This window comes from Cetorhinus maximus, chromosome 3 (assembly GCF_964194155.1).
Source record: "Cetorhinus maximus chromosome 3, sCetMax3.hap1.1, whole genome shotgun sequence".
NCBI lineage: Eukaryota > Metazoa > Chordata > Chondrichthyes > Lamniformes > Cetorhinidae > Cetorhinus > Cetorhinus maximus.
In genome coordinates, this window is record NC_135881.1 from 36737328 (window position 1) to 37025685 (window position 288358).

Consider the following 288358-nt stretch of genomic DNA (forward strand, 5'->3'; position numbering starts at 1 on the left):
ACCGTCTGTTTGAAGTTATTAATAATTTGGGAAGATTAAATAGAACAAGTTAGACACTTTACCATATTTGGCAAATTAATTTCCACCCAATCTCTACCGTTGCTAGTTCAGTGACGATAAAGCCCTAATTACCCCTTGACAGTGCTTGTAGGGGACTTAAAAATGATTGTAACTACTAGGATCCTATAAAAAATAAAATGTTACCCACCTTTCATGGCGATTCCAACCCCTTGGGCTGCTGGATATATAATAACGTCCTCCCTCTGAGGCAAACAAAAAAAACCCCATGGCATTATTCAACTGCTCTGGACAGTATTTATCCTTTGACCAACATCACTAAAGCAGACTATCTGGTGATTATTTTATTGCTGATTGTTGGATATTGCTTTCTGTGAACTGCCACGTTTTCTACATTACAACAGTCACCACACTTCAGAAATACTTCACTGGCTGTAAACTAGCTTTGGGATTTCCTGAGGTTGTGAAAGAAGCTATAAAAATGTACATCTTTAATCCTTTTTGGGGGTTGCGGAGGGGGCAGGGTGCAGTGGAAGTCAGGACACGGCAGGACCACACTGGCAGCATGTCAGAAGATTTTTGTGGGACTCGTCAGAGCATATTTTATATTGACCAAGTTTCCACACCAGGTGCGCTAACTCATAAAATGCCCTATTTTGTCCATAAAGCCAAAAATGATCAGTAGAACAATAGCAGGCTTTAATAATTCTGACAGTAACATGTCTCTTTAACTGAGTAGAACGACCCTGTGAATTTGTTACATTCATCAAACAGCCTGTCCCCCTGGTCTGGGTACTCAGAGAATGGAGTTAACCCCTTATGAGGACAGTCTCCAGTACAATGCTGAAGGTTATAGTTGTTCGGAAATTGAAAAACATCCACTTTGTGTCACGTAAGGACAGTATAAAATGAAAACAGAGTCCAAAAAGCTGTAAAAAGCCATTAGAAGACAACTCTGCCTCAGCTGGTTTCTAAACTAGAGTTGATTAAAGTCATCCCGGTCTTTGAGCGGAATTTAATGCACCCGCCGCTCCCCAACTACCACCCCCGGAGGCAGTTTGGGAGGCCCGTGTAATCAAGCGGGAAGGTGCGGGGTGGAGACCCAATCACCTTCCCGATTCCCCCTGGGGTGGGGAGGGTCGAGGATGGCCTTCCGTCCCAGAGGCCAACTGAAGCTTTTAAGTGGCTACTTAGACTGGGCATCGGTTAACCCAGCTGGCTAGAATATGATGCAAAATAATGCTAACGGCATCAATCCCTGTACTAGCTGTGATAGTTCATGGAGGCCTGTGCTGCCTAGACCCATGCTTTAAGGGCGGTGTTTCCGCAAGCCATACGACTAATTGTCTCTCTCTATAATGGAGAGATATGCCAATGGTCCTTTGTGGATTATGACTAAATACCTCATGGGCCACTTAAGGGCCTTCTCCCACTGCCACTGGTATCCAGCCAGTAGTGTGCAGGGCCCACTCCATGCGGACATCCTGCCAGGTAAACCCCGATGGGCATACCTGTAGTTTTGTGGGAAGGTGGCGAACAGCCTGTGCCCAAAAAGACCCACTGATGGCAAGGGGCCTCCTAGATGTGGACTGGGGGTAGGCAATGGTGTTGTGGCATTGTCGCTGGACTAGTAATCCAGAGACCCAGGGTAATGCTCTAGAGATCTGGGTTTAAGTCCCACCACGGCAGATGGTGGAATTTGAATTCAATAAAAAAATCTGGAATTAAAAGTCCAATGATGACCATGGGACCATTGTCGAATGTTGTAAGAAAGACCCATCTGGTTCATTAATGCCCTTTAGGGAAGGAAATCTGTTATTCTTACCTGGTCTGGCCTACATGTGACTCCAGACCCACAGCCCATAAATGCCCTCTGAAATGGCCTAGCAAGCCACTCAGCTGTAACAAACTGCTTCAAAGTCACAAGAAAGGGCATCGCATGGACTGCAGTGGTTCAAGAAGGCAACTCACCACCACCTTCTCAAGGACAACTGGAGATTGGCAGTAAATTCTGGCCCAGCCAGTGAAGCCCACATCCCGTGAATGAATGAAAAAAATGTGAAGACCACGGCCTTCCCTTTAAACTGACTCCCCCCCCCCATCCCACCCTCGCAGGAGCCTCCCTGACAGGCTGGGTGAGTCTGCCTCACCTACCTTCAGTCCAGACTCCAGTGATGGTCTACAGCCTGGGCCTACTGCGTTACCAGCAGTGGCCACTGCTCCCCCGTGGAGCTGTCAGTATTGGAAAGCTGTCAGCCTGTGATTGATCGGCAGCTCACGGAAGTGGGAAAATCATGACAAGGATCTCATCGACAACCAGGTGAGCACCTGATTGGCAATAAATCATGGCTGGGGTTGGGGATGGTGGTGGGGTATGAGATAGCCATTGCTGTGTTGCCACTGGCTCTCCAGCACCATGATCATTAAATTCCGCCTTTCATGCTGGGCAGAGGTAAGTGGTCCAGTTTTGGCTGGAAGCATCATAGGATTAGAAGGTAGATAGGGATGAGAACAGTTAGCATTCATTCTACATAGGAAAAGAGTAGCTAAAGTATGACAGAGCTAAGCTATTCCACAGCCAACAGATCAGATCTAAGCTCTTGCAGTCCTGCTACATCCAGTTGTGAATAGTGGTGGACAATTAAATAGCTCATGGAGGAGGAGACCCAACAAATACCCCCATCCTCAATGATGGGGAAGCCCAGCACATCAGCGCAAAGGACAAGGCTGAAGCATTTGCTACAATCCTCAGCCACAAGTGCCGAGTGGATGATCCATCTCAGCCTCCTCCGGAGGTCCCCAGCATCACAAATGCCAGTCTTCAGCCAACTCAATTCACTCCACCTGATATCAGCAAACGGTTGAAGGCACTGAATACTGCAAAGGCTATGAGCCCTGACAACATTCCAGCAATAGAACTGAAGGCTTGTGCTCCAGAATTTTCCACACCCCTAGCCAAGCTGTTCCAGTACAGCTCCAACGCTGGCTTCTACACATTAATGTGGAAAATTGCCCAGGTATGTCCTATGCACAAAAAACAGGACAAATCCAACCTGGCCAATTACTGCCCCATCAGTCTACTCTCGATCATCAGTAAAGTGATTGAAGGGGTCATCAACAGTGCTATCAAGTGGCACTTGTTTAGTAATAACCTGCTCACTGACACTCAGTTTGGGTTCAGCCAAGGTCACCCAGCTCCTAACCTCATTACAGCCTTGGTTCAAACATGAACAAAAGAGTTGAACTCCCAAGGTGAGATGAGAGTGACTGCCCTTGACATCAAGGCAGCATTTGACCAACTGTGACATCAAGGAGCCTGAGCAAAACTGGAGTCAATGGGAATCGGGGGAAAACGCTCCACTGGCTGAAGCCATACCTAGCATAAAGGAAGGTGGTTGTGGTTGTTGGAGGTCAATCATCTCAATTCCAAGACATCACTGCTGGAGTTCCTCAGGGTAGTGTCCTAGGCCCAACCATCTTCAGCTGCTTCATCAATGGCCTTCCTCCCATCATAAAGCCAGAAGTGTGGATGTTCGCTGATGGTTGCACAATGTTCAGCACCATTCATGACTCCTCAGATACTGAAGCAGTCCATGTCCAAATGCAGCAAGACCTGGACAATATCCAGACTTGGGCTGACAAATACCAAGTAACATTTGCGCCACACAAGTTTCAGGCAATGACCATCTCTAACAAGAGAGAATCCAACCATCACCCCTTGATGTTCAATGACATTACCATCACTGAATGCCCCACTATCAACATCCTGGGGAGTTACCATTGACCAGAAACTGAACTGGAATAGCCATATGAATACTGTGGCTACAAGATCAGGTCAGAGGCTAGGAATCCTGTGACAAGTAACTCACCTCCTGACTCCCCAAAGCCTGTCCACCAACCTACAAAGTCAGGAATGTGATGGAATACGTTCCACTTGCCTGGATGAGTGCAGCTTCAATAACACTCAAGAAACTTGACACCATCCATGATAAAGCAGCCAGCTTGATTGGCACCCCTTCTGCAAATATTCACTCCCTCCACCACCGACACACAGTGGAGCCGTGTGTACCATCTACAAGATGCACTGCAGAAATTCACCAAGGCTCCTTAGGCAGTACCTTTCAAACCCATGACCGCTACCATTTAGAAGGACAAGGGCAGCAGATAGATGGAAACACTGCTAATTGGAAGTTCCCCTCCAAATCACTCACCATCCTGACTTGGAAATATATCACCATTCCTTCACTGTCACTGGGTCAAAATCCTAGAACTCCCTCCCTAACAGCACTGTGGGTGTACCTTCACCTCAGGGACTGCAGCAGTTCAAGAAGGCAGCTCACCACCACCTTCTCAAGGGCAATTGGGGATGGGCAATAAAGGCTGGCCTAGCCAGCGACGTCCACATCCCACAAAAAATGAATGAAAAACAAAAATGTTGGCCCCTTAGAGGCAGGTGAAATTATCATGGTGAATGAGGAAATGGCAGATGCCATTGAACAAATATTACATGCCTGCCTTCATAGTAGAAGGCACAAGTTTCATGCCAGAAATAACTGTAGCCTTGGAGATAAAAAGATTGAGAAAGTTAAAGAAATTAATATCAGCAAAGAAGAAGTTTTCAAAAAACTTAAGGGATAAAATCTGTTAAATCCCCAGGACCAGATGGCCTTCACCCTAGGGTTCTAAAAGAGATAGCTGCAGAGATAGTGGATGCGGTGCCAAGGTTTTCCAAAATGTCTTAGATTCAGGAACAGTCCCATCAGATTGGAAGTTGGCAAATGTTACACCACTTTTCAAGAAAGGAGGGAGAGAGAAAACAGTGAACACTATGGGAGTTAGTCAAACATCACTCATTGGGAAAATGCTGCTGTCAACTATTAAGGAAGTTTTAACAATGCACCTAGAAAGGTATTGTATGACTAGAACAAGTCAACATACTTTTACTGAAGGGAAATCCTGCTTGACAAATTTATTAGAGGTTTTTAAGCGTGCAACAGGGTAAGTAAAGGGGAACCAGTGGATGTAATATGTTTAGATTTCCAAAAATCATTCAATAAGGTGCTACACAAAAGGTTAATAGGCAAGATAAGGGCTCCTGGAGTTGAGGGTAAAATATTAGCATGGATAGAGGATTGGGTAATGGACAAGAAACAGAGAATTGGTATAAATGGAGCATTTTCATGTTGGCAGACAGTGAATAGTGGAGCGCCACAAGGATCAGTGTTGGGGCCTCAGCTTTTAGAATCTATATGAATGATTTAGTGGAAGAGACAGAGGTTAAGTATCAAAGTTTGTTGATGATAACATGCTAGGTGGAAAGGTAAACTGTGGGAAAGAAACAGAAAATCTGCAAAGAGGTTTAGACAGGTTAAGTGAGTGGACAACAAGGTGTCACATGGAATATAATATGGGGAAGTGTGAAGTTATTCACTATGGTCGTGAGAATAGAAAAGCAGAATATTTTTTTAAAGGGTGAAAAGCTTGTAAGTGTTGATGTTCAAAGAGATTTGGGTGTGCTCGTGCAAGGAAGGCAGAAAGTTGGCATGCAGATGCAGCAAGTAATTAGGAAGGCAAATAGCATGTTGGCCTTTATTGCAAGGGAATTGGGTTACAGGAATAAAGAAGTCCTGCTGCAATTGTGGAGGGTTTTAATGAGCCCACATCTGGAATAATGTGTGCAGTTTTAGTCTCTGCATTTAACAAAGGATGTACTTGTATTGGAGGCGGTACAGCGAAGGTTCACTAGATTAGTCCCTGAGAAGAGGGCTTTGCCCGATAATGAGAGACTGAGTAAATTGTCTTATGTTCTCTGGAATTTAGAAGAATGAGAGGCGATCTCATTGAAACATACACAATTCTGAAGGGACTTGATAGGGTAGACGCTGAGAGATTGTTTCCATGTAAAAATTGGGGACACAGTCTCAGGATAAGGAGTTGATCATTTAGGACTGAGGTAAGAAGAAATTCTTCTTTCAAAGGATTGTGAAGCTTTGGAATTCTCTACCCAAGATTTGTGGATGCTCCATTATTGAATACATTTAAGGCTGGGATAGGCAGATCTTTGGTCTCCCAAGTCAACTCTTTCCCGACTCTATAGCCACTGTGCCGCCACCTCTGCTGGGTCTGGGACATACACAGGGATGGAGATGTTGGTGTCTGGGTCATGACCTGTAAGATATAATTCCGTGAACTTGACTAGTCTGTGAGACAGCTTTGGCGCAAGCCCCAAGATGTCAGTAAGGAGGAGTTTACAGCATCAACAAGGCTGGTTTGCTGGTGTTGTTTCCAGTGCCTAGATCGATGCCAGGTGGTCCATTCCTTTTTACTGGTTTGATACAACTGAGTGGCTTGCTAGGCCATTTCATTAGGCATTTAAAGGTTAACCACATTTCTGCGGGTCTGGAGTCACATGTAGGTTGGCAACTTTCTTCCCTAAAGGGGCATTAGTGAACCAGATGGGTTTTTACAACAATTGACTTCCTATTAAATTCAGATGCCACCATCTGCCATCCGGGTCACCAGGCCAAGGAAGCCGCCAACACCGCCGCGCACCACCCAGTTGACTACATGCATTTAAGATGTCTGGAGCTCCTACAGTAACCTGGTCCATGGTACTTGCATGAAATGTCTCTGCTGCTATATATCACATACCAACATGTAATATTGTCGCAGTCCTTAAGCTCTAGCCGGTGATACCCAGATTTCAGATCCAGCTTCTCATCCGAGGTTAGAATATTGTTCATATTTACTTCTTTGTTGTTGTTCACATATTGACACAATAGTGTATATCATTAGAATTCCTGAGCTTGTGGACAATTAGCAGAGATATAGGATCATCTCCAACTTTAATTATGCCATTACCCTTCAATTCTTTTAGTTCCAGTACTTGCTTCTGTAAAGAAAATAGTATCTTGTGATGGCATTGAGCAGCAGCAGTAGCAGACCTGTCAATAGGCAGTTTGACCTGTGTGCACTTCAGCTTGCCAACATCACCAAGGACTCAAGAGGCTTTACTTCAAATTGCTCATGTTACTATATTGATCCTACATACTGCTGAAGTCATACTAATGAGTTGTAGCACTTGAGTCATGTGTAGGTCATTAAACATCCCTTCACAACAGCCTCATCCACTGACATTGCTTGCTGACTGAATTGGACGTAATGAAGTGCACCAAAGACCTGTGTCTTCGCAGCAAGAGGAGATAACTGGATCCGGATGTAACGGCGCTTCACTTGAATCAGCAGCAACAGGTTTATAATTGAATTCATCAATAAGATTTCAGGGATACCTAAAATCAACAATGACATGAATTGGTGTGCCATGACAATATACAATTACTGACAGATGATTGTTGATTCTGAAATGATGATGTGTCATTCTGATATATATATACAGCATCATCTCCAGAAGTGTACAAGGTAGTTTATGTTCTCGCTTCACGCTGTGCTGTTTTAACAGTTATGTACTTGAATTATCATGATTTCTTGTATGCTTTTGCAAAGGCCTAGAGTTGGATAACCAACAACACCAAGTTTTCACATCCCATACACATGACATTCTTTGGGTGGTGGGGTGGAGGGGTGGGGAGGTGGATATGGTTGGGCTCATTGGCTTTGAAATCTGCGGGCACCCCCGCTGACCCGATCTCCCACAGAATAAAGTTCCTAATTGGCAGCAGGAACCCAAACAAATGCCAGAAACTTTGCAGTATCAGCAGCGCCACCAGGATCAATGGCCACTGCTGGTATTGCAATGGGATCTACTCAGAGGATCAGTGGTGGATCCTGCGGAGTCATGTAAGGATGAGGGTCTGAGGGTCCCAAGGAAGGGGAAACGCAGGCCGGGGGCAGGTAGGGAGGGACATTGGAGGAGGGACAGGAGGGAGATGGGCAGCTGGGTTGGTGGGTGGGTAGGGGTGATGGTTTCCCATGGCCCCCACCCCCCGCTACTGGATCCCTCAATCAGGCCAGAGAACGAGAGACCAGCCCTAGAAGGCTGCAGGGAAACCTAACAGGGTTCACTGGACAGTCTCCCTGGATGGTGAATGCCCCACAGGCTGCTTGTTGAATACCAGCAGCAGCGAGATGAGGCCCTTAAGTGGCCCCAGACTGAATCGAAAGGAGGCAGGAAGATGGTGAGATCTCCAGCCAGCACCCTCTCACCTGATCACATGGATCTCCACCGATCCCACCTGTGGGGGTGGGGGCATGAAACTTCACCTTTTGCTCTTCCCTGGACAATCACAAAACCCAGGAATACCTACACCACAGCAATAACATATATGATTCGAGTTTACTTTGATTTATTCCGGTTTAACCTTGGTGGGATGTTCTTTCATTTTGATATTTATCACCAAGTGACTCGTTGCTTAGTTTTCTGCTGTGGCCACTTCAAACAGTTCATTCAACATGTTCAGACAACCAGCGTTTTAATAAATTGCGTTTTGATCAGTAAAAGTTATACATGCTTGCCTAAATATGTCTTTGCATAAAAGCAGCCACAGAATCATGAGTTGTTCAGTTTGTCAAAATATGATTGATCCATATATTGTGCTTTTCTCATGAATGAAATGATATTTAGAGATTTCTTAGCCTTATAAGAACATAAGAACGTCATTGTAACATTGCCATTATCCCACAGTGAAACCTATCACCGCCCAGTCAAACTATTTCACCACTTCCCTTATTTTGAAGGGGCTGGCTGTTGCAAAGATTAAGGGGTACAGATACGATAGATGGAGAGAAACTATTTCTGCTAGTTGCCAGGCTAGCGAAGTGATTTTTGCTACAGCCAGGCCTTACAGGAGTGAAAGTAGGGCGGTGGGGGAGGGTGAAAAGGTGCAGAGGAAGGGGGGGTACCTTCTTTGGGCAGGGCCCTGTGCAACCGGGGGCAGCCTGCAACCCTGCACCCCCAGGATGTTACGCCCCACTGATCACTGCCCAAAGCGCCTGGACTTACCTGAGTCCAGCATCCATGTTGCCTTCTTCCCAGCTATTGAGTGTAGTCCCAGCAGCACCCACTACTGAGTCCTGGTGCTACTCGGTGTACTCAGCTGCCGGCCAATCAGATTATCTGGCAGCTCTTGAGGGCAAAGCTTCCTGTTCCAGAGGGGCGGAAGTCTTACTCTCACCCCATTAAGGCAGCCCCCAGCATATTATAGTTTGGGGCAACCATTTTTAAAGTTGGTCGGCTTGTGACTGGCTTTTCTGCCAGGGGGTGGGGGAGAGGGGGTGCATCGGGTGGCAGGCAATATGCCACCCCGTAAAATTCAGCCCAAAGAAACATTTCCTGAGGTGAAGGGTGGTAGATGTTTGGAACTTGCTCCAACAAATAGCAATTGATGCTAGGTAGACCAGCTGTTAATTTTAAAACTGAGATTGATAGATTTTTGTTAGCCAAGGGTGGAGCTAGGTTGAAGATCAGCCATGGTTTCATTGAATGGCAGAGCAGACTCAGGGGACTAAGTAGCCTACTCCTGTTCCTACGTTTCTAGATTGAATTGTGGCTTATGAGGCAACCCTGAGGTCCTATAAATAATGGGAATTAAACAGTTACTCATACAGAAACAAGAGAGTGTGATACACTGCAGAGTGATACACTGATGATTGTCACGTTCCAAACCTACATAGGTACACAGTTAAATGAAGCCTGCCTTCATCATGAATTCATCTTTTAGTCCCAATATTCCCGATCCTTTGACTACTTTGCAGGAAAAATCTGTGGCTATTACAAGTGATGTAATTATATGTAGCAACAGAAAACTGCTGGTTTTGTAGTATCTAATGAATACACAACACAAAGCCACATGCATTGCATGAGACCCTTACTGACAATCAACCGATGTTTCTTTCACTCAGATAACAAGCAGAATGAGCAGCAATCCTCACAGAGCTCCAAACTTCTGCAGAGTAATATGCTGTACTTAAGTTACAATTTTAATTGAAAAACAGCATAACTACCGTGTGCAGAACAATGACCAGATTCTAAATACACATCTGTGATTGTTTTCTTCAGCAGTTACAACATCAGGGAGAGTGGGCCCATGGAATGGCAGGCCCACTGTAATGAAAAGTCACTATAAGCAGCTGCATCACTGGCTCGGACAGGCCAGAGATCAACCGAGCTGACAGATCAAGATCCCAGATTTCCTTTTCAGTTGGCACTATGCCGATCCCAGTTTTTTGGTGGGGAAAGGGATGAACTGATGGAGGGGGTGGGGTTGAGTTGGGAGATAGGGGTCTCACAATCGGCTTCAGAGACTCTTGATGGGAGTGATGAAAGCTGTCCCTGCAGGGTGTGCATGTGATACAAGAACAGGCCAACGCTTATCAGTAATACCAACAACTGCTTCCTGTCTCCAGACCTCTCAACCAGCATTACGTTAAAAAGAAAAACAGAACGTTGCATTCTGTTGAAGGGACATGTGGACTCGAAACGTCGACTCTTTTCTTCTCCACCGATGCTGCCAGACCTGCTGAGTTTTTCCAGGTAATTCTGTTTTTGTTTTGGATTTCCAGCATCCGCAGTAGTTTTTTGTTTTTATTACGTTAAAAAGGTTGGTTTTGGACCAGTGTTTGGAGTGGAAACCTGGTTTTGTGCCTACAAATCAGCTGATTTTGTTGACACGGGAGACTTGCAGGTTGATGCTGATCTTCTCAGAGGTCTGTTTTAATATCAGGGGAGCCTGATAAAAAGCAAGCAATCGAAAGCAATGCTTTCCTCATCTGGAATGAGATCTAAGTTTCTACGGAGTAATACCGTACTAAAGTTACAATTTTAATTGAAAGCCAGCACACAGCTACTGTGCATAGAACAGTGAATAGATTCTCAACACACATCTGTGATCATTTTCTTCATAATCACTAAATCCAGTCTTTAATAACAGCTATTTTGGCTGTGATCTCATTCTGAAAATTGTTCCTCAGTGCAACAATTTCCTTTTTTTTTTCAACTGAGTAGTTTAATCATCTCTAATGAATAGTGCTGAGGTCACCCAAACTACCCTTAATGATTATATCAAAAATGTTTCGGTTTTAAGTAATTTGAACCATTTGGAAAGAATTCCAGCATTACTCCAGTAAAATACCAGCAGCCATTTTTTTGGAACCTTTCCCTGAATCTTCTTGCAGGCACTGTGAGCTAGAAGGCGCTGTTCCAGTTTTGTTCCCACAGAATAAAAAACCTGCAGTGAGTCTCTTCTATAAAAAAAAATCACTAAGAACTTGCAAGCTAGTCCCTCCACACAGACCCCTGGCACAACAGATCATTTTAAGAGATTTTCATATGTTTCAGGTTTATCTCGCAACTAAAATTCTGAGGAAAGGTCATCGACCTGAAACGTTGGGCGAAATCGTCACAGGTTTGCACTAAGTACGGTGGCGGGCGGGGAAAGTGACATTTTACCCGCCGGCTGCAATGGCGGGTTTTCACGCTGTATCTTCCCAAACCCGCCACGTTAATTATGCATTCCCGGGATACACGCCTTTTTGATGGCTCTCATTCGCCCGCCATGCCATCACCTCGCCGCTTCATCACGCCAGGCGGCGTATTTAAGGTGCAGCCGCGTGCACACCTCTCAGTGCTTCCAGCCCAGGACTGCTGCACGGAAGACATGGCTCTGGAAGGCAAAAGACTGCAGCCCCCAGGTTTAATAACGCGTCCCTTGAGCACATTTTTGGATGCCGTGGAGGCCCGTCGTGATGCCCTCTACCCTGGCTCTGGCCACAAGATGGGCAGCAACATCATCAATCCAGCTTGGGAGGCAGTGGCAGCGGTGACCAGCATCAGCGCCCTGCAAAAGAGGACAGCCACCCAGTGTCGCAAGAGGGTGCGTGATCTCCTTCATTCCGCCAGGGTAAGTCACTCTTCTCATCACTCTCAACTCACACACTCACAAACCCATCACATATCCACAGGGCCCTCACTCACTGCCAGAACGGGACATCACCTTTCACTCTCTCACACAGACCTTCATCCTTATCCCGTCCATGGGACCCAATCAACACCCACACATGCCAGGCACACTTACCATCTGACCTGGCAGACATCCTGCTTACACTCTCTCCATCTCTATTCATGCAGGATAAGCTGGCACATAACAAGGGGGAGAGGTCGCAGACTGGTAGAGGAATGCTTGAGATCAAGGTCCTCACAGACTTTGAAATCAGAGCCATCCAGCTGGCCAGCAGCAATCTGGACCACTCCTGTGCTGACGGTGAGGTCGGCAATGCTTTACCAAGTGAGGATCCAGCAGTGCGACATCCATCAGGCAACCATACTGTGAGTGATGTGCCTGGTTTCACAGGCCGCTGCCGTGCACTAATTATCTCCTCTTGCTTTCACAGGGACATCTGGGAAACAGCCAAGAGAGCCCATGACCCTGGGCCTCCAATCAAACCCTGAGGGAAGCTCAGAAGAGGAATCCACTGAATCCCTACCTGAAGACCCATCACAGCACCCACCCACACCCTCCAGCAGCACAGAGAGACACACCTCGGTGGGGCCTAGCTTTAGATTAGCCTCGGGCTCACAATCTGCTGAGCATATCGCACTGTCTGATCCACAGCAGGTGGTGGAAGGGATTTCCCAGGTCCCCGGCACTCGGAGGACTGCTGGAGGCCAGGAATTTGCTGAGCCTGAGTCAGATGACGAGTCTCGGTCATGTTTCAGTCGCTGGTGCTGCAAAGGCAAACTTGGGAACATCAGGAAGGGATGTTCGTTGCACTCCTCAGATTGCAAGGCAGGATGGAGGAGGCTGAGGCTGAGGAGATAGCGTCGGAATGCCAGTGCACCGAGGTCAACACTGGTAGAGTGGCGGCTGCCATGGAGACCTTGGTCCAGGACATCACTCCTGCACTGCTGCACAGGCTGATCTCTATCGCTGACACCATAGTTGGCCTCCAATAGTGTGTACACAAGAAGGGTGCGGGGCAGCTCGAAGCAGGAAGGGGGGAGGGGGAGAGGGGTGTGGGGGAGGGGGAGGGGTTTTCACATTTGCTCCAGTGCCAAATGTCACAATTGGGATGGGAGGAGAGGGTAGTTTTTCTAGTCCCACTACTCCACAGGTCACATCATTTGTTTAAGAGTTTAATTCACTCACTAAGATGGCCAATTATTTAACTTTGTTACTTTTGGACCCCAAATAAAAGAGCTTTAACCAGGCTTCTTTCAATAAACTCAGAACTTTATTCTAAAATGAAAATTCCTTTTAAAACAAGTTGCAAGGAATGGTTAACATACAATTTGTTGTCTGGAAGTCTAACTATCTATTCCTTTTAAAATTCCCCACCACATGCACACACACCAGCAAACAAAGGACAAACAGATAGGGGGCAGAATTTTACGGCCCCGCTTCAGCAGGGACGGGGCAGTAAAATGTGGCCAGTCATTATAAAGCCCATTGACTTCAGCGGAAACATAAAATCCCGTAGTAAAATTCTGCCCAGGCTGTCTGCAGAGATGGGCTATTGAAGGTAAAACTTTATTAAAAAGGATAAAGTTTGCAGGGTGTTCACACTGTTGACCTGATGCTTCCTCGTGTGAAGACAGGTCACTAGTCCCTGTAGGTGTATGGAGGATCTCACCAATGGAGCTTCGGCATGGAGGCGAATAAACTGGATCAATCTTTCTTGTCTCAGCCTCTTGGGTCTCCAAAGAGTGACAAGTCTCACTGAGATGAGAATTCCTAGCTGGATACTGATAACCACTCTGTTTCAGGCAAGGCAATGAGAAGTCGAGTTGGGCAGCTTTTCACTTTCTCAGTTCAGTTCCAACAGAGTTCACAAAAAAAACAAGTTCAAAACTTAAAGCTCCTCCATCATGTGATTTCCAGTAAATCATCAGGCCTTTGCCTTTAAAATAGTTCCCCCCCCCCCCAGCAATTAAAGTGATTGCAGTTTAAATAAGCAAAAAGCTCTCTTCCTCAAGCACCACGCCAATCAGGTGATTTCTTGGAAAGGGCACGCTTGCTCACAGTCCAAAGGTGAACTTATGACCTTTCATTGAAAAAAAATGTGTCCAAAGATTGGAATGTCCTTCCAAATCTTAAAAGAAGATACAGTTCTTGAAGATATGTTTTCCAACACAAGCTAATTGCAAAGTAACAGCAACAGCAGTAACCTTATCAGATTCATTTAGTCCAGTGACCATGAAGACCTGATATTTGCTGACCTTAGCAAATTACGTTTTCTTCAGTGTTGCCACTGGCTCTGTGTAACCTGCACGTAAGGGAATGGTGGCAAAAAGACATCATTAAGCACAATATAAAAGTAATATTTGCTGTGTAGACTATGCCTAATGGGACTTCTACTGAAGGATCTTTCATTGGCATTACTGATACTTTTTTTTGTTAGGCAAGGACATTAAGGATTACAAAACCAAGGCGGGTAAATTGAGTTAAGGTATGGAACAGCCAAGATCTAACTGAATGGTTGAACAGATCCAAGAGGCTGAATGACCTATTCCAGATCTTATGTTCCGTCTTTCTGATCACCCAACACTTGAGAAGCCGGGGTGAGATAGATGTTGCAAATGAATCTGTTTCTACAAACGTTCCATTACATTTTTACATCATATTCTTCAAAACCATGTTTTATGTTAAAAAATATTACAGTGGAATGTATTTGCACTGATCATGCCGATATAAGTTTTATAATCAATTTGCCCAAACCCAGTTAGATTAAGCCTGGAAGCTTTCCATCATTTGCACTGCTAGAAAGAAATTGGTTCCACCGATCAGTTAGGTCCGACTCTGCTAAAAGAAGGTAGAAAAGTGGTGGCAATGCTTAATTCCTTTGCTGCAGCCCCTGTAACAGGAGTGGCAGTTTAAGTAGCACACTGTGGGCTTTACACAGCTGATCGGTAAACAGCTTGAACTGCCAGTGCACCACGCAAAAGTTCATTCCAGGACTAAGAACAACTGGGTTTAAATAAAGAGTACTGAATAAATGTTGAAAAATATCTAAAAGTTCATTTTGGGATGGGCGCCTGCTCTCCACTGCTGAGCTGGTCAGTATTGCTGCTCACAGCTGCTTTAAACAGTCAGAGCTGGTTCGGTTGGCAGCTACCCCATGAGGCCTTCCAGGATTGCCACTTTTGGATTTGTCATCATTCAGTAACTTTTTGTGATCTATCCAAATACAACATTATATTCACTTAGAAGGAAATACCTATACTGTGGTAATCTGAGGTGCAATACACCTTTAAAAGAAGGCGGGGGGGGGGGGGGTTAGCAGATTGACCACGTGATTGTATTACCCAATTGTTTTGTAGTGCGGGCTACATTGTTACTCAGTAGTTTTAGAGTAGGGCTTGGTTTGAGAAGACACTTGTGGTAGTGCTCTGTTACTTATGTTAATAAATGACATGTGCTTCATCTTACAATGGTCTCTTCGTCTGCATCATCTTGATTATCAATTCAATCATCAGTAGAAAGGCAACCATGCAACTGTGTTCGCTGAGCAAAGCGACCTGATAGAAGGAACATAACATGTACCTTATTCACATGACATAAAGTCTCATTTGATAGGCCAGTGAATGAATGAGACTAAATTTAACAGCCTGTTCATTATCAACCAATGGTAGTTATAACCTTTGCATAGGTTTTATTTTGTATTTCAGTTCAAGAGAACACACTCTACGTTCTTTAAAATATTTGATGGAAATGGGAAACGAACTAAATGAGGATGGGGCCACAGTTTACCTGAACTGTTCAGTTTATGCACCTGGCCCTCCCTCCCTAGCCAGCCACATTTTCTTCCAGTGTTTTTCTAAAGAGCCGCACAGATTTCATCTTCATTGTCGCACAAAACCAACTGAGGCAAAAGGAAAGAAATAGAAAAAAAAACATCAGAGCCATTTGTTAATTGTCTTTTCCTGCTGTAACCATAGCAACGCCGGCTGCCAGGCATCGCTGCAATGTGGCAGACAAACAATCCACACACTACAGCCTTTCAGTCACAGTGAATGACTGCAAAAGAAGAAGAATAAAAAAAAAACATTCAGCCAACATGTGACATCTACTGAATGCAATACCTTTCAGCAGCATTTTTAAAAATAGCAGTTAATTTAATTCTGAACAAAAGGCAAGGGGAGGGGGAACAAATGAGGATTAAGGAGAAAAGGCAGCTTGAGCAGAAAACAGGAGGGGTTGTGACAGGAACATTGGAGCCAATTTGTTCCTTTGACAAACTGTAGCATGACTTTAAAGATGCTTATTATGCCTAATTTTTTTTTTTGGAGGGGTGGGATTTGCAAACAGAAAGATTACGGTATGTGCCCTATCACTGTGTGATGTCACTGCAGTAACATTTTGACATCGACTTCTGTGAGTACCTTGTGCTGTGTGGGTAACAGAACTCAAACACTCTGTTTGTAGGATAGAAGCTTGGATGTTCCACTCTGCTCTAGACAGTGCACCAAATCACTCGTGAAATGGCATTGAGCAAAAGGAAGACATCTCAAAGCACTTCACGTTAAGAAAGAAAAACAATGGATGGCAAGCAGGAGGGAAGAGAGAAAATGTAGAGCTGGGGGTGTGCTGGGTAAAGGCAAGGGGGAAGAGAATTTTTTGAGGAAAGCTGGAAGAGAGATGACAAGCCACAATGAACTAGAGCAAATGAGAGTTCCAGAGAAAAACAGGGTGGCTGAACAAATGGCATGGTGGAGAGCATGAACCAAATGGATGGTGAACCAGAGGATTCATGTGGACATATAGGGCTAGAGAAGGTCGGGAGGGCAGAGATCATGAGGGAATTGTAAATGACAATGAGAATTCTGAAGTCATCCCTATGCGGCATGAAAAATGTAGGTAGGGCTTGTGTGGTTGAAAACAAGGGACTGTAGTGTTTGGAAGAATTATAGCTTGTGGATAGGTGAGATGTGGAGACCAGCTAGGATAGCATTGAAGAATTAGAATTAGGGTTTTGCCAGGAGTGGGGAAGACTGGGGCTGATGTTGGGGAGGTGACAGAAAGCGGACTTGGCAAAAGAGAAGATCTGGTAAGGAAGTTGATCTCTGTTCAGTGTGTTAAGGTAGCAAACCTCCTTAGTCAGAGATAGCAACCAGTCGAGGGAGGTTGGTGAAGTCCAGGGGACATTCTGGCAGTAGCTGAAGAAAATGACTTTGATTTTACTGATATTAAACTGGAAGGCATGTTGGCACATGCAGCTATTAATGGCACAAGTTACTTTTTTTTATTCTTTCATGGGATGTGGGTATTGCTGTTGCCCATCCCTAATTGCCCTTGATCTAAGTGGCTTGTTGGGCCATTGCAGAGGGCAGTTAAGATTCAACTACATTGCTGTGGGTCTGGAGTCACATGTAGGCCAGGCCAGCTATGGATGGCAGGTTTCCTTCCCTAAAGGTCATTAGTGAACCAGATGAGATTTTACAATAATCGATGATAGTTTCATGGTCACCAATACTGAGACTAGCTTTATATTCCAGATTTTTTTATTAATTGAATTAAAATTCCACCAGCTGCCCTGGTGGGATTTGAACCCCAGAGCATTAACCTGAGCCTCTGGATTACTAGCCCAGTGACATTATCACTACGTCCCCCCCCGTCTCTGCATCTGGCTGTTTTTTGCTGACATGCTGCAAAAAAAAATGTATCCCAGCCACTTATGCCAAACTTTAGGGCTCGGATTACATCACAACACCTAACTGCATGAACGCTTAAAACATCTATTTGAAAATTATCCCTTGGCTAATCCATTTCAAGTTTCCACTGAAATAAGAGAGAGGAATTTCAGACAAACAGATTGTGAAATTGGTTCAGGTTTTTAAAGTAAATTTGAAATGGTTATAATCCCTGAAAATCTATGAAATTCATCTTGGTCTCACCCCGTAACCAGCAGGAATCTGCAAAGCGACCTGCTATAACCCAGGATATGTTAGGCGTCCACCATTGGTCTGGGGGTTCCGCCTATCACTCAATGTATACCAATGGGGTAAGGTTTGGGCATAATCGGTGACTCCAGTGCAAATTGTGTCCAAAATTACACTTGTTTTGACAAGTGTTTTTCCTTCCCCCAGATTCATTTGCATATAACCAAACACAATCAGGTAGCATTCTAAAAATTTATTTATTTCTATTATCTAAAACAAAATTTGCTTTAAAACATTGATATGTTTAAGAGCATGACTTGGTAAAGTTTGAGGGATAAAGCTGAAAATGAGTTTACCACAAAAGAAATAAGCATTTCAAATTAGTGTCAATCCATCACCAGTAACATGGTTTTAAATGGCTGGAAATGACTTCCAAACAAAATATGCAAAATTATTTTCTAGTTAGATTGGGATTCAGTAGTCAGCTTCTTACTAAATTAAAGAAGGTCATTCAAAACATACCTATTAATGTCCTTGTACCTCAAAGTTCTCGCTTAATTTTTTCAACCTACTCAAAGGCCTGCAAATAAGAGCGATTTGTGGAAGTGCCGAATGGTGATTAATTCAGCATGGCAATGTAGTCAGTTTTGTGGCCCTTTTCTAGCACAGCTTTTTAAAACTAGCACTTTCGAAGGGTTTATAACAGCACAATTCAGAAGAAACTCCAGGACTGAGAAAACCCCCATGGAATTTCAAGGCGATAGTTTTCCTCTTAGGGCTTCAATCTTTCAACAAAGAACTATTAATCCATATGCAATAAATACGTTAGTTGGAAATGAGGACTTGAGCTCAAAGATTAGCAATTTGAAGTGGTTTGCTTCAAAACTCACAATCTGGTGTCATGTTCCAAAACAGAATTTATTTTTTAACCTAAAATTTAATTCCAGGCCAAGATCTTTCTACATTTTATTGTCTATGCAATGCCATTGCTCGGCAGCTGACTAGTTTAGTGTGCTTTTACATTAAACGCCATCGACCATCTTTATTCCAAACAAAACCTAATCCCTCTAAATTTGTTGGAGTCATATTGAATTGGATTGACAAACTTCAGGATGCTTTTCTTGAGTAATAGAGAGGCGTTAACACATAGAAAAACTCAATTATATCTATCTACCTGTCTGTCTGTCCATCTATCTATCTATCTATCATTCACTGATCAATGATTCATTTTACAATAATGAATAATGGAAGATGTAAGATTTGGAGAAAATTCTGGAGTGCTGATTACTTTGAGTAATAGGTGAAAAAATGGGCTGGCTAGTGTAAATGGGCTTTCAATGTTTTCTTATAATTATTAAATAATAATTAATTAAAGAATTGATTATTAAATAATAGCTAAATAAAATAAGGTAGAAGCTCTGATTCTGCAGATTGCATATGTTCTGTCCAAACATATGTATTCAATATACTCAATGGCTTTTTAAAACATAATAAGAACATCAGAAATAGGAGCAGGAGTAGGCCATTCAGCCCCTCAACCTGCCCCGCCATTCAATAAGATTATAGCTGATCTGCCCCAGGCCTCAACTCCTCTTTCGTGCCAGCTCCTCATAGCCCTCAACTCCCTGATATTTCAAAAATATATCTACCTCCTCTTTAAATACTTTCAGTGATCTAGCCTCAACTCTCTGGAGTAGAGAATTCCAGACATTCACTACCCTCTGAATGAAGAAATTCCTTTGCATCTCAGTTTTAAATGAGTGTCCCCTTATTCTGTAACTATGTCCCCTAGTCCTAGACTCCCCCTCTAGTGGAAACATCTTCTCAACATCTATCTTGTCAAGCCCCCTCAGAATCTTGTACATTTCAATAAGATCACCCCTCATTCTTTTAAACTCGAATGAATAAAGGCCTAACCTGTTTAGCCATTCTTGATAAATCAACCCCATCATCCCAGCAATCAGTTTAGTGAATCTTTTTTGAGCTGCCTCCAATGCCAATATATCCTTTCTTAAATACGGGGACCAAAACTGTACATAGTACTCTGGGTGTGGCCTCACCGACACCCTGCACAGTTGTAACAAGACTTCCCCATTTTTAAACTCCAACCCCCGAGTAATACAGGCCAAACTTCCATTTGCCTTCTTAGTTACTTGCTGCACCTGCATGCTAACTTTTTGTGTTTCATGCACAAGAACATCCAGATCCCTCTATACTGCACTTTTCTGGAGTCTCTCTCCATTTAAATAAAAGTCTGCCATTCGATTCTTCCTACTAAAGTGCATGACTTCACACTTTCCTATATTAAACTCCATCTGCCAAGTTTTTGCCCACTCACTCAACCTATCTCTATCCCCTTGCAGATTCTTTATGTCCTCATCACAACATGGTCTTCCCACCTATTTTTGTATCGTCAACAAATTTGGATACATTACACTCTGCCCCCTCCTCCATGTCATTAATATAGATAGTAAATAATTAAAGCCCTAGGACTGATCCTTGTGGCACTCCATTAGTTACATCTTTCCATCCTGAAAAAGACCCATTAATCCCACTCTGTCTTCTGTGTGTTAGCCAATCCTCAATCCATGCTAACACATTACTCCCAATACTGTGAGCTCCTATCTTGTGCAATAAGATTTTATGTGGCACCTTATTGAATACCTTCTTGAAATCCAAATACGCTACATCTACCAGTTCCCTTTTATCAACTCAGCTTGTTATATCCTCAAAGAACTCTAGCAAATTTGTTAAACATGATTTCCCTTTCACAAAACCATATTGACTCTGTTGGATTGTGTTAAGCTTTTCTAAATGTCCTGTTATTTCTGCCTTAATAATGGGCTCCAGGATCCAGTGAGTTCTGGAATATTTCAACCAATACCTCCACTATCTCTGCAGCCACCTCCTTTAAAACCCTTGGATGCAGGCCATTAGGTCCTGGTGACTTGTCTGCCTTTAGCCTCATTAGTTTGTCAAATGCTTTGTCCCTCGTGATAAAGGCTGTTACAAGATCTTTCCTCCAATTATCTCCTTGCTTATTTGATATCTTTGGCATGTTTATTGTGTCCTCCACCGTGAAGACCGATGCAAAATATTGGTTTAAATTATCTGCCATTTCCCTGTTCACCATTGTCAATTATCCAGTCGCATTCTCCAAGACTCCCACGCTCACTTTAGCCACTCTCTTTCTTTTTATATACCCGTAGAAGCTCTTGCTGTTTGTTTTTATATTTCTTGCCGATTTACTTTCTTAATCAATTTTCTCCCTCTTCATTAGCTTTTTAGTCATTTGCTGCTGGTCCATAAAAAATTCCCAATCCTCTGGCTTACCATTAGTTTTCACTGCTTTGTATGCCTTAGCTTTTGATTGGATACTCTCCTTGACCACCTTTGATAACCACAGGTGGTTCATCCTTCTCATCGAGTCTTTCTTCTTGACCGGGATAAATTTTTGCTGAGCGCTATGAAATATCTGCTTAAATATCTGTCACTGCTCATCCACTGACCTTCCCCTTAGTCTATTTTCCCAGCCCACTTTAGACAACTCTTTCTCCATACCTCTGTAATTGCCCTTATTTAAGTTGAGGACGCTGGTTTGAGAACTGAGTTGCTCGCCCTCAAACTGAAGTTGAAATTCTACCATGTTGTGATCGCCACGCCCTAGAGGATCCTTAACTATGATATCTCTTATTAATCCCACCTCATCACACATTACTAAATCTAAAAACCTGTTCCTGGGTAGGTTCTGCAATGTATTGCTCTAAGAAACGATCCCTGATGCACTCTACAAATTCATCTTCCATGTTACTACCCCTGCCGATCTGATTTGTCCAGTCAATATGCAGATTAAAATCACCCATGACAATTATAGCACCCTTCTTAAAAGCCCTCATTATTTCCCGATTTATACTTTGTCCTACAGTGAGGCAACTCTTTGGGGGCCTACAGACAACTCCCACCCGTGACTTCCTCTCCTTGCTATTCCTTATTTCTACCCAAGCTGATTCCACATCATGATCTATTGCACCTATATCACTACTCACCACTGCACTGATACCTTCCTTTATTAACAAAGCTACCCCACCTTCTCTTCCGTTTTGCTTATTTTTCCGGAATGTCGAATACCCTTGAATATTGAGTTCCCAGTCTTGGTCGCACTGCAACCACGTCTTTGTAATAGTTATCAAGTCATATTCATTTATTTCCATTTGTGCCGTCAACTCATCTCATCATTGTTACAAATGCTTTGTGCATTCAGATAAAAAGCCTTAAGCTTTGACTTTTTACCATTATTGCTCATTCTGGTTCTGATTTCTGCTGCACTCTTCTGCTTATATTTTCTGCCCCTTCCTGTCACACTTTGATTATTGTTCACCTCTTCACTGTCCACCTCTCTCATTTCTTTTTGATTTTTTAAACTTCCCTTCAATTGAACTCTCCCCCCGATGAATCAGTTTAAAGTCCTATCTACAACCCTAGTTATACGATTCACCAGGACACTGGTCCCAGCATGGTTCAAATGAAGCCCGTCCCAATGGAACAGCTCTCTCCTTCCCCAGTACTGGTGCCAGTGCCCCATGAATTGGAACCCATTTCTCCCACACCACTCTTTGAGCCACGCATTTACCTCTCTTATCTCATTTACCTTATGCCAATTTGCACATGGCTCAGGAAGTAATCTGGAGATTATTACCTTTATGGTTCTACTTTTTAATTTAGCCCCAAGCTGCTCATAGTCCCTCAGCAGAGCCTCTTTCCTAATCCTACCTATGTAGTTAGTACCCACATGGACCACGACAACTGGATCCTTCCCCGCCCACTCCAAATTCCTCTCCAGCCCAGAAAAGATGTCCTTAACCTTGACACCAGGTAGGCAACACAGCCTTTGGGACTCTGTCTTTGCCACAGAGAGTAGTATCTATTCCCCTAACTATGCTATCCCCTATTACTACTACATTTCTCTTTTATCCCCCAACTTGAACTCTGTACCATGGTGCTGTGGTCAGTTCGCTCATCGTCCCTGCAGTCTGTGCCCTCGTCCACACAGGGAGCAAGAACCACATACCTATTGGACATGGGCACTGGCTAAGGCTCCTCCAAAGCTAAATTCTGGATCCCCATACCTGCCCCACTCGCAGTCACCCCCCCTGACTGTGACCACGGTCCATATTTGATGTAATTAACCGAAGGGGTGTGACTGTCTCCTGAAACACAGTGTCCAGGTAACTCTCCCCCTCCCTGATGTGTCGCAGTGTCCGCAGCTCAGGCTCCAGCTCATCAACTCCAAGCCGAAGTTCCTCGAGCAGACAACACTTGCTGCAGATGTGGTCACCGTGGATCGCACAGGTATCCACCAGTTCCCACAAGGTACAGCTGCAATAAATCGCCTGCCCAGCCATCTCTATTCTATTTAATTAATTAATTTGGATGTTAAATATTTTAAAAGTGTATTTCTTAACTGTACTCTTCAGCTGTAATAACGTCTCCTGATTTAAACCACTTGGCCAATCAAAAGAGACACGGAAGAGATTTTTTTTTTTTTTTTTGTAAAAATATACTTTATTCATAAAAATCTTCAATCACATTCAAAACCATTTCAAAAACAACATTACAAGGGTACAATCCAGGTTAAACTTTTACAAAATGTATCACCAGGTGCATCAGTACAAACAATATTACAGTCATTTACAGCCTTTCATTTTGATCTGTACAGCCCGAGGGGCTCTAAACAGTTCCCAGTCTCTCGGTGCGCTGTGGTAGAAAGGTCTTAGACAGCGACCCTTCCCCATTGCGCCTTTGCGGCAGCTGCCCCAAGCTTTAGTGCGTCCCTCAGCACGTAGTCCTGGACTTTGGATTGTGCCAGTCCGCAACAATCGGTCGGGGACAACTCTTTGTGCTGGAAGACCAACAAGTTTCGGGCAGACCAAAGCGCGTCTTTCACCGAGTTGATGATCCTCCAGCTGCAGTTGATGTTTGTCTCGGTGTGTGTCCCTGGGAACAGCCCGTAGAGCACAGAGTCCTGTGTCACAGAACTGCTCGGGATGAACCTCGACAGCAACCACTGCATCTCTCTCCAGACTTTCTTTGCAAAGGCACAATCCACAAGGAGGTGAACAACGGTCTCTTCCCCACCACAGCCACCTCGAGGGCATCGTGCAGAGGGGGTGAGACTCCTGGCGTGTAGGAAGGATCTGACGGGGAGGGCCTTTCTCACCACCAGCCAAGCTACGTCTTGGTGCTTGTTGGAAAGTTCTGGCGATGAGGCATTCTGCCAAATGACTTTGACAGTCTGCTCGGGGAACCATCCCACAGGGTCCACCCTCTCCTTATCCCTCAGGGCCTCTAGGACGTTACGTGCTGACCACTGCCTGATGGACTTGTGGTCAAAGGTGTTTTTCTGCATAAATTTTTCCACGGAAGAGATACCCGCCAATCCCCTACCTGTTTTTCTTTGATGTCACACTTTGGCTTTGACGGGTAGAAACAGGTCCTCCTCTCGCACTCTCCTCTCGGTGCTGCTGACTGCCTGTCCCAGGGTCCTCCTCTCGCACTCTAGTTTAGTTGCCCTGTGTAATTGGTGAGCCTTAACAATTATCTGAACAACTGAGTGGCTTACTCAGCCATTTGGAGGACATTAAAAGTCAACCATGTCATTTAGATCAAAAACAAAAATACCTGGAAAAGCTCAGCAGGTCTGACAGCATCTGTGGAGAGGGATACAGTTGACATTTCGAGTCCTTATAGATAATAGGATGACTTCTATGCCAAATCATGTAGGGGTGCTAGGTTCTTCTCCTGAATCAGGTAGCTTTTGTTTTGTCAGTTCTTTTTGATACTAGTTAGAAAGTATCAAAGATATTGAACTGAGGATCACAATTTGTCATGATGGGATTGTGGAACCCACAACTGCAGCATTGCTAATCCAGTATCATAACTGTTGCACTATCATACTCTTGTGAAAGCTAATCTGCTGACCAGCTAACACCTCAAGCGGAAAAGCAGTGGAAAGCACATCAAAGGTCTCCATGTTTAAAAGTGAGCAATTAAGTCGCAAATTAGAAACAAAATCTGTGATGTTAAAAATGTTCAAAAAGGAAATGTATCCTGCACACACTAAAAACCTCAATAGATTCAGTACTCTAGCCTGATATTGAGATTGCATGTGTAAGTGTCTCACACTGACCATAATATCAGATCAAATGTCAGTGAGCCTGAAACCTCTTCCTGTTGTATTCTTAAATAATGGTGGATTTGACCAAACATACATCCTACAATTGCGGTAGATTTACTGCAATCCATACAATAATTGCGTAATTGTGTCTTTGTAGCCGACTTCCTTAGATGTGCGAGCCAAAAAAGCAGAAAGATTTCTCATTGTTGATTTAGATAGTGCTGTGCAAATCAAAAAACACTGATGCTTATCTTGCCAAGAAAGCATGACCACTGGACAATCACAGAGTACTAACATGGAAAGAAACCTGGGAGGTATGTATTCACTGATGCCTTTGCTTTTGCAGATTTTACTCTAAAGGCACATCATCTGCGAAGTATACACTTGCTCCAGCTGAACAAATAAGCTGATTACTAAGTGAAGTAGCACCACATCCAGAACAGTTCGGCCTGTCTGATGTTCAGGTCTGACAGCCTCAGCCATCATACACTTTTTTCACTCCACAGCCTGAAATAAAATGGAGTCATGGAACAATTGTTGAAAGAGGTTGTTGCTCTTCAGCAACTGTTACATTATTAAAATGCTCACTTGTGGAATTCCTGAAAGCTTCCTTCCTCTTTAGTAATGTCACTTGTTTCTTCACTTGCGTACAAAAGCTCAGACACTTTCATCTGCGGGGCAACTTAATTAAGTGAAGGAACATATAAAACTGGGTTGATTGATACAGGAGGGAGCTGAGGAGTGGGAAGTAAGTGAGGGGATGCCAGTGAAGACTGACTGGAAAGTTATTGTCGGGGTCCTGGGACTCCAAGATGCTTGGATACGTGCTTGAAAATAAGGATGTTTGAGGACCATCCACACCTCGGTTCAGGCTCTGAAGTCAGTCTGCTAGGTTGCATGGCAATTGAGATACGTCACTCTTAAGTCTACAGCTGACATTTGCAGAAATATAATTGAAGTTTCCTTCCTATTGTGGGCATCGGTGGGGGATACAGCAGCTGCATTGGAATCTACAACAGACCATGAGGTAAGAAGTGGTGATGCATGTATAGGTGGCATTGCCTCAAAGGAACACAAATTGCAGATCTGATGAGAGGAAATGCACAGCCCTCAGTGCACCAGATTCAACCCTGTAGTGACAGCAATGCTTACTGCTGTGTCTCAGGATTTCTGAATCTGATAGATTAGTAAATTTACTGATCAGTGAGCACACAGATCGAGGGGCCCAGCGGAATGGTGACAGCAGATGATGCCATCACTCACAACAGCCACACATTCCAGGTCTCCAGCCTCCCCCACCACCACCCCCTCAGAAAACAATGCATGGGAGCTGGCACTAGGCTGCACATCAATACAAGCTCCAGCAATGCAGCTAGCAGCAGCTCCATGTCAGGCTGAAGCTCCCAGAAGACAAGTGCCACCTCAAATCCATGAGCCTTTTGGAAAACATGAGCAGCCAGTCACCTCTCACAATACTAGCGCACAGGCCGCACCAATATGAACTAGGCGGGAAAGTTTCCACTGGTTGGAGTCATACCTAGTATAAAGGAAGATGGTTGTGGTTGTTGGAGGTCAATTATTTCAGTCCCAGTATATCACTGTACGAGTTCCACAGGGTAGTGTTCTAGACCCACCCATTCTTCAGCTGCTTCATCAGTGACCTTCTCTCCATCATAAGGTCAGAAGTGGGGGTGTTAGCTGAAGATTGCACAATGTTCAGTCCTATTTGCTGCTCCTCAGATACTGAGGAGTCCGTGTCCATATGCAGCAAGACCTGGACAACATTCAGGCTTGGGCTGATAAGCGACAAGTAACATTCTCACCACACAAATGACAGGTAACGACCATCTTCAACAAGAGAGAATCTAACCATCTCCCTTTGACATTGAGTGCCATTACCATCGCTGAATTCCCTCAGTATCAACATCCTGGGGGTTACCACTGACCAGAAAGTGAACTGGACCAGCCACATAAATACTGTGGCTACAAGAGCAGGACACCAGCCATGTTAAAATCAATATCTTTCATATTGTGTGGCTGTGCAGGGCACAGCTAGCTTCCCGACCTCACAATGAACGATATGAAGCACATTAGTTCATTTGTTGGTGTCATCTTCCTCCCAGAAGCTTGACTGCAATAAATCTCCACCTCTGCCTGTCCTTACACATTCCACATAGGTCAACTGCAACAAATCCATTATACCCATCATCTATCTCCTCCTCTGATTCTCTCTCCTACATTTTCCCTCGATCTTTCAGTCCAATAATTGAATCCAATAAATGAAGTAGACAAATCCCAAGGGCAAACAAGCTAAATTTCTCCACCTGGCCTTATAATTCAACCCTTTAAGTCCTGTTGCCATTCTGGTGAATCTGAACTGTACCTATTCCACCACCATATTGTTACTGAGGTTTCTCTGCCCAAAACTGAACACAATATTTAAAATGATGTTTGAACAAAGCTCTGTACAGCTGAAGCAATTTCTGGACTCCTTTAAGAAACAATTAGTTGCTGAAATGGAGTAGAGTTTAGGATTTTTTTTGGATGAACTAAGATGGGAATAATTTGTCACCTGCATCTTGTGGCCTTGTGAACAAGGGTGGTCTATTAGATTAAAGACCTCCTCTTTATCCTGTCTAACAATGTGATTAAAATTCTAGAAAAGCCTCCTCAGATATCAGCCATGTTCAAATCTTGGATGGGCTTTCAACGTTAAAGAGCTAAGAGTTGGCAAGAGGCAAGTAAGCGTGTGTCATAAATTTAAAAAAATCTTCTTAGGGACAGTTTTGACAATGCACAAAAAAGAGAAGCAGAGACTGTTGTAAAATATCAATAAGGTATTAGTATTATTAAAAAGGACAGTTCTACAAATCAGCTCACGTAAATATTTTACATAAACTAAAGTGTTTTGATGATTTTTGTGATGATCCCGTTACTGATGTACGAGTTGCTTTCAGCAAAACATTGACTGCAAATATATATATAACACATATCAGTTAATGACACAATTGTGTGGGAGCTTGCCAAAGCAATTGTTAAGCAGTCGATGGGGAAATTACAACTGCAATTCTTTTTCCATTCGCTGGGTGGTCTTGAATGATCTATACTAAATTTGCTTTGTGTTTTGACCTTTCCACAAGGAACATCATGCTCTGATGGGTCTTTGAGAAATAGATTTTGAAGGTCTTCTCCATGGCTAAACTCTTGATTTTCAGGGTGGAAGAAAGATCATTGTCAATTCATTTATTTTTGTCCTGTTACACTGGTATTTGGCAACACATTAATCATCATTTAAAGCCCGACAATGATTATTTTATCTTTCTACAAAGGCTGATTTTCATTGAGATGTTACATAACAATGGATTGCTTGCTTGTGACTGAAAGTTTGTGGGTTTTTTTAAAAGAACAGTTATTTTAGATTTCTACTGAATAACTTAATTGTGAATTCTGGTGAAGAGTTTGCAAAATATTTACCAGCCTTTCTTTCTTTAGAAACTGAGGGAACTATTGTGTATTTCCACCATTTTCAGTTTTATTTTAGCTTTCTATAGTTTGTGGGTCTTTAATTTCCATTTCCATATTGATGAACCATTGGAGAAGCAAACAATTAATCCTGCAACATTCTTTCTTCTCATTATCATTATCAATGACCTTCCTTCCATCATAAAGTCAGAAGTGGGGATGCTCACTGATGATTGCACAATGTTCAGCACCATGCACAACTCCTGAGATACTGAAGCACTCCGTGTTCAAATGCAGCAAGACCTGGACAATATCCAGGCTTGGGCTGACAAGTAGCAATTAACATTTGTGCCACACAAGTGCCAGGCAATGACCATCTCCAACAAGAGAGAATATAACTTTCGCCCCTTGACATTCAATGGCATTACCATCGCTGAATCCCCCAATATCAACATTGACCAGAAACTGAACTGGACTAGCCACATAAATACTTGGATACAAGAGCAGGTCAGAAGCTAGGAATCTGTGTCAAGTAACTCACCTCCTGACTCCCCAAAGCCTGTCTAACATCTACAAGGCACAAGTCAGAAGTGTGATGGAATACTCCCCACTTGCCTGGATGATTGCAACCCACTCGCCGACACATAAAATGACGCGGGATGACATCGGGCAGAACTCCCGACGTCACCCTGACTCTTTTCAATTTTCAGGTCAGCGGGGGCTCAGCCGAATCAGCTGTGCGTCCGCTGACCTGTCAACGGCCTATTGAGGCCACTGACAAAGTACTTAATGTTATTAATGGACCTGCCCTTTCAACCTTAATGTTGGTGGGCAGGCCGGGAGCCCTGGTGGGCTTAAGAAAAAGCATGAACCCTCACACAGGTGGGATGAGTTTTCATGTAGGTTTTTAAGTTTTTAATAAAAGTGTAACTGAAAGTGATGGACACGTCCCAACTCATGTGACGGTGTCACATGAGGGGACATGTCAGGGAAATTTTTTTTTTCTATTTTTAACATTTTTTAATGTGGAGCCGATCTCCCTGAATCAGCACTTAGCCTCAGGGAGATGAGTGCACTCTTTCATGCGCATGCACGAAAGAGCGCACTCTCGGCTCAGGGAATCCCCCCACCCCCGCCCGCACAGGGAGCACATAACGCTTCCTGGCGGACGTCACGCTGGGCGGGCCTAATTGGCCTGCCCACGTAAAATGGTGGCGTGCCCCCCCAATTGGGGGCACCGAACAGAGGCGCGCCTCCATGCGCCCGCTCCTGAACTTTCCCCTCGCCAAAATATGGCACCCGACGTGATGAATTGGTGAGGTGATGGCGTGACAGGCAAATAAGAACCTGCCAGCAATCTAAATGGCATGCTTCCCGGGAATGCATAGCTAAAGAGGCAAGTTTGGGAAGATATGGCATGAAATCCCGCCATTGTGGCTGGCGGGTAAAATGCCATTTTACCAGCCCGCTACCGTACTTACTGCAAATCTGGGACGATTCCACCCATATTCTCGGACTCACTCCTCTCTCCCTCAAACTGAATGTAAAATTCAAATGTATTATGGTCACTGCTACCTAGGCTACCTGCCTTCACTATGAGGTCATTAATTAATCCCATCTGTTTGCGCAATACTAGGCCGAGTATAGCCTGCTCTCTGGTTGGCTCCAGAACATACTGTTCCAAGAAACTATCCCAGAAACATTCTATGAACTCCTCATCTAGGCTACCTTTGCCCATTTGACATTTCCAGTCTATATGTAAATTAAAATCTTCCATGATTATCACCGTGCCTTTCTGACAAGCTCCCTTTATTCATTGCTTTATGCTCCATCCTACCATTTGGTTACTATTAGGGGCCTGTACACGACTCCCACAAGTCTTTGCCTTTACCATTTCTCATCTCTACCCAAACTGTTTCCACATCCTGGTTTCCTGAACTTAGGTCATCCCTCTTTATTGTGCTAATACCATCATTAGCTAACAGAGCCACCTCTCCACCTTTTCCTAACTTCCTGTCCTTCCTAAATGTCCCATATGCTTTAATATTCAAGTCCCAATCCATGTCCTCCTGTAGTCATATATCTGTAATGGCTATCCAATCGTATTTATTTATTTGTATGTGTGCTCTCAGTTCATCTGTTTTGTTTTGAAGGCTTCGTGCATTCAGATACAGAGCCTTTAGTTTTATCCTTTTATAACGTCTAGTCTCAACTGTTGATTTACTGTTAGATTTGTACTCTCTAACCCTTCCTGTCACAGTCTGTTTTTCATTTCCTGTAATAATACTTTTCTTTTTTGCCTTGTCTCTACTCTTTGATTTCCCACATCTTCCCAAATTTGTACCCTTGCCCCCACTACTTTGTTTAGAACCCTCTCTACTTCCCTAGTTATGCAGCTTGCATGAACACTGGTCCCAGCACGGTTCAGGTGTAGACCATCCCAACGGTACAGATCCCACTTTCCCCAGGATTGGTGTGCCAGTGCCCCACGAACCAGAACCCACTTCTCCCACACCGGGCTTTGAGCCATGTATTCATCTCCCTAATATGATTTGTCCTTTGCCAGTTTGCATGTAGCTCAGGTAATAATCCAGAGGTTCTGCTTCTTTATTTGGTGCCAAGTTCCTCATGCTGACACTGCAGAATCTCCTTCTTTGTCCTGCCAATGCTGTTGGTACCAACATGGGCCACAACAACTGGGTCCTCCTCCTCTCACTGCAAGTCCCTCTCAAGCCCCGAGCAGATGTCCTGAACACTAGCACCAGGCAGGCAACACAGCCATCTGGACTCATGCTCTTTACTGCAGAGAATGGTGTCAATCCCTCTGACTATACTGTCCCCTAGGACACTACATTCCTTGTAACCACCCTCTCCCCGGCTTGAATGGCTTCTTGTACCAAGGTGCCATAACCAGTTAGCTCATCCTCCCTGCAGCCCCCACTCCCATCCAAACAAGCTGAAAAAAACACAAACCTGTTGGACAACTGCAAGGGCTGAGGCTCCTGCATTCTTGTCCTCTGGGTCCTCTTAGCTGCCTCACTTGCATCTCACCTTCATGTCCTTGACCACTGACCAAATCAGAAGACTCTATTTTAAGGGGTGTGACCGCCTCCTGGAATAAAGCATCCAGATAAACTTCCCCCTCCCTGATATGTCGCAGTGTCTGCAGCTCGGCCTCCAGCTCAATAACTCAGAGCCGAAGTTCCTGCAGCTGCAAACACTTACTGCAGGTGTGTTTGCCGTGGATCACACTGGTATCCAGAAGCTCCCACATCCTGCAATCACAGCACATCGCCTGTCCTGCCGTCTCCAATATGTGTTAATTAATTATAATTGCTAATTAATTAATTAAGCCATCAGCTGTCAATAGGTTTTGGCATTGCCAGTAAAATTTACAATTCTGATAAACAATACAGTACTTACAATGCTGATAAAACTAATAATACCAGTTACTGGTTGACCTGCTCCTTCTGCTGCACCAAGTGGAAATCAAATACTGGGTTGAAAAAAGTCCTCCCCACCCTTCATCAAACTCTTCACTCAGCACCTCCTCCCCACTCTTCAATGAACTCTTCACTCAGCACCTCCTCCCCACCCTTCAACGAACTCTTCACTCAGCACCTCCTCCCCACCCTTCAACGAACTCTTCACTCAGCACCTCCTCCCCACCCTTCACCAAACTCCCCACTCAGCACCTCCTCCCCACCCTTCACCAAACTCCCCACTCAGCACCTCCTCCCCACCCTTCACCAAACTCCCCACTCAGCACCTCCTCCCCACCCTTCACCAAACTCCCCACTCAGCACCTCCTCCCCACCCTTCACCAAACTCCCCACTCAGCACATCCTCCCTACCCTTCACCAAACTCCCCACTCAGCACCTCCTCCCCACCCTTCACCAAACTCCCCACTCAGCACCTCCTCCCCGCCCTTCACCAAACTCCCCACTCAGCACATCCTCCCTACCCTTCACCAAACTCCCCACTCAGCACCTCCTCCCCACCCTTCACCAAACTCCCCACTCAGCACATCCTCCCTACCCTTCACCAAACTCCCCACTCAGCACCTCCTCCCCACCCTTCACCAAACTCCCCACTCAGCACATCCTCCCTACCCTTCACCAAACTCCCCACTCAGCACCTCCTACCCACCCTTCACCAAACTCCCCACTCAGCACCTCCTCCCCACCCTTCACCAAACTCCCCACTCAGCACCTCCTCCCCACCCTTCACCGAACTCCCCACTCAGCATACTTTACTTTGTGCAGTAAACCTTACCTAAAGCATGGCTTTCGCACTTTGCATCAAATTCCCACTTTGTATCAAATTCCCAAATATACTCACTCGGCCTCTGTCTCATTCAGGCCAAAGTCTCCCCTCACTGACCATGCACCCCTCACTGACTTGGAAATACATCGCTGTTCCTTCATTGTCACAGGGTCAAAATCCTGCAGCTGCCCTGTCCCCGTAACAGCACAATGGGTGCACCTACACCACGTGGACTGCAGCAATTCAAGAAGGCAGCTCACCACCACCTTCTCAAGGGCAATTAGGGATGAGCAATAAATACTGGCCTAGCTGGCGACAACCACATACCATTAATGAATTTAAAAAACACATGTATTATCTTTGAAAAGTGAGTACTTGCCATTAGGATGGAATTAACCTTCTTTACCTGGCAGGTAATTCCGGCCAGATCATGATCCCAATCTCTCACGTGTTGGCAGTGATAAGGAAGTCTGTTGCGCACAATCCTCTTGACATGCTAGATTTTTGTTGGCAACATGCCTTTTGGAGAATTTCCTTTGGACGGGATGGTTTTATTAACTTCAATTGGGATTCAAGCTGAACGCTAAGTTTCAGCTGAGTCTTCTGGCAGATTTTGTATCGCTGGCATAAAATATTACTAATTCACCACAATGACTGCACAGACACGGCAAAAAAAAAATCTCTCTCCCAGTGAATAATCCCAACAGCTACTTCATTCATACCACTTTTCTCAAGAGGGTAGGCATTATAGCTTGTAGCTATATGCTGGAAGAATTAATAAGGTGCATTGGCTGGAATTTGCCCAACTCCCTTGGAGGCAGGTTTGGAGGTATGGTGGTTTTCAGGGGGTGGTGTGGGGGCTATGAAATAAGGGAGAATCCCATCGGGACAGTTCCCTGATATGATTACACCTCCAGGCAGGTTTCTCAGGGCGGGCTGTTGGTAAAATAGAGAACCTGCTCACTGGAGGTGGCCAGTCAATTAGAATACTTATGATCTCAATTAACAATGTTTTTTGGAGAGAGAGGCATGTTTCTCAGTGCTGCAAGGGGCCCTTTGCTGAGCCTGGAGCCTGGCAATGCTCTGGAGGTGGCTCTATGAAAGGTGCCATCTTAGCTGGTATAAAGGATCAGAAAGGCTGTACAAGGTGTTTCTGTGGCCGAATACAGCCATGTGGAGGCATTATCCCCCCCCACCCACCCCAACAGCTTGATGCTTCTGATTGGTCTGGGCTTTGATTTTCCATATTCCAATTAGACCCTTGTGTGAGCACCTCTATTTTGAGACACCCTCTCACTTGCCCTCTTCCAGAGCAGTGCTCATCTGTCCCAGTGGGGCTGCCAGCAGGCGCTCCCATCAGCCCTCCAATTGGCTCTCCTGTGTCTATGTGCCACGCACCATCCCTAATTTGATGGCGAACACGGAGGTGGCCTGTTAATTGATCGTCTCCCATAAGACCACACAGATGGGTGGGCAGCTGATGTGGGTGAAATCAGTCCCCGGCAATGGGCTTGATACCCATGAATTCTGTAAGTCCAAAAGATTTTGGCCATTATTTTTAAGTGCATTTATTTTATGTCCAATTATGAGCAAGTTATTTTCGTTAGGGAAGGGCATAGGGTCACGGAACTAAGACAGATGGGTGGAGTTAAGAATCAGATCAGCCATGATCTAATCGAATGATGGACCAGGCTTAAGGAGTTGAATGACCTATTCCTGTAAATCAGTGGGTTCACAATATGCATCTTTTAAACAAAATAATTAAACATTGAATGAGCCAATCAACAACAATAACAACAACAACTTACATGTATAAAGCACTAACTTAATGAAACATCCCAAGGCACATCACCTGAGTATTGTAAAACAAAATATAAACTGAGCCACATAAGCAGACATTCAGTCAAATGACAAAAGCTTGGTCAAAGACAAAGGTTTTAACAACCGTTTTAAAGAGGAAAAGCGAGGTAGAGAGATGAGAGGTGTTGGGAGGGAATTCCAGCGCTTGGGGCTGAAGCAACTGAAGGCATGGCCACCAATGGCAGAGCAATTAGCAAGTGGTCAGAATTAGACGAGTGCAACTATCTCGGAGGGTCGTGGGGCTGTAGGAAATTACAGAGGTTGGGAGGGGCAAGGCTATGGAGGGATTTGAAAATAAGGGTGAGAATTATAAAATCAAGATGTTGCTTGACCGGGAGCCAATGTGGGTCATTGAGCACAGGAGTGATAAGAGAACTGGACTTGTTGTGAGTTAGGAGACGAGCAGCAGAGTTTTCAATGACCTGGAGTTGATGGACCGTAGAATGTGGAAGAACAGCTAGAAGAGAATTGGAATAGACAAGTCCAGAGGTATTCAATAGCACCCTGAGACAAGGGTGATGTTGAAGAATTAAACAAAATTTGTGTCACTTTCTACCATGCGTATCAACTGTGGCTAACTAAAGGGTGCTATTTTAGAAAGAATTGATCGGGGTTAAATGTTTAGAAAGTGCCAAATTGTGTCTGTATCTGAGCGGCTGGATGAAATGAAGATGTATGCCAAAACTGGGGCATCCAAGCTGGAACATATTGACAGTTTTGAGAGTTTTTGTGTAACCTTGGACTGGGAATCATTTGTGCTACAGTATTTCCTCACCCATATAATTGGCTGGTGAGTAAATATACACAATGGGCTTCCCATTGCTATCGTTGAACAACTGAAACAAATTGGTTCATGTGAATCACAACCATCTAGCTGAAAGCTCATCACAAATTGAGTGTAAGGCATCCCTGAGTCTCCAACTCAAAGATCTATAGATAGGATTTATTTTACAATCAGCATCCTGTTAGCAGACATGTCAATTTATTAAACCTTGGACTAATCCTGCTGCAAGCCTACCTAAAGCAGGAGATCCTATCTTATCTCAAATATTCTGTCTGAGGCTAAATACGTGTGTACTTTCAACCAAAGCAACAGGATCTTTCTTTATTGATTGTCAGTCCTTGAGGGGACCATAGAATTGGATTCGTGCAACATCATAAAAATGCGCCAAGGTTAAATGTGCTTTTATCTGAAGATACTGTGAGTAAAATATGTTCCTTGATTCTGTTTCTATTACTCGTTATAACTTAATTTGGCCCAGATTTTCCCTTCTCAAAGGCAGTGAACATTGAGAAATTTGCCACTCTTTGAAGGATGTAGCATGTGGTTGACTCTTAAATACTCTCTGAACAAGGGCAATAAATGCTAGCCAGTGACGCCCACATCCCATAAAAATGAATAAAAAGAAACAGGCATCACAACTTACGCTGCGCTCACTTGTGCTTGAAATCAGGAAGTTGAGCTGCTCCTGAATGAGCTCCGGAGGAGTGTACAATGATGGTCCCGCTGCTCCTATCCTTAAAGCGGTTGGGATCATTAGTGCAAGGATCATTAGTGCAAGGTTCTTTGCCCACAGATTGCCCATGGATTTTTACATGGAAAAAGTTAGGGCTCATGAGTCAGCAAACAGGCAGACTTTGTTGCTGTACACAGATATAATTAGCAATGAAAATGTTCATGATTCCTCGGGCTTTTCTTCCCCAGCTCCCCTGCTTCTGGCTCCCCCAGGCCCCTCTCCCCATTCAACCCCAGCTCCATTCATTGAACCACTGCTGATAAAAATATTTAAAAGTGTTTATAAGCTTTAAAAAGTTCAGAAACTATTTAAAAGTCATTATAAAGCAACAACCTGAACAGTGACTGAAATAAAAACAGAAAGTTCTGAAAAAACTCAGCAGGTCTATCAGCATCTGTGAGATTAGCAGAATTAATGTTCTGAGCTCAATATGACTCTCCTGCAGAACTCCGAAGTAGTTCCGAAGAAGAGTCATATTGGACTCAAAACAAGTTCTCACAACAACTTATGGACAAGGGGGAATTTAGAACATGGGAGCACAGTCTCGGTATAAGGAGCCAATCATTTAGGACTGAACTGAGAAGAAATTTCTTCACTCAAGGGGCTGTGAATCTTTGGAATTCTCTACCCTAGAGGGTTGTGGATGCACCATCGTTGACTATATTTAAGGCTGGGATGGATAGATTTTTGATCAAGTGATATGGGGAGCAGACAGGAAAAATGGAGTTAAGGCTGATGATCAGGCATGATTGTATTGAAGGGCAGGGCAGGCTCAAGGGGCCATGCACTTTACTGTTCCTATTTCTTATGTCCTTATGAATCAACTAGAGGGAATCATTGGGGGTGCAATATTTGGATGCTTGGCTAGAGAAGGACTTCCTAGGGACGCAACGTGGATTTATAAAGAGGAGACGGTGTCTTGCAAATCTAGTTGTATTTTCTGAAGAAGTTACGAAGATGATGGATGAGGGAAGCCCAGGAGACATTGTTTACTTAGATTTTCAAAAAGATTTTGCTGAAGTACCGCACAAGATGCTTCTCTTTAAGGTTGAAGTCTCTGGTATTAGTGGTGATATTTTGAGCTGGTTTGTGAACTAATTGGCAGTGCATAGACAAAAAGTAGTTAGAGGTGGATTTGGACTGTTTCTGGGGCAGGATGTTTTAGTCGGCGTGTGGGGCGGACCCAACGCGCTGACATGTAAAATGACGCGCGATGACGTTGGGTGTGTGTCCCAACGTCATCGCGATGTTTCGTTCGGCGGGCGCGCACTGGACTCGGCTGCGCGGCCGCCGATATGTAAACAGCCTATCAAGGCCATTAAGGGAGTGATTATGCGAATTGTTAATGCTGCCCGTCCAACTTAAGGTTGGTGGGCAGGTGAAAAGGCCAAAGTGACCTTCGAGTTTTTTAGGAAACCTCATCCACAAGTGGGATGATGTTTCCTAAAACTTATATTAACTTACTAAAAAAAATTTCCTACATACAAAAACATGTCCCATCTCATGTGACACAGTCACACGAGGGGACATGTTTAAATACATTTTTACTCCATGTTTTTAATATTTTCAGCAGCGATTCAATCTCTCTGAGGCAGCTCCATGCTTCAGGGAGATTGAAGCGCTCTTTCGCGTGCATGCGCGAAAGGGCGCTGGCCCCGACTCTCTCTCTCCTCCCCCCGCCCACACAGGTAGCGTTGAGCTACCACTTGCATCTTATGCGAGTCACCCACTCCCACCAAGCCTGCCCACCGCCTGAATAATTCAGTCCCTGATGTTTTCATGTTTGCTGAGACTAACAATTTCGCCTGTTTCTCCAGGGACAATTAATGGCAAAATGAAAAGGGTGCAGCCGTTGTACAGTGGGTCAAGATTTCCCGGTCTTCAAGGAATCATAGATCACTGTCATATGGCCTAACCTGCTTCTTTGCTGACTGATGCCATCTATGTCAACAGGAAACAATTCCATTCTCTCATCCTGCAGCTCATGTTCTACCACCAACATGCCATAATCTAAGTGAATGCTTATTTCCCTTCATTACTGAGGCATTGCATCCTAACCTTTGGCCCAGAAAGACAGGTCTCAAAGGCATTCACTTCAATCATGACCGTTGGCACATATTTTGATTTTCCAAGGCGCTAGCTAAAATGAGCTATGGTGATGGTATACTGAGGTCAATTCATGCACCAGAGTCATTATTGGTCACACACGAAAGTGGTTGCATTAGTCTGAGGGCACCCTGCAATACTGTAACATAGTCCTGCTAAAGTCCCAAAAATTGGGGATATGTTGCATGCTACAAAACTTTGCCTTACTATAGTGACGTGGAAGTCCTGGAATTGGAAAAATCAGCAAGAGTCATGGCAGCAAACAGAAAATAATCCAGAGGGTGGCTAATTTTTGGCTGCAAGAGGCAAAGGGCTGGATTTTCACCATCAAGGCTGGAAGCTTGAGTTGTGAAGCTTCCCGACTTGGCAGGCCCCTCTCCTTTAAAGGGGCCCCATCCACCAAATTTATCCGAGAAGCGAGCGTAGGATCGAGTTGGGCCCGCTGCCTCTGGAGGCAGTTTGGAGGTGGCCACAGAGGTGGGTGAGTGCTGAGGCAGGCTGATTGGAGGCCTAATTATGAATGCTTCACTAAGCTCCAAAGCACACTAAGGGATCTGTTTTCACAGGTGGAAGTGGAATGTTTGCTTCAATGGATTGACATTTTTATGGCCTGAACTCGACCCTCGGGGTGCGGCCAAAGTCAGCGTGGCCGGAAGTGGATGTAAAACTTGCTACCAGCCCAGTTTGCGCTGTGAACGTGATCTTACTCTGGGTGGCCAATTAAGGCTCGCCCAGCGTGAAACATGAGGGCTGGATGTGTTTTCCATGCGTGGTGTTGGGAATGTGTCAGGCGCTGGGTCCTAGGGGGACTCGGTGGGGTGTTCAAAGAACAGAAGTGACAGCTTCCTAAAGGCTGCCAGGAGTTGTGGGGGAGGCTGAGGGAACTGTTTGAAAACAATCCAACAAAAATCCTGGTGTGTCTTCATGGCCTCAGCACCTAGTGGTCATGGAAGGCAGGACAGCAAGTCAGGCGGGCACTCTCCCCCTTTACTCATGAGTGCCTGGGGGTGTTGGTCAAGGAGGTCAGTGCCAGGTGGCATATCCTAATGCCCAGGGACGATAAGAGAAGGCCAGCCCACCTGACCAAAAAGGCCTGGACAGAGGTCGCCGCCCTAGTCAGTGGGCCCAACATGGTGTGCCGCATGTGGCTTCAGTGCCGCAAAAGGTTCAATGATCTGCTGCGGTCAGCACGGCTACGTGCAGAAATGGCATGGACCCATGTAGAGAACTTTAGTCAGGTGCCCGTTGTTCGGAATGTTCAGGGGTCTAAGAATGTGAATGCCAACTGGCACTTAAGCCTGCCCTGCCAAGGCTGGGATGTCAGCATGACTGGCCTCAGTGTTTTGCAGGGTGAGATGTGTCACAGTGACACAGCCCACCTAATGCCTGGATGGGAGGGTGGGTGGGAACCAGGAAAGGACCTTCAGGGAGACGGAGCAATAATGAGGCTATTTTTCCCTGTCAGAAGAGCAGTCACACAGTGGCAGAGCGCTGCAGAATGAATGGAATGGTGCCAAATATGTGCATCCTAATGAAGCATGAAAGTGATGCACTGGAGCTGGAATGGCACCGGCTAGCTCACTCCTCCGGTCACAGTGAGGCGGGGGTCTCAGATGAAGGTAAGGGTGTAGGTGGCAGATGCGTGTACGGTGGGTACTGGAAACATAATGGGCTCCTCTCATCAGAAACTGAGCTGTTGTAGCCAGAGAGCCCATTGAAGCTCCAATGCAGATGGCACCATGCAGCAGGTCTCCACTGTCTCCTCAGCCCGCCCAGCGTGCATAGTGACTGTGATGATTGCATGTACTGATCTGTTGCCTTCCTCCCGCAGATGCGCCATCCGCAGAAGCTGCCGGTGACCCTGAGGGCCCCCCATTGAGCTCCGAGGAAGACATCATATCTGCACCAGTGTCACACCGTCTCTGAGCCAGGCACCAGCGCAGATACTCACACGTCGGTGGGCATTAGTTATTCATCTCCACGCGTAATGCACAGCGGTGAGGGCATAACACACTCGCATGAGGAGCTGGCAAAGGCAGAGAGGTCCCAGGGAGCCAAGAGTGGGAGGACAGCTAGCGACCAGGACCATGCTGTGTCCGAGGTAGATGACAAGCCCCTGGAGTCGTCAATAAGGCGGCAGATGCTGGATATCCAATGGGGTGCACGGGGAGAACTGGCACAGATCCCTGAGGGTCTGCGTGCCATGGTCTCCGTCATGGAGGAGCCTTTGCGGAGCATGAGTTCTGCGTTGACTCTTAATGCAGAGCACACAGCCTCCTCCATTGAGAGAGAGTGGCGACTCTCATGGAGAGGCAGCTTCAGGAGCAGACTCAGGGGTTCCTGGGGTTGCACTTGGACCTTCCAGCCCTCGCACAGGCAGTGACCTCAGGAGGTCACTGCTAGTGTGAGAGATGGATGTGTCCCATAGTCTCCTGTTAGGTCCCCATACATCAATGGTGAACAGGGAGGTGCAAAGACACCTCAGTCTGGCAGACAAGCTGCCTGTCATCTCTATGGGCTTCTCTCAGGGTGCTCCGGATGAGGACGCCAGCTCCTTCGTCCCTCTGCCAGTGTCCAGTGCATCTGTTGATGCTGCAATGACTGAGGAGTGCCCAGCCATGGGCTGGATGCACCCTCCTAGGCAGAGACTGCTCAGGCAGCACCCACAGACGTAAGTTGAAGGCATCTTGAGCACAACAGGGCGTGTCACGGGTGACACTTTTTGCATTAATTATTTTGACTCTTTTGTTAGGGATGGACACTATTTGTCCTTTGTTTGTTCATGTGAAGTAACATAAGCATTTATATGAATTAAATGGCCTGAGTTGTCTGGATGGTATGAATCGGTGCCAGGTGCAGCACAGGCTTGTAAAAGTGTGGTATTATGTGGTGCTGGTGCACTGGGTTGGGTTCTCATTTATTGATCGTTAGCAAAGGAGTCAGTGCCATTGGCCTGATGAGGCATCGATGCCTTGGGTGCCTGGCTGAAGGTTCAATGGGTCAAAGCATCCCTGGTGTCCCTGCCTCCATGAAGGTTCCTGTTCTCTGCCTTGAGGTCCTGAGCCTGCACAGGCTATTCCTCTGATCCATCACTTGAGTCATCCTCTGTGGTCTGTGGAGCTGCCTCACTTTCCTCAGCCTCCAGTGGGTCCCCCCTTGCCAGATCCAGGTTTTGCAGGCTCAGCAAGCGACGACTATGAGGGAAACACACCCTGGAGGAAACTGCAATGATCTTTCTGACTAGTCCAGGCATGTGAAATGCATCTTCAGCAGCCCGATGGTCCTCTCCACCACCACCCTTGTGGAGGCATGACTCCTGTTGTACCTCTCCTCGGCCTCAGTTCTTGGGTGATGGAGTGGGGTCATCAGCCACCTCTTCAAGGGATAACCCTTGCCACCCAGGAGCCATCCATCCACTCACGCAGGATCCACAAACAGCCTTGGTACCTGTGAGTGACACAAGATGTAAGCATCGTGTGAGCTCCCAGGGTAATGGCACAAACTTGGAGAATCTGTGTCCTGTGGTCACAGACGACCTGAGAATTCAATGAGTGGAGACCCTTTCTATTTACGAATGCTCCAAGCTCACCTGCTGGCACCTTGATGGCCATGTGAGTGCAGTCTATAATATCTATTACACCCTGGATGCAGGGGAACCCAGCCATCGCAGTCAATCCTCGTGCTCTCTCCGCCTGGGTCGCCTCATCTGTCCAGACGTGGATGAACGTGCAGTTGTGTCTAAAGATAGCATCAGTCATGAGCTTGATGTAACTGTGTGCAGCTGATTGAGAAACACCGCACAGATCCCCCACTGAGCCCTGAAAAGAACCAGAAATATAGATGTTGAGGGCCACTGTGATCTTCAAAGCCACCGGCATGCGGTGTCTGTGCACGCAGTTGGAGGTGATTTCTGGACCTATCATGTAACATATTGCTGTCACTGTGTCCCTGGAGAGGCGGAGTCTCCTGTGGCATCGGACCTCGGACATCTGGAGGTAGTTGGAGTGCTGCCTGAACACTCTAGATGCTAGGTACTGTCATCTTCGGTGTGCCCTCCCGCCTTGGCCTCCCTGCTGGCCCTGCACCAACTAAGCCCGTGCCGCTCCTCTTAAAGGTCTATCCCTGGGGTGCTGCCCACGCTCACCTGGCCTCCTCTCCCTCCTGCCACTTTCATCCTCTTCAAAGGAGGATATACACTATCCCCATTAGGTGGGGTGCAGAGGACCAGTGCCTTGAAAATGAAGGAGCACGGTGCTGCAATGCTCAGGGGAACCTTCCAGGGAAGATGAGGCCCTGAGGTGCTGAAAGGCAGGTTTGACAATCAAACGAGATGCCAAGAAACTCTGGGACAACTCTGTCCTCACACAGCAACAAACTGGCAATGACAGAGAAAGTGCTGCTGCTCCGGGGGCCTTTTATCCCGCCCGTGGATAAGGAAGTGATCAAAATGTGAATTCTGCCCACGCATTTTGCCCGTGCGATGAGCTAAAAATCATACGGGGAACGTAAAATCGCGGTCAGTAGGCTTCTTAATGACCTTAATTGGCCCTTTAATTGTCGGTGGGCACTGCTTTGACTCCTGCGCACGCCTGCCGACCTCAATATTGCACGCTTACGCAATGTCATTGAGATGTACGCCCGACGTCTTTTCGTGTAATTTCACGTGCATTTGGGCCCGGTGTGCATCTGAATTCAGGGCGCAAGTTTCAGGCCTATGAGGTCAGAGTAAGTTAACCTTTCCTTAATCAGTTTCTTTCAATGTCTGAATGGTTATTTGCCAAGATCAAGAGGTATGACGTCAGGTAAAGCTTCTATTATTGATACTGTAATGGCTATGTTTGATTGACACTTTTGAAGGATTGCAAGTGCAGCAATATTTTTCAAAGCAGATTTTTGAATGGGTGATTTTTGATTGGTCTCCAATATTCATGCACAAATAATACAGCACCTTCATGCAGGAGGCAGGTGTGTAGTTAAACTGAAAAATATACAAACTGCTATCCCAGTTGCATCACATCTTAGCTTTATGAAAATAGCATATTGCTGTCTGCTTCACCATTGAAATGCATTGAATAGCATAAAAAGTCTTGGATTTGCATGATATGAACTAAGCTCATCACAGAAAGTTGTCTTTTGTCCATTTGAATCTAAATACGTTTTTAACAATGTAATTTGTATTAGTTACTTCCAATAAACTTTCTCTGGTACTGAAAATTAACTACTGCAAGTGTGGAGTCACGTTCCTTCAGATTTTAATTGTTGGAGATGTTAAAAATGTTATATTTTAAATTTTAGCTTTTTAAAATTTTCCTTCTATCTTTTTTTCTCTCTCAATCCCACCTTTCTTTGCCTCTTTTTATTTCTCTTTCCTTAACTGATTGGACATTGAATTCTTAATGCACATCCTCATTTACATTTACTTATCATTTCTTATTTTGGTTAATTGTTAATTTCATAATCCTTCAATCTGACTGGTTAAGGAGCTACACAATTGCTTGCCCTGATCACTCAGATGCTCCGAGTGTCCTGACTCACTTGCTCCAATATTATCATCTTGCACTTACATTAATTTAACACAGAAAATGTTAAAAGCCTAAATATGCAAGGGGCAAGTCTAAGGAAAGTGAGGCAATATTGGATGCCCTGCCACAACTAATTATGAACCATAGTGTAGGTATATATGTACGTGTACATATATACCTAGTGCCTCTTACCATCTGTGGGTGTTATATTGTTAACTGTAACCTTGAGTTTCTCTTTGGTGCTACTTGTTTAGCATAAGTGTGTGGGATGGCTGTCTGCTGTAACTTAGGTAATAAGAGCCTCTTAGGTCAGAAGTCACCTTCATCTCATTCTGTCCTTTGCACTGATCGCTCACTTATCAGCAGGACCCCTCCTGTATTAAGAACCCCTGACCTAGGTAAATGGATTGGAGTATGGCTGGTTTCGAAGGGAAGAACAGAAGTTCCATTCTGCCAGGATTCCACCTCAAAGAAAGAATCCTCAGCCTTCATCTGGAAAAACTTTATGAGCCCTGAGCAGATAAATCTTCAGTGCATCACTCCTTCCAAATTTAGCATCAAGCTAACCATGATTAGTACTTATTTAGCAATTTCACACATATTTCACAAACAATGATGATATATGGATAACCCATTATGGCAAAGCAGGAGATGCACTTCAGGGAAATAGAACAGGTCTAAACACATTGTCAAGGTGATGCTGGGGGAGCTTTGTGTTGAATCTGAAATAACTGCACTTGACATAAGTTCCCGGTGCTTTGCTGGGTGTAATATATTCTATGCTCCCGCACATTGCTTATCTTAATAAAAACACACAGGAACACTCAACTGAGATGGAAAACTAAAAACTCATTTGCAAGTTGTACAAAGGTGTTAATTGCTTGGATGAACACCTATTTTCCATATTATAAAACAATTATGTCATACACTGGTAAAGTATGTTTGTGAGCTGTGAAAGTTCTTTATTAGAGTAAGGAGGCTATTTAGCAGTAGATTTGAGGTTAGCTGGGCAGGGTATGAGAAACAAAATATTTGAACACCAAATGAACTTACATGCAATTTGGTTGATATGCTAATCTTAAAAGGTCAGTCTCCACATTCCTTCTGCATACTATTTCAACTAAAACATACACGTATGAATTTGTGACAGTAAGCTCAGTGCTATTGCACTTCACAGAAATCTTTTAAAACTCCATGAACACTGAAATCAGCCAAGGGGCATATTACAAAATAGAAGCTTTGGTAACATAGCAGCATAGGAATTCCGAGGTGAAAAAAGAGCAAGGTCCATCTAGTTCCACTTCGAGCATCCTGATAGTCTCAAGATACAACAATAATGGAATTGTTGGCTAAGTAAAGCCAAAGATAAGCAAGCCTTGATTAGTTAGTCCCAGAAATGATATGAGCAAAGCCCCAGTGGTGGAGAGCTTTAGGAAGCAAAGGTCTTCCTCACAAGTCACATGTCATGTTCCAAATTGTTTATATACTGTATCCCAAAAAGTTATTGTCTGAAATAAATCTATTAAATTTGCATTTCTGAGTGCCAAAACAGCTTTGCATTCTAATAATTGTTGCCTGTGTGGATGGAAAGACTTATACAACAGACAGTCAAGGCATAAAAAATATATAACCCTCTAGGAATATGCGCTACCTGATGGAGAGTCCAGAACCTACTTGGTCCCTTAATGGGAGCAGAGCAACAAACTACCTTTCCTAATGCGTAGATATTAAGGTTACATCCCCAAAATGGTACTTCTTTTGGTCTGAGTAGCCTTATCCTCAGAAAATCAGAACATAAGAAATAGGAGCAAGAAATACGCGTGGGCTTGTATGGGCCCTCAAGCCTGTTCCATCTTTCAGCAAGATCATGATTGATCCTCGACCTCAATTACCTATCCTACCCAATATCCCTTGATTCCCTGAATTCCATAGGTGTCCAAAAACGTGTTGAGTTATCACAATAGAATCATCTTTCAATTTAGTGTTTAAAGAAAGTAATGTTTTAAAATCTAGGTAATTGTCAAGTATAAAAATCACATTGGGGGAAGATCCATTACATTTTCAGGCACAGGGGTTGCAATATATGATCACCACGCACCCTGTCTGGTTTCTCATGCAGCCGAACACATGGGAGTGTTTAAGAGAGGATGTTAACTGGGCCTACATAGTTCAAAATACCAGACAGTGCTTCAAATCAGCATTAGAGACTGTTTGACGTCACAATCTCCCAATCTGTATACCTCCAATGCACGCAAGGTGCACCCACTGCTAGCGCTCTTTCAGGGTATGCCACAGAGGTTGTGCTGGGACAGGCCGGAAGCACTACATGACTTGTTTTTAGTTCAGATCTTCAGTGACTCCAACACCAGCTGCATTACTGAGCCCAATTTCACAGCCACTGAATGAAAAAATAATTGAAAGATCTTGTCCAAAGAAGCAAAATGAAAACATATATAAGTTAAGCACAATTCATCCTTCTGCTTTTTAGCATCGATAGTGAGATTTTCTTACAAATTAAATGAATTGTAACATCTATATACAGTTAGTTTACAAATATAATATATAATATAGGCTGTATTGTTCAACGCATGGGGAACAAATACGAACATGCTTTTTATTGCCTTTACTCAAGTGATATTGTCTTGCATAACATTAATGGCTGCATCGCCTTCATTTGTCAACACTATTTATTTCATTTGCTTTTTAAAATCAACCTTTCCCAACACTTTTCACGATCATTTGTTCTTGCTTCTTCTTAGGTGCATTAGTATAAGCAGAAACAACGTTCTTTCAGCCCCTTCACAGTGTGATGCTGCATGGCACAGTATTGGCTATGGACATGGAACCTGTAGTAATTATGGTTTTATTTAATATGTGATATACCTTTTAGAATAATGCTTGTTAAGGAAGGTCACACCATCTGTAATAACCAACAGGAGAGTAGCACGGGCTACCACAGCAGTCAGTGTAGAGATAGAGTTACAGTTGAAAGCACACGTGTAGTTGCTCCTGAGAATATTGTAAATAAATTTAATGCTTCCACCAAAGAAGAGTGCGGAGGTCAACTCTATCATTAATAGTAGCAACTTGGCCACCCTTACAACAAACTGGCAACGAGGATAAAACAGAATTGAACAGAAGAAATCAAGTTAAAAAGAAATTGGTACTGTGCCTCACCCAGAGATTGTAAGATGTAAACTCCGTTAGAATTGAAGAAGCAATCCCCTCTTAAAATGCCACAATTTGGGAGAATTGATCTTTTTGAACCAGCCACAGATGACTGGTCTCATTACATAGAACGCTTTTTTCAAGCGAGTGAGATTATGGGGGAAAAGAGGCGAGTGATCTTCTTGAGTAGGAGCAAAACCTACAGCCTGATTTGTAGCTTGATGGCACCCAGTGCCCCAGATACGAAGAATTTTGATGAATTGGTGGACCTCATGAAGGGTCACAAAACAGAAGTTCAGGTTTAATTCACGAAATAGAGGTCCGGGTGAGAAAATTGCATGCTACGTGGCAAACTTGAAACAGCTACAGAACATTGTGAGTTTGGTATGACTCTGAACAACATGCTCAGAGATCGTTTAGTGTGTGGTGTGAATGAGGACTCTATTCATTAAAGATTATTGTCCAAAGTGAATCTGGATTTCAAGAAGGTACTGGAGATAGAGCTGGCCATGAAAGGTGAATAAGAGGTTCAAAAGCATTGCAGGGTGTGCAAAATGGCACCGTCTTCCACCTCAGGCAGGAGACCCCAGAGGAAAAGGGCCAGGAAATGTAAGACTCTGCTGAGAAGTGGGAAACAGTCCCCACTAGCCAAAGAATAAAGAAAAATCAGTTAGCAGTGAAAACGAAGAATAATTTTAATAGAGGTGGAAACAAACAGTCTCTTAGCGATTGGCTGTTTTAAAAAATGAAATGCTACTAAAAGACAGAACCAATATTTGTCACAGTGAAGGTAAATGGCAAACCTGTCAGAATGGAAGTGGACATGGGAGCATCCACTACAGTAATTGGGGAACATACCTTCAGATATTTGAATAATGGTGAACATCAATGCAGTTTAGAAGAAACAGCTGCCAAGCTTAAAATATATACCGGTGAAGATATTCAAGTAAAAGGCATAAGCAGAGTAACTGACCATTATAGAGGCCAATCAGCAAATCTACCAGTGTTGGTATTGAGAGGCAGAGGACCAAGCCTTCTTAGGGTGAAATTGGCTGAGGGAAACCAACCTTGATTGGCCACTGAGATTCCAAAAGGAAGCTAGAAGCATTCCTGTTTTGAAAAAGGAGTGTCTAAGGACAACAACAACAACCTGAAGAAACGCAGGCTCTATTAAGCCAAAACCTGGAAAACCATAAGACCATAAGACGTAGGAGCAGAAGTAAGCCATTTGGCCCATCGAGTCTGCTCCACCACTCAATGAGATCATGGCTGATCTGATAATCCTCAGCTCCACTTTCCTGCCTTTTCCCCATAACCCTTGATTCCCTTACTGATTAAAAATCTGTCTATTTCAGCCTTGAATATGCTTAACAACCCAGCATCTTCAGCCCTCTGCAGTGAAGAACTCCACAGATTCAATGCCCTCTGAGAAAAGAAAATCCTCCTCATCTCTGCCTTAAATGGGCGACCCTCATTCTGAGATTATGCCCTCTGGTCCTAGACTCTCCCACAAGGGGAAACAACCTCTCAACATCCACCCTGTCAAGCCCCCTAAGAATCTTATATGTTTCAATAAAGTCACCTCTCATTCTTCTAACCTCCAATGAGTATAGTCCCAACCTACTCAACCTCTCCTCATAAGAAAATCCCTCCATACTCTGGATCAACCTAATGAACCTTCTCTGGACTACTTCCAATGCCAGTATATCTTTTCTTAGATAAGGGGACCAAAATTGTTCACAGTATTCTAGGTGTGGTCTAACTAGTGCCTTGTATAGTTTCAGCAAGACTTCCCTAATTTTATACTCCATTCCCTTTGAAATAAAGGCCAACATTCCATTTGCCTTCCCTATTACCTGTTGAACTTTTATGTTCGCTTTTTGGGATTCACTCACCAGGACTCCCAAATGCCTCTGTGCTGCAGCCTTCTGCAGTCTTTCTCCATTTAAATAATATTCAGCTCCTTTATTCTTCCTGTCAAAGTACATAACTTCAGATTTTCCCACATTATATTCCATCTGCCAAGTCTTTGCCCATTCACTTAGCCTGTCTATATCCCTCTGTAGACTCCTTGTGTCATCCTCACCACTTGCCTTCCCACCTATTTTTGTGTCATCCACGTACTTGGTGATAGTACATTCACTTCCCTCATCTTACCACTAATTTTTGCCACATTGTGTGTTTTTTCTTTCAATTTGATACTGTCCTTAACTTCCTTGGTTAACCATGGTTGGTTTTTCCCCTTCCTCGAATCCTTCTTCCTCATTGGGATATATCTTTGTTGAGAGTCATGAACTATTTTCTTAAATGTCTGCCATTACTCATCAACCGTCTTTTCTGCTAAACTGCTTTCCCAGTGCACTCCAGGCAACTCTGCCCTCGTTCCATTGTAATTACCCTTATTTAAGTTTAGTAAAGTTGTTTCTGACCCAAGTTTCTCACTCTCAAACTAAATGCTAAATTCTACCATGTTATGGTCACTGTTTCCTAGGGGAATCCTTTACTCTGAGATCATTTATTAAACCTGCCTCATTACACATTACCAGATCCAAAATAACCTGGTCCCTGGTTGCATTCACAATGTATTGTTCTAAGAAACTGTCCCGAATACACTCGATGAATTCTTGCTTGAACAACAGAAGAAACTTAAAGAGACCCTGCTTGGTGGCAATCTTGTTCGAGACGAGGTGAGCAACTTTTGCAGGGAAAAAGAAAACCTGCTAAAAGACCTTCACACACAACAGGATTCCCCCAGGTCAAAATCTGTACCTCTGGAAAAGTATAAAGAGAAACAGAAAGAATTCAGCACTTCTCTGAACAAACTGAAGGAGTTGGCAGAGAAGACACAACAATGTTCAATTTTCCAGGGAGCAGCAAACAAATACAAAAAAGAGATGGAAGAGCTGAAGAATCAGCTAAATGAAGCCAAAGAGGTTTTGGAAGCAAATGTCGTAGACTTTTCCAAAAAGCAGACAGATCATGAAATTTTGGGAGACTCAGCCACTGAGCTCAAACAAGTTGAGCTGGCATCTGAGAGATGTCTGGCCAATAGTGAAGTCAAAAATAATGCTGAGATTAAAGTCTGCGCTAGAAAGAAGAAAGCACGTAGAAAGAAGATACCATAGAACCATAGAACACTACAGCACAGAAAACAGGCCTTTCGGCCCTTCTAGTCTATGCCGAAATATTATTCCGCTAGTCCCTTTGACCTGCACCTAGTCCATAACCCTCCAGACCTCTCCCATCCATGTATCTATCTAATTTATTCTTAAAACTTAAGAGTGAGCCCGCATTTACCACGTCAGATGGTAGCTCGTTCCACACTCTCACCACTCTCTGAGTGAAGAAGTTCCCCCTAATGTTCCCCCTAAACCTTCCCCCTTTCACCCTAAAGCCATGTCCTCTTGTGTTTATTTCTCCTAATCTAAGTGGAAAGAGCCTACTTGCATTTACTCTGTCTATACCCCTCACAATTTTGTAAACTTCTATCAAATCTCCCCTCATTCTTCTACGCTCCAAGGAATGAAGTCCTGACCTGTTTAATCTTTCCCTGTAACTCAACTCCTTAAGAACCGGCAACATCCTAGTAAATCTTCTCTGCACTCTCTCAATCTTACTGATATCCTTCCTGAAGTTAGGCAACCAGAACTGCACACAATACTCCAAAGTTGGCCTCACCAATGTCTTATACAACCTCACCATAACATCCCAACTCCTATACTCAATACTTTGATTTATGAAGGCCAGTATGCCAAAAGCTTTCTTTACAACCTTGTCTACCTGTGACGCCACTTTCAGGGAATTATGTATCTGAACTCCCAGATCCCTTTGTTCCTCCGCACTCCTCAGTGCCCTACCATTTACTGTGTTTGACCTTCCAAAATGTATCACATCACACTTTTTCGCATTAAATTCCATCTGCCATTTTCTGGCCCATTTTTCCAGTTGGTCCAGATCTCTCTGCAAGCTTTGAAAGCCTTCCTCACTGTCCACAACGCCTCCAATCTTAGTGTCATCAGCAAACTTGCTGATCCAATTCACCACATTATCATACAAATGATTGATATAGACTAAGATACAGAAATACTAATAGGATTTTAATTCTGGCAGCATACGAATACACTTTCGTACATAGGCCTGGCAATCAAATTGCAAATGGCGATGCCCTTAGTCATTTGCCTTTACAAGAAAATGATGAGCATGTCCCAGTTCCATAGGAACTTGTTTTAATGTTAAATTTCTTAGATTCCTCGCCGGTATGTGCTTGACAGATCAAAGACTGTCTTATCTCAAGTACAAGAACAAGTGTTACATGGTTGGTCACAGAAGCCCGTAACTGATGAAATTTTTTTTATTCATTCATGGGATGTGGGCTTTGCTGGCTAGGCCTGCATTTATTGCCCATCCCTAATTACCCTTGAGAAGGTGGTGGTGAGCTGACTTCTTGAACTGATGCAGTCCATGTGGTGTGGGTACATCCACAGTGCTATTCGGAAGGGAGTACCTAGATTTTGACCCAGCAACAGAGAAGGAATGGCAATATATTTCCAAGTCAGGATGGTGAGTGACTTGGAGGGAAGCTTCCAGGTGGTGGTGTTCCCATCTATCTGCTTCCTTGCCCTTCTAGATGGTAGTGGTCATGGGCTTGGAAGGTGCTGTCGAAGGAGCCTTGGTGAATTCCTGCAGTCCATGTTGTAGATGGTGCACGCTGCTGATACTGTGCATCAGTGGTGGAGGCAGTGAATGTTTGTGGATGTGGTGCCAATCAAGTGGGCTGCTTTGGTTCCTGTATGGTGTCAAGCTTCTTGAGTGTTGTGGGAGCTGCATTTATCCAGGCAAGTGGGGAGTATTCCATCACACTCCTGACTTATGCCTTGTAGGTGGTGAACAGGCTTTGGGAAGTCACGAGGTGAGTTACTCATCAAAATGAAACCATGATTCAACAGAAATAACAGGCCAGGATGGCATTTTATTGTGGGGATCACGAGTGCTGGTTCCTCCAAAGGGAAGGGAGCCATTGCACAGTGCCCATCCAAGAATTTCCTGAATGAAGACCATAGTATGCAGCTATCTATGGCGGCCTGGGATGGATGGCAAAATAAAGAGTTTAGTAAAGAACTGTGTGCAATGTCAGCAACTGCAAAAGTTGCCAGCGACGGCTCCTTTACACCCATGGGAGTGGCCATGTAGACCCTGGGTGCAGTTACATATTGACTATGTTGGACCTTTCCTGGGAACAATGTTTCTGCTCATTGTCAAAGTTCATTCAAAATTGTTGGATGTCTATGAGGTGAAGTCACCAACTTCGGCTTCTACAATTGAGAAACTATGTCAAAGTTTTGCCATTCATTCATGTAAAAACTGCACCATGCCACCCTTCCTCAAATGGACTGGCCGAAAGGGTGGCTCAAACATTCAAGGCGGGCATGAAAAAGCTAACTGGCGATTCCTTGACAAACAAGCTAGCACGCTTTCTTTTCATTACAGGACCGCCCCTCACACAACAGGTGTTACTGAAATGCCGTCTCAGGATGAGACTGAGCTTAATAATGCTGAATTTAGAGGGGAAGGTGGAAAGGTGTCAGGGAAGCCAGGAAAGTAGGCATGACTGACATAGTCGCGAGAGGAAATTTACCATGGGAGAGACGGTACACATGAAAAACTTCGGAGAAGGACCAAAGAGGTTCCCGGGTGAGGTAAGTGTGGTGACTGGACATCTATCTTACCATGTGGAGGTGGAAGGCTGGATCATCCATAAACATGTGGACCATTTAAGGAAGAAAGAGACAAATCACCAAGATTTGGTTCCACCAGTGATCATGACCGGGTCTGCGTTTCCAGTTGAGGGTAGTCAACCCAGGACAGACATGTCTGATGTTCCTGTAAGAGTTGAGGAAACAAAACTGTGAGTGCCCACCGAAGCACCTGATGTTCAGGCAGCTCTGAAAAGGGAAGTTTCTGACAAAGAATCTGAAGTTGTGGAGCTGCGACATTTCACACATACCAGGAAACCACCTGAAAGACTGAACTTGTAAATTACTTACCCATTGTAAATATTATGGTGTCTTGAAAAATATGTACTTGTAAATATAATATGTATAGCCGAGTTAAAGGAGGAGGAATGTAGTAATTATGGTTTTATTTAGTGTGTAATGTACTTTTAAGAATAATGCTCTGAAGAAGAGTCATACAGGCTCAAAATGTTAACCCTGCCTTTCTCTCCACAGATACTGTCAGACCTACTGAGTTTTTCCAGCATTTTCTGTTTCTGTTTCAGATTTCCAGCATCTGCAGTATTTTGTCTTTATCTTTAAGAATAATACTTGTTCAGTAAAATCTCGTGATCTGTAGTAACCAATAGGAGAATAGCACGGGCTACCTCAGCAGTCAGTGTAGAGATGGAGTTGGAGTTGAAAGCACACATGTAGTTGCTGCTGAGAATATTGTAAATAAACTTAATGTTTCCACCCACCAAGTGTCTGCAGATCAACCCTATCATTAATAGTAGCAACTCGGCCACCCTTACAACGGAACCCATGTCTAATATAATCTTTATCCAGCAGGAGGTGGCGAGCAGGAGAGGGGGGAGGGGGCAGCAGAGGGAGACATCAAAGCACGTGGAGGTTTTCTTTGGACAGTTACTGATGTTGGATAAATCATTGTCTTGTCCAGTGTAGTGCCTATTTTTGTAATGACCACGAGGAATATCCTCAAAAGCCATTTTTTTTTTTTCGAACCAAGTATCAATCTCCCAAGAAGAGGAATAGCAGACAATTTCAAGAAGAAGTCAATTAAACATTAAGAGAATCCAGCCATTGTAGTATTAGTGCATTGAGTAAATGATTTCAGTGGGGACCAGAGATATCTCAGTCTCTAGCTCCAGGCTTTTTTAATGGCCGCAGGAAGATGTCTCACTAAGCAGCAAAGAATTCCACTTGGACTTTCAACATGATGGGCAGAGATAGCATCAAAGGGAGCAAATCAATAAAGTAGCTTGAAACGGTTTTATTGACTCATTTTATACCAAGAATTGGGTCAGAAAGCAGACACTAAGTTAGAGGATTCATTTCCACATAATTCCTTATCTGTTGGTTTAAGTATAGTATCTTCAAATGAATACTAAAGATGCTGGGTTTTGTGTGATTTATCTGCTTAGTGCCGGTCTCATACTGGCTTCTATATTGATTGCTGGCTTGGGCACAGTGGCATGATTCCTTTCTTTGTATGAAATATATTGGGTCAAACAGTAAGTGTCAGTAAGTAGCATTCATATCATAGCACCAAACGTTTGATTTGTAAATTACATATAACAACTTTCAAGGAATGATAAATTGTTTACACAGTTCTTGAATGTGCCAAACATCAAGGCCTAAATTGCTGCCACTTTCTAGAAGTTTCCATTCTTAATATCAGGAGGCACCCCTGAAGAAGCTGCATATGTGTCAAGTTTTAGTCATTTTTCTGGAGGTATTGTAAATCTCTCACTGGAGAAGTTCTGCAGAGATTTCAGGCTTATAAATATTTAAACTCCTACTCTCCAACAGGCGGCTAGAGCTCAAAGTTGTGATTTTTCTCCCTTCCTCTCCTGAACATAAGAACATAAGAAATAGGAGCTGGAGTAAGCCATTTGGCTTTTGAAGCATCCTCCATCATTCAATACAGTTATGGCTGACCTTCTATTTCAGCTCCACCTTCCCATGCTAGCCCTATAACCCTTAATTCCTTTAGTATTCAGAAATCTACCGATCTCTGTCTTGCATATACTCAATGACTGAGCATCTACAGCCCTTTGAGATGGAGAATTCCAAAGATTCACAATCCTTCGAGTGAAATTTCTCCTCATCTTAGCCCTGATATGGCCAGTCCCCATTCTGGGACTGTGACCCCTCCCTAGTTCTAGAAACTTCAGCCAGAGGAAACACCCTCTAGCCTGTGAAGCCCTTTAAGGATGTTATATGTTTCAATGAGATCACCATTTATTCTTCTCACATCCTTTAAAAAGTACCTGGATGAGCACTTGGCACGCCATAACATTCAAGGCTATGGGCCAAATGCTGGTAAATGGGATTAGGTAGGTAGGTCAGGTGTTTCTCACGTGTCGGTGCAGACTCGATGGGCCGAAGGGCCTCTTCTGCAGTGTGATTCCGTGATTCTAAATGATAGGAAATATGGGCCTAGTCTATCCTCTTCATCCAAGGAGTCAGTCTAGTGAACCTTTCATGTACTCCCTTTAAGGCAAGTAAATCGCTCCTTAGGCAGGGAGACCAAAACTACACAGTACTTCTGGTATGGTTTCACGAATGTCCTATATAATTGTAGTAAGACTTCTTCATTCTTATCTTCCAATCCCTTTGCAAATAAAGGCTAACATACCATTGATTTCCTTCATTGTTTGCTGTACCTGTGTGTTAACTTTCTGTGATTCATGTACAAGGGCACTCAGGTACGCCACAATACCAACATTTCCCAGTCTCTCACCATTTAAAAATACTCTGCTTCTTCATTTTTTAAATTAAGGGCAGCCAGCAAGGATTTGTAAAAGGCAGATCATTCTTGACTAATCTAATGGGCTTTTTTGATGAAGTAACAGAGAGATTTGAAGAAGGGATTGTGGTGGATGTTGACCTGATGGATTTTAAGTGTTTGACAAAGTGCCATGTAAAAGGCTGGTTAACAAAATTGAGGCTTACCGAATAGGAGTCCAAAAAAAATTTGCTTAAAGGCATAAAGCAGCAAGTCATGGTTGTTTTTCAGACTGGAGGGTGGTAGGCAGTGGTGTTCTCCAAGGGTCAATGCTAGGACCACTGATTTTTTTTTTTTGCTTATATATAAATAACCTGGATCTTGGATTACGCAGTAAAACTTCAATATTTGCTGATGATGCTAAACTTGAAAGGAATGGCAGGCAGTGAGGATGACACAAAAACCTGCGACATGTTAGCAGAATGGGCAGACAAGTGGCAGATGGAATTTAACATAGAGAAGTGTAAGGTGATGCATTTTGGCAGAAGGGATAGGGAGGGACAATATGGACTTAATGGCACAATTCTAAAGAGTGCAGGAATAGAGGAGCCTGAGGTGCATGTACAATGATCTTTGAAGGTGGCAGAAGGTGAGAGAGTGGTTAGCAAAGCATTTGGGATCTTGGGCTTCATAAATAGAGGCACTGAGTACAAAAGCAGGGAAATATGTTGAACCTTTATAACACTCTTATTGGGCCCTAACTAGAGTATTGTGTCCAGTTCTGGTCACCACACGCTTGGAAAAAATGTGAATGTTCTTGAGAGGGGGTAGAGGAGATTTACCAGAAAGGGTTCCAGGGATGGGGGTGACTTTAGTGACAAGGTTATGTTGGAAAGGCTGGGGTTGTTCTCCTTGGAGCACAAGCGATTGAGGGGAGATTTGATAGAGGTGTACAAGATTATGACAGGTTTAGATAAGTTAGACAAGGAAAAACTCTTCCCATTAGCTGATTGTACAAGGAAGAGGGGACACAGATTTAAGATTTTGGGCAAGAGGTACAGAGAGAATGTAAGGAAGACCTTTTTAATTCAATGAGTAGTAATGACCTGGATCTCACTGCCCTCGAGGATGGTGGAAGCGAAGACAATCAATGATTTCAAAGGAAATTGGATGGACACTTGAAGGAAATAAAGGTTCAGGGCTATGGGGATTGAGCAGGGGCGAGGGACTGACAGGATTGTTCCACGGGGAGCAGATATGGACTTGACGGGCCGAATGATCTTCTGTGCCATAGATAGTTCCATATGTCGAGCACTTTTTTAATTACAGTAAATAATCAGCACATTTGTGGTATTCATGATTGGAATTAATGACAACTGAATGGTTGTAATTACTTGCAGCTCCACAATGGTTTGCTCTTAGTACTTTAGAAGATGTGCTGTTTTGTAATGAAACAAACAACGCTTAGTATCTGTTACACAGATTAATTAGGACAAGTGATCGGTTACAGCAGAATATGTAATGCTTTTCAACCTAAAGCATAATTTTGCATGTCACTGACATGTAACAATCAAGGGCCATGCTTGCCTTGATGGCTGCTGAAAGAGATGCAGTCTTTCTGAAACAGATAGCATTATTCTGTAACAGCTACCCTGTTAAACCTTAAGCACCAGATGCAGTACCCTTTAGCCATTGACAGGTAGCTCAATGGGCCTTGCAATGGGTGACATAGTGACAGGTCTAGACTGTGGCCTTTTATATCATTTCTTGTCTCTGCTGGGCCTTCACTATTTTTTATTCCTCAATCCTCTGCTAAGTCAAGTGCCACTGAAAGCAAATTCCTTATTCAAATGGGCTTCCCATCACCTGAACCTCAATTTCCTGCAGATCTCTAATAGGTGAGTGACTGCTTCATAGCATCATGGGGTGGAATTTTATCGCCAGCAGGATTTTCCGGTCCAGCCAAAGTCAATGGCCTTTTGAACAGCTTGTTGTAGTTTCCGGCCCCGCCCCTGCTGCGACGGGGCCGTAAAACTCTGCCCATAGAATCTTACAGCACAGAAGAAGGCCATTTGGCCCATTGTGCCTGTGCTGGGTCTTTGAAAGTTTTCTAATTAGTTCCCATCCAACTCACTCTTCCTGATTGCCTGCACATTTTTCCTTTTCAAATATTTATCCAATTCCCTACGGAAAGTTACTATTGAATCTGCTCTACCACCCTTTCAGGTAGCAGGTTCCAGATCATGATTATTTGCTGTGCTCTAACATTCTCCTCATTTTCCTTCTGCATCTTTTGCAAATACTCTTAAGTCTGTGTCTTCTGCTCTCTGACCTATATGCGGAAAGAGTTTCTCTTTATTTACTCTGTCAAAAATCCTTCAAAGGTTTGAAAACTTCTATGAAATCTTCATCTGCAATGCTCATTTCACGTGGATGATAGGAGTTTATTACACACATGAAAATTGAAATTTGTTCTTTCACCATCAGTGAACAAGTAGAATGAACTAACAAAAGCGTGGCTTAGACACATTAGTGCACTCAACACCTCAACACTTGCCCAGTAACTTCAGACTAGCTGAAACAGGACAGAAACTATATAATCAGATGACTCCCCACATTGCTGGGCAGTCTTGCTCACAGCCCACTGAAGCTTTACTTTAGCAGCAACTCTCAGCATATTTTATAAACCTTATGCAGGAGGCTGACAGGATCAGCAAGAAAATGTTACACATGACTGAAAATGACCATTCACGCTGTTTCCCTACAGGTTCGACTGATCTCACGTTGGAATTAAGGCAGAAGATCATTAGAAGCTTTGTGTGATTGCAACACCGCAGTCATTTTAAACCCATTGACTATCAAGCTCAGAGGTTTAAAAAACCAAAAGACTATCTGATGTTGCAGAATGTTATGTCTATGTCTTTCGAAACTAGCATTTGTTTATTAATGAATATGAACAGTAACCTACTTTCATTATTAATTACCTTAGGCAGTGTTCATTATATTAGATATTGACCTGTTGCACAGTGATTTGTGAGCATTTGGTTAACACTAAGCTCAGAGTTATGTGTAAATTATAAACAAATTCAATTGATAGGATGGCCTTTCATTGAATCAAAATCCAAGGAGTAGCACTAGTCCACTGAAGAATATCATTACTATCCCATTTCCGTTGAATGCGACAATTACAAACTAAAAGCATGGTATTAAATGGATGTTGAGTTGCAGGCCTGCACAGCTGCGAATGTTTATGAAATATACTCGCTCAGTACTGATCTAAAAGACATGTGTTCTATTCCCCATTATCCTGTACATTATAAACACTCTGGCTGGGTTTTTCTTTCCAACATTGGTCAGTCAACAATTCTCTGCCTATACAACTGAACACAGAGTGGGAAGTGGCAAAATTTGCAGATTGTTCAATCAGTGTGCACACATAGAACCTGAAGGTAAAATTCCTCTAATGAGAATTGGGATGTGTATTTTCACCATAATTAATAGCCCAGTAATGAAATAACATTCCCACAAAAGCATTATTGATCCCAGCTCTTTGAGCCATGATCCACTCCAAGACTTGAGCATGTAATCAATGGTTAGACATCATTGCAGTGCTGAGGGATTGCGGCACTGTCTCTTAATATTTACCCCTCATCACTAACACAGACTACCAGGTCATTTTTCTCATTACTGTCTATAGTGCATTGCTATGTGCAAATTAGCTGTGGTGTTTCCCTATATGACAACAATGACTGCACTTCAAAAACTCCTAAGTGGCTATGAAACATTTTGGTATATCATGCAAAGTGTTTTAAAAGAGGAGTTGTTTATTTTATAAATCTCTTGCTTCTAATGTATAATTAAGGTAATTAAAATGCAACAATGATGGAGGAGGTCACAGAAATAGGGAGGCATGAGACCATGTTAAAAACAAAGGTGTGAATTTTAAGTTTGAGGCATTAGGAAAAAGGCAGTCAATGTAACTCAGTGAGCACAATGGCAATGGATGACCGAGACTTGGTGCAGAGTAGGACATTGATAGTGGGTTTTGCCTGAGTTGATTGCAAGTGGAAAGCAGCAAAGCAAAGGCAATTTATTGTTAAAATCATATCTCTCAAGACTGAATTTTTCTTTTACAAAATGGAAGGACATGGCATCATCTGTCCATTTGGATGCTAACCTGGGATTTTTTTTTAAAAGGTCATAAGTTCAGCTTTGAACTGTCAACAAAAAATCACCTGACCTTTATGGTACTTGAGGGAGATCTGGTTGTTTGTTTTGAACAGCAATCACTTTAATTGATGGGGAGAAAAACTGAAAAGGCAACTGTTGGTAACTTGCTGGAAATCACATGGGAGAGAGGAAAAAAACTTAAGTTGTGAACCTGCTGGTTTTGAAGGCAGTCTTGTTGAGGAACAAGTTGAGGAAGGAAGGCTACCCTAACTGGCTCTTTCTGTTTCTCTGCCTTGCCTGCAATTGTGTGTGGCTATCAACCTATAGCTAGAGAACACACATTGGAGCGTATCTGGTCTGCATTTGGACCTGCAAAGCTGAGACCAGTTGGTGAGAACTTTCTGATGTCGACTGGGGCCAGTGGCCTGTCTTCACACTAGGGGACTGCAGATTGACAGCATTGAGACCCTGCAAACTTTATCCTTTATTTTATAACGCCCAACCGCTAAAGCCCATCTCTGCAGAGAGTCTGTGTGTGTGCTGGGGGAATTCTTTAGGAAGAGACAGATAGTTATACATCCCAATTACAATTGTGTGTTAACCAGTACTTGCAACTTGTTAAAAAGAAGTTTTGTTTTATGATAAACAATCAGAATCACACAGTGCAGAAGAGGCCCTTCAGCCCATCAAGTCTGCACCGACACGTAAGAAACACCTGACCTACCTACCTAACCCCATTTAACAGCACTTGGCCCACAGTCTTGCATTATTCTAAGTTTAATGAAAGAAGACTTTTTTATTCTGGGCACCAGTAGGGGAAATAGGTAACTGGCGATTTTGGTGAGAAAATTAAACTTTTAAATTAATGGTACGGCCTGTGGAGTAGTGGAGCTAGCTCATACGTACACTCCTCCCATCCTGGTCATAACACTATGAGCACGGGAGCAGAATCCAGAGTGAGCTGGAAACCAGTTGGAACAGATCAAAGATAACTGTGTGTAGAGTGAGAATTTCCCAGCAGATGGGCAGTAAAGTGAAAAACATTCCCAGCCTAGAAATTTGATAAGTGCTCGGATTGTACAGTCAAATTCAGCTCAGAATCACATAACTTTAGACAAGTTATCAAGTCCAAGCCTAGGCTGTTGAGAGAATCTGAGGCCTTCAAGTAAAAAATAAATGATAAAGGCATTAAAAGATATAAAGGACAATTTAATGAATAAATGTAATCATATTATTGTGAGATATGTCATTTTTAAATATTTTGCTTAAATCCCTATTTAGCAATTTCAGTCATTGAGGAGAAAAATGATATCTATGAAGAATTTTCAGAAAGCAATTTGAACAAGTTATGGTGATTTAATGGCCCAAGTGTGTAATCTCAGGTTAACACACAACAGTACTGAACACTTGTGCTCCAGAACTTGCTGCAACCCTAGTCAAGCTGTTCCAATACAGCTACAACACTGGCATCAACCTGGCAATGCGGGAAATTGCCCAGGTATGTCCTGTTTACAAAAAGCAGGACAGATCCAACCCGGCCAATTACCTTCCCATCAGTCTACTCTCGATCATCAGTAAAGTGATGAAAGGGGTCATCAACAGTGCTATCAAGCAGCACTTGCTTAGCAATAACCTGCTCAGTGAAGCTCAGTTTGGGTTTTACCAGAGCCACTCAGCTCCTGACCTCATTAGAACCCTGGTTCAAACATGGACAAAAGAGCTGAACTCCAGAGGCGAGGTGAGAGTGACTGCCCTTGACATCAAGGCAGCATTTGACTGACTGTGGCATCAAGGAGCCCCAGCAAAACCGAGAATCGGAGAAAAACTCTCCGCTGGTTAGAGTCATACCTAGCACAAAGGAAGATGGTTGTAATTGTTGAAGGTCAATCATCTTGTTCCAGCACATCACTACTCAGGGTTGTGTCCTAGGCCCAAACATTTTCAGCTGTTTCATCAATTACCTTTCTTCCATCATAACGTCAGAAATTGGGATGTTCACTGATAATTGCATAATGTTCAGCATCATTCACGATTCCTCAGATTTGAAGCAGTCCAAATGCAGCAAGACCTGGATAATTTCCAGGCTTGGGCTGACAAGTGGAAAGTTACATTTGCACCACACAAGTGCCAGGCAATTACCACCTTCAGGAAGAGAGAATCTAACCAATGCCCCTTCACATTCAATGACATTACCATTGCTGAATCCCCCGCTATCAACATCCTGGGGGTTACCATTGACCAGAAACTGAACTGGACTAGTCATATAAATACCATGGCTACAAGAGCAGGTCAGAGGCCAGGAAAGCTGCAGCGAGTAACTCACCTCCTGACTCCAGTCCACCATCTACAAGGCACAAGTCAGGAGTGTAATGAGTGTAACTTTCCACTTGCCTGGATGAGTGCAGCTCCAACAACACTCAAGAAGCTTGATACCATCCAGGACAAAGCAGCCCGCTTGATTGGCAACCCATTCACAAACATTCACTCCATCCACCACCGTTGCACAGTAGAAGTAGTGTGTACCATCTACAAATGCAATGCAGGAACTCACCAAGGCACCTTGGACAGCGCCTTTCAAACCCACAATCACTGCTATCTCGAAGGTCAAGGGCAGCAGGCAACTGGGAATACCGCCAGCTGCAAACTCCCCTCCGAGCCACTCACCATCCTGACTTGGAAATATATCGCTATTCCTTCTCTGTCACTGGGTCAAAATCCTGGAACTCCCTCCCTCACAGCACTGTGGATGTTCAACACCACTTGAACTGCAGCGGTTCAAGAAGGTAGCTCAACACCACCTTCTCAAGGGCAATTAGGCAATTATTGGGTAATAAATGCTGGCCTAGTTAGCGGTGCTCACATCCCATGAACGAATAAAAAAATCCACACTCTAACATAAGATAGTAGCTGTTGTGTGTCAAACAGCATGATTCCTTTAGCATTGAAAATACCTATCACAGTGCTACCTACAGAAGTAACAGACACTTCTTTTATTATTCATTCATGGGATGTGGGCATCACTGGCTAGGCCAGCATTTATTGTCCATCCCTAATTGCCCTTGTTCAGAGGGCATTTTTAAGAACCAATGTGGGTCTGGAGTCACATGTAGGCCAGACCAGGTAAGGACGGCAGATTTCCTTTCCTAAAGTATGTTAGTGAATCAGGTGGGTTTTTACAACAATCAGCAATGGTTTTGTGGTCATCATCAGGCTTTTCATTTCTATTGAATTCAAATTCCACCATCTGCTACTGCAGGTTGTTAAACTGAGCTTTCAATTAAACACATGCTCTGCCTACTAAATTTCACAGCTAATAGAAGCACTTCAATCTCTTATTCTTTTCAGTAGTTCAAAACTTTACCTTCCTTACTCTTTCCATCCTCAAAAATTTTCAGGTTTTAAAACCAGTTCGTGACAACTTAATCATTAATTCCTGAGCCATCTTATTTTCCCTGCTATTTGTTTCATCCCTGTCAGTGGCTTCGTTTTGGACTCTGACCCTACAGTCCTGGTCCCTCAATAAAATGAATGATAGGGCAGGTTCGCCTCTGGTCTCTGGAAAGAGTAGCTCAAGGCCAAGTGACCTTTTCTTCTTACTTGCTTTCTTAAGTGGCTGTGACTTGTTTGAGAACTGCTGACAGTCTGGTTGTGAAGGAGGTGTGCTATCACCTGTACTAATGGGTTGCCCAGTCCAGGCTCTTTGAATAAATTAAATTGCAATATTGTTGGATTCGGCAGTTGAGTTTGGGGAATGTTTAATGAGGAGTGCCTGCTGTTAACCTCCTAAGATATTTTCCAGCTGCCTTTTCAGAACATTCCACACTTACGAGAAACTTGTGCTTCACTTATTGAGAATAATGCAGACATTACTTCAGTTGTCTTTCCGACAGGGATGTGCCATTCCAAAGGAAATCACTAACTGACACTAAATCAAGCAGTCAGAGAGGGTTCTCCTTTTCCTTTAAGAAGCCGCTCTTTGTTTTTATCCATGCTTTTTTTTATTAGAATCAAAGAAAAGGAACTTTGACTTCCTGAAGGATTAACTGCCTTTGTTGATTTCTAAAGATCTGGTCATGTTTTAACAGCAAGAACCGCCCCCATAATCTAGACAACCATTCACACACCTGTCAGTTGCTGTGCGTTTTAACAGGTGTGTGGCTTTTGGCGTTGACTTGAAGCTGAAAGAGACCTGTCAACAGCACGGCATCTGTGGTATAATTGTACCTAATCTAGCATGTTCCCCACACCCAGTTTGTGCCGGAAAGTCAAATGAAATACAAAAGGAGAGTGGCATTATTTTAACAGAGGTTGTAGTAGTAACCACATTGAACAGCTCAGCGTCTCTTTTCCATTAGGTCCATTCGCATGCAAAGATAGAATGTAACAACTTCCTTATTGTGGAATTGGTAGACTAAATAACACCTGATAATGATCATTATTTATCATGATTGTGTTTTCAAAAGATTGTTAGTTAAATTATCCATTAAATTAAAATCCCCCCAGAAACGTGTTCAAATATGGCCTGTTCATGAATTGATATTATGGTTCGATAAATTATGAATTGCACACCTTCTACTGGTTGAGATAATAGATATCACCGTGCAACAGTAATGCAGTAATACAGTAATACACAACAGTAATACACAACAAGACAGAAGAAAGAATTTGAATTTGTTCAACACCCTAAGTACATCCTAAGTATTTCACAGCCAACGGTGACATTTTTTTATTGATTCCCAAGGATATGGGAGTCACTAAAGGCCCATCCCTAATTGCCCTTGAGAAACTACTGGTGGATCTTCTTCTTGAACTGCTGTTCCTATGCGCCTGCTGCCCTTCTCCTCACCCCTGAATCCAGGTCTTGTGTTCATGTTTGGACCAAGTTTACACAAAGTCTGGAGCCGAGTGAACCTGGCCAAGCCCAAACCGAGCAACTAACTAATGAGTGAGGACAAGTTGATCATACCATTCACGACTCCTTCCATCACTTGCTGATGATTGGGAGTAAGCTGATGGGGTAATGACTGACTGTGGATTTGGCCTGCCTTTTGAACAGAGAACATACTTCGGCAATCTTTCACATTGGTGGGTGGATGCCATAGTTATGTCTGCACTGGAACAGCTTACTTAGGGGTGCAGCCAGCTCTGGGACACAGGTCTTTAGCACTGCAGCAGGGATGCGGACAGGGCCCCTATCCTTTGCATTCAGTACTTCTTGATGTCATTTGAAGCAAATCAAAATGGCTGTAGGCTGGCAGCTGCAATGATGGGGAACTCAGGAAGTAGTCAGGAAAGATCATCCACTTGGCACTTCTAAGCCAGGGCTTACAGCCTGGGAATTTCCTGGGAGCAGTTCCCACTGATCCATTTTTGTAATGTCACTGGAAATGCAGTTCTGAGGAAATCTACAGGAAGTTCACATCGTTAAAAACCATGGGGGCCAGTTAGCTCAGTTGGCCAGAGGGTTAGCATGCGGCTAAGATTAACACCAGAAGTACAGGATTCAATCCGTGTTCCAGCAAAGGTAGACTCAGGCCTGCCTCTTAATCTCATCCGCAGTTAAAAAAATCACAGCACCTTACTGTGGTTTGGCAAATTAATCGCCAAAGGCCTACCCTCAGGCAGAGAACTGAAGAAGATTATAGAGAGTGTCAAATAACCTTACCTAACAAAATAAAAGATCCTGAAATGTACAGTGGAGATAGTTCTAAAATGAGGGTGAGTAATTGTATAGTGATCAGAAAAGAAACCTGGCTCAAAGAAGGGCAGGACTGGGCATTAAATATTCCTGGGTACAAGGTGTTTAGGAGAGAAAGGAAAGGAAGAAAAGTGTGGGGAATGGCAGCATTGGTTAAAGGTTGCATTACAGTACTGGAGAGAGAGGATGTTCTGGAGGGGTCAAGGACAGAATCTCTCTGGCTAGAGATAAGGACTGGGAAAGGTGCAATAACATTGATTGGTGTAGTATATAGGAAAAGATGTGGAGAAACAAATTTGCAAAGAAATTATGGAGAGGTGCAAGAGTTATAGAGTAATCATAATGGGGTCTCCAATTATCCAAATACAGGCTGGGTTAGGAATAGTACAAAAGGACAAGAGGGGCAAAAGTTTCTGGAATGTGTTCAAGATAATCTTCTGCAGCAGTATGTTTCCAGTCCAACGAGAGGACATGCACTTTTGGACCTGGTTTTGGGGAATGAGTTGGCCCAAGTGGATCAAATATCAGTGGAAGAGCCCCTAAGCGACAGTGGCCATTGTATCATGAGGTTTAGGTTAATCATGGAAAAGGACAGAGAGCAATCCACAGCAAGGGTAATTAACTGAGGGAAAGCCAACTTCAATGGGATGAGAATGCATCTGAGTCAAGTGAGTTAGAATCAAATGTTGGCAGAAATGACAGTGGCTGAACAATGGGCCACCTTCAAAGAAAAAGTATTGCAGGCAATGTCAAGGTATATTCCCTTGAAGGGGGAAGGTAGGACAAATAAATCCAGAGTGCCCTGGGTGATGAGAGAGATAGAGGTAAAGATGAAAAGGAAGAAGTGCGCATACGACAGATGAAAATACAAATGGAGAATCAGGCTGAATATAAAAGAGGGGAAGTGAAGAAACTAATAAGAATAGCAAGGAGAGAGCATGAAATGAGGCTGTCAGTGAACATAAACGTGTAAATATTGAAAAATTGGTAATAGAAATAGTAAGGCCGATTAGAGACACAAAAGTGGACTTGCATGTGGAGGCTGGAGAAATAGCAGAGGTGAGAAACTGTTTCTGCTCAAGAGAAAATCAAGAACTAGAGGGGCACAGATTCAAAATAATTGGCAAAAGGAGTAAGTGTGATGTAAGGAAAAGTTTTTTCACCCAGAGGATGGTTGGAGTCTGGAACAAACTTCTTGAAAGGATGGTGGGAGCAGGTTCGATTAAGGTATTCAAAAGGGAATTAGACGGTTACCTGAAAAGAGAGAATGTGCAGTGTTACGGGGATAAGGCAGGGGAGTGGGACTAGGTGGTAAAGATACTGTGATAGAAGAAAAATGTGAAATATATATATAATTAAGTTTCCTTTGGTTGCAGTTATTTTGAACATTGAATCTGGATTTCACAGCTTTAATAAAGTAGTAACAGGATTTCTCAAAGCCTTCCAAAATGCATTACCTCACATTGGTCCAGATTAAACTCCATCTGCCATTTCTCCGCCCAAGTCTCCAACCGATCTATATCCCGTTGTATCCTTTGACAATCCTCTTCACTATCTGCAACTCCTCCAACCTTAGTGTTGTCTGCAAACTTACTAATTAGCCCAGTTACATTTTCCTCCAAATCATTTATGTATACTACAAACAGCAAAGGTCCCAGCACTGATCCCTGTGGTACTCCACTAGTCACAGCTCTCCATTCAGAAAAGCACCCTTCCACTGCTACCCTCTGTCTTCTATGACCAAGCCAATTCTGTATCCATCTTGCCAGCTTACCTCTGATCCCGTGCGACTTTACCTTCTGTACCAGTCTGCCATGAGGGACCTTGTCAAAGGCCTTACTGAAATCCATGTAGATAACATCCACTGCCCTTCCATCGTCGATCATCTTTGTCACTTCCTCGAAAATCTCGATCAAGTTAGTGAGACACGACCTCCCCTTCACAAAACCATGCTGCCTCTCACTAATACGCCCATTTGCTTCCAAATGGTAGTAAATCCTGTCACGAAGAATCTTCTCCAATAATTTCTCTACCCCCGATGTAAGGCTCACCGGCCTGTAATTTCCTGGATCATCCCTGCTACCCTTCTTAAACAATGGAACAACATTGGCCATTCTCCAGTCCTCTGGGACCTCACCCGTAGCTAGTGAGGATACAAAGATTTCTGTCAAAGCCCCAGCAATCTCCTCCCTTGCCTCCCTCAGTACTCTGGGGTAGCTCCCATCTGGCCCTGGGGACTTATCCATCTTAATATTCTTCAAGACGCCTAACACCTCCTCTTTTTTGATCTCAACATGATCCAGGCTCTCTACACACTCTTCCCTAGACAAATCGACGGCTAAGTCCTTCTCTTTGGTAAATACTGATGAGATGTATTCATTTAGTATCTCTCCCATTTCTTCTGGCTCCACACACAGATTCCCACCTCTGTCCCTGAGTTGGCCTACCCTTTCCTTAGCTACCCTCTTGCTTTTTACACATGTATAAAAAGCCTTGGGATTTTCCTTAATCCTGGTTGCCAGTGTCTTTTCATGACCCCTTTTAGCCCTCCTGACTCCTTGCTTAAGTTTCTTCCTACTTTCTTTATATTGTCCATGGGCTTCATCTGTTCCCAGCCTTCTAGCCCTTACGAATGCTTCCCTTTTCTTTTTGACTAATCTCACAATATCCTTCGTTATCCAAGGTTCCTGAAACTTGCCATATTCAACACAATATTTTTTTATTCTTTCACCAGATGTGGGTGTCACTGGCTAGGCCAGCATTTTTATTGCCCATGCCCTTGAGAAGGTGGTGGTCAGTCACCTTCTTGAACTGCTGCAGTCCATGTGGTATAGGAACACCAATGGTGCTGTAAGGGAGAGAGTTCCAGGATTTTGGCTTGGCTACAGTGAAGGAACAGCGATATAGTTCCAAGTCAGGATGGTGTGTAGCTTGGAGGGGAACTTGCAGGTGGTGCTGTTCTCATGCACCTGCTACCCTTGTCGCTCTAGGTGGTGGAGGTTGTGGATTGGAAGGAGTTGTCGAAGGAGCCTTGCTGAATTGCTGCAGTGCATCTTGTAGATGATACACACTGCTGCTACTGTGTGTCAGTGGTAGAGGGAGTAGATGTTGAAGGTGGTGGATGAGGTGCCAATCAAGCAGGCTGCTTGGTCCTAGATGGTGGCGAGCTTCTTGGGTGTTGTTGGAACTGCACTCATCCAGGCAAGTGGAGAGTATTTCATCATACTCCCGACTTGTGCCTTGTCGATGGTGGGCAGGCTTTAACGAGTCAGGAGCTGAGTTACTGGCAGAACTCCTAGCCTCTGACCTGCTCTTGTAGCCACAGTATTTATAAGGCTAGTCCAGCTTATCTTCTGGTCAATGGTAACCTCCAAGATGTTGATAGTGGGGGATTCAGCACTGGTGATGCCATTAAATATCAAGGGGAGATGGTTGGATTCTCTCTTGTTGGACAAGGTCATTGCCTGACACTTGTGTGGTCTGAATGTTGCTTGTCAATTATCAGCCCAAGCCTGGATATTTTCCAGGTTTTGCAGCATTTGGACATGAGCTGCTTCAGTATCTGAGGAGTGGTGAATGGTGTTTAACATATGTGCAATGATCTGCGAACATCCCCGCTTCTGACCTTATGATGGGGGGAAGGTCATTGATGAAGCATCTGAATATGATTGGGCCTGAAGACACTACCCTGAGGAACCCCTGCAATGATGTCCTGGAACTGAGATGATTGACCTCCAACAACCACAACCGTCTTCCTTTGTGCTAGGTTATCACTCTAACCAGTGGAGAGTTTTCCCATTGACTCTAGTTTTGCTAGGGCTCCTTGATGCCACACTTGGTCAAATGCTGCCTTGATGTCAACGGTAGTCACTCTCACCTCACCTCTTGAGTTCACCTCTTTGGTCCATATTTGGACCAAAGCTGTAATGAGGTCAGGAGTCAAGTGGCCCTGGAGGAACCCAAACTGACCATCAGTGAGCCAAGTTATTGTTGAGTATATAATATACTCAGTTAGATGAGTTACAACATAACTCATCCAACTAAATTACAGATTTTATTGCACCAATGAAGCAGTAAAGGGAGTTTCATGGGCTTAAACAGATGCTACACCAAACTGGTACCGAGGATAATAAAGTCAGATGGTTGGACAGTTGGAGTAAGTGATCCCTCACTGAACTGATGGTATACATGTTGATCTTCCAATTCTCTTCTTATTCACTAACACAGAAATAGATGAACATTCAGAGACAATGTTCTGAACTGTAAAGCGTCTTACCAGTGGGGATTGTGTAATAGTCGGTTTTAAACTGGATGTGACAGTGGATATATTTCATTAGAGTCATTCAAATAATGGAGATTACAAGCAGGGCCTGGCAGGCTCAAGAGAAAATTTGACATTAAAAGTTCATGGTTGCATCAATCTGTCAAACCCTGCAAGTGTTGAATATGGAGGCAAGAAGTGGGTTGAACCTTCTCATTGTAAATTTTCTCCAATCCATAGATGAGCAGTGGTTTTGCAGCAACAAAACAATTCAGGGAGATCTCTGGTGGGGTTAGGGTCAGTGTTTTCCTGTGCAGCTTCTGTTAAAAGCATTTCCTTTTGAATCAACTGATCTGCTTATTCACCATGCCGTACCTGTACTTAATCTTGGTGCCAGGCTGTTTGGCCACCGCTAAGCAAAAAGTTGTGTTATGATAACGATATAATCACCAATCGCTCATAAGGGGTAGAGTAAACACATTGTGGGTTAATTTATTGAAACTAGGCACATGAGAACAGTTAAACATCGGTAGAAAGCTTGAAGACATCAGAGCTGTGCGTGCTCTGCTCAAAACAAAAGTGAAACTAAGACTGTATCGTGTGCCACATTTCCCTTCTAATGATGTCATGCTGCTATCTCTTAAAGTCATATTACAGAAATGTGCAGGTAGTGGTGTCACCATGTAGCACCAGAATTGAACACAAAACTTCGACTAAAGCCTATTGTTGTTATAAAGGTTTAGTATAACTTCCTTGATTTTGATCTTTATGTCTTGATTAATAAAACCAAGGATCTGATACGCTTTTTTAACAGCCTTCTCAACTTGCCCTGCTACCTTCAAAGATTTCTTACATATATTCTGTCTCTCTGTTCTGGCACTTCCTTTAAAATTGCATCAATTAGTTTATATTGCCTCTCCTCAGTCTTCTTGCCAAAATGCATCACTTCACACAAACTGTGCTCATCACACATTGCGCCTTTGTCAACTAAACAAAATAGGTGACAGCCATCACCTGGTTCATTCCCCAGGGCAATGCCTTGGCCAATCAGAGTCAACCTGACTGGGTTGAATTTAAACAAAGCTCGGCAGTTAACTGTCAGTTATCAGTTAACTGATGCATTCTCCATGGCAATGCCTCTACCAATCATAGTCCACTTGCCAAACAATCAGCATTCTCTTCTCATGCAGCATAAATTGTTGTTCCCTTTACAATTTGGTATTCTTGTGAATTGTCCTGAAGCGTGCAAGACAAAAAGCTTCAATAGTATGTGTCTTTTTTCAGCAATACTCACAACATTAAATGTTTCAGTTAATTGGCAAAAGCACCTGAGGCAACTTGAGAAAGCACTTTTTTATGCAACCAGTTATTATGATCTGGAATGCACCGCCTGAAAGGAGGGTGGAAGAAGATTCGTAGAGGCATAAGACAGAAATTAAGATAAAAGCAAAAAACTGCAGATGCTGGAAATCCAAAACAAAAACAAAAATACCTGGAAAAACTCAGCAGGTCTGGCAGCATCTGCAGAGAGGAGCACAGTTAACGTTTCGAGTCCGTATGACTCTTCAACAGAACTAAGGAAAAATAGAAAAGAGGTGAAATATAAGCTGGTTTAAGGGGGTGGTGGGACAGGTAGAGCTGGATAGAGGGCCAGCAATAGGTGGAGATAACCAAAAGATGTCATAGATTTTTCTCTTCCCACCTATTTCCATTATTTTTAAATCTACAACTAATACCTTGTCAGTCTTTCCACCCCACCCTCACTAGAGCTGTACCTTGAGTGTCCTGCCATCCATTCTTAATTAGCACATTTTCTTAGATAATATCACCACCTTCAACACCTCTTTGATCCTTTTGTCTGTGACATCTTTTGATTATCTGCTCCTATCACTGCTTGCTTGTCCCTACAACCACCCCACCCTCAACTTCTCTCCCCCCGCCCCCCACCTTAAACCAGCTTATATTTCACCCCTCTCCTAATTATACTCAGTTCTGTTGAAGGGTCATGTGGACTCGAAACGTCGACTCTTTTCTTCTCCACCGATGCTGCCAGACCTGCTGAGTTTTTCCAGGTAATTCTGTTTTTGTTTTGGATTTCCAGCATCCGCAGGAGTTTTTTGTTTTTATCAGATGGAAATTAATGTTGGCAACAGGGGTCTGCTGGTGAATGGGCAGGAGCTCTGCATTGCCATTGTTGGAGAAGGTCTGCTGGAAATAAATGCTCATCAGGCTGTTAGCTGGCCAGTGCTGGGCCTTCCCTGGGATTTAGGAGCCCAGTGGCAGAATTCCTGTCCCTTGAGAGCTTCCAGCCAATCAGAGGCCAGCAGCTCCCATTGCCCATCACCACCTTCGGGAGCAGTGGCTGCTGTCGGTAACGTTTCCACCAGAGACCTGCGATGCTGAGGGTGAGTGATAGTGGGATGGGGGATGCAGAGAGGTACTCCATAGTTTGGGGAGGGGGCTGGAGGAAAGAACTAGGAAGTAGCTCTCAGTGGGCTCCCTCCCTCCTGATGTCAGGTCCCTCAATCAGGCACTAAGTGCCTTTGAATGAGGACAGGATTCTCATAAGCAAACCCAACAGGATTTGTTTTACAGGCTTCCTGCAAGATGACTCCGCTGTCCGCCACTGGTTGAATACCAGCAATGGATGGATGAAGCCAATTAAGGGCATCATTAACATCCAGGAGGGAAGTCTGTCCCTGAGCTTTCCCGCCCAATATTTAATCGGGCAGAGGCAAGAAGGTGACAAGGTCCCCACCACCACCCTCTCACCCAATTAACTATCCTCTGTCTCCAAACCCCGCCATCGGGGGGCAATTGAATTCCATTCATAGAGTCAAAACAACACAGAAGGAGGCCATTTGGCTCTTCAAGCCCATGCCAACTCTCTGTATAGCAATTGAATCAGTCCCATTCTCCTGCTGTATGCCTGTATCCCTAAAGGTTGATTTTTCTCAAGTGCCTATCCAATTTCCTTTTGAAATCATTGATCACCTCTGCTTCCTCCAGCCTCGTAGGCAGTGAGTTCCAGATCATTACCACTCACTGCTTTAAAAAGTTCTTCCTTACACCTCCCTGCATCTGTTGCTCAAATCCTTAAATCTGTGTCCTCTACCCCTGGTACCATCAGTAAATGGGAACAACTTTTCTTTGTCTACCTTACCTAAACCTGTTGTACTTTTGTACACTTCTATAAGATCCCGTTTCAATCTCCTTTGCTTTGTTCACCCCAGGCTACTCCAACCTAAACTTGTAGCTAAAATCTCTCATCCCTGGAATCCATTCCAGTAAATTTCCTCTCCCCCCCTCACAAGGACCCTCACATCCTTTCCTAAAGGGTCGTGACCAGAACTGAAAGCAACATTCTATGCAGATACATAGGAACACCACCGCCTGAACTGAAAGCAACATTCTATGCAGATACATAGGAACACCACCACCTTCCCCTCCAAGCCACAAACCATCCTGACTTGAAACTACATCACCATTCTTTTACAGTCACTGGGTTAAAATCCTGGAACTCTCTCCCTAACAGCACTGTGGGTGTACCTACACCATGCAGACTGCAGCCATTCAAGAAGGCAGCTCACCACCATCTTCTCAAGGGCAATTAGGGAAGGGCACTAAATGCCGGCCTACCCACTGATGCCCACATCCTGTGAACAAATAAATAAAAAAACGCTGTGGCCTAAACAAAGCTTTATAAAGTTCAGCATAACTTCCCTGCTTTTGCACTCAATACCTCTATTTATGAAGCCCAAGAACTCATATACTTTGCTAATCGTTCTCTCAAAATGTCCTGCCACCTGAAAAGACCTATGCACGTGAGCTCCCAGGGGGTTCTGAACTTCGGAACTGTGCCATTAAGTCTATTGCCTCTCTCCCTTCTGCCAAAGCACATCGCCTCACATTTCTCAGTATTAAATTCCATCTGCCACATGTCTGTCTATTCTGCTAGCCTAATTATGTCCTGTTGCAGTTCATTTATATCATCCTCACTGTCAGCCACACCTCTAAGTTTGGTATCATCAGCAAATTTTGAAATGAGGAACACCATGGTCCAGCATTCTCCAGAAACAATCATTGACCATGACTCGCTGTTTTCTGTCCTTCAGAAATTTTCTCTCTCTCTAAACTGACTATTTGACTGCTATTTCATGAGCCTCAATTTTTTAACCAGTCTTTTATATGGTATTTTATCAAACACTTCCTTTGCATCCATGTAGAAAACATCCACTACATTCTCTTCATCAACCTTCTCCGTTACTTCATCAAAACATTCAATTAGATTAGTCAAGCACAATCTGCCTAATATAAGTCCATGCTTGCTCGCCTTAATTAACTCAAACCTCCCCAAGTGCTGTTGATTTATTTCCCTGATTGTTGTTTCTAAAATCTTACCCACTGTTGATGTTAAACTGATCGACCTTAAGTTACTGAGAATGTCTTTACGTTCTTTCTTGTACAGGGTGTCACATTTGCCACACTCCAATCCTTTGTCACTTCCCCTATATCCAGGGAAGATTCGAAGATTACAGCGAGCCCTTCTACTATCAAAATCCCCACTTCCCCTAGCAACCTGGGATTCAAGCCACCCAGACCCAGTGATTTATCCACTCTAAGCATAGACAGTTTTTCTAGTACATCTTGAGTATTAATTTTCACCACATCCAATATGTCTACCATCTCCACTCCCACCAATGCCCACATCCCATGAATAAATAAATAAAAAGCAAGTAGTGGCCTAAGCAAAACTTTATAAAGTTCAGTCTAACTTCCCTGCTTTTGCACTCAATACCTCTATTTATTTGTCAGCATCGTCTTCCTTAGTAAACATGAACATTCAATAATAACTTTCCATAAAAGATTTCGTAAAAGCACTTGAAGGGGGAATATTTGCAGGGCCATGAGGAAACAGCATGGGAATGGGACTAATTGGATAGCTCTTTCAAAGTGCAGGCACAGCCATGATGAGCTGAATGGCCTCCTATTGTGGTGTATCATGCTATGATTCTATCAGATATGACATTGTCAAAATGTTTTATTATTAGTTTATAAAGAAGGAAAGACTTCCATTTATATAGTACCTTTCACAACCTTAGGATGTCCCACAGTGCTTTAACACCAGTCGAGTGCTTTTAAGGTGTAGCCATTGGTGCAATGTAGAAGAATGCAGCAGCCGATTTGTGCTCACCAGAAACAGAAATGTGATAATGGCCAGGTAATCCCTGATGTTGTTTGAGAGGTAAATACTGGCCATGCCACTGCTCATACTCTTATGAGCAATTTCCCTGGTTGTTGATAAAACCATGGGGTAAAAGCTCAGAACCCTGTTTTAACATGGCATCGGTCATAATGCTGTGCCTTGTGTTGGCCGTCCCAAGAGAGCATGTAAGGGGTGAACGCCAGAGCACATTTGCTCTCTGTCACATCCCTTTGTTTTGGTACGAGCACAGGTTATGCAACCACCTCTCTGGAAACTGTGATTGACCATCTCCCAGGTGACCATGTGAACAGGTGCAGAGCGGAGTTCTGCCTCTTTGTGAAGCTGAAGCACATAATTCAAGTGAACTGAGCTTTATTCAGAATAGTGTCATTTGATCCTTGTTTCTGCAGAATTGCAGCAATTGCAGCTCACAATTTGTTAACTATGTCTCACTTTCAGTATGAAGCCCAGCACTTGGAGACAGTTTTCAAAAAATTTTACTGCAAAACTGCATACATCGTAGCGGAAAGTAGGTTAGATTATATCAGTTGAAATTCATCTTGTTTTCAATTCCAAGAGGTTGCCAGCGGCCACTGGAGAATATTTGTGCTTTGCTCTAATGATGTGCAGTCTCATATCAGACTACAAGATTCATTCAAAAAATGTTTGGTATAGATACTGGGTCCATCAGTAGATCAGAAGAGAAAAGATAAGCTTAAGCTTCAGGTGGAGTCTCTTCTTTAGTTAGCCTGCCTTTTCTTTTCCCAGATTCTGATGGGCCTGTGTGTCCTTGGCTCTTCCAGTTTTAACTTCAGATTTGCAATGTTTGCAGTTATTTTCTGCCTAACAGGAAGAGCAGCAACTTGCATTTCTATGGTGCATTTAGTGTATGTTAGCAATCCAATGTGCCTCACAGGAGCATTATCAAGCAGAATTTCACACCGGTCATGGAGGAGGTTGCATAAAATCATATAGAATGCTTGTAGCATTAAAAGAAGCCATTCAGCCCATTGTGTCAATGCTACATTTCTGCAAGGGCAACTCAGCAAGTCCCATTCCCCAACATTTTCCACAACCTTGCAATGTTTTTTCTATTCAGATACTTATTCAATTCCTTTTAAAAGCCACGATTGAATGTTCCTCCCCAAGTAGTGCATTCCAGATCCTAAGCACTTGTGAAGAAAAGCTTTTCCTCATGCCGCCTTTGGCTCTTTTGCCAATCACCTTAAATCATTGTCCTCTGGTTCTCAACCCTTCCACCAATGGGAAGCTTCTCCATATCTACTCTGTCCTGACCCTTCACGATTTTGAACACCTCCATCAAATCTCCTCTTAACTTTTTCTTCTTTAAGGACAGCAGCCCCAGCTCCTCCAATCTATACACATAACTGAAATACCTCATCCCTGGAACCATTCTCGTAAATCTTTTCTGTACTTTATCTCATGCTTTCGCATCCTTCCTAAAACGTAGTGGCCAGGATTTTAGACAATGCTCCAGCTGAGGTTAAACAATGTTATATAAAGGATTACTATAACTACCTTGCATTTGTACTCTATGCTTCTATTTATAAAGCTCCAGATTCCGAATGTCTTATTAACCGCTTTCTCAACCTGCCCTGACACATTCAACAGCTTGGGCATGTATACTCCCAAATCCCTCTGCTCCTGAACCCCCTTTAAAATTACATGTTTTATTTTATATTGCCTCTCCTCATTCTTGCTACCAAAATATACCACTTCACGCTTCAGAACAGATGACTAAAAGCTTGGTCAGAGAGGTAGGTTTTAAGAAGCGTCTAAATGGAGGAGCGAGAGGTAGAGAAGCAGAGCAGTGTGGGCAGGGTGGCGGGTTTGGGTGTAATTCCAATACCTAGGGCGCAGGCAACTGAAGGCATGGTTGCCAGTTATCAAGTGATTAACACAGGGATGAAAAAGAGGGCAGAATTAAAGGAGCCTAGAGATCTTAGAGGGCTGTAGGGCTGGAGGAGGTTCCAGAGATAAGGAATGGGAAGACCATGGAAGATTTGAAAAACATGAGAATTTTAAAATCGAGGTGTTGCTGGACTGGGAGCAATGTAAGTCAGTAACCACAGGGGTGAAGGGTGAACAAGGTTTAGTGTTGTTGGTGATGAGTTAAGGTATGGGCAGCAGAGGTTTGAATGTGTTCAAGTTTATCAAGGGCAGAAGATGGGGGGCCAGCTGGAAGAGCATCAGAATAGTCTATGGTGCATTTACTGTAAATTAGCAATCCAATGTGCTTCACAGGAGCATCATCAAGCAGAATTTCGCACTGGCCATGAAGGAGGTTGCTTAAAATCATATAGAATGTTTTCAGCATTGAAAGAGGCTATTTGGCCCATGGTGTCCATGCTACATTTCTAGAGGATGCAAAGGAAAAGGTGGGAGTTTCAGTAGTGGGTAATATGAAGCATGCCAGGGGCAGAGACATGTGATGTTACAAAAGTGGAAGCGGGCAGTCCTGGTGATGGAGTATATATGTGGTTAGAAGTTGATCTCAGGGTCACATATGACACCAAAGTTGCAAACAGGAAGAGGGAGGAGTCAGTGCTATGGAATGGAGATTGCAGACTGAACTGAAGACCATTTTTGTAAAAATTCATTCATGGGATGTGAGCATTGCTGGCTGGGCCAGCATTTATTGTCCACCCTTAATTTGCCTTGAGAAGGTGGTGGTGAGCTGCTTTCTTGAACCACTGCAGTCCATCTGGTTCAGATACACCCGCAGTGCTGTTAGGAAAGAAGTTCCAGGAATTTGACACGACAGTGAAGGAACGGTCATTTTGTTCCAAGTCAGGATGTGGCTTGGAGGGGAACTTGCAGGTGGTGTTCCCATGCATCTGCTGCCCTAGTCCTTCTAGGTGGTAGAGGTCGCAGGTTTGGAAGGTGCTGTTGAAGGAGCCTTGGCAAGTTCCTGCAAAGCATCTTGAATATTGTACACGCTGCTGCCACTGTGCATTGGTGGAGGAGGGAGTGAATGTTGAAGGTGGATGGGGCGCCAATCAAATGGACTGCCTTGTCCTGAATGGCGTCAAGCTTCTTGAGTGTTGATGGAGCTGCACTCATCCAGGCAAGTGGAGAGTATTCCATCATATTCCTGACTTGTGCCTTGTAGGTGGTGGACAGGCTTTGAGGAGTCAGGAGGCTTTGGTCTTCCCGATATTCCGCTGGATGAAATTTCTGTTCATCCTGTCCCAAATATTAGACAAATAACATGACAAATTAGAGACAGTGGCCAATGAGAATAGGTGGTGAGGTAGAGTTGGATACATTTGGAATCAGTAGACATGTGGTATCTGATGTCATTTTTTTAGATGATGTCACTGCGTAGCAGCATACAGGTGAGAAACAGGAAGGGACCAAGGATAAATCCTTGGGGGACTCCAGAGGTAATGGTGCTCGATCAGGAAGAGAAGCCATTGCAGGTGATTCCCTGCCTCCAACTCACTAGATTAGAATGGAATCAGGTGAATGCAAACCCACCTTGCTGCATGATGGTAGAAAGGCACTAGATGAGGATGGTGCAGTTAATCGTGTTAAAGGCTGCAGGCAGGTCGAGAAGAATGAGGCGGGAATGCTTACCACGGCCACATTCTGACTTTAATAAGGGCCATTTCAGTGCTGCTGCAGTGGTGGAAACTTGATGGGAGGGATTCAAACATCCAGGAAAGACGGGACTGGATTTGGGAGGCAACAACACATTCAAGGACTTTGGAGGAGAAAGGGAGATTGGAGATGGGGCAGTGGTTTTCAAGGACAGAAAGGCTAAGGGTGGATAACTTGCAAAGGAGTGATGATGGCAGGTTTGAAGGGGAGGGGGAACAAAACCCGAGGAGAGTGAACCATTGAAAATATGAACTAACATGTGGTCCAGGAACAAATTATAACAGAATCAGAAGATTGTGGATTCAAGTCCCAACTCAAGGATTTGAGAACACCATCTAGGTTGGCACTGCGATGTAGTACTGAGGGAGTGCTGCACTGTTGGAGGTGTCTTCCTTTGGATGAGATATTAAACTGAAAGATCTCTGGTCTCTCAAGTGGACATAAAAGATCCCATGGCACTTTTTGACAAAGATCAGGGGAGTTCTCCCAGTGTCCTGACCAATATTTGTCCATTCATATCCCTGAATAGATAACCTGACCTTCCTCACATTACTGTGTGCAAATTGACTGCCGTATTTCCTACTTTACAACAGTAACTACACTTTGGTTGTGAAACACTCTGAGACATCCTGAGTGTGAAAAGCACTAATTAAGGAACTGCATTCTGTTCTTTTATAACAGAGGTATCTGTAGAAGGCATTCATACAGTTAATAGAAAACATTTGAAAAAAAATAATTAAATAGCTAAGTGGGGAAGAAGGGCAATGGCAGTAGATAGATTATGCTTGCACATCATGCTTTGTATTAACACTTGCTCTGCATAAGCCCACAAATCATTAGCAAAAGATTTAGACATTATAATAAACAGCAATATTGATCTAAATGGTTGGAGATGTGAAAGGGTGTATCACTTTGATCGTTCTCCAGATATTGTCTCCTGTGTTGTGTTTTGTCTGTGCAGTCACCTTAGACAGGAACCCACTGTAAATAGGCTTTCAAGTTTAAACTGGGATATCCTGTATAAATACTTTAATAAGTCAATCAATATGTCTGAACAGGAAATCAGTCTGTAGCTATCTCAATAGTCCTATTGCATCAGGCTTAACTCTACATTCCAATGACAATATTCCTTTACAAAAATAATTGACTATCAGCATCCCAATGAAGTGACTTCACTCACACAGTTTCACCAGCCATTTGAACATTTGCCGGATGTTCCTCAGTGAAATGTGTTGAGTGAAACCGTGTCTAAGCAGTTGTTGGCTTTGTAAAAGGAGAAACAGTAAACTTTGAACGATAACATCCTGTGTAAGCAACCAATTTGGAACATTTTTACACCACACAATGAAGTCCAATTGTCTATTTGTTTGCAGAACGTCCACACAATTTTTTTAAAGATGGGCTAAGCTGTATGGATGACTGTGGGATTTTACGGCCACCCTGCTGTCCTTCAGTGCTAGCTGGTTTAACACTGGCAGCTAAATGCTTCCACTTAAATAGGCTCCTCTCTGACGGTGGCTGAAGCTTCCAGCGAGCTTCTTTGTTTGGGCAATGGGGCAAGCAGTACAATGCCCACACAATTATCATTGTTCATCAGAAGAGCTCCCTTCAGTTAACTACTTTTTTCTAATAGGGCCTAAATGATCTATTCTATAATCTATCCCATTTTAAATCTAGAATTAGAACCCCTTTGTTACTTAATTGTCTGCTTCCTCTTGGCTCCCATGGTTCATTATAGACATGGAAGCATTTATTTTAGTTAACATCTGCTCAACAAAAAATGGTGATTCTGAAAGTTTGCCGATCAAGGAGTGTGAAGATTGATATGAATGCTCCACAAATGTGACCATGACAGTATAAGATATATAACATCATGTAAGAACAGGGAGAGCTGCCAACAAAAGATTAGAGCCATCGGTGGCCATGGAGGAAAAGAACACCACAGTTGAGTTTGCTTGCTTGCTGCGTAAGCCAGGTGTTAAAAGAGTAAAGGGTGAAAATTCCATAGAGTTTTGCCAGATCTCCTACTAGTGGATGAACAGTGGAAACAACCACAAGAACTTGTATTTATAAAGCACATGTAACAAAAGCAAAACATTTCAAGGCGCAGCATTCCCTCAGCCTAGATTATGTACAGGAACATCATCAAAAGAAAACTGGCATTGAGCACACAAGGAATTGTTAGGACAAATGAGCAAAAGCTTGGCCAAAGAGATAGGCAGAAACCTTGGTGAAATGGCGTAAACAGACATTTCCCTGAGGCTTTCATTAAACCTCTATGAGATTTACAGGCAGAGATCAGGTCACATGCTGTGGAAACTCTATCTGAGTGTCAACACTCTATTCAAAATAAATCCTCTACTTTTAACGATTTCTTATTTCAATTTGTCTTCCAGTTGATTTAGCATCTGCCATGGTTCGGTGGACAGCACCCGTGCTTTAGAGTCAGAAGATTGTGGGTTCAAGTTCCACTCCAGAGACTTGAGCGCAACATCTAGACTGACATTGCAGTTTGAGAGACCACTGTACTGTAAAGGGTGTTGTATTTTGGATGAGATGCTAAACAGAGCCCCTATTGGTCCTCTAAGGTAGATATGATGATCATATGGCACAATCTGAAGAAGAATTGAGGAACCCGCCCTGTGTTGTGGCCAATAATTATCCATCAACGGTATCCAAAAAATCCAGTTGAAATGATCACAAAATCTATTGCTGTTTGTGGGATCATGCTGTGCACAAATTAGTTGCCATATTTCTTACATTACAACAGTGATTACACTTAAAAAGTACTTCTTTGGCTGCAAAGCACTTGGGATATCCTAAGGTCATGGAAGTTGCTTTAGAAAATCAGGTCTTGGTTGCCTATTTAAATTGTTGAGGACAATATTGAGGGAAAATGAGTGACAGGAGTTACTTAGGCTGACGGTGTGAAGGAGTTGAATGGCCATGTATAGGTGACATTGAAAATTAGATTAACATCTGCACTGGTGTTAGCTCAACTTCTTCACATTGTTACCATAGTAGATTGACCCTATGAAATCTGAGTAAAATACTTGAAATAAAAGCAAAACACAATGGAGGCATATGATATTCCCTTATATTGGATTTGCAGGGTCCCTGGTGGACTGTTTGTTAAGCTGGGTGTGATTTTCTTCGAGTCATAAATAGTACACTCCTTGAAACTGCACAGGGAATTCGGAACTCAAATAATTAGCAACAAATTATTTTGATTAAATGTAGGTAAAATATCACTAACTTGTTGGCACGACTAAGAAAGCCAATGGGAATGGCTGTGGATTTCTGACAAGTTAACAAAAGCTCTTAGGTCATTTTAACCAAATGGTACAACCCACAGCTCTTGAACAAGCTTTGTAAATCTCATGATTCCTGGCAGAGTTTCTATGGAGGTGTTCTTAAATTTCCTTTCAGTGTTTCTATATAAACATTCTCAAGTATCTTCAGTAAATTACTAGCTATTCATTGATATGACCTGTAGTTTTCTATTGATGAACTGAATACCTCATGCATAAATGTCAATAGGGCTCTCTGTCACTTACACCAGCTCTAGTGCATCCATTAATGCTATCTATCCATGTACAAAGGCATGACTCACCGGTAATCAGTCATTCTTCTGGCTATTCAATCTAATTTCCAGTGACCTGACATACCTGCAATCAATAATGTTGGTGGCGTTACCTTCTTGGACGGCCATTTCTGTTAACTATGGTTTTTGTTGGCATTAAGTGGGCTAAAATAGAAATTGTGACCAATTCTAACATTTTCACCAATCTAGTGCATACATGAAGACAAAACGTTTAGTGATTTGTGTCTGTCATGCACAAGCCCTCTCAAATAGTTTAATGACAACTCTCCATGATTTGTTGACAAATAGTTTTTATGAAATTGTCCTCAGAAGTTGCTAACTGTCTCTGCTATCTTGCCAACCAAGTGGTGAATGTGCCTTACTGTGCCACTTCATTGCCGAGTCCAGTGAACTGATCATTTGAACACCACAAATAGTTGGCAAACCCATTGCCAGGAAACTTGACTCTACGCAATGGTAAACCCCAGTTATCTTTACTTTAGAGGGTGTGGGTCACACACCAAAGAGGTGTAATAACTGCATAAAAAAATGTAGTCTTTGCAATTAGCTTGGATATTGAGCTTGTAACTAGTTTTCAAGATCAATCACTTATATATTGAAAGGTTTTATCTGTGTGATATATACTAGACCATAAACAGCTCTGTGTACTTCTTTGAATCCCCAAACAATGGAAATATGAGCACATTAGTATGGTTGAGGGTAGTTGTTTAATCCTGGAACATGCTCCATTATTTTACCCACCAGACTGTTTCTGTGGTCACTTTAAACCAGGTGGTGCTGAATTTAGATTCTGTTCTGATTAAATTAGAAACCTCTTAGCTCTGAAAAAAAAGCTTATAAAAACAGGCATTTAATACAGACCAGAGGAGGTCAAATTAAAAGACACTTCAGCTTCAGTATAAAGCTTACTGTTTTTGCACTTTCTCTGAACCTTGCCTCCTAATAACATGTTCCATTTCATGCTACATTAGTTATAGGATGTTCACCATTTGCTGCAACTCATAAGACACAATGATTAGCTACAGAGCCAGATTGTAATGAATCCTGCAGCCGGGAAAGGCTGTATTTGTGCTTCATCGGATTTTATAGAAGAGGTTTTGTGTGGCTAGAGGAGAGCATTCCTGCTCTTCCTGGCTCACAAGCAGTGCTGTAAACATGCTACATTAGTTATAGGATGTTCACCATTTGCTGCAACTCATAAGACACAATGATTAGCTACAGAGCCAGATTGTAATGAATCCTGCAGCCGGGAAAGGCTGTATTTGTGCTTCATCGGATTTTATAGCAGAGGTTTTGTGTGGCTAGAGGAGAGGCATTTGGGTTGAGGATGGATTCAAGGTACAATGAGAAAGTACTGAACATCTCAGCAATAAGAATGGTAAATCTGAGTACAAAACTGTAGTGTAATGGGTTAATAGAATAGATATGCTAATGAGTGATGTAGACTATGAAGTACCTGTGACATCAGCAGTCACATGCTCGAGACTATATAGCAGGCAGGTGACACTCTGAAGAGATGTGCCTATCCAGTAACCCATCTTGCAAATATTGTACAAATTGTCAATAACTAGTTTTGAGTTATCACCTGAGTCAGGCTACCGTCCTTCTTCATAAGATATACAATCTATCACATCCTCCAAACAAAAACTATCTTTCACTAATGCTTCTCCACTGTCATCCAGCTGAGTGGGACTGCACTCCCTGCTTCTGTTCTTATCTCTCCAGTTGAAGAGAGAGAAAAATCATCTGCGATGTTTTCCTTTCCCACTCCTGCACTGTTACCTCTGATGTTCCCCAAGGATTATCCTTGGTATCACCCTATTTCCCATCTGTATGCAGTCCCCTTCTGAAAATGCAGCAACAAGTTCCACATGTATGCTGACAACACTCAAACCTACCTCACCCCGTCTCAAAAATCCTCCACTATTGAATTTCCAGTACTGGATGAGTAGAAGTTTCCTCCGGCTAAGTATTAGAAAGGCAGAAGCAATTACCCTGGGTCCCTGCCACAAATTCTGTTCCCTAGCCACTGACTCCATTTCTCTCTCTGGCAACAATCTAAGGCTGTACCAGATTGTTCACAACCTTGGTATCATATTTGACTTTGAGGTGAGCTTCCAACCACCTATCAGCTACATCACTAAGACCGCCTGTTTAAGGGGTCTGTATCTGGCCCAGGAATTATATCTAACCGGGCCACACCTTGGTTCTAAATGTGGGGTCCAAGGACCATGCAGGCTATCCAGTGAGACCTCAACATATTCTGAGGAGCAAGGATTGGGGTCTTTGAAAAGGGAAGGAATTCAGATTACCTGCTATTATCTAATAGAGTGTGGTGACTTTTAATGGATGGCTGCAGAGACCATCCCAAAGTGGCTGAAGGTGGGCTTTTTGTTAGTTAGGAATGAAGTCTGGTTGCTATGTGAGGGGAGAGGAGCACAAATGGAAGAGCACTGAGGGAAGCGTAAAGATTTACTATGTAAGTAATCTTCTGATTGCCTCCTGGGGCTGGATTTTCAAAGTGGGGTCAGGAACCTGTCGCCTGGATGAATTTCAGATGAATCCCAATCCCATATCTGCTCCCAGGATGCTATTTTAAAATGTAAATGGACTAATTGGCCAGGAGAAAAAGCTTGGTGCCCAGCTCTATGAGGTGTGAGATGTAAAGACAGGTGGCAGCCATGTTGGTGGTTCCCATTGTCTTGTCGAAGAAGCAGCTCATCAGAGGGCCTGGAGGTCGAATGGTGCCGGAAAGCAGCCAGGGATGACAAACTTAGGAGCAACACCCATGCCAAGTCTAGTTGGCCTCATATGTTTGAGTAAATATAAATTACAGAGAAATTTACTTGGAACCCGTGGGGAATCCAACAGCTGTGCACAAATGTGCACAAGGCTGTTCAGGCTTACTCAAAAAAACCTTGAAAATTTCACTGTCAAATGGACCGCCTGCTTAACAAGCTCCTTTGAAAATTCAAAACCGCCCCGGAGATGTCACCTGCTGCTGAAACCCACGTCTGTGCCTTTGTTAGCTCTGGACTTAACTATTCCAGCAGACTCTGGGCCACCCTTCCAGCTTCTGCCATCCATCAACTGAAGATCATCCAAAGCTCTGCTGTCCATATTCTCCCTGGCACCAAGTCCCAATCACCCATTGCCTCTGTGCCTGCTGTCCTACACTGGCTCCCTGTAAAGCAATGCCTAAATTTTGAAATTCTAATCCTTGTTTTCAAATCCCTCGATGTCGGCGCCCTTCCCAATCTCTGTAATCTCCTCCAGCCTCACAGCCCTCCAAGATATTGCATTCCTCCAATGCTGGTTTTGTGCATCTCCGATTTTAATTGTTCCACAATTGATGGCTTTGCTTTCAGCTGCCATAGGCCCTAAGATCTGGAATTCTCTTCCTAAACCTCTCTGCCTCTCTTTCCCCTTTTAGGACACTCCTTAAATCCTGCATTCTTGACCAAGCTTTTGGTCATCTGACCTAAAATCTCCTTGGCGGCTCAGTGTCAATGTCTCCTGTGAAGTACTTTGCATTATTTTACTCTGTTAAAAGCAGTTTATAAATGCAAGTTGTTGTACAAACAAGGGTACGCCTTGCAGCTCTTAAAACATTTTCAAGACACAGTGACAGAGGGAGAGGCTCGAACAGCTATGGCAGATTGTTAATAGTAGCAACATATTCCACAAAGGAGTAAGTATCAGGTATCAACCCAGGCTGTTCAAAATCGAAAGGGCCACCTTGCTATATATATATGCCGTATCAGACTGCACATCAGACTAAAAGGCTCAACATGTGGTTTTAATGAGCACATAGGCATTCATGTGAGACACTTGGAGTATAGCTTACAAATCTTTTTCAATCAATATGTCATGTCACGGACACCAATAGATCCATGTTAGTGAAATGGAAAATTCTTACTGCAGTGAAACCTTAACCCTCTTACAATGTTTGTGTAGTTTTATGCTCTTATTATTATATAACCATGGCTTCTTTGTCACAAAATCACTTCAGACCTTGACATAGATTGTACAGACGGTGAAGTACAATGTAAATACCCTGTATTCAAATTATGACATTCAATCATGAGGCCAATAGATCTATTTAGCATAGTAACACAAATGTTACTGCAGGTTAAATGCAAGCAGTATTTCAAAAAACGTCTAGTGCCTCTTACAAAAATATTGGCAACGATTTTCCTGGAGTACTGAGCTTTCTCGTCATATGTTCAACCCAGAGATTGATTTGATTTTTTTTTTAAAGGTAGTCATCCCATTTCTTCTTCAGTTCTCTGCCCAAAGGCGGGTCTAACCCAAAGCACCACAGATTCCACCATGGGTAGGGCAAGGAGGCAGATCCTGAATCCACTGCAGCCAGAACAGGCACTGAACCCCACACTATTGGTGCCAATCTGATCCACACTGACCATCCACTCCCCAAGTTGCTGCTGTGGCAACTTGCATGTTGTAGTCCAGAACATGAATAGTGATGGTAGAGGCTTCAATTTTCTTTCCATCACATGGCTGACCAGGAATCTCCCCACATTGACATATGTTGGAAGAACTTACAGGTTGATACTCAACCTGTTTGGCCATGTTATGAACACACCTTCCTTGGCCATCAAATCCTGGAGTAGGACCTGAACCTGGAGCTTCTGGCTTAGAGGCAAGGACACTACCCAATGCGCCACAAGGCCTCCTATACCCCATTTGTAGTATGAGAAATCATTGCTGTAAAAATAGTCATGCTAAACTTGTCTTTTTCTTGATAATGTGATTCCTCACACTAGTTAATTCTTCAAACCTCAAGGAGAAAAACATTTTTTTAAGAAAGGCAAACTTTCAGTAATTCTATTGAATCATTTTTTCTCCTTGTCAGGTCAAAGGTTAATCATTAACATGAACATATGTTGACTGCTGCCAAATAAACTGACTTTTCTCTGTAAAATTCTTATTTGGTACATTATTACAAATAGCCTGACATTGTGCCAAGACAGAATATACTTGTTCGTTAATGCGGAGTAGCAATCAGAACCTTCCAGAATGTACTCCAAGATTCAGTCACGATTTTGCCTTCTTGTGCCTCAGTCAGATGGAAAGAAATTTGGCGGCAAGCAAAAAGTTCACCTCGCCTTGTCAGCATTTACCACATGAAAGCAACAGCTCAGAAAAAAAAGTAACAGAGTATGACCAGCTGTGCCTGCCTGTCATATCTGAGCATTGAGCTCATCATTCACTGGGCAAGAATTGGCTTTCAGCCTAAGTGCAGCCAAACCTTATTAACCTTCTACTGAGGTAAAGCAATAACAATATTTCTCCCTCCTTTTACTTGATGTGGCACACACACTGTTGCTTCTTTTTAATAGTTGGAATCACATCTGTGGCTCCATTGAAGCCTTATCAACAGAAGAAACATTCTTTGAAATCTAACGATTGCCTATAGGCTGTACCAGCAGCTGCACAAGGCAAATGCATGTGCAGGTGACAGTTAAACACGGGATGATTCAAATTAATGTGGCCTGAATAGATCTTATATGGTCTTAAGACAAACGTATACTGATTGACCCACCTTCACGCATCATGGTGGGTTGGGAGGGGACAGGTGGAGAAGAGAGGGGTCGCAAGTTGTGTTTTTAGTTAACTAATCACTTCTTGGAAAATCACCCAGTGAAGAAGTGACAGCAGGAAGATATCAGGGTTCCAAAATCTGCTGTGTTCAAACAAAACCACTGGATTAATACAAATCCTAGACACCTCAACATCATTGTGGGAGGTGAGGGTGTTCCAATAAGATGGTCTGAGGCAGAGGAGCTGCTTTTTGCCTTTCAAAAACACCCACATCTTTCTATCCCACAGATTTTCATGAAGTTCCCTTGGCAAATTGTAAATGATTGCAGGTGCATTTTATTGAGTGACTTAATCTGTACCAAAAACAACCAAGTTATAGTCTGGACATTATTTCTAATTTGGTGTAGAGGGAGAGCAATAATTGTACTCTCCAAAGAGCCTCAATGGCGAGCCTCTTGGACCACTTGGGAAAGTATATCCCACTTATGCTGCAAATGTTCTGAAGTCTTATTTAAAGCTCAACTCTCATCTCCTTATCTTTGGTTTTAATGGCAGTAGCATCCACTCCTCTTTGTGCTTAATGTACAGCAATTTAAAGTACCCCAGCCTGCACTGACATGAATGAATTGCCTCTTCGCTCATGACCTTACTTTTGGCACATGCCAAGTCACAAACATTAAAATGTTCTGTTATCGGCTGCATTGTACTAAATTCATTCGGGTGGATAAGAAGACTCCCATGGACCTTGAAATGCTCAGGAACAAGGAGAACTGCCAAATGAAATGTACCAGAAGATATATGACAGGGAGCTTTGGTTTAATATCACAGGGCTTCATGTGCTTACAAGCTATGGAGTGTGCACACTTGGGATTGAAAGTTGCACTGCACTGTTGGATGTTCCATCCTATGGATCAGACGTCTGATGTAACCACAACATAAGTGTATTGGCTTGACTCAATTGTAGGCCTCTGACTTCTAAATCAGTTGTGAGTTCCCAGATTGAAAATACAGATTAACTAGTCCCTCACCACAATGTGAATCACCTTTTGTGTTTGCCTCTAGAGTAATGTTTTCTGCGGTCCTGAATTTAACTGAGTGCACCTGGTGAGTACAGGATTAGGTTGCTCACCTGATTTGTGCCCCACACTTTCTCCAGCTCTTTCAATGGTCAACATTAGGCCTCACATTTCAAAAGTGGTTCATTGGTTGAGAAGTCCCTTGGTATATTTGACAGACACAATAAGAAGTTAGATGAATGCAAGCTCTTTCTTTTGTAACAAGATCATTCATGCATATGTATCAAATGCCTTTGTCTGCTATTGTAACAAAAGCCATTAGCCTGTGCTTATAGAAAGTTTGTCCAGGATCCACAAGGAAAGTCTAGGTCTCCCCTGCCGTGGGCACTCCTCTTCCTGTAAGCAAAACCATCCCTCCACCCTACTGACAGCTGGCCCTGGAACCGATCCCGCACCCACCCATTGTTTGTGGGCAACTTCCAGAACGTGTGCTTTTCCACCATTCCTCTCCAAATTTGTCAGATGGTGAGATTAAATTGAGTCCAGGGATTTAAGACAGCCTGGGCTCCTATTTGAGTGCAGTGGGCAAGTTTTCAAGTCACCTCATTACCCACTTGGCCAAAACCCAGAGTTAAAAATCGAATCCCTAGTTAGTGAGAGGAGAAGGGATTATTTTTCCTGATTAAAGCAGCATTTTGTTTTTATTCGCTGAAGTATCGCTGGCCAGGCCAGCATTTATGGCCTACCCCTAATTGCCTTGGGCATTTAAGAGTCAACCACGTTACTGGTGTCACATGTAGGCCAGGCCAGGTAAGGACAACAGATTTCCTTTCCTAAAGGACATTAGTGAACCAGATGGGTTTTTACAACAATCGACAATGGTTTCATGGTCATCTTTTAATTCCAGATTTTTATTGAATTCAAATTCCACATCTGCCGTGGCAGAATTCAAACCTGGGTCCCCATTACCCTGGGTTTCTGGATGACTAGTCCAACAACATTACCACTATGCTACCGCCTTCCCCAATGGACAATTGGGCCCAATCTGTACTGGAGAAATCTTACTGACTTGCACCATAATCCTTAGTGTAACATTGGAAGATGTTCCATGCATACTGATATGTGAATACACTCAATATTTTAATGGCCTACCATTAAAACTACTGGTACAGCCAACCTGACAATGTTTATTTTGAGTAGAACTCTTCTTCTGGCACATTGTGACGTTCTGCATTTATATACTTCATAGCTGGTAAATTGTTAATCTTTGTAAGCCAATGAAATGCAAAAGCAAGCTGTTCCACAGATTTTGTACCTTAAACTGTCCTCATAATAAACAGTCCTTCATTTGTTTCAGAGAAAGAAACACAAGGTAGCAGCTTTGCTCGGTGGTGGTGCGTTCATCTGTGAGTCAGGAGATCATGGGATTGAGCTTCACTACAGGACCTGAGCATGCATTCTGATATTTCAGGGGAGTTCTGAGGGAGTGCCATGTTGTCATAAGTTCTGTCTTTTTTGGATGAGATAGTAAACCAAGATCCCATCTGTCTGGTCAGTGACATGAAAGATCCAATTCAAAGAAAGGCGGGAGACTAAACTTTGAAGGGGGCATAAATCTCAGCGTACTGGATCGGCTGTCTGCTGTACACTCTACTTGATTCTCCGTGTATTGATTTGAAACTTAATTCTTGCTCCACTCTCCACCCCAAACCCAGATTCACAGAATTCACAGAATTGTTATGGTGTAGAAAGAGGCCATTCGGCCCATCGTGTCTGCACCGGCTCCCTGAGCATTTTAACTTAGTACCAATCTCCTGCCTTTTCCCCGTAACCCTGCACATTGTTTCCATTTACATAATCATCCAATGCCCTCTTGAAAGCCTCAACTGAACCTACCTCCACCACACTTCCAGACAGTGCATTCCAAACTCTAACTACTTGCTGTGTGAAAAAGCTTTTTCTCACCTTGCATTTGCTTCTTTTGCAAAACACTTTAAAACTGTGCCCTCTGGTTCTCGGTCCATTTATAAGCGAGAACAGTTTCTCCCTATCTACTCTGTCCAGACTCCTTATAATTTTGAAAACTTCTATCAAGTCTCCTCTCAGCCTTCTCCTCTCCAAGGAAAACAGTCCCAACTTCTCCAATCTTTCCTCATAGCTGAAGTGTCTCATCCCTGGAACCATTCTCGTAAAACCTCTTCTGCAATCTCTCCAATGCATTCACATCCTTCCTATAATACGGTGCCTAGAACTGTACACAATATTTTAGCTGAGGTCTAACCAGTGTCTTATATAAGTTCATCATAACCTCTCCCTGCTCTTGTACTCTATCCCCCTATTAATGAAGTCTAGAATATTGTATGCTTTAGAAGCAGCTCTCTCTACCTGTCCTGCCACCTTTAATGACTTGTGTACATATACACCCAGGTCGCTCTGCTCCTGCACACCATTTAGAATAGTATCCTAGATGAAGCTGACACTTCTAGTGAATGTCAGCACTACTCTTCCTCCACCTCCCAATTGCTACTCCTGGGTTCTACCCTGCCCCCTGCTTTTGACCTTCATTGGTTCCTCCTTACGTCTATCCTCCGCCTTCTCTCAGCACCACTGCTGGTGGAATGCTGCTGCTACTTGAGATGCATACTGTCGGTTACTGTTCTCATGAGAATTCCTGCCTACACCACACTGGAAACCAGGATTACTTTGAATAGCAGTGGAAATAGACTAGGAAGAGCATTGAGGAGCCCAGTTTGTGCTGATTTCTATCTCCAAATCCTGACAAGCAGGTAACAGGTTAAAAGTGATGATGTTGGGCAGCTATGCTCACATGTGACAGGCAGCAAAGTTCCACACAAAATATCTGCGCTTCCTCTAACTGCCAGTTCTAAGGTATAGAACAGAATCGCTGGGAGGCAGGCTACATGTACAGCTATCTCCATTTAGAACATGTTGTAGCCATTCACTTAATGCCTTTCTTTCCCCATCTCCCAGCACTTTTATTTAACTATTGTCATAGAAATGCCATCAAATTCTTATTCCTTCTCAACATCTCCCTTGGTCCCCTTCCCAAGTAATGCTGAAACCAATAGGGAGCCTCAAGAGGGCAGTAGATAACCTCAATGGACACACCTCCCCTTTTAAAGGGTGTGCCCTGGTGGTGAGCACAGCATTCCCTTTATCCAATTGTTTCAGTTAAACAAATAATGTACATAGCGTATGATGAATGAGCTGGTGCAGAGCAGATGTTCCCCTTTAAAATGAAAGTTCCCATCAACAGGCTTCTGCTGCATTAGAAAACAATGGGCTCGACCTTTGGGCAAGGGAGTGTACATCAGGTCACATATCAGGTCACTCATATAACTAGATTATGTCAGCAACTCACAAAGTAGCTCCAGATGGTTGTATATCATTGCAGTCTATTCAATAAGTGTAAGGTTGAGTGAAAGGCCTGCATCTGAATGCATTATATTAGGTGTTAAAATTCCTGTTGTACAAACCTGTCAGTTTTTAAAGTTAGGGTATAAATATGTATCTGGAGGTATTTTGGCTATAGCCTGGGGCATAGAATTAAACTAAAGAACACTGTCATCCTGCACTGTGGCTCATTACTATTCTGTTCCCGTCATGTTTGTCATTACAGCATTGAAGCCAACCTTGCTGCATTCAATGAGGGTATATAGTGTAGATTTTCTGTAGGATCTTCCAGTAATCCACTGCTAATGATTTCTCACTAAACTCAAAATTAGTCACAGTCATCACTTACAGCATATATATGTATCAAGTACAAACAGTCAGCAGTAAATAGTACAGTCAGTATATACCAAAACGAGCAAGGTTAAAAATAAAGCAAAAGCAAAAATCTGCGGATGCTGGAAATCCAAAACAAAAATGAAAATAAAAATACTTGGAAAAACTCAGCAGGTCTGGCAACATCTGCGGAGAGGGACACAGTTAACGTTTCGACTCCTTATGACTCTTCAACAGAACTAAGTAGATTCATTTTATCTTGGGATTCAGATGCCTACTGCTCTAGCTTTGGTTTTACAGTTTGTTACATCAGAGAAAACCATATATAGATCTGTGATTTTCATCCTTTTTTAACTTACACATACCTGAGACCCCTCTGTAAACGTCGGCCCATTCCTCAGACACCTTAGCAAATATTGACACACGCCACCCCTACAAATATTGACTCCCTCCTGAGATTCCCCTGAAAAAATTGAGTCACTCCTGAGGGCCCCCTACAAATATGGACCCACTCTTGAGATTCCCCCCCTTCAAATATTAACCTCTTGAAACCGTTAGCAAATATTGACCCACTCCTGAGCACCCCATGTAACTATTGACCTACTCCTAAGATCCCCCTTAGCAAATATTGACACACTCTTGACAGCTTTAACGTTGGGGATTTCAGTGAGGTATGGCCCTCCTGCATTGGATATCATGGCACAGGAAGGAAAAATGAAAATAGACAGAGACTATTTGAGCTTTGCTGCTATCATAACTTATGACCATGCCACAAGGTCACCTGGAGACATCCAAGATCAGGGCATTGGTACCAAGTGGATGTGATCATCACCAGATGTGACTCTCTGAACAGCATTCTCAACACACCAAGCTACCATGGTGCTGACTGATATAGATTACTCCCTGATATGCATTAGGGTGAGGTTGCAACTCCTGAAGCTTTCTCATTCAAATCAGGAAAGGCGGTCCTTGTATCAATGTCAGCCATACTGCCTAGCCAGATCAAAAGCAACAGTTCCTTGACTTGATTGAACAGGGACTCTGACATTCTCACACAAAATGCAGAAGAAAGTGGAACACACTTTGAGATGCCAGGTGGAACCTTCCGCTCCCACCAAAAACAGGAATCATGGTGGACGGGGGCACTTAATTTGCCTTGAGTCAAAAAATCAGTTTCCCGACGGCAGGAATTTTCTTTTTTGAATTTTGTTCTTTCAAGGCAGGTTAAAGGCGGGTCAAGCTTCCCAATGAGCAAAGTCAGGAACCTCAATTGCATCCATTAGTATGTCACGAGCACTCAGTAAAAGAACAACTCACCAGAATTACATTCCCCTCCAAATTACGATCCTCGCCAGTGGGTAATTAGAATGTCTGTTTTATAGAATCACAGATTCATACAGTGCAGAAGAGGCCCTTCGGCCCATCGAGTCTGCACTGGCACGTGAGAAACACCTGACCTACCTACCTAACCCCATTTACCAGCACTTGGCCCATAGCCTTGAATGTTATGACATGCCAAGTGCTCATCCAGGTACTTTTTAAAGGATGTGAGGCAACCCGTCTCCTCCACCCTCCCAGGCAATGCATTCCAGACCGTCATCACCCTCTGGGTAAAAAAGTTTTCCCTCACATCCCCCCTAAACCTCCTGCCTCTCACCTTGAACTTGTATCCCCTCGTGACTGACCCTTCAACTAAGGGGAACAGCTGCTCCCTATTCACCCTGTCCACGCCCCTAATAATCTTGTACACCTCTGTCATCACCTGACTTTGCTCATTGGGAAGCTTGACCCGCCATTAACCTGCCTTGAAAGAACAAAATTCAAAAAAATTTTGCAGAATCACAGAATCACACAGTGCAGAAGAGGCCCTTCGGCCCATCGGTCGCCCCTCAGTCTTCTCTGCTCCAACGAAAACAACCCAAGTCTATCCAACCTCTCTTCATAACTTAAATGTTTCATCCCAGGCAACATCCTGGTGAATCTCCTCTGCACCCCCTCCAGTGCAATCACATCCTTCCTATAATATGGCTACCAGAACTGCACACAGTACTCCAGCTGTGGCCTCACCAAGGTTATATACAACTCCAACATGACTTCCCTACTTTTGTAATCTATGCTTCGATTGATAAAGGCAAGTGTCCCAAATGCCTTTTTCACCACCCCACTAACATGCCCTTCCGCCTTCAGAGATCTATGGACACACATGCCAAGGTCCCTTTGTTTCTCAGAACTTCCTAGTGTCATGCCGTTCATTGAATACTTCCTTGTCAAATTACTCCTTCCAAAGTGTATCACCTCACACTTTTCAGGGTTAAATTTCATCTGCCACTTATCTGCCCATTTGACCATCCCGTCTATATCTTCCTGTAGCCCAAGACACTCAACCTCACTGTTAACCATCTTTTAGCCTATTTCGATCCCTTCCCCTACCCCACCCCCACTAGGGCCATCTGTCACTTGCTCACCCTGCTTTCTACCCTTAATGTTACCATTAGCACATCCTTTAGCTAATATCATCACTGTCAACACCCCTTTGTCCTTTTGTCTATGACATCTTTGGCAATCTCTTCTTTGCCTCCACCTATCACTGGCCCTCTATCCAGCTCTACCTGTCCCAACCCCCTCAAATAGCTTATATTTCACCTCATTTCTATTTTTCTTTAGTTCTGATGAAGAGTCATATGGACTCGAAATGTTAACTGTGTTCCTTTCCGCAGATGCTGTCAGACCTGCTGAGTTTTTCCAGCTATTTTTGTTTTTGTCTCACTGTTAACCACCCGGCCAATCTTTGTGTCATCCGCAACTGTATATAAGTAGCATACACCTGGCCAGCTTCACTGCATTGACAACTTGAATGTCAGTAGCCTCTGCTTTTGTCTTCCTTTTAACCCTTCACTCTTCCATATCGGGTGCCAGTAGCACAAGCTCCGCCAAAGCTGGGCACGGGATGTACGACCAGCAGGGAGGGGTGGGACAGAGGCGGGACTGGGGAGGTGGAAAGACCAGAGGGAAATGGTCAGGTGGTGGCAGGACTGGGGTATGGGGTTTGGGGGGAAGGACTAGAGGGCAAGGGTCAGAAGGATTCAGGATTGGGGGTGGGGAGGACAAGAGGGCAAGGGTGAAAGACTGCCAGAGGGCATGTTTAAGAGCCTGTCCTAGAAGGGTGGTAGACTGGTCAGGGACTATCCACAAAATGAGGCCAGACTGTTAGGGGCATGTTGAAGACACTCTCCGGGGAAATGAGGCCAGCCTGTGGTGGCCATGTTTAAGAAACTGTCCGGGGAATTAGGCCGGACTGTTGGGGACATGTTTGAGAAACTGTCCGGGAGGTAAGGCCAGATTGCCGGGGGCAAATTTAAGAGATTAATAAGGCCAGACTATCCAGGGAATGTTAAAGGGCTCAGCGTGGCACGCCTGTATTGGTCCCAGTCTGGGCAGGGGAAGGCCTCTCTGGGAAGTGAGGGTCTTACAGAGAATTGTGTAAAGGATGTGGTTCATCATCTATTGCATTTGGTCCTAGGGGTTTGAAGCATGGTACTGGGATGCAGCGGGCACAGTCATAATCAGGGGAGGTATTTGGGTCCGGTACGGTGGTAGTTCCAATGCCATGGTGGGGTGGGTAGTGGGTGCTCTCAGGAGGGATCTCTAAAAGGAAGGATGCAGCTGGTCTCAAGAATGGGAGGGGTTCGATTAACGAGGGACATGGGGACGTCAGCATTGAAGGGAACGGGGGAAAATAGGAATGTCAACATAAATACTAATGGGGTCAAGGATAATGGGGGGAGGCTGGATAGTTACAGGAGGGAGTGGAATTAGGAGGCAGTGACTGTGGAGGAGGATGGGAGGAATTTGGTGGGTGACACGGGGAGGTTGGAATGTGCTGGAAGCACTCCCAAACTGAGGAAGAACCATCTTCCAATTTGCACAGTTAAGCCGGAGTTTGAAAAGCAACCAGGAGAAAAATGATATGGGAGGGGTCTCAAAGCAGGAGGGTGGAGTTTTTGACTCCCCTTTTGGTCTGAGTGAAACTCTTTCGAGTTATCAGCAGTCACAGATTGCAACTCTTTCGAGTACAATCACAGTTCTTGGTTTCCGGGAGTAGGACATGAACCCACAACCCTCTGATTCAAAGGCGAGGGTGCTATGAACTGAGCCACAGCTGACACCTCTTGGTCTGAGTGAAGGTGCACCCTACTAAATGTTTTCTCAAGCCATGGAGAACCAGGCTCAGCTGAGTACTGTTCTCAAGGTTCAAATGCCCATTGAAGGAGCATTGCTCCATGACTAATTGGACACATTCCTGCGAGCTTCCATTAAAGTTTGTAGCTGGAGTTGAATTGGTGTGGTTGGCCATCTGTTCCTGACAGAGGCATGACAAAAGGGATGGAGATGAATTGATTCAAGGGGCATGGCTGTTGGACAGCAGGTAGATGCACACTCCAAGTCTTACTAATCCCAGTTAAATGGTCATGGCTGACAAGGCATAATGCATAAACTCTTTCTATTATGCCAAGGCTATGTTCTCTCTATAGAGTGTATAGGTTCATGGAAGCAAGCTGACAGTTGCCCGATGGAGGGTTCTCGTACTTAGTTATAATCACCCTGGTAAAGGCACAGATTCTGCATGCCCAGTCATTTATGAAGGAGAGGAGAACCCACCTGCGGCCCTCCAGGATGTCCTTCACCTGCAAAGGGTGTGCTAGGGATGCTGGCTTGGAGATGGAGGGAAAATCTGGTAAGGGACAGCTTAATAAAGTTATCAAATCAATTCATTTACAGATTCAAGGAGGCATGGAAAATGTAGGCTGCAGGCAATCCCGCCTTGGCTATTGTGTGAATGCGAATTAGGAGAAGAAGGGCCTGTTGTCGTTTGGCAGAGGGTCAGGACGAGCAGTGGCTTGAGCAGTAAGAGGAAGCGGGGCCCCAAGAAGTCCTAGATGCACCCAAAGAGGGGAAATTGCAACGAAGGCCAGTGGCTCGACCGCGGGTATATCGATATCGAAGGCGCTGCTCATAGATGGAAATAAGCAAAAGGCAATGTTACAGGTGACTTTGCTTATCCAGGGATGCAGCAGCTCATATTTGCCAGCTTTTCCGTGAAGAACTGAAGCCGCAAGGATTAGGAGCGCCTCCCATGCCGGTGGCAATGAAGGTTACTGCTGCATTGAATTTTTCTTGCCAGCAGGCCTTTCCGGGGCTCCACTGGGGACCTGTACTGCATCTCCCCATCGGCGACACGCCAATGCAACAGGTCACAGATGTTCTGTTCACTAGAACTCACCATTATGTCCAGTTTCACACAGATGCTGAAAGCCATGATGCCAGAGCCATGGGATTCACGGCGATCTCAGGTTTCCTGGATTTGTAGGGTGCCATTGACTGCATGCATGTGGCTTTGAGAGCTCCCTGGAAGAAGCCTGGGAGATTCATCAATCAAACAGGATTTCACTATCTGAATGTCCAACTAATTTGTGATCACAGAATGCAAATCTTGCATGTTTGTGCTAGGTACCCAGGGAGCTCTCAAGACTCTTACATCTTGATGCACTCGCTGGTGAGGGACCTAGGTGCTTAAAGGGCTGGCTCCTCGGAGACACACGACACCTCCGCAAGACATGGCTGATGACACCAGTTCACTTTCCACATGGTGCTACTGAAGAAAGATATAATGCTGTAGATGCCACCACCAGGCCCTTGATAGAGCAGACGATAGGCCTCCTGAAGATATGTTTCCGATGTTTGGACCACTCATGCAGAGGTCTCCAATACTCACCACAGAGAGTGTCCAGGATGATCATTGTCTGCTGCACTCTGCACAACCTAGCGCTGCAAAGGGTGGATGTCTTGCTTGATGGAGAAATGGAGGAGCGAAAAGTGTCCTCAGATAGGGGGACGTTGAAGGGGATGGATTTGACAAGGGCCAGGGTGTCGACAAACCACATGAAGAGGCCCTAGTAGGGGTATGATGCAGTAGGCCTCCCCATGAGAACCTGATAGCTACCAGATGCCAGGAGGAATGCACCGACACATTTTCAGAATTGCTTGTTTTTGTCGCCTTTGCTGCCTGGAAGGTCCCAGCACTTTTTTGCTCAGAGAGAATTTCTCTCAAAACTTCCATGTTGCCTTACGGAGTGGAGAAATATTGGTACTCACCAGCTGCCCTGATGTTGGGTTGATCATTGGAATGTGCTAAACCATGAGTAGCCCTGGCAATACATGCCTGCTGTAGAACCTGAACAGCCTTTACCCATGACCTTAGGCAACTTTAGATGGAACAGTTATTTCAACCATGCCCTCACCAAGTTGGTGTGCATGGCAGCTTATAAGCTCAAATTTAGCCATGGATGCACTCCTATCACCCTGACACCAGCTCACTAATGGTTGGGGGGGGTGGGGGGTGGGGGGTGGAGGTAACCAGACATATACTCTTTCACGCATAACCAGATGGATGGCTGAACAGGGAACAGCAACATGAGAACACCATGTGTCCTCTTGCCAATGGCCCTCAATGCATATTGATGAGGCATCATCTTGCTAATGCCACCTGATCAGACATCTTGAACATGCAGTTAAGTTTTGAGGTTTCTTTGCAGTTTCCTCACTGAGACTGTCTCGCCAGGACTATGGTTTGCTGAGGTCCAACCACTCAGGACCCTGCAATGATTGTAAGCCTTAAAAGCCTCTGTCCTAGATGGCCTTTGCATTAGTGGGGGTACCTTGAACATTGATTTTGGACACACCAGCCAAGGTTGAATGTATTCCTGCAAGGAACCTTAAAAAGTTGACTATGCATCACATTGATAGCATCACAGTCCTTGGGATGATACAGCATACAAGGCCATTCCAGTCTCTGTCCTAAGTTACTTAAAGCCCTGTCATGCAATGATTTCCAACTTGAATTGAGTGCTATCCCTTTACCCAAAGACTATTGGCACCTTTGCTAAAGAGGTGAGCAAGTCAAACAAAACTCCACTTGGGCTTCAGCAGGGTGAACACACACCTCTTAAATTATACACTCTAACCCCTCTTGCAGTCAAGGATAAGGTGCCCATTGTATCTTCACTTGCTTAAAGTCAGCATGGTTTCATCAAGGGGATGTCATGCCTGACAAATCTGTTAGAATTCTTTGAGGAAGTAATGAGTAGGTTAGACAAAGGAGAGCCAATGGATGTTATCTACTTGGACTTCCAGAAGGCCTTTGACAAGGTGCCGCACAGGAGGCTGCTCAGTAAGACAAGAGCCCATGGTGTTAGAGGCAAGGTACTAGCATGGATAGAAGATTGGCAGTCTGGCAGGAGGCAGAGAGTGGGGATAAGGGGGTCCTTCTCAGGATGGTGGCCGGTGACTAGTGGAGTTCCGCAGGGGTCAGTGTCGCGACCACAACTTTTCACTTTATACATTAATGATCTAGGTGAAGGAACTGAGGGCATCCTGGCTAAATTTACAGATGATTCAAAGATAGGGAGAGGGACAGGTAGTATTGAGGAGGCGGGGAGGCTGCAGAAGGATTTGGACAGGTTAGGAGAATGGGCAAAGAAGTGGCAGATGGAATACAACGTGGGCAAGTGTGAGGTCATGCACTTTGGTAGGAAGAATAGAGGCATAGGCTATTTTCTAATTGGGGAGAGAATTCAGAAATCTGGAGTGCAAAGGGACTTGGGAGACCTAGTCCAGGATTCTCTTAAGTTTAACTTGCAGGTTGAGTTGGTAGTTAGGAAGGCAACTGCAATGTTCGCATTTATTTCGAGAGGACTAGAATATAAAAGCAGGGATGTGCTGCTGAGGCTTTATAAGGCTTTGGTCAGACCACATTTAGAATATTGTGAGCAATTTTGAGCCCCGTATCTCAGGAAGGATGTTCTGGCCCTGGAGAGGGTCCAGAGGAGGTTCGCGAAAATGATCCCAGGAATGAAAGGCTTAACATATGAGGAACATTTGAGGATTCTGGGTCTATACTCAATGGAGTTTAGAAGGATGAGGGGGGAACTGATTGAAACTTACAGAATACTGAAAGGCCTGGATAGAGTGGACGTGGGGAAGATGTTTCCATTGGTAGGAGAGACTAGGACCCGAGGGCACAGCCTCAGAGTAAAGGGAAGACCTTTTAGAACAGAGATGAGGAGAAACTTCTTTAGCCAAAGAGTGGTGAATCTATGGAATTCATTGCCACAGAAGGCTGTGGAGGCCAGGTCATTGAGTGTATTTAAGACCGAGCTAGATAGGTTCTTGATTGGTAAGGGGATCAAAGGTTGCGGGGAGAAGGCGGGAGAATGGGGTTGAGAAACTTATCAGCCATGATTGAATGGCGGAGCAGACTCGATGGGCCAAATGGCCTAATTTCTGCTCCTATGTCTTATGGTCTTAATTCAACTACATGGTCGCTGAAAATGACAATTCACCTAGGAAGGATATTCAGCATTGAATGTGCCCACCACATCATCTTCCAGGCAGTTATAGTGGTTTATGGGTTTCAAGTGCAACGATTACAGTACCCAGTAGCAGTTTCTCACACCTGAAAATGCATTCACAATGAACTTTGGGGCACACAAATCTGATTTAAACCACCGCAAGTAATTGTGCCATCCACAAAAGCCTGACATCAGTTTAGCAGCAGCAGTAAATGCAATAACCTCATGAGCACTTCTCCCGAGGCATGGTTAGCAGTGAAAATTGGCTTAGAGGAATCTTGGTCTTGTACCACAGTGACAAATGATGGCCATTGCCTGATGTTCCACAGGTCGGGTTATAGACAACTCGTTCTGATGACAATGTGGAAGAACCGAAGCAATATAAGTTCCTTATCGGAGTCAACTGGAGGTCAACGTATTGGAGTTTAACTGACCGCACAACTGCTGTGTGGCAGTGGCACCCTCCTTGGCCTGTGGAGCTGGATCTGTGGAGGTCACAGGAAGAGGGGATTTGGATGGGCTGGTCACTCCCAGAGTCACCTGGGTGGATGCACCTGCTGACCCTATGGGTTCCTGAGGGCTCCTGGCTGTCTCCGTGAGCGGAAGGGGTAGCTGGAGTGAGATCAAGCTGCCCAGCACCCCTCTCGCGTACACACTGTTGGAGGTCAACTATGGCATCAGCAATGGAGATAAGCACACGCAGCAGTGCAGGAGTGATGTCCTGGACCAAGGTCTCCATGGCGCCCGCCATCCTGCCAGTGTTGACCTCAGTGCGTAGCAATGCCGGTGCTATCACCTCAGCCTGAAGACAGATGGACTCCTCCATTGTGCCTTGCAATCTGAGGAATGCAACGGACATCCCTTCCTGTTGTTCCCCAGCTTGCCTTTGCAGCTCCAGCAACTGTGACATGACCGAATGCAGAAGCTCATCACCTGACTCGGACTCAACAACGTTCTGGTCTCCAGCAGCCCTTCGAGTGCCAAAGACCTGGGAAGTCCCTGCCTCCGCCTGCTGTGGATCAGAAAGTGCGATGTGCTCACCAGATTGTGATCCCGAGGCTATTCTAAATCTAGGTCCCACCGAGGTGTGTGTCTCTGCGCTGATGGAGGGTGTGGATGAGCGCTGTGATGGAACTTCAGGGAGGGTGCCTTCAGATTCCTCTTCAGAGGTTTCTTTGGAACTTGATTGGAGGCCCTGGGTCATGGACTCTGTTGGCTTTTTGGCAGATGTGCCTGTGAAAGCAAGGAGAGATAATTATTGCATGGCAGTGGCCTGTGAAAGAGGACATGTCACTCATGGCATGGTTGTCTGATGGATGTTGCACTCACTTGGGAGAGTAGCGCCGACCTCACTGTTAGCACAGGACTAGATGGCTCTGTTTTCGAATTCTGTCAGAACTTTGATTTCTGGCATCCCTCCACCTGTCTGCGACCTTTCCCTCCTGTTGTGAGCCAGTTTGTCCTGCATGGATAGAGATGGGGAGAGTGTATTAGGACTCCTGCCAGGCCAGATGATAAGTATGCCTGGCCTGTGTGGGTGGTGAGTGGTCCCATGGACGGGATGAGGACAATGACGGTGAGTGTGAAAGAGTGAATGGTGATGTCCCTTGTACTGGCAGTGAGTGAGGGCCCTGTGGGTGTGTGATGGGTTTGTGAGTGCGTGAGTTGGGAGTGATGAAAAGAGTGACTTACCCTGGCGGAGCGGAGGAGATCATTCATCCTTTTGCGGCACTGGGTGGCTGTCCTCCTCTTCAGGGTATTTACATTGACCACCGTTGCCACCACCTCCCAAGCCGGGTTGGTGACATTGCTACCCATCCTGCGGCCAGAGCAGGGGTAAAGCAAATTCTGTCATGCCTCCATGACACCCAGCAGCCACCCGAGGGGCTCGTTGTTGAAACAGGGGGCTGCTGTCTTTTTGCCTTTGCTAGCCATGTCTCCCAGGCAGTGGTGGTGAGCAGGTGACAATGAATGCTTTGCTGGTGGCTGCCTTTTAAAGATGGCAGCCGGCATGATGCAACAGCGGGGTGATGGCAAGTGGGCGAATGAGAACCCGCCCACCATGGAAATGGCATATTTCCCGGGAATGCATAAATAAAGAGGTGGGCTTGGGAAGTTACGGCGTGAAAACCTGCCATTTTCGTCAGTGGGTAGGACTCCATTTTACCCGCCCGCTACCACACTTAGTGCAATTCTGGGAAAATTATGCCCAATGTATTTCTTTTCTATTCTTCCTGCCAAAGTGGATGAGTTCACATTTTCTCACATTACGCTCCATCTGGCTTGCTTTTGCCCACTCACTTAACCCATCAAAATTCCTTTGTAGACTCGTTATGTCCTCCACAAATTTTACTGTCCTTACCTATCTTTGTGTCATCAACAAATTTAGCAACCATTAATTCGATCCTTTCATCCAAGTCATTTATATAGATTTTGTATAAATTGCACGATGCTATACCACCTGAACTCATCAAACACAGGAAACTGGCACTCCTGCAACATCTGCACAAAACCTCTCTGTCTCCGCTGGAAAGAGGGTCAGTGCCCCAGGATATATGTGTGATGCAAAGATTGTGACCTGTACAAGAACAAGGGTGATCACAGAGTTTGCAACAACTATCGAGGTAGCTCCCTGCTGAGTGTCGTGGGAAAAGTATTTGTCCACGTTGCTCTTGTTAGACTCCAGATCCTGGCTGGATGCATCTATCCCGACTCCCAGTGTGATTTTAGAACCGGCAGATTTACATTTGACATGATATCAGTCCGGCAGCTGCAAGATAAATGCTGTGAACAAAGGAAACTGCGATATGTTGCCTTCATCAATCGCACCGAGGCATTCAACCATGTGAGCAAAGGCAATCTATATAAGCTGCTGAAGAAAATTGGCTGCTCACTGAAACGGCTCAGTGTGATCTCTTTTTGTGACAAGACGGTGGGGAAGGTCAGGCTTGATGGGGCAACATCAGAACTCTTTGAAATCCGCAGCTGGTCAAACAGGGTTGCGTTCTGGCATATTCTTCTCTTTATGTCTTCTGCAGAGGGCGTCTACTTATGTACCAGAACTGATGGAAAGCTGTTCAGCCTTGCTCGCCTGAGATTCAAGATAAAGATGCAGCAAGGCCTCATCAGAGAGTTGCTCGACGCTGACGATTCCGCACAAGCATTTCATACACCTTCAGCAGCAAATGGGCAGACTCTCCCATACCTGTAAAGAGTTTGGTTTGACCATCAGCACCAGGAAGACAATTATCATGGTCCAGGAGGTTGCCATGTCATCATCAATCAGCATTAACAATATGATGCTGAAGGTTGTTAATAGCTTCACATAACTAGGCTCTACAATCAGCAGCAATCTGTTACATCAACATGCACATTGCAAAAGCTGCAGCTGTTATGTCCAGGCTGTATAAGAGTGTGGAACAACAGGAATCTGACTACGAACACCAAACTGTGAGTCTACCAAATCCACATCTTCAGCACAATCGTCTACAATGATGCAACCAGAACAACATATGTTAGGCAGGAGAATCGGCTGAACTGTTTCGACCTTTGCTGCCTCAGACATATTCTCAGCATTTCTTGGCAGGACAAGATCACCAATCTGTGTAATTTGTTTATAAAAGAGAAAAAAGACTCCAGGCTGTTGAGCACATTTGTTGTATTTTGTTTTCTCTGAAGCTTTGTTGCTTCTTAGATTAAAATATGTACCCAATGATTTTAGAACTTCATCAAATTCATTTGAGGACTTGTTTATTCCTTGCCTCGTAATATCATCATTGCCAATGGACATACTGAATAAAGTAGTGTATTCACTTGTTCAGCTTCTGTCTTTTTATCTAATCCGGTACCTAGAACCATGGAACCGTAGAAAAGTTACGGCGCAGAAAGAGGCCATTCAGTCCATCATGCCTGTGCCAGCCAGAAAAAGGTGTAAAAGAAACTAGCCGCTCATTTTAATCCCACTTTCCAGTACCTGGTCCGTAGCCTTGCAGGTTACAGCGCTTCAGATGCAGATCCAAGTACCTTATAAATGAGTTGAGTGTTTCAGCCTCAACCACCGATTTAGGCAGTGAATTCCAGACACGCACCACCTTCTGGATGAAAAAGTTTTTCCTCATGTCCCCTCTAATCCTTCTACCAATCACCTTAAATCCACGCTTCCTGGTAATTGACCCTCTCAGTCTTTACTGTCTACCCTATCTAGGCACCTCGTAATTTTGTACACTTCAATTAGATGACCCCTCAGCCTCCCCTGTTCTAAGGAAAACAACCCTAGCCTATCCAATCCTTTCTCATAGCTGCAATTTTCGAACCCTGGCAGCATTCTTGTAAAGCATAACTATTATGTATCTTAAGAATCTTTTCCGCCAAAGTCCCCAATTTTGTGTTTGGTCTGGCCCTTGGATTAGTCCAGATTGGTTGATTTGTTGTCTATGGTTGCTTTATGGCACCGCAATAGCTGTTTTTTTTCAGAGTCTTCCTGCTCTTGCTGCATTTTGGCGGGCTCTGCAGTGATGGCAGTCCCAATTTCTTTGTCTTTGGTTTTGTGCAGCGATTTACTCAAGCAACTTTTCTGAGCCTTCCTGTGATATCAGAGGATTTTCAGGCATTTTACAATCGATTCCTGGCTTTGGCGGAGGTTTTTAAACCTTCCACTTTTTTCTGACCACGAGCTCAGCCGCCATGTAGCATGGCACCGATTCTGAGCCCGGCTAGCCGTGGTGATTCTGGAAACAGGCTGCTCTGGCTTTTTTGCAGCCTGAAGCTTTTTAAGCTTGTCCTGGCTTAGAACTGAATCTTTTTTTGCTCACCCCTATTAAGTCCTTTGGCTCTGCACTCTGTAGGCATTCACAATGGACGTCCATGAGATCTTGTGGAGTCCTCAGCTGCACGGTGGAGTTTTTTCTTCTGTCCTTCTGCTTCCAATCCTGCAATGGAGCTTCTTTTGCATGATCTTTCTCTGCATCTTCACCTCAGATTCTTTCAGTCAAAATGCTGCTCCTTTAGCTTTCCAGCATTTGAATTTCTGCTCTAGCTTCTCTGAGGCCTTGGGCTTTTCCATTAGCTGTCACCATGTTGTATGTTGTGTGTTCAGTAGGTATCACAAAGAGGTTCTGAGTCTTGTATGGTTAAACATTAAGTGTTTATTGGTAACACATAACTACATACATATATACAGGGTGTAGCCCAAGCTATGAACTAATTCCATACTTGCTTCTACACAGGTCTCCCTCCAGACTGACCCTAACCTCAGGTCATGTGTCTCCACACATCACATTGTTTCCCAGTCCCATATAATGCTTTGCTATGCCAGATACCCTTATACCACATCCACCTCGCTGTCTGTCTCCAGAGGCTGGTAAAATCCTGGTCACAATTTCTTCTCTTTAACGCTAATCAATATCAAATTAATGCTTAATTAGATAGCTGCAATTTTAACAAGTATATTCTGTATTTTTAACATAAACACCATTGAAAAGTAAATGATCTGGTTCTTATTCCAGTGCTGTTTTTTGACCTTGCTGTGCGTGAGTTGGCTGCTGTGTTTCCTACATTACGGCAATGACTACATTTTAAAAGTGGCTCATTGGCTGTTAAGCATGTTGAGATGGCCTAATTGTAAAAAGCGCTGTACAAGTACAGGACCATTGGGTAACATTGTAGTACATTAACATTGCAATGCCCCGGTGTATGTTCCCTGTGTTGTGCTGTCCTGCACCTTAGTCAGCATACAGGAAAATTTCATTTAATTTCTTTAGAGCTAATGAGCAATACTTCACAGACCTGCACAGCAGCAACAGGATGCTGAAATGGACCTCACAGAGTCTCAATAGCAGCATCAATCTATACTGCCCAAAAAGATTTACTTGAGACCAGCTATATTATAAAAAAAAGCTCTAAACGAGTTCATTTTTTGTTTTTAAGTGACAAGCAGCTTAAAAGTCCGCTTTCAGCGAAACCTCAAAGAAAGATGCCGAGCGGTTTCTTTGGAGTAAATCATAATCTCATTATAAATCTTAAAACTAGGTCAGGATTGGACAATGCAAAGCACAAGGAGATGTGTTCTGTTGAATTACAGTTTCCTACAGAGAAGTCAATATTTTTCCTAGCTGTAAAATGTATGCAGGGATAACATTAAAATCTAATTATAAGAACTAGAATTTTAATCACTATTTGTCTGTAATTAGGCACAAAAGTGTATCCATGATAGCATACTTTCATGTAGAAATGATCTAAAAGCACTTACATATACTGTGATTTACTAATTTGTGGCCAATTTTTCTCTGATAATGCTTCTCTGAAGTGCCTGAGACATTTTTACTACATTAAAGGCACTATATAAACACATTTGCTATCGGTCAACCAAAGTACTTCTCCACATACAAAAGACGTGTTTTGCGCACATGCAGAACTTCCTCACTACACTGGGTGTCGCTTGCAGCAAATTCACTGTGTGCACCAGGCTTTTAAATGCAACTGTGAAACAGTGTTGCTTAAATGACATGAGATCCTGTTGGCTGCCAGCATTGGTAACGTGAATCATTCCTATTCTAATCCACGCAGACCGAGAGGTTCCATCTCCATTTAATTTGGGCCCCCACATTCCACTAACACTGCCAATCACTGGTATTTCTATCCTGATAGTTTCAACAGTGCTTTTTTAAGTATAATTTTCTCAACTTCTATTTCTTGCTCTCCGCCTCCACATTGCAGGCTTCCTCCCCCAGCAGGGACACTGGGACGTGACAGCCTCGGCCAACGTCCTTGACAGCTACTAATGCTGCTCCATGATAACCCAGTGGGAAACTGTAAATCTAATAATGTCTTTTGATTCCTCAGCCCTCATCCCCTCCATCATTTCTGTGTCAACTGGCAGACTGGCAAATTGAAATCACAAGCAGCCTTCACTAAAGAGTGACTGTTCCTTTAAGGATCATAATTTCTGACTTTTACAGATCATTTATTTGGCGGTCAAAATGAGAGATTTTATTGCTGAAGAATCAAATATTTTCCCACATTTGCCTTCAATATCCACCCCTCCCACAAACTTTAAATTCCAAAAGCCACCCTTGATAACACAAGAGGAAATTTTCCAAAATAGCTGCTTTGATCCTCTGCTCGAGGTTGGTAACAGAAAAAAATTTGCACTAATTATGGGCATGTTTGAAATATGGACTCATACTCTAGGGGTTGGATTGAGAGTGGCCAAACTGATTTTAGTTAGTGTCCTCATAAGACAATCAGAAGAGATTTTCACACATTGATTATGAATTTCAACTCATATTTAACAGGTGGAAAAATAACATTTTAACCCCCGTACATGTTTGCTAGACGCCCTGATTGTGACACAGGTGGCATGTTTGGTGGCTGAGCATGAATTGCATTTCTAGCCTTTTGGCAGCTCCTTTTACAGTTTTCTATATTCACAATAGCCAGCAGCAGACTTGAGCAAAAGATTTCTTGAAGGAGAAACCTGGGCCTGGATATAACAAGACCAAGTTATGCTGGCCTTTGGGGGAGAAGGTGGTGCAGTCATAACAGTGGTAATGTCAGTGGGCTAGTAATCCAGAAGCAGAAGCTAATGTCCTGTGGACGTGGATTCCAATACCATGGAATTTGAATTCAACTAATGAATCTGACATTGAAAGATAGTCTCAGTAATGGTGACTATGAAACTATCATCAATTGTCATAAAAACCCATCTTTAATGCCTTTTAGGGAAGGAAATCTGCCATCCTTACTGGGTCTGGCCTACACGTCATTCCAGGTACACAGCAATGTGGTTGACTTTGAAATGCCCTATTAAAGACAATTCGGGATGGGCAACAAATGCTGGCCTTGTCATTGACACCCACGTCCCACGAAAGAATAAAAAAAAGGCCGGGGGTGTGTGGAAATGGGGTGGAGTTCCAATAGTCCATGATTCCCTGCATGCTTTGGTGTTTTAACCGCACAGTGCGCATATTTTGTACTTGACAGGTTCCCAGGAAGTCAGCCTGATTGACAGACTTCGCTTCCAGTCAGGTGGGGAGAATTCCTGAGCAGTTCACAAGGGCAGTTAGCTCCAATCCTGCAGGGTTGGTCCAATACTAGGATGGGAGTAGGCCATTCGATTCCTGATTCTGATAGATGGTCCAGCCCTTGGGATCGGAGGGGGAGGTGGGGTCCTGATGCGTGACCCCAATGGTATTGGCTCCAATCCCAGACAAGAGGGCTTGCTTGGGGACGGGGGCTCAGGGTTCCTGATTCTCTTGGCCCAAACGCAGTGTTGTAAAGACATTTGACTTCTCCCTGAAGCTGCTCTTGCTACCCTTCAACTGTCAGGTTTCCTGGGGCCTGGGAAACTTGGTTGGCCCAGATTAAACATGTAAATGCACGTTAAATCAGAGGCTGCCAACCTCAATAAATAGTTAAATTGCCAAAACAAGTCCAGGGAGTGGGTTGGTTGCTTGCCTGACCCAACCACTGTTAAACTCAGAAGTGCATGGGTTGGAGGTAGCTGGGGGTTGGGTTTCAGAATGTAAAAAAAATTAACTTGTGACCCAAAACCTAACCACCCATTTTTGGGTTTTAAAATTCACCCTTTGGCTCCTGAGTGACTTCAAAACAGATCAAATATGTGACAGTATGGGGCAAGCACTGCCACTGCCTCCTGGATTATCCAAGGGCCTCATGGGATTGTGGACAGACGTCCTGGGCACTACTGCCATTTTAGGGTCAACGCTTGTTGCAACTTTGCTCTTCTAAACAATTCCTTTTCTCCTTAGCCACCCTCCCACCTCCACATTCCCTGCGTCTGTTCCAAATCTGTCGCCTACCTGTGAAGGAATAAGCAGTTAATTTTGGGGCCAGTGTGGATGGGCACAACTGACAGAATATCATTCCTCTCACTGAATAAATTTTCATTAGAGTGAGGGCAAAATGGCATTTAAGCTCTAACCCTTCACCCTCCTGGATTACACATGTTACTTGAGTGCTTCTTGAGTGTTTCCAGCATTTTGAGATTATGAAGAATCGCACATGTTTGATGGCTGAGGAATCAGAGAGTGCACTTGCAAGAGAGGATAGGGAATCGTGCATGAGAAATTACCACTACCCTGTCCATCCCTGACAGTGCATAAAAATATTTTTTGCATAGACTCATAGGGAACAAAGGTATAATAATTACAGGGGACTCAACATTTCTAAAGGAAATGCAATGACACTTACAAATTGTGGGCAAGTGTAATGTGATCAAATGTCATATGCTCGCTCATCACATGATCAAACCTCAGCCATATGTCCAACCAGAGCTGGCACCACTAGCAGTGTCGTCTTTAAATTGTATTCTGTGAAAATGATCTTATATTAGTGAACAGATAAATATCAGATTTCCCTCTGTTTAGAAACAGAGCATGTAAAACACAAAATACTGTGTACTAGAAGTATAACCTTTTATGGCTTCCTTTTCAAACTTCTGGTTGAGAGTCAAGAACTCCTGGCTATGACATGCAATTAGTGAGCCAGCCAAAATGCACAGTACAACTGGATCCCATAGGAGTGAGAACTTTCCTGAGAAAGTCCCGCGATGATTCTTCCGGTGAACAATCCATGACAGCATTTCTCTGTCAATCATCAGGGAGAAGGAAAGTAGAGGAAGAAAGTGCTCCCTGCCCCCTCTTCTGTACCCTGTTATTGTGCAGAATGTGTGTTCTCGGCATGACGTTTGGGGAAGTTATATTCAGGACTTGATGTTACAAAATAGCTACCCAGATCCAGTTTCCTTACAGCTGAAAGAGAAGCCAAGGGAATTGAGTAAAAATTAGGCAGGAGCCTAAACATTTCCAAATTTGGATATTGAAGATTTCTACACAAAGAACTGAATTTGAGGCCAGATGCTCCTGGTCCTCCTTCTAGAAATAGTTCTGAAAGACAGCAAAACATCTCCCTGTCCTTAAAAAAAACAAAATCATTTTCCATATCATAATATAAACTCACCACCATCCCTAAGAGCAGCTGTCTCCCAGACAGGAATCTGCTACCATCGACAAGAACTTCACAAAGGCAATTATTCTTTTCCCTTTGCTAAAGATTGGTTTTCATTTTGTTTGGACACCTGGTGGCACAGTGGGAGGCTTCAAATTCTCGATGGTTTATTTTCAGGTGTTTTGGAAACGTTCAAATGTGCATAAGGCAATACAGTGAATTGCTGAATATGTAACCACATGTTCTGATAGCGAGAGCAGAAAAAGCTGGAAGCTCGCAGCAGGCCAGGTAACATCTGTGAAGGGAAAAGCAGAGCGAACATTTCAGGGTGATGACTTTCAGTCAGAACTGGGGGGGCAATGAAGAGTTTTTAGCAAGGTGCAGACTCAATGGGCCGAAGAGCCTCTTCTGCACTGTGAGATTCTGTGATTCTGTGATTCTGTGGAGGAAGGGAGGTGGCAACCTTAATTGCACCTTTCTGCCTGGGTTGTACATGAAGAACCACTTCAATTGTGAACCGGTAACTGCTATTCCAATTTGTTGTTCACCTACAGTCCCACACCTTAGCTTTCCTCTGTCACTGACCATCGTAGCGTCCTCTTGGCCACAATGGAAAATTAAAAGCCATTACAAAATAAACATTCCAAGCTAAATTTATAAAAGAAATATTCCATACTGCTCCTAATTCTTATGACCTTGGTGGCGGTGTGTTGAAGTTCACTCAGGGACTCTGAGTTGCTGTGGCAACATGCACTTTTACATGCATGTTGCAGTCTGGAGCTAAGCATGGTAATAATATGGGCTCCCATGTCTTTCCATCACATGGCTCACCAGCAATCTTTCCCATTCTTACCACCTACCAATGGCATGTGTTGGAAGGATTTGCAGGTTGATATTGAATCTAGTTGGCTGCATTATGAATGCACCTTCCTTGGCCAGCAAGTCCTGGGGTGGGACTTAAAGCTGAAGCTTCTGGCCCATAGGCAGGGACACTACCCATTGTGCCACAAGGCCTCTTCTTATGATCTTAAGATCATACAAATATAAACTAATCACCCTTGTGCATTCTCCTACTGCCCATCTTCCATGAGCCTTTGCCTGTCCTAGTACAGCTATGAAGTGCAGCCCTCAGGCTGCAGCTTGGCTGGTAAAAGGATGCTGAATTTCAGTGGAAGAAACTATAGATGGCCTCAAACAGCACTAGGTCTAGATGATACAGCGTCAGACTGCAGCACCTTGCTAGAGGCGGCTGGGCTGCTGAGCTGACAGGCAACAGTAAGGTCACTGGGGGAGGGGCCGGACTGGGACCACAAAAACTGTCATCCTGAGTGAGGCTTATAGACTGGGGAGCCACAGCCACTCCTCCAGGGCAGCGCCTCAGCAATCTGAGTCATCTGTTGGAGGACAGAGTGCTGGACTGATGTGAGGGCCCGCAAGCCCCTTTTGGGCACTGCTATCCGCAGCCATGATGGCAAAGCAGCAAGCTTATCTTGCATGACTTCAGTTTGAGCTTCCCCAACAGCACCTTGACAGAATTCTGGTGGGAGCTGCTCGTTCTGCAATGGAAGCTGAGACACCAGCCCTCAGACATTGCATCATGGCAGGGCACACAAATGCGCAAATGAAGTTGGCCACCACTTTTATTCCGGAAAGAATAAACAAAACCCTGGGTGGTGTGGTGTGGGGGCGGGGGTGATGTGGAGACTGCAGAAAAAGGCTGATGCTAATGCACAATGTAAGCCTTAGTGCATTGGGAAATCTGCCAGAAAGCATGCAGTCAATGATAGGAAACATGGAGCACCAATTTGGCCATATCCATCACCCCCAACCGCCCACAATCTCCAACTGCCCAAGTCCTCTAGAGCAGAACTCATGTGCAGCCTTGCCCCTTCTCGGAACAGACACCTGTGCTCTGGTTGCCTCTTGCCCTGACTGCAAGCTACGTACTCATGCCTGATATCCCACCACGTGCAGATCCCACCTAAGTGATCCCTTCTAAATTAGACTCAGTGCCAGTATCTGAGTTGAGTGTGAAATCGAGTGATGGTGTGGTTTCATCATCGCTGTCTTCTTGCTGTTCTCCACTGCCTCATCAGGTTGCTCTTTTTTGGGTATCTAAAAGGAGAAAGGCAGGTGGGTAAGGTTGCGGTGAAGAGGGGAAGAAGAGTAAGAGGTGCAAGGCATCTGCAATCACAACAACAACTAGCATTTATATAGCACCTTCAAATTGCAAAATGTCCCAAGGTGCCTCATCAAACAATCTGCAGCTTGTAAATCAGAAGAGAGCTGAGATGAGGGAGAAGTGGAATATGAGAATGAGGATTAGCTATGAGGACACAGTCACCTCCAATGGTTTCAGCCCCATGATTGGCCACAACCTTAGCAATGGGGGTCCCTCTAATGGCCAGCACTGTTTCCTCCATGGGGTAGGAGGTTAGGAAATGCAGGTGTGCATGTTCCTCTCTGGCTGGGTGCTGTTGCTTTTGGCTGCGTGCCACCATCTCCAGCAAAAGAAAGGAAAGTGTGCCAATGAGCGACATGTAATCTGTGTGTCTGATATGGCTGTCATGGTTGAATAGCTGGCATTGTGCAAGCTGTGAGAATTGCATGTGAGGCTTGCCATGGTGCTGACTGTGTGAAGGTGCATGGCACATAAGAATGTCAGTTAGGAATCCTGATTGATAGAAAGCATTGGTATATGTGGTGTGGTGCAAAGTCTGACGCAGTTGTTTGGTATGGCATTTGAATTTGCATTCACTGGGATTGACAACTCATTGAAATTCTCTGGCATTGCATCCAGGTTTTTGGGGCTATACCCTTGGCATTGATCTCCATAGCTACCTGCTTCCTACTACTTTTATCCATGCATCTGGAGGGCCTGTTGGCCCCTGCGGATCCAGGACATCTCTCCCATTTCCACCTCCTCCGACAAGGCCACCAGTGCACTGTCAAAAACTCTGGAGCCCACTCTTTCCTTTGTGATGCCATTCTTCATCAGAACATCACTGTTTTGACGAAGGGCCATCGATCTGAAATGACAGCCCTGTTTCTTTCCACAAACGTTGCCTGGCCTGCTGAATTTTTCCAGCATTTTCTGCTTTTATTTAGATTTCCAGCATCTGCACAGTGTTTTGCTTTTGTGCCATTCTTCACTGTTCTCAGGTCAGATTCACTTCTTGAATGGCTGCCAGTGCCTCCTCCAGCCACAATGCACCTCCCCTTTCAAGAGGCGTAGGGTGGCTTTAAGCAGAGTATGCTAGCTTTAAGAAATGCTACGAAACTCTGAGTTTGGGCCCTCTGCTGGTGCACACAGCCAATGAACTGTGTGCCTAGCACTGGGTCCACACACAAATCATTCAAATGAGAAGGCAACACGGAGTTGGGGCACTGCCTGTATTTCAATCAACAACCGCAGGTTAATCGTGCATCATGAACCCCCCCCCTGCCTGGTTTCGGCAGCAATCCAACATAGCCCCCAGTGTCTATGTATAAATTGGCTGACAGCACAGAATTGTGTAATGTAATTGGTACTGAGCTGAAGACTCCTGTGAGGTTACTTGACGTAAATGAATAAAAGCGAGGAAATGAGGGCTGCATTTAGGTGAAAGTTATTTTGGTGTAACAATGGTATTCATACCTCTAGAAGGCTGGGGAATTCCACATGGTGTTACTGTACTTTCAGCATAAACAATACAAACCAGACAAAGTCCAGCTCAAGCACATTGTAACATACAGCTGGCTAATTTGCTTACATTTTAAAATGGTTCCACCTGAAGAAAAACATCTCTAAAACCAATTTGTTTGACTTCTCTTTCTGCAGTGAGCCAAGTCTAGTTTTGAGGAAAGCTTTGATGACTTGCTTCCCCACTTGATTATCAGATTCAAGACTCAGTAGATTCTGGGACTTTCTTGTCTTTTTGCACCCCTCATTTAAAAAAGTTACCCAGCTCTGCACTCTGACACTGAAGTAAATGTATTTTAATAAAGTTACTCGGATGCCAAGAGCAAATGCTATTATAATCCTAACTGTACAGACTTAAATAGAGATTTTGAAAAGTAATTTAATATTTAAAATAATTAAGTTTATGGGGGAGGCAATAGGGTAGTGGTATTGTCGCCAGACTAGTAATCCAGAGGCCCAGTGTAATGCTCTGGGACCTGGGTTCAAATGCTGCCCACAGCAGGATTCAATAAAAATCTGGAATTAAAAGTCTAATGATTGCATTGTTGATTGTTGTTAAAACCCATCTGGTTCACTAATGTCCTTTAGGGGAGGAAATCTGCTGTCCTTACCTGGCCTGGCCTACATGTGACTCCAGACCCACAGCAATGCGGTTGACTTTTAAATTCCCTCTGAACAAGGGCAACTCAGGATGGGTAACAAAGGCTTGCCTGGCCCGGGATGCCCGCATCCCATAAAAAAATTTAATATAAAAATCAAAAAATAGTGCAATACAAATGCTAGCAAATCGGCAGCTCATTTTAGATCCCTCCTGATCTGAGTCCACTTTACAACAGGGGCTACATGGTTAAACTCAAGCAGCGAGTGAAAAGCACATCTGAAATCCCCCAATTCTTGGATGGAATATTATGTAGCCACGAATCAGGTGCAATACCCGTCACTTGCCACAGGCAAGAAAAATGTCGGGATTTTCCGGCCCCACCCGTTCTGGGATCTTCTAATCCCGGCGAAAGTCAATGGCGGGTCCTGCCATGACACGCCTGGAAAATCCCGGCAGTGGGGTTTTATGTTCCCACCAGTCAACGGAGTTTTGAATGGCTCGCCGCATTTTATGGCCCTGTCCACGCTGTGACGGGACCGTAAAATTCCTGCCTTCGTTTATAAAATAGGTTTGGCAGAGGCTCTGGGGACCAATATTCCTCATCAATGCTTCTGGGAATGCTCAATTCCCAGCTGCAAAGAGGAGGGAAAGGGGGTGGAGACCCATGATGTCCAGGGATTTTTGTCATTTCCCTGAAGGAGGAGAAATATGGGGCAGGAGTTGGTGGGGAATGCATCCCTGCCCATCACAATAGTCCTTGCAGCCATTTAACACTCCATCACTCAGGGGGGAAGACCCACCTCATTGAGTTACCAGCCAAGTGGATTGGCTGACAGCTTTGAAATTCCAGCAAGGCCACTGGGAGCGGTGGGCACTGCTGAGACTGCAAGCAGCCCCACCAGTCTGTGCCAGAGCCCACAAGATCAGGTAAGTCCAGTGTCTCACGATTGGGACAGTAGAAGACACCCAGAGAAGTGAATGAGGAGAGAAGGGTGGGGGTTGTGATTGCAAGGCCAGCTGGGGAAGAAACACACGTGGGGGAGGTTGGGGGGCTGGGGGCTGGGGGGGGGGTTGGGGGGGTGAGTGCAGACCTTGGGAGGGGAGGAGGGCTCTCCTGATCTGGAAAAGGGGCCAGTGATTGAGGCACCCTCCCACCCCCCACACCTCTTCTGTCAAAGTTGAGGCTGGGCGGGAAGAGGCCCTTAAATGGCCAATAACTGACCACTTAAAGGCCTCAGTTATGACAAGTTGGGCTGGCTGCCCAAGTCTTCACCCACCCTCCCACCCGCTGGTGAAATTACAGACAGGTCGGGGGCAGGCAGGCCGCCCATGGAATTTTACTGCCCCCTGCCTGCAAACCCGCCAGCTAGGGCATGTAAAATTTTGCCCTTGGAAATTTTCCCTAATATGGGCTGATCAGAGAGTCAGCAATGATTTGTGACAGGTAAGACACCTTTAGTGAACCTAACTGAATTTTTTGAGGAGGTGAAAGGAGGTGGTAGATAGGGAATGTCTATGGATGTTTTAAGTTTGACCTTTCACTAATTCTGCAAACATAAGTAAAAGGCATTCATGGTAAAGAATTGGGGAAGAGGGGAGAAATTGACCCTCCTTTCATATTTTGCTCCTTCCTGTACCAGACGGACATTTATTTTGAGGAGAACACAGCAGGAGTGGTCTGGAGTTTTGGAAGCAGGTCTGGAAACAAATGGCCACACAGTAATAGGCATGGAGGTCCCACCTTCATTTCCACCCTCAGTCATTTTCATGAGGGTAGGGGATGGAATTGGTCCTGGAACCTGTCCGGTCCTATTAAGGAGGCAACTGACAACATTGTGGGCTCATTGACAGCCCTCTCCAGGTAATTTTTTTTTTTTAAATCATGGAGGTGGCTAGATTTTAGCAGCTGCTGGGCTTTAGACCATGGAAGCATGAACCATGGATTGGAGTCAGGAAGAGTTTAAAGGTAAGTAAAATGGTTTTTCTTCCTTTACAGTTCATCATTAAATGCTTAAGTGTATCTGTGTTCATTAAGTTATGACAGTGCTGTGCTTAGAAGGTGGAAGATTAAATAATGTGTTTGCCAGATAGTTACTTCTGCCAACTAGAAAGCTCTCAAATAAAAGACCAACATTGCTTTTATGTATTCATGCTAGACATCTGTTGAGATAGCAGTCCTGAAGTCTCTGTCTTTACTCAGGGAGTTTTATGGGCTCTTGGCTGCAATGTGTAAGCATTTTACAAGTGCTTGACATTGATTACACAGCTGGTTTGAAGAGTCAGTTTGTTTACTCATGGAGTTTTATAGTCTATTCAACAGCTTCCAACTCTTATCACAGGACTTGTGAGTTCTGTTCGTAAGGGCTGAGAGGTATGAGGGGGTGAGTAGGTGGGCATGAGGGAGATGATGGTGACGGTGGTGAGGGTAAGGGGTATGAGAGGATGTGGGAGGAGGGTGAGGGGGGTGGTTAAAGTGGTCAGAAGGTTCAACTGTATATAGATGTGCCACTGATTGCCTCAGAAGCACAGGGATGAGGCTTTTTGGGAGCAGAGATGGGTATCTTAACCTACCCAGCAAGGCCATTGTGATACAATGAGAAGTTGATTGTGGTCATTGAATTTCAATCTTTCCTTTTGTCCAGTATGGAGACAGGCAGGCTGGAAACTCCATAGTCTTCAGGTGTTGGCCCACCCTTAAACAATTAGATATGTGAATTGCACAAATGGTTGTGAGGTATCCTCACCTCTGTCGATATTTAATTAGGTATTCGCCGGAGACTTGATACTGGTGTATAAATGTCAAATGCTAAAACACATGATTTTCAGCAACCATTTTATAACAACTTGTTTGTGTTCAGTTTTTTAAAAGTATTGACTGAAAGTTCATAATATGACATGCCTGCACTGGACATGACATGTGTGTAACTAAATCCTTACATGTGGCTGCAGATTCAAAGATACAATGAGGTACATAGGGATGCTGATTTCAGATAGTTCTCTGATGGGTGGGGTGGTTTTTACTTTGAAAGTAAAAGAAAGGAAGAGTTGTATGTGACTGCAGAGTCAACTGATGCAGGGATGACTGTAATCCCAGAGGAGCTTCTATCTGGAACCGTGATTAACTTTGATGCATCTGAATTATTAGGAATGTCCATTGCTGTGGTTGTGGTAGGCTCAATCACATCAATTACCTTTTGATGAAATACCTGCAGCCATTGATGTCGGGCAACGTGGTGTCTCAGAATTGTCACTGACATCATTGTCACTTGCTCTGTGCTTTATGACCAATGCCATTGTTAGAAGTTATTTCCATAAGATTTCTGTAGATACCTCTGGCCATAGAGCTTTGTGGTTGCTTTTAAGCTTTGTCCAAGCAAGGCAAAGCTTTGATTGCTTCTTGAAGAAATCATTCATAGCATCAATTTGAGAACGTATGAGAAGTGCTTGAAATATGTCTTTCAACTACATATTAAGGATTCTTGAGTTAATATTGATCTATAAGAGAGGTATGTTTTTCTCATGCATACCTTCTCCCTCATTCTTTGGGTTGTGGGCGCTGCTAGCAAGAATAGTATTTATTAATTGCCTAGTTCCCCTTGAGAGGGTATTGATGGACTTCTTGGAATGTTGCAGTCCATGTAGTAAAGTTACTCCCACAATGTTGTTATGTAGGGAATTCTAGGATTTTGACCCTTTGGCAATATTGCAATATCAGATATAGTGATATATGTCCATGTGATTTAATGGGGAACTCAGGGATAAAGGTGTTCCCATATACCTTCTACCTTTGCCCCTCTGGATGTTAGAGATTATGGGTTTGGAAGGTGATTCTGAAGAAACATTAGTGACTTGTTGCTGTATATCTTATAGATAGTACACACTGCAGCTATGGTATGCCAGTGGAGGAGTAGGTGCTTAAGGTAGTGCATGGGGTGCTGGTAAAGCAGACTGCTTCATCCTGGATGGCATTGCACCTCTTTGAATATTATTGGAGCTGCATTCATCCAGGCAAGGGGAGAGTATTTACTTCTGGTTTGTACCTCGCAGGTAATGGAGCAGCTTTGGGAGTCAATTGCCATAGAATACCCAGTCTCTGATCTACTCTAATAACTATGGCATTTATTGGACTGTTTCAGTTCACTTTCTGGTCATGATGACTCTGGGATGTTGCGGGCAGGAGACTCAGCAATGGCAATCCCATTCTGTAACAGGTGAAACTTAAATGTATATTGCCAATAAAAGAGACATGTTGTTGAAGCTTTTCATCTCACACACATTAGGACAGGTGCAAGAATGTGAAATTTCAAAGGGAACAACAATTTATACTGCATGAAAAAAGGGGTTTGATCACTTGGCAAGTCAGCTCTGATTGGTCGAGATATTGCCATGGCAAATGCGCCAGGACGGTGTTGCACCCCATGCTTATGCTTATTCAAAAAAGTGCGATGTCTGGACAAATTCCTTTTGCCTGCAGGGAACAAGTCCCTGCATATGAGCTTCTAGCAGGTAAAAGTGAGCTACATTGCGAGCCTAGCTGATAATTTTAAATTGGTTGTTAGTATAATTCTTAGCACACTCGGGATTGTTCAGCAAGTGCTGTCCAATCATGGAATCACAACTAACATTATACATAATGTTCTAAGTTTTGCAAGCATAGAGTGGTTGAGTACAGTCAGTACTCTGCCTCTTGCGAACAGCTGAAGTGAGGTACCGTTTGATATAATCTGCCAGTCATCTGGACATAAGGCCTGGCATCACACTGGCATTGAAATTCATAAACACATTACTCATTTGTGTGGTGGGAAAATGTCTTTTTGACTTGACGACAGCATCCTGTTGGTGGGAAACACCGCTCATGTTGTTACTGCATTGTAGCAGTGTGAAACACTGTTGCTCAAATTGCTCAAGTTGCTCACTGTTGCTTCACCTGTTGCTCAAATTTTTGAGATACTTCACCCTCCCAGGGTAATCTGAGCTAGACTGGACACTTTTCAGTTCTGTACACAGCAAGCAATGATCTGATTGGGGTAGCCATTATCCGCAGGATAGATTTGATGTATCCTATTTTGGAGTCAAACTTGCATGGTGAGCAAATAGCACATGCTATATTTATGAGATTGCTGAAAAGGTCGATCTTGTAGTGCCTGGAGCTGTAGCAATCCCAATGCATATATTGACCTGTGAAGTAATGTATTCTATAGACCCTATAGCAGTCTAATGAGCTCCCTTTCTTCAATGTGCTAGTGAGGTATCCACTAATGGGTTCTCTACTACTGCCTCTGGCAAGCCTTCACTGGTCAAAATAACACACTGCGATTCCTACAGCTCCACACACTATAAGATTAGCCTTATTAGTAATCTTGTAAATAGGGCCCAAGCCATTTGTTCACCATGCAAGTCTGATGCTAAAATAGGGCGCATCAAAGCTATCCTGTGGGATAATGGCTACCCCAATCAGATCATTGCTTGCTCTGCTTGGCGCATATACTTTGGCAGGTCTGTTTCTCTATTGCACCAAATGCAATATTCCCACTTCCTGCAAAAAAATCCATTTAGCCTCACTATATGAGATTGCTAATTGAGTATCAATTAGTTCTAAATTGAGAATAATCATCTTGTATGTGCTCATGTCTAATAGGAACTGGATTGACACTTCCTTATAATCTATCAAAGATCGATCAATGCGAGAAGTTCAGCATGTGAAAAATCCAGTCTGGACTCAGAGTCCATCCCCAGTCTGAAAGTTGAAACTATTGTGTTACCCAAACCCTTTCCACATTTTGTCCATTCTGTTGCAGACGTTTTTTACTTGGTAAACCTTTTCTTTTTACTTGTCAACATAGCAATTTAAGTTAAAATAGATATGTCAAATAATAATATACAATTAGTTGGCATATACAAAATACTACTTGTGGTAAACTAGCATATAATCAAAATGGCTACAGCAGGACAAAATTGAGATTTAAAGCAAATTGATTTGTATATCTGACAGGCATTTTATATTGTGGTCAAATATGGTGCATTGGACTACTGTATATGCTATCCCACTTACTGAAGTTGCAGGATGTTTTGCACTGAATTGAGAAAATCCCTAATTCTGGTCGTTGTTTACTCCTGGGTCCATTTGCACATAATTATTAAAGATACCAGTGTCATCAATCACTGCTGACAAAGACTTGAGCACTCCTCACAATGAAAGGCTAAACTCCAGGAAAACTACAAACGCTAACCCCAGTGTTCTGTTTGAATTTATTTTTGTTTCAGCATAAACTGTTTGACTTATGAAATGATAGATTATGGTTCCAGTAAGCTTTGTTGTTTTCATGTGCATGTGAAATGCTTTAACTACAGTTTACTGAGCACTTTGATGTAATCTTATGTATTTATCTTAATTACTGTTAAAGCTTTGTTAGAATGTGCTTACCAGCATTTCCTAATGCAGTTTTCTGTGATGGTTTAAGGTGAGGTTTTTTTTCTTTACCTTAAAATGGATTTCACACGCTGTGTGGCTTAAATAAGATCAACCATCAACAGAATTTCACAGGCAATATAACAGCTTCCTCTCAAAAGCACAAAAGAGATTTGGGAAAGAAATTATTCTATAGCCTGAATTTTATCAAGTCAAGGTGGCCACTGACCACTTGTGCTAGGTATGACTCCAACCAGTGGAGAGTTTTCCCCCTGATTTCCACTGACTCCAGTTTTGCTAGGGCTCCTTGCTGCCACACTTGGTCAAATACAGCCTTGATGTCAAGGGCAGTCACTCTCACCTCACCCCGGGAGATCAGCTCTTTTGTCCATATTTGAACCAAGGCTGTAATGAGGTCAGAAGCTGAGTGACCCTGGCGGAACCCAAACTGGGCGTCAGTGAGCAGGTTATTACTAAGCAAGTGCCACTTGATAGCACTGTTGATGACTCCTTCCATTACTTTACTGATGATTGAGAGTAGACTGATGGGATGGTAATTGGCCAGGTTGGATTTGTCCTGCTTTTTGTGTACAGGAAATACCTGGGCAATTTTCCACATAGCCAGGTAGATACCAGTGTTGTAGCTGTACTGGAACAGCTTGGCTAGGGGTACAGCAAGTTCTGGGGCACAAGTCTTATTGCCAGAATATTATCAAGCTCCATAGCCTTTTCAGTATCCAGTGCCTTCAGCCGTTTCGTGGAATGAATCGAATTGGCTGAAGACTGGCATCTGTGATGCTGGAGGCTTCCAGAGGAGGCCGTGATAGATCATCCACTCGGCACTTCTGGCTGAAGATTGTTGCAAATGCTTCAGCCTTATCTTTTGCACTGATGTGCTAGGCTCCCCCATCATTGAGGCTGGGGACATTTGTGGAGCCTCCTCCTCCAGTGAGTTGTTTAATTGTCCATCACCATTCACAACTGGAAGTGGCAGGACTGCAGATCTTAGATCTGATCCATTGATTGGGGGATCACTTAGTTGTGTCTATCACTTGCTGCTTATGCTGCTTGGCATGCAAGTAGTCCTGTGTTATGGCTATTGATCATATATAACTGAAGGGTGAGTGGAGATTGAACAAATGGTCCATTAAATCCTCCAGACTGAGCTGACAGCAGGAGCTAACACCGACAGAATTATCAATATAATTGACAGAGGTTTATGAATTATTCTTCATAGGATAGAAGAGAAGGTTTTTATATCCGCTATATAGAAGAATTAGTCCTTTGTTGGGTTTTTTACTGACACATTTTATCTGAAGGACCTGAAAGAAGTTAAAAAAGTGTTGAGAGTGAGAATAAACTCACCCAGGGTATTCTGGTGGTGGTGGATGGCAATTTGTTGGGCTGTTGTTTGAGGAAGGTCGAGAGACCCAGAGACCATTTTGATGAGTGACAGAGGTGGTAGTAGTATTATACACTTATTGTTAAAAAGATAGAGAACCAAGTTTGATCAAAGTGGCCACAGATTCCGATGTAAGTAGGAAGTGATTGACTTCAATGGAATGTAAACTGGACAGATTGTATAATGGGTGGGCAATCTGGCCTGCCAAATTACAGTTCATGGAGTCATAGAGTCACAGGGGTCTACAGAACAGAAAAGGGCCCTTCGGCCCATGGAGTCTGTGCCGGTCAAACAAGTACCGAATTATTCTAATCCCATTTTCCAGCACTAGGCCCATAGCCTTGAATGCCATGGCATCACAAGTCCACATCCAAATACTTCTTAAATATTATGAGGGTTTCTGTTTCTACCATCCTTTCAGGCAGTGAGTTCCAAATTCCCACCACCCTCTGGGTGAAGAAATTCTTCCTCACATCCCCTCTAAACCTCCTGCCTTTTACCTTAAATCTATACCCGCTGGTTATTGATCCCTCCACCAAGGGGAAAAGTTCCTTCCTGTCTACCCTATCTATGCCCCTCATAATTATATGCACCTCAATCATGTCCCCCCTCAATCTCCCCTGCTCCAGGGAAAATAACCCCAGTCTATCCAATCTCTCCTCATAAACTGAAACTCTCCAGCCCAGGCAACATCCTGGTAAATCTCCTCTGCACTCTCTCTAGTGCAATCACATCCTTCCTATAATGCGGATTCCAGAACTGCACCCAGTACTCTAGCTGTGGCCTAACCAGCATTTTATACAGTTCCAGCATAACCTCCCTGCTGTTATATTCTATGCCTCGGCTAATAAAGGCAAGTATCCCACAAGTTATGTGATGAAGATAAAAATGTACACCGTTGTGTCAGTTGAGACAATCTTGTTTGTGGATCTTCAGCTGGAGATAGAGATGGGCTGTTTAGGTATATGGAACTATGATACTATAGGAGTTGGAGAACAGAGGGGGTGAACTTCTAATGGAGATGAGATCGCCAACAGCTTGGGAAATTATAGTTTAGTATTCAGTAATAAGGTCATGGTCCAGATGGAATTGGAAAGAATCAGACAGCTGACATTTATCAATGTGTGGTAGAGGTACTTCCAGCATATGCCACTTTCTTTAGTGTTTCAAAGTCATTTTGTAGTATGGAGACCAGAACTGCACATATTACTCCAAGTGTGCTCCAGCCCAGCCAAGATGATGAATACATTTTACATTATAGTTCCTTGCTTTTGTATTCTATTGCTTTACCCTAGTACTTTGTTTCACTCTGTTTGCCCCGCTTATGCTTTTATCTATTTACGTTGCAATTATTTATCATTTATGCGTCTTTATTCCAAGGTCTCTTTGCTCTTCTACTCTACTTAACCTTCCAAGGAATAAGTAGCTTTTTTATTCCTCCTGATAAATTAAACCAGCTCACATTTTACTATCTTGAGAATAGTTTGCCATTTACCATTCCATGTGCCTTCTTGCATGGTGGAGGGAGTGTTTGCTGAGGATAGATCAGAGTTTAGTGTTAGAAAAGGGAAGGTGAGAGGGCATGGTGAAAATTGAGTAAGCAGTAACCAGACAGAAGTTAGGTTTGAAGAGGAAAAATGGGGTAAGAAGATAGTGAAGGAGGGAGGAACAGTGATTAGCTAGCACCGAGGGGATACCTGAGCTTATAGTTAGTGATATCATGAAAGGAAGGAAAAAGGTTTTGGTAGAGCAATTGAAAAAAATGAAGGATAATATTGAACTGGACCGGGATGGTTAGTTAATAGGTTGCACTAATGCTACTGTGCAGAAAAGTCAATAAAAGCAGAACGCATGAAACGAAAGAGTGTTTCAAGAACAATGCTTGGAGAAACACTGAATATCACTGGGATCTCAGTTATCATGAATGGATCAGAAAAAGGTTAGGGTTCAGCTGGGATCCATAGGAGTGGAGCCAAAGGGCTCCAGCTGTGAAAATGGGCTTTGACGAATGCACAGTTAGAAAGAAGGAAAGAAAGAATAATAATGATGGTGAAAAGGATGAAAGAGGCAGACAATAAAGAGTGGAGCAGAACTTCTTCAAGATTAGCATTCCCGAAAAAAGTGGCAGTGAATTAAACAATAAAAATAAAAATTACAAAAAAAAAACTATAAATATTGGAAATCTACAAAAAAAAAACAGAAAATGCTGGAAACAGATCTGGATTTGAAAAGGCAAGTTAATATTTCATAAATAAATTCCCTCTTTAAGAACTGGAACGGGAAGACAACCTATTGCTTGAAATGGACAGAACAGAATGAATGGGAGCATCAATTGAAAGTCAACAATCAGTAATATCTGATCCTCTTATAATCACCTTTACCTAAAAATATTATCCTGTCTTAATAATGGTGACAGACTCAATGCAAGCTTAAAACTCTACTTTTACCAATTATCCATCAGACAACTAGAGAAAATAAGGCTATCAGGGATGACAAATATGCCCAACTTTTACAGGTCAAAAGCAAGTTTTGGTGGTATCTTTCATGCCTTTGTTACACACAATTCATGAGGAGCTGGTTGTGGTAAAGTAAGGCAGGAAGAAAGAGGTAATATGCTGCTTTGTTGGCTGTCAAGCACATGAAGAGCATGTAAAGCGAGAACTGTCGTTCCAATCTGGTTTTAATTCACAGGCAAGTATCTGTCTATTAGTGGTAAATGTAACTCATGCAACAAGAGGAAATGCTTCTGTTGAGGCATAATTATGAGGATTTCAACCACACACACAATTACTGCTCTTCTGGTCCTCATTATTAAAGGCTTCCTTTGTTTGGTTTTGTTCCAAATTAGTTGCATGTGTGAATGTTTTTGCTGAAATATCACCCACAGCTGTTGGGTAATAGGGCTACATCATTGTATTAACCTTACAATTAACCCTTGTTAGGAGTATTACCCGGCACAGGTGCAGTGACATAGACAGTGCTGTTTCCTCTTAATGAAGCTACAGAAGTCATATTGCTCTCCCTACAAACAGGCTGTCACTAGAAATAGTACTTCTATGTAAGTTTGCCTTGTGTCACAATTTAAACATTTAGCTTTTCAGTGCAGAGCAAATTAATATCAACAATGTTGGGTGAAATATTTGACAATGTGCTGTAATGTAGTCAATGTTAATTAAGCTTGTGGGGGAGTCATTCAGTTCCACTTTTGTCTTATGCTCTGCCGATTGTTGTAAAAGTCCATCTGGTTTACTAATGTCCTTTAGGGAAGGAAATCTGCTGTCTTTACCTGGTCTGGCCTAATGTGACTCCAGACCCACAGCAATGTCCTCCTAAATGCCCTCTGAACAAGGACAATTAGGGATGGACAATAAATGCTAGCCCAGCCAACAACACCAAATCCCATGAACAAATAAAAAAAAATAAGGACCTTCAATGCTTTTCAAGCTGCTAGCAAGTCACTTCATTGCTATAAACGACAATGGAGTAGTTCTTGACTTTCTGAAATAGTGTCGAACTAGTGACAGTGAATCTGCATTTTGTTTTACATCTCTCCAGTATCAATGGAAACAAAAATTAGTTGATTTGTAAAACTGGCAACTGAAGTTAATGCACATTTCACATTATCGCACAAAGACAAGCTCTACATCCCTGTCCTTTTTTCATCTAGTTATTAACAGAACTTCATATTTTCCTCAGAATCACTATATTTCTAGGTACACTGATGCATCGCAAAAGGCCTCCGATGTGGATGATCGCATCTCCCTCACCAGGAACAGTGCACACCTCCTACTCTCCTTTAACTGAATCACAGCACAAAAGATTTCTTTATTAATTTGAACAATGATTTCAGCAGAAAATGTGGGATGTGAAATATTTACAAATCAGCTACATCATATTTACCATACTTAACCCAAAATTTAGTACTCATTCTGAAGAACTACAATAGTTCGTTGACATATTCATGGCAGCCAACAAGAACATGGGAGTTGCCCTGAACACCAGAAAGACCAAAATCTTGTACAAATCTACATCATAAATCCAATTTCTTCAATTGAGATTCATGGCAAAGTGTTTGAAAATGTCCCTCACTTTCCATATCTTGGAAGCTATTTATCCCAAAAAGCTTACATTGATGAAGAGGTACATGACCAAATCCAATGAGATAGCTCAGCTTATGGAAAATTACATACAAGCTTTCAAGAATGGTGGTACCAGTTCCAACACTAAACTCAAAGTCTATTGGGCAGTGGTTCTCCTCATGCTTCTATACGGCGTTGAAGCCTGGACAACTTATGGACTTATAGACTCCATATCAAGGCCCTGGAACAACATCATCTACACTGTTATAAAAACAAAAAGCTAAAAGCTACTGCGGATGCTGGAAATCCAAAACAAAAACAGAATTACCTGGAAAAACTCAGCAGGTCTGGCAGCATCGGCGGAGAAGAAATCAGTTAACGTTTCGAGTCCTCATGGCCCTTCGGCAGAACTGAAGCATAGTTAGAAGAAGGGAGAAATATAAATTGGTTTAAGGTGGGTGGGGGGGGGAGGGGGGGAGAGACACATTGAGGGTGTGGTGATTGTGGAGATGAGCAGATAATCAAAAGATGTCACAGACAAAAGGGTCAAAGAGGTGTCGAAGGTGGTGACATTTGTCTCATCTTTTCTCAGACAAATGTCACCACCTTCAACACCTCTTTGACCCTTTTGTCTGTGACATCTTTTGATTATCTGCTCATCTCCACAATCACCACACCACACCCTCAATGTGTCTCTCCCCCCCCCCACCCACCTTAAACCAATTTATATTTCTCCCTTCTTCTAACTATGCTTCAGTTCTGCCGAAGGGCCATGAAGGCTCGAAACGTTATCTGATTTCTTCTCCGCCGATGCTGCCAGACCTGCTGAGTTTTTCCAGGTAATTCTGTTTTTGTTTTATCATCTACACTGTCTTAGAAGAGTCTCGCGAATCAAGTACGAAGAACAAACATGAGTGTCCTCCAAGATGCAGACAAGCCAATGATAGAGACCATGATAATCTCATATCAGCTGACATGGACAGAAAATGTCCTCAGAATGCCAAAGGGAATGTTTCTCAAACAATCCCAAAGCCTCCATGAGGTTCTGCTCTATTGACATTAACACATGGGCCAGGATTTTTCAGTCTGTGTGCGGGGGCAGACCCGACAAGCCAGCACGTAAAATAACACGCAATGTTTCGTTCGGCGGGCGCGCGCCAGAGTCAGCTGTGCGCCCGCCGATAATTGATAGGCCTATTAAGGCCATTAATGAATTAATTAATGGCAAGTTAATGCTGCCCATCCAACCTTATAGTTGGCGGGCAGACGAGAAGGCCAAGCGGCCTTTACATTTTTTAGGAAACCTCATCCACGAGCAGAATATTTTATGAATTAAATAAAAAGTTTTCCTGAAAAATAAAAACATGTCCCATCTCATGTGACACAGTCACATGTGAGGGGACATGTTTCATTAAATTTTTATTTATTTTATTTATTATTTTCAAAAGCGCTTCAATCTCCCTGCCCTAGGGAGATTGAAGCGCTCTTACGCGCTCCTGCGCAAAAGAGCGCCTGCCCTGACTCTCCCTCCCCCCCACCAACCCCCCCACCACCCCCCCAGCTTGCCCAGGTAGCGCTGAGCGCTACCACTCGCATATTACGCTGGGCGGGCCTTAATTGGTCCGCCCGCGTAAATGGCAGTGTGGAGCCGATCGCGGGCAGCGGTCAGCTCCGTGACCACCCCTGCCCGCTTCCACCAAGCCCGCCCGACGTGGGAAAAATTCAGGCCATGGTAAGCAGAATCATGGCCAAAATGATGATCCATCATCAAAAATGATGTCAAGATCTTCTAATCACCGGAAGCAGTTACTGAGGGAGAACTGTGAAAGAGGCAGAAACAGAGGTCAGATGCTCGAGCCAATAATCTTCCATACCTCTCCCAGCCTGTTCACTGATGTTCTCTCTGTGGGAGAGCCTGTAAGGCTAAGATAGAGCTCATAATCCATCTGGGCACCCATAGCCAGCACTGGAATCTCACTTAAACCCAGCCATCCACAAGGAATAAACACCCTCGACATGATGGATTGCTGCTGATGATGATGACTTGCGATCCGATGAAATAAGTTTTACATGTATCCTAGGAAGTTATTTAACACAGTGCACTCCCGCTTCCATTCTACTCAAGCTTTTATTTGAGGTCTGGATTAGTCCTTTTGTTGCATGTGCATTCTTGAGGTAATATGCAAAGATTTTCCTGTATCCTATATTCAGTGAATTAATTTTCTCAGTTGATATATGTTGCTGTTGCCGGTTGTCACAAGGGCTGGAAGGACATGCAATAGTCACGTCAATTTACAGCTTCACATTTAAACATTGACATCTGTTAATGGAATTCCACTAACTTTCTACACTGCAGCAGAAAAAAAAGGGAAAATGTAGACATGTGTTTTCAGTAGTATCAACCACTGTTCTGCAAGCGCGACTCTTCTCCCAAACTCTTTTACCCCTTTATTAGCTTTTATTTTTAACCTGTCAGCCAGGTTTTTTTCTTCTTTCTTGTTTCAATTTAAATTTTCCTTTCTCAGTTAATATCTCTCTCCCTTTAATTAGTGTCAAACACAAAATATCAGTACTGTAAAACGTGATAGTTAGGAGCAAAGCTAGCACCACACTTTATTCATTTTGGTTTCTAATGAAACCAAGGCCCTTTTTATTACACTGAGAACTGTGCATACTCAAATCAACGACAATCAATCAGCACACCTTCAAAACCCAAACATAGTTCCACCTAACTATTAGTTTCTGTTTGATCTTGTTAAATGCATTTTCCCTGCTATTCTCTTTAACTCCAATCTACCCTACATTATGTGGCTTCACCTAGATGTTAGAAAAGATCACATTGTATAGGTTTTACAATTCCAATTTTTCTCACTTTCCCTTCCTTCAGAAAATAATTTATCTGCCATAATTTCCTGTCATCAACAAGGATAAGAGTTTCAGTCACTTGCACAGGTGTGGCATCACTGACCACCACAATATTATCTGCATTAGCTGCTTAGCTGTAAGATTTTAATCATATGATAGACGCAAAATAAATACTGCAGCACAAAAAAGTCTATCAAATCTTCATAAAAGCATTGAAGATTCATAGAAGGGCCTGGATTTGGTGCCTTTTAGAGTGGAAGGACTGTTGTACAGTGGGCCCTACACTATCTTGGTGGGACATTGCCTGATTTCAATAACGAGGCACGCCTGTATATTTAAGGACAAAGCACTGCTGTAATCTTTCATCTACCTTCACAGCCACCAGTAGATCCACCATTAAAGGATTTTGTTGTGGTAGGGCTTATTGAATGGTGGCCCTTGCTCACCATGTCACAGGGTGCTGTAAAATAGGCTTACGGGAGTTTTGAATGATGCAGAGGCACCATCCTCTACCTCACCCACCCTAGACACCCTGTTGCTGTGGTCTGTGATTGCTTATTGGTCTGGAGAGGTCCTGCTTATTTTGCAGCTAACCTTCATATCTGGAGATTGTTCTGGCTACCTGTTATCCACAGATGTGGTTGGTAGCTGCAGTGGTTTGCACAACACTGGAGATACCAATAACCAGAAATTTAGATTGTTGCACTTAACCTTACTCATAGTGGGCTGAAATTCTTAGGCATTGCCATCCCAACATAAGTGCCAGGAGGCATCTGCTGGTGAACCTTTCTCCTACTCCCCTCCCCAAGTATGTGGAGTCACAATGGGAGTGGGTCACCTCATTTAAATATTGCTGGCAGGTATCTGCAATGCTTTGGTGCGGAGAGGCAGGAAAGAGTAACACAAGCTGGTTGTTCTGGGGGAGGGAATATTAGAGTCAGGTCTGCTTAAAACCATTGGGGGAGATATTGAACTTGCACCTAAAGTGGTATGTAGTTGGCGGAACAAGTGTTCCACATGTTGGTCCACAACCAACATTTACAAGAGAAAAAGGGACACCTGAGCATCCGTACGAACATACGGATTAGGAGCAAGAATAGGCCACTTGGCCCCTCGAGTCTGCTCTGCCATTCAATAAGATCATGGTTGATCTGATTTTAACCTCAACTCCACGTTTCCGCCTACCCTGATAACTTTTCACCCGCTTGCTTATCAAGAATCTGTCTAGCTCTGCCTTGAAAACATTCAAATACTCTGCTTCCATTGCCTTTTCATGAAGAGACTTCCAAAGACTCATGACCCTCTGAGAGAAAAAATTTTGCTTCATCTCCGTTTTAAATGCGTGACTCCTCATTTTTAAACGGTGACCCCTAGTTCTAGATTTTCCTACAAGAGGAAACATCCTTTCTATGTCCAGCCTCTCAAGTCCCCTCAGGATCCTATACGTTTCAATCAAACTCTTCCAAATTCCAGCAGATATAATCCTAGCCTGTCCAGCCTTTCCTCATAAGACAACCCGTCCACTCCAGGTATTAGTCTAGTAAACCTTCTCTGAACTGCTTCTAATGCATTTACTCCCTTCCTTAAATAAGGAGACCAATACCCCAGATGTGGTCTCACCAGTATCCTGTACAACTGAAGCATAGCCTCCCTATTTTTGTATTCAATTCCCCTCACCATAAATTATAACATTCTATTAGCTTTCCTAATTACTTGCTGTACTGGCTGCATACCAGCCTTTTATGATTCATGCACTAAGACATTCAGATCCCTCTGAATCTCACAGCTCTGCAAGCTCTCACCATTTATATAAGTTTCTTTTTCATTCCTCCTGCCAAAATGGACAATTTCACATTTGCCCATATTGTAATCCATTTGCCAGATCTTTGCCCAATCACTTAACCTATCTATGTCACTTTGTAGCTTTCTTATGTCCTCTTCACAACTTACTTTCCTACCTATCATTGTGTCATCATCTGATTGTAATTTCAACTCCACATTCCGGACTACCCCCAATAACCTTTTCACCCCTTTGTTAACGAAGAATCTGTCTAGCTCTGCCTTAAAAATATTTAAAGACTCTGCTTCTACTATCTATTGAAGAAGAGAGTTCCAAATACTTACGGCCCTCTGAAAGAGAAAAAATTCTCCTCATCTGTCATCTCCTCAGCTCTGCAATCTCTCACCATTTAGATAATATGCTTCTTTTTTATTCTTCCTGCCAAAATGGAAAATTTCACATTTTCCCACATTATACTCCATTTGCCAGATCTTTGCCCACTCACTTAACCTACTTATGTCCCTTATTTGTAGCCTCAATGCAGTTCATGTCCCTCCCGCACTGAAAGGACACTGCCTGTCATATTGGACAGGCACCTTCATAAAGGTCCAGTAATTAAAATGATTCGATAAGGATCCTTTGTTTGTTGTCGAGCCCTTTTGTAAAATTGGCTTCCCCAGCACCTGACTTGACAGACATTAGAAACATAGAAAAACATAGAAGATAGGAGCAGGAGTAGATCATTTGGTCCTTCAAGCCTGCTCCGCCATTCAATATGATCACGGCTGATCCTCTATCTCAATGCCGTACTCCTATGCACTCGCCATACACCTTGACACCATTAGAGTCTAGAAGTTTACCTATTTTCTTCTTAAATATTCAGTGACTTGGCCTCCACATCCTTCTGGGGTGGAGAATTCCACAGGTTCACCACCCACTGAATGAAGAAGTTTCTCCTCAAGTCAGTTGTAAATGGCCTCCCCTGTACCCTGAGACCGTGACCCCTTGTTCTAGACCTCCTAATCCAGAAGAAACATCATCCCTGCATCCAGTCTGCCAGCCCTGTCAGAATTTTGGACGTTCCAATGGGATCCCCTCTCATTCTTCTAAACTCCAGTGAGTGAATAAAGGCCTAGTCGACTCAAGCTCTACTCATACAACAATCCTGCCACCCCGGGAATCAATCTGGTGAACCTTCGCTGCACTCCCCCTATGGCAAGTATATCCTTTCTTCGGTAAGGAGACCAAAACTGCACACAATATTCCAGGTGTGGTCTAACCAGGGCCCTGTACAGCTGCAGTAAGATATTCTTGCTCCTGTACTCAAGTCCTCCCACAATGAAGCCCAACATACCATTTGCCTGCTTAACTGTTTGCTGCTCTTACATGCTTGCTTTCAGTGATTGGTGTGCAAGGACACCCAAGTCCCTTTGTAAAGCAAGATTTCCCAATCTATCACCACTTAAATAATACTCTGCCATTCTGTTTTTCCTACCTAAATGAATAACTTCACACTTATCCACGTTATACTGTATCTGCCATGTATTTGCCTACTCACTCAACTTGTCTAAATCGCCTTGAAGCCTCTTAACATCCTCCTCACCTCTCACATTCCCACCAAGTGTTGTGTCATCAGCAAACTTGGAAATACTACATTTGGTTCCCTCATCCAAATCTTTGATATATAACGTGAATAGCTGGGCCCCAAGTGCTGATTCACTAGTCGCCGCCTGCTAGTCTGAAAAAGACCCATTTGTTCCTCCTCTCTTGCTTCCTGTCTGCTAACCAATTCTCAATCCATGCCAAAGTATACCCCAAATCCCATGTGCTTTAATTTTACACACTAATCACTTATTTGGGACTTTATTAAAAGCTTTCTGAAAATCCAAATACACCGCATCCACTGGTTCTCCCTTATCTATTCTGCCAATTACATCCTCGAAAAACTCCAGTAGGTTTGTCAAACATGATTTCCCTTTCATAAAACTTTGCTGACATTTCCTAATCCCATTGATATGTCCTAGAAACTCACTTCGGAAACAACACTAACAAGCAACATGTGTCAGATCTAAGCTCTGCAGTCTTGCCACATCCAGTCGTGAATGGTGGTGGACAATTAAACAACTCACTGGAGGAGGTGGCTCCAAAAATATCCCTATCTCAATGATGGAGGAGCCCAGCACAGCAGTGTAAAAGATAAGGCTGAAGCAATCGCAACAATCTTCAGCCAAAAGTGCCGAGTGGATGATCCATCTCGGCCTCCTCCGGAGGTCCCCAGCATCACGGATGCCAGTCTTCAACCAATTTGATTCACTCCACGTGATATCAAGAAACGGCTGAAGACACTGTATGTTGCAAAGGCTATGGGCCCTGACAATATTCCGGTAATAGTACTGAAGACTTGTGCTCCAGAATTTGCTGTGCCCCTAGCCAAGCTGTTCCAGTACAGCTACAACACTGGCATCTACCCAGCTATGTGGAAAATTGCCAAGGTATGTCCTGTACACAAAAAGCAGGGCAAATCCAGCCTGGTCAATTAGCACCCCATCAGACTACTCTCCATCATCAGAAAGGAATGGAAGGGTCATCAACAGTGCAATCAAGCGGCACTTGCTTAGCAATAACCTTCTCATTGATGCCCAGTTTGGGTTCCGCCAGGGCCACTCAGCTCCTGACCTCACTACAGCCTTGGTTCAAACATGGACAAAAGAGCAGAGCTCCCGAGGTGAGGTGAGTGTGACTGCCCTTGACATCAAGGCAGCACTTGACTGAGTATGGCATCAAGGAGCCCGAGCAAAACTGGAGTCAATGGAAATTAGGGGGGAAACTCTCCGCTGGTTGGAGTCATACTCAGCACAAAGGAAGATGGTTGTGGTTGTTGGAGGTCAGTCGTCTCAGCTCCAGGACATCACAGCATTTGTTCCTCAGGGTAGTGTCCACGGCCCAACCATCTACAGCTGCTTCATTAATGACCTTCCTTCCATCATAAGGTCAGAAGTGGGGATGTTCGCTGATGATTGCACAAAATTCAACACCATTCGTGACTCCTCAGATACTGAAGCAGTCCATGTCCAAATGCAGCAAAACCTGGACAATATCCAGGCTTGAGCGAACAAGTGGCAAGTAACATTCACACCACACAAGTGTCAGGCAATGACCATCTCCAACAAGAGAGAATCCAACCATCGCCCCTTGACGTTCAGTGGCATTACCATCACTGAATCCCCCACTATCAACATCCTGAGGGGTTAGCATTGACCAGAAACTGAACTGGACTAGCCATATAAATAGTGTGGCTACAAGAGCAGGTCAGAAGCCAGGAATCCTGCGATGGGTAACTCACCCCCTGACTCCTTAAAGCCTGTCCACCATCTACAAGGCACAAGTCAGGAATGTGATGGAATACTCCCCACTTGCCTGACTGAGTGCAGCTCCTACAACACTGAAGAAGCTTGACACCATCCAGGACAAAGTAGCCCACTTGATTGGTATCACAAACACAAATATTCACCCCCTCCGCCACCGATGCACAGTAGCAGCAGTGTGTACCATCTACAAGATGCACTGCAGAAATTCACCAAGGCTCCTTTGACAGCACCTTCCAAACCCACGATCACTACCATCTAGAAGGACAAGGGCAGCAGATACATGGGAACACCACCACCTGGAAGTTCCGCTCCAAGTCACTCAACATCCTGACTTGGAAATATATCCCTGTTCCTTCACCATCGCTGGGTCAAAATCCTGGAACTCCCTTACTAATAGCACCGTGGATGTACCTACACCACATGAACTGCAGCAGTTCAAGGAGGCAGCTCACCACCACCTTCTAAAGGGCAACTAGAGATGGGCAATAAATGCTGGCCCAGCCAGCGAAGCCCACATCACATGAATGAATAAAAAAACAATATTCCCCGAGCATCCATAATGCCTTACTTACTCCCCATCACCATTCTGGCATTTTTCTGAATAGTAAAAGATTCCACTCTCTCACTGACTATAGGCAGTGAATCATGCAGGCTTCTGGCCGATTTCCTGGCAGTGGTCATGATTTCATTTATTCTGTGTTAGTGTTGCCTTCCTACAGATGCCAGTCTTCAGCTAATTCAATTCACTGCACGTGATATCAAGAAATGGCTGAAGGCACTGGATATTGCAAAGGCCATGGTCCCTGACAATATTCTGGCAATAGTACTGAAGACTTTGACTACAGGACATACTTGGGCAATTTTCCATAGTGCTGGGTAGATGCTAGTGTTGTTCCAGGCCTTCGGATCACTGGCAAGCAACTGGGCGACAAAGATTATGCCCTTCCACGTGACTTTGGTTCGGAACCTGCTACAGAGCTAGCCTACAGTGAGAGTCTTGCCATCAAGCAAGGTAGGTTGGCTTGTTCAAACTATGTGAACCGTGCAGGTAAATGAATTTGTAAACATGTTTACAATATGTACATTTATAAACGTGTAAAAATGCTAACACAGAGAGGGAAAATGTTGATGCGGATGTAATTAGATAAATGTACATCTTTTTATTAATTGTTAAGTTTTGAGGTTCTCTTTTTTGCCATCCTTGCCTGTCGTTCCCTTCACTTCTCTCAGTGTATTGTTAGCTTGGGGCTGGCTACAGCAATGTGTTTTTAACAGTTCTTATCCAGCCTCAACTCTTCTTTATGGCAACCAGTAATCTAATGATTCTTGTACTGCTGCACCTGCTATGTAAAAATGAACAAAAGTTTTGATGAATGTAAAGTCAAAGATGGATAATTAGAGATCAGACACATCCTGCCTTTGTGAGTTTTCAGGAGTTGTAATTCTAACCTTCTTCCAGCTGTATGAGATTTGTCAGACAAGGTCTCATACGTGCTGATTCAATAGAACCTATTCTGGGCTTAAATTGGATTGTTTACATGCATTTAATGGGAAATTTGATAAACACATGATGAAGAAAGGAGTAGAAGCAACTGCTGGTAGATGAAGAGGGGTGGGAGGAGCTCTTGTGAGGCACAAACAATAGCATAAACCAGTTGGGCTGAATGGCCTATTTCTGTGTTGTAGACTCTATGTAACTATGTTACTGTGAAAATTGATAATCCTGATTCCACTGGAGTCAATCTCACAAGATTCCAGTTTCTAACTGTAAAACAAACCTGGAAAGATAAATAATAAAAGATCATATCCAGTGTCACAACACTTTGGACACCTGTCCGCCACCGGGATCTTCCGGTCCCACCACAAGTCAATGGACTTCTGGCTGGGGCACCACCTCACCCACGGTGAGTCCCACCCATGACTGGGCTGAAAAATCCCGGCCTTTGTAGAGGCAAGAGGTCTGTGAATATTGCCACAACTGTAAGCAGTCCAGTTCAGTTCAGTTTAACCTCTTCCAATAAATTGCAGTGTGACCAACTCCAACTTGGTCCAAGAATATTTCACAAAGTCAGTGATGAAATAAAAGCAATGATTCACTTTTCTGTGGGAGTCATTTTAAATTACTTACTACCTTTCCAGGAATGGCAGCTCTAATACTTTCTCATGGCTTGTCATGAAGAATGAATGTATGAATCAAAAACATTTTTAATAGAAAAATGTATAACCAAGAGGTGCTTGAGGTAAGCTGAATCCTGACATAGGGCAGAATAACAGTGAAAAAGGTAGAATTTGTTTTAATTCATTCACAGGATGTGAGCATCACTGGCAGGCCAATATTTATTGCCCATCCCTAACTGCCCTTGAGAAAGTGTTTGCACCTTCTCATACCGCTGCAGTCCATGTGGTGTAGGTACACCCACAATACTGTTAAGCAGGCAGTTCCAGGTTTTGACGCAGTGACAATGAAGGAACAGCAATATAGTCCCAAGTCAGGATGGTGTGTGATTTGAAGGGGACCTTTTGTTGTAATGTGCATTTAAGGGATATCAGCATGACATCACAAAAAGGGAAATGTGTCATGTGATCCAGTTTTGGTTTCAGTTTTGCTTTGAGCAGAGCACACACACACACAGCTCTGATGCCTTCAAGCTTTGTACCTATGTGTAACTGTTATTACATGTGCCTGGTCTTAATAAATGAACCCACAACGTGCTTACCAAATCCCTTATGAGCAATTGATGCCTTGTGCCTTGTACAGCAAACGATCCCAAGGTTATAATAACATGACACATGGTGATCAGCAGTGGTAAGGCAGGTGGCAGCAAAATTAAGTACAGGTACGGCATGGTAAACAGCCTTGGATCATTCTACATGGCATGCGGAGAGCCTCGATGTTTTGATCAGACTGCCATGAAGTCGCAGGATCAGAGAGTGTTGTCAATGCAGTGGCTGTGAAGAAAAACTTTGGAGACATAGTGCTGACCTAGTGCTCAAGTAAAGAGCTGGTAAGCAGACAGATCCTTTGTGGTGATATTGCAGCACATGGCCTGTCAGTTGCGTGAGTGGGACTGCGTGTTGAGAGGACCAGCATTGAGTTAGCTCAGTCAGGAGAGGCGAGTGACCAGGGTGTGGGCTGGATCAATAGCGAGCAAGGGAGAGTCAAACAAAAGAAAGTCATAAAATAAGGCCAGCAAAGGTTGCGATTATAATGGGTGATTTCAAGAGTTGCTGAACAATAAATTGAATAAAAAGCAAGACTCTTTGCTCTGTAATGCATTTCTACCACAACTCATCTTCATGGGCGGAGCTTGAAAAAGTGCGTGAAAGTGGCTACAACAATATTTGGCATGTATGCGGATGCTGCACATACATGGTGGATCAATGGTTGCACTTGTATTCTCCTGCAAGTGTGATGGCGCAGCTCCCTTGAAACTGCCAGTTTTGTTGAAACATTCTGGATATTTTGACATTAGGCCGTGAGCTGAGGTGGTGGGAGTAATTTCTGAGGTTGATCTGCCTTATGGTGTCTGAGTGATTCCCGGGAGGTCACAACATGCTGGTAGACCTTCAATCGCTGGGCCTGTTGCCTCCATGATGTAGAACATCTGCGACACTCAGGAGGATTGATTGTTCTTGCACTCCAGGACAATGGATCCTGCACCTGTAATCAGTGAACTGTTGTACGCTGAAGGTTTCACAGTAGTAGGTTTTGCTATGGCCTTCCACATCTGTGGATACATGTCTTTTAGAATTCAGACATGAACTCCAGGTACTACACAAGAATAAAAGTCATAGGGGCATTGTCAGAATATTCACAAAATTCCCTAGTTTGAATTGGGGTGCACCTGACCTACTATTCAAAATATTTAAAAAGCATACAGAGCTATGGTTTCTTGATTCAGATGTGCCTGATCAGGCAATTAGGCCATAAAAATTTGCCTAGCAATTGGGAATGAAAATCTACACAGGCTAAACATATCAGGATTAACAGTAGATGAGCTAAAGGATCCCAAAAAATACGGACTACATTGAAAGCCCGATTTAGAATTAAGTTAAACTTCTACATTCATCGACTCAAGTTCATGTAATTTCGACAAGAGCCTACAGAATCCATAGGCTTCTTCATCAGCAGCTGCAGAGAAAAGGGTACATACTGTGATTTTTCAAATGCAAAGCCAACAGACAGACTACCTGAGTTGGTGATCATACCCACTTCCATGGAAGTATTCCAGAAAGATCTGCTAGACAATCCCAAAACATATAGAATTGAAGAGCTACTCAAGGACAGACATAAGTACAAAGCAATACTCTCAGGTTGACAAAGCTTACAGGTCCTAAGTGCAACCTCAATTGTTGAAGCACTCAGTAGAACACCCAAACCTAGCAAGGCATATGGTAGATGTGGTCTTCTGCATGCACCAAGGAAATACCCAGATTTTCATCAATTATACAAGGAAGGGCCATTGGAAGTGGCAGTGCACAAGAGCAAAGGCTGATGCAAATACAAAGAGCCATGCACTGATACAAGCAAGCCATACACAATGAGTTCCTTCAAGCAATAAGATTGACCATTCAGTATCCCATCAGAAACATATACATGACAAACCAGAAAATGACGATGATCTGCGTGACGCGATGAAGAGTGGTGAACACATATTTCACACTGTCAATCTCATGGAAAACATAGATACCATCACATCATCTGAAGTGTTTGCGAACATCCTACCCACCTTACCTAATCTTAGAAACTAGAGAGCGAATGTTAAAACTACAAGAGATGATTACCAACACGCATGATAAAAATTTAGGTCCTGAATTGCCAAGTTAACAGTTGGGGTAACAAGTTTGCATCCAGGATCCCACAGAAGATACGTGGAAAGCAGGTGATAAGGATTCAAGGTCCTATGAAATCATTACACACAAAGGCACAATGGTGAGGCATTACCAAAATCAAGTCAGCTCCTCAACCATCATACAGTCCTATTGCATCAAGGACAAGATCCCAAATGTAACCAGAACAACATCCAAGAATGACAATCCCACAGATCACTGTGAGCAATTAAAGAACCCTCCAGACAAGGTTACCATCACAAGATCTGGGTGTACCAGCAGATTACATCTACACTTTAAAGACTCATAGATTCATCAGTTCTATGCACTTATGTAATGGTAACTAAACATGTACATGTACATGTATTGTAAATAGTCATACTTCTTTATAAGGGGGGAAATTATCTTTCTAAAAGAAAGGGGGATGTTGTAATATGCATGACATCACTAGAAAGGAAATGTGTCATGTGATCCAGTCTTAGTTTCACGTTTGCTTTGACCTGAACACATTTATAAGCTTTTTTTAATTAATTCATGGGATGTGGGCGTCGTTGGCTAGGCCAGCATTTATTGCCCATCCCTAATTGCCCTTGAGAAGGTGGTGAGCTTGCTTCTTGAACCACTGCAGTCCATATGCTGTAGGTACACCCACAGTATTGATAGGGAGGGAGTTCCAGGATTTTGACCCAGTGACAGTGAAGGAACAGCGATATATTTCCAAGTCAGGATGGTGAGCGGTTTGGGGGGGAACTTCCAGGTGGTGGTGTTCCCATGTATCTGCTGCCCTGTCCTTCTAGATGGTAGCAGTCATAGGTTTGGAAGGTGTTGACTAAGAAGCCTTGGTGAATTCCTGCAGTTCATCTTGTAGATGGTACACACTGCTGCCACTGTGCGTTGGTGATGGAGGGAGTGAATGTTTGTGGAAGTGGTGCCAATCAAGCGGGCTGCTTTGTCCTGGATGGTGTGAAGCTTTTTGAGTGCTGTTGGAGCCACTTGCATCCAAGCAAGTGGAAAGTATTCCAACACACTCCTCACTTGTGCCTTTTAGATGCTCTTATGTCTTCAAGCTTTATACCTATATATAACCATTCTCATGTGCCTAGTCTTAACATGTGAACCAACAATGTGTTTACCAAATCTTTTAGGACTGATTGGTGCCTTGTGTCTTGTACAGTAAATAGACCCAAGGTATTAATTATATCATTATAATAACACACCATCTTGTAAGTGTTCACGTGCCCCTGCTGCCCTTATCCTTCTAGGTGGTGGAGGTCATGGATTTTGAAGTTGCTGTCGAAGGATCTTTGGCAAGCTGCTGCAGTACATCTTGTAGATGGCACACGCTGCTGCCACGTGGTGGCCGGAGTGAATGTTGAAGGTGGTGGGTGGAGTGCCAGTCAAGTGGGCTACTTTGTCCTGGATGTTGTCGTGCTTCTTGAGAGTTGTTGGAACCACATTCATCCAGGCAAGTGGAGCGTATTCCATCACAGTCCTGGCTTGTACCTTTTCGATGGTGGACAAGCTTTGGGAAGTCAGGAGGTGAGTTACTGTCTGCAGAATTCCTAGCCTCTGATCTGCTCTTGTAGCCACAGTATTAATATCGCTCGTCCAGTTCAGTTTCTGTTCAATGACCTTGCTTTGAGAAATACCATATCTATTTGCAATGGAAAGTTTCAACGATAATGGGTAATTTTGATTGATCCTACTTCTGTTTGTCATTTTTGGAGAGCAGAAATTATAAGGGTCATTTTAACCTCACTTGCCAGGCAGTAAGTTCATGGGATCAAGTGAAACATACCACCCAATAGCTGAGATCTTGTCGGGCTGATGGGGGTCTAGCCCACCATTTGGAGAACTGGCAGAAAACCCCATCAGTTCTGAGGGGAGGCCTGACGGAAGCAAATGCCTTTCAAGCACTTAAATGGACTATCGGGCCTTCCCTGTGACCGGGGTCTCTGGCAACAAAAGTTCTGCCCAGTAAGAGCCGCTAGCTAATCAGAGGCCGGCAATTCGTTATTGCTGTCTGCTGGAGCATTGTCTGCTGGCAACATTGCACCCACCAGAGGCCCTGAACACGATGGGACCCCAGGTCACATATCAGTGAAGGTGGGTTGGGCGCGTCATTGGGTGGGGGTTGTGGGGTGGGGGTTGCAGGGAGCTCAGAGGCAAGGGAAGGGATGTGACTTTCAGTAGCCACCCCCTTCCCAATTGTAGATCTGGGTCCCTCGATTGGGCACAGAATGTCTGATAATGAGCCCTCTACCACTCCCCACCAAAGCCCCCCTCTTGCACCCCATAGGCCACAGGCAAAGCTGCCAGGTTTTGCTGGGCGGCCTTCCAAGGGTGCAGGAGACCCATGTGGCCTCCATTTTATCACTGAGCCACTTCTAAATTGCAGTGGGCTCAGGGATAATGGGAATTCTGTGTCTGTGTTCCTGCGTCTGGCTTAATTTGGGCAGGTTTTCCTGCTGCTGGGAGACTGATGTGGGGCCTATCCCATGATTAATGGGCCCACTGGAACGGGCTGCATTAAAAACCAGCTCAATACTAGTCTCCATTGACTTCATCCTAAAATTAGCCTGACACTTGATCACATCCGTTTGGTGTCGGGCTGCTTAGGTTAAAATTTTCCCATACTCTCCATACACAAGACCAAACTGTATGGAAATTTACCTGCAGTGTCACTGCAGTAGATACCCGGAAAGACATAAATGCTGAGTGAGATAATTTAACAAAAGCAAATGGTAAAAAATAAGAAGGACCAGGCCAAAGGAGCTCAGTTTAGCCACACTTTAAGCAATGTGATGGTGCTGCAGCGTTTGCATCCCTTATCCATTAGTGGAGCCTAGGGCAATTATCTTCACCCCAAAATTTTGATTGTTGTCACTTCACTTGGTGCATATTTTGGCCTTTTGGAGCTGACTGAAAAATCTGCTTTTGAAACCTAACTTAATTTCTCCTAGAAAGCATGACATGCATACCAGATGTGAAAAGAAAGTAATTGGAGGGATGTCAATACAATTTTACAGGGCCCAGTTCATTTGATTTAATATCTAATCCCAGATACATCACATGAACTTGAGCTGAAACCTTTTATGGCACGCACTCAATAATCCTGAATATTATTCCACTTCATATTCACAAGACAAAACTGTTTCTCTTCTGCCTCCTTGGGTAGGCAGATATGAATTGAATTGAAGGCATGTTGATTTCACTATTTCAAAAGGTTTTTTTTAACTTTGGAAATGGCTGGAGGAGAGTGAAGGATGAGTCAGTCAAACCAAACTGCCTTCAGTCTTTCCCTTTGGTTCTGACAGCCTCGGGGGAGGGGGTATCATATTTCCCCTAACCTACCCCACTGTCCCATCAAATGATTTGACTGGTTCTGACAGCATTCCATGCCCAATTCAAACTGACCCGATTGGTTGGCACCAACCATCTCCAAACTCCATCAGGAAAATAAATTTGTACATTAAAAAACTGAGTGGTTGAACAAATGTCAGCTTAAAACGCTGATAGTTACCATATACAAAGTAAAGTCGCATCTGGTTTCCTGCAGCTTACCCATGTAGTTGAATCTCAGCCAGCCATATAATTTTTTTTTATTCTTGGGGATGTGGGCATTGCTGGCAAGACCAGTATTTTGTTGCCCATTCCTAATTGCCCTTAAACCGAGTCGTTTGCTAAGCTAATTCAGAGAGCAGTTAAGAGTCAATCACGTTGCTGTGGATCTGGACATGTAGGCCAGACCAGGTAAGGATGGCAGATTTCCTTCCCTAAAGGACATTAAGTGAACCAGATGGGTGTTTACAACAATTGATGATAATTTCACAGTCACAATTACTGAGACTAGCTTTTAATTTCAGGTTTTATGAATGGAATTTAAATTCCACCAGCTGCCATTTGAACACATGTCCCCAGGGCATTAGTCTGCATCTCTGGATTACTAGTCCAATGACATTACCACTACACTACTGTCTCCCCTACATTGAATTTCAGTTTTCCTATTCTTTCCTTTCTAGGTCAACTATTCCAGAGAGGAACGAGTAATTTCTTCAGTATTTCTATGGCTTTTGCCAGTGGTGCTCTGTGCTTGTCTGGTAGAGGGTCCTGAATGTTTGGATTGAAATGGAATCATGTACCAAACATCCTACCTGGCTTGCTGTAGTCATGTGACCTCTGCCATGAGGCACTGACTGGAAGTAACCATGTTACACTCAGTTCTAATAAAGACGGAGTACAATAAGCACAGTACTCTTTGAGCTTGTAACATGACATCAGAAGTGGAGCTGAGATTGAGTTTTGAAAAGCCATAAAGAAGCACAGCTACGAAAACAGGAACACAGAAATCTTCAGAGCTGCTGAAAGCTGCTAAACAAGCCACTGAAAAGGACATAAATGAAAGAAACAGGCTTCAGTAAATCACTGGGTGAGTATCACTATGGCTCTGAATTTTCCTCTCCTGACTCCTGTCAAAATGACAGAACTGGCTGTTTTTCCACTTGCAATGGCAAAACTATGAGATTGTGACAGATTTTAATTAACAGGCCGAAGCCAATATGAATAGCAACACTTTTAATACTGTTGGGGAGAGGCTGCTACAAACTATATTCCACCCTAAATCCATCCAAATCTGTGACAGATTTAATTAACAAACTGACGCCAATATGAATAGTAACATTTTTAACACTGCTGGGGAGAGGCTGCTACAAATTATATTCCACCCTAAATCTGCCCAAAGAACAGAAAAAAACAGACTGCAGAAATTTTGAAAGCCTTGAAGGCACACTTTGAACCCCAGGTGTATGTAACTTAAAAATGGTTTGTGTTCAATATTAGGGCTCAAGGTGAAAAAGAATCTATTGGTCAGTATGTGACTGCAGTAACACAGCTCGAAGAATCATGTGAATTCAGGCAACTAAAAGATAATTTCATTAAAGAAAGGATTGTTTTAGGCATAAGAGATCCTACAGTGAGAGCACATTTACTGAAAGAGGAGAAACTTACTCTCAAGAAAGCAATCACCATGTGCAGAAGCAGTAACATTGTAAATCATCAGCTAGAGCATATTCATGGCAGAACAGACCAGGCTTTGCATTATGCTGATAGACATTTCTAGCCAAAAAAGCATAACAACCACGGACAAAGGGTAGGATGCAAATACTGCAGAGAACAAAGGAAAAGAAGGCTTGTCCAGTGTGAGGAAAGCAGTGTTCTAACTGTAAAAAGTCGAATCATTTTGCATAGAAATGTTTGGATAAAAAGAAGCAAAACAAGATACAGATGGCCCCTGGAAAGATACCAGCTGAAGATTCTGATGAATCACTATACGCCATTCAACAGGTTGGTTCTGTCAAATCTATAGGCCATAAATGGTTTGTGACTGTTAAAATGATGACCACAGAAGGAGAGAACATGAAGTGTCAGATAGACACTGGTGCGTCATGCAACATCAAGGCCTTCCCTGTGCGAAGTGGCTCAACACGGCGATCCAAAGCTGAAGCATTGAAAAGTAAAGTTGAGGCTATATGATGGCATGATACTCATACCAAGAGGATAATTTAGTCTGAGAGCCCAATGCAATGGCAAGAAGGAAGATCTGGATTTCCAGATGATAGATGGTTTGCAACAGCCACTCATCTCAGCTGGAGCAAGTCTAAAGCTTGGACTGGTAACCCTAAATGTGCCAGAAGAGATTTACAATGTGTCGCAGCACAGAAAACCATTGACTGCTGGACAGATCCTAGAGCAGTACAGAGATGTGTTTACAGCGTTTGGATGTCTACCTGGAGAATATCATCTCAATGGAGATGAGGGTGTAAGACAAATTCAACATCTGCTGAGAAGAGTCCCAGATGCCCTCAAGTCCAGCCTAAAAATCAAGATAGAACATCTAGAAAAGAAAAGGGTAATCGAGAAAGTGACAACTCCTACAGCTGGATTACCAATATGGTAGCAGTGAATCAATGAGGAAAGCTGAGGGTATGCATAGACCCAAAGGATTTAAATAAAGCTTTGAAGAGATCTCACTACCCTATGCCAACCATCAAAGAAATTTTGCCGCAACTTGCCAAGGCAAAGATCTTTACTATGCAAATGATGGTTACTGGCAAGTGAAGCTGGGTGAAATCAATAGTTTTCTAACTACATTCTGGACAACGTTCAGGACATACAGGTGGTTGTTCATGCCATTTTCATGGGCTGAATTGTCCCCCCGTTGGGGGGGAAAGTTGATGGGCGGGCGCGTATGGATGCACTTCCGATCGACACCCCCAATCGGAGATGGGGCGCCATTTTATGCGGGCGGGCCAATTAAGGCCCGCCCAGCGTGACATCCGGCGGGTGGGGGGATTCCCAAAATTGAGAGTGCGCTTTTTCACGCACTCATCTCTCTGAGGCTAAGATCACCTCTACTTTCAAAAATATTAAAAATAGAAAAACAAAAATTCCCTTACATGACCCTTCATGTGACAAAGTCACATGAGTTGGGACATGTCCATAATTTTTACAAATTCTTTATTAAAATTTTCAAAGCCTACATGAAACCTCATCCTGCCCGTGGATGAGGTTTCATGTTTTTTCTAATTCGCCCCGGGGCTCCTGGCCTGCCCGTCAACCTTAAGGTTGGACGGGCAGGTCCTTTAATTACTTAATTGATGCTGTCAATTGGCCATTGACAGGTCGGCGGGTGCGCAGCTGATTTTGCAGCGCTCCCACCTTCCTAAAAATTTAAATCGGGCGCGGTGACAGCGGTAGTTCCCCCCCGACGTCACTGCGCGTCATTTTAAGCATCAGCGAGCGGGCCCTGCCCCCGCTCGCCGACCCGTAAAATTCTTCCCCCGTGGCTCCAGAAGAGTATCAATGCAGACAGCATGAGATTGTCAGTGATCTTCTCAGTGTGGAAGCCATAGTGGATGATCTGTTAGTCTATGAGTGTGGAGAGATAATGGAAGAAGCCATTGCTGACCATGATCAGAATCTAGCGTGGCTGCTCATGAGAGCTTGCTAGAAAAACCTGAAGCTGAACAAGAAAAAATTACAATTGAAGATGCCTGAAGTCAAATACATACGTCATGCACTGACAGCAAAAGGTTTTCTCCCGGATCCTGCCAAGGTGAGAGCTGTAGCAGCGATGCAGCAACCATCAGGTGTGAAAGCAGTGCAACAATTTATTGGATTTGTAAATTATTTACAAAGTTTTTGCCTAATTTGTCATTGGAGTGTGAGTGGTATTGGGGCACAGAACAAGAAGCAATGCTCACTAAAATCAAACAACTAGTGATGACAACGCCAATGCAAAATACTCTGATGCCAATGATGAAGTCACCTTGCAGTGTGACACCAGCGAGACAGATCTTGGAGCAACTCTAATGCAGCAAGGACAACCAGTTGCATTTGCATTCAGGGCATTAACATAAACTGAACAACACTACACTCAGACCGAGAAAGAGTGCCTGGCTATTGTTTTTGCTTGCGAGCATTTTCAATCAATACCTGCTTGGAAAAGATAAAGTGACAGAGCAGTCCGACTACGAGCCACTTCAAAGCATTTTTCTCAAACCGCTACTATCTGCTCCGAAGTGTCTGCAAAGAATGTTACTTTGTTTGCAATGATATCACCTGGATGTGACATATAAGCGAGGGAACCAGATATACACTGTGGGCATGTTGTCTAGAGCAGCACTCCCTGTGAAGGAGGTTAGGGATGCTAAAATAGAGTGTGAAATCTTCCAGATTCAATGTGATGCAATAGCTCAACATGCTTTGGAAGTCATCAACCCAGCAGGGTTATTGAATCTGACAGACAAGCGCCTTGCTCAAATCAAGCAAATGACCCAACAAGATGCAATTCTCCAAGTGCTGCAAGAAATAGTGATGAAGGGATGGCCTGAGAGCATCAAGGGCTCACCTGTGATCACAAGAGTGTATTGGGCATTCCCAGATAAATTGACAGCCCAAGATGGCATCCTGTTCATTATCATTATCCCTAAGGAGATAAAAGGAGAGATGTTGAAGTGCATCCATGCAAGCCACCAAGCGATTGAGTCAAGTCTGAGGAAGGCAAGAGAAGTGCTCTACCAGACAAACATGAGCAATGAAATTAAGGATCACGTAAGCCAGTGTGGTGCTTGCAATGATATTAAGCTAAGCAAGCTAGCGGGCCACTGATGCTGTATGACACCCCAGACAGACCATGGATGAAGCTGGGAGTAGTCCTCTTCACTCTAGCAGGAACTGATTATCTTGTCACTGTATACTACTATTCTGACTACTGGGAGTTAGACCAGCTGACTTCAAAGACTACCAGAGAGAATGTAGAATGCCTGAAAGCACACCAGTCATAATGGTATTCCAGACGTTGTGATGAGCGGCAACGACCCTCTGTTCACGAGTGAAGAATTCAGCCGCTTCACAAAAGATTGGGAAATTCAGTGCTATACATCATCTCCACACTATCATGAGGCAGCTATGAAAATCATCAAATGAATCATCAAGAAATCAAGTAAATCTAGCACAGATGTACACAAGGCAATCCTCGAGTAAAGAAACACACTGACTGAAAGCATAGAAAGTAGTCCAGTCCAAAGACTAATGTCATGCCACACTCAAACTACTCTTCCAATAGCAAAAAGCAACTGAAGCCAGAAGTAGGTGCAGGTGTGGTGAAAAAAAATCAAGGTGAAATGACAGAAAGCCAAATTTAATTTTGATTAAAACTGCCAAACCATTGCCAGAGGTGAGAATTAGAGAGCCAGTTAGGGTGAAAACTTACAATGCTCTTAACAGGAGTCAGCCAACATGGCAACTTGGAATATGCATAAAGCAATTAGCATTTCAATTGTATGTAGTGGATGTGAACAACCAAATACACCGGTGCAACTATAGGCATATATGCACAACTAGAGAAGCTGTTCTTTCAATACAGACAGCTAATCAGGAAGATGGGATCTCACCAGTTGCATGGAGCACAGAACAATTATCAGTCCCAGAAATCCATCGGTCACCAACAATGGAAATGCAACAGCAACAACAGTTACCAAGCAACAACAAGTGACAGCTGTGGCTCAGTTCATAGTACCCTCGCCTTTGAATCAGAGGGTTGTGGGTTCATGTCCCACTCCTGGAAACCAAGAACTGTGAATGTACTCGAAAAGAGTTACATGCGATCTGTTGATAACTCGAAAGAATAAAGTCTTCCAAGAGATTCAGAACATTTGATTCTGTGTCTGAAAGTGATGATGGTTGATGACAAGAAGCCAGTTCCCAAGAAGGGAGGCAAGAAAGCCTTAAAGAAACCGGTAGCGAAGGGCGGCAAGAAGCGGCGAAAGTCGAGGAAGGAGAGTTACGCCATCTACATCTACAAAGTGATGAAACAGGTTCACCCCGACACCGGCATCTCCTCCAAGGCCATGAGCATCATGAACTCGTTCGTGAGCGATATTTTCGAGCGCATCGCGGGTGAGGCTTCCCGCCTGGCCCATTACAACAAGCGCAGCACCATCAGCTCCCGGGAGATCCAGACCACCGTGCGCCTGCTGCTGCCCGGGGAACTGGCCAAGCACGCCGTGTCGGAAGGGACAAAGGCGGTGACCAAGTACACCAGCTCCAAGTAAAACCCCCGAACTGACTGAAAAACACATTCACAACAAGTGACACAGGGATGACACTCCCCAGAGAGGGAACATCACTCAGGCACATCAGCCAATGACAACACACACGCACATGTACCATTAAGAGACCTTCCCAATTTAATGACTTTCTATGAAATGCATGTGCAGAGACTGACTATAATAACAGTTTGTTAATACATGAGAAGGGTTAATGTATAGGGGGTAACTTGGGTAACTCACAGTTACACATGATAGTGCATTCAAATTTGTCTTTTGTTCGTTATGAAAAAGTGGATTTTTGGATTGAAATGCAATCATGTACTAAAGGTCTTACCTGGCTTGCCATAGTCATGTAACCTCTGCCATGAGGCACTGACTGGAAGCAGCCATGCTACATTCAGTTCTAATAAAGACAGAGTACAATTAAACACTCTACTCTTTGAGCTCGTAACACTGAACATGACTTTATATACCAAACTCTGCTGCCAGACAGGATTATGCCTCCACTTTGTGCAGTACACAGTGGCCTTGAAAAGGTCCTCAATTTTCCCTCTGGGAGAAGCTTCAGTGTCAATGTAAATTTGAGTTGGAATTTGAATACTTGCCTCCTTGGTAATAGCCAGCAAGCTTCCCACTGTATAGTTCTGAACAACTCTAAAAAGATGGTAAAAAGTTTGACTTACTTCCACATCCCTTTCAAAAACTTTAAGGTTCCTTGTCCCTATTATGCACACTAGCTACCAACTTTTAAAAATTAATCCCATGCAGAATGACAATCACCAATCCCTTTATTTCAAAGTGACATTAACATAATCACCTCTAAACACTCAAAACTCAAAATTCCTGAACCGAATATCATACATCTTCACCACTGATGTACAGGTGCTTCAAAGCTTCCTCGTTCAGTTGTTTTAATGGACACTAGAGGGCGCTTGTGCTCAGTCACACATACAACTTAATGAAAGGCAGTAAAATCTACATTGATTAGCATTATAGATAAATATTATTTTGAAGCACTTAGCATTTGAATTATGTGACAATCTGAAGATCCATAGCAATTTTAATTTATCAATGTGGGTTTTCTGATGTTAATAAAATCAGCTGCAACACGCTCCAGTACAATAAGTGGAAAACTGAAGCACCAGTGAAAGGCACAAGGGCAAGTTGTGGCAAGGTGCTTTGGCCTCACTTGTGCAGTGATGAGTGTCTGCTGCTGGCTACTCAGCTTTGTGCACTTTATGTTCCTGACACATTGACAGTTGCATTGTTGAACGTAGATGGTGACGGAGCCTCAGGTCATGGCCGTGCCTGTGCTCTCCTATATATATGGGTTTGTGCAGAAGGCAGGTACGCGCAGGTAAATTGCCCACATTTTTGCCAGGCACAGTTTATCATACATTATTAGTTCTGTCTTTGGCCCATTTGTCCTGCCCCTCCTCCTTTCCCCGCTTACATTTTTCCCCCTTGAGCTCATCAGGAAAGATGCGCTTTGGAACTAAATCTTCAATCACTTCAGCCAGCTGGCTGATCTTGTTGACGCATTACTCCTCAAATATGTGGCTCACGTAGTGGCAGCATTAATTCTTTCATAAGACCATGAGACGTAGGGGCAGAAGTAGGCCATTCGGCCCATCGAGTCTGCTCCGCCAGTCAATGAGATCATCGCTGATCTGATAATCCTCAACTCCACTTTCCTGCCTTTTCCCCAAAACCTTCATTCCCTTACTGATTAAAAATTTGTCTATCTCAGCCTTGAATGTACTTAACGACCCAGCTTCTACATCCCTCTGCAGTGAAGCATTCCACAGATTCACTACCCTCTGAGAGAAGAAATTCCTCCTCATCTCCGTCTTAAATGGGTGACCACTGATTCTGAGATGATGCCCTCTGGTCCTAGACACTCCCACAAAGGGAAGCAACCTCTCAGCATCTACCCTGTCAAGCCCCCTAAGAATCTTATATGTTTCAATAAGGTTGCTTCTCATTCTTCTAAACTCCAATGAGTACAGGCCCAACCTACTCAACCTCTCCTCATAAGAAAATCCCCCCATACCCGGGATCAAACTAGTGAACCTTTTCTGGACGGCCTCCAATGCCAGTATATCTTTCCTTAGGTAAGGGGACCAAAACTGTTCACTGTTCACAGGCAGCTCACCACCACCTTCTCAAGGGCAACTAGGAATGGGAAATAAATGCTGGCCCAGCCAGCGAAGCCCACATCCTGTGAATGAATAAAAAAAAGTATTCTAGCTGTGGTCTAACTGGCACCTTGTATAGTTTTAGCAAAACGTCCCTATTTTTATATTCCGTTCCCTTTGAAATAAAGGCCAACATTTCATTTCCCCTTCCTATTACCTGCTGAACTTGTATGTTAGCATTTTAATGCATGAGGATTCCCAAATCCCTCTGTGCTGTAGCTTTCTGCAGTCTTTATCCATGTAAATATTCAGCTCCACTATTCTTCTTGCCAAAATACATAACCTCACATTTTCCCACATTATATTCCATCTGCCAAGTTTTTGTCCACTCACTTAACCTGTCTATAACTCTCAGTAGACTCCTTGTGTCATCCTCATCACTTGTCATCCTCACCACTTGTCATCCACAAACTTGGTGATAGTACATTCATTTCCCTTATCTAGGTCATTAATATATATTTTAAATAATTGTGGCGCCAGCACTGATCCCTGTGTCACTCCACTAGTTACAGGTTACCATCCTGAAAATGCCCCATTATCCCAACTCCCTGTCTTCTATTAGTTAGCCAATCCTCTATCCATGTTAATATACTACCCCCAACACCATGGACTCTAATCTTATTAATTAGCCTTATGTGTGGTACCTTATCAAACGCCTTTTGGAAATCCAAATATATATTATCTCTACTGGTTCCCCTTTCTCTATCCTGCTTGTTCCCTCCTCAAATAATTCTAATAAATTGTTTAGGCATGATTTCCCCTTCATGAAGCCATGCCGACTCTGCTTGATTATATTATACATTTCTAAATGCTCTGCTATTACATCCTTTATAATAACGTTTTCCCAATGACGGGTGTTAACCTAACTGGCCGATAGTTACCTGTTCTCAGTCTCCCTCCCTTTTTGAATAAGGGTGTTACATTGGCCATTTTCCTATCCTCTGGGACTTTTCCAGAATCTAAGGATTCTTGGAAGACTATTTCCAGTGTATCCATTATCTCTGTAGCTACTTCCTTTAATATCCTAGGATGCAACCCATCAGGTCCAGGGGACTTATCGGCCTTTAGTGCCATAGCTGCTAGACTGGGTCTGCGGCAGGTGGTGAGGGAACCAGGAGGGAAAAACATACTTGGTCTCATCCTCACCAACCTGCCTGCCACAGATGCATCTGTCCATTACAGTATCAGTAGGAGTGACCACCTCACAGTCATTGTGGAGATGAAGTCCCGCCTTCACATTGAGGATACCCTCCATCCTGTTGTGTGGCACTACCACCATGCTAAATGGATAGATTTCAAACAGATCTAGCAACTCAAGACTGGTCGTCCATGGGGCGCTATGGGCCATCAGCAGCAGCAGAATTGTACTCGAACACAATCTGTAACCTCATTGTCCGGCATATCCTCCACTCTACCATTACCATCAAGCCAGGGATCAACCCTGGTTCAATGAAGGGGGCAGGAGGGCATGTCAGGAGCAGCACCAGGCATACTTGAAGAAAATGAGATGCCAACCTGGTGAATATATAAAACAGGACTCCTTGAGTGTCAAACAGCATAAACAGCAAGTGATAGACAGAGCTAAGCAATCCCACAACCAATGGATCAGATCTAAGCTCTGCAGTCCTGCCACATCCAGTCATGAATGGTGATGGACAATTAAACAACTCACTGGAGGAGGAGGCTCCACAAATATCCCCATCCTCAATGATGGAGGAGCCCAGCACATCAGTGCAAAAGATAAGGCTGAAGCATTTGCAACAATCTTCAGCCAGAAGTGCCGAGTGGATGATCCACCTTGGCCTCCTCCGGAGGTCCCCAGCATCACAGATGCCAGTCTTCAGCGAATTCGATTCACTCCACGTCATATCAAGAAATGGCTGAAGGCACTGGATACTGCAAAGGCTATGGGACTTGACAACATTCCAACAATAGTACTGAAGACTTGTGCTCAGAACTTGCCACATCCCTAGCCAAGCTGTTCCAGTACTGCTATAACATTGGCATCTACCCGGCTATGTGGGAAAATGCCCAGGTATGGCCTGTACACAAAAAGCTGGATAAATCCAACCTGATCAATTACCGCCCCATCAGTCTACTCTAGATCATCAGTAAAGTAATGGAAGGAGTCATCAACAGTGCTATCAAGCGGCACTTGCTCAGCAATAACCTGCTCACTGATGCCCAGTTTGGGTTCTGCCAGGGCCACTCAGCTCCTGACCTCGTTACAGCCTTGGTTCAAACATGGACAAAAGAGCTGAACTCCCGAGGTGAGGTGAGAGTGACTGCCCTTGACATCAAGGTAGCATTTGACCAAGTGTGGCATCAAGGAACCCCAGAAAAACTGGAGTCAGTGGGAATCAAGGAAAAAACTCTCCATTGGGTGGAATCACACCTAGCACAAAGAAAATGATTATGGTTGTTGGCGATCAGTCATCTCAGCTCTAGGGCTTCAATGCAGGAGTTCCTCAGGGTCATGTCCTAGGCCCAACCATCTTCAGCTGCTTCATCAATGACCTTCCTTCCATCATAAGGCCAGAAGTGGGGATGATCGCTGATGATTGCACAATGTTCAGCACCATTCGTGACTCCTCAGATACTGAAGCAGTCCATGTCCAAATGCAGCAAGGCCTGGACAATTTCTAGGCTTGGGCTGACAAGTGGCAAGTAACATTCGCGCTACACAAGTGTCAGGCAATGACTATCTCCAGCAAGAGAGAATCCAACCATTGCCCCTTGATGTTCAATGGCATTACCTCACTATCCCCACTATCAATATCCTGGGGGTTACCATTGACCAGAAACTGAACTGGACTAGCCATATATATACTGTGGCTACAAGAGCAGGTCAGAGGATAGAAATCGTGCGATGAGTAACTCGCCTCCTGACTCCCCAAAGCCTGTCCACCATCTACAAGGCACAAGTCAGGAATGTGATGGAATACTCCCCATTTGCCTGGATGAGTGCAGCTCCTACAACACTGAAGAACTTGACACCATCCAGGACAAAGCAGTCCGCTTGATTGGCACCACATCCACAAACATTCACTCCCTCCACCACTGATGCACAGTAGCAGCAGTGTTTACCATCTACGAGATGCACTGCAGGAATTCACCAACGCTCCTTAGACAGCACCTTCCAAACCCATGACCACTACCACCTAGAAGGACAAGGGCAGCAGATAGGTGGGAACACCACCACCTGCAAATTCCCCTCCCATTCACTCACCATTCTGGCTTGGAAATATATCACCATTCCTTCACTGTCGCTGGGTCAAAATCCTGGAACTCCCTTCCTAAGAGCACTGTGGATGTACCTACACCACATGGACTGCAGCGGTTCAAGAAGGCAGCTCACCACCACCTTCTCAAGGGCAACTAGGGATAGGCAATAAATGCTGGCACAGCCAGCTAAGCCCACATCCTGTGAATGAATTTTTAAAAATCCACATCTCCATAAGGTTTATAAGGTCATACCCATTAACCTCTATTTGTGCCGATAATTCATTTATTTTGTTCCGAAAACTATGTGCATTTAAGTAAAGAGCCAGTAATTTTGCCTTTTTACCATTTTCCCCCCTTTGATCCAATTTGCTGCTGTTTTTTAATGTTTGTGCACTCTGTCCCTTCCTATCAAACTATGGGTATCAATACCTAAATAGCTGCCCTGCAATGCTGCCATACTCTTTTGCTTTGTTAGCCTACATATCACCTCTTCAGAACCCTCCCCTCCCCTACTTAGTTTCAAGTCCTCGACAGCCCTAGTTATTCAATTCGCCGGGACACTGGTCCCAGTTTTTACAGCCACCTCTGACAGAAAGAGTCAAGCCAGAAGTAGCATGGGAAATCCTTGATTGAACTTTGACCCTGCCAAATCCCACATCCCATCCCCTTCAAAAAAATCGCCAATTAAATTCATGACTGGAATCATCTTTCATTAAGAACAGTTCAACAACTGAGAGGATGAAGTGATGTCCATTTAAAAATAATTTCCAACAGCATTATCTCCACTCATCAAAAAATGGTCAATAATTCTGGAAAAGCTGCCAATATTATTTCAGCCAGCTTCAGTGCACTTCTCATGAAAAAAATCCATGACAGATTGAGAACTAGTTACAGGACATGACAATATTCAAACACCTGTACTTAAAACTTACAGTTTCGATAATACTTAAATTGTATTCTCTAACAAAGGAGTCAGGTAAGAATATTACAGCAATGTGTTTGATGTGGGAACCATGGAAATTCTTCAGGCTGAAGCTTCAGTGCAATGCGGAAGGAATGTTATACTATCAGAGTTGTTATCTTTCAGATGAGATGTTAAATCGAGGCCTGGTGGACGTTGCTTCGAAGAACAGGAACCTTTATCCAGTGTCCTGGCCAACACTTATCCCTCAGCCAGCATCGCTAAAATAGATTATCAGACTTTTTTTTGGGAACCTTTCTGTGCACAAGTTGGTTGCTGTGTTTACCTACATTACAAAAGTGCCTACACGACAAGAAAGCACCTCATTGGCTGTAAAGCACTTCGGGTGGCCTTGAGGTCATGATTTGTTTGACCATTTGCAGAAATTATACTCATGCCTGGTGGGAAATTCTCCCTGCGTGGCACCATTGTTGAAAAGTTGTCTAAGAGGGATCTTTTAGCCACTCTCATATTCAGCCCTGTTTAAATTATAGGGTATCATTTGTAAATTCACATTCTGGCATGGAGCTTCATTGTGGGAACTGGGGGGTGGAGGTCAACAGGCCCCATGGGAATTCCTCCTCTTTAACTTCAGCCTTGGAGCTCGAATATGTAAGGAAAACCTACCCTTGCATTTTAAGTGTTTGCTGTTTGTCAAAAGTGAGGTGGGGGGGGTCAGCATTAGGTATGGAATATTTTTCTCTCTTTTGGCATGCACTGTCAGCACCCCCAGGGCGAAGTCTAAGCTTAGTAAAATGCAGCATGAAGGTTCCTACTTTTACGAAGAGTTCTCTGTATCAACTTGAAAGAATGACAGATCTCAGTAGGTCAGAAGAGCTGTTATAAATATACCTTGAAGCAGAAACTGTCTTTTTCTTCCTTCGACATTTATAAATGGGAGGCTCTGGTAATGGATTGTGCAAAGTGCTGCACGGCTATTCAACTAGGCATGAAAACATTTCAGCAATGCCCCATTAGAGAATTAGAAGGAAATTGAAACAACACCACCAACCTACAGTAGGTGGGCAAGTACAAGGGAACTTCACATCAGACAGCACAGAAGGAGGCCATTCAGCCTATCATGCCTATGCCAGCTCTCTGAAACAACTATCCAATTAGTCCCACTCCCCACCTCTTCCCCGTAGCCGTGCAACTTTTTCCTTTTCAAGTATTTATCTAATTCCCTTTTGAAGGTTATTATTGGATCTACTTCCACCACCCTTTCAGGCAATGCATTCCAAATCATATCAACTCACTGTGTAAAATAATTCTCATCTCACCTCTTGCTCTGTCACTTTACCTTACTTAAACCTGGTTCCTCTGGTTACCAACCCGCCTGTCACTGGAAACAAATTCTCCCCATCTGCTCTATCAAAACCCCTCAAAATTTTGAACACCTCTATTAAATCACCCGCTTAGCACACATGGAGTGTACTAAAGGCTGTCATATATTGGCAACTAATTCCAATGAGCTACAAAAAAATGAAGCAGTGTTTTCCTATGCATTGCTTAAAATAGATTGCCCCCAAAACACTTCCATTTTGTGCCTATTAAAGCTGGCACAGATTTTCAGTGCTGAATGAGAATCCAGATACCAGAGGTGAAATGGTCAGTTATTCTCCCTGAACTAGATCAAGCTGTTGTCTGAAATCTAATGTCATTGCATCATGACAGGTATTCACCCAGTGTCAGATGCTGTACTGGTAGCTCTCAATGTAGTTTGAATTGGTTTATCCACATTTAATCAAATGAATGAGCTAGTACTTATAGAGGCAGAGGTGGTGTCATGACCTTATTGCAATGCCAAATGCTATCATTTCACATAGCACCTGTTGTAAACATGTTAACTTCTATCTTTCTCACTTTGACTTTTTAAATAATGTCCATATATTGATGCCAAAGAATCACTGCTTTATGAATAACTTGTGAAATTGGAAGGGAACAAATGTTTGAATGAACAGCAGTCAAATCATATCTGTCTAAAATATATCAGAAACTTTGCACACAGCACTTACTTCTTAAAAATGCCACCCTTCCAATGAAACTTTTTCCATCACACTTCACTAACAACATTTCACTAACAACGCCCCTAACATTAGGAAACAGCAAAGCCATAGGCTATGTGAGTAACACAAGGATGGTTTGCTATGATTTATTTATTATTGTGAAATGTTATCTTTTTCACTGAATCACAATACCCTGTAGTCAAAATAAATCAGGCCCAGAGGCCAGGAATTTTCCTCGGTGGGGACAGGTGGGAGCGGTTAGGAAGCTGACTGCCACCCACGATCAGGCTGCGACTGCAATTTCACGCCGTCAGGCCAATTAAGGCCCGCCCAGCGTGAAATGTGTGCTTCAGTGCTCAGCACTGCCTGTGTGGGCCGGGGGAGGGGAAGGTGGGCGAGCGCGCTGAGTTCACACATGCACGTAAGTGCGCGCAGGAAAGGATCCCTGAGGCACAGAGCTGCCTCAGGGAGATGAGGAATTTTGAAAATTAAGAACAAAGATTTTTAACATGTTAAAAAAACATGTCCCCTCATGTGACTTACATGAGCAGTGAAGCGTTTAAATGTTTATTTTATTTTTATTTGCTGTTGGAAACCTCATCCCGCCCATGGATGAGGTTTCCTGAAAAATGCAAAGGCCGCTTGGCCTTTTTGCCTGCCCACCAACCGTAAGGTTGGACGGGCAGTGAAAAATGTAATTGAATTATAACTTTAATGGCCTTAAATGGGCCTTTTAACTGTCAGTGGGCGCACGCAGGAGTCGACAGCGCACCCGCCGAAATATCGCGCAAATGCACGATGACGTCAGGATGCTCGCCCGATGTCATCACGTGTCATTTTACGCTCGAGCAGGTCGCACGCCCGCTCGATGAGTTAGAAATTCTGGTCATACAGCATACATGAACCAATTTGCATAAAAAATTCTAATTTATACAAATTGGTTCCTACAATAACAGAAGTCCAAATCCATTAAGTTTAAATTGGGTAATTTTGACTTTGAGAGATAGTTTGAAATTGGGTGATCTTGATTCAGCGCCTGTTGTACATCTCTTACCATTTTTATTGCCATTGGCTTCAATGTATAGTGGGCAGCTGAATCAATATGGCCCATTTTATACTCTCATCCAAAGATAATACCCCCAATGACCATTAAATCCTAGCTGAGCAGTGTTTCAGCTTTTTCCTTTGTGAGGTACATACGTGCATACCATAGAATTTGGAACAAGTTCATTAAGTTCAATCCTTTGTTTGCATTAACTTGCATTAATCATCTATATAGAAAGCAGGACAAGCCAGCAAATAGGACTGAATTGCCAGGGCTTCCTGGAGTAGATTGCCAGGGCTTGGAGGCTGCAGTTGGGACAACATGGCTTAGATTTTCCAATTAGTTTAACATTGGGGTGAGTTTTGCACAAACTGGGACTCCATGTCGTAGCATGGAATCCTTTCCATCCGCCTGAGATAGTGAACAAGGCCTCAGCTTAACATCTGATCTGAAAGACATTACCTCTGACAGGGCAGCACTCTGTCAGCATTTGAAGTATCAACATAGCATTTTATGCATAAGCCTCTGGAGGCAGGATTGCAACCTCTAAGCCAAGGGTGACACATTAAGCAACTATAATGCTTTTTGCTGAATGCAAAATATTTCTCCTTAGCTCATAATTGAAGAGCAGAACAGTCAGGGAAAAAAGTTGCAAATGTTGCATTTTTAAATTCCAGCTTTAAACACAGGGAGCATTTAGTTCAAGTTGTAGCTGGACTGAATACCGCCAGAGCATTATAAAAGTGCTTGCAGACCCCTAATCTATTCAAGTTACTCATCCAGGAAAAGCTGTATACAAGTAAAAATGTGTTGATAATGCTCAACCCAAGACCAAGAGGAAGAATCACTTGTTTACAAGGCTCTTGTGAAATACTTGTCTCGACTTTACTGTGAGAAGTTTTGTTTTCCTGAAGAAAGTGTGGAAGTTTGATTCTGCTATTTGGAGAGGAAGAGGGAATCTTACATTTCAGTGAAAGGATTTTTTGCAGGAAAGGAAGAAGTACCATGTTGAGTTGAGTTAAAGGTGTGTCTGGGTCTGCATGGCTGGTTATGGTGTCAGCATGTCTGGACAAAATGAAGTCATGCTTACACAGGGCAGCCATGGGACAATGTGCTCTTTGTGTTATGCATACTTCACTTAATGAGGGTAATTTTGACATTGTACAATAATGTAAAACATGTTACACACCTCTACTGGTCTTCAATGCCTTTGAGTCGATATTATAAGGAACATATATTTTTATTTCTGTTGGACTGTTGTAAAGAATGTGTCTTTTTATTTCTGTTGGACTGTGGATTAAAATTACAATGGCTGCAGGTTGAAATACATGCCCATTGGCACAGGATGAGAGTAATGTACAATGTTGCAGTCCTGGAACAGACTGTGCCATGAAAGACAGGATGGTGTTGAAAAGGAGTCCTGGACCAAGGGAAACACCTGGCAACAGCATTTTAATTGGCTCCTGACCAGATGACCAGGGTTTGTATAAGAGCAGTGCAACAGAATAGCTCCTAGTCTGAAAGGAAAAAGACCTAAAACCTCTTTCTCCTGTATGTGTAGGATTCCAGTAATCCTACAGTAATAGCTAGCTGCTTTTTTGCCTCCTCATATCTCTATTACCTGCTTTCTCTCTGAAAACCCCTATCAAGAGGCAAAGGGGAAAATCACTGTTGGGATATTGAAAGGCAAGTGCTCAACCAGTGTATTAAATACTGAAAGTGCTGGAAGACCACCTCGTATCAAAGTTGTAAGCTTTATGGTTCAGCCTCAGGCAGTTGCCAGACAGAGGGATGGAGTCAGTAACTAAGAAACAAAATTTGCAGCGGGGATCGAAAACAATGACTTCAATCAATTTAGAAACAGTAGAAGGATTGATAAAAGTGGTGATGATGATGTAGAATTGGATGTTGTCAGCGTACATGTGAAAACTAATGCTGTGTTTTTGGATGATGTCCAGGGGCAGCATGTAGAGAAATAGGAGGGGGCCAGGCACAGATCATTGGGGGACACCAGGGGTAACAGTGCTGCAGCAGGAAGAGAATCCATAGCAAGTGATTCTGATAAAAGCAAAATACTGCGGATGCTGGAAATCTAGAACAAAAACAAAAATACCTGGAAAAACTCAGCAGGTCTGACAGCATCTGCAGAGAGGGATACAGTTGACGTTTCGAGTCCGTATGACCCTTCCTCAGAAGTAAGACACATAGAAATGAGATGAAATATAAGCTGGTAGAAGGGGGTGGGACAGGAGAGCTCATAGGGGGCCAGTGATAGGTGGAGGCCAAGAAGGGACTGCCAAAGATGTCATAGACAAAAGGACAAAGGGGTGTTGACGGTGGTGATATTATCTAAAGGATGTGCTAATGGGGACATTAAGGGAAGCAAGCTAATGGCAGATGGCCCTAGTGTGGGTGGAGTGGGGGAAAGGGATCAAAATGGGCTAAAAGGTGGAGATGAAACAATAGATCAAAATAAATTTAAAAATAGGAGGGAAAAGAAAAAAAATATAGTGTAAAAAAATTATAAATTATTGGAAAAAGGGGGATCGGAAAGGGGATGATGATTTTGAGTTGGGAGATGATAACATGTTTAAAGACTTTGGTGAGAAAACAGTTTGAAGATGGAACTGTAGTTTGCAAGCACGATGGGGTCAAGGGTTGGTTAAAAGACAAAGGATAATGCAAGCCGGGGAAAATGGTAATGGGACAGGTCTTAAAAAAATGATAAACCTAGAGGAGCTGTAAATGAAGAATAGCCCAAAATAAAAGGAGCAAAGTTTATGATCTGAAATCGCTGAACTCGGTATTGAATGCAGAAAACTGTAAAGTGCCCATTGGAAAGATGAGTTGCTGTTTGTTGAGAATATGTTGAGTTTAGTTGGGACAGTGTAGGAGGCCAAGGGCAGAATGGGTTTGGGGCAGAGAATTAAAATGATGTGGAATTCCCTCCAGGGCTATGGGCCAAGCAGTGGAAAATGGGATTAGTGTAGACATATCTTTGTTGACCGGCGTGGACATGATGGGCCAAATGGCCTCCTTCTGTGCTGTAAACGTCTATGAGCCTTTCTATCTATAAAAAGCTCATCTATGACTAAACCTTTGTCATCAACAAGACCTGAAAGGAATTTGAAAGCCATCGATCAAAATCAACCCATTGAATCCTGTACTCCGTAATTGGTGCTATTGAATTGTTTTATCCCATCCTTAAAATCTATGTTCTTGTGTGTCTTATGTGCCTTGTATGTGTGTGTATAGGGATTTAAGAAGGGGTAGAGTTTAGGTTATAGAGTTAGAAATTAGCAGTTCATATGTCTTTCTTTTGCCACTGGTTAATGACAGTTTGTTCAATAAACAGTTATTTACTTATTAATTCTACAAACCTGGTGCTTGTAGTCTGTTAACCTAAGTTAAACAGTTAGGTGGAAATAAGGCAGTCTGGTGATTTGGTCAAATTTTTCACATTTGTCGTGGCTCGGGGAACAGTGGGGCTTGATATTACAATGCGCTATCCCCAGTGAGTCATGACAATATGTCACAATTTACATTATCCTCTCCAGTCAAAATTAACCCCAGTGAGTCCAACAATGTTTCTTTACAAAATCTTTCATAAAGTTACAAGATTAATACTCTGAAGACATGCACCCTGTCTCCATCTATCTGTATCTTAACATGTAGTAAAAATAAAAAGGCACAGCATATAGTGCATGAGGAGGTTGTCTTGCATGTCCTCATGTTGGTGGATAGGGACACACTGGAAAAAACAACATGGATGCCATTTAGCTGCCAGCCATAGCTGAATTGGTATAGTTCCCGTCTGAGTCAGAAGTGCTGGCTCAAAGTTCCACTTTCTAGAGACTAGAGCATATGGCTGCAGTTATTGAGGCACCACTTTACTATTGAAGGTGCTGTCTTTCAAATGAGTGGCTAAACCAAGGTCCCATCGGCCCTCTGAGGTGAATGTAAAAGATCCCATTGTTTTGGAAAAGGGTAGAGGAACTCTCCCTGGTGTCCTAGGTGATATTTATCCCTCAATCAACATCACAAAAAAAAGTATTGGCTATTATCTAATTGCTGTTTTTGAGATCCTGCTGTCCATAGATTGGTTTCCAACATTATAATAGTGGCTGCACTTGAAAATTGCTTAATTGTCTATAATGTGCTATGGAACACCCTAAGATCATGAAAGATGATGTATAAATGTACGTTTTTTCTTCTTTTTTTACATGATTTTTCTGGGTTTTCTTCAGCTCTTCTGCCTAATATACAGCAAAGGAGAAGAAATCCCACAGAGGTTCCTCCCCCCCCCAGTATGGTTGTAAGAGGGAAAGCGTAATGGGTAAGGGGGCAGTTACTGATCCTACTCTGTTGTGCTGGCAAAGGGCACAAGTTGATGATAAGAGCTACTAAACAGAAAGAACTTGCATTTGTAAGCACCAAAGTTCAACAAACAGCAATGAGGTGAAAGACCAGTTAAGCTGTTTTGCTAGAGGGATGCTGAATATGATGGGGAGGAATTTCCTTGAAGCTGCTCTCGCTCTGCCATCCTAACGTCACTGGAAGGAAATGTGACATCCACGGCAATTCCAATGAAATGCAGCAAGAACAGTTCTGAGGAAATCCCTGTGGCCCGTGACATTGGGGAATTGGCTACTATTTTTCAGCCTACTTAAGCAGGCAGACATGGCCTCAATTTGAGGACCTCTATCATTAGAGTCCTTCCTCTGTACAGCACTGAAGCATCGGTCTAAGACTTACGGCTCAATTCCTGGAGTGGGGATTTGAAATTATAATCTCCTGATCAGAAGCAAGGGTGCTACCAACTGAGTCAAGTTGACACTTCCGCAGACTTCCTTCTGCTCTTGGGTTAATAACTATTAACAAGTTTATCTTCCATTTTTTAATATCAGGAATGGGAGAAGCAGAACCTTATCAAACAGGTCCATTGATTTATTTGTGAAATAATGATAATAATGGATGCTTTGGAGTATATGTTAAAAGGGAAGTGGGAGGATATAAAACTTAAGATTGTCAGCAATATTGGGGATAAAACTCAGCACATTCATATGATATTACAGAATCACAGTATCACAGTATCTTTACCATGCAGAAGGAGGCCTTTCAGCCCATCGAGTCTGCACTGGCTCCCTGAAAGAGCATCCCACCTAGTCCCATTCCCCTGCCTTATCCCCATAACCTTGGACATTCTCTCTTTTCAGGTAGCCATCCAATTCCTTTTGGATACCGTGATCGAACCTGCCTCCACTACCCTTTCAGGAAGTTTGTTTCAGAATCCAACCACCCTCTGGGTGAAAAAATTTTTCCTCACATCACATTTACTCCATTAGCCAATTATTTTGAATCTGTGCCCTCCAGTTCTTGATGTTCTCCTGAGTGGGAACAGTTTCTCACTATTTACCCTGTCCATGCCCCTCAGGATCTTGAATATCTCTATCAAGTCTCCTCTCAGCCTTCTTTTCTCCAAAGGAAGCAGAAAAAAATAATTCCTCTATATAACACTTTATTTTAAATGGATTAACGGTATCATTAAAAAGTATGTCATACAAATGATCAGTTACATCATTCATTTTTCGGCTATAATCTTTTCTATCTGGAATAGGGAAACAGTGAGCTGCTCTACATCCTTGGCTTTCATGTGCTATGCTTAAGCTGCCTGATCTTACATTTTGGTAACCAAAATAAAATGTGGAAGTTATCGTAGCATGATAAATATACCACGATGACTCACTACAAAGAGTTCCATTAGCAAGGTTAAGGCACAGGTGAACACCTGTACAGCTACCGGACAAGCAATCTTTTGTACCTGTGCACTGTGAACTGAAAGTTACTGTGATGGATGAGGCAATCACTAATGGATCCAGACACACAGGTAAAATTTTTAAACATACATAAAGCATTTGGAGATGTGGGATAATTTACACACACTACTCTCAAGGCGACTTACGGCCCAACTGAGCGAGCTGAGACACATTTTTATTTTCTTTCAGACAAGCAAAATGAAAAATGGTTTGTTATTGAAAGGAAAGGGAGAAGAGTGATCTTGAAAGGGTGGCAGAGACAGAAACCCTCATGATATTTAAAAAGCACTTTAAGTGCTGTAGCCTACAAGGCTACGGACCAAGAGTTGGAAAGTGGGATTAGCCTGGATAGCTACTTGATGTCTGGTGTGGGAATGATGGGCTGAATGGCCTCCTTCCATGCTGTAAATATCTATGATTGTATGTTTTTATGATTTGAATTTAGGCTATATTTTACCGTATCCCTAGGATGTTCCAAAGCGTCACATAAACCATCAAATTGTTTTTTAAATTGCAGCCACGTGGGCAATGAAAAAGGATTTGATAGGACATAACTATAGTGAGATACCATCTCCTCTGGTGGGACAATCCAGAACAAGGAGCACAGTCTTAAAATTAGGCCTCAGGGTGATTTCAGGAAACATTTCTTCACACAAAAGATAGTGGAAATCTGGATGTTCTACTCCCAAATGTTCTTGAGGCTGGATCAATTGAAAATTTTAAAACTGAGATTCATAGATTTTTGTTAGGCAAGGGTATGAAGGGCAATGGAATTAAGGCAGGTAGATGGGATTAAGATAAACATCAGCCATGCTCTTATTGAATGGTAGAAGACATGATGGGCTGAATGGCCTATTGTGCTCCTAGGTTCACATACTGATTGATGCATTACTTTACTACCCATTTTCCTAGCACACTGAGTACATGATGCTAAACAAACAGTTTGTTCAAGAATCCCATTCAGTTTCCTATGCTATAACAGTGACGATATTTCAAAAGTACTTAATTGGCTGTTGACTGCTTGAGACAACCTGAAGTTGCGAAAAGTGCTAGAGAAATGCAGATCTTTCTATTTTTCTTCTTCAAGTTAATTTTACATACTGGATGGAATGAATAGCTGAAATGGAAGGATGCAAAAGCAGATTAAATAGAGAATCTATACCAACTGCTGGCAAACTAAGTTTGTTATTCAGTATCCTGATACTTTTTTAAATCACAAAATGTGAATATTGCTGGCAAGGCCAGTGTTATGGGCAAGAGAGAAAGAAACTGAACTTCTTTATCAAAATAAAAATAGCTGGAAATACTCAGCAGCTCTGACAGCATCTGCGGAGAGGAATACAGTTAAAGTTTCGAGTCTGTATGACTCTTCATCAGAACTGAGGAAAAATAGAAATGAGGTGAAATATAAGCTGGTTGAGCAGGGTGGGACAGGTAGAGTTGGATAGAGGGCCAGTGATAGGTGGAGGCAAAGAAGAGATTGCCAAAGATGTCATAGACAAAAGGACAAAGGGGTGTCAACCAGCTTATATTTCACCTCATTTCTATTTTTCCTCAGTTCTGATGAAGAGTCATACAGACTCAAAACTTTAACTGTATTCCTCTCCGCAGTTGCTGTCAGACCTGCTGAGTTTTTCCAGCTATTTTTAATTTTGTTTCAGATTTCCAGCATCCGCAGTATTTTGCTTTTATTTTATATTTGAAGTTCTTTATCCTCTCGCCATTTGTTTGTAAGCAGAGGTCTTTTTGAATTATTTTTAAAGTAGGCTGTGGTGCATTTCCCCAAACCCTCAGTTTGTGGGATCAATTTAATAATAACTCGCACAAGGTTTGAATTATAATTAATTCAGAAGGTTAGTTTATTCACATTCAAACCCAGGGGGTGGTGGGGGGGGAGGGGTGTGTGGTTGGTGTAGTGTTCGCAACATCACAAAGGGGAATAAAGAAGAGGGAGGTTTACAACTATGGGCAATAACAGTAAAAGAACTACAGAAATGAATATTAGTTCACGTGATTTCCAGAATCCGAGAAGTCAAAGACCAGAGGGTGTTTCCTTCAAGGCAGAGTTCAGTCCAGAGTTTCTGGTTGGAGACAGCAACACGAGAATCCTTGAAATGAATGATGATGCAGCACAATGGAGTTTCTGTGCTTAGACCACTTGGCAGGCAATAATCAGAGAATTTTGAAATCAAATAGGCTTCAATGAATTGAGAGATGGTGGCGGGCTGCTTGGTCTTCCAGGAGATGCTGGAGTTCTTTCTGGTTGGTGTTAAATCAGCAGACTGAGCTGTGAGGTTAGAAACGTAATATTAAAACTGTCCAAAAGGCTAGAAGCACCAGGACATGTGATGTGGCCCATTAATGAGTTAATTATAGCCTCACAAGCAGTTTCTGTGCTTCTGGCCAAAATCCATTAGGAATGAAATGCTGGTTGTAAACACTTCTTCAGGTATATCAAGATTCAATGTCTCTGTCTTTGTTATCGTCCCAGCTTTGGGAGTCATGTCCAGTTTCATAAATGTAATGTGACCTTTCAATGGGGTGTGAGATTCCATAAGGATGAGAGTGGAACTCTTTTGTTCTTGTAGTCTCCGTTGGACCTTTCAAAACTGATGGCCAATTTGTGAGTCATGTGATCTGTAGCAGTCATTATGTGGCTCAGCACAAGTCCATTTTAAAATAATGATAAAGTTTTTTTTATTCATTCACGGGTGTGGGCTTCGCTGGCTGGGCCGGCATTTATTGCCCATCCCTAGTTGCCCTTGAGAAGGCGGTGGTGAGCTGCCTTCTTGAACTGCTGCAGTCCATTTGGTGTAGGTGCACCCACAGTGCTGTTAGGAAGGGAGTTCCAGGATTTTGACCCAGCGACAGTGAAGGAACGACGATATATTTCCAAGTCAGGATGGTGAGTGACTTGAAGGGGAACTTGCAGGTGGTGGTGTTCCCATCTATCTACTGCCCTTGTCCTTCTAGGTGGTAGTGGTCTTGGGTTTGGAAGGTGCTGTCTAAGGAGCCTTGGTGAATTCCTGCAGTACACCTTGTAGATGGTACACACTGCTGCTACTGTGATTCGGTGGTGGAAGGAGTGAATCTTTTTTGGATGTGATGCCAATCAAGCAGACTGCTTTGTCCTGGATGGAGTCCAGCTTCTTCAGTGTTGTAGGAGCTGCACTTATCCAGGCATGTGGGGAGTATTCCATCACATTCCTGATTTGTGCCTTGTAGATGTTAGACAGGCTTTGGGGAGTCAGGAGGTGAGTTACTCATCGCACTATTCCTAGCCTCCAAGCTGCTCTTGTAGCCACAGTATTTATATGGCTAGTCTAGTTTAATTTCTGGTCAATGGTAACCCCCAGGATGTTGATATTGGGGGGTTCAGTGATGGTAATGCCATTGAACATTAAGGGATGATGGTTGGATTCTCCCTTGTTGGAGATGGTCATTGCCTGACACTTGTGTGGCACGAATGTTACTTGCCACTTGTCAGCCCAATCCTGGATATTGTCCAGGTCTTGCTGCATTTGTGCATGGACTGCTTCAGTATCTGACGAGTTGTGAATGGTGTTGAACATTGTGCAATCATCAGCGAACATCCCCACTTCTGACCTTATGATGGAAGGAAGGTCATTGATGAAGCAGCTGAAGATGGTTGGGCCGAGGACACTACCCTGAGGAACTCCAGTGGTGATGTCCTGGAGCTGAGATGACTGACCTCCAACAACCACAACCATCTTCCTTTGTGCTAGGTATGACTCCAACCAGTGGAGAGCTTTCCCCATGATTCTCATTGACTCTAGTTTTGCTCGGGCTCCTTGATGCCACACTCTGTCAATTGCTGCCTTGTCAAGGGCAGTCACTCTCACCTCACCTCAGGTGTTCAGCTCTTTTGTCCATGTTTGAACTGTAACGAGGCTGTAACGAGGACAGGAGTTGAGTGGACCTGGTGGAACCCAAACTGGGCATCAATGAGCCCACAGACATTCCACAAACATTCACTCCTTCCACACCAACGCATAGTAGCAGCAGTGTGTACCATCTACAAGATACACTGCAGAAATTCACCAAGGCTCCTTAGACAGCATCTTCCAAACTCACGTCCACTACCACCTAGCAGGACAAGGGCAGCAGACAGATGGGAACACCACCACCTGCAAGTTCCCCTCCAAATCACTCACCATCCTGACTTGGAAATATATCACCGTTCCTTCACTGTCGATGGGTCAAAATCCTGGAACTCCCCTCCTAACAGTACTGTGGGTGTACCTACACTACATGGACTACAGCGGTTCAAGAAGGCAGCTCACCACCACCTTCTCAAGGGCAACTAGGGATGGGCAATGAATGCTGGCCCAGCCAGCGAAGCCCACATCCCGTAAATGAATTTTAAAAAAACCTCAAGGGGCGACACCATTAACTCTGACACACACACCCTCACATCTCCATCAAGCTCATACCCTCTGGAACTCCTGTCCTCATCCCGTCCATGACTCTGCTCACTACACAAACATTCCACACATCCTTATCACCTGGTGTGGCATGCATCCTGCTCACACTCTCTCCATCTGTTTTCACGCAGGAGAAGATGGCTCACCTCAGCAGGGAGAGGTCACTCAGCTTTGAGGAACGTCCATCACACTGACTGGTGAGGATGTGGACTACGCCTGCAGCAGCACCAGTGAGGTTGGCGACGAACAACCTTGTGAGGATCCCTGAACCATATCAACCCTCTCTCAGCGCAACTGTGAGCGCTCTCTCTCCTATTTTTGACTCAGCTGCCATGCACTAATCATCTCTACTTTGGTTCACAGGGAGCTCTGCCAAGCAATTGACACCCTCAGCCAGCCAGTCCCTCTGCTCGATTCAGGTCCTCACCTCTAGCCAAGAGGACACCCCCTCCATTGAATAGCTGGAAATAAGCAGCCTGGAAGGCCCATCACAGCGCTTACCCACACCCTCCATCAGCGCAGAGACACACACATTGGTGGGACCTAAATCTAGAGCAGGCTCAGGTTCACAATTTGGTGGTCACCGCACAGACACATATCTTCAGCTGGAGGAGGCAGCTGAGCTCTCCGACACTCAAGAGGACTGCTGGGGAAGAGGCATCTGTGAGGTCTGAGTCAGATGATGAACCTCTGGATTTGGCCTTCCAACTCTTCCTGGAGAGTCAGCAGAAGGCAGGGGAACATTATGCAGAGCTGTTGGAAGCCCTCAACAGAGTAGTAGGTGAGTCGAAGGAGTGCGTCCACCTGCTCTCTGATGAAGTGGTGCCCACATGCGAGGTCTTCATGGGGAGGATGGTGGATGCCAAGGAGACCCTGGTCCATCAGAATGCAGAGATGTGTGTAAGCCTGTATTCCATCATGGGAGTCTTGAGTGAGTTCATGCAGTGGCAATGCGAGACAGAAATGAGGCACCTCGACATCCCTCAAGGTGCTCCTTCCCCTCAAGGGGTCAGACTGGGGACCTCAGGCACCCAACAGGTGGAGGAGCGGCAGCTGGACACCCCTGGGTCATCCGCTTAGTAATCTCAGAGGCTGTCCTCTTCCTCTGAGTCCCCTTTGCCTGTAAGCCCCTCAACCTCGTCTTCTGTCATCGCAGAGGGAGCAACTGGCCAACGAGTGATTCTGGAGGGATAAGTGTGTGTGTGTGTGTGTGGCCTCGTGCAAGCTTCGTGCAACAAGCACTCTCCCACGCATGCAGATCCTTCCCGTATCACACTCATCTCACTGTCCTGAGCATTTTCAATGCTGCCTGCTGGGGTTTGCTTTCAGTTGTCCATCTGAGTTGACCTGCATTTCCGCCCATCCTATGATCACACTCCCATGCAGTACATGATCTCATCCACCACGACTCTTGTTTCACTTTTGATTTAGAAAGCATATTTGTGATTCAGCTTCTCGTGTGCTCCCTCATCTTTACCCCTCCCATAGTCACCCATTTCCTTTCCCTCATCACTGTTAACCTCCCCCCTTGCATCACCTTCCACTTCCCCTCTGTGACCTACCAACCACAACCCTTTTCCTTCAGGGATGTCCAGGTGAACGTGCACATTCCCTTCCTTCCCGAAAATCCCAACTCCATTTACATTAACCTCCCCAGTCTTCTCCTTTCCACCCCCAGGGTCCGTGTCTGCCTCTGAGTTTCCACCAACCACCCTTACCATCCCTTCTACCACGACCATCGAACCCTCACCCTTCCATCCTACCGCCTCACTCTGCCCTCGGACATTCTCATCATTCCCTCGTTCCATGCCCACCCTCGGTTTGCTCCCCAGGAGGCAGTCATGGACTCATCAAAGTCCTCCCTTGCACCTTCACCCGGACATCCTCTCCCCCAGACTAGCCCCCCACCACCACTTAGTCCTCCACCCAGCCCCGGACTCCACCCCCACTTAGTCCTTCCCACTTCCTGACTCCTTCAGACACCCTTACTTCTTCTGCTGCCCTTAGACCTTCCCTCCTCTTGACTCTTTCCTCCAGCCTTATTCCTCCCTTCCCCCTTCTTCCTCCAGCCTTACTCCCTCCCCTCTCCACAGTCCTTCCTCCCCCCGGACTCCTTCCCCTCTCCACACTCCTTCCACCCTGCAAACTCCCTCCCCTCTCCGCAGTCCTTCCCCCCTCCAATCACCTTCCACCCCCGCTTACACCTACTCCTCGGTTTCTGTCTTCTCCTCCATTACTCCCTCCTCCCCCATACTCCCTCCCCCCTCCCAACCTCACCCCATCAACTTCATTACCCCTCCCAACCTCACCCCATCCTGACAACTTCATTACCCCTCCCAACCTCACTCCATCCTGACACCTTCATTCCCCCCCTTCCAACCTCACCCTACCCTGACACCTTCATTCCCCCCCTCCCAAACTCACCCCATCCTGACACCTCTTCCTCTCCCAGTCAATCTTAGATAGAACCATAGAACACTACAGCACAGAAAACAGGCCATTCAGCCCTTCTAGTCTGTGCCAAAATATTATTCCGCTAGTCCGATTGACCTGCACCTAGTCCATAACCCTCCAGACCTCTCCCATCCATGTATCTATCTAATTTATTCTTAAAACTTAAGAGTGAGCCCGCATTTACCACGTCAGATGGTAGCTCGTTCCACACTCTCACCACTTTCTGAGTGAAGAAGTTCCCCCTAATGTTCCCCCTAAACCTTTCCCCTTTCACCCTAAAGCCATGTCCTCTTGTGTTTATTTCTCCTAACCTAAGTGGAAAGAGCCTACTCGCATTTACTTTGTCTATACCCCTCATAATTTTGTAAACTTCTATCATATCTCCCCTCATTCTTCTATGCTGCAAGGAATAAAGTCCTAACCTGTTTAATCTTTCCCTGTAACTCAACTCCTTAAGACCCAGCAACATCCTAGTAAATCTTCTCTGCACTCTCTCAATCTTACTGATATCCTTCCTGTAGTTAGGCGACCAGAACCACACACAATACTCCAAAGTTGGCCTCACCAATGTCTTATACAACCTCACCATAACATCCCAACTCCTATACTCAATACTTTGATTTATGAAGGGCAGTATGCCAAAAGCTTTCTTTACAACCTTGTCTACCTGTGACGCCACTTTCAGGGAATTATGTATCTGAACTCCCAGATCCCTTTGTTCCTCCGCACTCCTCAGTGCCCTACCATTTACTGTGTATGTCCTGCCTTGGTTTGACCTTCCAAAATGTAACACCTCACACTTTTCTGTATTAAATTCCATCTGCCTCTCAAAAACACAGCTGGACCTTTCTCTCCACCCTCTCGACCATCCTCCGTTGTGAGCAGACCTTCAATGGTGACCTTCCAACTTCCGTGGGCTGCTCCATGAGAATCCACTCAGCTTGCCGTGGATGTTCCTCCAGCCTGCCGTTGCTGCCGGGCTCCAGCATCTTCTGCTCCTCAGCTGTCCGCAATGTGAGCAAGGCCGTAGCAGGAGGTCCCGACTTCTGCACGTCACACTTGCCAAGACCTGTTCTGCGCCAGCGTGCAATCACGCCGACGCGGGAAAACGATCCAGTGGTTGGGGCATGATTCCGGCAGGCTGGCCTTATAACTAAATGCTGATGTATTACAATGAGGTTCCTGATGAGGAAAGGATTCAAAGGAAGATAGAGTCAGAAAAACAGAGGTCTGTGGAGGTTCTAAGGATAGGAAAGGGCATGGCTATGAAGAGAGTTAAAGACAAGGATAAGGATATGTAAATGCAAACTCAGCTCAAGGTTGAATAGGATACTGAGCTTCCAAATAGTCTGCTTCAACCTGAGACAATGGCTGCCGAAGAAGATATGGTCAGCGGCAAACTTTTCAGTGGGAGCTGAAGACAATGCCTTCAGTCGTCACAATGGTTAATTAGAGAAAGTTGCAGGTCACCTAAGATTGGATGCTGGGCAGCGAGGCAGAAGCAGTGGAGGGGTTGAGTGAGATGGTGGAACTGGGTGTAATCAGTGGAAATGTGGCAGCTGAACCAATGTCTCTGAATTACATTGCCAAGGTGAGGAATGTATATGAGGAAGAGGATGTATCTAGAGGGAACTGAGCAAGGCCGACCAAGAGCCATTGCTAGAAATGTCCTAACTACTTCCGGGCAGGTAGGAGCGGACGCAAGTGTGGGCAGTCCCACTGTGCTGAACAACAGAGGAGAGGTATGATCACCACCAACCATTTCACACGAGTTGACAAATTAGTTCGACTCCAATGAGTGTAAAATGAGTAAAATTCCGGTGTGAAAGATCGCTTCCCATTTCTCAGTTGGTAAAGCATACTTTGAGTCCGAAAATCACACACTATAGACCATGGGCAGGATTTTCCCATCATCAGGTGGGGGTGGCGGGCAGGCCTGGGAATAGCCACAAAATGGACCACCGCCCGTGATCAGGCTCCGACCGCGATTTCACACTGGTGGGCAGGGCCGAGTGGGGGCAAGTACCTGTCGGCCACCAGGCCTAATGGGGGCCCGGCAGCCCCTGGAAGGCTGCTACAGAGGACGTCTCCTGAACGTTTGTGATGGACCCGAGTGCAGCTGGACATGGCAGGTGAAAGGGCAGGTTGAGTGGACACTCGACTCCCTGCTTTTCTGATGAGCGCCTCGCCATTCCCCTGGAGGAGGTGGCTGCAAGGAGGTACACCCTTGTCCCCAGAGATGGGTGGAGGAGGAGGCCACCGCACCTCACCAAGAGGGCACGGGAGGAGGTGGCAGCAATAGTCAGCAGCCATGATGTGGTGAGTGCACATGGGTACAAGCCATTAGTGATTCAATGACCTGATGTGCTCAGGAAGAGTGAATACCGTGTTGGCATGGGTCAGTGTGCAGATGTGTTAAGGTCTGGCCGTTTCCCAACCGTGGAGCTCAGGGTTGCTAGAGTCTGAGTGCCAACTGTCAATCATGCCTAAGCTGGCCAAGGGAGGTGAGCCCTGGTTGCCTGGACTGAGTGCTTTGCAGCTCGAGGGCCACGACTCGGAAGTGCCCTGCCAGGTGCACCTCAGCTTGGGTTGGCCAGGCTGCAATGGCGCTGCTGGTAGAGAGTGAACTAATCAATGCTCCCCTGTTGTTTCAGGAGAAGACGGCCCACATTAATATAGATGATGTTGACCGGCGAAGGCCCCGCTAGCCCCCTAATCTTCTCAAGATACGAGCAAGATGCCTTGGAGCTCGAGAGCCATCACGCCCCACATACAACTGGGCGTGAAGAGGCAAGGGTTCCAGATGAAGGTAAGAGCGCAGTGCACAGAGGTGAGACTTTTGGCTTGTGCAACCATTTTAGTGTAGTCACTTCATTGATGTGAGCCTCAAATCTGGAGTCCCCATTGATCATTGGAAGACGATGGCACCATGAAACAGATCTCCATTGTCTAACCAGGGTACCTGGTATGCACAGTGACAGAGTGATGACTTTAATTAATGACATGTCTTTGTTCTCCCTTTTAGATTCGCCAACAGGCGTTCGCTCTCCGGACCCTGATACCTGGAAAGGTCCACACTGTCTGAATCCTCCGAGGGCCTTGCTGACAGCAATGAGCCCTGAAATGAAGCCTGGAAATGCTAAGAATGAAACCCCAAACCGAGATGAGGCTGCCAAGCACTAATAAGCAACTAGCAGCAAACTATCACCAAAACTCCTCACTACTCACACTGGTAATGCTGCTGACCCATTTAATCCCGCCCTTGGATGAGGCTTGTGAAAGTGTCGACTCCCCACCCGTCTGTTTTGCCCGTGTGACGAACTGGAAATCGCACAGGCAAGAAAAAAATCGCATTCAATTGGACTCTTAAGGGCCTTAAGTGGCTACTTAATTAATGGCGGGTGCCACTCCGCCACCCGCATGTGCCCGCCAAATGAAATATCACGCGAGTGTGTGATGACTTCAGGACACTTGCCCAACATCCTCGCGCAGTATTTTACTCCCAATCGGGTTGGGTGCGTGCCCGCCCACGGGGCGTAAAATTCTGCCCCATGAGAATCAGGTAATTTGTCACATGAGGGAGAAAACACCCCCCACCCCCGCCCCCCAACAAATGAATTAGAACTTTTGACCAGCATATTTTAGGCCAAAACTTTTCTTCCTCCCTGATGTTCATTATTTTCAATCATTAATAATTGCAGCTTAGAAATGATGGTTGACCTGTATTGCATTTGCTTTACTGTTACAAAGGTAAAAGTTACTAGCACCAGAAAGGTGAAACGATAGATCCTGGAGGAAATATAACAGAAAACAAATGGGTCTGAGGATCGAAAGCAAACTGTGGGATTCAAAGGTAGGAACATGGGGGATTCTGAATCAAATATCAAGAAATGTTTGTTGGAACACAAAGGCAGCTTTAACCAATACTGAAAAGCACTCTAAATACCATAGTCAGTGCCCAAGAGTTACGTTCCTAATATTTTACCCTGGTGTCATCATGCAGAAACTTGACCAGCCACAATTGGGAAGGGACGTGCAGTGAAACCCCATTTCTCCTTGGCCCTGGAGTTTACTTAGTAAAGCTGCAAATACAACCAAAGGCTGCCCGAGTGCATATTGAAAGTTATTTTTCAAAAGTTTTCCCATTTCTATGAGTTTGTGTAATTGTTTAATCTTGCATCAACCTCTTTCTGATTTTTTTAAGCATTGGGCCAAATACATAGCTCTCAATGGAAATTTGATTTTCAACATATGAAATTCATCTGAATTTGCCACCGCACAGTTTGAAGTTGGGTAGCGCAGCTTTATGATAAATGTCGAGCCATTAGTAACATTCTTATCTCTAGTCAACCAGCCTAAATGCACTTGGCTGATGCGCAGAAATAACAAACATTTACCCTCGGGCTAAAGCGTTTATTTATAAACTGATGCCAAGCTGACATCACATCCATCAGTGCTGGTTCTAAACATATTGTACTTGTCCTGGGCCTGTAACACATCAGACATTTTTCATTGAATGGCTACAAGGTATTAAAAACAGAAGACACCAGGCAAAAATCATTCATTTTCATATTAGGCTAAAATTAAAGTTGATGTAAATACAATACAGCTGTATTCCTACATTGCAGGACAAACACATTAGTTTTGTGGATCATTAAGTTGAAGGAGGTTAGTGTTGAAGAATGAGACTCATTTCAAAACTTTATCTTTCTAGTTCAAATTACTTGCCTCAACTCCAATTTAAGAAGAACTCCACTTTGCCACCCTTCCAACCTATTCCAACCTTGTGGCATTTAACACTTCCCATAAAGCATAGCAGAATATTGTCAACTTATTGTCAATTCATACTTGACTTCTAATAATCATACAAAAATACAAGTTAGGAGCGGGATTAGGCCATTCGGCCCCTTGAGCCTGTTCTACCATTCAATAAGATCATGGCTGATCTGATCGTGGCCTCAAATCCACATTCCACCTACCCGCAATAACCTTTGACTCCTTTGTTAGTCAAGAATCTATCTACCTCTGCCGTAAAAATACTCAATGACCCTGCCTCCGCTACTCTCTGGGGAAGAAAATTCCAAAGACTCACAATGCTCTGAGAGAAAACATTTCTTCTCATCTTCATCTTAAATGGGAGGTCCCTTAATTTGAAACTGTCTCCCCTAGTTCTAAGCTCTCCGACAAGGTGACACATCATCTCAACACCCACCTTGTCAAGTCCCCTCAGGATCTTATATGTTTCAATAAGATCACCTCTCATTCTTCTAAACTCCAATGGACACAGGCACAGCCTGTCCAACTGTTCCTCATAAGATAGCTGCCTCATCCCAGGTATCAGTCGAGTGAACCTTCTCAGCAAAAGAAATTTTCTATAGGCATGCTTGAAAATGGTGGTAGAGTGCTACAAGTGTCCCTTAAGTACAAAAGGTCAATAAAGAAAGAACTTGCATTTATATAGCACCTTTCACGACCTGAGGGCATCTCAAAGTGCTTTATAGCCAATGAAGTACTCTTGAAACATAGCTACTGTTGCGAACTTATGAACGTACAAACCTAACGAATTAGGAGCAGGAGTAGGCCACCCAGCCCCTTGAGCCTGTTCCATCTTCTATCATGGCTGATTTGATTGTAACCTCTACTCCCCATTCCTGCCTACGCCGTATAATTTTCCACCCCCACGCTTATCAAGAATCTATCTAGCTCTGCCTTAAAAATATTCAAAGACTCTGTTCCACCGCCTTTTGAGGAAGTGAGTTCCGAAGACTCACTACCCTCTGAAAGAAAAAAATTATCCTCATCTCTGCAGGAAACAGCCAGATACTGTAACAAGGACAAGTGTCTCACAAGTCTGTTTATTTGATTACAGTGGCAATATAGTAAGACTAAGCAAATCGTAAATAGGCCAAAAGATTCATGGGCCAGGGAGGTGGGGGTGCAGCTGCAATAGCACCAAGTCAGGTTAGCCTAGGGTTTGGGGGTAGAACCCAGATCCACTTTTTACAAGCTGCCAAATTCCATTAGAAACTTGGGTGGATCTGTCCCCTGCTTGTGGAGATCATAAGAAGATGTGGGATCAGCAAGCTTATCCCATCCACCAGAAATCGTGCCAGCTCTGGCCTTCCATGCCCCCAACACCAAGTATGCCTTTACAAAGTCAAGAGACCCTGGAAGAATTTATATATTCTATAAATTCTACTAAATGCCGGTTTCCTGATTGCAGAATGATCGATTACCACTTGGAAAATAATTACACATAAACGTGAAATATATTATATATTTTGAATCATCTTTAGACAGAACCATGCTGTATTGAGTAGCAAAGTGCTGCTCTGAAATTCCTGTCCCACGACTCAGTCCTAATTTATCAAGCAAGGTGAAAGAAAAGGTCATCATTGGTGGCTATTGCGCTAAGCATTGAACAGAAAATAATAATCATTTGAATTAATAGCTACTCATAGTGTGTATTACTGCAACAGATTCTTTTGCCTATTTGAAAAGAAACAAAAGCTTGCGTTTATATAGCGTCTTTCATAAAATCAGAATGCCCTAAACAGATTTACTGCTAATTAGCTACTTTTGATGTGCAGTCCCTGTTGTAATGTAGCAATCACGGAAGTCAATTTACACACAGCAACCTCCCATAAACAGTAATGAAATAATGGCCAGATATGGTTTAGTGCTGCTAATTGAGAGTAAATATTGTCCAGGACATCTGAATTTCATTGAGCCCAACAAAAAGGACAGTGGAACATGATTCTCTCAAGTGATCCTTTTGCACTCACAGTGGTGGGAAATGAAATATTAACTGGATATTAACTTGGTGATGCACTAGGAACCAGCCTGGGGAAAGCCAGAAGTAAGTGCAATGCATCCATGAGTGAATTTTTAACCCAGCCACTTCATTACCGTATCATTTCCAGGTTTCCCAATCAATTAGTGTGAGCAGACACGATGGCGAGTTCAACTCCAGCATTTAAAGGGACACAACAAAATTACAATTTGATGGAGTCAGGGGCTCAATAGATGGAATTGGCAGGATAGAGTTCATCGCTTTACTGATGCCATCCTGGATGATGCTGATGGGGATATATAATGGCCTGCAGGGTGATAGTTTTCCCTACCAGCTTGAAGAAAAAGCCTGCAGGTGAAACAAAGAAGGTGTGGCTGGAAATAGCGGAGGAGGTCAGCAACAGGAGTGTGATGTTACACTCATGGATTCAATGCTGAAAGCAGCTTAAACATGGCAGGAAAGGTGAGTATATTGGCACATTCATCTACATCCTGATGTGTGAAATTCCTCACATCCCCATTTGTCCATACACCGCCGACACTCACCCTCATCTTCACGTAATATCATGCCTCTCCCTCATAGTGACCCTCAACAAATATTCTCCATCAGTCCATTCAACAGATACCAACACTCCCACTCATAGGGCTGAATTTAATGCTCGCTCCCGTGGTGAGTTTGGTGGCAGGGGGGCATTTAATCAGTTGGGAGAGTGGCGAGTGGAGGCCCAGCGCCTTCCTACCTCAATCCTGATTAAGCCCATGCGCGAGAAAGCCCTTGGACGGCCTTCATGCTTCACACTTCATTTAAGGCCCCAAAGTGGGTAATTAATGCCCACTTAAGGGCCTCATCCTGCCACTGCTGTTATTAATCCAGCCCCGGGTGGAGGGCTTGCCATGCATGGAGCACAACAAGCAAACCAATGTGGGGTTGTTTGTGAGCACCCAAGAAGGTCCCTCAATCAAAGGCACTCAGTGCCTGATCAAGGAACCCGGCATCGGGAAGGGGGGCCCCACTAAGATGTAGCCTCCTGCCCTTACTGCCGACCCCTCTCCCTGCGATCCCCATGCCACAACCCCTTCCCTCCCGCCATCACTTACCTGTGGTCTGTGACAATCCCAGGTCTTGGCGACCCAGTGGTGCCGCCGTTCAATAGAGTTGCCAGCTTCTGAATGGCAGCAGCTCGCAACGGGCGTGACTTCAACCCCAGGGTCATTGATCCTGGAGAAGGCTCACCACTACCCAGTTACATGCCAGAGTGGCACATAATTCAGCAGGCCTTCCAGTCAGTGGGTGAGATCCACATCAACTTCATTAAATACAGCCCATAGTCTCTTCTTTCCCTTCATACAGGAGAAGAGAGCATAGAACGCAAGAGGACGGCAGAGAACTGGAGGTGGCCCTTCAGCCACCTTGAAACTAACAGCTGTAGTGCAGGAGGTGCTGGATACCAATGGATCATTGGTGTGCCTAGCAATGGCAAAGGGGTTTCCCAACTACCTAGTGACAGAATTAAGTATTACACAGCCACAGGGCATGCAACACTCACTCATGTTAACTTGATGTCAACAGGGAGTGAAATATGAGCAGGATTCTGGTGCAGGTAGCTTGTTAATGCAATTAAATGGCCATTTAACGCCATTGATCAGAGGCCAACTAGAGTCTTTTAGTGAGTCTGCTAGCCCTCCACAGCATTGGGAGAATAGCAACTGCTTGGAGGCAGCCTCCTGACAGCAAAACGGAGAGGCCAACTCTCCAGGATCACTTGAGGCACCCTCCCCACTACCCTCCCCCACACACCCACACCGCAGCCACTATATTGAGCTGACAAGCCACCATGCAGGGAGGTTTCCTTCACAATGCTGGTGTGGCAGCTATAGGCCGCACATGTGGCCTCGTGCCCGATGGCCGAGTCTGCCCAGCACTGGTGCAGGTGGGGCAGTCTTTGCCGGGCCTCTCACAGCCTCCAAAACCCAGAGGATCTCAGCCAAGAGCATCCCAGCAGTCAGATCAGGGATCTGAGCAGCCAGCCTCTAGCTCTGCTAAAGACATAGAAGTTGCACCTCATAGAGACGCTTGGAAGAGGAAGAGGAAGATTTGCGGTTACATAAAGGTATGCACACGGATGTGTTATACAATGTTAGATTGGTAAGTTTCTCTTTATTTTTGAGCTACATAAATATAATTTCTTTCCGTCACTTTACCATCTTGCCCATTTTGATTGCTAACTAGCCTTTTCACTTGTAATGGATGGGAGAACATGAGTTTCCGCTGAGAATTGGGGACCTGTGAAATGGATGCTTGGTTGTTTGCAGGCTGGTTTGTGTTAGAGTAATTGTGGTGGGTAATGATGGTGGTGGGTGTGAGGAGTGCAATGTGAGGTGGCTTTTGCATGTAGCTATCACATGGCTGGATTGGTGGAACCGAAGTGATCCTCACAGCATTGAGAGCATCTCAGGCAGCAATGAAGGCTGCTGTTGGTGCGTTAGTCACATCACCTTCTGCATCTTCCTCCAACTCATCTTCCACCTCCTCCTCCCGCTCCTCCTCCTCTTCCTCCACCTCACAGCTATCTGAAGATGCTATGTGCTCTACGCCATTTTTTTCTCTTGCAAGTCCAAACCTCGCCGCTGTGTAATGTGGTGTAGTGCGCAGCACACCACGACCATTCAGGGGAACCTGGGCTGATGCATACTGAAAATGTATTCAGGCACCTAAAGCACATCTTCAGCATGCCAATGGCTTCCTCAGTGACACATCTGGCTGTCATATGCCATTCATTGTAATGTTCCTGGGTTTCATTGGTCGGGTTTCTCACAGGTGTCATCAGCCGCAGTTTGTTCTGAGTAAGTAGCCAGTAAATGTGCTTCGAGGTGCGAAGAAATCAGGGAGAGTGGGCTGCCACAGGGCTAAAGCATCTTGGCAGCCATCTGGGAATCTTGTGCACACCAGCTACTCATTGATGGAGTGGAACACTCCTGGGTGATCTGGGGGTGCCTCAATTGTCACATCTGTGCAGTCAATGACCGCCTAGACCTGTGGGAAGCCAGCCGGATCCACAAACCTGAGTGCCTACTCATTCTGACTGCTGGCATTGCAGTTAAAGTACACATAATTGCTGACCCTGGCAAACAAGTCATCAGTCATCTATCCTACACATTTGTGAGCTGCCGAATGCAAGGTCCTGCAAATGTCTCCAGCAGAGCCTTGGAAGGATCCAGATGCAAAGGAGTTGAGGATAGTGATTACTTTTGACTGCCACTGGTAAAGTGTGGCTACAAGGTCCAGCTGGCAACAGGTCCTGTTTCAACAGGCTGCAAATCTCTGCCATCACCTGAAACATTGGTGTTCCAACATATTAAGGAAACTTATTGTCTGCCTGTATAACCTGTGTGCCAGTCTTCCTGCGAGCTGTACCTCTTTGCAGATCCCCTCTCTTCTACGGAGCTGCAGGTATGTGAGCATCAGACTAGTGCTGTTTCTGGTGCTCCTACTCGCTGGTGGTGCTGCTCTGATAGATCGGTGCTCCAAAGTGCAGATCAAACCTCCAAAGCATAGATGACATCTCCAAAGTTGTAAAAATGGTCTATCAGCACCAGTACTATGAACAAAATCTTTCACGCAAGCAGGATAGAAAGCAGCTGTGAGGTTTCAGTACCTATTGCCATCATTTCCTGTCATGACTTCAACACCTTCAATTGCCAGTGTGTGTCTTTCTTTCACTGGCAAGTTCCAAGAAACCCAGGAAACCTGTGAACCCTCACTGAGATTGCAAAAGCCATGGGTGGAATTTTACATTCCGGCAGGGGCGAGGCTGTAAAATGCGGCGTGCCATTCAAAAGTCCATTGACTTCAGCAGGACATGAAAATCCCACCGGTGTACAATTCCACCCCACATTGATATCAATGTAATTGAGTGATTAACATATTGTACTTGACAAACCACCTTCCCAAGGGGGTTACAAGCAAGCAGCATAACAAACTGGGATTAAATGCAGAAGTCAGCGGGTTAGAACCAGCATCCCGAAACACATGCATTTTCCCATGAGTTAAACTCCCATCCACCCACTCACCCATGTTAAATTTCCCCTCACAATCTTAATGTGCACTAGAGCATCTCAGATAATCCACATGCACTTACATGGGCACAAACATCAATAATATCTCAACAGTGCCAAGCTGATTTCATCTCTCCACGTTTTTTGCGCAAATGAATGGCAAGCAGTTATAAAGTGTTTGAGAAATAAGTGTAATCAAGCTACATATTTTATAAAAATGTGTATTTCGTCATTCTCTAATGTTTAAGATTGCCAAGATGCGACTGTACTGCATACATTTTATTTTATTATTTGACTGCTGATTGCTAAAGCCCCTTTTCCAGCAAGTAAAATGTGTGCCAGACATTGATTTCAATGCATTGCCACTGCCAATTACCAACAATATTGATGTCCAAATAATCTACAACATGCAACATACGTTAGCGATACCACTGTGAAAACGTAAATAACTGGTCTAATTGAAAGCCCTGTCACTGTTGGTTTTCATCAACCAAGTGCCACTAACTAAAGTATGTCATTCGTTTGATTGTTGCCAGGGTCTCTTGATGAATATCTGGGAAAAGGTATATAATGAGTTGCTGGATCGAATGCTTAAATCAATATGAAAGGTAAGCATGATGACTCCAGTGATATGTGACTTATTTCAGAATGCCAACAAGAAAGCTTTTCTAAACATATCGTATTTAGATTACAGTTACTTTTGTAGTTTTCTGTAAATAAATGGAGTATTATCATGTTTCCAACACAGAACTGGGAATACATTTGTTTTATGTGCACAACTTCACCTCATGAAATGTTAACCCATCTGGCTGCAAGAACACAGTAAATATATAAGGAGCAGAACTGTCTTCACCAATCACTCTTCCAAAGGTCATGGAATAGAGACCTTCATTGGTAATAAATCATTCTGCCAGTCACAGTCCAAGAAACTGTTCTCAACCTAGACTGGTATTCCTTGCTAGTAAAAAGTGTTGGCTTAGGAAGGAGGTTGTCCACTTAAGGGACCTTTTCATCAATCAAATTATTTCAGGCTTAACTGAAATAACAAAAAAAAAATGATGGAAACATAAAGTCATTCGGTATTTGAAGGAGAAAGCTAGGTTAACATTCTAGGTGGAATTCTCAAAATAGTTGCACCCAGAACCTTTCTGTTCCAGATGATGCTCAGTCTGCTATGCACTTCAAGCATTTTGTATTTCTTTTATTTAAAATTTCCAAAGTTGATGATTTTTGACTTTACCAAGCTTTTTCTGAAGAACGTCACCAAGATGATTACCTAAGTAATCAGTCAAATGTAATCATTAAGTTATCAGGCATGTTTCCCCTCTCAACTTCCTTGACTCCTCTGCAACCTTTGACACTGTCAAATGCACTATCCTCTTCCAATGCCTTTCCGTCATCTAGCTCAGTGAGACTACCCCCTTTTGATTCCATTCTTACCTATCAAATCATAACCAAACTATCGCTGGTAATTGTTTCTCTTTTCACGCAAGCACCATTACTTCTAAAGTCCCCCAAGGACCTAACCCAGGCTCTCCCCTCTTTTTTCATCCATATGTTGCCCCTTGGCAATCTCACAAAGGACATGGCATTAGCCTCCACATATAAGCTGACAATACCCAGCTCTACCTGTTGACTACTCCACTGCCTCTGTGCTGTCAAACTGCATGCCTGAAGTCCAGTCTTGAACAAGCTGTAATTTTCTCCAACTAAACATTAGGAGGACCCTGGTCTTCAGCCTCCACCACAAAGCCCAGTGCCATGCCACTGATTCCATAGCACTCACTAGCCACAAGTTAAACCAGACGTCTCATAATTTCACCATTCTATTCAACATGAATTGAGATTCCAACCCCATAGTCTTCAGGGCCGCCCAGCACCTCTCTTACTGCTGACTTACATTGGTTCCTTGTGCCTCAGTACAGCCAGATTAAAATTGTCATTCTTGCATTCAAATCCTTTCATGGTCTTGCCCTGCATTAACATTCCACAGCCTCCACTGAACTCCTGGCTCCTCCAACTTGTGCATCCTTCCTCCCTTCATCCACCACTGGCAATTATGCCTTGTGCTATGTTCCAGCAGCCTCTCTCTAACCCATTCTGCCTCTCAACTTTCTTCTCTTTAAAGTTTTCTTCTTTAACTAAGTTATTGGTCACCCTTCCTAATATCTCCTCCTTTGTTTCAACATCAATTTTTGGCTAATTAGAAGCTCAGGACTTTATCAGTGCCATATAAATGTAAGTTGTTGCTTTTGCTGTTGGAAGAACCTTCCTTTACAAGCTGCCTTTCATATCCTCAGGATGTGCCAAAGTGTGTCACAATCACTGATGTAATGTAGGAAATTACTGCAACCAATTTTATGTACAACAAGGTCCCACAAACAGCAATGAGATGAATGATCAGATAATCTGTTTTAGTGATGTTGGTTGATGGATAAATATTGGCCAAGACTATTAGAGAACCCCTCGATGGTAACATGGAATTTTTACATCCAGTTGAGAGGTGCAACAGACTCCCAATTTGACACCTCATTTAAAAGAATGAGTGTTCATTTGTAAGATAGGATCACCTGTAGGCTCAGTATATTAAATTAGTGTACCGGGACAGATCAGCTAGGTCACAACTACAGCTGTAGAAATCATTCCAATGTTAAAAAGACACATTTGCATCCCACTTCCTACAGTCAATATTCCCATTGCCAATTCTGCATGCAATTGGAGGATAAAAACAGATGTTTCTGAAATTGGAAAGAGTTTCAATTGGGAATGCCTGTTTTTTTTTCTGGCAAATGCTCTATCTGAAGTTACAAACATGGATGAAAGCATGAAACAAGTGCTGGTCTTTCAGAGCTCAAGGTAGTCAAGTCAAAATGTGTAAACGTAATAAAAATGATTTTAAAATATGTGCCTGCAGTTTCCATGGGAATTCTCCCAATCTTTTAATAACTTTGGTGGAACCCCTGGATAAAAGGTTTAAACTGCTAAATACAATGAGAGATCAGGAGAGCGTCATGAAAATTCTCACACAGGATGTTAAGTGAATGATTGAATTTGCAGTAGTGATTAAGCTTGAGAGTTATTCGATCTACAAGGCATCTATTCAAGTTCAGCATGTTGGTGTCCTTCAGGCCTCAGACAGCCAAAGGGCGGCCACCAAAGTCATCCCAAGCCACTGGGAAACAAGGTCAGCAGCCTGCCTCAATCTCAGCTGCAGGCTTCCTGTGCTGGCATACACTGAACCCTCAGTGCCACCAGCTTTAACCGTCAAAGATCTGAACGCCTGTGATTCCCATGCGCCTGATTCATGGTGACCATGAAATTGTCCTCGATTGTCGTAAAAACCCATCTGGTTCACTAGTGTCCTTTAGGGAAGGAAACCTGCCGTCCTTACCTGGTCTGGCCTACATGTGACTCCAGACCCGCAGCAAATGTGGTTGACTCTTAATTGTCCCCTGAAATGACCTAGCAAGGGCAGTTCAAGGGCACTTAGGGGCGGGCAACAAATGCTGGCCTTGCCAGTGATGCCCCCATACCATGAAAGAATAAAAAAATCTCTGCATAATATTACAGTCAGGTCCCTGCAGATTGATCTTAGTGACCTGGTGAATGAACTTCATTGCAGTCCTGCTATATGGTAATGGCAATGCCACTTTGGGTCTTGCCCATCACTACAAAAATGCAGAATCAATGTTACAATTTCAGGGCTCCGGAAAAATACATCCCCACCTGATTTTTCATCCCCCTATTCCCAGGCCCCATAAAATTCAATCCACAGAGTGATGTTCCCCCTAGGTCGATATTAGGACAACAGCTTTACTTGATATGGACTAGTGACCCGGACTTGGTTAAACAAGGCAGACATTCAAAGCTTATAGCTGACAAAAAAATGTACAAATGTGGTGTACAGTGAGGAAGATAGGGACAGACTCAGGAAGACATAGACAAACAGGTGAAATGAGCATATACACTACAGATGCAATTTAATGCAGAGAAGTGTGAAGTGATGTATTTTGGTAAAACGAATTGAGGGGGACACAATATAAATTAAATGGTACTAGCAGGCACAGAGAGGAACAGCAAGGTTCAAGTACAGAAATCTTTGAAGGTGGCAGGACAAGTTGAGAAAGCTGTTTAAAAGGCTTGCAGAGTCCTAGGCTTTATAAGCAGGGGAATGGAGTACAAAAGCAAAGAAGTTATGCTAAAATTTTATAATCTGTAATTATAACTTCAGTTATAATTTATAACCCCGAGCTGGAGTATTGTGTTCAATTCTGGGCACTGCACTTGAGGAAGGATGTTCAGGCCTTAGAGATGGTGCAGAGGAGATTTATTAGAATGCTGTCAGGGATGTCAGGGACTCAAACAATGGGTGTTAGGGAGCTGAATTTGTCAATGTCTTGCTCTTAACAAATCTGTGCTGGCTCCCTATTATCAGTCCATGCTTGTCCATGTGGCTGTTAATTTTGTCCCAGATTATTGTTCCTAAAGGCATCCCCACAACCAACATTAAACTGACTGGCCTGTAATTCCCACTGTGTCCTTCTTCCCTTTTTGAACAAGAGTGCAGCATTTGCAATCCTTCAGTCTTCTGACACCAGCCCCATGTCTAATGATGATTGGAAGATTGTGGCCAGCACCTCTGCAATTCCTACTCTTAATTCCCTTGGCAATCTAGGATGCCAATCTAGGATGCATCTCAGATGGACTGGGTTGACTTATCCATTGCCAGCCTGCCCCTCCTCTTTCTCAAGTGTCCTGACAACCTCCTTGCTTACCGTAGCTTTGGCAAAGTCTTCTTTCTTGGTAAACATCGATTTAATCAGTACCTCAGCCATGCCTTCTGTCTCCACCGGTGGATCTCCAGTTTTTTCCCAAATCAGACCCATGCACATCTGGCAACCATACTCAAGTATCACACAGTTTAATTTGAAAACCATGGTTTAACCTGATGTAAGGCTCCAGAGCTAACTTTCTCCATCTAGTTCTAAATATAAAATTGAGGATACTGCTACATTATAACAAACTGGCTGTATTTAAATGGTTTCAGACCCATCCCCATCTGTCTGCTGCCACTTTCATTGGAATACTTCTAATCTGCTGTGGAAAAAGATGCATAATAAATGTCAGTTGTATGGGATTCTTTTATTGGATATGAGGAGGCGATGGCGTAGTGGTATTGTCACTGTATTAGTAATTCAGAGACCCAGTTTAATGCTCTGGGACCTGGGTTTGAATCCAGCCATGGCAGATGGTGGAATTTGAATCCAATAAAAGTCTAATGATGACTATGAAATTGTCAATTGTTGTGAAAACCCATCTGGTTCACTAATCTCCTTTAGAGAAGGAAATCTGCCATCCTTACCTGGTTTGGCCCACACTTGACTCCAGACCCGCAGTAATGTGGTTGACTCTTAAATGCCCTCTGAAATGGACCAGCAAGCCACTCAGTCGTAACAAACGAATGAAACCGGATAGACCACCAGGCATCGATCTAGGCACCGGAAATGACAACGGCAGCCGTAGCTCTGTGGACCCTGCAAAGTCCTCCTTACTAACATCTGGAGGCTAGCGCCAAAATTGTGAAAGCTGTCTTACAGACTAGTCAAGCAACAGCCAAACATAATCATTCTCAAGGAATCATACCTTACAGATAATGTGCCAGACACCACCATCACCATCCCTGGGTAGGTCCTGTCCCACGGACAGGACAGACCCAGCGGAGGTGGCAGCAAAGTGGTATACAATTGGAAAGAAGTTGCCCTGGGAGTCCTCAACATCACTCTGGGCCCCGTGAAGTCTTGTTGGATCAGGTCAAAGATGGGCAAGGAAATCTCCTACTGATTACCACGTATCCCCTCCCTCAGTTAATGAATCAGTGCTCCTCTTTGTTAAACACCACTTGGAGGAAGCACTGAGGGTGGCAAGGGCACAGAATGTACTGTCAGTGGGGGGGGCGCCAAGAGTGGTTTGGTAGCACCACTACTGACTGAGCTGGCCGAGTCCTAAATGACATAGCTGCTGACTGGGTCTGTGTCAGGTGGTGAGAGAACCAACAAGAGGGAAAAACATACTTGATCTCATCTTCACCAACCTACCTGCCACAGATGCATCTGTCCATGACAGTATCGGTAGGAGTCACCAATGCACAGACGTTGTGGAGACGAAGTCCTGCCTTCACATTAGGACACCCTCCATCGAGTTGTGTGGCATTACCACTGTGCTAAATGGGATAGATTTCGAACAGATCTAGCAACTCAAGATTGGGCATTCATGAGGCACTGTGGGCCATCAGCAGCAGCAGAATTGTATTCGAACACAATCTGTAACCTCATGGCCCAGCATATCCACCACTCTACTATTACCATCAAGCCAGGGCACAACCCTGGTTCAATGAAGAGTGCAGGAGGGCATGCCAGGAGCAGCACCAGCCATACCTAAAAATGAGGTGTCAACCTGGTGAAGCTATAACACAGCAATACTTGCATACCAAACAGCATAAATAGCAAGTGATAGATAGAGCTAATCGATCCCACAACCATCGGATCAGATCTAAGCTCTACAGTCCTGCCACATCCAGTCGTGAATAGTGGTGGACTATTAAACAACTCACTGGAGGAGGAGGCTCCACAAATATCCCCATCCTCAACAATGGAGGAGTCCAGCACATCAGTGCAAAAGATAAGGCTGAAGCATTTGAAACAATCTTCAGCCAGAAGTGCCAAGTGGATGACCCATTTCGGCCTCCTCTGGAGGTCCCCAACATCACAGATGCCAGCCTTCAACCAATTCGATTCACCCCATGTGATATCAAGAAACAGCTGAAGGCACTGGTACAAAGGCTATGGGCCCTGACAATATTCTGGCAATAGTACTGAAGACTTGTGCTCCAGTACTTGTCGCACCCCTAGCCGAGCTGTTCCAGTACAGCTGCAGCACTGGCATCTACATGGCTATGTGTAAAATTGCCCAGCTATGTCCTGTACACAAAAAGCAGGATAAATCCAACCCGGCCAATTACCGCCCCATCAGTCTACTCTCCATCATCAGTAAAGTAATGGAAGGTGTCATCAACAGTGCTATTAAGCGGCATTTGCTTAGCAATAACCTGCTCACCGGTTTGGGTTCCCCCAGGGACACTCAGCTCCTGACCTCATTACAACCTTGGTTCAAACATGGACAAAACAGCTGAATTCCAGGTGTGATTTGCGAGTGACTTCCCTTGATATCAAGGCAGCATTTGACCGAGTGTGGCATCAAGGAGCCATAGCAAAACTGGAGTCAATGGGAATCAGGGGGAATACGTAGCACAAAGGAAGGTGATTGTGGTTGTTGGAGGTCAGTCATCTCAGCTCCAGGACATCACTTCAGGAGTTCCTCAGGGTAGTGTCCTAGGCCCAACCATCTTCACCTGCTTACCAATGACCTTCCTTCCATCATAAGAACGGAAGTGGGGATGTTCGCTGATGATTGCACAGTGTTCAGCACCATTCATGACTCCTCAGATACTGAAGCAGTCCATGTCTAAATGCAGCAAGACCTGGACAATATCCAGGCTTGGGCTGACAAGTGGCAAGTAACGTTCACGCCACACAAGTGTCAGGCAATGACCAACTCCAACAAGAGAGAATCCAACCATCGCCCCTTGATGTTCAATGGTATTATCATCACTGAATCCCCCACTATCAACATCCTGGGGATTAACATTGACCAGAAACTGAACTGGACTAGCCACATAAATATTCTGGCTACAAGAGCAGGTCAGAGGCTAGGAATCGTGCAACAAGTAAATCACCTCCTGACTCCTCAAGGCCTGTCCACCATCTACAAGGCACAAGTCAGAAGTGTGATGGAATATTCTCCACTTGCCTGGATGAGTGCAGCTCCCACAACACTCAAGTCGCTTGACTCCATCCAGGACAAAGCAGCCCGCTTGATTGGCATCACATCCAGAAACATTCACTCCCTCCACCACCGACGCACAGTAGCAGCAGTGCGCACCATCTACAAGATGCACTACAGGAATTCACCAAGGCTCCTTCAACAGCACCTTCTAAACCCACGACCACCACCACCTAGAAGGATAAGGGCAGCAGATAGATGGGAACACCACCACATGCAAGTTCCCTTCCAAGTCACTCACCATCCTGACTTGGAAATATATCACTGTTCCTTCACTGGTGTTGAGTCAAAATCCTGGAACTCCCTTCCTAACAGCACTGTGGGTGTACCTACACCAAATAGATTGAAGCGGTTCAAGAAGGCAGCTCACCACCACCTTCTCAAGGGCAACTAGTGATGGGCAATAAATGCTGGCCCAGCCAGCGAAGCCCTCATCCTATGAATGAATAATAATAAAAAACAATACTGCTGCAGACAACTCAGCACTAAATGATGACTGCCTGTGTTTGTACAGTACCTTATCACATTGCAATGATGACTCAATCTATTTCATATGATGAAGTACATTTGAGCCAGATTTTTGCCTCCGAATAGAGGAGGGAATTAGGGTGCAAAGCGCTGTTCTTAGTTATTTTTCCAGAGGAATAACAATTTTTCTCTGCCTTCGCTGTCCCACGACATCTTTGTTTGGCCTTCTCACAGGTCAGGAAGGCCTATTGTGAAAAATGCATACACGCCTCTTCTTAGGTCGGGGTCCTCATTGTTTGGGCCATAGGAAAATTGTATTTCCTCCTGCATATCATTTCCGTGTGATGGCGTGGGGTTTTGCAAGCCCTAAAAAAGTCTCCTTGGAGAGTTCATGACCGCTGTGGGAAGCCTGCTGAGGAGTTGGCACCACTCTGACAGTTAAGTATTGAAGAATCCTGCTTTGAAGTAGGCTTATTAACAACTCATAACTATATACATATTTACAGTGGAGACTACAGGTGTGGAGCTGATTCCCATCCTACGTCTTTAGACATCTCTGTCCATCTCTAGACTGACTCTGGCTCTGGGTCATATGCCTTCTTACATCATTGTGTGGATGGTATTGTACTCAGTCCCACATTAACCCTGTATGTACCAGACCCTACTACTTCAAGTGTTAAATGTTTTGACACATTCAAATTATACGATTAGATGTTATATTGTATACGTAGAAGTTTTTTAATATAGTGATTCATCATAGGGATCTGTCCTGCAAAGGTAAGCTGACCTTTACATTGACCAGTATTGTATAAATGCATTACAGTACTTTTCCAATTGTCAAAATGCCATATTATATTAAAAATGCAAATGAAAAATGTCCTGTCAGCCTCTGCTGTCATGTTTTGTACTGTGATTTAAATTGACTTACAACTCTGGCTGTTAAAAAAATATTACTTTTGAAAGTGGAAAATAGTCTCTGCACCTGTTCCCCTCCATAAATTGACAGGCACTCTGGTTTGAAATGGAAATGGGACACCATTCTGTTCTGTCAGTTGCAGCTGGAGGCTTTTGTTTTGACAGCTGTAGTTATTATGAATGCTTGACTGTGTTTCAAAAGCAAATAATGGCTCCAGGTCAGCAAGTGATCTAATGAACCAAAAATGGTTGACACTTTTAAAAGGCTGCAATAACAGGACATGCCTTTGATGTGATTTCTTGTTTGTTTATAAAACAAACAGGCATTTAGAGAGTTAGATTTTTTTTTACACTGGAGTGGACTGTTTTTCCCATATCCATGATAGTGTGGATACTGGATGAGTGGCTATGGAGGATACATGGGAGGCATGGGGATCTGAGGGTGCTTAAGGTGGCATGGAGGTTGTGAGGAGGCATGAGGGTGGGTGATCTGGGGGGGCATGGAATGGCATGGGGATGGGTGAAAGATGAGGTTTAGGGGGCCTTTAAATGATATTGGGACCTGGGCTGCTCTGTTGGAGAACTGAGGCAGGCCTTCTAACTGACATGGCTCTGTGCCTACACTTCTCACACACTCCATTGCAGCTCCCAAAATGCACTACGAACCCAACCCCCTGTATGAAAAGACAAAATTCCCGGGCAACATCACACGGAGGTCGGATGTGCAAAAGTATACAGTAGTTGGCAAACACAGCAACATTTAGTGGACAGTAAATACGGCCTAACTGTATAACTCTTTTTGACAAAAAAAAAGCAATGATGACCATTATTAGGGAATCGTTCCAACTTGAATAAAACAGACTGGAACTGTCTTTCTTTTAAACCCAACAGGAGGAATCTTTCTGAGTTTCCTCAGACTTTCTGCCACTGTAACTTCAAGAGAGTTGTCGTAAAAACCCTATGTGCAAGTTTTCGATGGAGCGATAGAAGAAAATTAGAGGGAATCCAGGGCCCAGGTCAACTCTGACATTGGGTTTCATGTCTCCCATTGACTTACACTAATAATTGGTCATAATTTCTTCATAGAAACAAAAACGGGCCATTCAGCACCTCAAGCCTATTCTGCCATTTCATTAAATTCTGGATAATCTGTACCTCAACCCCATTTACTTATATCCTTTGCTCCATATCCTTGATATTCATACCGGACCAAAAAAATCAATCAATCTCAACCTTCATGAAAGCTTTAAGAACACATTCTTTATTCGTGACAACGCAGGACCTCATTACCCTATATTATAGTGTAATATGTGAAGTGATTTATTTATTTTCTCCTTCAGCGAGTTTTAACCTCATTTAACCTAAACATCATCTTCATGGAGGTGAAAATGAGGCAAGTGACCTGCTCACTCACTCTACATTGCTTTGTCAGCTCCTGTCTGGCTCCATGAACAAAGCATGACCCAGTACCCACTGAATGAACTCAACATGCCATCTGGCAGCTCCTCAACCAATTCTGTTCTTTTAGTCCCTTATTTAGCAGCTAACCAATCATTCACAAGTCATACACACAGAATTTTAAAGTTTCCCTTAGTAATAATTAAAGCTATCATGTTTACAGCAGTGAGGAGTGTTTGCACAATCACTCATCTCTACAGAATAGCCGTGTAGATCTCAGTTTCCACATCAAAGCCCCTTTTCTACAGTTTAAATTAAAATGCACATTACCTAGAATTCCAGGTGGTATTTATTTCTAGGCCTTGCGGTTCTCCAATAACAGAAAATGAGGAACGCTTTTACCATAATACACAAGAACTGCAGTTTAGCTATGTATGGGGCAATGCCATTATCTGTAATCACTGGTTTCAATCGCTTCTACAGTTCCATGAGACCACTTTAATCAAAAAGGTAATTCTATTAGCCTGTGATATTTAGAAAAGAAATACTTGAATTGGTTTAATTTAAGGTAATGAATGATTTAACATTAATTCTTTCAACATGGGCTTAATGTTGGCTGTGGTGAAGACTGCTGAGTAATACAAGGTGTTTCCACATTGTGTCTCAATGCAATATTCCCAGTGCGGTGTGGTGCACAAACACCGCTATATGCTACTACCACTGGCCCCTGCTCAACTGAGCCATAAAAAGAGAATGCAAACATCCCCCTAAAAATTAGTTACCTAGGAATTCTGATGAATAGGACTTTTCTTAGAGAGTGTGATAACATCATCTGGAGGGTAGTAGCTTGGAAATGATATTAAGCCAGACCAGGCAAGGAAGATGAATCAACATGAACAGTTAAAATGATAATGGTCAAAGAATATATGGAAACTGCAGCAATAAGCACACTGAATTAATTGGCTTTTGTGAACAGAGCTTTACAATTTCCAAAACAGGTTTACAAGGTCAGTAACGGAAACTATGGTGTTAAGTTGCACCAGGACAAGGAGTGGTCTTTTGCTGGCCATGATTTTATATGCTTTGGTAAGTGAGTTTACAAAATTATTGCAAACAACCTGTTAAGTCTATGTGGAGTGGGTAGGGGAGGGAATGCCAACTGGAGTAAGTAATATATATAACACCTATAAGTTCAATTCAGAGCCAACTTAATTGGAATTAAACATGGTAAGAGAACAGCAAGTTTGTCTTTGTTCTTTTGTTGCCGTCAGACATTCTGAAGACCACCAGTAGGAGACATGCTACACTGCTAGATACATTGTCATCAGCACATAACCAGATGTGAAGGACAATGTCCACAGGGCCTGGCTGTCATATATAAGGCCATTGAAAAGAACTGGGGAGGGACTGAAGGCCTTTTTTAAGGCAAGAAGGGAATACAACAAATTCTCGTCAAGAGAAGTTCCCACATGGCTAAATTGTGTGCAGCAGTGGTTCCTTCTAAACAACATAGTGGTCAGCTTGGCAACAAGATTCAATGCAGGTACAACACGGTGAACATTCTTAGATCATGCTAATGTTCTGATGAAGAGTCATATGGACTCGTAACGTTAACTGTATTCCTCTCCGCAGATGCTGTCAGACCTGCTGAGTTTTTCCAGCTATTTTTGTTTTTGTTTTAGATCATGCTGCATGGTGAGACTGCAATGGAGTTGAAGCATGGGAAAGTGGTGCAAATGCAGCATGCTGACTGCACCAAAAGTCTTGGAACACACAGTGCATGGATAGTGCTCAAATGACAATCTAGTAAGCAAACAGATCCCTCATGGTGAGGTTGCAGTGCATAGTCTGTCAGTTCAGTAAGTGGGACAGTGTGTCGAGAGGACCAGCACCAGGTTAGCTCAGTTGGGAAAGGCAAGTGACCAGGGTGTGGGCTGGGTTGATAGCGAGCGATGGAGAGTCAAACAAAACAAAAACTCATTAAAATAGGTCCAGAGAAGGTTGTGATTATAACGGGCGGAGCTTCGGAAAAGCGCATGCAAGCGGCTACAACGACTCTCATCACAGATACCATAGGATACCAAATTCTGGCAATTCTGCACCTGCAGATACCAAATTCCAGAAAGATCTGCTAGACGTGGCCAAAATTCATAGCATTGAAGAGCTACTCAAGAGTGGATGTAAGTACGAAGTGATCCTCGCAGGTTGACAAGCTTACAGGTCCTAAGTACAACCCCGATTGTTGATGCACTTATCAGAACACCCAAACCTAGCAAGACATGTGGAAGGTGATGTGGCCTTCTGCATGCACCAAGGAACAGCCCAGCTTTCCATCAACTCTGCAAGGCATGTGGCAAAAAAGGTCATCAGCAGTGACAATGCAATAGAGCAAAGTCTGATGCAGCTACAAAGAGACGTGCACTGATCCAAACAGACTGTGCACAATCGGTTCCTTCAAGCAATAAGAATGACCATCCGGTATCCCATCACAAACATGAGGTAACTGACAAACCAGAAAATGACGATGGTGTGCATGAAGAGACAAAGAGCAGTGAACATATGTTTCACACTATCAATCTCGTGGAAAACATCGATACCATCACACTGCCAGAACTGTTTGCCAAAATTAAAATTATCTGCTCTCCAAGAAAGTTGGTAACTACTCATTATTGGCCAAGATTCACACAGGGGCAAGTTCCAACATACTACCCATGCAAATTCTACAAGACATGTATCCACAGACATGGAAGGCTATAGCAAAACCTACCACTCTGCAACTTTTGGCATACAACGGTTCACTAATTCCATGTGTGGGATCCATAGTCCTGGAATGCAAGTACAATCAATCCTCCTTGATGCCAAAGCTGTTCTATGTTGTGGAGACTAAAGACCCAGCAATTGAAGGTCTACTGGCGTGCCGTGACCTCTCACCAGTGATAACCCATGGAATTATTCAGACAACGTACAGCAGATCAACCTCAGAAACTACTCCTATCACCTCAGTTCATCACCTAACATCAAAATATACAAAATGTTTTGACAAAATTGGCAGTTTCAAGGGAGCTGCAACATTACACTTGCAGGAGAATGCAAGTCTGTCTATTGATCTGGTCCATTTTGCATAACGCATATGTCAGCAGCTACAAGAAGAAACAGAAAAAGATTCCACACTATAGAAACTGTGGAAAGTAATTACTAAGGATAGCTTGATTCAATTCAGCATGTCCATGAACACGTGAGACCATGTTGGCCTTACCTGAACAAGCTAGGCATCTCCCAGGGAGTCATTTTTAAAGGCAAGGAGGTTATCATACCAGAATTTTTGCAACCTGATATTCTTCAACAACTTCATCACTCACACATGGGCATAGATTGGACAAGAAAACTCACATGAGAGACAGTTTATTGGCCAGGATGAACATGACATTGAAGTTATTGTCAAGAAGTGTGAGACATGTCAGGAGTATATGCCAAGTCAGCGCAAAGAACCACTGATTCCACATGAAGTTCCTACCCATTGTGGATCCAAAATCACACCCGAACTCTTTCATGGCCATGGCACTGATTTCATCGTCTTCGTCGACTACTTTACCAAGTACCCCATTATTCAACAATTGCACAATATGTCAAGCAGAACTATCTCACACACTCTAAGTGTTATTTTGAGTCTATTTTGTGAGCTTAGAAATATCATTATGGATAACGGTCTGCAATTCATTGGTAAGCCAATTCAGCACATGTGTGAGAAGTAGAATATCGATCACACTATTTTTTTCCCTCATTACCCTAGATGTAATGGCCTAGCTGAATGAGTGATTCACATGGTGAAATCCCTAAATCGCAAATGTAGACAGACCAAGCCAGATCTACACGTTGCAATATTGCACCTGAGAGTGACACTTTACAAAAGACTATTCCATCACTGGAAGAGCTCGTGCTTGATCAGACCAGTGCATATCAATTTATCTACTCTTACCCATTCTATTTTCTCTGAAACCAGACAGCAACTGTTAAAATTGCAAAAGAAGATGATCAACAAGCATGATAAAAATGCAGGTACAGAATTGCCAAATTTACAGTTAGGACAACAGGTTTACATCCAGGGTACCACAGAAGGTACGTGGTGACCAGCTGAGGTGATAAGGGTTTGTTCAGAACCAACGTCCTATGAAGTCAATACACACAAAGGTGAGGCATAAAAGAGGACAAATCAGATCCATTCCAGCTCCTCAACCACCCTGCAGTCCTATTGCATCGAGGACTAGATCCCAAATGGAACCAGGGACAAAATCCAAGAATGGCAATCCCACAGATTACTATGAGCAATTGAAGAAACATTCAAACAGGTTTACCATTACAAGACCTGGGCATACCAGCAGATTACCTCTATGCTTTAGAGACTCACAGATTTACCAGTTCTATACACTTATGTAACAGTAACTAAACATGTACATGTACTGTAATTGGTTATACTTCTTTGGAAGGCGGGAAAGTATCTTTAAAAAGAAATGGGGATATTGTAATCTGTCTTTAAGGGATTGCAGCATGATATCACTAAAAGGTAATGTGTCATGTGATCCAGTTTTAGTTTCGCTTTTGCTTTTCAACAGAGCGTGCACACGCACAGTTCTACAGCTGCTGGTGCCTTCAAGCTTTATATCTCTGTATAAATGTTCCCACATGTCTAGTCTCAATAAATGAGTCTCCAACGTGTTTATCCCCTCCCTTATGAGTGATTGGTGCCTTTATACATTATAAAAACACAATACTGGCCAATTCCATAACGCACTTGTGGACATAACCATGATGTAATTTGAAGGTCAGTGTCACAGTTTCCCTTGAAGCACAAGAAGCAGCCACTCAATGTCTGAGTGCTGCAGGGAAACTCAGACTGCTGACATGCAAGACCAGCTTGCTGCTTTCATGACTGTGGATTACAGTGTGCAAAGGGACTTGCAGGATGTTACAGCAGCCCAGTAATTTATTCTCCAACAAATTACAAGCATTGCTGAGCTATCTCCAAGGATGTGGTAGTGACTTGTTATGATTCCAGCTGAGATTACTCTTGGACAAGCCTGATCCCAGCTTGCTAGATCCTAACTTTTATTTGTTTGTTTAGATATGTGGAGAGGGGCTACATATCTAAGACTATTCCATCACTGGAAGAGCTCGTGCTTGATCAGACCAGTGCATACCAATTTATCTACTCTTACCCATTCTATTTTCTCTGAAACCAGACAGCAACTGTTAAAATTGCAAAAGAAGATGATCAACAAGCATGATAAAAATGCAGGTACAGAATTGCCAAATTTACAGTTAGGACAACAGGTTTACATCCAGGGTACCACAGAAGGTACGTGGTGACACATGGAGTCACCAGAGTCAGCTAATGAAATTTTAACAAAATAAAATATTTATTAAACTCCTTCATCCCCAACTATACCTTTACAGATTTTTTTTTATTCGTTCATGGGATGTGGGCATTGCTGGCTAGGCCAGCATTTATTACCCATCCCTAGCTGCCCTAGTACAGAGGGCATTTAAGAGTCAACCACATTGAAGTGGGTCTGGAGTCACATGTAGGTCAGACCAGGTAAGGATTGCAGATTTCCTTCATTTAAGGACATTAGTGAACCAGATGTGTTTTTTTACAACAATCGACAATTGTTTCATGGTCATCATTAGCCTTTTTAATTCCAGATTTTTACTGAATTCAAATATCACCATCTGCCGTGGTGGGATTCGAACCCAGGTCCCCAAAGCAATACCTTGGCTCTCTGGATTACTAGTCCAGTGACAATACCATGACGCCATCACCGCCCCTTAAATATGTACAGATTTGTAAGGATAGCACAAGTTACAAAAGCTATTTTATACTCCAATGGTCACAGTAAGTACCCAGTCCATGTATCAATAGGCACCCTGTGGTCAGACACACCACACTCTGAAACCAAGTGACAGATACCACCTCAACCAGATGCTATGAATCCCCCTCAGCTTCCCCCAGACACTTGTCACACCATGAGCCAACATGTCTCACTGCATTCCTTCTTTCACACGAGGGTTTCCAATTTCCACTCTCCAAGACTTCGCTTTGGAAACTTCTCCCATACTGATACTTTCTCTCAGACACCTTCTGCAAGGGTTCACCTCCAGGGTTTCAAACTCTCCTTCCGACATTCCAATCCCCTGGGTCACCACATGCATTCAAGCTGTCTTCCATGCACACTCTCTCACCAGCTCAGCCGTCAACAGTACACCACTGCTTCACATGCCCATAGCAAAGTGTTCCAGACCTTCAGCCATCTCGTTGGACCTTCTTAAGTCATAAACTCTTATTAGAAATGCAAGCATCTTTTTAAAGTGAAACTAAAACTCCATTTGACCTTTCTTAACACACAGATACAGAAATACGAATCAAACTTAAACTTTAAAGCTAACACTCATTCCTAATACCTACAAAGACCAATATAACTTATTTAAACTTTCTCTATTACCTAACAGACTTCCGCGAAGTGCGAACACGCTGTCTTCTCTCATGAAGACCACACTTGTCGTCCCACTGATGTCACTCCATCATTGCCTTTGCCACATCAGGGAAGGGGAAAGTTACCTGGGAAATTTGCTCCAGAAGGTGGTCACACCACTCAGATTAGGTAGTTCCAATTTGAACTGTGATCAGGAACAGGAGGGTGACTGTAGTTGAGGCAAGTATGGGGATCCAGGGGGTAGCTTTGGAGGAGCCTCAGCCCCTGCAATTGTCCAACAATTATGAGGTTCTTGCAAGCTGTGTGGACGAAAGCAGGGACTGCAGGGTGGATGAGCGAACTGACCATGGCACCGTGGTACAGGGAGATATTCAAGTGGGGGGAGGAAATAGGAATGTAGAAGAGGACAGTATAATTAGGGGGATAGATACTGTTCTCTGCAGCCATGAGCGTGAACGTGAATGCTATGTTGCCTGCCTGGTGCCAAGGTTAAGGACATCTACTCAGGGCTAGATAGGAACCTATGGTGGGAGGGGAGGGATCCAAGTGTCATCATCCACGTTGGTACCAACGACATTGATAGGACTAGATAGGAGGTTCTGCTGAAAGAATTTGAACAGTTAGGAGCTAAATTAAAAAAGCAGAACCTCCAAACCTTTGGATTACTACCTGAGCCATGGGCAAACTGGCATAGGGTAAATAAAGTCAAGGAGTGGCTCAAAGATTGATGTGGGAGGAATGGGGCACTGGCACCAGTACTGGGGTAGAAGGGAGCTGTTCCAGTGGGTCGGACTTCCCTTGAACTGTGCTGGGATCAGTGACCTGGCGAAGCTAATAACTAGGGATGTAGAGAGGGCTTTAAACTAAATAGATGGGGGGAGGGTTCAGGAGAGGGGATACATAGGCTTACAAAGCAAAAGGATATGGCAGCATTGCAGGGCAGCTATTTAGGCAATGATACCCAGAGTGTGACAGGAAGGGACAGAGTGTAAAAAAAAAGCAGCAAATAGGGTCAAAGGGGGAAAAAAATGGTAAAAAGGCAAAATTAATGGCTCTTTACTTAAATGCACATAGTATTCATAACAAAATAAATGAATTAAGGCACAAATAAAGGTTAATGGTGTTGCCGGAGGCTTAGTACAAAGAGAAGAAGAGTCAGTTCTCTCTTAACTCTAAATTCGCTTTATTCACGTCATTAGATCATCTACATATAGCTTATACATCTGGTTAAATTTAGACATGCAGTTTACAACAGGTTATACAGTTTTATACCCAAAACTAGGATCTAAACGCACACCCACTAGGTTTCTCTGACACTCCCTGAGTGGCCACAGAATATAAAAGCTAATACCAGAAAAAGAGAGCTGATGCTGCCCAGGCATTCCATTCTCTCTCTCTTGCATCTCTACGTTTCCGACATAGGTTCTTCCACTTCCGCGATGGTTGTTCTCCGGAGTTTTCGCTGCCTCCACGCCCGAAATTCTCCTTTCTTATACTGAATCTTATCTCTTCAAGCTGTGCTGTCTCTCTCCCGTTGGTTTAGGCTTGCTTGCCTAGTCTGTGGCATCTTCTCATTGGCTCTGTCCCAAGGACTTAGGTAGCATTACCTCGTTACTCCTTTTCTAAATAAGGACTTGTGCCTTATCACATTCCTTTTGTTTTCCAAGAAACTTAGCTACTTCAAACTGGTTCCAGCCAGCTCGGGCCAGTGACTGGACTCAGGTTACTTCAGGTCAAATGTTGCTTTTGCCTGTGTCAGCAGTTCAGCTGCAGCCCCTGGCCAACATCTCCCCCCTTTTGATCCAAAGATACTTATCTTAGGATCATTAATCTCCCTTTCTGTGTACCACTCCTGAAGTTGTCATTGTCCCGCAATGGGTATGTTACATTTGCGATATCATACGGTTATATAAAAAATATAAAAGAGAAGCGTATATAAAATACTTGCCACAATATCCTTATATTGATCATCGTTTCTTCTGTTTCATTATAGCATTAACATTCAATCGGTGCAAAATTTCAGTTTTCCACCTTCTAAGCTGATGTATGTTGAATATGACAAGTATTAATGCACATATGATCACAACTACAGCAGCATGTGATAAAATCCTGACCCATGGATGTATTTGAACATTAGATCCCCAATTCCAAAACTTATTCCAGAAGCCGGGGTCCTGTAGCAGTTCCTCTGCTTTATCAGCGTGAGTTCTAATTATTTTAGTATGTTTAGCCCATTGATGAATTATCTCATTGGCTTCCTCCACTATTTGCGTCCAATCTGCAGTCAGGTGCGGAATAGGTGGTAGTTCGGTAGGAACATATTTCTGCAGATCTTGGTCTATATTGGTACATTGGACTGTGAGGTTTTCATTTATTACCACCCTCATTATTGGCTTAGGCAGAACTTGTCCACCGATAACCAGGATAACCAGGTCTAAGGTCACATTGTTAATGGCCACATTGTGTCCTTCCAGAGGGCACTGTTTCCATCCTTTGTTATAGTTCATAGCCGCTGTGGCTATGTAATATGTTTGTCCCACAAGGGCGTATTGTAAAAAAGACTGGCTGTTAACAGGCAGAATGGATATCTCTGGTATGAGTCACTACCCCAGTCAATATTCACATAGGTGTGATCCCAGTGGACCATAATTTTACCTCGACAATCGCTCCCCGACGGTCGCTCAATAAATGGACCCACAAATTAACTGATGATTTTTCCCTCTGGGATTACCGACAATGTCACCTCTAGAACTTTGTTGCATGAAAACTGTACTCCCGCTCCCTCCGGTATACCCAGAGTTTTTCCCGCACACGTTAACCCATCCATTCCCATATAATACAAATTTAAGTCCTCTCTTTTCCCTTTGTTGGTTCGGACTGTCTTATTCTGAAGAGCAAAGTTCTTCCTGGTCTCAGGATGTCCCTCCGCCGTCGACACTGCTTCAGGCACATTCGTTCGTTGTGACGGCTCCGAGGCAGGTTCAACTGCAGTTCTGATGATGGTCAATCTGATAGCAACAAAATGCATTAACCCCTTCATTTTAGGCTGGACCTGTAATGAACAAGTGTAATTTCTGTTCTTATTTACAGTTTCTTTTGAGTACTATTTTATGTCCAGTCTCTCCATATACTGAGCCAGACCGTCCATATCCTGTTCCCAATTTGTTTCAGATTTTAACCATCTGTTTCTTTTAACCCACTTATTCCCCTTCTTTGTTTTATTTTTCTTTTGTTTTTTCCCTGGATTCACCTTTGCATGGGAATGGACAGTATCAAATTTGTTTTCAACCACCTCCTCTTTGATCTGTAGCTGGTCCTTTTCTTGATCTCCCTGACCTTCGGGATTCGGAACATCGTTAGCATTGAGCAGCACATGCCAATGGTGATTATCTTGTTTTTCTCCCATTAACTTTAGCTGGTAATTAATATGTGATACCAGCCACTCTTATCTGGTGCCTTTAATATCTTTTATACAGATGAGCTAGTTTTATCTACTATCTCATAGGGGCCAGCAAACTTTGGACTCAAGAATGAGGTGGGTTGGTGTATTCTAATCATTACTCTTTGTCCAGGGCTCAACTCTATCGGGCTAGCTTTTGTGTCGAAATAAGCCTTGCTTTGCTGCTTCTTCTTTCCCTGTCGGTGAGCGGCTACATAATTTGCTTCTTTTACTCTTTCTACTAGCTGTTGTACCCATTTTTCTGATATAATGTGGTCTACCTCGGGTTCGGACAAATCCAAACCTCCCAACCCCTCCATTCCCCTCATGTCCCTTCCTGTCCTGAATCTATAAGGAGTGTAGCCTCTTGATGAAGCCACGGCATTCCTGATTATCATCAGCACATAGGGCAGCATGGCCTGCCTGGTTGTCTTGTGCTGCTGCACCATTTTGGCTATCATGTTTTTCAATGTCCGATCCATTCTTTCCACAATTCCACTAGTCTGTGGTCCATAGGGTATGTGGAATCTCCGTCTGACCCCAAAAAGGGTCATAACATCTTGCATTACTTGGGCTGTAAAATGTGTTTCCTGATCCGATTCTATGCTTTGGGGTAAACCCCAACGGGTAAACACCTTTTCTAATAGAATTTTCGCAGTCATTTTGGCTGTGTTTGTTCTGGTCGGAAAATCTTCCACCCATTTAGTGAAGGTATCCACTATTACTAGAATATACTTGTATCCTCCTGGAGCAGGGGGAAGGGCTCCTGCATAGTCTATCTGTAAATTAGTTCAAGGCCCTTCTACTGGCCTAGTATGTCGGAGGCCCCCTTTCCTAACATTTCCATCGAGGTTGTGTTATGCACAGATCAAACAATTCTTGACGTAGTGTTCCACATCACCTTTCATTCCGGGCCACCAGCACACCTCCTTTATCTGATCCAGGGTGCTCGCCATCCCTTTATGTCCCCATAAGTCATGGTACCAGTGGATAATTTGGTTTTGACCCACTCTGGCACCACAAATTTTCCCTCACATAAAACCACTCCGTCTTGAATATAGACCCCCTTGTGCCTTTTGTATGTGTCTGACTCTGCTCCTTCTATTAGTTTTTTCAATTTTCCGTCCTTCTTTTGCTCCTCCATTAAATCCATTACTTTGACCTGCTTCTCTCTCTGGCCTCCGATTTCCCCAATCGGCGGCTGCCATTCCTGTCCACTTACAGCACCTCATTTAGCTAGTTCATCAGCTTTCCTGTTCCCTTCGGGAGATAGTTTTGAATGAGCTTTCACTTTTGTGACCCCAAATCCTTTCCCCTGTGCTTCTTCAAAGATGTACCGTAATAGCGGGGACGAAGGAAGGAGCCTTCTGTCCGCTGAGACAAATCCTCTCGCTTCCCATAGGGACAAATGTTCTGTGGGGCTATTACAGACATACATGCTATCAGAATATATGACTGATCTGGGCGGAAAGTATTCCAGGTGGCCAACCACATATGCGACGGCTGCTAGTTCTGCTGCCTGTGCACTCATGGTTTTAGGTAATTTCAAAGCTGCACTTTATCTTTCCTGTCCGTGTTCATCCTCCATGTATATCCCACAGCCAGTTCTCCTTTCTCCGTCCTGTACTGATGAAGAGCCATCCACAAAAATTTTAAAATAGGATTCTTCCTTTCCTGTTTCCTTTGTTTTTCTGCTTTCAGGCCCTGTCTTACTGTCTTCCTTTTTCTTTGATACAAATGGGCCATTGGGGTCATTTGCTATCATCAATTGACACTCATGTTTTTCTCCCTGATAAACTAAGTTGTCTGCTAACATAGTGATGGTTTTTACTCCCTTCACGGTTATATTTCTCTTGCAGCAACAATGTCCATCTAGCGATTCTATTTTGGCTAACTGAACCATCCTTAATCCTTCTGTCTAACAGTAGCTGTACGGGGGTGTGTTCTTTAATATTGTAAGTGGGTTTAGTCCCACTATATAGGTAAAATGCTGCATTATCCAAAAGACAGCTAGCAAGTGTTTTTCGCATACCGTATACCCCTGCTCTACTGGTGGGAGCATACGTGAAGCGTACGCTACTGGTCGTAATTCCCCATGTGTCTCCTGTAATAGAACTGCCGAAAGGGTGGTGTCTGTGGTAGCCACCTCCAATGAAAACGGTTCAGTTGGATTTGGAGTTTTCAGAGCAGGCGCGGTAACTAGTGCTTGCTTTAGAGCGGTCATGGCCTGGGTGTGTTCTGTTTTCCATTCTCAGGCCACATTTATTTTTAATAATTCCATTAGTGGGGCCGCTTTTGTGGTGAATCCATCAATGTGGTCCCTGCAATATCCCACCCAGCCTAAGAAGGACCTTAACCCTTTTACATCCCGTGGAACAGGGAGTCTGCCAACTGTCTCTATTCTTCGCTTTTCAATGTCCCTCTTCTCCGGTGTCAGAATCATTCCCAAGTAAGTAACTTTTTGTTTCATGATCTGCGCTTTTTTAGGGTTAATCTTTAATCCCAAGTCATGTAACAACTGCAGTAATTCACTTAGTAGTTGATAATGTTCCTTTTTGGTTTTAGTTTGTAGGAGTAAGTCATCTACATACTGCACTAGACATTCAGGCCTCGAGAATCCTTTTAACCCGTCCCTCAGCCGTTGCTGAAATATGGACGGGGAATTGTGAAATCCCCGCGGCAGGGCAGTCCATGTATATTGCTGTCCTTGGAAAGTAAACGCAAATTTATATTGACACTCTTTCTCCAGTGGAATAGACCAAAAACTGTTACTTATGTCCAAAACCGTAAACCACTGCGCATCCTCATTTTGTTGAACTACTGTCTCTGGGCTAGTTGCTACAGTAGGGGCTGTTAATGGGGTGACTTTATTTAATTCTCTGTAGTCTATCATTAGTCACCAGCTACCGTTGGGTTTCCTCACTGGCCAAATAGGTGCGTTGTTAGTAGAAGCTATTGATCTTAATATCCCTTGCTGCAGCAGACTCTGTATCACCTTCCCTATCTCTTCTTCTGCTTGTTTTGGGAAACCGTACTGCTTTTGTGGTTTGGGGTCTGAACCTTGTATACACACACTCCCGGTCATTTTCCCACAGTCATGTTTATGTCGGGCAAATACTATTGAGTTTTGTGCAATAATTTGTTGTACTTCACGATTGTCACTCATTTCTCCTTGTTTTATCCACATTTCCCCAATCGTGCATATCCTATCCTGATATTCCCCCACCGGGACGAGTGTGTGATTTATACTGCCTATGCTCAAAGGCATTTGCCAAATCATACAATTAACGGGGTCAAAGCCGAGTCCCGCTTTGGCCATGTAGTTACTCCCTAATATATGTTCTTGTTCTCTGGGTAATTTGATAAGGACCACTGAATGCTCTATTAAAATGTCTCCCACACCAACTTCCAACGATACACTCGCATATCCCACTTGTGAATGCCCTGAGAATCTGCTTAGAATAATTTTGTTTTGGATTTTCCAATCTACGTCATTGATCTGAGTGGTGTTAACGGTGGTGCGGGATCCCCCTGTGTCCCAAAGGAATGTAATAGGGCGGCCTCCAACCCTACCATTCACTAGGGGTCTCCCCATGTCATCCCACCGCATGTCACACACCCATAACGGAGAGGCCTGAGACCGTCATAGCAGTTCGGGGTACAACCCGGAACTCGGTGATATTTCTACCATATCACACTGAGGACTTGGTCTATTCAGCCCTTCCACGGGTAGGTTCTGGTTTCCTCCCCGACCTGCATTCTCTCGTCTCGAGTTCGGGCAGTCACTTGCGAAGTGTCCCTCTTGGCCACAGTAATAGCATCTGGACACTTCGCCCTGAGTTCTCCCGGTTCCCGAGAAGTTTCCTTTTCCTCTGCCTCTACCTCTTCCCACTGTCTGATAAGCTGGAGGGGGTTCCCCCTGAGTAGGTCCCAACTCTTCATTTCTCCAGGTTGTCGCCTGATCCTTAACAGGCATTGCTCTGTCCCTGGATGCCTTGGGTAGTTTTGGTGTTTCTCTTTCCCATACTCTAACCATCTTCCTAATTATCCAGGGCTCTGTATGTGTGTCATCGGTGGGATCAAACTGATCTAATGCTTTCCTCGACTCCTCAGTGCCATGCAACACTAGCGTTCTCAGCCATCGGTTCCCAACCTCCGGCTGTAAGTTATCCCTATCTAGGCCTGTGCCATAGACCCCGTGAAACACCTCCCAAATGCAAGCCAAAAATGCAATGGGGTTTTCACCTTTTCTTTGATAGCATTTCATTAGCGTCTCCACTGGGTCCCCTCTATTATCGCCCATGACAGATAATACCTGGTCCTTTAAGGCCTCATTTGTGCCTCTACCAAGTTTTTGTTCCTCTGGTAGGGAGGAGTGTATATGTGAGTGTAGGCACCTTAGAATTAATTTTCTTTCCTCAGCGTCGTCTAAGCCATGTACCCCTCTCTGTTGCCTGACCGCTAGGAACAACAGCCTAAGATCATCCCTGGGCACACATGTCCCAATATCTTTCGCAATATCCCTCAGTTCTTGTACCCCAAATGGGGTGGAGTATGTCATATTCGGGACAGCTGGCCCCTGGCCATCTGCCCCTGCTTGTGCTCTAGTGGTTACAAGGGGGGCCATTGAGGCAGACGGTTTTTCCGGCTCTGGAATATATGCCGGCCGTGGATCCTCTGGTGGAGGTTCCCCGTCACCGCTGCTGTATCTATCCACCCCATCTGCTAACTCATCCCAATCTACATCCCCCTTGACCACTTTCTTCACCTCTTCCGGGTGCGAAAGCACACTGTATGCCCCTCTGTGCGGCTAGTTGATCTTGCAGCCTCACTATCAGTTTCTGACACTTTGTGTGATGACCGGTACTGCTCCTCTTTTCCTGAGCTGCTCTGTGAATCACATTCGTAGCAGTTTTTAAATCACTACATTGTTGTTTCCATCCCTCCACCTCAGCTTTAGCTGCTTGGGCTTCTCCCTCTCTCTTACTCTTTTCATTAGCCAATTTTTCGCACTGTAACTGATATTGCTTCATGTGCATCAAATCCGCACTTCTCTGTCCCTTTAAATCAGTTACCTTCTCACTAAGGCGGGCTATCTCCTCACAGAGGTTTTTATTCTCTTCCTCTAGTCTATCTCTCTCCCTCCTAGCCTGCTGTCAGCATTCTATCCATTCCTCAAATAAACATCCGATCGCTACGGACTTCTGTACCTTTTTAAATTTCTTATCTGACATCTTTGTTTGTGTAATTCTCCAAAGGGCCTCCCCAGCGGGTTTTCCTTTGTCACAATGTGACCTGCATACTCCCCGTATTGCGGCCACTTCCCTATTACATATTTTTGGAGGAGTCCCTTCCAGTCAAAACAATCCAAGTCCCCAGGGCTTGGAGATTCCCTTTGATTCGTCATCTTGTGTTAATAGCTATGAATAAACCCAAACTCCTGTTCTCTGTGTACTTTGTCAACTCGGTTAGGCTCGAGTCTCCGGCTGACTCAACAGAAAGATTTATTCTCAAGCCCACCCAGGGATGCCAAATATGTTGCCGGAGGTCACCGGTAACGGTTATTGGCTTAGTACAAAGAGGAGAAGAGTCAATTCTCTCTTAACTCTAAATTTGCTTTATTCACATCGTTAGATCATCTACATATAGCTTATACGTCTGGTTAAATATAGACATGCAGTTTACAGCAGGTTATACAGTTTTATACCCAAAACTAGGATCTAAACGCACACCCACTAGGTTTCTCTGACACTGAGTGATCACAGAATATAAAAGCTAATACCCAAAATGGACAGCTAATGCTGGCCAGGCATTCCGTTCTCTCTCTCTTGCGTCTCTACGTTGCTGACGTAGGTTCTTCCACTTCCGCGATGGTTGTTCTCCGGAGTTTTCGCTGCCTCCATGCCCGAAATTCTCTATTCTTATACTGAATCTTATCTCTTCAAGCTGTGCTGTCTCTCTCCCGTTGGTTTAGGCTTGCTTGCCTAGTCTGTGGTATCTTCTCATTGGCTCTGTCCCAAGGACTTAGGTAACATTACCTCGTTACTCCTTTTCTAAATAAGGACTTGTATCTTATCACATTCTCTTTATTTTCCAAGAAACTCAGCTGCTTCAAACCAGTTCCAGCCAGCTCAGGCCAGTGACTGGACTCAGGTTACTTCAGGTCAAATGTTGCTTTTGCCTATATCAGCAGTTCAGCTGCAGTCCTTGGCCAACAACGGGTATGATCATATAGCCATTATGGAGGCATGGTTACAAGGAGATGAAAGCTGGGAACTAAATATTCAGGGGTATGTGTGACTTTTTGAAAGGATAGGCAGGAAGGAAAGGGTGGTAGGGTAGCTTTGTTAGTACAAGATGGAATAAGTACGATAGCAAGAAATGATCCTGGATTGGAAGATGTAGAATCCACATGGGTGGAGGTAAGAAATAACAAGCGGAAGAAGACACTGGTGGGAGTAGTATATAGGCCCCCTAACAGTAGCTATACTGTAGGAGAGAAAATATATCAGGAGATAATGAGGGGAAAAAAGTGGAGTTGAGGATTGTTAGATCAGCGATGATCTCGTTGAATGGTGGAGCAAGCTCAATGGGCCGAATGGCCTACATCTGCTCCTACGTCTTGTGGTCTGATGGTCTATTTCCTTTCAACCTGGCAGTTTAGATTATTGCCACCAAAGCCAGGTCTTCTAAACCCAAAGCTGCTTCAGGTTGTCCATCTGCAGTTTTCCCCACTGAAAGTCAGCAGCCATGTGGCAGCCACTGATGTACCACTGTTTAGGAGTACGAGAACAGACAAAGGCATACGGTAGACAGACACTAAGAGAATACACTTGTGTATGCAATATGGCATACATTCATTTATAAATTTGATTTGGAATATTTACTTTGTGCTGACTTTTACTTTTGGCAAATGAATACTGTGGTGGTCAGTGACAGAGGGAAGGAAAAGTCTGGGACTGTTGCTGAATGGGCAATTGGAGCTGTGGTTATTGGTATCGCAATCACATGAATTCTTCATGGACAGCCCAGGTAGAAAGGGGCTGCTTAGGTTCCCTGTTCACTTCCTCTTCAACCTCCTGCTTCTCAGCTGCTGGTCATATAGCTGGTGTTAGTGCTATCCCCTGATGATGATGATCTTGTGCAGCATGCAGGAGTCGGTGTTGCATCTTGACACATGCTCTGCAAGGTCCTGCAAAGTTCCTCCAGAGCAGTCCAGGCAGCGGAGGCATTTTTTCAGCATGCCAATGTTCTCCTCCAGCACATTTCATGTGGCAGCGTAGCTCTCATTGTGTGCATGCTGTGTGTGTGCGTGTGTGTGTGTGTGTCTGTGAGACCGTGCATGTGTGTGTTGCGTGTGCATGTTGTGTGTGTGTGCGTTATGCACTATGATCATTAGGTATGTCACCATGTCACATTGTCACCCAGCTGATCTTTGGTTTGCCGTGGTAGCTCAAATGCATTTGACAAAGAGGGCTGCTGTAATATCTGGGCACTATGACTGCTGCCAGAATATCAAGCATATCTGTATGATGCACTGCCTAAGGTCAGGAATCAGCTGGAAGTTGAGGGAGTGGAATACCTTTCTGTTCTGTTATAGGGCAGAGTTGACATGTGGTGCCTGCAAAATGATGTGCTGACAGTCAATGGCACCCTGCAGCATGGGGAGGCCAGTAACCCCAGAGAAGCTATGCGCTCACTCTCAAGGAAGAGTGAATGAAATGTAATTAGCTGTCTTTGAATAGAGAGCCTCAGTAATTTTCCTGACACAAGTGGACTGCAAACTGCAAGATGCTGCAAATATGTTCAGCTCCAGCCTGAAACATAAAAGTGCATCATCACCTTCACTGCCACTGCCAGAGGTCCTTGTCCTGCTCTAAGGTTGCTGTTATAATTGCTGCAGGTGGCAGTTTTCATTGAGGACATCCTTAATGAAGTGTAGACATCTCACACTTTGGGGTGGAATCTTGTTGAGGTGTCAGCAATCTCCCATGCAGGCTGGAGAACTAGCGATAATCCCTCGCTGCCTCTTTCTGGGAAGGCCTGCCGAACCAGTGGCGAAGCCGGCGTTGGCACTTTCCTTGGAATCAAGACTCGGTGGGGTTTTTGGCAGGGGTTGGGGGGTGCTTGGTGGTGGGGTGGGGTGAGGTCTCGCCTACCAAGAGATGCCAGCCAATCAGAGGCTGGAAATTCTTGGGCTCAGCAGCGCCACAGGGAGGTAGTGACTGCTGCAGGAAAAACACCTACCAGAGTCCCAGGGTCGCGGAGCGACCCAGGCCATAGAAATAATGTTGCTTCGCAGGATTGGGATCATGGGGAAAGGGTTTGGTGGGGGGAGGGGGAGGGGATGCGGTCAACAGCAAGGGCAGGGAGGCAGCTCTCAGTAGGACCCCCCTTCCTAATGTCCAATTCCTCGATCAGGCACTGAGTGCCTTTGATCAAGAGACCTCCCTCCTCCACCCCCAGAGGTGACAAGCTGGCCGCACGGTTTTAGCTGCCGTGCACGTGGCATGGCGACAGGCTCGCTTGCAGCTGGGTTAATGCCAGCAGTGGCGGGATGAGGCCCTTAAGTGGTCAGTCGTTAGCCAGTTAAGGCCTTAATAGACAGTGGGGCAGGATGGTCAATCATGGGCCTTCCAGTCCAGAATTTAATTGTGGCGGAGGCAGGAAGGTGGCAGGGTTCTGATACACCACCATCCCGTCTAATTGCATACCTTTCCCACCTTCAAGCACACCACCAGTGAGAACAGAAGATTCCGCCCTTGCTGAGGTTCAGTTTGGAGAACTGCTCCCTGAGCACCCTGTGTTATATGGCCTCCTGCTGAAAGCCTTTCTCCTCCCCCCTCTTCCACCATCTTCAGCTGCTCTCCTTCGCTTCTGTTTGTCTTCTGTGCCAAGCTAGATTGCAAGAAGAATTACAAGTGAACCTGTGTCTGGGAGAAACCGTTTATGCAAAAGCCTTGAAAGTCCTCCACACCACTCGCTATAGACTTCTGCAACTTGAAACAAACATAGGAACTACCAAGTGCATATAAAAATGAAGCAACAGCCAAAGAACTCAACCAGCAATTAACCTGTGAGTAGTACTGCTGAGAGCTCCTTATTGAACATAAGTTTAAGAGAGGGCATTGGTTGGATTGTTGACATCCAAAATGGTAATGCCGGCATCAAATTACTGTTGCATGCTGATTGACATCATGGTCTACCTGCTCTATAGATTTTCAGCTGATGTGCAGGGTACACACACCAACGCATGCACCAATATATTGTCCATCCCAACTCACCGCACAAGTGTGCATGTGCATGCAGATGACACTTTGAATCTCTCCTGTCACAGTGCCCAAAAAACAGTCACTCATGACTCCAATTTCTTGCCCATAGTGCTTTATATTGTATAAAATTTAACATGTAAATATTGATTATCACTCCTCACTCCAAGTTAAATGTACACAAGGTTTGCATTTCAGAAAATCCTGGGCAGCATATCCACAATTTTTCAACATGTATTTAGTGCATTTACTCGAGCATTATCTCAGGTGGTTGAGGCTTTCCATGGGCTCAATTACAGAACTTTGTGAAATGGTAACTGGTGACCTGTGGGTCTCTTCGGTGACTGGAGCTACTTTGCCTGTGGCAGTGAGGGTCACAGGTGCTCTGAATGAATGCTCACCACTGTCTCTTTGTAATCACCTAATGGTGATTTAGTGAGCATTAGCTCGAGTATGATGCCTACCATCAAATGTCAGAGGTTAGACAATTTCCATGGACAAGTGGGTGTGGATTAGTATCTCAGGCAACAAGCAACTGACTAAGAGGCCCAAGGGTCACAAGGAAATGGTCTTTGGGCCTCGTCGACATGTTCCGGGCAAGCTGCAAGTGCCTGCTGCAACTTGCTCAAAAAGAAAATTCAATTTCAGGCTGCCCGCTTTGCCAGCCGCGGCCCTCAGGTACATTCCAGGCAACAAACGTGGAGTCGTGACAGCACTCCGGCTCCTCCTGGCTCCACAGAAACTTTTCAAAATTTAAAACATAACTTTAGTTGAGGCTAAAAGCAAAGAATCCCTTAAGCAAAGCAGGCTTGATACTTGGCCCTCTCATTGGTTACAAATTTTACACAGGGGTCCTTCACCAGCTATTCTTCCCTTCTCCAAGTAGCATCAATTATGAGGGTCACTGAACCACAGCTTATGCTGAGGGGCAGGCCCCGGTCTACATCAACCAGAATGGAAATTGAACGTTGTGCCATTGGTGTTATTCTGTACCACATGCTAGCTGTCCAGTCAACTGAGCTAATCTGCAATGCAACCCACACCACCCACCCTCCTTTATTTTACATCATCTCTCCAGGCTCATCTTACCAAAATGTATCACTTCACACTTCTCCACATTAAACCTCATCTGCCACCTATCCACCCATTCCAACAACTTTTCAATGCCCTTTTGAAGTTCTACACTATCCTCCCCACAGCTTATAATGCTTCCAAGTTTCATATCATCCGCAAACTTTGAAATTGTGCCCCAGCTGTGCACCAAGGTAGAGGTCATTAACATATATCAGAAAAAGCATGGGTTCCAACACTGACCCCTGGGGAACTCCACTATACACCTTCCTCCAGCCAGAAAAACATCCATTAACCACTACTCTCTATTTCCTGTCACTCAGTCAATTTTGTATCCATGTTGCTACCATCCCTTCTGTTCCATGAGCCATAACTTGACTATTAATTTTGTCCTGAATTATTATTTCTAGAGGTTTTACCACTATTGAAGTTAAACTGACTGGTCTCCACTTGGAGAAATTGAGAAAGCTAGATGTTAAGGGCTTATTTTTTGTTGCTACATATTTTTGAGGAGGTAATGAGGAGTGTTGAAGAGAGTAATGCATTTGATGTGACCTACATGGACTTTAGCAAGGCTTTTGATAAGGTCCCTCATGGCAAACTGGTCAAGAAAGTAAAAGCCCGTGGGATCCAAGGCAAAGTGGCACTTTGGATCCAAAATTAGGTGAGAGGAAGTCTGTTTCCAGTGGGGTTCCGCAGGGCTCAGTGCTGGGGCCCTTGCTATTTGTGGTGTACATAAATGATTCGGATTTAAATGTAGGGGGTATGATCAAGAGGTTTGCGGATGATACAAAAATTGGTAGGGCGGTAAATAGTGAGGAGGATAGCCATAAACTGCAGGAGGATATCAGTGGACTGGTCAGGTGGGCAGAGCAGTGGCAAATGGAATTCAACCCAGAAAAGTGTGAGGTAATGCACTTGGGGAGGGCTAACAAGGCAAGGGATTACACTATGATTGATACGACCTTGGGAAGTACTGAAGACCAGAGGGACGTTGGTGTGCACATCCACAGGTCCCTGAAGGTAGCAGGGTGGGCAAATAAGCTGGTTAAGAAGGCATATGGGATACTTGCCTTTATTAGCCAAGGCATAGAATACAAGTGCAGGGAGGTTATACTGTAACTGTATAAAATGCTGGTTAGGCCACAACTGGAGTACTGCATGCAATTCTAGTCACCACATTATAGGGAGGATGCAATTGCATTGGAGAGAGTGCAGAGGGGATTTACCAGGATGCTGCCTGGGCTGGAGTGTCTGAGCTATGAGGAAAGATTGGATAGCGGGGGTTCTTTTCCTTGGAGCAGCGAAGGTTGAGAGGGGACCTGATAGAGGTGTATAAGATTATGAGGGGCATAGATATGGTGGTTAGGAAGACACTTTTTCCATTAGTAGAGAGGTTAAGAGGGAAGGCTAAGAGGCTAAGAGGGGAGTTGAGGAGAAAGTTTTTCACCCAGAGGGTGGTGGGAGTCTGGAACTCACTGCCTGAAAGGGTGGTTGAGTCAGAAACTCTCGTAACATTTAAGAAGTATTTAGATATTCACTTGCATTGCCATAGCCTCCAGGGTTATGGGCCAAGCGCTGGAAAATGGGATTAGTGTAGTCAGATCTTTGTTGACCAGCGTTTACAAGATGGGCTGAATGGCCTCCTTCTGTGTTGTCAACGTCTATGCGCCTCAATGGGAAAATGATAAATGTACTGGCCCAGATAGATAGGCAATTGTGCACTGCAGGTTGGGAAATTTGGCAGCTTTCTCTTGTTGTTACTTAAGGACACAGTGATGTGTAAGTTGAACAGAGCTGATAACAGCATAGTCACTGACATAGTCATTTGTGACGTGGAAGTTGTTCCAGGTGATTGCAGAGACACACACATCTCTACGATGGCTTTCTTTATGGTTGCAGGTGGAGTACATATTTTGGACATTGACAGTAAAGGGCTGATTTAACCCTACCTACCTAATGGAAACAGTAAATGCAGTCAGTTAAAGTCAGCCGAACTTATCTGTCGCTGTCCCACACCATCCTGCTTTCTTCTAGTAAACCAGCTCTGCAGGGCAGGCAGCAAGGACACCCACCTGAAGCCAGTGAGGTCCTTCTCTCAATAGACAGATCAGGTTCTGTTGACCTCATTGGGCCCTGGCTGCAACTCTTAACTGAAGCCTGAGTATCAGTTGAAGACAGCAAGAGAGAGGGTTCAAAGCCTCCTGTCTGTCTACAACCCCAGGCTTGCTTGCCAGCTGGCTGTTCCTCCTGTCCACTTTGGGCAGGGAGCAGGCCATCAGGATTTAGATGAGGGCTGGGCGCTAAAATCACCCAGGCTGCGCACAGTTGAGCGGGGATGCGGCACAGGGGTTTGGGGATGGTGCGGTTAGTTTGCTGCTGATCCCACCCTTAGCTGCCCATGCAGTTCTCACTCTTGGTTAGGATCAGAGTTTAAGTTTCCCTTTGAATAGCTGATCATCAAAGAAGTACTGAAAAAGGTGGACAAAATCAAAATTTATCAGGCCACTTGGAAAGAAAAAACCTGACCTAAGTTCAGAGTCACCTTCCCTTTAGTGAAGTCCACTCCCAACAGCACACTTACACAAGCATTGGTTAAATAAAATGAAGATAGTTGTATCTTCTTTAGAGAACTCAAGACTCTCAGACCAACCAGACTCAGCAGATATATTTCCTTCTTTGGAGTGCACCCTATTGAAGTGTTAATTTCTGAAAGACATTCAGAGACATGGCGACAGCGGCTAAGGAACTTTGAAATTGACCAGCAACTTTCGAGACAAAACTGTCCCAAATTACTTGACAATATTCCTTATGCTTGCAATTGAGTTTTATTAAAAGTGATAACACTGGCGTTACACTACTTTGGGAGTTTCCCTGTCAAACATTATACTGGCTGTCATATGTAGCAGGCAACTGAGGTTCACGTGAATGTGCCAGTTATAAGTGGGGCTGGGGGGAATGTGCCAGCCAATAAATGGCTTTCTCCAAGTTCTTCATGTTGATTTGTTGTTTACACTGAACACCACAATTCCTGACAAGGTGAGGCCAGCGGGACAAGCAACCAAACAGACTTAGCTAAACTTGTTCCCCAATTCATGTTTCACATCGTCCTGGTTCCTCTGCTGAATGAAAATTCATCAAAACCTCAACAAATTAGATGAAGATAACAACAGGGCCAATTTGTAAACCTTCTTGATGAAATATAAAGTACATCAAAAATATTGCTGCAAGACATAATTACTAATGTCAACTTGAGAATCTGCCAAGGGAATAGTCCTGACTAATGCACAAGGTTCTTGTAATAAATGGGATAAGTCAACCAATAGGATTCAAGTGTAAATCTAGTGAGTGCCATAACCTTTCTACTTCAATAAGCAAAAGTTAATAAAAGCAGTTCAGAATGTGTAAAATTATTTAATTTGTCAATCATCAGCTCAGCAGATATGTCTTTGAATTTTCTATTCCGCGGGTTTTGTTTCCTATTTCTTTGCCAGTTCATTAGTATAAAATGTAACCTTTATGTCTCTGGGCCAATTTAATCATTATAAAATAGTAAGAATGGAAATAATGCTTTTGTTCTTCAAAAGAAAATTAGACAACCATCTCATGTGAGTTTCATATCCAATAACATTAGTTTGTAACAAGTATTCCAGCAAACTTGTTCCCTCAGAACAATTGTTACATTACATTTAAAATATCGCTTCGAGAAGCTGTTGTCGGTCCCCAGAGCTAAGGTATGATGCTGCAACTGAAAGCTGCACTTTATATCAGTGTCATGGGGCTGAAGTTTATGCTGATCAGGCGGGTGTGACTGGGCAAGTGTCTCAACGTCATCCAGCGCTTGCGCGATATTTCAGTCGGCGGGTACGCGCAAAAGTCGGAAGCGCGTGAGGGCAATTAAGCCCATTAACGGCTCAACTGTCTGTCATTTTACGTGGCCCGTCCAACCTTACGGTTGGCGGACGGGCAAATCAGCCAAACGGCCTTTACCTTTTTCATGAAACCTCATCCAAGGTGGGGTGAGGTTTCCGTTATTCAATAAAATAAAAATAGAAATCTGTGGACAGCATTTTTATAATCTATATGTTCAGGTGCCTGCTTGTGAGGCTTGGACGTTTTTTTCCCTGATGTTAAAAACTTCATTTCCTGGGTTTAGGGTCTTCAGCTCCCCGAGGCAGTTCTCTGACCAAAGTGCTGACCATACCCAACCAGCCCATGCCTGGAAAACTCAAAGCATAGGGCAGAACTTTGCCCTTGGCGAGCGGGCTCGGCGGGGGGCAGTCGAGAAGCCGACCACCACTCGCGATCGGGTCCGGAAGGCGATTTCACCCTGGCGGGCCAATTAAGGCCCGCCCAGCTTGAAAGGTGGCTGGGGAAGTTCCAAGAAAGGAGTGGGCATGGGCGAGGGCATGATGTCCACCGGGTCCAATAGCAACCCAGCAGCCATTTCAAAAGCAGCCCAGGCAGCCCCTGGAAGGCAGCCATGGAAGGACGTCTCCTGTACTCTCGCTACGTATTCGAGTGTGGTTGGACACGGCAGGCAGGAGGGCATGTCAGCGGGGCAGTCAGCCCCACGTTTCTCAGGTGAGTGCCTCGCAGCCCTCCTGGAGGAGGCAGCTGCCAGAAGGGACACCTTTGTCCCCAGAGGCAGGAGGAGGAGGCCACCGCACCTCACCAAGAAGGCCCGGGAGGAGATGGCATCCCGGGTGAGCAGCCAGGACGTGGTGAGGCACACATGGGTGCAGGGCCGGAAGCACTTCAATGATCTGCTATGATCGGGAAGGGTGAGTACTGTGTGCCAGTGTGGAGAGCAGTTAAGGGCTGTCCATCCCCCATGGACCTCAGGGGTGTTAGAGTGTGAGTGGCAACTGTTAATGATGCCAGAGCTGGCCAAGGAGGTCAGCCCTGACTGCTTGGACTGAGTGCCTTGCAGCTCGAGAGCCATGAATTGGATGTGCCCTGCAAGGTGCTCCTCAGGTGGAGTTGGCCAGGCTGCATTGGGCTGCAGGTAGAGAGTGGACTAATCAATGCTCCTCTATCCTTTCAGGAGAAGACATCCCATAACAATATGGAGTGGTCGTGGACTTGGGAGTGGTGGAAATCCCCACACCTCCTTATCCTCTCCTGCTGTGAGCAGGAGGCCCTGAAGCTCAAGAGGCGGCATGCTCCTCAATCAACCGGCCACAGTGAGGTGGGGTGTCAGACAAAGGTAAGAGTGCATGCACAGAGGTGAGAATGTCAGATATTGCAACCATTCTAGTGTAGTCTCTATACTGATGTGAGCCTCGAACCTGGAGTCCCCATTGATAATCGAAAGACGAGGGCACCATGATGCAGATCTACATTGTCTCACCAGGGTGCCTGGCATGCACAGCGACAGTGTGATGACTTTAACAAATGACATGTCCTTCTTCTCCCTTTTAGGTTCACCAGCAGGTGTTCGCTCTCCGGACCCTGAAGAGCAACCCCTGACCTGAGGACCACCATGCTCCCCAAGCACCTGCGTCACACCCGCTCTGTCAAGCAGGCACCAGCGCAGTTACCAGCACCTCGGTGGGCATAAGATCACTGTCTAGTTTCTCGGTGCACATTGATGAGGGCACTTCACGCTTGCTTGAGGTGCAGGTGGAGGCAGAGAGTGCCCAGGGTGCAGGCAGTCGGAGAACTGCTGGAGACCAGGACAATGCTCAGCTGATGACTAATGTTGGGCCTCTGGAGTCATCCATTAGGCAGCAGCTGCTGGATGTCCGGCAGGGTGTGTGGAAGGATCTGGCAGAGATACATGAGGGAATACGTGCCATAGTCTTTGTTTGGGAGGGGTTCCTGCAGAGCATGAGCACTGTGTTGACCCTCATGGCCGAGTGCAATGCCTCCTCCATGGAGAGAGTTGCGACTCTCGTGCAGAGGTTACTCCAGGGGCAGAATAAGAGGTCCCTGGGGATGCACTCAGACCTGCAAGCCCACACACAGGCAATGAGCTCAGCTGGCCAGTGTCTGTGTGAGAGATGGATTGGGCATCCAGTATCCCAGCTAGGTGCCCATCCATCAATGGTGAGCACGGAGGTCCAAAGTGACCACACATTGGCGCATGAGCTGCCTGTCGTCCCTGCGGGCTCCTCTCAGGGCGCTCCGGATGATGGCAGCAGCTCCTCCCCCCTCTGCCAGTGACCGTGGCATCTGATGAGGCTGCAGTGACTGGGGAGCTGCCAGTCATGGCACTGGCCTCTCCCTTCCAGACAGGGCCAGCACAGGCTCCACGGGCCAGAGGACGACCGCCAAGGTCATCAAGGCCAAAAAGACAGCAGAGTGAGCAGGCTGTCTCCAAAGCCAGTACCAGCGACGGGGGAGCACCTAGACGTTGCATCCACAAATGTAAATGTAAAGCACCTTAAGCACAAGACGGGCTTATCACAGGTGATATAATGTTCCCCCATTTTGCTTTAGCTTTTTTAATGGTGTGATAAACACCAGTTAATGTTTAGTTCAGCAATGTGTCACATGCAAAATTAAATGAGATTTTATTTTGTGTTATTGGCCTCAGTATGCTTCATTTGTTCTGTAGGTGTAGGGTAGGCCAGGCCATTATGTAATGATGAGCGTGTGTCTCCTGAAGCTTTCTTGCACAGGCTCAGAGTGTATGTTGGTGGCCAAAGAAATGTTCCTCTCGATCCTCTGGGAGCGAGTATGGAGGCTGCAGCCTTGGCAAGTGGTGGTGATTCTTATTTAGTAGACTAGCTGAAGGAGTGTTGGATCAAAGCGTCCCAGGTGTCCCTGCCTTTCTGAAGGTTACCCAGGTCAGCGTCCATGCCCTCAGCGTTCTCGTCACTGTGCTCATCCTCGGACACACTACTGGACTCATCATCTGTTGTCTGTGCAGCTGCATCAAGATCTTCTTCCTCCAGTGTGTTCCCCCTTGCCAGTGCCAGACTTAATGTTGGGGTTGTGGGAGGCAGTAGGTTGTACGCAGAACGCAGGATGTTCAGATGCCGACAGAGGATTTTTTTTCTATTTTCAAAGGGGTAGAAAGTTGCTGGACCCAAGTTTCTGGTCAAGTTTATGGTTTTTTCTGTGAGATTTCAAGTGTTGAAATTATGATGCTCCATTCCTTGTAAAAAGCCTCACTTGACACAAGCGGGGATCAATGATAGTGTTGTAACATCATAGTCCTGATTTTCCAAACTGCACCTATTTCTACTGAGGTTGAATCTATGATTGTTTTCTCATAATTTTAGCCCTTCAATGTTTATTGTATGATAAATTTTAGTTTTAGATCTGTGGAACTATCCTGGCATCTATTTATTAGAGGCATTTTTAGCGGAATGTGATGGCAAAGAATTTTTGAGTAAATATTCTTTTAGGGATAATTCCAGTTTGGATCAAAGTTTTTGTGCAATATGACTAGTGAATAATGGAAGTAGAAAAGGCATGAGAAAGACATAAAAAAAAACTTCAAATAGATGTGAATGAAATAGCTGGATGAGAGAAGCAGGGAGGAAAATGGGAAAATGGGTAGGTAAGATGGTAATGTCACTACCACCATACTGAGCTATTTTTCAGTCTTTTTGTTCATTTAACACTTTGTCACTGCCTTTGTGCATCATAGATGATAGCTTTATGTATCATAGCTTTATATATCATAGGAATCATAGCTTTATGTCTGTCTTCTGAAAGGTATGGATGAATAGAGAGGCCTAGAGGATCCAACATGTATTTCTTAACAACGTTAGTACATAAAGGCATAAAATGGACAATAGCAATTAGGTTTTATAAATATGAACATAAAGTACAAGAGCAAAGATGTGACAACGAATTTGGGCAAAACATGGTTAGACACTGTGCTATTTTGGGTTCCTCTTTAATAAAAGGGTATTAAAGCTTCAGTGAGTGTACAGTGTCAATTACACCAAGATGAAACAACAGATGGAATATTATAGTTATGAGAAGATTCTGGGACCAGTTCCACTGAAGCAGAGAGGCTGAGGACATTTAACAGAGGTTTTTAAAGTTGGCAAGAGTTTTGATAGAGTGAAGGGGGACAGGATATTTCCTCTTGTTGGGGAGTTATATAAATTTAAACTCATCATTAACAGGATAAGGTGTTGCTGAAGCTTGTAATGATTTGCCATTGAAATGATTGCAGCAGAAACTACTGATTTTTTAAGAGAAAGGTAGATAAACATAAGCAAAGAAAGATGCAGGGCTTTAGGAAAGGAACAACACTGGAATTAGTTTTGTATTGCTCAAGCGAAGTTTCAGCACAAACATAATGGACTAAAAGGCCACTTTGTACTAGAAACATCTTTCATTATATAATGTTGGATAGAACACTAATGTAACACTCTTATCGCAAAGTTGGATGATTAAAAACAGCTTTCAGTTCAGCACAGAGACACACAGATATTCTATTTGTTCTACCTTGTTGACAACTCAATAGTCTTCAGAGTAACATTAAAAATTATGCCTTGTGGAAATTTGATAGAGCCATTTTGATACACTGGATTAGTCAAGGAAATTCAGTGCTTAAAGGATTCACACCTTTCAGTGCCAATTACATCTTGTTATTACCTTTGTGTGCATGATAAATCCCTATATCAATTGAACAGGAACTTAAGAAGACTGCCCTCAAGGAACCTATCAATAAGGTGACAGATGTCCTGAAGCTGTGCCCTTTACCTGTTGCTCTTTGTAAAGTATGTTAATGGATAAGTACCTGTATGGCACAAACTCATGGCCTTCAGACAAATTTATTCAAAGTAAGAACTGCATTGTCGTATCATATAACTGTTTTTTGCTAACCATGTTGTGTTCATTATAATTTAAGCGTAAGTGACTGGAGTTTTAATAACCACTTGGATCAAGATTGACTTCGCTACAGAATAAGAGAGTAAAGTTTTCTTTCTGACCTCTTGTCCATGAAATCGGATACAAATCATGTTAACAAAAAATATATATTTTTCTAAAAAAAAAACTAATGGAATGATTGTTGATGGTCTTTCAGTCAATATCCATCTGTTTTCCAAGGTCAATAAATTTGCCCAACTTACTTGATAGTCTGGTCAATCACTAACAATGTAACAATTATACACATCATAGATTTCCCAAGCCTTAGTGAACTGATGACCCCATGCTGCACATTGTGTAGACCCCATATTTCAGACTGAACCTTTCCACATTGGATACTGTTGGGGGGGAATGGCCTATCAGGGGAAAACAACAGCAGTAGCCAGAGCAGTGGCACCATGGCTGTCTCTATTGTTCAGCAGGGGGGGGTCAAAGCACAGAAGAGCAATTGTCATAGGGGATTCTGAAGTCAGGGGCTCAGATAGGCGCTTCTGTGGTCGTGAAAGAGATACCAGGATGGTATGTTGCCTCCCTGGTGCCAGGGTCCAGGATGTCTCTGATCGGGTATGGGACATTCTGAAGGGGGAGAACAGCCAGAGGTCGTGGTACACATTGGTACTAATGACATAGGCAGGAATAGTGACGAGGTCCTGCAGCAGGAGTTCAGGGAGTTAGGCAGAAAGTTAAAAAACAGGACCTCTAGGGTTGTAATCTCAGGATTACTCCCTGTGCCACATGCCAGTGAGGCTAGAAATAGGAAGATAGTGCAGCTGAACACGTGGCTGAACAGATAGTGTAGGAGGGAGGGTTTCCGATATCTGGATCAGTGGGATCTCTTCCGGGGCAGGCGGGACCTGTACAAGAAGGACGGGTTGCATCTAAACTGGAGGGGCACCAATATCCTGGATGCGAGGTTTGCTAGTGTCACTCGGGAGGGTTTAAACTGGTATGGCAGTGGGGTGGGAACCTGAGCAATAGGTCAGCAGGTGAAATAAATGACTGGGAATCAGTGAATATGGCCAGTAGGACTAAGAGGAAGGGCAGGCAGGGAGAAATTACTGAACACAGTGGGACTAGGGATCTGAAATGCATTTGTTTCAATGCGAGAAGTATAACAGGCAAGGCAGATGAGTTTAGAGCTTGGAGTAGTACTTGGGACTATGATGTTATTGCTATTACAGAGACTTGGTTGAAGGATGGACAGGATTGGCAGATAAACGTTCTAGGATTTAGATGTTTCAGGCAGGATAGAGAGGGATGTAGAAGGGGTGGGGGAGTTGCACTGCTGGTTAAGGGGAATATCACAGCTGTACAACAGGAGGACACCTCGGTGGGCTCATGCAGCGAGGCAATATGGGTAGAGCTCCGAAATAGGAAGGGTGCAGTCACAATGTTGGGGGTTTACTATAGGCCTCCCAATTGCCGGCGGGAGATTGAGGAACAATTATGTAGGCAGATTTTGGAAAGATGTAAAAGCAATAGAGTTGTTGTGGTGGGTGAGTTTAACTTTCCCTATATTGACTGGGAATCACTTGGTGCTAGGGGTTTGGATGGTGCAGAATTTGTAAGGTGCATCCAGGAGGGCTTCCTGAGACAATATGTAGATAGTCCAACTAGGGAAGGGGCAATACTGGACCTGGTATTAGGGAATGAACCCGGCCAGGTGGTCGAAGTTTCAGCAGGGGAGCATTTCGGGAAAAGTGGCCATAATTCAGTAAGTTTCAAGGTACTGGTGGATAAAGATAACAGGAGTCCTCGGGTTAAGGTGCTTAATTGGGGGAAGGCTAATTATAACAATATTAGGCAGGAACTGAGGAATTTAGACTGGAGGCGGATGTTTGAGGGCAAATCAACAACTGACATGTGGGGGGCTTTCAAACGTCAGTTGATAAGAATTCAGGATCGGCATGTTCCTGCTAGGATGAAGGATAAGCATGGCAAGTTTCAGGAACCTTGGATAACGAAGGATATTGTGAGATTAGTCAAAAAGAAAAGGGAAGCATTCGTAAGGGCTAGAAGGCTGGGAACAGATGAAGCCCGTGGAGTATATAAAGAAAGTAGGAAGAAACTTAAGCAAGGAGTCAGGAGGGCTAAAAGGGGTCATGAAAAGTCACTGGCAACCAGGATTAAGGAAAATCCTAAGGCCTTTTATACATGTGTAAAAAGCAAGAGGGTAGCCAGGGAAAGGGTAGGCCCACTCAGGGACAGAGGTGGGAATCTGTGTGTGGAGCCAGAAGAAAAGGGAGAGATACTAAATGAATACTTCTCATCAGTATTCACCAAAGAGGACTTAGCGGTCGATTTGTCTAGGGAAGAGTGTGTAGATAGCCTGGATCATGTTGAAATCAAAAAAGAGGAGGTGTTAGACGTCTTGAAGAATATTAAGGTGGATAAGTCCCCAGGGCCAGATGGGATCTACCCCAGAGTACTGAGGGAGGCAAGGGAGGAGATTGCTGGGGCCTTGACAGAAATCTTTGTCTCCTCACTGGCTACAGGTGAGGTCCCAGAGGACTGGAGAATGGCCAATGTTATTCCATTGTTTAAGAAGGGTAGCAGGGATAATCCAGGAAATTACAGGCCAGTGAGCCTTACGTCAGTGGTAGGGAAATTATTGGAGAAGATTCTTCGTGACAGGATTTACTACCATTTGGAAGCAAATGGGCGTATTAGTGAGAGGCAGCATGGTTTTGTGAAGGGGAGGTCGTGTCTCACTAACTTGATCGAGTTTTTCGAGGAAGTGACAAAGATGATCGACGATGGAAGGGCAGTGGATGTTATCTACATGGATTTCAGTAAGGTCTTTGACAAGGTCCCTCATGGCAGACTGGTACAGAAGGTAAAGTCGCACGGGATCAGAGGTGAGCTGGCAAGATGGATACAGAATTAGCTTGGTCATAGAAGACAGAGGGTAGCAGTGGAAGGGTGCTTTTCTGAATGGAGAGCTGTGACTAGTGGAGTTCTGCAGGGATCAGTGCTGGGACCTTTGCTGTATGTAGTATACATAAATGATTTGGAGGAAGATGTAACTGGGCTAATTAGTAAGTTTGCAGACGACACCAAGGTTGGAGGAGTTACAGATAGTGAAGAGGATTGTCAAAGGATACAACAGGATATAGATCGGCTGGAGACTCGGGCAGAGAAATGGCAGATGGAGTTTAATCCGGACAAATGTGAGGTAATGCATTTTGGAAGGTCTAATACAGGCAGAAATTATACAGTAAATGGCAGAACCCTTAAGTGCATTGACAGGCAGAGAGATCTGGGTGTACAGGTCCATAGGTTACTGAAAGTGGCAAGACAGGTGGAATAAGGTAGTCAGGAAGGCATATGGCATGCTTGCCTTCATTGGCAGGGGTATTGAGTATAAAAGCTGGGAAGTCATGCTGCAGCTATATAGAACATTGGTTAGGCCACACTTGGAATATTGCGCGCAATTCTGGTCGCCACAATACCAGAAGGATATGGAGGCATTGGAGAGGGTGCAGAGGAGGTTTACCAGGATGCTGCCTGGTCTGGAGGTTATTAGCTATGAGGAGAGGTTGGAGAAACTTGGATTGTTCTCACTAGAGCGACGGAGATTGAGGGGCGACTTGATAGAAGTTTACAAAATTATGAGTGGCATGGACAGAGTAGATAGTCAGAAGCTTTTTCCCAGGGTGGAAGAGTCAGTTACTAGGGGACATAGATTTAAGGTGAGAGGGAAAAACTTTAGAGGAGATGTGCGTGTTTTTACACAGAGGGTAGTGAGTGTCTGTAATTCGCTGTCAGAGGAGGTGGTGGAAGCAGGTACGATAGTGGTGTTTAAGAGGCAGCTTGACAAATACATGAATAGGATGGGAATAGAGGGATACGGACCCAGGAAGTGCAAAATGTTTTAGTTGACGGGCAATATGATCGGCGCAGGCTTGGAGGGCCGAAGGGCCTGTTCCTGTGCTGTACTTTTCTTTGTTCTTTGTTCTATTATGTCCACCCACATGTACTTCTAATAAGGATTAAGGTAAGAATCTTAGCTAACATTTAGCTTCCCTGATCAAGGGTCCTGAGAATAATTCTGGCTGCCCTGACTGCCAATCAATTAACTCGGCGCAAACCAGTATTGAACCTGGAAATATGAAGTGCAGCAGGACAGCATTCCAGGAGCAGCACCAGGCACATCTAAAAATGAGGTGTCAACCTGGTGCAGCTACAACACAGGACTACTTACGTGCCAAACAATGGAAGCAGCTTGCGATAGACAGAGTTCAGCAATCCCACAAGCAACAGTTCAAATCAAAACCCTACAGTTCTGCCACATCCAATCGTGGCTGGTGGTGGACAATTTAACAAGATGAGGAGGCTCCGCAAGCATCCCCATCCTCAATGATGGGGGCGCCCAGCACATCAGTGCAAAAGACAAGGCTGAAGCATTTGCAACAATCTTCAGCCAGAAGTGCCGAGTAGATGATCCAGCAGACCATGAAAAGGCAGACAGACAAAGATGCTGAAGCCCACACATTCAAAGCAGGTCCTAGTGCTGTTGCCAGTACCTGGAGTATATTTGAAAGCCAGATTTAGTGACCTGTACTGCGTAGGGAAAAAGATCAGTGAGATCAATGACCTGATCAACACCCCTGACCAGAGAAATTCCTGGCCTAAGTCAACGGGCATTTGCCTGCCTCTTCAAATTTTCCGTCCTGCCCAAGACGGGTCCCGCCCGATCCCGGCTAATGACTGTGCTACATAAACATGTTTAAAAGATTGTAGTTGGGAACAAGATAAACCTGTGAATTTATGCCAGGTAGTGAGGATAGATGAAGACACAAAGGATAGTGGGGAATAGCTAGGGGAAGAAGGGGACCTGGAAAATCCCAGATTAAACTCCCTACTGCAAACCTAGCTAACACAGAGTATTAGAGAGGTTAGACACAGCACTTGATTATTTAAATACTGAACAGAGGAAAGGCATAACGGAACTGCTAGGAGAGTTTGAGGAAGTGTGTAGGGACAAGCCAGATGGCACTTGCTTGGCCCTTCATGATGTCGGTGTAGGGGGGACCTCACCTATTAAACAGAGCCCATACCAGCTAAGCCCCAATAAACTGGCTCAAGTCTGAGAAGAGATTCGATATGTGTTAGACAATGACATAATTGAACAAAATCAAAGCAGCTGGAGTTCGCCGAGCACATTAATCCCTAAGCCGGACATTTCCAAAAGACACTGCATTGACTATCGAAAAGGTCATGCAATGAACCAAACTAATTCCGACCGGATTTCTCACATTGACTGAATGGGCAACCCCACTTAAATTAGCAAATTTGATTTATTAGAAGGGCACAGGTAAGTCCCCATGACCACTTAAGCTTAGGAAATCTCAGCTTTTGTAACACCAGATGGCCCATTTCAATGCAAAGTAATGCCATTTGGTTTCAAGAATGCCCCAGCAACCTTTTCGAGGTTAATGAATCAAGTAGTGGCTGGCTTACGCAGCTATGTCATATATATTGATGACTTGCTGGTCTATAGCTACACGTGAGAAGACCAACTAACCATCTAAGGGCAAGATTCCAAAGTTTACAGAAAGTTAACCTAGTAGTAAATTTAGCCGAAAGCAAGTTTGCTAAGGCCAAAGGGACCTACTTGGGGCATGTTGTTGGGAATAGTTGGGAGTTGCCATGGGCAGCAAAAGTATGTGCTAATGCATTTTCCTGTTCCCAAGTCCAAAAGCAAGATTATGTGATTCCTGGGAATATGTGATTCTACAGGAATTTTGCACCTAATTTCAGGACCCTAGCATTTATTTAAATTAATTCACGGGATGTGGGCTTCGTTGGCTGGGCCAGAATTTATTGCCCATCCCTAGTTGCCCTTGAGAAGGTGGTGGTGAGCTGCTTTCTTGAACCACTGTAATCCACGTGATGTAAGTACACCCACAGTGCTGTTAAGAAGGGAGTTCCAGGATTTTGACCCAGCAACAGTGAAGGAATGGTGATATATTTCCAAGTCAGGATGGTGAGTGACTTGGAAGGGAACTTCCAGGTGGTGGTGTTCCCATCTATTTGCCACCCTTGTCCTTCTAGATGGTAGTGGTCATGGGTTTGGAAGGTGCTGTATAAGGAGCCTTGGTGAATTCCTGCAGTGGATTTTGTAGATGGTACACACTGCTGCCACTGTACATTGGTGGAGGGAGTGAATGCTTGTGGATGTGGTGCCAATCAAGCGGGCTGCTTTGTCCTGGACGGTGTCAAGCTTCTTGAATGTTAGGGCTGCACTCATCCAGGCAAGTGGGGAGTATTCCATCACACTCCTGACTTTGCCTTGAAGATGGTAGACAGGATTTGGGGAGTCAGATAGTGCGTTACTCATAGCAGCATTCCTAGCCTCTGACCTCTCATAGCCACAGTATTTATATGGTTAGTCCAGTTTAATTTCTGGTCAATGGTAACCCCAGGATGTTGATAGTTGGGGATTCAGTAATGCCATTGAACATCAAGGGGCGATGGTTGGGTTCTCTCTTGTTGAAGATGGTCATTACCTGGCACTTGTGTGTCATGAATGTTACTTGCCACTTGTCAGCCCAAGCCTGGATATTGTCCAAGTCTTGCAGCCTTTGAACATGGACTTCTTCAGTAACTGAAGAGTCGCGAATAGTGCTGAACATTGTGCAATCATCAGCAAACATTCCGACTTCTGAACTTATGATGGAAGGTCATTGATGAAACAGCTGAAGATGGCTAGGCCAAGGACACTATCCTGAGGAACTCCTGCAGTGATGTCCTGGAGCTGAGATGACTGACTTCCAACAACCACAACCTTCTTCCTTTGTGCCAGGTATGAATCCAACCAGTGGAGAGTTTCCCCCCTGATTCATATTGACTCCAGTTTTGCTCAGGCTCCTTAATGCCACACTCGGTCAAATGCTGCCTTGATGTCAAAGGCGGTCACTTTCACTCACCTCGGGAGTTCAGCCCTTTTGTCTATGTTTGAACCAAGGCTGTAATGAGGTCAAGAGCTGAGTGGACCTGACGGAACCCAAACTGGGCGCCAGTGAGCAGGTCATTGCTAAGCAAGTGCCACTTGATAGCACTGTTGTTGGCCCCTTCCATCACTATACTGATGATCGAGAGGAGACTGATGGGGCGGTAATTAGCCGGGTTTGATTTGTCCTGCTTTTTATGCACAGCACATACCTGGGCAATTTTCCACATTGCCGGGTAGATGCCAGTGTTGTAGCTGGAACAGCTTGGCTCGGGGTGTGCAAGTTCTGGAGCACAAGTAATATTGCCAGAATATTGTCAGGGCTCATAGCCTTTGCACTATCCAGTGCCTTCAGCCATTTCTTGATATCACGTGGAGTGAATCGAATTGGCTGAAGATGCTGATCTGTGATGCTGGGGACCTCCGGAGGAGGCCAAGGTGGATCATTCGCTCGACACTTCTGGCTGAAGATTGTAGCAAATGCTTCAGCCTTTTCTTTGCACTGATGTGCTGGGCTCCTCCAACATTGAGGATGGGGATATTTGTGGAGCCTCCTCCACCAGTGAGTTGTTTAATTGTCCACCACCATTCACGACTGGATGTGGCAGGACTGCAGAGCTTAGATTTGATCCGAAGGTTGTGGGATCGCTGAGCTCTGTCTATCACTTATGCTGCTTGGCATGCAAGCAGTCCTGTGTAATAGCTTCACTAGGCTGACACCATCATCGAATGATTTGTTAAAGAAAATTGTTAAGGTAGTGTGGTCAGAACTGTGCCAGATGGCTTTCAAAACAATGAAGGCTAGTCTAACAAATGAACCAGTGTTAGCAGCCCTAGACTTTAACCCACCCTTTTAAGGTGGCTCTTGATATGGAGGTAGAAGTCATCTTACTCTGGGAAGGTGACTTGGGTGTCAAGACACCGATTGGCTATTTTTCCAAAAAGTTAAATATGTACCAGTGAAAATATTCCATCATAGAAAAGGAGGCTTTAGGACTTCTGTTAACACTTCAACATTTTGAGGTTGATGTCAGTAAAGGACACATGGAGATATTAATATATACTGACCACAATCCACTAACTTTCTTCGAGAAATTTAAAGTTAACAATGCAATGCTGTTTGAATGGAGCCTACTGCTTCAGCTTTTAACTTGAAAAAAATGATTTAATGTGGATGCTTTGCCCCAGATTTAAACAAGCAAAGTGTGGCGTAAGCTGTGGAAGGCTGAGTGACAGTAACTCTGGGAAATGCATGTGAATGAATGCGTGTGGATGCTTACTATTGTGTGTGTTTCAGCTTTTGTTTTCCTTCTGCGATGTAACAAAGAAAATGAAATGTCGAGGAATTTCATTTTTTCCCTTTTTATGGATGTTTGGAGAATGGTCACTTTATTTTTAAAACAAAATGGAGTTGAGAGGTCAGGTAACCTTTTCTTTTCTGTTACTAAATATGCAACACAACAAAGCTGGAGTTAGCCTGCATGTCTGGTCAAGATATTAAAATGCAAATGAACTTTCAGATCACCTAATTGAGAAGTTATTAAAATGTAGCAAACCTCTCCTCTAGATTCATGTTGGCCCTGCTCCACATAATTACAGAAATTGGTTCACAATAGGCTTGCAGACTTCTTAGTGTTCTAAGAATTCCGAAGAATGTTTGTGAACAAACCCCATTCTATCACAATGATAGATGTGAGAATTGGTGAAACTCGGACACCATTGTGTATAACTGCCCATGTTATCAGAAACCATTTGTGGACAATGAAAAATAGATGGTAAGATCACATGGCCAAAACCAGATTTCTGATAAGGGACATTTAATAAGATACATTTTTGGAGCAGAGAAAGAGAGAAAGTTCCAGACCAGCAGAAGAACAGGACCCTGCCTGAGGTCCATCAAAAGGCAAGGAATTCAGGTTGGCCTTTACCTGCCTATCTGAAGGACCAAACCAGGTTTTCGCTGCAGGGATTTAATTGCACCTCGACCCAAATGAAGCCAGAAAAACCTGCTGCTGCAAGCAGTAAGCCACTGGGAATCTGTCTTCATAAACCTCCGACCTCTATTTCTTCAGTGGACCAAAAAAGAAATTACAAGCCCACAACGTTTCAAGACTTCATCCCAAGAGAAGGAAGTGTGACAGTGAATTTTGGACTTTTAAGACCTAAGTGCATGCTACCTCTTTTGTAATCACCATCTTTTCTTGAGCATATGTGTGTCTGTATAAGTGGGTGCTGGTGCGAATACATTTTGGGTGTTGAGCAATAAACATTTATCCCTCTTTTTAAAAACTCACAAGAAAACTTGTTAATTGTCTATTCTTTACAGCCACAGCATTCAAGGGGTTTAAACAATTTTGTTCTTTTTAAGAACACATCTGTCTTCGGTCAGTCAAGAGGCGGAAAAAAAAGGGGAACCATCCTACCATCTCTCCGTTGTCCATAAAAATACCACCACCTGCAAGTTCCTCTCCAAGCCACACACCATCCTGACTTGAAACTATACCACTATTCCTCCACTGTCACTGGATCAAAATCCTGGAACTCCCTCCCCGAACAGCATTGTGGGTATTCCTACAGCACATGGACTGCAGCAGTTCAAGAATGCGGCTCATCACCACCTTCTAAGGGCAATTACAGATGAGCAGTAAATGTTGGCCTTGCCAGTGACACCTACACCCATGAAAGAATAAAAAAAATGTTCAATTGATGATGGAGACTTCAATTTTGAGCCATTGGAATAAATACTTGAAGCTGAGGTAAATATTGGGGAATGGGAAGAGAGCAGGATGGTAGCATTTGCTTTGAATTGCTCTAGCAAAGATCTGGTACAGGCATTGTGGTGAAACAGCCAGCCACTATAAACTACAGTTTTATCAGATCGCTATAACCTTTCTTCTACTAAATAAATTAATGCACAGCAATTCAATTATTTTATATTAAATTCTCAAACTATCGGCCCTTATAACAGATCGTAAGCAATTAGCCAAAATTTAAAGGAAGAAAACTTTATTTTGTCTTTTCCTTCCTATTCTTCTTACTTTGGTGTGATACATCGCATATTTACCACACTCCCCTAAACAAATCTTTCACTCCTATCAGTCAAGAATATTTAATTGAATAATAATTGTAAAAGAAGTCCCTCAAACAAATGAAGACACATTTTGTAAACTGTGAACGTTCCAGAAAAGTACACACACCAGCAAAGAATGGAGGGCCCTTATATACAGTAAGCCAACGAAATGGATGCTGTTTCAAGGATACATTAAGATGTCTTTGATCCTTCCCTTGTAGTAGACAGGTCAGATTAATTATTCTGGAAATAGTCTTGTGTGATTTGAGGTAGTACTGTGCACCCATTAGGAGACATAATAAACATGTTACACTAATTGACATGCTGTGAAGATGGTGATTTATCTGACATCTCTTTGTGAGGGAAACATACAGGTATCTCAGAATTGGATTTCTGTTGTTACATTGTGATGAACATTTGCTTGTGCTCTTCTCCAACCACATCCTTGCCTCGAAGACACTAACTTGTGCTTGACTATGACTTCATGGGTACACAACATCCTCCTGTGCTTTAGCTAAGTGGTCATTTCTCATGTAAATGTTATATATATTCCCCAACTTTGTATAGTTATGCATTTCTAATGATCAGCACTCTCACTTCTGAGTCAAAATGTTATGCAGTATCATTAGAGGTGCTGTTTTTGAATGAGATTTTAAGTGGTACACTAGTGCAGTGGTTATGTTGTTGAGCTGATAACCCAGGGGTGTGAATTCAAATCCCATTGTAATTTGTGGGCTCGCCCCAGAAAAAACATTTTAAAATGTTCAAATGCCTAACTGGTTCACTACAAGTGGAATTTTATGGTCCCATCGCAGTGGGGGCAGGGCCGAAAAATGTGGCGAGTCGTTCAACCGTCCATTGACTTTGGCGGGACTGGAAAATCCCACCGGCAGGAAGAGGCATAAAATTCTGCCCTAAGTCTTTCAGGGGAGGGATTCTGTGACTCCTACATGATCTGGTTTGCATGTGACCCTAATCCCAGATTGTATGACTGACATTTAATGCTCTCAAACCAGCTATGGATGGGCAATAAATGCCCATTTCTTAAATGGCTCAGGGCATGTTAAAAACCCCATGACATTATTTCTGTTTGTCAATGCAAATGAAAGATATGATAAATGTAAGTCTCACTTACTCTCTTTAAAGATTTTGTTCAATTTGTTTGTTTTTATTGTCTTTAATTGCAATGTTGTATTTTGCAGCAGATAATCTTTATGATATAGACAAAGTTGTGTGAAAGGAAACATTTTGCTGCAAAGGGGTGTTCCATTGAAGCTTGATCTGTATGTGCTTAATTTCACATAGTAAATGGTGCTGATGTTTATACTGCATTACCAGAAGACAGTAAATGTCTTGGAACAGCAGGCACACAGAGGAATTCACTGATAACTCCAATGGAACTTATCAGCCCATCATAGGAATACTTATTAAAGCTAATACAGCGTGATCTGGCCAATGTAAGTTAAAGATATCACTGGAATTATCAAAGGTTAGAGGCGTAAGGTCTTATGTATTTATCTATTAACATTGTTGATTTTAAACAATGTTATGTTTAAGCCTAAACTAAGAGTCACAAATCAGTCATCACTTTAAGTGTCTACAGGTAAATTTGTCTCAGTTTTGAGAAAATATGATCATGGTTCCATGGTTACCTGAGCACAACAAAGTCCAATACTTCAACTCAAATGTTACAGTCCTTCAATCAAATCTTATAACAATAGAATCATAACAGTCAAATGAATGGGCTAGCATGGAAGCCCCACATATATTCCACGTTGCTGATGCACTTACATTCCTTGAAGTAATGCAAGATGACTTAATTAATAATACATAGAGGACATGAAAAGGAGATTTTTAGAATTGTTGTTTACAATGTGAAATGGTGCATTGTAATAACCCTTAGAGGTTGCATTCAGGAATTCCAATAATATTCCAACAAGTACTAATATGAACAGAGTTTCTTTGTAAGGACATTGGAATTCCATATTTGTTTTTCTTTTCTCTCTCTTCCACTTTTTCTGTACAAGGAATCTGGTATAATGAACCTAAGCGTAATGCATTATCAAAGAGCAGGGAGTTCTCTCAGGGGTTCTACTCAGCATTCTTCCTTCAGCTGCTTGCCTAATAGCTGGTGGCAAGGGCCATCCCCTCATGTTATCAGTGTTGTGCAATATTCAGCAGGTCACCATGAATCTTGAGACCTGCTCAAACGAATACGGCAGGGCTCCTTCAGAGCAGTCCAAGCAGTAGAATTGTTGTTTCAGCATGCCAATGGTCTACTTTATCATCTATCCTGTGGCAGCATGGTTCTCACTGTATGCCTGATGCTAGCGTGTACATGGGTTGTGAACCAGCAGACAGCCTTTGACACCCAGTAGCCACCCCTTGGTTTGCTGTGGCAATTCATATCAGCTGGCACAGTGAACTGCCATTGAAAGAAAGCATCATGACAGCTCGAAGCTGTCCTGCATGTCGCACACCCTGTAGTCACACATCAGCCTTACGTTGAGGGATTGAAATCCCTTTCAGTTTTGGTTTATGGTAGCGTTCACATATGGCACCCAAAAAGCAATGTGCATACAACCAATGGAACCCTGCAATAATAGCAAACCTTTGTACTCACTCTGCCTGCTTTTCTCTTCATATAGGAAACTTCATTGAACTCCCTTAATGGAGGCGGACAGCATAATTTAGACAATGCTAAAATCTTCATACCCAGTTTTGAAAGAGCCAGATGTGTAAATATTTATTGCCATGATCTCCTTTACAATTACTGGTGGATCTAGCAATTAGCATATTTCATGAGGGCATCCTTTTTGATGCACTGACATCTTACAGACCGGGTGGAATGGTCCCAAATTTGCACTAAGTGCGGTAGTGGGTGGGGAAAAGGACATCTTACCTGCTGGCCACAATGGTGGGCTTTTGCGTTGTATCATCCCAATCCCACCTCATTAATCATGCATTCCCAGGAAACATGCCATTTCGTTGGCGGGCAGCCTGCAATTCGCCCGCCATGCTGTCACCTCGCCACTTTCTCACACCAGGCGCCATATTTAAAGTGCAGCTGCCCACCATGATGCCCAATGCCACTGGGCATGGAGAATTCCACCCACTGTTTCTCACTAAGGTCATGTTAGAGAATGACTCCCTGAAAATCCTGGGCCAATATGGCCTCCTGCTGAGAGCACTTCTCCCCTCCTCATGCTCCCTCTTCTAGCAGTTTGTCCTGCTCAATGTGGCCTGTTTATTCTTCCCATCATGCTCTATTCCAAAGGACAGGCCTACTAGTGCATAAGTGTCTGGGAGCAACTGATTTGTGCAAAAGTCTTGATGTTAACAAAAAGGCTTCAGCATCTGCCATGCAACTCCCTGTGAACTTTGCAACTTGAAACCACTATGGAAAGGAAGGAAGAGGATACTACCAAAGTCATAGTGTGATTGAAACCATTAAGATCCTGAGGGGTCTTGACAGGGTGGATGTGGACAGAATGTTTCCTGTTGTGGGAGAATCTAGAACTAAGGGTCACTGTTTAAAAATAAGGGGTCACACATTTAAGACAGAGATGAGGAGAATTTTTTTCTCGCGGAGGATCGTGAGTCTTTGGAACTCCCTTTTCCAAAAGGCAGTGGAAGCAGAGTCTTCGAATATTTTTAAGGCAGAGGTAGATAGATTCTTGATAAACAAGGGGCCGAAAGGTTATCGGGGGTACATGGGAGGTTACATACAGGGGAGGTAAGCCAAGGGGCTTACTCCTGCTCCTAATTCAAATGTTCATACAGTGAAAGTGAAGATATTTAAAATACCAGATGGGCAAAAAATTGAAAATGCAGATATACCAAAAAGGCTGGCTTTGCTTAAAGTAGATGTTACACCTGGGCGGGGAGGAGTTAACTGGCTCCCCGTTATACAGTCCCCTTGTTTAGTCACAACAAAGGTTTTTTTTATTTCTTTTCACTGTAGATACCTTTTCCAATCCAAATGTATTTACTGTTCAATAGGGAGCCAATCAAACCAGGTTTTCTTGAGCCAAAGAATGAGTAAGTATATTAGATACTAAACCTAAGAAAAAATAACAGAAGGCACGATGACAGACAGACAGACACACACACACACACACACACGTTAGAGTCCAAATAAAAGTTAAAAGAATGTACAATTAAGTACTTTGCTTGTACTTGAGGCATAGATTGTTGGACTTTGCGGCTGTTTAAAGTTAGCTGGATTCCTTTAAAACCCTGGAGTTGAATTGAAGTTCAGGTAACTGCATTTTGCTGGAGATAATTTCCTCCCTTTTAATTCTATGATCTGTCTCCCAGAAATCAATGACTTTCACTGGTATTCTTTCTGTTGGACAGTCAATATCTCCGTGAATGATTTTTAGACTGTTAAGAGAGGGAGTTTTGTTTCTTAAGAGAGAGGGAGATTGTTTATGCTCCATTCAGCAGTTTTTCCAGATAACTTTGATTTTTCTCTCTGTTTCTAGCATGGCAAAACCAGTTCTTAAACCTCCTGTCTGTATAATTCCATGAAAGGAATTCAATTAACATGTCTTGCACTCATTGTTGTAGAACACGTTTTTGATCTTTCATCTCAGAATTTTTTGACACATTTCAAAATAGTAGAAACCCCACAGGAGATGGGATTACTTTATCCTCCACAGATGATTTTGAAAGTCTGCTGGGTATCTGACTGGTTAGCAGTTCATACTGCCTTGACATAATTACAGTTGATTAAAGTCCAATACTTTACATTTTTAATGCCATCTTCTCAAGAGTTCCTTTTTGAAGTGGACCTTGACACTCCCAGGTGTGGAATTCCATGAGCAACATGTCAGCACTGCAATCATATAGTAACTTTCCAGAAAAGGTCTTCTTACAATTCCATATGTCAGGTGACCGGTGGTAGCCATCATTGGCCAATGTCTTTTATTGGTTATTCTTTTAAAAAAGGTTCTCTTTAAACAGTTCAATATGCTTTTGGTTAGCTGGTTAAGTTATAGGTAGATCTCATTCAGTCACACTTTCCCATCATAGTGACATAGATAAGTTACCAGGACCAGGTGGGATACATTTGGAGATGCTGATGGAAGTTAAGGATCTGCAGAGCCATTTCAACTCCTGACCTCATCACAACATTGGTCTAAATATGGACACAAGAGCTGAACTCAAGAAGCGAGCTGAGAGTGACTGCCCTTGACATCAAGGCAGCATTTGTCCAAGTGTGGCACCATGGAGCCCTAGCAAAATTGAAGCCAATGGGAATTAGGGGAAAAACTCTCCACCAGTTGGAATCATACTTAGCACAAAGGAAGATGGTGGTGGTTGCTGGTGGCCAATCATATCAGCTGCAGGACATATCTGCGTGAGTTGCTCAGGGTAGTGTTCTAGGCTCAATCACCTTCAATTGCTTCATCAATGACCATCCTCCCATCATAAAATTAGAATAAGACCATAAGACGTAGGAGCAAAAGAAGGCCATCTGGCCAATCAAGTCTGCTCCACCATTCAATGAGATCATGGTTAATCTGATAATCCTCAACTCCAGTTTCCTGCCTTTTCCCCATAACCCTTGATTCCCTTCTGATTAAAAATCTGGCTGTCTCAGCCTTGAATATACTTAACGACTCAGCCTCTACAGCCCTCTGTGGTAAAGAATTCCACTGATTCACTACCTTCTGAGAGAAGAAATTCCTCCTTCTCTGTCCTAAATGGGTGACCTCTTACTCTGAGATTCTGCCCTCTGGTTCTAGACTCTCCCACAAGGGGAAACAACCTTTCAGCATCTACTCTGTCAAGCCCCCTAAGAATTTTATGTATTTCAATAAGGTCGCCTCTCATTCTTCTAAACTCCAATAACTACAGGCCCAACCTACTCAACCTCTCCTAATAAGAAAATCCCTCCATACCTGGGGTCAACCTAGTGAATCTTCTCTGAACTGCCTCTAATGCCAGTATATCTTTCCTTGGATAAGGGGGCCAAAACTGCTCACAGCATTTTAACTGTGGTCTAACTAGTGCCTTGTATAGTTTTAGCAAGACTTCTTTATTTTTATATTCCAGTCCCTTTGAAATAAAGGCCAACATTCCATTTACCTTCCCTATTACCTGCTGAACTTGTATGCTAGCTTTTTGTGGTTCATGCATGAGGACCCCAAATCCCTCTGTGCTGCAGCTTTCTGCAGCCTTTCTCATAGAGTCATAGAGTCATAGAGGTCTACAGCACAGAGAAAGGCCCTTTGGCCCATCGAGTCTGCACTGGTCAAACAAGTACCTTGCTATTCTAATCCCATTTTCCAGCACTAGGCCCATAGCCTTGTATGCCATGGCATCGCAAGTGCACATCCAATTACTTCTTAAATGTTATGAGGATTTAAATAATATTCAGCTCCTCTATTCTTCCTGCCAAAGTGCATAATCTTACATTTTCCCACATTATATTCCATCTGCCAAGTTTTTGCCCACCCACTTAGCCTTTCTATATTTTTTTGTGTGTTTGTGCCATCTCTCTGCCTTCTTCTTAGGCAGTGACTCAGGGTTGAGGATGACTTGCTTCCACACTAAAAATGAGTTCTCAGGTGACTGAAGATTCCAATACGCGACCTACAGTCATTGTCACAGGTGGGGCAAAAGGTGGTAGGGGGAACAGGTGGGTGGGGTGGCCGGATTGCCACGTGCTCCTTTTGCTATTGACGCTTGGCTTCAGCTGGCCCTTGGCAATGACACTCGAGGAGTTCAACTCCTTCCCGGATGCTTTCCCTTCACTTTAGCGGTCTTGGACCAGGGATTCCCAAATGTCAGTGGGCATGTTTTTCAAGGAGGGTTTGAGTGGGACCTTGAAGCGTTTCCTCTGCCCTCGTGGGGCTCGTTTGCCGTGTTGAAGCTCCGAGTAGAGCGCTTGTTTCAGGAGTTTCGTGTCATGCATGCAGACGATGTGGCCCACCCAGTAGAGCTGGGCGAGTGCGGTCAATGCTTTGATGTTGGGAATCACAGAATCACAGAATTGTTACGGTACAGAAGGAAGCCATTCAGCCCATTGTGTCTGCACCAGCTCTCTGGGTATTTTAACTTACTACCAATCTCCTGCCTTTTCCCCATAAACCTGCATGTTCTTTCTATTTAAATAATCACCCAATGCCCTCTTAAATGCCTCAATCGAACCTGCCTCCTCCACACTTCCAGGCAGTGCATTCCAAACCATAACTACTCACTGTGTGAAAAAGTTTTTTCTCACCTGGCACTTGCTTCTTTTGCAAAACACTTTAAAACTGTGCCCTCTGGTTCTCGATCCGTTTACGAGCGGCAACAGTTTCTCCCTATCTACTCTGTCCAGACTCTTCATGACTTTGAAAACTTCTATCAAGTCTCCTCTTAGCCTTTTCCTCTCCAAGGAAAACAGTCCCAACTTCTTTCCTCCCAACTTAAGTGTTTCATCCCTGAAACCATTCTCGTAAACCTCTTCTGCACTCTCTCCAATGCTTTCACATCCTTCCTAGTGTGGCGCCCAAAACTGTGCACAATACTCCAGCTGAGATCTAACCAGCATCTTATATAGGTTCAGCAAAACCTCCCTGCTCTTGTACCCTATGCCCCTATTAATGAAGCCTAGAATACTGCATGCTTTAGAAACATCTCTCTCTCTACCTGTCCTACCACCTTTAATGACTTATGTACATATACACCCAGGTCTCTCTGCTCCTGCACACCCTTTAAAATAGTATTCTTTATTTTATATTGTCTCTCCATGTTCTTTGTACCAAAGTGTATCACCTCACACTTCTCCACATTGAACTTCATCTCTCACCAATCTGCCCACTCCACTAATGTGTTAATGTCCTTGTGAAGTTCTACACTGTCCTCCTCACAGTTTACAATTCTTTCAAGTTTTGTGTCGTCCACAAACTTTGAAATTTTCCCCTGCACACCAAGATCTAGATCATTTATATATATCAGGAAAAGCAAGAGTCCCAATACCAACCCCTAGAGAACTCCACTACAAACATTCTTCCAGCCCAAAAAATGCCCATTAACCACTACTCTCTGTTTCCTATCCCTCAGCCAATTTTGTATCCACATTGGTACTGTCCATTTTATTCCATGATCTGCAACTTTCCTCACAAGTCTGTTGTGTGGTATTCTGTCAAACGCCTTTTGAAAGTCCATGTGCCACATCAACGGCCTTGCCCTCATCAACCATCACTGTTACCTCTTCAAAAAACTCCAGCAAGTTAGTTAGACATGATTTTTCTTCAACAAATCCATGCTGACTTTTCCGAATCAATCCACATTTTTCCATGTGACCATTCGTTCTATCCTGAATAATTGTTTCTAGAAGTTTCCCCACCACCGAAGCTAAACTGACTGGTCTGTAATTTTTTGGTCATCTTTATGTTGGTTTTTAAAACTTTCCCAATCCTCTGGCTTACCACTAATCTTTGCCACATTGTATGTTTTTTCTTTCAATTTGATACTATCCTTAACTTCCTTGGTTAACCATGATTGGTTTATCTGCTTCCTCGAATCCTTCTTCCTCACTGGGATATATCTTTGTTGTGAGTCATGAACTATTTTTTTAAACATCTGCCATTGTTCATCTTTTCTGCTAAACTCCTTTCCAAGTCCACTCCAGCCAACTCTGCCCTCATTCCTTTAGGAGTGGAGATATGTTTGCTGACAATTGCACAAGTGTTTAGTACTATTCATAACCCCTCAGATACTGAAGCAATCTGTGCTTGAATGTAGCAAGACCTGCACAACATTTAGGTATGGATTGATGGGTGGCAAGTACCATTCACACTACACAAGTGACAGATAAAGACCATCTTCAACAAGAGAGAATCTAAACATTTTCCCTTGGTGTTCAGTGGCATTATCATTGCTGAATCCCTCACCATCAGCATCCTGGGGATTGCTATTGACCAGAAACTTAATTGGACCAGCCATATAAATACTGTGGCTACAAGAGTAGATCATAAACTAAGAATTCAGTGGCAAGTAATTCATCTCCTGACTGCCCAAAAACCTGTCCACCATCTACAAGGCACAAGTCAGGAGTATGATAGAATACTCTCCACTTGCCTGGATGAATGCAGCCCCAACAACACTCAAGAAACTCAGCATCGTCAAGGATAAAGCAGTCAGTTTGATTGGCACCACATCTACCACCTTAAACTGTGGCTCGCACTCTCACTTCTGAGACACAAAGTTCCCACCCCAGGACCTAAGCACAAAAATCAAGGTTGACACTCCAGTAGACTCCTAGGGAGATTTGCACTGTTGGAAGTGTCATCTTTTAGATAAGACACTAAATCGAGGCCTGATCTGCCTGCTTGGGTGGATGTGAAAACTCTCATGGCACTATTTTGAAGAACAGGGGAGTTATCCTCAGGGAATATTTATCACTCAATCAACATCAGAGAAACAAATTATCTGGTCATTATCATATTCCTGTTTGTGGGTGTCTCCTATGCACAAATTGATTGCCTCATTTCCTAAATTACAACACTTAAAAAGTACTTTATTATCTGTGAAGTGATTTGAAACATTCAGTGGTCATGAAAAGCGTTCTATAATTGAAAGCCTTTTCTACCTTTCCAGCATTGCAGTCGTCTCTCAGTGCTGTATTGGAATGTTAATATAGATTATGAGGGTGTATTTCCATGGTGATTTATCCATCAGAGAGGTCACGCATCGGCCTTGGTTTAACTTTTTATCCAGCAGATGGGTGATTGTACCATCTATAATAAAATGTAGGTGTGTGTCCCTTTAAGCCTAGAAGGTATCATTGCAGAGGATTCTCGAAATGAATGCTGGAATTACTTCCACATTACACTGCAGAAGGGGTTTGTGTGGGTTTGGGTTTGTTTGATTGACAGGTCAGTTAACATGTTGTGAAACTGGTATAATCATGGAGAGAGGAAGCTAAATAATATAGGGTTCTAAGATTGTTTTGGCTCTAGCAGAAAGAAAGAGATGAAGGCATGATGTGGAAGTATAAATTATCCTCACTGCAAAAATTAATGTTTAAAAGTTTAATCATTCCCCCACATACATTTAGCTGTTCAATTGTTTCATGTTTGATTTAGCTTATCTTTCTGTGGTCTGTTACAGCTGCTGAAAAATTGTAAGTTATGGTTGGCAGGGCCAGAAGGGATTTGATCATGTAGGAATAACAGGGCACTCAATGCAGTTGGAACACTTAACAGTAATGAGCCCTTCAGTCCTTTGAGCATCTCCCACCATTCAATTGGATTATGGCCAATCAACTCCAGTTACCCCACCTTCTTTCCATAGTCCTTAATAATGCCCTTTAACCAACAAAAATTGATCTACCTCAGTTCTTAAGTCTTCAATTGACGCAGGCTTTGTGGGAGAGCTCCAAAGTCCCATTACCCGTTATGTGTAAACATTCTTCCTGGCATCAATACTGAATGGCCTAGCTCTAATTTTATGGCTATGCTCTCTTATTCTGATTTTTGAGAGGACAGAATTTCTCTCTCACTACCCTATTACATCCTTGAATCATCTTACACACCTCAATTCAATCGCTCCTTAATCTTCTATACTCAAGGGAATACAAGACTAGTTAATGCAATCTGTCCTCATAATCTAGCCTTTTTAGCTCCAGTATCATTCTGGTGAATCTGGGCTGGATGCTGTCCAAGGCTAATATAACCTTCTTGAGGTATGGGGTCCAAATGTGTTCAAAAACGAGCTTTAAAAAGCTGTAGCATAACTTCCACCTGTATTTCAGCTCCAATAGGTAAAATACATTTTGCACATTACTTGCTCAACACATTTACTGAGGTTAGTATAAATCTGTCCACAATTAAGGGGAGGCAGTGAAGTCCGGTAATGTCACTGGACCAGTAATCCAGAGGCTGAAGTTTATGCTCTAGGGATATGTGTTTAAATCCCACCATTGTACCTGGTGGAATTTGAATTCAATTAATAAATCTGGAATTAAATCTAATCTCGGTAATGGTAACTATGAAACATGGAAGCATAGAAAATAGGAGCAGGAGTAGACCATTCGGCCCCTCGAGCCTGCTCCACCACTCATTGTGATCATGGCTGATCATCCTACTCAATAGCCTGCTCCTGCTTTCTCCCCATGTTCTTTGATCCCTTTCGCCCCAAGAGCTATATCTAACTCCTTGAAAACATACAATGTTTTGACCTCAACTACTTTCTGTGGTAACAAATTCCACAGGCTCACCACTCTCTAGGTGAAGAAATTTTTCCTCATCTCAGTCCTAAATGTTCCACCCCGTATCCTCAAACTGTGACCCCTGGTTCTGGACTCCCCCACCATTGGGAACATCCTGCATCTACCCTGTCTAGTCCTGTTAGAATTTTATAGGTTTCTATGAGATCCCCCTTCATTCTTCTGAACTCCAGTGAATATAATCCTAACCAACTCAATCTCTCCTCATATGTCAGTCCTGCCATCCCAGGAATCAGTCGGGTAAACCTTCGCTACCCTCCCTCTATGGCAAGAACATCCTTCCTCAGATAAGGAGAACAAAACTGCACACAATATTCCAAGTGTGGTCTCACCAAGGCCCTGTTTAATTGCAGCAAGCCATCCCTGTTCCTGTACTCGAATCCTCCCGCTATGAAGGCCAACATACCATTTGCCTTCTTTATCGCCTGCCGCACCTGCATGCTTACCTTCAGCGACTGGTGTACGAGGACACCCGGGTCTCGTTGCACCAATGTTGATTGTTGTTAAAACGCATTTGGTTCACTAATGCCCCTTTAAGGGAGGAAATCTGCCATCCTTAACCTGTGACTTCAGTCCACAGCAACGTAGTTGACTGCTGACTCTTAACCTTCCTCTGAAATGGCCTAGCTAGCCACTCAGTTGTATCAAACTGTTACAAAGTCTGAAAGGAATGAAAGGTAACGGACCATCCGGCATCAATCTAGGCACTGGAAATGACAATGGCAAACCTAGCCCTGTCATCCCTGCAAAGTCTTCCTTATTAATGTCTGGGGGCTTGTGCCAAAATTGGGAGAGCTGTCCCACAGACTAGTCAATGATATGGTCATACTCAGAATCATACCTTACAGGCAATGTCCCAGACACCAGCATCAAAATCCCTGGGCATGTCCAGACCCACCAGAGGTGGCGGCACAGTGGTATACATGGTCAAACATGGGCAAGTAAACTTCCTGCTGATTACCACCTACCACTACCCCCACCAGCCCTCAGCTGATGAACTAATACTCCTCCACGTTAAACACCAGTTGGAAGAAGCACTGAAGATGGCACAGTGTCCTCTGGGTGGGAGATGTCAAGGCCCACCAACAAGAGTGACTTGGGAGCACCACTGCTGACCAAACTGCCGAGTCCTAAAGGACATAGCTGCTAGACTGGGTCTGCGGCATGTAGTGAGGGAACTAACGAGGGAAAAACCTACTTGACCTCATCCTCAATAATCCACTCTGTCCGTGACAGTATTGGTAGGAGTGCCCACTGCACAGTGCTTGTGGAGACGAAGTTCCGTCTTCACATTGAGGATACCCTCCATCGTGTTGTGTGGCACTACTACCGTGAGAAATAGGATAGATTTTGAAAGATCAGCTAGCAAATCAAAATTGGGCATCCATGAGGCGCTGTGGCCCATCAGCAGCAGCAGAATTGTATTCAACAACAATCTGTAACCTCGTGGCCCGGAATATCCCCCATTCTACTGTGACCATCAAACCGGGAGATCAACACTGGTTCAATAAAGAGTGCAGGAGGGCATCCCAGAAGCAGCACCAGGCATATCTAAAAATAAGGTGTCAACCTGGTGACGTTACAACATCAGGCTACTTGCAAGCCAAACAACAGAGACAGCGTGTGATAAACAGAGCTAAGTTGTGCCATAACAAATGGTTCAGATCTAAGCTCTACGGTCTTGCCATATCCAGTCAGTGGTGGACAATTAAACAAATATAACTGGAGCAGGAGGAGGCTCCACAAATATCCCCATCCTCAATGATGGGGGAACTCAGCACATCAGTGCGAAAGACAAGGCTGAAGCATTTGCAACCATTTTTTTATTCATTCATGTGATGTGAAAATTGTTGGCTAGGGCAGCATTTGTTGTCCATCCCTAATGCTCTTGCGAGGTAGTGGTGAGCTGCCTTCTTGAACCGCAGCAGTCCATGGGTTATACAAACACCCACAGTGCCGTTAGGAGGGGAGTTCCAGGATTTTGACCCAGCGACAGTGAAGGAAAAGCGATATAGTTCCAAGTCAGGATGGTGTGTGACTTGGAAGGGAACTTGGTGCTGTTCGCATGCATCTGCTGCCCCTGTTATTCTAGGTGGTAGAAGTCATGGGTTTGGAAAGTGCTGTCGAAGGGGCCTTGGCGAGTTGCTGCAGTGCATCTTGTAGATGGTATACACTGTTGCCACTGTGCGTCAGTGGTGGAGGGAGTGAATGTTGAAGGTGGTGGATGGGTTGTCAATCAAATAGTCTGCTTTGTCCTGGGTGGTGTTGAGGTTCTTGAGTGTTTTTGCAGCTGCACTCACCTAGGCAAGTGGAGAGCATTCCACCACACTCCTGACTTGTGCCTTGTCCATGGTGGACAAACTTTGGGGAATCAGGAGGTAAGTTACTCTCTGCAGAATTCCCAGCCTCTGACCTGCTCTTGCAGCCACAATATTTACCAGTTTCTGGTCAATGGTAACCTCCAGGATGTTGATAGTAGGTGATTGATTGTAATGCTATTGAATGTCCAAGCGAGGTGGTTATATTTTGAAATAAAAATATCAGATGCTGGAAAAACCCAGCAGGTCTGGCAGCATCTGTGTAGAGAGAAACAGAGTTAACATTTTGAGTCTGCGAGTGCAGCAAAATAGGTCACAGTTGGGAGCTCAGGAGAGACTGACAAAGATGTCATGGACACAAGACAGAGGGGGTGTTAATGGTGGCGTTAAAGACGAAAGAAGGTGCTGATTGTGGCACAAAGGTAATATAGCAGAATGTGTTAATAGCAAAACAAGAGTCAGTGCCTCTATGAAAGCATAACATAGAAGCAAGTGAAGATGGCCATTTGGGTTGGGGGCGGGAGAGGCGGGTTGGGGGAAACAGGTTAAAAATGATTAATACACAGGGTCCTGTTCTTTGCAGACAGAAAGAACATGTGCACACATTGTGCCTGTTTCAGCTAAACAAAAGTGATAGCCATTGGTTGGTTCATTCCTCAGGGCAATGCCTTGACCAATGAGAGTCAAGCTGCCTGGTTTAAAATTTCAAACAATGCTTGGAAGTTAACTGTCAGTCACCATTAACTGGTGCATTCTCCATGATAATGCCTCTACCAATCAGATTCCACTTTCCAACCAATCAGCACTCTCTTCTCATACTGTATAAAGTTGTTGCTTCCCCTGACATTGGTATTCTTTTCATTGTCCTGATGAGTGCAAGGCAAAAAGCTTCGACAAAATGTCTTTCTTCAGCAATACTCAAGTTCTGTACTACCAAGCGATTACTGCAATATTGGCCAGGATTTTCTGGCCCTGTCGCGGGTGGGACCCACCGCGGGTGAGGTGGCGCCCCAGTCAGAAGTCCATTAACTTACAGTGGGACTGGACGATCCCATTGGCGAGCGGGTGCGGAAAATCTCACCCATTATGTGATTAAAAAGTGCATAGGAGATACATTTTCTTCAATGTACTCTAACATTCGTGTACTACTACCTGCAGTAACTCTGGTGGATGCACTTTAGGTACCTCTACTGCTGCAGACCTTAGATCTTTGAAATGTAATGATGCCAGCATGGAAGCATGCATAATAGCTTCAAGGCATCTCTTGTTGCCAGAGGGCATGTAGGTAGATCAAAGACTCCAGCAATATCAGACAACATATACATTTGCACCACACAGTATCCCACATGTGAACATTGTATTAGTATTAAAACCGCCATCAGGAGAATGTATGCTTTCACTGGTGTCAGTAAATTGAAATTAGATCCAAATGAACAATTTTAATCCCAAATTTTAGGTATCTAAAATAGAAGGATGGGTAAACTTTGATCTAATGCGATAGGGTTGTGGGGATATCTTCAAATCAAACCCACCTCATGGGATCTGATGGGATGAAATCGGCTATCAGTTTTAGACTTTGCCTAACTTCCCCTGGGATATAAGATTGGATAGATGTAAAACAGGAAGCCATTCCAAACCTGTCAGTTTTCTGTGTGGGTGAATGAAGTTAACATTATCCCAGAGAACTCAGGTGTTATACTACAATGCTCCCCAATGTATATTTTATCCCTCTCCAGATGGGGTACATTAAAAGGAGTGGGACGGGAGGCGGGATAGGGTTGGAAAGCTGCACATATCTAATGGTGCAGGGGACTGCTTTGCAGAGTTAAGGGGCCTCTTGGCACTTCGCTGGCTATGGCAGGATACTGGTGACCTCAGCATGCTGTACAGCAACTGCGACATCACAACTCAGCAGCTGAATGGCACAGCCTTCAAAAGTGGTCAGAATTTACAAACTCAGTATCCCCGGTCCAGTGGTCTGCTTTCAGTAGGCATTGAGTACTAACTAGTCCTGTAAAGCAAGAATGAAGGTGAGGCTTGTAATTTGTCACGATGTGTCAAGTGCCATTGCAGAGGTGTGAAGGTGGCAGATTGGTGCAACAAGTTTGAGGCTAGTTAGTCAGCTGCTGTGCAAATATGGTACTACAGAATGAGGTATGGAGATATAGGGCAGAATTTTATCAATTTAGTCCCTACCCAAACAGCAGGAGCTGAGGTAAAGTAGGAACTGAGTGGAACATTAGCATCCCTCTTTCAGGTCCCCCAACCAATCAAGGAGAGGATGGGAGAATGGGATCTGTCAAAGGATTTCTTATTAAAGGCATCCCAGCACAGGTTAAAATGGATCAACTGCACGTGGATTTTTCAGGCTGCAGCAACCATAAGAACGGAGAGAAGACCTGGGAAGGCTGCTCCAGGGCATCTCACTCTTGTCATCTCACTGCTTCAGGATCTGAGGGTCTTTCCTCAGGTGATCGTTCTCAAGGATGTGAGGAAGAGGACAACCTCTCCAGCCAAGCAGGGAAGGGGATGTAAGTGACCAAGAAAGTCAGCAGGAGCAATGTGCTCCCTCTGACCTGGAGACAGTGCACCAAGAGAAGCCAGGACCTCAGGACAGTGGGAAAGATGAGTGTCATAACACTTACAGGAGCCAAGGCCCACATTGACTGGCCTAGGGTTCCTCAGGTAACACGCTTTGCAGCTCCAGACATTCCTCTCTAAACATCTCTATTTGGACAGCCAACACTCACACTCACCCTCATTCTACTGCCCTTTCAAAGCCATACCTCACAGTTACCCTCCAGAAATATTGTCCTCCCCTTCTATCCACAGAAGGCATTACTAACACTTATAACTCTTGCAGGAGAAGAGAGCACACAACCTCAGGGGGAGGCAAAGACACTGGGTGGGGTGGGAGGTGGACGACTCTCCGGTGTCAAGCATCTTGTCAGTCACTGACAACACTTGCCCACCTGGTCAATTGGGATGATGTCTTGTCCCAGGAAACTGCAGATTTCAGCAATGATCTGCCATGAAAACCTGAGCCTCCTGAAGCGCTGGTGGTCACATATTTTGAGAGAGCTGAGCCTCTGCCTGTGGACCTGGGGTCGGGGTTCTTGCATCCTTGGAGCTGGATCTCCGCGTCCAAACCCTCTACCCTGTGGCACAGCATGTGGCTGTGGTGGCAACAGGTAGTCCCGTTGGTGTTGCTGCTCTTCTTACTGTTCATCAGAAATGCAAAGTGGAGCTGCATAAGCTGCTCCCGTGCCTCAGCGAAGGCTGACAGCAGAGAAGTGCAACTCAAGGTGCATGACATGCAAAATGGATTAAGTGACTCCCAAGGTACCGAAAACACTCTCTGAGCAGCAGCCTCTCACCTGGCCATGGCTGCAGCTCTTCAGTTTCATTGATCAAAGGTTTTTTAGCCTGTCAATTTCACTGAAAAGCACACTCGCCTTGGTGACCCTGGTGAGCTCAGGAAATAGGTCCACTGGTTGCTAAAGCCAGAATGCAGAGCTAAAAGAGACAATTGCCTGTCTGTATAACCTAATGGCCTCTCTGGCAACTACAAGGGGGGTTCCCTGCTTGCCTTCAAATCCGCCCAGGTAAAACTCAAAAAAAGGACAGGATGATGTTGGGTTCCTGGCCTGATGTCAATTTTAGGAAATTTAACTCATGTACCCCATCCCACCTCCCTTTGGCAGGTAAAATTCTGCCTGTAGAGTAATAGGTACTCTTAAACTGATGTCTAATAGTGTACATTGTGTGAGTGCTGCTTTAAGAGAATTTAGAGTGTGGTGATTCCCAGAATGTGTAAAGATAAATCATAGAATCATACTGCACAGAAGGAGGCCATCCAGCCCATCATACCAGTGTCATTGTCCAGAAAGCCAAGTGGTGAAGAATAGAACTGGAGTCAATCTATATGCACAATCTTTACATTACACATGTTTATAAAGATTTATTTACAAAGGTACATGTTATAAACATACACTTCCCCACCCAGCTACCAGTTTCTTCCTACTTAGTGATTCTCCAGTTAATACCCACCACCTACATACAATTAAATAGAATTAACATGTAATTAACAAACTGCAGGCTCTTTGAAAGACCTATCCAATTTGTTCAATTTCCTTGTTCTTTTCCTGCAAATGTTCTTTTTCCAGCATACATTCTTTTGAAGGTTACTATTGAATCTGCTTCCACCAGCCAGTACATCCCAGATCATAACAACTCCCTGAGTAAAGGAATTTCTCCTCACCTCACCTCTGGTTCTTTTTCCAATTATCTTGAAAGAGACGAAGAACATAGTGAGTGTCTTTCCTCGCTGGCTTCAGACATGTCATTGAACTTATTTCTGCGCTGTTTAAGAGTTCGAACTTGACACTGAATACTATCAGTTCCATCTCCCTCCATGTTTTGTGAGCATGATCCTGGTTAGCTTGGCCACCCTGTTGCCAGAAGTCAACCTCTCTTCACTCTCCTCCAGGGGTGCTTGTAGGTTTTCATAAGAGCTGTTACAGATCTTCTTTCTGGCCACCTTAATTTTCTGCTCAGTGGACACAACTAATACTGGGTGTGATCGTCTCTCTATAAATGGATATATTTAAATGCTGTTTAAAGCCACTGAGGCTATACATTTTAAAAGAGTGAAAGAGAGGCAATAGCTGACATTTACCTCCTACTTACAAGCCTATGAATGACACTGTTACAGTGCTGCATCCTATTGGATATGCTGACATTTCATATGTTCCACACTGGCATTGATTTTTTTATGTATCATGGGATGCGAGTGTTGCTGGCTAGACCAGCATTTGTTGCCGATCTGTAATTACCCTTGAGAAGGTGGTGGTGAGCTGCCTTCTTGAACCACTGCAGGTATACCCACAGTGCTGTTAGGGAGGGAAATCTATAGCAGTTTTGAGTAGCTTGTTAAGCCACTTCAGAGGGTATTTAAGAATCAACCACATTGCTGTGGGCCTGGAGTAGGCCAGATCAGATAAGGATAGCAGATTTTTTTCTCTAAAGGACATTAGTGAACCAGATGGGTTTTTACAACAATCGAAAGTTGTTTCATGAGCATTTACATAAACAAATGAGCTCTACAGGAATTTGGTGTATAATTTCCTGTCGGAGGGATCGGCGGCGAGTGCAATGCCATAAATAACAGCCAATCAACAGCGTAAATTAGATTGAGGAAATTCCACGATTTAAAAAGTAAATTATGGCAAATATGTTCATACTTCAATAGTGAGTGTTTAGGAAGTAAATTACAAATCCTCTCCTCCCTCAATAATTAGCAGTCTTCAGCGAGAGGAGATTTTCCCTTTCTTTTCCCAGGCTAGATTTTAATCCTGGTCTACAGAGATAAAAGACTGCCAGTAACCATTGTTAGCTTAAAAAATGTCAAACTAGACTTCTAACTACATTGAATCAACTTTGACACTAATCTAAATTGCAACAAATGAAGAATATAAAGTACTGCTACTTCTCTGAAAAGAAATAGGCTGCAGACAGCTTCCTTTTGCATAGAAATTATAAACCAATCAACAAAGCAATGAAGAGGCCAATTTATTTGGGCCTCTCTACACACTGAAGTACATTGTGGGGAGAACATTCCAGAAAATTAACCTGAAACTGTCCTTGACTGATTAGTTTTTCCACATGGATTACATCCTGACACACAGAGTTTTTGAAAGCTAATATATTTAATCAGGTGACTAAGCTAACTCAGCACACAAGTTAGCAATTAAGGCGAAACATCATAACTAAAAGTTATGTATCATGGTTAAAGAATGACAAACAAATCGATTCTGATGAAAGCTTATGATATTTGACAGGAAGGGTCATTATATACAATGCTGTTTTCTTACTTTGATTGGCAAGAAAGGTGACCTAGTTTTTTTATGTGATTGTAACCTTAGGCAATATATGCACTGATGTCAAGTTCTTGTAGTGAGGATCACTCATTATAACCGTGGTTAGAAATGAATACAAAAATGTATGAAATAATATGGAGAGACATGCATCCCAATCTGAGTCAGATCTCAAAACAACTCATTTTGACTTCACTGAGAAACAAAACTCAGCCACACTGCGCAAAACAAGATCCATAGAGCAACAAACTTTAGGAAGCACAGAGGGTAGATTTTCACTTCGGGCCAGTGGCAAACAACAGGCCGTAGAAGATAAGCTGCCCACCCAACACTTTCTTCCATTCACCTTTCCAAAAAGGCGAGGGAAAGGAAAGCTGTGCGCATCTATAATGGACGGTGGATATGCTGCCATCATGAACATCTGCTCATCACAGTCCGTACAGTCCCTTGTGTACAAATATCACAGGCGTATTCGGAATTTGACAAGGTACTATGGTTTCAAGGACAGATGAGTCAACATCAGAAAGCACCAGATACAAGGACGAGAGGCTATACCTATCAGGAAAGACAAAACAGGCTGTGAATCTTTTCTCTCGAAACGAGGAAGCTGAGGGGTGGGCTTAGAGAAGGCTTTAAGATTATGAAACGGTTTGACAGGGTAGAAAAATAGATGTTTACACTTGTGGGAGAGTCCAGAATTAGAGGTTATAAACTAAGGCAGCCACTAATATATCCAACAGGGAATTTGAAATGAATTTCTTTATCCATAGAGTGGTTAGAATGTGGTTCACGAACCATGAGGTTCAAACATGGACAAAAGAGCTTAACTCCCGAGTAGAGGTGAGAGTGACTGCCCTTGACATCAAGGCAGCATTTGACCGAGTGTGGCATCAAGGAGCCCGAGCAAAACTGGAGTCAATGGGAATCAGGGGGAAAACTCTCCGCTGATTGGAGTCATACGTAGCACAAAGGAAGGTGGTTGTGGTTGTGGTTGTTGGAGGTCAGTCATCTCAGCTCCAGGAGATCACTGCAGGAGTTCCTCAGGGTAGTGTCCTAGGCCCAAACATCTTCAGCTGCTTCGTCAATGACCTTCCTTCCATCATAAGGTCAGAAGTGAGGATGTTCGCTGATGATTGCACAATGTTCAGCATCATTCGCAAGTCCTCAGGTACTGAAGCAGCCCATGCCCAAATGCAGCAAGACTTGGACAATATCCAGGCTTGGGCTGACAAGTGGCAAGTAACATTCGCGCCATACAAGTGTCAGGTAATGACCATCTCCAACAAGAGAGAATCTAGCCATCGCCCCTTAATGTTCAATGGCATTACCAGCACTGAATCTCCCACTATCAACATCTTGGGGGTTACCATTGACCAGAAAATGAACTGAATTGCCATATAAATACTGTGGCTACAAGAGCAGGTCAGAGGCTAGGAATTGTGCGACGAGTAACTCGCCTCCTGACTCCCCAAAGCCTGTCCACCATCTACAAGGCACAAGTCAGGAATGTGATGGAATACTCTCCACTTGCCTGGATGAGTGCAGCTCCTACAACACTGAAGAAGCTAGATACCGTCCAGGACAAAGCAGACTGCTCGATTGGCACCCCATCCACAAACATTCACTCCCTCCACCACCGACGCACAGTAGCAGCGGTGTGTACCATCCACAAGATAGGCTGCAGGAATTCATCAAAGCTCCTTAGGTAGCACCTTCCAAACCAAGACCACTACCACCTAGCAGGACAAGGGAAGCAGATAGATAGGAACACCACCACCTGCAAGTTTCCCTCCAAATCACTCACCATCCTGAATTGGAAATATATCGCCACTGTCACTGGGTCAAAATCTTGGAACACCCTTCCTAACAGCACTGTGGGTGCACCTCCACCACGTGAACTGCAGTGGTTCAAGAAGGCAGCTCACCACCACCTTCTAAAAGGCAACTAGGGATGGGCAATAAATGCTGGACTAGCCAGTGTCACCCACATCCCATGAATGAATTGAATTTTAAAATGTGGAGCTCACTGCCACAAGTAGTAGTTGAGGCAAATAGATGTATTTAAGGGAAAACTAGATAAACAAAGGGAAAGAAACAGAAAGACCTGCTGATAGGCTTAGAAGAAGAGTGGTAAAAGGTGAATCCTCTGCAGCATAAATGCCGGCCTGGATCAGTTAATTTGAATGGCCTGTTTCTGTGCCATAAGCTCCATGGGCCAGATTTTCAAAGCTGGATAGAAACCCTGACATCCGGATGATTTCTGGGTCCCAACACAATTTTGCAATGGTAATGCGCTAATTGGACAGGAAGCAAGCTCAGCATTCAATTAGCGGGACTGAGCATCTCCAGGAGGGGGGAGTTGCCTGCAGAGCACCAGTGATAAAGGAAGACAAAGTCATGATGGAGTCTGCTGTTGTCATGCTGAACAGGGCAGTCATTGCTTGGAGGGTCAGCAGTGTTAGCACAGAGAAGAGGGACCATGAGGCAAAAATGTAGGTAATGTGTACAATTCGCTACAAGAACCCCCATGTCATTTTCATCGAATAAAATAAACTGTTTCAGTTCTGCAATTCGGCCCTCAATTCTGCATTGAAACTTTCCCTCCTACCCTCTCCAGCTCATTAACAAGCTGCTCAGGGATGGGCCATTAGTTGGAGGTGAGTAGATTTCCCATTGCCTCCCCTCCTGCCTTCCCTTTGAAAATCATGGAGGAGTTGAGATCCAGGGACGCCTTCTGGGAATGCGATTTTTAAATAATGCCCTCACCTGATCCCAACCCCGCCAGCAATTGAAAATCCAGCCCTGGTGATTCTATGTACGAAAAAGAAACAACGATATTAGCAACCAAGCTCATTTGTCTGAACAGACCATGTACAATTGTCTCTTATCAATTCCCTGGAGGAAGGGCGTAGTCCACAGGTAAAAACTTACAGGCAGATAAAACTCTAATAAAGATAAAACCCACTCCAAAATAATTTATTTAAAACTACAGACTTCTGAATTGTGTTGTATGAGGGCAGAGCGGGCATAAACCACTAATACACCATCCTCCATCATATTCTTAAAAAGACAGGCCACACTCAAATTCCAATGAGTGTTCATCCCAAACATATTAACCTCTTTGCTTTAAAGAAATGACCATCTCCACTAAAAAGTTGGGCAAAGAAATTTCATCCAAGCATGATAATGTGTTTATGCTAATACTGCACAATGTAATCACATACCCCAAGATTACAATTAACATGACAATTGATATATCAACCCTCTCTAGTCATAGTGCACAAAATAATGTTCCTATAAACCCAATACAACTGTAACCATATTGTCTGTACACCAGTTCTGTTGAAGGGTCATGTTGGACTCGAAACGTCAACTCTTTTCTTCTCCACCGATGCTGCCAGACCTGCTGAGTTTTTCCAGGTAATTCTGTTTTTGTTTTGTCTGTACACTACTTGGACATCTATATGTGTTGATGTAAGATCCTGTCCTGCTCTTGGCCACATAACATTGGGTAGAATTTTTCCTATGGTGGGCGGGCTGTTCGGGAGTGGGCGCAGGCGGGCACGGAGCCGATTGCCACCCAGGAGTCCAAAGAGGTAGCTGCATCGCCGCCTGTAAACCCTGGCAGCAGGATAGTGGCATCTTTTGCAGCCCCTTCCGCCTTGCACTTCCTGTTGACCCTACACCTCTTGTGCCTGCTCCTGTCCTCCCAAAGGTGGCTCCCCTGGAGGATGAATATGGCCCCCTCCCCCTTTTGGCCCTCTCTTCCTCCTCAGAGGAGGCGCCTCCAGTGGAGAGTTCAGCTCCCATTCCCTGGGTAAGGGGAGGCTGCCTGGAACCTGGAAGGCCCCAAGAATTATGTTTCCTCCAGAGTCCTGACCGGAAGCCTGTTATTCCTGTCAAAGCAGCTCTGAAGAGATTTGAAGTTGTCCTGTTCACACAAGCAAGTAGCAGTAAGTTTCTAAACTAAATGACTAACAACTCGCAGCCGCTAGCCCACTCACCCCTCTTATCCCGCCCGTGGATGAGGTTTTTAAAAATGCGGCCTACTCGCCTGCCCATTGCGTCCGTGCGATGCTCTGAAAAACGCACGGGCTGGGAAAAATCGCTGCGTATTATTGCCTCAAGGGCCTTAAGTGGCCTGTTAATTAATGGCGGGCGCGCCTCGGAACTCATAGCGCCCGCCCTCCGAAAGATCGCGATGGCGCACGGTAACATCGGACGCAAACCCGACGTCATCGCGCACCATATTACGCATCAGCGTGTTGGGCCCGCCCCGCACACCAACCGGAAAATTCTGCCTATACTCTTTTAAAGAAATTAATTACTGTAATATTAACTTTTTCTGATGGAGCGTATTCCAAATACTCACCACTCATTGCAAAGAACAAGCTGTTCATCTGGCTTCACTTGAGTTTGCCAGTTTTGTATGTGTTCTTCATCAGCATTATAATTTTTATCTCACTTTGATTCTAATTATGTTCCCTCTTAATCATCGCTTTGCAAGTAAAAGTAAGTTTTATTCCACTTTAATTTAGAACTTAATTCCTTATATGTTCCTTTTCATTTTTTTGGAGAGCAACATAACAATATCGTTTCAAAAATAGAATTCCCACACTGCACATAATAATTAAATATAGCTTTATTAATGAATATGAGAGAGTTAAAGTAACCCTTCAGTGAGTAAGAAATCACAACTATTTTCTTTCTGCTGCTATCAATGATCATTCACTATTACTCTATTTGTATATTAATGTTTTTTTCACTATAATGTATTCCACGTTTTTATTGACAATTTCACCCTCCCATCCAACTAACACACTCAGCACATCGCCTCTATGTAAAATAATCCTTTTTTTCACTTGAATCCTGGTTAGATATGTTGGATGGTATCATCAATACTTTTATGAGGTTTTGGTAGAGGGGACAATGTTGACTACTGGGAGAAGTCTATCTCTTCTCCAAAGCGTGCCGAGTTCAAACTCAAACAGGGTTTCAAGTCTTACCTGCAGAGTGGCACCTTTGACAGTGCAGCACTCCCTCAGCAGTGCACTGTCTATGTAAATTATGTGTTCACCTCTAGAAGTGGGGTTTGACCTGACAATGCACAAGGATATCAGTTAAATCCGCTAGAAATGGGAAGGACAACCGGAAAAATGCATGGGGCAGGATTTTCCCCCCCGTTGGGGGGTATGTTGAAGTGACGGTGCGCGGAGGCTCGCCTCTGATCAGCGCCCCCGATTAGGGGCGCGCCGCCATTTTACGTGGGCAGGCCGATCAAGGCCCGCCCAGTGTGACGTCCGTACGGAAGCGCTGTGCAATCCCTGTGCGGGCGGGGGAGAATCCCTAAACCCAAGAGTGTGCTCTTTCGCGCAAGCGCGCACTCATCTCCCTGAGGCTAAGTGCTGCCTCAGGGAGATCAGCTCGAATGTACAAATTCTTAAAAATAGAAAAAAAAATTCCCTGACATGTCCCCTCATGTGACACTGTCACATGAGTTGGGACATGTCCATAACTTTTTAAAAAAACCTTAGTTAAATTTTTAAAAACCTACGTGAAACATCATCCTGCCCGTGGATGAGGTTTCATGCTTTTTCTAATGCCCACCAGGGCTCCCAGCCTGCCCGCCAACCCTAAGGTTGGATGGGCAGGTACATTAATTAGTTTAATGACTCGGTCAATGGCCTCAATTGGCCATTGAAAGGTCGGTGGGCGCACAGCTGATTTTGTTGAGCCCCCGCCTACCTGAAAATTTTAATGGGGCGGGATGACATCGGGAGTTCCGCCTGACGTCACCGTGCGTCATTTTATGCGTCGGCGAGTGGGCCCCGCACCCCCAGCTCGCCGATGGGAAAATCCTGCACATGTATTTTCCCAACTGCTCTTCCTGAAAGTCCAAAGTATGTCCTAGAAATTAGCACAATGGGCAGGATTTTCAAGGAGCTGAGCATGGTGAGGGGCGGGGTGGATATTGGGATGGAAGGTTGGGAAAGAGAAGCGGGTGGTAGATCATGAGGGCTACATATCCCAGGGGAAGGAGAGGTTGAGACCTCATGATGTCGGGGATTTCAGGGCTGGGGCGGTGGGGGGGAGTGGGAAATCAGGGCCTGGGTGGGGGGGTGGGGAGAGGGGGAATCTGGGACTGGGGGAGGGGGAATCTGGGCTTGCAGGGGAAGGGGTGTGTGAATCTGGACCTGGGGGGGAGGGGGTGTGTGAATCTGGACCTTGGGGGGGAGGGGGGTGTGAATCTGGACCTGGGGGTGAGGGGGAGAGGGAGGGGGTGTGAATCTGGACTTGGGGGGGAGGGGGAGGGGGGTGTGAATCTGGACCTGGGGGGTGGAAGAGGAGGGAGGGAGGAATCTGGGTATGGGGGGGAGGAGGGGGGAGTCTGGGCATGGGAGGAGGTGGGGGAATCTGGACTTGGGGAGGGGAGAATCTGGACGTGGGGAGGGGGGAATCTGGACCTGGGGCGGGGTTGGAGGAGATGGGGGGAATCTGGACCTGGGGCAGGGTGGGAGGAGGAGGGGGGAATCTGCACCTGGACCTGGGGGGGAGGGGGGAATCTGGACCTGGACCTGGGGCGGAGGGGGAGAATCTGGACCTGGACCTGGGGGGGGAATCTGGATCTGGACCTGGGGGGGGAGGGGGGAAATCTGGATCTGGACCTGGTGGGGGAGGGGGGGAATCTGGACCTGGGGGAGAGGGGGGAATCTGGACCTGGACCTGGGGGGGAGGGGGGAATCTGTACCTGGACCTGGCGGGGAGGGGGAGAGGGAGGGGGGTGTGAATCTGGACTTGGGGGGAGGGGGAGGGGGTGTGAATCTGGACCTGGGGGGTGGAAGAGGAGGGAGGAATCTGGGTATAGGGGGGGGGGAAAGGGGGAGTCTGGGCCTGGGGGGAGGGGGGAGAATCTGGACGTGGGGAGGGGGGAATCTGGACCTGGGGCGGGGTGGGAGGAGGAGGGGGGGATCTGGACCTGGGGCGGGGTGGGAGGAGGAAGGGGGGATCTAGACCTGGGGCGGGGTGGGAGGAGGAGGGGGGAATCTGCACCTGGACCTGGGGCGGGGTGGGGGGAATCTGGATCTGGACCTGGGGGGGGGAGGGGAGAGGGGGAATCTGGACCTGGGGGAGAGGGGGGAATCTGGACCTGGACCTGGGGGGGAGGGGGGGAATCTGGACCTGGTCCTAGGGGGGGAGGGGGGGAATCTGGACCTGGTCCTAGGGGGGAGGGGGGGAATCTGGACCTGGACCTGGGGGGGAGGGGGGGAATCTGGATGGAACAGAGGGGGAGGGGAGGAATCTGGACCTGGAACAGTGGGGGAGAGGGGGGAATCTGGACCTGGAACAGAGGGGGAGGGGGGAATCTGGACCTGGGCTTGGAGGGGAGGGGGGGAACCTGGACCTGGGGGGGAGGGGGGGAATCTGGACCTGGACCTGGGGGGGAGGGGGGGGAATCTGGACCTGGACCTGGGGGTGAGGGGGGGGGAATCTGGACCTGGACCTGGACCTGGACCTGGTGGGGAGGGGGGGGAATTTGGACCTGGAACAGAGGGGGAGGGGGGAATCTGGACATGGACCTGGAGCTGGGTGGGAGGGGGGGATTCTGGACCTCGGGGGGAGAGGGAGGGGGGATTCTGGACCTGGGGGGGAGGGGGAGGGGGGATTCTGGACCTCGCAGGGAGGGGGGATTCTGGACCTGGGGGCGAGGGGGAGGGGGGATTCTGGACCTCGGGGGAGGGGGGATTCTGGACCTGGGGGGGAGGGGGAGGGGGGCTTCTGGACCTGGGGGCTTCTGGACCTGGGGGGGAGGGGGGATTCTGGACCTGGGGGGTTGAGGGAGGGGAGAATCTGGGCCTGGGGAGGGGAGGGGGGAATCTGGTCCTGGGGAGTTGTGGGGGGGAACTGGATCTGGGGGGTGGGCGAACTGGGACTGGGCGGGGACGTGGGGCGCCGGTCTTAGCAGCAGTTTCTCCTCCTCAGGCGCCGGGATCCAGGAGGTCGGCGCGAAGGCACTTACCTCCTCATCCCACCAAGTCCTCGCCTGTCGGAGGCCCCGAGTGAACTGACCCTGTGGGGAGAGCCGGCCAAAAGCAGGGTGGCCCCCATTTAAAGAGGCAGCCCCAGCTCCCTGGAATTGGGGTTTAGCAGCCCAGCCACCCCCGGCTCCAGTCCGGGCGGGGGAATCGGGGCGGCTTTTTAGGTCGGGAAGCAGAGACTTTCATCCCTCCCACCTGAGGGGTGTTTAAGACAAAAGTTTAAAGCTCAGCTCAACCGGTCTAACACTCGCATTAGCAAATGGGCTTTCGCAACCGGAGCATAAATCAGTCATTTCCCTGCTTGATTATTTCAAACCACGCAGGGTGAAAAGTCAGTTTGCAAATTGTTCATTTAATTCCGGGATTTTGTTCCACTTTTACTCGGAAACCAAAGCAACTCTGACACCCCATCACTCCAGGCACTTCAGAGTCCACCTTTACCTTGAAGTGTAGATTAAGGGAGGACGAAAGGGAGGAATTTAGCTGGAATAAAATAGTTATTTTTCTCCCTCTCTCTCTCTAGTGTTTTGGGATTTCGAGTGAATCGGAGGCAGCCAAACAAATAACTCAGTGCGGCAGAACATGTGTAGCTGGTTTCGGTGTCAGTGATGTTTGGTGAGCCCCCGCTCTTGTGTAGCAGAAACATGTGGAAATAAACCGCAGGAAGCAGATAGCAGATAAACACGGGAAGTAATTATTCAGCAGGAAAGCTTGAAGGAAATGGATTGTTTTTGTGGCTTCCATGGTGTTCCTCCTGATTATTTTGGACGTCAGCAGTAATAAAGGAAGCGGAACAGTAATTGCAGGGCAACTTGTGTTTACACAGTGTTGACACCAAAAATGTTACCAACAGTTTGTTTTTTTTAAAGGAAAGGTTTAAATGTACATCAGTAGCTTTTAAATTAAGGACCATTGAAAATATCAGCAGCACAAGGGAAGAGCCTTTGAGGAACTATTGTTCCAGATTTAGAGCTTGATTGTCGAAATCCGAAGTCGTCAGGCAAATAACAGCGAGGCAGGTTTTTGTCAGATAATCAGAGAATTTGTGCACATTTTCCCACTCTATCACAAGGAAGAGGGCTCTGAAGATGAATAGACACAGGACCACCATGGAAAAATGCCACAGCTGGACCACTTAAACATTGACACCTACTGTTGGAGTCTCTGACCTAGAAATGCCTGGACCCACTAAATAAAGAAGCAGAGTTATGCCCAAATTAGTGCTGCATCTGTGTGGAATGGATACAAACCAGTAACATAACTTCCTGTGTACACGCATTGCCATTCTCTTAAAGAGACACGCATACCCCAAGTCAAAATAAGAACGTCCATCGCTCGGGAGCACAATATCATTTTTTTTTTACATTTAAAAGATATAGCCCATATTAATGTTTTGAAGCTGTTTATAGAGCACATATACAATTTTAAATTAACAGATGCCATAATCACATATCGACCCTCAATTTGTTGCACTGTTTAAAGTTATTATTTCCATCCTTGTAACATATGTTTACAGGACAATCCAGCCTCAGTTCTCTGAGATTTAATGAATTCCTTCTCCTTGGAGAAGATATGTTTCTTTGCACTGTATAGTCAGAAGTTAAAGCACAGGCTTGAGGAATAATCATTATGAGTTTAATGTTAGTGCTCTCCTAGGGCTTGAATTGTGTTGTGCAATATCTTTATATTTGATGGTTTGGCTCAGTGATAGCACAAAGACAGGTTTAGGTTCCAGTCCCACTCCAGCACCTGAGCACACAATTTAAGATAACACTTCAGTGCAGTACTAATGGAGTGTTGCGTTGTCAAAGGTGCCTCAGATTAGACACAAAACCATCAGGTGGTTGTGTAGGATTCCGTACACATGATTCTCATGGTGCCTCTCAGCCAACACACTAAAACTGGTCATTTCTCTTACTTTCTGCCTGTAGGACCTTGTAGTGTATAAATTGGCCATTGTGTTTACCTACATAACATGAGTGACTATACTTCAAAAGCAATTAATTGGCTATTCAAGTGCTTTGGGACATCCTGAGGATGTGGAAGATTTTACATAAAGGAAGCTCTTTCTTATTGCATTGGTTAACCAGTCCAGGTGAAATGTCTCTGTTCACTAATTTCTGAATTCCACATTGATTTGCTGCATTATGAGTCGAGTAACAACAGTACCATGCACACTAGAAACATTTTTTACTTCCATGCACCGCCTCTTGGTGACCTACAAAATACCAACAAAAATAGGTTCAGTTTTTCACATGTATACTAATGGAATCCAACTCTACCTTTCTGGTTCCATGATTAACTCCTCAATGGTGAGCATACTATCTGGCAGTCCACTGACAAGGCTTGGATGATCACAATCCAAAATTAGAATGATAGGTTTTAATTTAGACAAGCCCCTATAATCCTTTAGCACCACTTTCAGATCAGATATCTATGACTAGATTAGCAAGTTCACAATTTCATTGTTTTGACCCTCAAGCTGACCATTATATTACACATCAAAGATTGCATTTTCCACTTCAGAAACGTTGCTTATTTATGCCCCTATCTCTCTACCTCCACTGTTAAAACTATATCCATGCCTCCATGATGTTAAAAGTTATCTTCTTGAATAGCCCTCTGCTTTGACTTGTTATCCTTCATCCTTAACAAACTTCAATGCAACCCAAGTGCTTTTACAAACTTCCATTACAACTGTTCATAGCAGCATCATAGAAATATAGAATTACACAGCATAGATGGAGGCCATTCAGCCCATTGAACTTGTGCCACTCTTTGATTCATCCCACAAGCCTGTTTTTTCCTCATAGGCCTGCAACATTTCCCTTTAAGTTTTTAGCCAATTCCCTTTTAAAAGTTACTACTGAATCTGCTTCCACCAGCCTTTCAGGCAGTTAATTCCAGATCAGAACATATGTAAAAATAAAATTACCTCCTCTTGGTTTCTTTTGTCCCATGTTTACTGACCCTCCTGCCACAGGAAGCAGTTTCTCTCTAGTTTACTTCATCAGAGTCCCTGGCAAGTTCCATAGTTCTCCAGTTTATTCAATTCAAAGTCTGCAGTCTTACAGATCCCTCCATTGCTTTGCCTCTTTATAGCTAAGTGAACTGCTTCACCCACAGGTTCCACTTCCCACTCCTAACTCTGACTTACCATTTGTCCCTGTACTCAGCGCTCCACCATCGGTGAACAATATTTCCCCCACTTGCCCCATGTCAACTACTTTACTCACTTCCTGAAAGACCCCCTTAAAACTTCAATCCTACCTGCACTCTCTTGTTAATGACTATTGCCCCTTTGTGATACTTTCTTATGTGAAGGGCTCTATTCTAGTGCACACTCTTGATCAATATCCAAGAGTACAGGCTATAAGCATATGTGTATAGCAGAAGCAGGGTCAGGCTCAGATGGTATGGACCCCACATTAAACAACCTGCAGCTAACACTGCAACTCTGCTGTTGTAACTTCACTGGACACCCCTTTACACACGTACATCAAGTTTCCGTCATACTTTAGTTGTGGCTAAATGGGAACAGCTCTGAGGAAATTCCCAACTTAATGTTTTCATAATATTTGTATTAAGAAAGACAATTGAAACTCTGAGATTGCTTACATTTTTCTCATCCGTTGCACAAAATCATTGGCTGCGAGTTAGCCACTTCATACCAACAATGTAACTGGGGATTTATTATAAAAATCACTACTGAGGATCATCTCCCAACAGAATATTGGAACATTTCCATCATTAATTTTTCTAATACTACAATAGCAGTAATATAACAGTGTGCTGCTCTCGCTGTGGTTCAAGGAAGAAGATTAGCACAGACCCCCCATGCTGTGCCACATATGGCAAGAAAGTCTTTAACCTCATAACACTTTAAACTAAGACAACTTGAATTTCAAAATACCTGACTACTGACAAGTTAAATTCAATTAACATTCAGTCGCCTTTTTCATAAAAACCAGATAAACAAAGCTCTGTCAAATTTAATATGTTCGTTGAACTTAAATGAATGAAACATTTAGGTCAAAATGTTCAACTCACTAATATCCAAAATGGATGAATAGTGGCATGATCTGTCATGGTGTGGAATGCCATTATGAGCATTTTGTAAACAATGGTGGAATTAAATAGTTGCGGCTCATTAAAGAAATTTGAGTTTCTAATCGCTTACAAATACAGCAAGACTTTCAGCCATGGGTGAGTTGCAATATTGCCCCCCAGATAAACACTGGAAAGACTGAAGCTGTCATCTTTGGCCCTCCCACAATTGTTGTGCATTTATCTCTCTCAGGATAAAGGACAATGTTTTCCTCACCAGTATTCTATTCTTCCCAATTTCAACCCCATATCCCCTCCATCATAAAAAGTGAAAGTCCAAAGGAATTTTATGGCCCATGTACACAGATTATTGAAATGAAGTGACCTGGTACAAAAAATAATAACCCAAATGGCTAATGCAGTGTTACGCTTTATGTCTAGAGAACTGCAGCATAAAGGGGAAGGTGTTTTGCTGTACAGAGCACAGTTCTGGGCATCGCGCTTGCGAAAGGATATATTGGCCCTGGGAGGACTGCAGCGCAGATTCACCAGAACGTTACCAGAGCTTCAAGGGTTAAAAACATAAACTAGGCTTGTATTCTATGGAATAAAGAAGGTTAAGGAATGACTTGATTGAGGTTTTTAGGATTTTGAAAAGAATTGAGAGAAACCTTATCCGCTGGTTGGGGAGTGTAGGGAAAAGGGGCACTGTTTTAAAATTAGGGGACGCCCTTTTAGGACAGAGATGAGGAGAATTTTTTTGTCTTGTAATCTTAAAATCTGAACCAGGCCATTCAGAAGTTTAAACAAAAACACAGAAGTCTAGAACTGTCTTCCACAGAAAGAGAGGCTGCAAGACCAATTGTAGCATCACTATTTCTAACCTAGGTCTGGTAACTCAGCAGATAAGCCAGGGATTGACCCTGCTGTGTAAGGTTCAGAGTCATGGTGGAAGGTACACCTACCAACTGAGCTAATGGAGAGAGTGTGCACACCACATAATCTTGGCAGGGTTGAGGAAAGAAGTAGACTTGACAGTCACTGGGTTTGCTGCATGGCTATAATAATCAGGATCCAGTTTGATTATCTCCTTCAGTGTCTTCAGTCTGAGTTAATAGCAGAGGTGCTGTCATGGATTCAGAGCTTTATATTCATAGCCACATGCTTCTCTGATGGACGACTGGGCCTAGCCTGGGTGCTGGTGTTCTTGGAGTTGATACTGCCAGTTGTTTGAAGGGGTGGGGAAGAGGAAAGAAGGGGGCTGACGTTGTTGCTAATGGATTTATGGCAATGAAGCCTGGTAGGTAAAGTCACTCAGGGCCCTGTTTATTTCTCAATTTCTCTCATGTGCCATCCACCTCTGCCAGAACTGTTATGGTTAACTCGAGTTGCTGGCTTAGAACATAAGAAAATTTTAAAAATAGGAACAGGAGTAGACCATTCAGCTCCTTGAGCCTGCTCCGCCATTCAGTAAGATCATGGCTGATCTTGCTGTAATTCGATTTCCATGGTCCCATCTAACCCCGATAACCTTTGATTCCCTTGCCTAACGAGAATCTATCTACCTCTGCCTTAAAAATATTCAATGACCCCCGTCTCCACCACCTTCTGAGACAGAGAATTTCAAAGTCTCACATCCCTCTGAGAGAAAAAAATTCTCCTCATCTCTGTCCTAACAGGGCATCCCCTAATTTTAAAACAGTGCCCCCTAGTTCTGGACTCACCCACAAGAGGAAACATCCTTTTGATGTCCACCTTGTCAAGGTCGTTCAGGATCCTGTATACTTCAATCAAATCACCCCTCACTCTTCTAAACTCCAGTGGAAATCAGCCCAGTCTGTCCAACCTTTCCTCATAAAACAACCACTCATTCCAGGTGTCAATCTAGTAAACCTCCTTTGAACCGACTCCAATGCATTTACATCCTTCCTTAAATAAGGAGTCCAAAACTGAACACAGTATTCGAGGTGCAGTCTCACCAATGCTCTTTATAACTGAAGCATAACATCTTTACTTTTATGTTCAATCCTTCTCATAATAAAGGATAGCATTCCATTAGCCTTCTTAATTACTTGCTGTACCTGCAAACTAACTTTTTGTGACTCATGTACTAGAGCACCTAGATCCCTCTGCACCTCAGAATTGTGCAGCCGTTCTCCGTTTAAATAATACTCTGCTTTTTTGTTCACCCTGCCAAACTGAACAACTTAACATTTTCCCATGTTAAATTCCATTTGCCAGATCTTGTTTGTAGTTAAGTTGATTGAGAGATAAATATCGGCCAGGACACCAGGGATTCTCTGATTTTCTTGCTCTCCTTATCTGTTGGAGCCAAAATATCACATTTGCATGCACTTACATCAAAGCTAAAGTGTTTGTGCGAAACAGTTTGACTGCAGTTGTAGTTTAAATGCAGTCTGAGTCTGTGAATGAGGGGATTCTCATACTGATCATTTTTGAGTCTGTTTGGGTCTTAACACCCGATTTGGACCACACAAATTTAGTGTCAGTATAAAGACAAAATTACTTAGCACTGTCACTAGATTTGCAGTATAAATGTGCCTTTGGGTATATTAAATGAGACTTGAATATAGCAGAACACAGCTGCAAGAGAGGAGGTGAAATGAACACCTGTTGGCTCCTGAAAGAAAGCTGCTACAGTTCTTGACATCACCATGCTTTGATTTCTACCAATTTTCACTGACCTAGTTAAATAACTTCCCCAAATCAAGCTTAGGTGGCCACTGGAAGACGAACCTCCAGAATCGGACACTTGCCCGCCTACTCCCATGCTCTCCCTTCCCATAGGGTGCTGCCTCTAAGATCGAGAGGCTGACTCTTTACTCCACCCGGTGACATAAGTGGGAGTGGGGCATGTGCCAAGGTCAGAGTCTGGGGTAAGATGGAGCTTCTCTCAGGCTCAGAATGGAATGGTGACAGTACCATGGGAACTAGGGCCAAGACAGGTACAGGCTGGGGGTTCATCAGTCATGGTGAGAATCACACACACCAAGCTCATCAGTTATTGGGGAAATCACACACCCTCCAATGAAGATAAACAATAGGGTTCTTAAAGATGTTTCAAAATAGAAATACTGAACATAAAAGCATTGGGGGAGGGGCAGACAGGGACAACATTAGCTGAAAACCAAACTGTCAAGAATAAAACTGGACCAACGGTCACCCTAAGTCAAACCCTCATATTTTTACAGGTAATGTAGCAGCACACCTTCGGTAAGGTCCTGGGTCTAGTATTGCTGGCACACGTCCACTTATTAAGCCAGCTGTCACTACAAGTTTGTGCAACAACAACATATTTACATTGTGCTTTTAACATAATAAAATGTTCCAAGATGCTTCACAGGAGTGACATATGTTAGAACAGTATGAACTTTTGCAGTGAGATTTTTAAATTTGATATTACTTCCAAATTGCCCCTCTAATTTCCTTCCCTCTTTCCATGGCTCATGGCTCTCACACGGTTTTGTGTTCAAGTTCCAGTCGAGCCGTGGAGCACAGGGCTCCGGGTTTTAACCCCTCGCCGGGCTGGGATTGGAGGCAGGCAAGGCTAAAAATTAACCTTGCTGGACAGCATGCTGGTTCCCTGACTCCAACGCACCTTGATCTGCGCCATTTTTGCAGGGGCAGGATTGAGGTAGGCGGGGCTACCTGCCCAGACACAGCATGTAGCTGATCAAAATCATTAAGAACTTGAGTGACTCCAATTAAAGGACAAATTCAGGTTCCTGCACTAGCAGGGGCAAGGTTAGGCAGACAGCCAGCTGCAGGCCAGGGACCCAACACTCCACGGGGGCTTAATGGCCTTCCCTGCTGCCTGGGTGCAGCAGCAGCCACAGGCCGCCACTGGTAGAATGGCTCTGCCCCTCCCCCTCCCTTCATGCCGACCCACAGTGGTGGCTTTGTTGCTGAATTTATTTTTAAATTAATGTTTTAAAAGCTAGAGAGAAGGCACCTCTATGTTGAAACACCCTCTCTCTCTTACTTACCCTCCATTACAGCCTGCTGCTCGTCCCAAGTTCTGATTGGCCCTTCAGCTTTGAAAGCCTACCCAATATCCTTAATTGGCTGGAGAATCTGTCTCCCTGCCAAGTTAGGGGGAACACCAGTAAAATCTCAATAGATGACTGTTCCCCCTTGGCCTTGGGTTCAGGACCTGGAAACAGTCCCGACATCTGTTTCCCATCCTCAAAATGCAGCCCATCATCTAAGTTGACATTCCAGTACTGAACGGTGTTTTGGATGAGAAGTTAAACGAGGCCCCACCTGTCCACTCAGATGGATGTAAAAAATCCCACGGGACTATTTCAAAAAGGAGCAGTGGAGTTTTTCCTGGAACCCTGGCCAATATTTATCCCTCAATCAGCATTACTCAGAAAAAGATTTCCTGATAGTTACTACATTGCTGTTTGTAGGAACTTACTGTGCGCAAATTGATTATTGAACTTCCTACATTACAACTGTGACTACATATTTGGTAGCAAAGCACCTTGGGACATCCTGAAGTCAGGAAAGAGCTTTATAAATGCAATTTGTTTTCCTCCCAAGACTTATGTAGATGTCCTACAGGCATTGCCAGCCTGCCAGTACAAAACTTGTTGCCATTCTTCCTGTGCATGTAAAACCTTAGACATTTTAGCAAGAGGTTTGACCAGAACGAGCATCAGTTAAACTCAATCTTATCCCCCCTCCAACATCCAAAAAGGTGCACTTTCCGACAAGCCTTTAGATGGTGCTCCAAAGTATTAACACCGCTTGACCAACCTTTCCCAACTTCCATATTGTATTCCCAAGGAGGCTGTTGGCTGAGTTCATCAGAGTCAAGGGGCAAATCCTAAGCCTTCTGAATGGCTCAAAACTAGACAAAACCAAGAGTAAAAAAGTTTAAAATTTGCTATGATTCCAAATTTAAAACACTAAGGGCAGAACTTTGCCGTCGGCGAGCAGGGGGGGTGGGGCCCGCTCGCCAACATGTAAAATGACGCGGGATGACGTTGGGCAGAACCCCCGATGTCATCCTGCCCCATTTAAATTGTCAGGAAGGCGGGCACGCAGCAAAATCAGATGTGCACCCGCCGACCTGCCAATGGCCAATTGAGGCCAATTGAGGCCATTGACAGGATCATTTAAACAATTAAAGGACCTGCCCATCCAACCTTAAGGCTGGCGGGCAGGCCAGGAGCCCCTGCGGCAAATAGATAAAACATGAAACCTCATCCATCGGTGGGATGAGGTTTCATACAGGGTTTTAAAAATTTTAATAAAGTTATTCTGTAAATTATGAACATGTCCCATCTCATGTGACATTGTCACATGAGAGGGACATGTTAGGGAATTTTTTTTTCTTCTATTTTTAATATTTTTCAAAGTGGAAGCGATCTCCCTGAGGCTGCACTTAGCCTCAGGGATATGTGTGCTTTTTCGTGCACATGCGCGAAAGAGCATATTCTCACTCTTAGGGAATCCCCCCCCATCCACACAGGAAGTGCATAGCGCTTCCCGCCGGACGTCATGCTGGGCGGGCCTTAATTGGCCCGCCCACGTAAAATGGCGGTGCGGCCCGCTTCTCCGGCGGGGATCAGCTCCCCGCCCACCGGAGATTGGGTCGGGCCTGCCCACCCGACAGGCAGAAAATTCTGCCCTAAAAGTGGTTTCACAGAGGTGATACATAATGATGTTATCAGTGACACAGTGACTAATCACGTTTAACTCTGTGAACAAAGTATTTTAGGACTTTTCCCATGTTGGCACTGTCCCTTTAATTTATTATTAGTTACTATGCATTAAATATTGAAGGTCAATTACCACACAACTACCAACTATAGAGAACTGCCGCCGAGGAGTTAAAGTCTCCATCTATACGTACACTTAAAATTTCACGAGAGACGGTCATTGGTCTGGCTTGACTTGTATGCAAAGTGACAGGAGTTAACCATTTTGGAATAAGCACTGTTGACAGAAGTGAGCAAGGGCCAGGATTTCCTGATGATTGAATTTGTCTCCAGATTCATTTGCCTCACACTCAACAGCCACATCCTGCAGACCCCAAGGGCTAGTAAAGCAAAGCTGCCACTGTCAAGTGCTTGTTTGAATACCCTGAATGATTTGGCCTTGTCATGCGATATTATCAATAGCAGCATTCTGCTGTTTCACCATTCCCAAAATCTGTTTCCTCTCATTTCTGCTGCTTAGTGAGGGATGTTTGGAAACTCAGAAATAGGTCTCTTCCATTTTGTAAACATCGTGAGGAAAAATGTCATTATTGGACTAAAATAATAGCTAAAGCTTGTGGCCCTGGCAAGAGGCCCTACCAACAGATGTAATAATGGCGAAAGTTAACTCTGCTGTGTTTTCTTTGTATAAAGCGAAGTAATTTTTTTATAGCATAAGAAGCAAATCCCATGAATAAATAGAGGAAGAAATTTGCAAGACTGTAATCCTGCATTTAAAGGAAGTTTGTTTAAACTCCAATCGGTTTAGTGTTAGATTACAACAAACCAGCCAGGAACAAAAGAAGAAGACTTAAGCCTTATTGAACACCAATGGGGTGTGTGTGGGGTGGGGGTGGGGGGGGGCGGGTGGGGGGGTTGTTATGTGAAGTTAATTAGGTTGGACTAGTCTCACTGTAACACTTTCCACATTGTAAAATGACCATCTAATACAAATATCAACTTGTGAGATACTCCGACAGAATACAAAAGCAAAGTTTGATGCAAGTGTTCAGGAATACAAAGAGATGGAAGGAAACACTATATTCTAAGAATTTACAGCTTAAAAGCAGGCCATTCAGCCCAACCAGTTCCATACTGGTGTTACTGCTTCATCATACCTTATCCTATTCTTTTGTTCCTCATATACAAATCTAGCATCCCATTAAATGCCTCTATGCTATTCGCCCCATCTGACAGAGAGTTCCACATTCTCACCACAGTCTAGGAATTTCTCCTGAATTCCTTATTGAATTTATTAGATTGGATTTATCTGATAGTTATGATGCTTAATTTGGACTCCCACAAGCAGAAATACCTCCTCTGCGTATATCTTATCAAACTGATTGATAAATATAAAGACCTCTATGAGGGCACATTTCAGGATTCTCTCCTCTCGAGAGAAGAGCCCCAGCCATTTCCATCTTTCCTGATATGTATTATCTCTCAGTTCTTTGTTTTGTACTTTCTCCAGTGTTTCTATATCTTCTCTCTAATATGGAGCTCAGAAATGCACACAGTGTCCTAAGGCCAGAATTTTTCACTGAAGCATTGGCCCGCCGTTGGCTGAAAAGTTGGGGTGAGCCCATCTCCACTGGCCCAGGAAGCCACGACCATATTTTATGGCCACCAGGCAGTTCACTGCATGAGCTTGTGGCTTCCACCCTGCAATGACTTGATATACCGGACAGGTTTTGACAAAAGGCAGTTAACCTTATTACAGAGAGCTTCACTTGTCCTGCCTCCCCTGGGATTACCCGTGCTTAGGGCCCATTTGTCGGAGTCTCCAAGAGCAATTGCGTGACCGCAGATAGGCAGTAGGAGAAGTTATACCTTGAGTTACTACACACCCCCATTAGTGAGGATGTACCGCCTCCAAAAGTTGCTGGCCAATCAGAGGGCTGGCAACTCTCCAGTCCCAGTAACACCCCAGGAGTGGGGGCCACTGCCAGGACCGCAGTAAGCCCCTGACAAGGAACAGCGATGGAGATTGAATAATAAGATAAGTGGGGTGGCTTCACCAAGGATAATCAGGCAGGCCCTGGTAGAGGGGACTGGGGGTGGCAATCAGGAGGCCGGGGGGGGTGTGGGTGCATAAAATGCAAGCCTGCTCCTGGGGTGGGGCATAAAATTCCGGCCTAAATGCTGTCTCACTAATGTTTTATCTAAGTTTGAGATAACCTCGCTGCTTTTGAATTCAAATTACAAAACTGGCTTACTGAACTACTCTCTAGTGAGTTATTAAGCTTTTCTGGTGATTCCTGGTAGAGGTGAATACAGCTGTGATGCAGCTTTGCGTAATGATACACAAAAAAGTGAATGCCAAGAGGTTGGAATCCCAGTTTATGCTTTTAATAATGAACACATTAGTACATTTATGTGAAAATCCTCTCTGCTATATTAACAAAGATATTAACTAAATGGAAAGTTCCACCAGTAATAAAAAGGCAGCACAGCTTTTGCCTAGAAATGGTAATTTAAAAAGGTACGACAAGAAATTGTGAGATGTGATACATTTCATAAAACACAAATGAATCATGTGTCTGGGTTACGATGTTTTTTGATCCACTGACAATAATATGCATCTTTGTTATGTTCTCTGTTTTCAATGACAAAACATTAAAATATGTGTAAATATTTTCATTTTAAATTCAAACTATAGTGATGAGATTAAGAGAATAGTTTCATATTCAAATATAGAATGGGATAATAAAACCTAAGTAAAATACTGCAGATACTGAAAATCTGAAAAAAAAAGAATATTGGAAATTCTCAGCTGGTCTGGCAGCATCTGAGGAGGGAGAAACAGTGGAGAGAAAATAAGTGGGCTGAATTACTGCAATTTTGTGTGACAACAACTTATACTTCCATAGCACCATTAACATAATAAAATGTTCCAGTTGGTGCTTTGCAGGTGCATTATAAAACAAAATATGACATTGAGCTTCATAAAGGGATATTAAGTCAGATGAGCAAAATCTTGGTCAAAGGATAGGTGCTGATGAGTGTCTGAAAGGACAAAAGTGAGATAGAGAGATGGGGAGGTGTAGGGAGGGAATTCCAGTGCTCAGGGCCTATGCAACTGAAGGTACGGCCACCAATGGCAGAGCAATTTAAATCAAGGATGCACAAGAGGCCAGAATTAGGGAAGCGCAGATATCGCAGAGGGTTGTGGGGTTGGAGGATATTGCAGAAATAGGAAGGGGCAAAGCCATGGAGAGATTTGAAAACAAGGATGAGAATGTTAAAAGTAAGATGTTGCTCACAGTCAATGTGGGTCACTGAGCTCAGAGGTAGATTTGCTGCAAGTTGAGCAGAGTTTTGGATGACCCCAAGTTTATGGAGGGTAGAATGTGGAGACCAGCAAGGGTGCATTGGAATTGTCAAGTCCAGAAGTTATGAAGGCATGAATGAGGGTTTCAGCAACAGCTTAGCTGACAAAGGGGTGAAGTTAGCTGATGTTATGGAGGTGGAGGTAGGGGACAGAAAACATGACTTCAGTCTTCCAAATATTTAACTGGAGGAAATTTCTGCTCATCCAGTACTGAAAGCAGTCTGATAATTTAGCAAGAGTGGAAGACTCAAGAGAGGTATTGGTAAGGTAGAGCTGGGTGTCATCAGCGTACATATGAAAACTAACAGTCCCGCTGCAGCATGCAGAAAAGAAATGACAGGGAGAACAAGGAAAGATCTTTGGGGAACACCAGAATTAACCGTACAGGAGCAGAAAGGGAAGCCATTGCAACTGATACTCTGGTTGTGATTAGATAGATGAGAATGGAACTAGAAGAGAACAGTCCTACCCAGCTGGACAACAGTGGAGAGGCATTGGAGGAGGATGGTGTGGTGGACCGTGTCAAAGGTTACAGACAGGTCAAGAGGAGAAAGAGGGAAAGTGCATCTTTGAACCACCAAAACTGGTGGACTGGGGTCAGAAGAGATGTTAAAATATCAAAAATCCAACTCCAATACAACTTCAACCCATCCACTTCCCAGTTTACTGGAGATGGCTCAAGGGGCAGTTGTGGTTTGGCAAATTAAATTTTAAATTAAATTTTAACAAGGCAGGTTGCCTCAAATTTAACCCACTTGTCGGATTTAACCCTGGCAGGCTAGGTTTCCCGGGCTGCTAAAGGATGGTGAAGGTGGTTTTGGCAAGAAACTAAGTGCCTTTAAAGCACTGCTTTTTTGCCAGGAGGAACAGGCTGCTTCCTGCTTCTTCCCACCTGACTCCCCTCACTACAGAGACTGTCTGGGTTCAGAGATTTCCCTCCCCCCACTGCAGATTGTATGTCATAGAATGGACCTAGCACCACTCCCATGACCCCCGTGAGATAGGGCCACTCTCTCAAGGGGTCATTCCTCAGGCCGCCCCATGCCCCCACGCTCCCGGTAGCAGCTTTAGGTTCTTTACCTGCAACTGTGACCTGCTCCAGAGTGCTCCCTGCCTGACTGGGAACTAGGCCTCTCAGTCAGGCTTTTGGGGGGTGCGGGAAACCTACAGGAAATAAAACTACGTTGTGGAGTCAAAAGTGTACAGCATGCAGAAAAAGCTGGACTACTGTGTTTCCTGACCTAGATTTTGCCACTCCCACTAAACCATCACCACCCCAAATGCCCACCCACCTCCAACCAATGAAGCAGCTCATTCTTGCCAGGAATGGAGCCAATGTTTCTGGTCATCTGAACGTAGGCCTTCGGCCTGAATTGCTAACTCCGTCTCTCTCTTCATATGCTGAATGCTTCCAGCACTTGTTGTTTTTATATTAGAGAATGGGGCAGCAGTGTTCAGTGAATCTGCATGCGATATTTCTGACAAAGCTAGGCATCCAGGTGGGAACTCAACAGGCACAGTGAGGAAAACCAACTACAGATTTCCACCAGTACACCAGGTAGAATGGTAGAAATTTAATAAAATAACCCGTGCAGAACACAAGGAAGTCACTGTGCCTATCATAGTTGTGATGTGAATACTTCTGATGTACGCAATAAAGCATATAAATTAGTGTTAAAAAAAAAACCTCAGTGCTGCAATAATTGCGATCATCTTCTACAAACTTAATTTTAAAATATTCTCCTTTGGTAAATCAGAACATAGAAACTCCTGCCTTGGACAATTTTCATTAAAAGAAGATGTCTTGACTCACCTATCACTGATTCCAAATATAAATCATGAACAAGATTCAAGGAACAGCATGGGCTACTAGATGATTGATGGCAGCAACAGACAAAGAAATAAACAGGAGCAATAAAATAACAGAATTTTTTGTCGGAAGTAAAAGTACCCAACTTTTCAGATTGTTCCTATCGTCAGTTGAGAAAGGATTAGTGCTTAAAAAATTGTCCCCAGAAAGAAATGATGCTGGCAGGGGGAGTCAAGGACAACCAAATTCAGAGCCAGGCCATTCAGGAGAGGTGTCTGGAAAAATTTCCTCACGCAAAGAATGGTAGAAGTGTGCCGGTCTGTCACACAAAAAAGCAATTAATGCTAGCTCAATTAATGATTTTAAATCTTAGATCTAAAGATTTTTGCTAGGCAAGGGCATAAAAGGCTACGGAGCTAAGGTGTGTGTGTGAAGTTAAGATCGAAATCAGCCATGATCTCATTGAATGGCAGAATAGGCTTGAGGGGCTGAATGGCCTGCTCCAATTTGAAGCAAGCGGGAAAAGGAAATGAGTAAACACCAAGGCCTGGAGTAACCTGACAACGGGCTGCGTGCGGAATGTGTGGTCCCTAGCAATGCATGTGAAAAGCTACAACATGCGAATTACATTTCTTTCTTCATCAGAGCAACATGCAACAGCAGCTTTGTTATTTGAATGTGTTCTGCACTCAAGTGGGTGCTTTCACATTGCTTCTGTTATAGGCCTCTTGACTGATTGAGAAATCATCCTGTTATAGCTGACTCCACATTGTGTGGTCAGAAATCCAGATGGTAACTAGATTTTGCAGCCTACTCTGTAGTGATTTTATTCTTAAAAGCACAACCTGCTTAAAAAGAGACTACCCCACCTAAAATTGGACAGATGTGCAATACTAGTAAATGCAGTATAAATCCTAGTCAAAAAGTTACAGCATGGGCTGGTTTTTCCACTTCAAGGCGAAAATCGCGAGTCAGGCATTTTCCGACATTGTGTTCCCGCTTCCTGATTGACTTTGCATGCTCAGCCATATTTTCACCCCGCAGAGTTGGGGGCATGCTAAAGTCAGGGCCACCACCTCCTGAAGCTGACCCAAGGCAGGAATGGAGGCAGGCTAATACCAAGGCGAGCTGGTTCAAAGTCCCACCTCTATTTACTGGGATATCGGCCCATTTCTGTACATGAGTGTTAAGCACTCCAGACCTCACCTCTCACCCATTCCCACCCTCCATGCCCCCATATTCCCCATTCCCCCTCCATACCCCCGTACCCAGTCACCCAGTATCCACAATGGACAGAACTCATGAGCCCGATAATAACACTGGGAAGTCTTTGAGATATTCAAAAACTGTCCAAATCAACAAAAAGCCATTCAAAAACCTCTTCAAAAATACTTCCACCCTCTTAAGAGCTCATAAAACTGTCAATAAAACACACAGCAATTCAAACTCCTCTTCAAAAATGTTAATCCTCAAAACTGGTCATAAAGCTGCCAAAATAAATGAACATTCAAAAATCTCTTCAAAAAACTTTAATCCTATTAAATTCTCATAAAACTGACAATCAGAACAAAGTTCACATTACCCTTGACAGCTGAATCAACAACCTTGACTAAGCAGCAGGTGGGCTTCAGGTGGCAACATTGAAATTACAGTCCTCTAGCCTCTTTCTCCCCACACAACATGGGTTTGCCCCACATCAGGGGGTCAAAGTTTAGCCCACGAATCAAGAGACGCGTGTAAACATGCTTCCTTGAAGTAAAACAAACATTTCTATGTTCCTATTTTTCCAAAGTACAACTTTTTCGAAACTGGTGAACCGTGTTTGCATCACATTGCCTTTATTTTGAAATTTTAAAATATTTCTTAAAACTGGATTTAATGCAACCCATCGCAATGGGCAACATGGCGGCTAGGCCCACTTAATCACAGTAGAGACTGCGTGTCAGTCTCCTGACAGCGGGAAAACCTTTCATGATTAAGTTGAAGGCAGGAACAGGCCCATGGGGAAGCTCACCCACTCGTGCCAGGTTGTAAGGTAGGCTCATTATTGAGCCAATTGACACCAATTCTTCCTGAGCCAACTGGAATTTATTGGTGGCTCAGGGATTATGTGTGAGTGGCTTGGCTTTCCTGTGCCTCCAGAAGGCCACCCAGCTAACCCTGACAGGTTTGCCTGTGCCATTCTAGGGGGTTGCAATTTCAAAGGCAATTGGAGTCTGATCAATGGACCCGGCATTGACAGGGGGTGGCCGCTGAACTCCTCTCCCTGCCCTTGCCTCTCACCCACCTGCCCCTCTCCTTTTCCACAACCCCCTTCCCATGACCCCCATCCCATCCTCACTCACCGGTGGCTTGGTTCCTCAGCGATCCTTGGCCCTTGGTGGGTGCAGGTGGTGGAATTTGAATTCAAACCATTGTCGATTGTTGTGAAAACCCATCTGGTTCACTAATGTCCTTTAGGGAAGGAAATCTGCCAGTTGATGGGTCTCACTGGTTGGTCACTGGGTATATGCTGATGGAATTAGTACTCTCCAGGGCCTCTAAGTTTGTGATCTTGTCCTGCCAAGAGATGCTGAGGATACATCTGAGACAGAAAAGGTGGAAACTGTTCTGTCTTTTCCCCTGCCTAGCATATGTTGTCCAGGTCTCACCACTGTAGAGGAGTGCGCTGAGGATGCATAAGAATATAAGAAACAGGAACAGGAGTAGACCATTCGGCCCCTCAAACCTGCTCCACCATTCAATAAGGTCCGGCTGATCTTCTTGTGCTTCAATTTCCATATTCCCATCTAACCCCGATAACCTTTGATTCCCCTGCCTAACAAGAATCTATCTAACTCTGCCTTAAAAATATTCAATGACCCCACCGCCATCATCTTCTGAGGCAGAGAGTTCCAAAGTCGCACAATCCTCTGAGAAAAAAAAATCACCTTATCTCTGTCCTAAAAGGGTGCCCCCTGATTTTAAAACAGTGCCCCCTAGTTCTGGACTCATCTACAAGAAGAAACATTCTTTCGATGTCTACCTTGTCAAGGTCGTTCAGGATCATGTGTACTTCAATCAAATCACCTCTCACACTTCTAAACTCCAGTGGAAACAAGCCCAGTCTGTCCAACCTTTCCTCATAAGACAACCCACTCATTCCAGGTATCAACCTAATAAACCTCCTTTGAACCGACTCCAATGCATTTACATCCTTCCTTAAATAAGGAGACCAAAACTGCACACAGTATTCGAGGTGGGGGTCTCACCAATGCCCTATATATATATAACTGAAGCATAACATCCTTACTTTGATGTTCAATCCCTCTCGTAAAAAAGAATAGGATTCCATTAGACCTCTTTGGTTTGGTAGACTTGCAGAATTGGTAGACATGTGGTCTGGTGTTCTCAGTCAGGTTGCTGTTGCTCCACACTTTTCTACTCAGCTTGGACATAACAGCTGCAGCTTTTGCAATGTGTGTGTTGATTTCAGCATCAAGTGACAAATTGCTGTGATTGTGGAGTCTAGATATGTGAAGCTATCAACAACCTCCAGTGTCACATTGTCAATGCTGATTGATGATGATATGGCAACATCCTGGACCATGACATTTATCTTTCTGATACTGATAGTTAAACCAAACTCTTTACAGGCATGGGAGTCTGTCCATTTGCCACTGAAGGTGTTGCTTGGTATGGAATTTTAGTGCAACATCATCAGCATAGAACAACTCTCTAATGACAATTCAATGCACCTTTGTCAGGCGAGCAAGGCTGAACAACTTTCTGTCAGTTCTGGTATGTAAGTAGACACCCTCTGTGGGTGACCTGAAGGCATATGACAGCAGCAAAGAGAAGAATATTGTCGGAGAGTGTCGGTGCCGGAACACAATACTATTTAACCCCACTGCGCATCTCAAAGGGTTCCAAAATTGTCCCATCATGCCTGACCTTAGCTTTCGTGTTATCATGAAAAGAAGTGATCATATTGACCAGCTCTGGTGAGCAGCCAATTTCCTCCAGCAGCTTAAATAGACCAGGTTCACCAGCAAAGAAAACGGTTCAACTGAAAGTAAAGGTAGGGAGATCATCACATGGTCAAATGCCTTGTGAAATCGATGAAGGCAATTAATCATGGTCTCCTTCATTCACTGAATTTTTCTTGCAGCTACTGGACTGAGAAGATCATGTCAATTGTAGATCTTCCACTTCTGACACCACACTGGCATTCGGGGCATTCAGCCAAGATCTGCCGTCTGACATTTACATGGGTAAATACTAATCCCATAATGTTTAGCAGGGAGATAGCTGTGGCAATTGCTGTGGTCACCCTTGTTCTGTACACTGTCGCAATCTTTGCATTGCGTATTTCTTGAGGCACTGCCCCCTCCCTCCAGCAGAGGCAGCAAAATTGGTATAGATGCTGCAGGAGTGCCAGTTTCCCACGCTTCACAAGTTCAAGTGATATAGCATCAGTACCTGGAGCTTTGCCATGGAAATTGAGTCAATAACTTTGGTTCCTCCAGTGTGGGTTCAATATCCAGCTAATCCACGACAGGTGAGGCTGCAGCTGGAGTACTGTGTTCAGTTCTGGTCACCACATTATAGGAAGGATGTGATTACACTGGAGGGGGTGCAAAGGAGGTTCACCAGGATGTTGCCTGGGCTGAAATATTTAAGTTATGAAGAGAGGTTAGATAGACTTGGGTTGTTTTCGTTGGAGCAGAGAAGACTGAGGGGCGACCTGATTGAGGTGTACAAGATTATGAGGGGCATGGACAGGGTGATAGGGAGCAGCTGTTCCCTTTAGTTGAAGGGTTAGTCACGAGGGGATATAAGTTCAAAGTGAGGGGCAGGAGGTTTAGGGGGGAAGTGAGGAAAAACTTTTTTACCCAGAGGGTGGTGATGGTCTAGAATGCACTGCCTGGGAGGGTGGTGGAGGCGGGTTGCCTCACATCCTTTAAAAAGTACCTGGATGAGCACTTGGCACATCATAACATTCAAGGCTACGGGCCAAGCACTGGTGAATGGGATTAGGTATGTAGGTCAGGTGTTTCTCACGTGTCGGTGCAAACTCGATGGGCCGAAGGGCCTCTTATGCGCTGTGTGATTCTGTGAGGAAGGCTTGGTGTCAAGAACTTTCCCAGTGACCGTGTTCTCCCCAGAGTATAATTCCCCAGAGTATAAAGGTAGATTTCCATCCATCTCTTTAACTATCTATTGCAGTCAGTGATGACCTCCCTACCTTTACTCTCAATAGAACTGTTTTCTTTGCTGATGGACCTGTTGCCTTTTGATCCCTTTATACATGCTCCTAGCATTCCCTGTGTTGAAGGACATCTGGATATTCAGGCAAATTGGTAACTAAATGGCGTTTTGCCCAGTAGCCTGTTGGACTTTACGTCGAGTGGCTCTTAGTGTATTCAGAGTCTTCTCATTTGGATCTCTCCTGTAATTAATGAGAGCAGGCCGCTTGGCTTCAATGACAGGTTCCACCACAGTGATGTTAGCCTCAGGTTATAAACAGTTATGCTGCAAACTGTCACTAAGGTGAAAGGGGATTGGGGTAAGGCATACCTAATCAGAAGTTCTACCTAAATGCAAGGTTAATGTGTTTCACTCTTAATGGGGAAGAGTGCAGAGGAAGCCGTTTTAAGATCAGGTTACAGGATTCCTTACAAATCAATGAATATCACAGACAGCAGCTTTTGTGTGCTCAGCAGAGAGAAGAGCCTGCTTGGATTTTTGAGCTACCACGGTTGGATCCAGGAGGGAGAACATTTTCTAGTGAAGAGACACTTCTTTGGATTATGGGAGATTTGTTCTGGCACAGCCAGGGGGAAGAAGAAATATTGGAACAGGTTTTACTGCTGGTGGTAGATTTTTAAAACTCTCTTTCTGAGGAAAGCACCTAGAGACGACAACTTAAAATTACTACTTGGTGAAACAGGGATACGGGAACCCACTGAAAGCTGGGAACAACTGTGGATTGCTTGCTGTAAGTGCTGTAATTCCATGGGGAGTGCAATGTGTGATACGTATAAAAGGAGAATGTTCCTCTCTATATTTTAAAGTATAAGCTGCCTACAAAGAGGAAATAGTGTTTAGTTAATTACATTTTTGGTCATTTGTTACAGTGAAAGTTTTACAATATGAAATCTTGCCAAGTCATTCATTCAGCTAGTGACTGGAATTTCAAATCTCTTTTTAAAAATTATCTGTCTCCAAGGAGATCATAACAAGTTCCATGTTTATGACAACTGTCCTGCGCACATTATTGACAAGCTGCAAGTTGTCCTGATGTTCCAGAGTGGGCATCTTCTTCCTTTTCATTTATTTTGTTTATTTGCCTGGTGCGATGGAGTTCATACATTTATTGAGCAGAGACTCTAAGCCCCAAGCATTCATTGAAGAAGACAGACTGTTGTGGGTCAGTACCTTACTAGTCAGGGTTTTCCCAACTTGAGGTGGGTGGTGGCTGACCAGGGGGATGCGATTATCCCCCCCGCCATTGGAGACAGCCTCTCGCACAGCCTGTTCTCAGCCCCTATCAATTTGGGATTGTCACTCCTAATTGCTGTCTCTCCTGTTATATTAAATCTCTGTGTCCTCACTAGGGCACAAGTCTGGGCAAAATTTATGGAGATTCTGGGCTGCCCAAACGTCAGGATCCCCCAATAAACACCCCATTTGAGTCCAAAGGAATGCAATGCACTATTTTTGGCATTGGTTTGGTTGCAGGATTTTCTGGAAAGGTGACATGTTTAAACATCAGACGACCTTTGGGTTCCACACCAGGGCCTGAATTTCACGCTAGGCATGGGTGCCAAGTCGGTGGGAAGAGGATAATCCACTCCTGTCCACTGTCACATTGCTAACGCGATTTCATGCTGGATGGCCAATTAAGGTCCGCCCAGCGTGAAACACATCTTCTCAATGGTTGGGAAGGGCCGGGCAGGGGCGGGAATTTGTCAGGCTCCATGTCCAATGGCAACCTGGCAGGCACTTTAAAACAGGCAGAGGCAGCTCTCTGAAGGCTGCCAGGGGAGAATCTTTGGAGTCTGTCCAGGAGACTGGAACAATGGCCTCACCAGCGGCTGAAAACATCAGGCGGGAGGGAAAATGAGGTGGGCACTTGGCCTCCCCATTTCTTGGATGAGTGCCTTGCGGTCCTCATGGAGGAGGGCGGAATCAGGTGGGACACTCTCGTACCCAGGGACGACGGGAGGAGGCCACCTCACCTGACCAAAAAAGCTCATTGGCTAGAATGTTGGTGCATGGTGGTGAGGGTACTTCACACTCATTTGAGAAGCAGGCAGAAGCAGAGAGTGCCCAGGGCACTGGAGGACTGTTGGAGACCAGGTTGATGCTGAGTCGAAGGCAGATAATGAGCCTCTGGAGACATTCATTAGGTGGCAGATGCTGGATGTACAGTGGGATGTGCAGGAGGATCTGCGTGCCGTGGTCCCTGTGATGGAGGAGTCTATGTGGAGCATCAGCACTGCGTTGGCCCCCATGGCCAAGTTCACTGCCTCCTCCACTGAGAGAGTGGCGACTCTCATGGAGAAGCAACTCAAGGGACAGAACTCCAGGGGTTCCTGGGGTTGCGCTTGGACCTGCAAGCCCTCACACGGCAATGACCTCAGGTGGTCAGTGACATTGTGGGAGATGGATGAGGCACCCAGTATCCCAGCTAGGTGCCTGTCCATCAATGGCGAGCAGGGAGGTCCAGAGCAGGGAGGTCCAGTTGGTGCACAACCTGCTTGCCGTCTCTGCGGGCTCCTCTCAGGGTGCTCTGGATGAGAGCAGCAGCTCCTCCGCCCCTCTGCCAGTGACTGTTGCATCTGATGAGGCTATGATGACTGGGGAGATGGCAGCCGTGGCACTGGCCGCTCCCTCCCAGGGGGCCAGCATAGGCTCCACTGGCCAGAGAATGACCACTAAGGTCATCAAGGCCAACAGGACAGCACAGTCAGCAACCTGCCTCCAATGCTGCTGCCAGTGAAAGGAGGTGGGAAGAAGACGCAGCACTGTGCACCATGAGCACAAGAGGGACTCTTCATGGGTGATCTTCCGCTCTGCCATGTTTTGTTAATGTATACTGGTGTGACCATTAACACCATAGTTATGTTCATCTGATGTGCTTGTCAACATGATAACAAATTTTGCTATTGTCTTAATGGCCTGAGTACGCTTCACTTATTTTGTAGGTGCAGGGCACGCCAGTATCTAAAACTGTACATGAGTGGCTCTAATCTTCATTGCACAGGCACTGAGTGGACTTTGGGCTCAAAGGAAAGGGTCATTTCAAACATCCGTGATGGAGACAGCACCCCTTGGATGAGGTGGAAGCAGATCTTTGGCAGCCTAACTGAAGGAGTGTTGGATCAAGGCGTCCCTGGTGTCTCTGCCTCCCTGAAGGATCCAGAGGTCTCTCTTCTCACCCTCAGTGTTCTCCTCACCATACTCCTCTTCAGATACACCACAGGATTCTTCTTCTGTGGCCTGTGGAGCTGCCTCAAGATCCTCTTCCTCCAGTAGGACCCCCTTGCCAGAGCCAGGTTGTGGAGAGCACAACATGCAACCACTGTCAGCAACATCCACTCTGAGGGGTATTGTAGTGTGCCCACTGAACAGTCCAGGCATCGGAAGCGCATCTTCAGAAGACCTATGGTCCTCTCTATCCCTTGTCCCTTGTGGAGACATGACTCCTGTTATAACACTGCTCTGCTTCTATTCTTGGCTGGCAGAGAGGCGGCATAAGCCATCTCTTCAACGGATAGCCCTTGTCCCCCAGCAGCCATCCATCCAGTCAAGCTGGATCCATGAACAGCCTTGGCACCTGTGAGTGTTGGAGGATGTAAGTGTCACGAGAGCTGCCAAGGTATATCGCACAGACTTGCAAAATCTGTGTCTTGTAGTCACAAACTATCTGGACATTCATCAAATAGAAGCCCTTCCTGTTGGTTAAGGCACCCGGCTGATTCATTGGTGCCTTGATGACCATATGTGTGCAGTTGATTACACCCTGGGTGTAAGGGAACCCAGCAATCGCTGCAAACCCTATGTCTCCTCAGACCATCAGTCACCAGCTCGATGCAACTATGGATAGCTGATTGGGACAATCAACAAAGATCCCCCACTGACCCCTGGAAAGAGCCGGAGGCATAGAAATTGAGGGCCACTGTGACCTTCAGAGCCACTGGCGTGGGGTGTACACCAACATAGTTGGAGATGAACTCAGGCCCAATCATCCGACAAATGGAGGTCACGCTCTCCCTGGAGGAGACGGAGCCCCCTTCAGCGTTGCACCTTGGACAAATTGAGGTAGCTGCATCGCTACCTGTAAACCCTGGCAGCAAGATAATAGCATCTTCTGTGGCCCCTTCCACTTTGGACTACCTGCTGGCCCAGCGCCCCTTGTGCCTGCGCCTCTCCTCCCACATGTCACTCCCCTGGAAGCTGCATTGGGACACCTGGCCTCCTCTCCTTTCTGTCCCTCTCTTCCTCCTCAGAGGCGGTGCCACCAGCAGAGACCACAATCCCCATTACCAGGGTAACAGAAGGCTGTATGGTGCCTGGAAGGGTCCATACAGTTAAAATCCTCCAGGGATCTTGGACATACCAGTGAGTCCTGAAATTATGCCTAGAAATACTAAGACTAAAGCCTTGATCAGAGATGAAGCTGCCAAGTACCAATAAACAGCCAGCAGCAAACTATCTACCAAACTCCTCACTACTCACACTGGCAATGCTGCTGACCCTTTTTATCCCACCCTTGGATGAGGTTTCATTAAAAGTGGGCTGCCCGCCTGCCCTTTTTGGCTATGCGATGAATGCAAAATTACATGGGCAAAGTAAAATCGCAAACAATTGCCTTTCTAATGGGCTTAAGTAGCCTTTTAATTATTGGTGGGTGCAGCTCTGACACCGGTGCGCCCGCCGACCTGAAGATTGCTTGGCCAACTTCATCTCGCGCCATTTCATGTCCATTCACGTTGGGTGCACGCCCACCTGTGAGGCGTAAAATTCTGCCCCAAATTTTTTGCCGGAGTTTACTACCTTAGCCTTCAACAGTCCTGAGGCATCCACCAGGCAGTGGAGCTATTGCCATAGCTGGGAGTATGGTTCACGAGTGCCAGGGCTTGTCCACATTCCAGTGGGACTACACACTGAGGCCAAACCTCCTCCCAGTTCCTCCGAAGCTTTAGTCTGGGGCCATGAGGGTGGCTGATGGAGAGGCTGTATACTGACAGGGAGAAGTTTACGCATTTGGCTCCCTTTCTCACATTGCTACTATCCAGCTGAAAACGAGGGCAAGCTAGCACACAAAACTGGAAGGCACGTTAATTCTCCTCCCCCACACACTGTAAGCGTCACCTTGACCCATTGGACAAAATGCTGGAAATATTCAGTAGGTCTGGCAGCATCTGTGGAGCGAAACATTGTTAACATTTGAGACTCCATACCTCACATTTTAGTAAAATACCAACTAGCTTCTATCTTCAGTAGAGACATAGACATCCTTCACTAACACCCCCATACCCCCCGCCCGCCATCTCCTCAACTCTCTTAAATTGATACTTTATTGCCATGTGCGCTTGTGACCAATTTTTAAAAATGTATTCCTTGTTGAAATTGAGGCCAGGGTTTTCACTAGGATGGACAGCCATTCCATCATGGCCAAAATAGCAGATGAGTGTGAAAATCGCACGTCCCACCCCGAACACGGCACTTCCCATTTTCACGGGGTGACGAGAATGGGGGCACAGTTTGTGTTTCATGAATATATGGAACACGGAAGCAGCTGGCCTCCACCTTCTCAAGGGCAATTAGGGATGGGCAATAAATGGTGGCCAGCCAGTAACACCCACATCCCATGGATAAACTTTTTTAAAAATTAAAACATCAGCTGTCTCCACTCAAGTCAGGCTTTGCTAGCCCAGGAGTTCCTTCCTGAATATTTAAATGGGACGGGATGACGTCGGGGGTTCCTCCCAACATCATCCTGTGTCATTTTCACGTCAGCAAGTGGGCCCCGCCACCAAATCGCCAACGGCAAAATTCTGCCCATTAACTGTCAGGCTCATTGGAATTGTTAACAGAACTGTCAAAATCAACTGTCAAAACTGTCAAAATCAACTGTCAAGAGGAACTGACAAAAGCAAATACCAAAGGAAGCTGTCAAGCTGTGGAAGTATTTAAAAGTCCTGTCCTTTGAATCTTTGAAAAAAAATGTCTAGAGTGTTAAAAACATAATTTCCTGCTATTTTAGTCTCCCTGTTGACATGAGCCTGAGGGCTTCTATTACTAGATTGGAAACACATGACTGATTTCACAGCTATCCATTATCACAGCAGGGTGCCTACCATTTTACAGTGTGATTGACAGCTACACTGGTTATAGATTCTATGAAGTGGGTCTATGAATTCTAATACTTGTTGTTATAAGGGATTGTGCACTTGAATTAAATATTTTTCTTATAAGGCTTTATGTAGTTGAAGGGATGTGAATGTAGTGAATGGGTATTTATGAATGAGTGTTTTTTAAAATAGATTTGTTTTCAATATTTTTGCAATTGACGCTTAGGCCAGAATCTTTGGGTCGGTGTGCAGGGCGGGCCCCACTTGTTGACATGTAAAATGACGCGCGGTGACGCCGGGTGTGTGTCCCGGTGTCATTCAGATCTTCAGTTCGGCGGGCGCGAATCGGAGTCAGCTGTGCGCCCGCCAAACTGTCAAAGGCCATTTATATAGCAATTTAAATAATTATCATAGCTGCCCATCCAACCTTAACATTGGCGGGCAGGCGAAGAGCCCAGGCAGCCTTCGCATTTATCATGAAACCTCATCCATGGGCGGGATGACATTTCATGAAGGTTTTTAAACTTCAATTAGTTAAACTGTTTCTTTATTTAAATTTTAAAAAATCAAACTAATCTCCCTCAGGCAGCTCTGCGAATGAGCGTAGGCCCCAACTGCCCACAGTCCCTCCCACCCAGCCCCCTCGATGGGGAGAAAATTCTCCCCTTAGAGTTTTATTTTATAGAACTTTATCTCATCTCTGCATAGGTCCTGGGGTCTGCCTATGGTGCATACTGGGTGAGTTTGCATGGTAGGTGTAAGGGCAAAGGTGGTGGGTGGAGACATGGGTTGGCATGAGTTGGCATTGGGCTATAGGGAGTGGGTACTGGAGTGTATGTTGGCTTGGAAGGTGTGAGGGGCCATGGGGGTAGGTACAGGGCCAAATCTTGGCATGGAAGGTATGAGAGGCCGGGGGGTGGGTACAGTTGCATAGAAAGGGGCATATGGACACCAGGCTATGCCTGAGTGAGATGAAGATTGAGTGAGGAGTTGGGATTTGGTTCAGGTGGGAATTCGGTGCAGAGGAGCAAGGAGGTGCTCTTTTTTCTCCTTTTTTTCAACCTCTAGTGGTTGGTAAGTTTCCTTCCTTGTCTCCAAGGAAGGTGGATGAGTGCAACTTTCTATTACTTTATTTGTAAATTACTAACTAAATGCCTAATTAAATAAATTATGTTGAACAGAGATGGCAGGGCTGGTGTTGTGCCGTAACTGCAGCATGTGGGAATCTGTGGAATGCACTAAAATCACGGACAACCATATCTGCAGAAAGTATATGCAGCTTAGGCAACTTAGGCTCCGAGTTGCAGAGCTGGAGTCTGAGTTTTGGACATTGTAGGATATCAGGGAGGTGGAGAGTTACCCAGGCACTTTGTTCCAGGATACAGTTACTCCCTTTAGGTTTAGACCAAACTTTAGAGTTGGTCAATGGTCAGGGACAGGATGATGTGACTGTGAGTCAGGTAGGTAAAGGGAACTGGCATGTAGTGATGGAGGAGCTTCAGCCCCTGACTTTGTCCAACAGGTATGAGGTGCTTGCTACCTGTGTAGATGAGGAGAGGGACGGCAAGGTGGATGAGTGGACTGACTATGGCACCATGGTGAAGGATGTCATTCAAGTGGGCAGGTGGTGGGGGGGGCAAAGAGGAATATGGTAGTGAAAGGAGACAGCATAGTCAGACGGATAGACACTATTCTCTGCAGCCGAGAGCGTGAGTCCAGATAGCTGTGTTACCTGCCCCATGCTCAGGGCCGGAGAGGAACTTGCAGTGGGAGGGGGAGGATCCAGTGGCCATGTTCCATGTAGGTACCAATGACATAGGTAAGACTAGGAAAGAGGTTCTGTGTAGAGAGTATGAGGACTCAGGCACTAAATTAGAAACCAAAATCTCAAAGGTAATAATCTCTGGATTATAACCTGAGCCACATGCAAATTGGCATAGGGTAAACAAAATTAGAGAGATGAATATGTGTCTCAAAGACTGGTGTAGGAGAAATGGGTTCCGGTTCGCGGGGCACTGGCACTGGTACTGGGGAGAGTAGGGGCTGTAGCATTGGGATGGTCTACACCTAGACAAGTGTTCTAGCAAGCCACATAACTAGAGAAGTAGAGAGGGTTTTAAACTAACTAGTGGAGGCAAGGGATCAAATTTGGGAATATGTGATCAATCAAAGAGTAGAGACAAGGTAGGAGACAAAGGTATTAATATGGGAAAGGATAAACAGACCATGACAGAGAGTATAAATCTAAGAGTAAATCTGCAGATAAGGCTAAAGGTTACAAAAATAACAAAAGGACAGAACTAAAGGTTGGATCTGAATGCACATAAGCATTCAAAACAAAACAGATGGACTGAAAGCGCAAATAGAAATAAGTAAGTACAATTTGATAGCCATTACAGAGACATGGCTACAAGATGACATAGATTGGGACTTGAATATTGACGAGTACATGACATTTAGGAAGGACAGGAAGCTCAGAAAAGATGGGAGGGTGGTTTTGTTAATTAATGATAGCATTAGCACAATAGAGAGCGATGACCTAAGTTCAG